Source organism: Gallinula chloropus (genome assembly GCF_964237585.1).
Source record: "Gallinula chloropus genome assembly, chromosome: Z".
Lineage (NCBI taxonomy): Eukaryota > Metazoa > Chordata > Aves > Gruiformes > Rallidae > Gallinula > Gallinula chloropus.
The window spans coordinates 67,270,378-67,558,735 of NC_140089.1; the positions used below are offsets into that span (position 1 = coordinate 67,270,378).

The following is a 288,358-nucleotide window of genomic DNA, read 5'->3' on the forward strand; positions in this document are numbered from 1 at the left end:
CATGAGTCCTTTTCCACAGGGCTTCAACTCTTCACCAGCTGCCCCAGCATGAGTCACTGCTGTGGGGTGCAGTCATAAATCACAGTATGTCTCTGTCTCTCAGCCCAACTGCTCCAGTGTGGTCCCCAACAGAGCCACAAGTACCCCCAGTAACCTGCTCTACTGTGGATCCTTCTCTCTCTCTCATCTCCGTGTCTCTGTCTCTCTCCATGAGCTGCAAGTGCTGGGAAAGCTTGCTCCAATGTGGGTCACAGCATCTTCTTCATGCCTCCCCCTGCTCCAGCTGGGCTGCAGGTGGGGTCTCGTCTTTTCTACGGGCTGAGGGGGGACACCCGCTCCACCATGGGTTTCTCCATGGGCTGCTGGGGTATCTTTTTCTCCCCCCTGCCCTGGCTCTGGTGCCCGCACAGTTTCTTACACCTTTTCACTCCCTTCTCTGGTGGCAAAAAGCGGCTGCTTGTGGATTTTCAATTCTTCAATGTGATTCCCAGAGGCGCTGTGACCGTCACTGATGGGCTTGGCCTTGGTCAGCAACAACTCCGGCCTTGAGCCGGCTGGTGTTTGCTCTGTCAGGCCTGCAGAGAGCTTCTGGCTGCTTCTTGCAGAAGCCACCCCTGCAGCCCCCTCCTCCACCAGAACCCAGCCACACAACACTGAAACAGGTAAGAATATGCTAGAGCAATAATGGAAGAAACCACTAACACAAAGGTAATACAAAATGGACCACTGATCACACACATTTGATTTTTTTAATTCTGTATTCTATTTCTGAAGCTTGTAGTAATTTTTCTTCTAGATCTACAAGCCACTAGAAAATGTCAGCTGCATGACAACATTCAAAACTGTTGACCAGAGATATTCCAGGCAATTGTGCAATGGAAGTAAACCAGAGATTCTCACACCTCTACTTCACTTTTGCCAAGGAAGAGACCACTACCCATACATGCCATAAGGGGTAATATCTATGATGAAATCACCATTGACTGAAAAAAAGAAATAATCACAGGAAACAGAAGTCTGTATGTACCTACATGCATATAGTTAAATATATATAGCCAGTAAAAGATGGTCAAGATATAAATTAAGTTAGCACTTGCAATGAGTTAAACAATTGTGTGATCAAATCAGGTTTGACAAAATGTAAATTAAATCTTAGTCTAGTTCGCACAACTGAAAACTGATTATCACAAAGTAAACTGCAGACTAGTCAGCATACTTGAAAAATGGGTATGCAAATTTAAGATTTGGTCCTCATAGCTGGAAAATAAACAAATATTATTGCAGACGTAAGTTCCAGTAACACTGGTTTCCCAAGCACAGTCCAAAGTTAATACTAATGTGGAATGTATCTGCAGTGCTTAGAATTGGCAATTTAAGCTACTCTTACTCATCTTGTTGAGACAGGTGGGTAAAGAATATGTTTGTCTGTGAGCAATGAAAGGTCAAGAAATGCTAGACCTCTAAATCAAACACCTCATCCAGAGTCTGCTAGCAAAGCAGCAGCAGCAAGCAGCTCACAATCATAGAGATTAGAGCTATAATACCCTATTCATTCATCCCAGCTAATTCCCCTGAAAATTCAATATCCTTGCTAGCGCTTTGTGCAATTCCTTCTCACTATTTTTATTGTTGCAGCTTTTTCCTTCACCTTTAGGGTCAGAAACACACGGGGAAGAAATGGCTTGGAACAGTGAAACCTATTTGTACTTTATCTGCAGGACAACTCTCTGCTCTCTCTCATAATCATAATCTCAGTTTATCAGAAAAATGGTAAGGATTGTCTCACAATATTTTCATCTTTTAATATGATTGCTATAGTTTATATTTCTGAGCTGAATGGAAAACAGTCAAAGTTCTTCTCAGTGAACCTGGATTCTGTGCTGATACCTTCTGTCTCTTAAATTAGTAATTTGGACAAGAAATTCCAATCTTTCTGTATTTTGTTCAGGTTTACATTTTATACATTTAGTCTTGCTTTCACTTATTAATAACCTAATCTGCATGTATATTATAGGAAACATCAGATGGTAAAGTACATCAGAAGAAAGATACCTTCAAAATGAAGGGATCTAGTGACGTAGAACATCTAACGAATTTGTTATTCAGACAACACAGATATGTTAAAATTACAGAAACCCAAGTTGAATGGAGGCTCTTAAGGCAGGCTTCACAAAATGAAGAAACACCTGGTGGGAAATGTCTAGCTTTGATCAGAGTTAATCCTCTCAAAACCAAAGACACAATTCTCAGACAAAATTCTTAGAGACAATTCTAAGTGTAGTTTTGCATTTCAAAAGAGTCTTCTAAAAACTCAACATAACACTTGAAATACCTAATGAATGCACACTTGATTTCTGAAAACAAGAAAGTTGGAATTGATATGCAGGGTAAAATGTGCAACTACTGTTTCTTGAATCAAAATACAGGATCAATTAACCCATAAACTACTGAATACAAACATGTTACTAGTTTCACATTAACAACAAAACCCTTTCATTCTTAACATGAGTTACTAGTTAGCTCTTTCTAAATGCAATGGTATGAAGGAATGGGAACTGGTGTTTTCCAGCTTATTTTTTGGGGGGAAAAGAATTAATTTTGTTGCAGCTAAATTCTTCAAGCATGACATAATCTTCACAGGTGTTGATGGGTAGATGTGTTTGGAGAAAGCACCAGACTTTGCAAACAGGCAACTTCCCACTATGAAGCTGTATTTGAGAGCAAAAGGAGGGATATGGAGAGCAAGTGCCTTCTGGCCACAGATTCAGCCCCAGAAGAGAAATTGCCTTTAAGTAGTAAGGAAGCAAACAGGAAACCTAACTGTAAACCACATTTCTCTCTAGGTACCCAGCACACTGACCTCGGAGGCATGTTCATAGTAATAGCAAGACCAGAGAAGTCCCATTCAGTCTGTGTCTTTGGATAAGCACTGCCTCCAGATGAAGTTTCAGCATTAGGGAAAGCTACAGCACTGACCACACACCCCCAACCAGGAGCCAAAGTCCCCATCCTCTTGGGGCTCTCCTTGGCAACAAATCCATCAGCCTTCACTGCTTACCAGGACAGCAACACAGCATCTGGAGGAAGGGCTGTTAGCCTGGAATGTTAGCTACCTCAGCAGGAGCAGGAAAGTCTCACAAACTTTGGGACTGCTCCTTAAATTATGCTGATCCAGAGCGGAAAATTTAGAAGGGGCATTGAAAACACAGGGACATCATCAGAACCCCACCTGGGGTCTATGCCATCCCACCCCAAACCTTCCTGCTCCCTCCCTGTAACAGCAGCAATGAAGGAGCAAAGCCATTTGCAAACACCCCCCCCCCAAAAAAAAACCAAAAAAACCCAACCCAAAACCCAAATCACAGACTGATTAAGTGATCTTCCAGCTGAACCAAAGTGACATATAGAAGCATAGATAGTATGGCAGAATCAGCCTGGCTCTTTCCTCATGATTTTCAGCTTTAAAACCTCTGTTTCCTAGACAACTGCCTTGCCACCCTGATGATTTCTCCCTCTATTCCCCCATGCACAGTCCCCTTTTTAACATAAAGAAGCCAAAGTATCCGTAAGGAGGTGCACCATCTGCAGTGCTAATTACTGTAACATCTAGATTTAGTTTGGCAGTCTGACACTTACCCATTCTTCACCAGCTGCAAACCAGAATGGGTTCGACAGAATATGAGCAGAGCCTAGCAGCGCTAGGAACACAGATTATTCACCTCTGGCCTCTATGATTCTTATTCTTAAAATTCTTCGCATATTGTGTTATGACATCAAATAAACCGGATAGTGGAAAAGCATTTGATATCTGCAATGGTTATTTTATATGTATCTTGCACTCCTAGAACATTGTTTTTAAAATAATGAAAATTATATATATATATATATATATGCACACACATACATATATACAGAGAAGTGTATATCTATATTAAAGCACTTGACTAACTGAACTGTTTCTTGCCCTGGCTCTGCGGAGCATAACAATTTCTTGCAGCTTTAAGCCTCCAGGTATTATTTGGTATGAGAAAGCACTGTAAGAAAACACAGTCTTATCAAGGCAAAAGCATTACAGGGATTAGAGGTAGCCATGAATGAAAGTTACCCCACATCATAAGACAAGTGTCTGTGAAAGCAGTTCCTGATTCAGAAAAAATTAAGAGAAGCAGAACTTGCACATCCTTCATGGCTTTGCAGAAGAGTTTCAGTGCCTCAACCTAAGTCCTGCTGACCTAAACTGGTCTGTCAGAGATGAATGTTCATTGCTCAGCTCCCATATTTCAAAAAAGCCCAAGGCTTTACTTAGTGAGCTTTAAGTGGTTTAAGAAATAAATACACCCAGACAAAGATAACAAATTTTACTTTCATTCAACACAATGAAACTGGCTGACAAAACACAACTGAAATCCCACCAGTATTTGCTATAGCAAATATTTTTCCTGTCCTGACTCAGACACAACATACTAATTTCTGCTTCTCCTATCTCACATTAAGTGTGCCAAACCAGCACATCTACATTCTTTCTCCTCATTTTAACACTGTTTTTCTCATTTCACAAATCCCACCCTATGAAGAGAACACAGAAGTGCACCTGTACTTATTTTATCTGTATGCATCTTTTACTATTTTATCAGCCTATCCCAATTTTTCCTCAGTGTGAGCATTATGTTCAGAAATAACAAAACTGATCCTGGTTCCATTAGACCACATAGTGCCTTTTGAGATTTAGTGATCTTTGAAATTCTTTAGTCAAAATGAGACCATTCTGATCTTTTTTTAACAATATTATCAGCACTAATTAACTTCCTAACATGAGATAGTCTACATGTGGCCATTAAGCCATTCACTAGACACTGCAGGTGTTGAATATGACTTTTCTGAGGTTTGATAACAAAAAATGAGACTGAAATTCAGTTTATTAAGGCTCTCTCCCTCCTGTTCTAACCTACATAACACAAAAGCCATCAGAATAAGGCACTAACAATGGCTTACAAACTTGCAGAACTATCTCCAGCAAATTAATGCAATATTGTAAAAATAGCAGTGTCCATAATAGGCAATTGAGGAACAGCTATGAACCTCCCACTCAACATATGCACACACACACACTGCAATTATTATAGAAAAGCTGCTAATGTTAAGAAGTCCAAAGTGCTTGCTTGTTTTTATTATTGAAGGATTGTCCCTTGACAAGAGTCATCCTATAAGTAGGTTCGAGAGGAACATAAGAGTTGAACTTAAAACCTTAAAAAATTCTCCTCCTTATCCTTTTTTGAGAATATATTAACACACTTGCTCAAATAAATGACTGATGACAAATTCCACCATTTCGAGTGGAATTTTTCAGCTGATTCTTTTTTAAAGGACATTTTATTTCTGTCTTGACTTTGTTCCCAAACTCACTTAAACAACAGCATTCTCAAACCATTGTACTATCTTTGTATCTCCACAAGCACTTTGCATTAAGCTTTGTCATCATTACACAATCTTCTGTAATACTATGATATTCTCACTAAAAGGCTATAGAGAAAAACAGTTGTTACACATGAAGGTCATCTTTTGTTCACTAAAGAAGATTAAAACCCTCCTAAACCCCTTTATGCCATCAGACCTGCCATCAGCATAGAGATTACTTCTCTACTTTTTAGGAAAGAAAGAACTCAAAGCAAAGGAAACGGAAAAAAAGGCACATAAGGTGAATCAGACAAAGTATAGTGAAGTTGCCACAGAAGTCTGTCTCTATACTAACAGAAGTTGATTTTATTTGAGCCTCGTATTTGACTCAACAGTCAGTGTGTGTGTCTGCTGTTATTATATTAGTACCTTAAAATCTGCACAGGTTTCAGAGGTGCTGGCCCCAAGACATCCTAGTTTCTGCTTGTTAAGGATTGCAAGTCAACCCCAAAGTTACTGGGCAGTTCTGAGGTAAGATACACGTGTGAAAAATAACACTAATATTTACACACTGCAAGGAAACTCCACACAGGGCTAGTATGAGTGAGCACGAAGCTCACACACACACACACACACACACACACAATATCCTGATTATCAGTTTCTCCTTACTGACAAATGTTTGGGGACATAATTTTTAGCTTTAGACCTGGCAGATAAAAATGATCACAAGTTCCACTTCTGCCTGTACAACAAGAGATTTGCAAATGTAGAATCAGTGTTAATACTGAAATGTGAATAAAAATTCTACCTATAGATTTTAACGGCCAGAGTGCAAACTGGTGGAATACAATCAATAAGGGCTGAAGCTACCTGGCTTTATCTTTCATTTCAGAGATTTCACCAGCCATAGGGGATTGTGAAAGAACAGTTTAAACAGCTTCAGAAGAGATATCTCATCAATAAACTATAAAGAAGGTTATTGCAGCCTTTATATATATATTTTATAATGTGCAAAGAGCTAGTTCACATTCCCATTTATATTTCCTCATGGATCAAAAGTATTTACATCTAGACTGCTGTATTGCTAATTCAGAGAAACTATTAATTTTCCATCAGTTTTATCTGAATTATTTCAGGCTGCACCTTTCTGGGGACATAAAATGATCAGCTCTGGTATATGCATTTCTACTCTGGAGTATTTATAGTTCACCAGGCTCATCTCACTCTTTGTGCCTGCATTCAGGATTACGCAGCTTCGCAGGTATTTGCATACAGGAAAAGTATTTACACATTTCAAAAGGCTGGCTAGATGCACGAGGCAAAAATAAACTAATACAGTTCCTGTTTGAATACTGCATAATGTTAAGCTTATGATGGAAAAAATGCTACGTGAAGTAAAACTATTTTCAGACATGCCACATACTTGTTTTAAATCCATACGAACACACACATTGTCCCAGGTTTCTGAGTAGTAACTCACTCTTCACTGTGACAGCTTTCTCTTCCTCCCAATAATCATGAACTCTTGAATGCACATGGGTGGGGGGAATGAGACACACCAAAAGGCCTGACAACTTGATTGAAAATATTTTCCCTAAAAGACACGATCTTGTTGATCTGTGAAAGCTATAGACTTTACAAGGATGCAGTCTTCATCTAGGCTTTATCAGTAGAGCTGAAAAAACCAGAGCCCCCTGAACATCACAGAGGCTGAGAAAATGCCCACTGTATCCTGTAGGATACTACCTTCTATTTTCAAGCTACTGTTTAGAGGCATGCTTCTGAAAAGCACATGCAACTGGTGAGTAGCTGAGTCCACATCGCCTGCTGCTTTGTCTGAAAAAAATCTCTTACTCCTACCCATCATGGCCCTCATTTACCCCAAATGTACTACTAATTATCAGCTTTGTTGTCAGCTTACTTGCTGCCTCATCAGTCCTCAGAGGTTTGCAAGCAGTCTAGTAAGTGACTTGCTGAAACCTTCTGCTGAAAAACTCAAGTCCACATTCTCATTGTGTGCTGAAACACCTCATACCACTAGAGAAGACATCTTGGTGTCTTTTACATAGTTTCTGTAGCTTGTTTTTCCACACTGTGCAAAGAGGCTGTGCAACAAAATGAAACAGAAAACCTCTGATGACAGGAATTAAAGATTAAAAAGGAGATTTGCAAACATACCCGGGATTTCAGAAGTTGCTATCAAGAACAACTGGACATTTCGTATGTTCTGACCAAAGTTTTGACATCCACAGGGATCCTACAATAACTCAGAACAGGTTTCAGACACTGGAGGAGGACTGGAGCAAGGGTAGCATTGAGCTTAGACACTTAGGTTGCATTTGTTGTTTCTCTGATAACATGGTTCATCCCACCTCAGATAGTACAATGATATTGCAAGCACATACATGTTTTAGCAATGTATCTCTGCAGCCCCCCTCTCTCACTGTTCACTATAGACATTTCTTATTCCATACAACTCTAGTCCATGGATGCATGTGGAACTCACACGCTTTGGCCTTGAAAGAGAGACAAATTTAAAACGCAGAGCCTCATAATTAATTTAGAATTAAATACCCTAAACTATGAGTCTTCATGAGAAACACAGAACTTTTTTGTCCTGAAATATCAATTCCTGAAGGCATTACAGCACTACAGAAAGAAAAGGCATTAAAAACCACTTTCACAAACTTTAAAACAAACAAACAAAAAAATCTGTGTTCTAGCTAGATAAATTTACAGCAGCTGATACAACTCACCTTGGTAAAAGTAAAAAAACCTAAAACCTATGCAGATATATTCTGCACCCAACTAGCAGGTTTCAAAAAAATTAATCTCAGAAAAAGCTGTTGTGTTGTACTTATAAATAATAGAACCAACCCAAAGCTCTACCTATGAAATCATCAAGAGACAATTTGCTGTCACATACTGTGCCCATATATGAACAAATCACTACTAGCCATGCTCCTTCTAATACACCCCAGGATGCCATTGGCTGCTTGGCCATGAGGGCACATTGCTGGCTCATGGTCATCCTGCTGTCCACCAGGACCCCCAGGTTCCTCTCACCAGTTATGCTCTCCCACAGGCCAGTCCCCAACCTATACTGGTACCTGGGGTTGTTCTTCCCCAGATGCAAGACCCTACTCTTGCTCTTATTGAATCTCATTAAATTTCTCTCTACCCAGCTCTCCAGCCTGTCTAAGTCTTGCTGGATGGCAGCACAGCCCTCTGGTGTGCCAGGCACCCCTCCCAGTTTTGTGTCATCAGCAGACTTGCTGACTGTACACTCCGTTCCCTCGCCCAGGTCACCAGTAAATACATTGAATAGTACAGGTCCCGGTACCGACCCCTGAGGGGTTCCACTAGATACAGGCCTCCAGCCAGACTCTGTCCCATTAATCAAAACTCGCTGGCTTGAGCTGTAGAATTGAATAGAGAGGTCTGGTAAAGCCTGCTAATATAAACACATCCTGTAGATTTGTCCCCTTCCTGAACACCAAAAGCAATAATCTCTCAGGTATAATTATAATTCTGTGTTCAGAAACACTCCAGATCAAGAGAGAGCTACTAGTAGTGTCTTTTCAGTCATCAGTTTCCAGGACAGAAAACTATCACACTGTTAGGATGTGCTATCACCCATTATGACAATTATATTCAATACAGGATTATTCCTTCTCCTCCTGTGTACCTCCATTCAAAATTACCTTTATTCCATTTATATTGCTTTTGTTCCTCCTTTCTTCAGGTCCCTAAGCAGGAAGCTTAGTTTAAGTAAGACTCTCCTACTACAGAGAGGTGGTTGTCTTTTCATGCACAGTGTTGCTAGGCAAGCATGTGCTTTCAGCAAACTTGAAAGCAACTAGCAGTCCAGGACTCATGCATATGTCACCCCTTAACTCAAACACGCTGTCTCTAATTTACAGTCTGCTCCAGATTATAGGAATTCAATCAAGAGAGGAATTTGGCCTGGTGCTTCTGGTATTTTTGGTAGACACCATTAGTACCACATCATTTAATAGCTCTTGAGTTAGCCCATACCTGTTCATTTTTGCTGGTGAGTTTAACATGATATAAAGCAAGAAGCATCAAATAGAGAAGAGTCTTACAGTTTTAACTAGGCTATTTTACTGAAACACTAACAACCTTTACTTGTGAAGTATGACACACAGAGGAACACAACATACTATGCTTAGGAACAGTAGTGAGGTCCAAGTAGAATTTAGAGCCAAAGAAAAAGGTGAGCAGAGCAGCATTTCCATCTACAATGCCTTCACCACCACCTCTGTCACTGCAGGGAGTGCACCACATGGTACACACAACATCAAGGCCTTGATGCTGCCTTGCAGAAACCCCTCAGTGCCCCACACCTGCCTGTCCTGATGGCAGAAACGTTAAATACTCAGACAGCAGCAATGTGATAAATATAATCAGAGGTCCACACAGGGCTAGTATGAGTGAGCATGAAGCTGTTTTCTCATTCTTTTCACTGTTCAACCAATCCATAGGGCTTGTGCTGCTCCACTAAGAGCCTCCCACCTTGGGAGCTGACTCATGATTGCTCTTCACACACCTCTCATCCAGCTCACATACACACAAGCAGCCACAGTGCAGAGCTGGATTTTTAAGTTTCGGTGCATTTTCTGGAAACAGGATGAGCCCAAACAGACTTGGGTAAACTATAAATGAAGGGAACGCACTTTGTGCTACCTAGGCCTGTTTCCTTTGTGCCCCTACTAGTGCAGTCCCACTGTGGACAAGTTAGACCCATGGAGGTTATTTTTAGGTGGGCTTTAGTGTTACTGTGACACCATTTTCAGTGATGCACCAGAACAACCATGCTGCAGAATGAGAAGGCAGGAGATCTAGAAACAGTCGGGTTGTCACACTGTTGATTGAGCTTCAACCAGCAATGTTTATTAGCTCAAGTAATTTGAACATAATTTACAAGTTCCAGGCTAATTGGGACAGATAAGCACTACTGCTGCTTCAGTGCTGTAAGGGGCCATAACCAACAGCCCTTGTGGCCATAACCAACAGCCCTTGTTTGAAGCTAACACACGCAAATGTAGACACAGTGTTTCTGGCCACCTTTCTTGACTTGGTGAAGCTAGATACAGTCTAGCAAGGACATCTGTAACACAGACAGCTCTGGTGTAATGGGGATCGCAAGTTTTTGGCTCAGCATGGATTTCGCTAGAGCTGAGCTGGGTGCCAGTGAGCCACATTCTGGGAAAGCACAAAGCAGCAGACAGTATCCAGCGCTGGCAGAGAGGTATCAGGATCCCAGAACTCAAGTCCTGGCAGCACAGGGCAGGGTGCTTAGCAGGAGCAAGCACAGCTAACTCTGCTTTAAAGCCTTAAAACCCTGCTAAGGATCACTTGGTAGGAACGAGATTTCCACGCAATTTCTCACTATGATCTCTAATACTGCAGCAAACTATAATTATTCTGCTTTATGCCCCCCAAAACCAATTCAACAGGGAAAAAACAAATCATGCCATCCCCTACCCCCAGCACAAATAACGTGTCTATCTCTGACCTATGCTATGAAATTTCACATCATAAAGGACTGACTGGAGAGGAATGAATGTCCCAGGTTAGGTATCATTCACCTCTACTACAGTTCTTAATTTTTTATAGTGATAGTGTCCTTTAGTTTAGAATGGTGACAGCTTGTTCACTTCCAATTGCCTGTCTATTTACAGTAGAGCCTACACTAAAATCTATCCTATTTATAGGCTCTACAGCTTGTATAAATTATTTTATCTCATTTTACAGCAAAATGATGATGAGCTAGAATTCAGTTTAACCTGGATGCTGCACGCAGAGTACCTTGCACTTGCCTGGACTTAGAATTGCTTAGGGTTTTATTGACTTTGAAGTTCAAACATAACCGTGGGCAAGAGAAATAATATAGTATCAATTCTACTGAAGGAAGAGTGAAGTTACTATTTCATACACTGCCAACTCTAGAGATAAGATCACACAAAACATGCACTCGCTCAAGGGGGCACCAAATATCCCACTGGTTTTTTGTCTGATTTTTCTTAATCAAACCCATACTTCAAATCTACATTTTTCACAGGTAACGCCTCCGGTAAGGCTTTACAGCTGTATTTGGGGTATGAGACAATGATCAAGAACAATTGTGGCACTGTCATTTGACGGTGACTTACCATTTTCTGCTGTTGAGCTCTGGACCTCCAGTTCGATATACCTCCAGTGTGAGTTTATCAAGCAAATGCATTGCACTTCCTATTGACAGTATAGGGGGGATCACACACAAACAGCGTACCGACTCTGCCAAGGGGTAACTCAGTATGCCACGATTTCTATTGCTGCTGAACAAATATGGCTTTAAGCACCAACTGGAGAAGCTCTGGAAAACTTCTGGATGTGCTCAGATGCAAGCTTCAAGCACTTACTTCACTGGTGGAAGGTCTGAAAATTACAACTCTGGTAACAGTCACAGAAACATGGGTGAGGGTGTGTACACATAGTAACGTGTAGTGAACAGAACTTTATTATTCCAACACTGCTGCCTGGGTTATTCCTGTTTTCCATCCTTTTGTGTTTATCATTTTCACAGTTCTGTATCATTCACTTCTTATCTCTGTTCATAAGTCAGCTCTCATCACCTTCCTCTTTCTTTTTCTTTTCCACTATACTTTTCCTTCAGAACACACTTATTCTAGCCTCTTCCTCCCTAGAAGGGGGAAAGGAAGAGGCTAGAATAAGTGTGTTCTGAAGGAAAAACATTTCACTTCAGCTCCTACCAAGGGCATCCTGTACCTCACCTGCTTTCTGTAAACAGGCAGCTGAAATTGTCCTACCCTGAGCTGTGCAGAGAAACCATGCAGCTCAGAACATACCCTGGGTGTGTTCAAACTCATTCAACACTAGGTGTGTTGAGGAGTCGCTCGCAGTACTATACAATCCAGACAAAATTAAGTCGCAGGAGTGACACTATAAGGTCCATGCTACCATCCCAGTCTCCAGGAAAGAGAGAACTACTTTAAAAATTCAGTAAGTAAAGAGGTACACATGGAATCATTCTCACTGTCAATAAAAGCAAAGCCAGAATATTTCTGAAAGCATGAGAAAATAATCTCAATTTCTACCTACCAGTCCAAAATCTCCCAAGATCTAGGGTCACAGAATTCTAGAATGACACTGCTTTTACTTAGACACAACTTTTGGCTAACTTGCTTGTGAAAACACCATTCTAACAGTGGTCAATCAGAAGCAGCATCCTGGAATCCATCACGATAAATGATAAAATAGGTTCAAAATAAAATATAAAAAATAGAACAGTCTCTGATATGGTCTGCTAGGTTTAAGTGTTCTGAACCACTCCGATGTCACTGTGAAATAGTGAGAAAGGGACAGAACAGAGTAACACTGCTAAGTTTCTAAAGCTGATTTGTGTAATTATTTTTACTATTTACATATTTTACATAAAGTGCAAAATAAATGAAATTATTCTACTAAATGCCTGTGGGAAATAGGACATTAAACATTTTAGTATGACTTTGGTATTTAACTCACTTTACATATTAAAATAAGAGCCTTGAACTCAAGATGTAGCGAGATCCACGGCAGGGTGCTCATACTGTCATGAAAAAAGAGTCACTATTCATCTCAATCTCAAATAAAGGTAATTATCTTCCATACTTTGTTTTGTGCTGTGATGCAAACATGTGCATGACTGGGTGCATATGAGATGACTCCAAGCCAAACAAGAGATTCCAGGTTCATCTGTCACCACCTGTGTGAGTCTCCTCCACTCCATGGAAATCCACATCCCCTTGTTGCTATAGGTCCATCCAGTCTCCATGCTCTAACATTGAGATGTTCTTTGTTCTAACCTTCAAACAATCTTGTTTCTTTCCCACACCAAGCAAGCTTAAGATCCACTGAGCTTCACCATTTCACCTTCCTTAGAGGGAGGGTTTGTCCAGCCTGTCATTTACTTTCCAGTTTTTCCCCTGAAACTTCTCCACAATAAGATACTCTCAAATCCTTAAGGATCTTGCAGTGTGTATAAACACTGGACAGGAGGGAATGAGGAGGGAGCTAGGTTTTTCTTGGTGATGCCCACTGACAGGACAAGAGGCAGTAAGCACAAATGAAAACACAGCAAATTCCATCTGAACACAGGAAAATATTTTTTTCATGTCAAACAGGCTCAGAGAGGCTGTGGAATCTCCATCTGTGGAGACACTCAAAACCCAGCCAAAAATGGTTCTGGGCACTGTGCTGTAGCTGGCTCTGCTTGAGCAGGGGGGTGGACTAGAAGATCTCAAGAGGTCTTTTCCAACTGAATCTCATTTCGGGCTGCATGAGCTTGTTCAAATTCTCTCTCAGTCATTGGACCCTCCAGGTTTCTATTTCATCAGCCCCAAGGAAAATGTGACACAGAAGGGCTGACTGAACATCTGTTGCAAGGCTGATTAGCATTTCCCAGCAGCGAAGCTTCATCTGCCATTGCATTGTTACCCTGCCCTGCTCAAGTTACGTTCCCTGCAGTTCCTATTTCATGGGCAATTTTTGCCAGTTCACTGTTCACCAATGCTTCTAAACCACTGGCAAAGTTTAAGCATCAGTCCCAGTGCAAAGCCCTGTGTCATTTTGCTATTAACCTTTTGCTGGGTTGGAAATGGCTTATTCACCCCCTCACTTTCTACCTCTCAGTTATTTACATGTGGGTATTTAATCACCGACTGCACAACCACCTGGGTTCCTAACCAGTCCCTGTGCCACAGGTTTCTCTATGTACTTGCTGAACACTGTGCTTGCAGAACCTCAAGGAAGAGGCCCAAATAAACTTCTTGGGTTTTTGCCTGGGTATTTCAGGAGGGGAAGGTGGGAGAGGAGCTGCTGTGGAGCATAATAATTCCGCTTGCAGGACTTCAGGTCTCATTTCGAAAGTGAGAATACATCAAAAAGCTTCAAAAAATGAGCATGGCTAGCAGCAAAAAGCTAGAAGAGGACTCCTGGGGTGTAGAGAGCACTGACACACACTGCATTACAGTGTCATTGAATAAAGCACACAAGTGGTCTTGACAACAGAGAAGAGAAGATAGTGCTCTGGCTGCTTCCTACACCCAGAGCTGCTGAAGCGATCCATCTCCTGCTTGCTGTAACCTTGACTGGTGTGCTCGGGGGCCTGTGTATAGGGATTTAACTTATATCCTTAAAAACTGGAAGTCACAAGTGCTAGTGAACTGACAGGCACCCACCACAGGCACAGCAAAGGGAAAAGCAACCTCTGGCAGCACGGGGAGTGGGAAAACACAGGGCAGAGCACTTCAGCAGCTGAATGGGCATATACATTTTATGCCCACGTGCTGCCTCACATACCAGCCCACCGTTCCAAGATCCCGTGGGTCGACTATCAGGGTGAAAGCCATGTTTTTAGGTCTCTAACAAACTCAGCAAGTCAGGAGTCATTAGCTCTGTACACATGTACAAATTCCCACATTTTTGCTGTATAAGTTTCTAGTTGGTAAGTTGGTAAGCTAATGGATAATATTTGTCTCTACTGTATGATTGACTCAGTTGGTTTCCAGAATAATTTATGAAACATTCTTAGCTTAGACCACCAACCACCAGACAGGCCCCATGGTGTTCTGTTACTTTCTCCAATTAACACCAAAAATCTTGCTGGTACAAAGATTAGAAGAAAGAAAGAAAAAAAGGAGGTAACTTTTGGGTCAAACATTCACTTCATTTAAACTTTTTTGTCTACTCAAATGCCGCTTTAGTAATCTTCCTTTCTAGGAAGCAGTTAAGATTGCTGTGGGAAGTGATGACAACCCACCATCAGAGCCAACATGACTAAATTTTTGTTGTTGTTTTAATTACCAACGTGTCCTTTCATTAGCACTGCGTTCCATAATAGAATTGTATAAGCTTTCCAGAGGTTAATAGAATGCAGAAACTGGAAACTAAATTTCAGGCAGTAAGAAACAACATGCAAGTTCAGCAAATCCTTTTACCGCAGAATATTTGGTTTAAATGCACTAGGCCTTTGACGAGTGACAGCCTGACTTCAAAATCAGTTGGCATTTTATCAAAAGCAGGTTAAGAAACCTAAAGAACAAAATACAACTTAAAATCTTTGGTCAAATAACATATTTTTTGCCAACCCACCATTTTTCTCTTGTTCAGAAAGAGAATGAAAAAAGTCAGTTACAACCACAGCTGACTTGATCCTTGATGGGGGATATGATTTTATTTTGCACGATCCAACTTTTACAGGGCATGCTTTACTTACATTTATGTACTGGTTGTGGAACTTGTTTATTTGCAGCAAATTTACTTCTGCTCCTCTTCATTTCAGACCACTCTTTGGAAACAGAGTGCCCATTTTGTGTAAAACTGAAAACACATTCCTTCTCTATAAATATTTTTGAGCAAGAAGTGTGTTCTCACCAGTGCAGTAGTATGCACTCAGCGTAAACAAATGGAGCCAAGACAGTACAGAAAACAAAGCACACAACATTTTTAAGCACCTCCTATGAACCCACAATAAATTTGTAAAGGGGGTTGACTGCGGTCAAATTGATTTAGTTTTCCCTAAGAGTCAGCAAATTCTGGTAAGAACAAGCTATTGTAACTTTATGAAATGTTTCTACAGAACCAGCCAAATCTAATTATGTGTTGATTAGTCATCATTATTAATCATAGCTACCAGTATGATGGAAATTGTGAACATTTTAAAATTAGTAATTAATAATTTACTATTTGAATCAGCAGCCTTGAAGCAGGACAAGTAAATGAGTTTGGAAAGACTTCAAAATGTGCACCATTAATACAAAGGTGCTGCTTTTGCTAAGTGAAGATGTGGAATGTTCAGCAGTTCAAAGAACACCATGAACTGCAATTTAGGAGCATCACTATAAATCGGAACTATATACTTTTTATCTAGAGTCAAGTATTCAAACCACTGCTGAAAAATATTGACAGTAAATCTGGTAGCATGCCCGTGACAGTATGATCTATATGAGTGCTTTTATGATTGTTGAACCACCAGAGAAATGAGTCCATCTGTTGCAATTTGCAGTCAAGAGCTGTGTCTCTGGCCAGGAATTCTTGTACCCTGGGAGATGCCTGAACATTGTGACCAGTAGGAAATCAAAGAGGACCTTCACGAGCAGCATTGCTAAGGAGTTAACACTTACATGGTGGCTACTCTTCGAAGAGAACCTGTGGTTCAAACCTTGGAAAATAGACAACTTCACAAGAGGAAGGATGAAATCTTAGTGGTCTGATACCCTCTTCTGCAGGGTAGTAGAAACTTAAGGCAACCTGCAGAGCAACTGCAACACCTTTGCCTCAGCAAGACACTAGAGCACTGAGGATCCATGTTTCCCTTCTGCAAATTCCCTGAGGCTTCACTGGAATCACCAAGCCTCTTCTTCATCGAGGTGGGTCTGGCAGAACACCTCCTGCCATCTATCAGGAATGTCACAAGCACGCATTTACCAGCTTGAAGCAAGATTTTCTCCAAAGCCTTCACCCAAAAAGGCTCCTGAGATTATGTGCAGCGATCCACTACCTACAGGCACTCACCACGTTGAGCACCCTCCTAGGCCACCACCGTCATGGAAGTTACTGGGAACTGCCCTGGACTTGATTGCAAATGACACAGAAGCCATCTGTCACTTCACTAAAGTGACAACCTCCCTTCTGGCAAGGCAGGGAACACTAGCAAGTTGGTGTGAGAAGCAGCCAAAGGAGAAAAGTCTTACGGCAGCAGGACAGCCCTGATCTGGTTAGAGAGTGCCAAATAAACAGATAAGACTGTTTCTACACAGAATTTTGAAGGCCACAGTACCCTGAGTGAGAGTCAGCTGTGTGCCCAGGTGGCCAAGACCAATGGCATCCTGGCTTGTATCAAAAATAGTGTGGCCAGTAGGTCTGGGGAGGTGATTGTGCCCCTGTACTTCGCTTTGGTGAGACTGCACCTCGAGTACTGTGTTCAGTTCTGGGCTCCTCACCGTAAGAAGGACGTTGAGGTCCTCAAGTGAGTCCAGAGAAGGGCAACCAGGCTGGTGAAGTGGCTGGAGGGCAAATCATATGAGGAGCAGCTGAGGGAGCTGAGGATATTTAGCCTTGAGAAGAGGAGGCTGAGGGGAGACTTTATCTTCACCTGCAACAGCCTGAAAGGAGGGTGTAGAGAGATGTGCGATGGTCTCTTCAGCCAGGTGACAGAACAGGGGGAAATGGCACAAAGCTGCACCAGGGCAGGTTCAGATTCGATGTTCGGAAAAAATTTTTCACTGAAAGAGTTGTCAGGGCCTGGAACAGGCTGCACAGGGAGGTGGGTGAGTCATCATCCCTGGATGTGTTCAAAAAAAGGGTAGATCAGGTACTTAGGGATATGGTTTAAGATAGGACAGGGACGGCTGGACTTGATCTTAAAGGTCTTTTCCAACCTTGTGTTTCTGTGAACTTCTGCTTCATTGACTGTGAAATGAATATTATAGTTGACTTCCCTAAATATGAAAATGAGCACAAAGGCATACATGCTAAATATACATGATCACAGTACTCAATTCCCCATCCAAATCATGTTAAACGCCATCCCTGGTAAGGAAAGCCAAGGTTGGGGTATAAAGAGTGTTGGGGAAGTTACCCCAGGTGGGAGAGAGTAGAAATTGAAGAGCCCAAAGAGGCAGATGATGGGCCGTGCTCCTTCTCCTCCACACAAGACAGGGACACCTTCTTCACAAGCAATTGTAATTTCACTGTTTTGGTGAGGATACCTGGGACAGTATTTTGCTAGCTTGTAATTACAGTCATTGATTAGTGTTACTGCAGTAAGTGCATTTATCAATGGCAATCTCAAACTCATTGTGTATGTCACTTTAATAAATTATTAGTTTCAACTTTGTGAGACTGTCCTCTGGGGGCTCTCACAGCCAGCCAGCCACTGACTCTGGTATGTGGTTACATGTATAATCCTTTAGACATAAACCATTGACCACATCTGGGACTAAGACTGGACTTAGCTGCACCCAGGCTCCTCTCTGAGGAGTTCAGAAAGCAAGGGGGTCCCTTCTGAACCTTGTGACTCGAGGGAGGGCCTCCCTCAACCTCACATCTGACTCTTACACTTTACAGGACAAGGGTGTCATTCTACCTGCCCAGATCTGAGGATGCTGCCATGAGGAGGGAGGCCATTGGGAGCAGCCTCATGGCAGCAGCCATTGGAGGCCTGGCCACCGGGGCAGCAACGCTGTCGTGGTTTCACCCCGGCTGAGGGCCAAGATCCACGCAGCTGCCTGCTCCTTAAAGGAAAAGAGCAGGGAAAAGGGAGGGGAGAGGAATGTGAGAAGTAAGGGAAGGGAAAAAGGAAGAGGAAGGGGCAAATAACCCCAAAACCAAGAAATAAGAGGCCCATGGGTTGGGATAAGGATAGTTTACTAAGATAACAAAAGATACAATGTAACAATACTAACAGGACTTCAAAGCAAAAATATATGAAGCTGCTGATACACCATGCAGTTTCTCACCAAACCACACAACTCAGGCCGTGCCACCCAGAGCCGTCCCAGAACCCGACTGTCCCCCAAGAACCGCGCGTCCCGGAGCTGCCCTCGGCCTTCCTCCCATCAGCCCCCCGATATCCCGGGCAGGACATAACTGGCGTGGAATACTCTCTTTGGTCAGCTCGGTCACCTGTCCTGGCTTCGCCCCTCCTTTCTCATGAAGAGCTGAGAAAGTCCTTGACTGTCTGACAGCAACTAGAAACATCAGGGTGTTATCAGCACTACTCCCATTTTACTCTCAAACACAGGATTCATCCGCTGTTACAAATGAAATTAACTCCATCCTGACCAAAACCAGGACAAACGCCAACAGCCCCGCTGGAACAGGGCTGCCATGGTGAAACACAAGGGCCTGTTACGTCCCTGCCCTATGTACACGTCTGTGTGTGTTTTTATGGTGTTTTTTTTTCCTTTGTAAATCCAGAGCTTTAACATACCTAAGCATATTACACTTCAGTTATCTAACCTTATCATACTTCAGGTTTATCAGAGTTCAAGCATCAAACCTGAATGTATTTGTTGAAGTGAAATTATTCCAGTAATTGTTTTATATGAGACAAACACCTGGACTACCTAATACGATAAATAGCATGGGTAAAATTATCTTCAGAAAATGAAAACAAGTTCAACAGAATGCAATGAGATTAGATAGGTAATTAACACTTCAGTAAAGTCTAAGGCCTAAAAACATTAATTTCATTGATATACCAAAGTTAATTTTTTGAAGATGCAAGTATCAGAATTAGTCCTCTCATTTTCTTCCAGCACTCACCTCCAGAGACATTCAATTCAGAGACAGAAAAAGTTTGTCTTCAACTTGACAACAGTCTTTTCTGAAAGGTAAATTAACAACACGTGTAAGCCCCAGGAGTTTGTGGAGAGAAAAAAAAATCCAGACTAAATTATATTTTTGTTTTGAAAAACAAAGCTCAAAGGGCAATGGGATCAAAGATCCTTCCTCATAAGAATTTCAGAAACTATTTTACTGCTTCAGTGTTAAGCAATCTGTTGCATTCGGTTTCCTTTCTTCTCCAGAAGACTAAAGTCAGAAATTTCAACAACAGAAAGGGCTAAAGCTTGCTTCAGAACTAGTCCACAACCTTCCAGTGAAAATGTAATCATACTTGTAAAGATTTTTTTTTTTATATAATGGTATTATAAGAGTTTTCCTGCTGTTTTAAGCAGAAATTTCTATTTTCTCAGTACTAGACTGATGCCGAGTACACACAGACACTTGGTGTTACAGTGGTGCTGACAGTGGCTGTCATGTAAGTGCTTATGGTGATGTTAATTGTTTTCATTTCTAGTCCAGGCCTTACAGCAGAATTTTCCAAGACAGAAAGCTAAACACCTAGTGACAAAATTAACTTGTTCCCTAACGCATATGAAAACGAATACGTAGCCTTATTCAGAAATGTTACTCAAAGTTAATCACGTTACCGTGCCAAAAGTATGTCCATCACTCCTGACAGAGTCTGTGCCAACATTACTTACCACGCACTAAAATAAGCTGCAGTTCACACTTCACCATGTGAGGTAACAGGGGCTTGAGTATCTCTGAGAATGATGCAGGCAGGTCTGGCTCAGCAGCAAGCAGTCACACTGACATGTTAGACCTGACTGAGGGAGCCTGGGGCTCAGGCACGCAGCAGAAATGCTGAGATCAGCATTTTGGGCAGGGCTGAACCACTGTGGGTAGGATCTCTCTCCCTCTGAAGTGTCAGGGAGCACCATTTGTGATTTTACCAAATGGTGATAGAAAAACACTGCTTCCCAACCAGAGGTTTTCCTGTAGGCCGTGCAGTCATGCCACGTGGGGCCATAGCTAGTGAGGCCACAGTTAGCAAGGCCAACCAGATCTGTCCCGGCTTTACACTGAGCCAAAAGCTGAGCATCTCCACTGACTAGCTACTCAACAAATGCAACTTCAGTCAAACACCACCAGGTTCTGGTAAATGTAGTCTACAGCTAAAGGGACCATTAGCACGCTGAGCCCCTTCCCTTGCAAGCATCAAACACAACCAGACCAAACGCTAAATTGCAAGAATTGATGTTGGTGGATGACTGAGAAGTGAGAGGCAGGTAACATACACATTGTAACCATTCTTCTAACAAACCTCCATACACCAAGGTAAAAAGAGAGAAACAATGAGTCAATTTGAGTTATCAAACGACAGATGCTGGCAGCTGAGTACAGGGGAGGTTTGGCATTCAGTGTGCAAGCACCCCACCAGCCTCTGCTGCTGAAGCCAAAAAAGGAAGGGGAAATGGTCAGGCTTCCTCTCCCAACAGAAGGAAGGTTTCAAAAACAGTCCCTCTGCAAAGGGTCCGTAATAAATAAGGCTCAGATTTTACAAGCATCTGGTCACTGGGTAAGATAAAAATCATGTAGGTGTCTGTAAACAGTGAATCCCCCATAGAAAAAAGAAATCATCTGTATTAATAGTGTAAGCATCACTTAGTGAAGCAAACAAAGTTGAGTTCAACTCTGCAGCCGGTGGAAGATCAGGACTTGAAAGGAAAATCTGAAAATGGAAAAGAACCTTCTCTCCCACCTCTCCCACAGAAAGGTACAAGAGATAAAGGCACACAGAAAGCAGCAGTTTTACCCCGTCATTTCTGCAGCTGCCCAGGGAATTAATAATTAAGACAAAGTGAGCTTCATGTTTGCAAATAATTATTTCAGTTGTGCCAATCTAGGCTCAAAATTTTCTATAGCAATTATGAAGTATACTGATAATATGCCTTTGATGAAAAAAGCAAAGAATTAAAATACTGACATCAGCAATTTTAAGTAGTCCACGTACAGCCAAGAATGAATTACTCACTGGTGAGTTTCTCTGTTACAACAGCTAAAAGTGAGGTAGAAGGAACTCAAGCAAGAAAATTTTCACAATAAAGAAATCTGTGTTAAAAATGAAACCCCACATCTTCGGGTAGTAATATACATTGATATTCTCTCACACCTCTTCAAATACAGTTTATGCATTACAATCCAAGTTTCTTTTTATCTGAGTTCAAACGGGAATTATCTTTCTCTTGTGAATGTAGTTACAGATAAAGGGACCATTAGTAGCTTCTGCACACAGCCTTGCTGCTTTCCTCACTCCTCCTGCTTGAAAGGTGCAGTCAAGAAACGGTAATAGGATGGGGGGGGGGGGAAGTTATAGGAACACAGGATCAAGACAAGCAGCTCCTGATACTGAATTATACTGCTGGATTGACAGACACTTCGCATTACTAAGTTCCTTCAGACCTCTCAGTTTATGACATCGCTTTGTGAACCAAAAAGCCAGTAACTGTAACAAAAAAAAGGTGCCATATGGACAGCATACACTATGTTAGGAATCGTGAAAGGGATGATAAATCCCGAGTCATTATTATTAGAAAAAAAAAAGCATTAACAACATTAGGTCAATAGTAACAACAGAAATTGATTTTTTTATTTTTAACACAATTTATTTTCAGCTTTCAGTAGGCTCTTCCATACAAGATGGAAGCCTAGAGTTCTTTTGCATTGTTTTGAAAAGAAAACTGGACATACAAAAAATTGTTTCTGCTTATTCAGAAGTGTTGTAAAAATTCTTGTAGCTGTGCAACTATTTCTGTATCCACGGTTTCCATAAGTGCCTGAAAACCTTGCTCTCCCAATAACTCCTGCTGTGCCTTTAGCTTCTCATAGATGAACTGTTGCAATGACACAGTGTGGACAGGATCCTTCAGTGCAAGCTGTGGAAAATATGTGAGAGACAAACATGTAACAATGCACTAAATACTCTGCTCAAGAAAGAAGTCTTCTGCTTTGCTTTGTGCTTAATTGACAAAGTATAGGAAAAACTCCTGAAAACCAAAGATCAAGGTAATTCCTCTTAGAAGCAAGTATCAGTTTAAAACTATTTGAAGTGGTCTCAAATCACAGACCCACCCTCCTGTAAGCCCTCACCCTTCTAAAAGATAAAACAATTTCAAAGATGCTTTGCAAATTACTGCCAAATGGGCTTCCTGTAACTCCTGAAAAACATGCACTTTAGATATGGTCAGTTATGTTTTATTGGTAAGGAGACAAAGCACTGAACACATTACATGTTACAGCTAAAATAAACCATCCGTGTGCATGAAGAACAGGCACGCTTCAGTGGCGGTACCGATACAGCCTCACCAGTCCAGCTGGATTACAGGGTTTTCTCTTTGGTGGGAAGGGACAAAGTATTTGTCACTGTTTTCCACACATTAACTGCTCTTAACAGAATCAAAGAGAGGGAAATGAAGGGGCTACATTGTTGGTAGACCTATTCTTATTTTCTCTATGAGAATACAGGTACAGGCAGGCTAAGTTCGTGGATAGTTATGCAGCATTATTCCCTCAGTCTACCAGGCTGGACGAAAGGGGATGGGAGGCAGGGACACCTGGAGCTTGCAGCACCATAAAGAAGTAGGATACTGAAATAAGTGGACCATTACTGCAGACCTGTGATCAGTTCACCTGTGGTATCAAAACCAAAAAACCTACTATTATTTATGCTGGAAGGTAAAGAAACAAAATATAATGCTGGATCTCAAAGCCCACTGACATAGGAGACTTCTGAATTAATAATACCCTGCTACACGGCTATTTCCAAAGTAAGGAATGTTAAACTTGCACAACTGCTCTTTGACATATCAAAACAAGAGAAATACCTGAATTTTAATATGGAGTGGAAGACTTTTATCAATATTCTACCTAAACCAGACAGAAATACTGATTGAAACAGCCATATAAGGCAAAAAAGAGTGAAACATACAAACTCCCTAATAACCAAAAAAGATAGGTTTGTCTCATTTCTCATTTCTTATGACCAAATCCAGTGAAAAAGTAGGTTGCTTTTTATCCCCTTCCATCAGTGCTTGCAATTTCTTATTACAGCCACCTCACTTTCCATATTGAAAGTCTCAATCATTCCCTCAGTATTCCTAATACTGGCTTTTTAGCTTTCAGTCCTTCATTGGTTTTATACTATCCAGCTATTTTACATTTCAAAGGTCAGATACGATCTTTTTATTACTTATTCCTAACAGTACACTCTTTTGAACAGGGGAGTAATTGCAACAGTAGTTTTGTATTCTGTAATAATTCCTCTCAGAAAGTGTAATATGGTCTTTAGAACATAAACAGACTTTTCTAATAATTTTCTAAAACACTGGTACTCTAATCAAGATTCCACAAGGTTACTGATACCCTCTGAACAGGAGTGCTGCATTGTTTGAATCCTTCCTTATTTGCAAAGTTAGCTGGAACTTCAAGTCTGAACTATTACTAGCATCTTTTCTAATAACAATCAGAGAGATGCTCTCCAGAATATCTCTGAAGAGGTGCTTACTCTCCAGCACCTGCCTCATGCCAGGTGAGATAGGTTCCCAAATAATCCTCAGGATCACCTCTTCCTTCCAACCCCTATCATTCTGTGACTCCGTGTGATACTGTCAGGTGAAAGGCTCCTAATCGCAAAAGCTTAACAAATTTCAGTGGGATTCACATTAGATCTGATTTTTACATTAATTGTAGAAGGAGAAATTATACTCCAACAAATGAACTAAAAAGACTACTTTTAGTAAACCACAATATCACATCAAATGTGATCATCTGGCTTATTACACTAGCTCATTTATTTATTAATTAAATTATAAAAATATAAAATCACAATTCATCTAGTTTCCTCCAATGCTAGGGTAAAATAAAAACTTACCATGCATTCTATACTTGCACATAAGCATTATGTAAAACATGGATAATTCAAGTTTAAGTACCAGAGATTTTAATCAGAAAATACTTCATTTCTCCTCTCCACCGTTTCAAGGCGAGCTGGTAAAGCTCAACTCCCTTTTTGAACAACGATACTGGGGTTCTTAAAAACATCCATTAAAGGCACATAAGTCAGCTGAAGTCTATACATATGTGCAGTACAAGGTCATGAATCACTTTCCAGCTGTTTACACTTTCCGTGACGTATCTGCAGTGACACTAGCTGCCTCTGGAAACATCAGCTGCATAAAATCATCAGAAACCTACAAAGCACCATTCTAGATAAAAGTCTCTTTAGTAATCAGGAACTATGTATAATAACAAAAAAAAAAGAGAGGTCTGAGTGACAGGATAAAGGGATAGATGGAAGAAAAAGATCTAGACCCTGTGCCAACATCGAGGAGCGATTCTGAGCCGTACCAGCTTACCTTTTTTTCTCGTATAAACGGCCTTTAGAGTCGCAAAAGTGTTACAATTATTTTGAAAAACAGAATCCATTTATCTTTTCATGAGGTTTAAGCTCAATGCCCTGATACAAGATGCTGATTCAGCAGTGGAATATATAAAAGGGTAGAAACCTCCTGCAGAAATGAAGTGGGACATGGGACTAGACACTTTTAAGTCAACAGCAGATTTACTTTAGGTTGTTCTTGATTTTCCTCTTCTCATTTTAGGTATTTGTTCACTGCTTTCTTTCCTGCATGTCACACTAGAGTATTTTTTTGGATACGCGCAGGTCAGTTAAACCATATGTATGACAGGGCTACATGTATCTATGTACTCAATCACTCAGTTTGGAATTTGGCATACTCACTGCCAAACAGCTCACACACTAATTTATTCCAAGTCATTCATACAGTGCATTCTTCTGTTTGCGGAACAAATTTTCCTGAACTCTTCCAAAACCAAGTTAAACTATGAAACATTCACAGGTCAGGTGGAACAAAAATAGCACAGTTGCATGGTACCTAATCCAGATACCTTCATTTAGATCAGTGCTTCTTATTAAGAGTTTGTTACATTAGAAAAGGGTTTTATGCAAGAACACAGATCAACAACTGTTCAGGTAAAACAAATTACCTATTACAGAAGAAATTTCGCCTGCCTTGAGATGTCAGTAAGATTTAACTCCCAGAGTATTTCAGTAACCCTTTTTTACGGTGACTTAGTATTATAGTGTCCAGATTTTGTGAACAGATGATGTTTATTTTGGTAAGATTTTCCAAGACTCAGACAGAAAGCAGAAGCATAAGTGTTGTGGCTGCAAAGTTTGTCATCAAAGCATTTTCCTTTTTTGCATCAAGAGATGAAATTTTCAAGAAGAATAGACGAACCAAATCCAAAGACAAAGAATTTTGTCTGACACAAGTGAATCATATAATCAGTTTTATGACTGAATAACAGATCTAAAACTTACAATTTTTTTCCTTTTGTCTTGCTCTGTGGGAGGCTCCTCGTCTTCTGTAACTTTGGGCTCTTCAAGATGAGACATTAACATGCAACTAAGAATGGGAACAAGAATAGTTGGAACATACATTATCATTAAAAATTATTTAAAAGCATATTTAAAAACACAGGCCAGATATAAGGGAGTTTGATGAAAGTCAGGAAATTTCCGTTATAAAGTCATTCTTTTTTTTAATTTGAGAACAGTGCATCTAAGGAAGCCTGAATGCATGTTCTGTGTCACCTACACCCATGTAAAAGTCTCCATAAATTTCCTTATTTTAGCTCAATGTCAATGTCAAGGGTTAGGTAAAGTACAGCTGCAAGTCCTACAAGACTTCAAGCTTAAAATACGGAATGAGTTAGGACAAAGTTTTATTAATTTCTCCATGAGGACTCTTTTTTTCAACAACTGCTGGCAAAGCAACACGTTTAGAAGTAGAAGGGACTCTGTAATATTGTCTCTGATGGTAAATAGAACACAGTGCCACAGCACATTCCCAGACTTTGGAGTTATGTCTTCCTCACTGAGAGTTTGGTAAAAAAACCCCAAAGACTTGTTTAATAAGCAGTTCTTGGGCATAGTTCAGATTCAGCATGAGTGTGGACAGTGCACGCTTGTGTGTGTGTACCATCTAGTTTAAGCAGAAGAAAACTCTGGTACATTGCATGCAAGGCTGTTCTATGCTGGCTGGCTTCAATGCCAGCAAACATCCCCATAAGCAACTAATTTACGTCAGATACAGTCTGTTCCATCACCAGGTTAATTATCTGAAAGTCAGAACACGTTTGGTTCTCAGCATCTAGGAAATACTGTTACTAGAATATAGTGTCTTGGGGGAAATTTTGCGATGCACCTCTTAAGTGCCTTACAACTCTCCATCATTCTAAAACTAAACAATCATTACAAAAAAACCCCAGCATTAAGATCTCTGTTCTAAATAATCCTTATTATTCACTGTGGTTTTCTAGCTTTCACAGGATGCTACCGGTAACCTGGGAGTGAGGAGGAGGTGAATGAGTGTGGTGCAGTGCGCTTGCAGCATGCCTGACACCACCTTCCTGCCACAAACCTTGCTCCCAGCCCTGGAAACTTCTCTTCTGAGGTATGCCCTGTAGCAGCAGCTGTGTAAAGAGGAGCGAGAGTTCTCTTTGTATGGCAGTTCCTTCAAGTTCTCTGGGCTGGGAAGTGTTGTACACTAAGTATACCCAGTCACACCGAGGCATTTAGGAAAAGATCTTGGTTGAACTCCAGATACCACACTCAAATAAAGTCTGTGCTACCACCCTACCAACATAAAAGCTTGCTGGGTTATAATTTTAGATATAATAGTCAAGTGAGGAAAAAGAAACTCTAAGCATACGAACGTATGCATCAGGTAGCAAACAGTTTGATAAACAAAGTAAAATCACACTGGCTATAAGCTCTCCCTCCACTGCAATTATTTTTTAAGACCCAAAGTCTTGTATCTTACCAAAACATTCACACTCATGAAAACAGAACTCTTACAAGCATGTCCTAACTGCCTACAGACTTTTTTCCAATCAAAACACTACACGTAAAATAGTACTACTAATGTAAAACCCACAAAATATATTTTCCACTTACTCTTTGTAAGTTCCTGATTCAGGATCTTCGGTCATAACATCATGCAGTCCTTCCACTGAAACATTGATGATACCACAAAATTTATCTTGGATAACACTGGAAAAAACAAAATTTATCTTAGATAACATTGGAAAAGAACAGGAAAGTGACTTAGCTAAAGAAACTAAACAGGAAATCTGCTCAGTAACTGCAGAGCACATTTATTAAGCAGTATTTTCATTACCTACTACTTAGCAGAGCACGCCATCAAGCAACTAATTCAAGGTATATTTTTTTTGTTTCACAAAGGCTTAAAATATGGACATTCTTAAATAGGAAAGCCTTATGTGCCACCGCTGAAATCCTACAAACGATTATAAAGGGAATGAAAAAATACATTAGCACAGGACTCAGGAACTGAGTGGGAAGGGCATGTTCCTGCCATCAGGGAGGTCAGAATACTGGCTTCTGTTCCCAATATACTTACGCATTATTCAACATAAAATCTACAAAAGGCAGCTTGCAAGGATGGTTAAGCTCCCCTCTTCTCAATACAGTCTCACTGCTTCGTGCTCCTGGGCAGCTGAGTGGCTCCCCAGAGGGTGAAAAATACCTGCACCAATTTCCACAGGAAGGCCACCTCCCTGGCTAGCCACAGAAAGGTGGGGTAGGATTTCTCTCCTTAGACACAGGCACCTCCTACCAATTAAAACACTAGCCCCTGCCTTGAGTATTGATGCATCTGCAGGGTAAGGGCATCTCCCCACGATGGGTTAAGAAGGTGCCTTGAGTAAGCTCCCAGTTAATGGAAAGCAATTGTGACTGCTCTATCTGCTGAATTTCCTGCTACTGTGAGTCTAATGGCAGAAATGTGCTATTCTGGGACTTTGGTGCATGGACTCCTATGTTGTGAATTACAATACCATGAGGATACACTGCAAGTGAAAGGATGTTCGTCTCAGGAAGGCTGCAAAAAGTTCCAGCTACCAGTAGCGAAGAAACAGAAATGGCCCAACTGGAGACAGAAAACTACAACTCTCTGCAACTGCCATTGACTGAAGCATTTTATTTGGAATTGCAGGCTTAATTTTCCCCAAAAGATGCTGCTGCTACCGTAGCAGGTAGAAGCAGACATGTTCTGCATCTCTTTTAGCATAATGAATACTAAGCTCACATACTGTAATTTGATCATTTATGCCTTCAAGTAAGCAAATCTATTTCATAATACTTGTTCACATCCTCCTCTTCCTTGGGATGAAAAGTGAAGAACTGGACAAACTGTAGCACCTTGTAGCTTAGTTATTGCATTTGAAAAAAATCTGTCAGGCACACAGTGATACTTGACCTATATGATAACCATACTTTACATAGCAATGGATGTTTTGGACAAAATTCTTATCAAGCTAGAATACTAAGCATCTAAGAATATTTCATTTAAATTTGTTTTTATGAGTTTATGAACCAAGCCACGATCATTTTGTTTTCAAAGATAGTTTTTGTTCCTTTTTTTTTATTCAACTACTATCAAACAGTAGGATTTGAGCTGCATTTTGCATAATGAAATGTGTAACTCCAAAATTCCACAAAATTAAAACTGACATGATTTTCATTCAGTCTGGCTTATTCTTATCATCACTGTCAAGTATATACTTAAAAGACTTCTTCCCTTGCCAAAAGTTTCCCCATCTCGTTCAGAACAACAAAATATTACATTTTGCAAGGCAACCTGCAGGGTCCTGTAGACAGCAAGCAAACAGCCCACCAAACACACGGCACCTGAGAAAGGCAGCCCTGCCTGCTCCACAGTCTGCAGCACGAGCCCGTGGAGACAGAGCAGGTTTCTTCCCTAGAGTCAGAGGCTCCTGCCCAGTGCACCTCCCATCGAAGCTCTTTTGCTTCGTACTTCTTTTGAAACAGGCCTCTAGGCATTAATGTGGTTAATATTTCCCAACATGAGAAAGGAAACAGCTGTCCTCAGATTCACGTCAGGAGGACAAGGGTCAGTCAGCCGAGAACAAACGCAGGCACTCTGCACCCTGGAGAAGTAAATTATGCCCTGGACGTATGTGGTCTTTAATTAATAATACAGGTTGCTCTCCATTACCTGGCAGTCTTATTTCTTCCTTCCAAGCTACGTGAAGAATCCCCAACAGCCACAGAAATTTTACATTGTGAGGGAAGAGAAAGGTGTTTGGTGCAATGAAGGCACAGCCCTTTCATCAGCTGCAGGGCTAATTAGGGTCAACCTATTCACAGAGGTTACTTTAATTAACCAACACATAAATAAATACTGTAGCCATACTGCTTGTTAGCTTTATAGGTTTTTTCCCTGGCTTGCAGACTGACAGGAAGTGCAAACAGAGAGGCCCCTTTCAGTAACTTTTGTTTCCAAGTGTCTGTGACGTTTCCAGAAAAAACTGAGGGTAGTGCTTGAAGACCCAGAATACTGTTCCTGATAGTTAGCTCCAAAGCACAGCAAGAAATTATTCATTTTACTTGAAGAGGGTAGTTTTATTTCCAGCATATGATATATATAAACATATGACATATATATATGATATATATGAGCATATGACATATATGGTATATAGAATGATATTTTACTTCTTCAGTGAAACACAGAATTCATTGTAATTTTTTTTAAGAAAACCAAACAAAACACTGTAGAAGACCTTTCAAAATGGGGCAACCGTTGCCTCCAGCTTTCTAGAAAGATAATACCTTCGCTTTTCTCTCCCTTCTTTTTCCCTTTGAATGGGACATGACCTTTAGTCCTACCAAAGTCTCACTGACATGTTTACCAAGTATGGAGTCATTCAACAATGCCATAACTTTTAGAACATAAACACACATTTAGGGCAGATTTTACTTGAATAATCTCAAACCTTTTATTTCAAAGTTTACGTAATTTGTCAGATTTAAGAATAAAGCATTGTAAAGGAAAAAAGATGTGCCATTTGTTATTATTATTTGGGTTTTTTTTTCATTCTGACTGTCATTTCTAATCATCAGATTTTTTTTAATCCTGAGATTTTACACAAAAATTCAGAATTTGGATTTCAATTACATAGATAGCCGCTGCAAATTAAGCTTTGTCATCATCTTAAAACATTTATCATAGTAAACTTTTAGGGATACTAAAATAAAATAGTCTCCCTATCTGCTTTTGGAAAAAAATAGAAGATTTTTTCTCTGCTTTTCTACATTCACCAGGATGAAGCAGTAAACAGCAATAGAGGGAAAAGCTTAATTTCCTATCTTTACCAGCATATGCTAGATTTGAGAAAGATTAATTCTTTATTCTTATCGCATTAGCCAAGGAACAAAGGTGGAATGGGATAAACAGATTACTGTGCCCATACTGCAAGCTATGTAAATGAATATTTACATAATAATATTAACACATATACCCACCTTAGTTAGGAGCTGCACGGTGCTATGGAGCTCATGAAACAGTTGTGTAGCTGCCAAGACATTTCCAGGGGAGTCCTATGGCTGACCATAAACTGCTGTTTTACCTCCTGAAGGCAGACTCCACTAAGTCTTCCAATGTATTCTCTAATGATTTCAATAACTAGACATATGAACCACACTCACATGTGACAGGATCTGTTTCCTAGTGTGAACATTTAAATACATCTCCTGGGTTCAGCTAGGACAGCGTTAATTTTTGCCAGAAGTTTGGAGGGGACACAGCCAGGACAGCTGACCCACACTAACCAAAGGAGTATTCTATACCATGACCTCATGCTCTGTAAAAAAAGGTGGGTAGTAGGGGAGGGGTGGATGTGTAGCTCAGGGTCAGTCTGACTTTCTGACAGCTCGGAGGCACACAGTCCCAGCTGTGAGGTTCGGTGAGAAACCACACCATGCATCACCATTTCATACATTCTGCTGCAAGTCTTGCTGCTGCTATTTCTCACTCCCTGTGCTCTCCCAAACTGTCCTTGCCCTGACCCACGAGGTCTCCCCTTTGGCAACTCTCTACCCTGTCTCGCAAAGGGGGGTGGGAGAGCAGTGGGGTGTGAGCAAGCAGCACATGCTGCTCAGCTGTCCGCTGGGGATAAGCCACTACAACACAAAAGCTACTAACTGCAAAAGAAAGGCACTTCCCCACAAATGCACAGCGAATCCATGAATCCCTTGTTAGTCTAACCCACAATGCTGGACTCCACTCCAAGGGATGGTTTCCAACTGCCCCAACTCTTTGCTCGCATAAAAACAGCTCTGACAGCACCAGTTCCCACTCATCCTCCATCACTACAGATGGTGAGGCTCATCCCTGGCAAAAACAACTCCTACAGCACCTCGTCAGTGGAAAGGAGGCACTTGCAGAGGGAACCTCTTCCATGCTTCAGTAGAGAGCAGCTGTGGAAGTCAGAGCCTAAAACAACAGCTGTACCCGGTCTGATTTCTCTGAGACCAGAGTTTGTTCAGCCTCAACCTTTGTGCACACCCAAAGCTCCTCTCTAACAAAGGCACAGCAGCATTTTTGGCAATGGCAACTTAACTAGCTCCCACAGAGTTTCAAGCCCATTATTTTGAAATGGTGGTGTCTATAGGAAATTGAAAGATTATGCATACAGCAGAACTGACCACTGTAATCAGTAACTGTGCAGCTGATAGTAAATGAAAATAAATTTAACACTAATCACTAGGAATTACGTAGGAGAAACAGGAAAAAAAGCCATAACTGAGACACCTAAAAAAATTACGCATTAGTCAGTGTTTTCCCTCCTTAAAAACAATTTACCCCATTACATTTAACATCTGAGCTACCAGCAGAAAGTTATAAAGACGTTTTGTTTAAGCTTCTGTCCATATAGATTATTTACCATAAAAGTTTATTATCTATTATATAGTAAATTGCAGTAAAATACAGTACTACAGTATTATAATTGACATTTCATTACATTGAAGAGACATGTAACAAACAGGCACACTTGCACATTCATACCCACATAGTGCAGTCAAGGTCTATCTACTTACTGGGAGGAGCTGATGTGTGTCATTCCTGGAAATGAACTGGAGACAAACAGGATGACAGGGAGCAGCAGAACACAGACAGTCACGCAAATTACACCAGCAGAAAGCAGACAGGGTAGAAGAACCACCATGAGGACAGTTCTTGTTCATTAAGAGAACGTCCTTGTCTGCAGGCTGGATCCTAGAACTGCCAGAGTGGTTCCACAGAATGTTTATCAAAACGGTGAAAGATGCTATACATATACATAAAAATACATAAAATAGCCAAGATTCTTCCCCACAACTGGAACTGACCCCACAGAGGACAGCCTGTCAAAACTTTGCTCTCCATTTTTCCTGGAGCAAAACAGTCCAGCTGCTTATGAACAAGGTGGTTGAAATCTCTAGGGCACAGAGTATCTACGGAAGTCCTATTCAACAAGCTGGAAAGTTTACAAGAATGGACTATTTGAAACTTATTTTTATGATTATGATCCTGAATAAAATTTGAATTACTGGCATAACAATGAGAAGCAGCTCAGGTTGAAAATAAAGCTACAGCAGACTAGACATAACCATAATAATGTAAACAGAACATCAATATTCAAAATAGAAGTTAAAACAAGCATCAACTAATAAAATAATATCCATCTTCTGAAGATGAAGCTTAATATTAGGTCTTTAAAGAAACATACTTTGAGATGACAGTTCAAAATACACACCACAAATATGTAAATATCTTCAGCAATCAATCTAGAATTATGTCTTTAAAGTGAGTATATTTCTTCAGTTTACTACCTCTTATCTAGCCAAAATCTTCCTGAAACTATTACTATAAAGATGACAAAATATCTTTTATCTACAGTAATTAACCAGCTTTATTTCCTTAGTCTTAAGCTTGGTCAATTTTTTAGTGCGATAGAAATTCAGTTTCCCCATTAACTCCAGTTTTGGCTATAAACAAAATGATAGATACACACCAACAAAAAATTCACTTTAATATATTCATTATACAGACTGAATACATAACATTGTATATTAAAATAGGTATGAATAGAATTTGTATAATGTTAATGTTTTATTTTTCGTTAGAGTTTGGACATGCTAGATGTAAATATGCTAGCTTTTTTCCCCACTGTGATGATTAAGAGGCTGAAAAGAAACTGCATTACAATAAATAAATGAAGCACTGCTTTTGTTCTCTATCCCCAGATTTCTTTGCTTCATGCTCTTACTAAGAAAAACGATGTTTTGCTTGCTTCAAGTCAGCTATGGAATTTCTGCAGAAACGTATACCTTTAAGAACTGACAAATAAATAAATGCATACTGGATAGTGCACCTATATTTGAGTTACAGGTGAAAGCCCCTCCAAAAAGGGACACAGAATAATATACCTATTCATGTCAGATTTAAGTGACATGTAATAAAAATCACAATACAGTTAGCATCAAATCAAATGAGACAAACTACAGTGATGAATGTTCAAACAGTATGACCTGTGCCTGACTTTCAGATGCTGTTCGCTTGAGCAGCCTAATTTGGTCCAGATCTGAATGCCCCACTGAATTCCGCGTTAGAGACTGTACTGGGTCAGTTATGTTGTATCTGCCAGGCTGATAAAACCCGTAATATTCTATTCTCTTTTCCCCAGAGTTTTCCAGCACCTTTAGCTTCTGTCTAAACTGAACAATTTTACAGGTTAAGAGCAGGATCACAGCACAAGCCACAATGAAAAAGGCGAGTAAAATGTCAAAAGCCTGACTCAGCTTTTCCACCTGTTGAGTACAAAGCAGGGATGTTTTTAGTGATACAGGAGCAGCATCTGTTGGAAACACACCTTCTTCTACAGTTCTGTTGACAGGTGTAATCTGTGCTGGTATTTGCATCGGTATAGTTGACAGCACTGTAGTGGCCTGTGATGGAATTTCAGCAGCATTTTCTGCATAGGGCAACAGGGTAGCAGATGTGGCTGTCGTTCCTTCCCAGGAAGCAATGTATTTACCTCCTGCACTGACAAACTGTTCAAGCGCGTTGTGCCTGTTTGCCCTGTGCCAGGCCACCAGCAAAGTGGTAGCACTGTGATGGACACCGAACGACCCCTGGCTCCAGGCTGCTTCCGGGCTAGCAGTAGGGCTATGGCAGTTGGCAAACTGAGCCCACCTGAGGTATCGCAGAGGCCTGCCACGCATGCTCAGGGGATTCTGGCAGTGGATTTTCACAGAAAGAGCAGATGATGCTAGCCAATCAAGTAACCCAAGCATCTTGCAGCTGCAGTTCCAAGGGTTATAATTTACCTGCAGATGAGTTAAAGACACTAACGGCTTGAGCACTTCAGGCTGTAACTCGGTAATATTATTAAATGCTAAACTGAGTATTTTAAGCGATTGTCCCATTTCTTCAAAGGTACCATCACCAATAAAGGTTATCTTATTTCTGTCTAGTTGCAGATACATTAAATTGTTCAGTAAAGTGAAAGTGCTGGAATTTATATTTTCTAAATCATTGTAACTCAAGATTAACTGGCTAAGGTTGTTTAATCCAAAAAATCCATTTACTGCAATACATTTTAGCTTAACGTTTTTTAAAGACAGATATCTGAGCCTGTTAAGTCCTTTAAATGCAAAAGGATGTATTGATCCAATGGGATTGTGAGACAAAGCAAGTCTTTCAAGATTTTTAAGCCTTCCAATAGCATTCGATGGCACAAGTGTTAAGTTGTTACCTTCAAGGAACAAATATGCAAGGTTTTCAAGATGATGAAATGCTGAATCTGAAATCCGTGAAATCTTATTATTGGCTAGGTTAAGTGTTTGGAGACTAATCATTCCCAAGAAAGTTCCACTTCCAAGGACACTGAGACGATTTCTTTGAAGTGTTAAATATCTAACAGAAAGGAGGTCACTAAATAATCCTCTGGGAACAAAAGCAATTTGATTATTCTGAAGGTATAAACAACGAAGACTGGAAAGGCCTTCGAAGATTCCCGGATCCAGGCGTCTAATATTATTGTTATTTAGATGCAAGTAGCACAGTTTGGGGAGTTCCAAAAAGGCTTTTGGGTGTACATACGAAATACTGGAGTTATCCATGTAGAGTGCAGCAAGGTTCCGAAGGCCTCTTAGTTCATTTGGAGTGACACGCGATATATTATTCCCACTAAGGTGCACGAGAACTGTCGTTTTTGGCAAGTTCCGTGGGGTGCTCAAAAGCCCTAAATTACGACAACTAACTTGTCTCCCTGTGCAGAGCTGGCAAGCAGCTGGACAGCCAAGAGACTCCTTCTGGAGCAGCAACAAAAGAAAACAATTAAGGATATACAGGAATGCTCCTGGGCAGGGTGGAGAACTTTGCAGACCACACATAGCCCTGTCTTTGGCCTTCTCACTCATCTCTGACCTCGCTATTAGAGATAAAAAGAAATTTGTAAATATTAATTCAAAAGTTTAAAGATTCTATGTGCACAGTCTTTAAAATATAAGCATTACTTCCAAAATGGGGATTTTCTATATTCTCCGCCAAATATACTCAGTAAATTTTTTTGTAAGCTGTTTTAAGTCTAAGCCACACTAAAAAAGGAAACAAGTGTACTGCGAACCCAGGCTGAAAATATTTAAACGGTTGCAGCATAAAAGCAACTAAGCTTCCAAAATAACAGTTTCTAGTAAATTCAAAATACTGCTTATTAACTACTTTCTATAGTTAAGAACGACTAGGATATGTTTCAATAGTATTCAAGTAGAAATGCCAACTGGAAATAGATTTCCTTTCCCTGTTGGCTCATTTATAATTTTAATTTTACTTTTAAAAAACTATGATACATTCAAAATAAATAAAAGCCATTCCTTACCCCAAATCTGAAGTTCATTATTTCTGTTATTTTGCCATTTTGTAGTTCTTCTGTTTAAATTGCAATCTGACCAAGTACATTAATCTCGGCAACCTCCGTAAAGGCAGTATTGCCGCGTACTAGACTGCTCACATTTTGCCCCAGGATTTGCAACTGTTTGCTCAGGAAACTAAGAAAGAAGTGGTTAAAGTCAGGTTGCCATGGATACAGGAAACCCTGGGACAGGAAGCCATTTTATCTGTGCTTCAGAAGTATTGTTGGAAAGGAAATCTCAATGATTTGTTTCTAGAAAACCAAGAACTATCTTAGTTTGTAACTGTTGCTGGATTGTTGGGTTGTGGTGCTTGTGTGGGGTTTTTTTTCCAAACTAGAAGAGCTCAAAGGAGTTTTATCTACATTGGGTTCACATAGGTATGCTTTATTCTGAAAGTTGTAACAGGGCTATTGCATTACCTGTAAATCCTCTATCTATCAGCTGGAATCCCTGTTGTAGTTTTACATGTTGGGGTTCTGGTGGAGAAGGGGGGCTGCCCAGGTAGCTTCTGTGAGAAGCAGCTGGAGGATCTCTGCAGGCCCCAGAGACTAAACTTCAGCCAGTTCAAGGCCAGTCATTCCTGACCAAGGCTGAGCCCATCAGCGATGGTCACAGAGTCTTTGGGAATCATATTTAAGAGGAAAAAAAACCCACAAGCAGCTGCATTTTGCCACCAGAGAAGGGAGTGAGAAGCTGCAAGAAACTGCACAGCCACAGACTGCTCCAGCCAGGCACAGCCCACCAGAAATCCCCAGGAATCTCAAGAAATCTTGAGAGGAGAATCTCATGACATGATAGTAAACTGCTCTGCATTTGTAGTATTTCAGATTTGATTCAGGCACTTCACTAAATCTCCCATTAGGCCACTTTTCTTAAAGTATATTTATCCACAGAGGACTATGTATATTCTGAGAGCCACACCTTTGGTCCACAGCTTTTGCTTCCTGCTGTGTCCCTTGTACAGATAAACATTTAGCACAAACATGTGAGCTATAAATATCACTCTAGCTTAAGTACCGGAGATTACATCCTCAGCTTATCCATCACAGGAACTAAATACCTGCTAAATCCAGTCACATCAAAGGGGCAAGGGGTAACAACAAAAAGGTATGGTAAATTAGAGATTAAGCCTACAAATAGCAACATAAATATAGCACATTTTATACAATAACGAGACTCTCCGCTCAATATAAATAAAGATGACAAAGCCCATCAGAAGTCATAGCCAAGGAAGCAGCACAACAGCAGAACCAAGTCACTTCAGCCACACTGATCTCACACAGGAAGCACGAGTTCACATAAAGGGCAAAATATCACCCAAACATAATAATAATCCAAGGTGAAATGCATGAAGCACATGAGTAAAAGAAGCAGAACAGAGAAAGACATGCTTTTGAAGAGACTTTCTTCCAAGTTCTGCCAAAAGAAACCTACATTTTTGTAGTTAAAAAAAATGACTTAACCATATGTAACTGGCTTATGTTCAAAACCTGTAACAGGTTTTACATACTCTGTCAATTTTTCAACTTGATCTGCTGGCCAAAACGACCTAGAGCTGGGATGGCGGGGAATGTTGTTTTTTTTTTTAAAAAAAAAAAAGAACCCCACAAAAACTAACCATTTTCAGTTCTGTCAAAGTCAATGCCTCTTATAAGACATAGCCTAAAGTTTAAGAAAAAAAATCTGCAGAACGAATAAAATTGGTCTATGGGCCACTTCAGACAAAATATGAAGCATGTATCAGTTACAAGACAGAATCTGCAGTGTATCTGGTTCTTTTTTCTGAGGCCATTAAACCAACAGGAAAATGAATTGTTCTTTAAACTATTTACTTTCACATTTTCATTTTCAATAGTATTTCACATAATTCCAGAAAACAAAATAAAATGGCATGTCACTTCTTTAAAGGAAAACACTGCTTACTTCTGAGCAATTTCCAGGATAATTAGGGAAGTATCCTGGATATGGGGAAGAGAACAATAACTAAAATTAACCAGGTCAAATTCAGTCATGCAAGAGGAAAAACAGAGTTTGACCAAAAATTAAAAAATACATCAAATAGAACATTATCTCCTACCTAACCTTCACTGCCTATAGCTTATTTTATGGTGATACTTAATTGAGCAAATAATGCAACATTATTTTTTTCAAAGTGTGCCATGTAAAACAACTCCATAGGGCTAAAAAGAGCAAGTCCTGATCTTCAAAAAAAGCTTTAAGAAACAAATTTTAATAGACATCCCTTTCTGCAAAATGGCAGAATTAATGTATCTAGAATTACTTGAAGGAACTGCCGAAGTTCTGTGGGATATCAGATAGGGAAAATGTGCAGAAACCAGAAGAAACCAATGAAAGCTGGTTCCCAGTAAGTGGCTGAATGTCTCTCTGGTCTCGTACTAGAGATTTCTTGTATACATAAAAATCTTGCTAAAACTTCAGCTGCCACTGTGGTTCTGAGTGCATCACTGACCTTTCTGATTCTCACATCCTACGTACGAAGTGAGGAAAATCTTAATCCAGGTCATTGCTTCTTTCAATCTGCACTAGGAAATCTACAGAAAATCCCATCCTGCACTTTGTAAATATGGCACCTGGAGACCTGAGGATTCTATCAGGTTTCAATATTGCTTCATTTAAGAGTATACACATTTAAAGTATCTAAAAGCAATATCTGTTAAGAACAAGAGGCAAAATAACATGCCATATAACTGATAGCATTTTGGGGAAAACCATAAAAAAGGCTGGGATACATACAACTTGGATTAATGTATTTCTTAAACAGGTTTGTACTTAAAAAATAAAACTCATTAGTAGTTGAAATCTGTAAGGGAAACACTTCCACAGGAAAACCCCAAACATTTCTTTCAAACAGGCTTAGGCATCTTCAAGAACGGGATAACGTATTCACTGCAAATTTTGTTCTTCAGTGATAGAAATGCCTGGTTTATATCTGAACACAGCTTCACACAGCAATAGAGAATATTATTTTTAAATCCCAAAGTGAATTTTATCTTACTGTGCTAGCAATGATAGAGTTACTAACGTCATTGGTTTTAAATGCATTAAAATCTGGTTCTACAAGAACTCCCTGTCAGTACAAGTGTGAAGTCTGAGCAACAGCAATTTGTCAAATTTTGCCTCAAATGACAGGTCAAAATAATTGAAAGAGCATACAAGCACTGCACCTGCCGCAGCCTCTATTTTTTCACTGATCTACGTTACATTAAAGTGAAATAATTCAGTTATGAATGCTAGCTAGCGTAATAGTCATCCAACTCCAATTCATGTACAGCAGAAAGCCATGCAACAAGTTCAAACATAGGTTTTAAAGTTACTCATCTGTAAAATGTATTGGCACCAACTTTTAAAGAGAGATTTGTTCTCATAATCACCACAAAATTATATTAAAGCTCAAAAAAATAGCAGAGAACCAATTTTTAGCAATGTAATTAATTATTCTTTTAAGCTTTAAGACTGAAGCTATCTATTGCCCTCCCACTGTGTATTTGGCAAGTACATCTTCTTGCAGGTCCTCCTACCTTCTGCTTTTGTTCTCCACAAGTGGGCTATGATATGACTTTCCCACTCGTTTTAAAATTCTACCACCTTCTGCCCACATCATTCTCTAGTTATGACCACAAGTCAAAGTAATTCAGCTTGGGTAGCAAACACATCAACTTCTAATCTCATTTTCACTGGGAGGGTGACAGAGCACTGGAACAGGCTTCTCTGGAAACATTCAAAACCCGCCTGGACACGTTCCTGTGGGATTTAGTCCAGGTGATCCTGCTCTGGCAAGGGGGTTGGACTAGATGATCTTTTGAGGTCCCTTCCAACTCCTAATATTCTGTGATACCTGCTGTGGACAGTGTTAATGTTAATTTACCACACCCCAAACCCATTTTTTATTATCATGCAGATTATCTCAAAATTTCTAATAATCGCTAATATTTCAAGAGAATATATAAACAATTAGAACATTTCCTGAAAACTACAAGAGAATATCTACACACAAAATAAAAAGGTATTTTTTTTCCTCAAAAGACATTTTTTTTAAACTAGGCTTTTGCTTAATATTGAAACCTGATGTTTGTTTTAAACCCTCACTTTCTCTTTAAGTTGTTTGAATACGAAATGTTAACTTTTAAGACAATATTTATTTGCAGAGGTTCTTGTAGTGACATGGGTTGTGTTAACCACTTTAGGTACCTTAACATGGTGGTCTGGCACCATCAAGAAAAGTCACTGCGAAACTCGCTCTGCTACTCTCAGGCAGTCTCAAATGTCACAGACTATGGGGCAGAACAAACCCCGGTGGAAAAGCAGCATTTTGCTTTTTAAGTTTGTAAAAATCTTAAGAGGTTTGTGTTTTGTTTTTTTTAAAACACACATTTTTAATAACATGCTATACTCTAGCCACTGTTTATTCAGTAGCTAATTTGCAAATATGTAAACTGTACATTACAAATAAGAAGTCTGAAGAGAGCTGTTTAGTCCGTGATCATATTTTGCTGTCTTTTATATACCACTAAAACATTCAATTTTAAGGTAGATTGCATTTAGAAGAATTTTAGGGAAGACTTCTGAAATTCGTTATATAGACCTCAAGCAAAACCAAGCTACCAGCAGCAATCAATCCCTTGCAATCTTAGTTTGTTTTCTGAGGCAGATAGATCAGCTGTGTTTAGTGACATTATCTCTTGCCATCACTTGTTACAAGGTTTGCCTACAAGGGACAATAAGTCTTAAGGGAAATAACTTGCTCCTGACCAGTCCATACCAACAATCAAGAAAATGTACAGGAAAACTTAATGAAGGCTGTTAACAAGGAATACAAGAGTGTATCCTCTTGCCAATGCTATGATGGGACATACAGTACCACAACTTCCTTAATTGTATGTAACACAAAGATGCAGACTAAGACCGAAGCCAAATTTTTCCCTCATACCATCAGAACTGCACTGTTACCTGGCAGAAAAATGAAATATATGGGCAAATATGGATGGCAACTGCAAAATCATAATTTAAAGAGGTGCTTTTAATACTACGTCTATGAAACAGGTGAGCTCACCTTTGACTAGTAAAGAAACTAAACCAAAACAAAGTATCAAGTGAAAATTGAGAAATGGCTTCAGAGTATCACCCCTATAAAAAAGCAGGATGTAGATGTTAGTTGCATTAACAAGTTCTGACTTTTATAGATGATGGCATGACTACTCTGAAGGAGAACACGACATCTTATTAGGCACTTTCTTCCTAACTTTTCATATAGACAACTTCTTGAGAGGAAAACTAAATTTCTAACAAAGTAACTTTAACAAATGACAGAGAGGAAAGCTTCTGTAATAATGTAATTAAGATTTCTAATTGCATACTGCAAGTACTTTTACTCACAGAATGCCAATTATCTAATTGGCAGAACTCATACTGGCTGACATCAGATTTCATACACAGTTGAGAAAAAGCAGACATTCATTTACATAACAATTAGAAATGAGCAAAGCAACCTGGAAGACCTCTTAGGATCTTAACCTTTTCCTCACAATAGATTTTCCAGACAACCACATTTGACTTCAAGGGGGAAAATTAACGACATCTAGAAATACTACTCCTGTACCACTAATTAAAAAGCAAAAAAACCCACAAGATCACTTAAAGTTCTTCATATTCTAAGCTCAGTAAAGTTCCCTCTACTTTGGAGATGCACCACTGTGCACTAGTAGATCCTCCAAGGAGGAGTCTATCCTCATGCACCAAAATTCGAGGACTGTTTTGGAGAGGACAGACTGAGTACAAGCAAACTTAGCAACCTCCCATTCAGGAATGACAGGCACAGCATTAATAACACTTGCCAGCAAAAGGAAAGAGCTTAGCTTTCAACATGGTGTCAAATGCTATCTGTGTTTATAGTATAGGTATCCTGTCATGCTAAGTTAATCACTGACATGCTATACTCCAAATTCTGTTTACATTTCCTATTAGACTGAAATACTCCTATTACTCTTAAGCCTCTTTCAATATTGTGTTCTACCAAGACACACTGGTAGGAATATAAAAAACCTGGAAGAATTAAAAAAAAATCTACTTTGTTAAATAAATCATTAAAAGCTTTCAATATCCCAAAATAAGGACATTCCAAACACCAATGCTGATATTACACAAAGTGACAAAAGCACCACGAGTAAACTGATTATTTCCAGATACATATATATGGGAACAAAATGAGTAAGAGGTACAATTTTAGCTACTCTGGTCTCAGGAAATACAAAGAACGCTAAAGATGTGTATCTCAAAATGTATCAACCAAGAAAGTGGTGGGAGCCCACATCCTTTCCACCATGCTCCAAAGAAATTCCAGTTGCTGCTCCTGACTCAGTACAATTTTGGGGACCAAAGGCACATCTAATAAAACCCAACTACATCTACTGTAAGAGAAGAGTAATCTTGAAGCTGTAGGTTCACAAACAGACCATTAAGACTGTAGACAAAGTAGGAGGTAACAGAACTACACCAGAAAACTAAGGCATTTGTGAATGTATTCACGCAAGTCTCACACCCCAGCTCAGATATGATTTTCCTCCAAACTTAAAGTCCTTTCATGTTTTTAAAAAAACTCCTCACTGTTCTAGCACACTTCCCTCATGTGCTGAGCGTGGAGACACCATGACCTTACTGTTTAGATCTTATCACTGGATGCCAATTCAGTTTGAAGACAAAGGTCTTTATGAAGGGCCAAGAACTTTTAATAAATAAGTTAAAATAGATGTGGATAGACAGGAGTGGCAAACAAACAGTAAGACTACAAAATGTTGAAAATCTTAAGTGTGTATCAGCTTGCCTTGAATGGTGAGATACAGACAGCAAATGCAGATAATTAGGTAGCAAAACCCCCAAATGATAGCAGGAAATTACTGCTGAGTGAAAAGGTGCTGCAACATACTGATCAGGAAAGAAGCAGTTACTGTTCTTTTTTTAATACGAACTTCGAGAGGCTAACACAATGCACAGCTGTGTGTAGGAAGATAAACAGGATGCTGGATTGAAGGACTGCGTGCATACATGATACAACAGTACTGCTGGTACTAGAGACATGTCACTGCATGTATCTCTGGATCACATTGCCTTGCCAAGAAAAATACAGTTTGGCTAACGAATTGTCACTTGATGACCTGCTTAATCCAATGAACTGGCCTGAGAACTGCAGCAACTTCCATCTTACCTGCTCTAAAGTCCTTCACCTGTTACATCATGAAAGGCCTATATTTCTAATAGGAAATGATTTTTGCCAAACTGGTTTTAAATTAGTAACGATGGAAACTTTAGCTTCCCTTAAAAAGCAGAAAGTCCCAAGTCCACATGTGTATAGTTACAAAAACAGCCACTAATTAGCAAAGTACCTAAAAGCAATGAAGTAACACTACAGAGTTTGAAGGGAGAATGAAAACAGTCACTCAATATTTTCCCCACCATTTAATCCATGAAGCAACTCTGAGGGAAGAATGAGAATACATATTATCTTACTTTTCCCCTGGTACCTTTGTCTTTTTAATCATTTTGTTCTCCAGATATAGGCTAGAGGAAGTAACTGGCCAAAAAAAGCAAAATCATCAGGAAGTTCTCCACACAGTGCAGATGCTTGTTTTCGCTGGAGCAGAATCCTGACAATCTGAATTTCCTACTGGTACCATGCCTGACCATCATTCAGAAGCAAGCTCAGCTTGGCCTTCCCAAGCAAGCCAATCTTATGACCATCCTTGCAACACAGAATTCTGTTCTGTCTCTGCAGCTGAGAGATCTTTAACTGTTTTTTCTGTGTTCAAAGAAATATTTCATCAGGAACATGGTTAGTGAGGTCCTCCAACAGGAAAAATTACTTAAGTCTTTCTCAAAAATGTCATTTATATGACTCAAAATATTTTGTTTAAATACTGTGCTATATCTAAAACATACTTGCTTAAACATTGCAAATGGACTTGCTAGAGAACCCTGCTTTTGAAAAATTTTATTTTTAACACCTGTTTCAGATGCAAGATGCAGCAATCATATGTAATGTAATTCCTGTGAAATGGCAAAACCAGAGCGAGTCATGTTGTTTGGCAGTAGAAGAAACAGTGACTTGACAGAATCAATTTCACACATTCTGTCTGAAGGTATGTTTGGCCCTGGGCAGTCTATTGGTTGTGTAGTAAAATTTTCATAGCTTTGACATAAATATGCCCACTAAAGTGAGGCTTTTTATTTGAGAAGTGGCTTTCTTAAGTTATTTGAGTATCTGAAAAATAAAGAAGCTGTCATTTGCTGAAGGTTTCATTGTGTTAAGGACTGCCAGAAATAATTGGCTCTTACAGCAGGAAATTTTGAGCAGCTGGAGGTAGTAGTTCAAAATAACACGATTATATGAAGCAATTTCTTTTTTCCTTCCTCTCTTTAAAATAAACTTCATAAGAAGACAGATATGTAGTTCAGCACCTTAAACCTTAGTTAACACATCTTTAAGAACATCTTGAATATACTCATATGTGTAACACTTGCTGAGAAAACTCAAAAAGCCCTTGCTTGGTTCACCTTTGGCTAAATGTTTGTCCTGATGTTCTGGGACAAAAAAGGAGAGCTCCTGTACACATTAAAAGCAATGAAGCCTGTTAAGTTTTATGTGTAAGAGTTCCTTGATTCTTTTATTAAGTAGTGACTACATATTCTGTAGCTTTACAGAGAGTAATACAGCTTTAGGATTTGTGGCCAACATCGAAATTCCCATTCAACAAGACCACAGGAAATACAGCAGACTGACTGTAAAATCATGCAGCCTTATGTTCCTGACTTTCAAACAAACAGGCATAATCTGAAGGATGGACTGAACTCTCACCTAAACATGTATTTTACTGGAATTCTAGTAGAGACAATATAGAAGTCAGTGTAACACTACTCAGCAGCCTCATTAAAAGCTTTCATTGTGTATGTACATCCAGCAGTGACAATGGCTACAGAAAGGACAAGAGTAAAAGCTGCTTCCTACAGAAAGCTACAGTGCACAACCCTGTGCCTTTCACGGCAACTCTTCCGTTTCATGTCATAAAGGGAAAAAAACGGATGAAACTTCAGATCCACTCACAACAGGAAAGAAAACTATCATGGAAGCAACATGAAAATTCAAAGCAACTGCTTAATCACAGATGAGAGAAGCAGTTACTTCAGTATTAATAATATGAGAATGAACAATAAAATATGCAGTGCTGTTTCCTCACTTTCAGTAAATGACATATTCCATGAAATAGAACCATAGAATCATAGAATGGTCTGGGTTGGAAGGGACCCCAAGGATCATAGAGCTCCAACCCCCCTGCCACAGGCAGGGACACCAGCCTCCAGGCCTGGATCTACACAAGGCTGCCCAGGGCCCCGTCCAACCTGGCCTTGAACACCTCCAGGGACGGGGAATCCACTACCTCTCTGGGCAGCCTGTTCCAGCACCTCACCACTCTTTCTGTAAAAAACTTCCCCCTAATATCTAATCTAAACCTTCCCTCCTTTAGCTTTAGTCCATTCCCCCTTGTCCTTCCATTATCTGCTCTTTTAAAAAGTCGAATCCCCTCCTGCCTGTAAGCTCCCTTCAGGTACTGGAAGACTGCAATGAGGTCCCCCCGCAGCCTTCTCTTCTCCAAGCTGAACAAGCCCAGTTCCCTCAGTCTCTCTTTGTAGGGCAGGTGCTCCAGCCCTCTAATCATCCTTGTGGCCCTCCTCTGAACCCTCTCCAACAGTTCCACATCCTTCTTGTGTTGCAGGCCCCAGATCTGGACACAGTACTCCAGATGGGGCCTCACGAGGGCAGAGTAGAGAGGGACAATCACCTCCCTGTCCCTGCTGGCCACTCCTCTCCTGATGGAGCCCAGGATACCATTGGCCCTATGAGCTGCAAGAGCACACTGCTGGCTCATGTCAAGCTTCTCATCCACCACAATCCCCAAGTCCTTCTCAGCAGGGCTACTCTCAAGAAGCTCTTCTCCCAGTCTGTATCTGTGTCTGGGATTCTTCCGTCCCAAGTGCAACACCTTTACACTTGGCAGTGTTGAACCTCATTAAGTTCACCCGGGCCCATCTTTCAAGCCTGTCAAGATCCCTCTGGATGGCTTCCTTTCCTTCTGGGGTGTCTACCACACCACTCAGTTTGGTGCCATCCGCAAACTTGCTGAGGGTGCACTCAATTCCATCATCGATGTCATTGATAAAGATGTTAAAGAGCATCGGTCCCAAGACAGACCCTTGGGGGACCCCGCTTGTCACCGGCCTCCACCTGGACATAGACCCATTGACCACCACCCTTTGGCTACGGTCTGTTAACCAGTTTCTTATCCAGTGGACGGTCCACCCATCAAATCCACTTCTCTCCAATTTACAGATAAGGATGTGGTGGGGCACTGTGTCAAAGGCCTTGCACAAGTCCAGGTAGATGACATTGGTCGCCTTCCCTTTATCTACTAATGCTGTCACTCCATCATAGAAAGTCACCATATTGGTGAGGCGTGACCTTCCCTTGGTGAAGCCGTGCTGGCTGCCCCGGATCACATGCTCTTCCCTCATGTGCTCCAACATGTCGTCCAGGAGGATCTGTTCCATGATCTTCCCAGGCACAGAGGTGAGGCTCACCAGCCTGTAATTCCCTGGGTCTTCCTTGTTCCCTTTTTTATAAATGGGAGTGACGTGACCTTTTTTACAGTCCCCAGGGACCTCTCCTGACAGCCACGACTTTTCAAATATGATGGAGAGCAGCTCAGCAACCACATCAGCCAGTTCCTTCAGGACCCTGGGATGCATCTCATCCGGCCCCATAGACTTGTAGACATTCAGTCTCATGAGGCGGTCTCGGACCTGCTCTGCTCTTACAGTGGGGGGGGATTTACTCCCCCATTTCCCACCTTGAGTTTTAGGGATGCAAGGTTCTGGGACTTGAGAATTATGAGAATCCTGGCTGCCAGAGAAGACCGAGGCAAAGAACTCATTCAGTACTTCAGCCTTCTCCTCATCAGTCGCAGCCAATTCTCCTTTCTCATTTACCAAGGGGGGTACGTTCTCTTTGGCCTGTCTCTTCTGGCCAATGTACCTGTAAAATCCCTTCTTGTTGTTTTTAACATCCCTCACCAAGTTCAGTTCCATCTGTGCCTTGGCTTTCCTGATCCCATCTCTGCAAGTCCGAACAGCATCCCTGTACTCTTTCCAGGCTACACACCCTTGCTTCCAGAGCTTGTATTTGCCTTTCTTTTCCCTCAGTTTGACCAGCAGGTCCTTGCTTAGCCATGCTGGCCTCCTGCCCCTCTTGCCCGCTTTCTTATTCAGGGGGATAGAGAGTTCTTGAGCTCTCAGAAAGGCATCCTTAAAGAGTAGCCAGCTGTCCTCAACATTTCTGTCTCTAAGGACCACCTCCCAGGAGATCTTGGCCAACAAGTCCTCAAACAGCCTGAAGTTTGCTCTCTTAAAGTTCAGTGTCCTGGTCCCACTTTTCGCCAGGCCCACATTCCTTGAGATTACAAACTCAACTAGGGCATGGTCACTGCAGCCCAGGCTGTCTCCAACCTTAAGACCTTTAATGATCTCCCCCACACTGGTGAGCACCACGTCCAGTAGTGCATCGCCTCTGGTCGGTCTATCCACTATTTGAACCAGAAAGTTATCATCTACACACTCCAGGAGTCTCCTGGACCTCTTGCAGCTCGCCATGTGGTTTTCCCAGCAGATATCCGGGTGGTTAAAGTCCCCCATCAGGATGAGTGCCTGTGACCGTGATGCCTCCTGCAGCTGAAGGAAGAAAGCCTCATCGGTAGTCTCTCCTTGATCAGGTGGCCTGTAGTAGACCCCTATCACCAGCTGCTCTTTATTAGCCCCATCCCTAATCCTGACCCACAGGCTTTCAACCTGCTCCTGGCCACCTTCCAGAGAGAGCTCCTCACAGTCTATCCACTTTTTAACATAGAGGGCAACCCCACCACCGTTCCTTCCTAGCCTATCCCTTCTAAAAAGGCGATACCTTTCTGCGGGGGTATTCCAACTGTGGGAATCATCCCACCATGTTTCCGTGATTGCAACTAGATCATAATTTTCCAGTGACATCACAGTTTAAATAGAAGAAAGGTTATTATATTGCTATGAAGCTGAATAAAAAGTTACTACAGCATGAAAATTCTATCAAGTTCCTCTTGGCAAAAAAAGGCAATAAAACCTTTTATATTGGAATCTTTATGTGCAGAATTGTGAAATACCTTAAAACCATAAAAATTGCTTTGTAGCATTCTCATTTAAGACATTGTATGTCTGTTTACCTATTCAATGAGGGCAGAAGTGAGAGTAATGCCAAAGCAGAAAGTTTTCTTCTTTCTGGCTGAGTGATGTTATCCATCCGATCAACCCACATTTCAATCAGGTTACCAAGGATATGGTCCAGCTGCAACGGGAAACAACATTCCTTTTTATTTATGAGCACTTTAGCATATCTAGAAAATAATTTATGTTAACTTTTCCACTAACTGAATACATTATTCAGTCTGGGAAATACACTATACAGTTATGCAGACACCTAACAGAAGCTCCAGGCCCTGAACCAGCCCACCACCATTATTTGCACCCTAGGTTAGAAATGCATTAAATTCATGGAAAGAGCATCAATTCGGAACAGTGAATTACTCAGTTTTCTTATAACAGTTTAATACATACAAAGCACATGAACTTACTCTGGTTTATCTTTGCTCAAGACAAATAAAAAAAATAACTGTCTTTACGTGTTTGACAACTGTACTGTACCTAAGGATAAGAAAATTACTAAAATTTCACTTAAAGACATAGTGGACCAATTGTAACAAAAAAAAACCTTCAGCAACTTCATCAGCAACACAAGCACACTGAACCCTGTAATCCTGTAACTCAGCGGGGAATGATTTGACCATTATCCCTGTTACAAGACCCACTAAGTACAAGACCCACTAAGATGGCACAAAGAAAGAAATTCTGTTATTTCAGTCAAAAGATTTCAAGACTTTCCAATCCAACTGAAATGCCAAGATAAAAATCCTTACCTCCTGTCCCAATTCATATGCCATCTGGTTCAAAAATAAGGAAAAGAAACTTGCATTTTGTAGTAGAACTCTACCCATGATCCCTAGGTAAGTAGACATCACCACTGGGTATCTCTGAAACAGAAGTAATCCAAAATAAAGGGGTCTTATTTTAATTTAGAGAACAATACTTAGCATATAAGCAGAAATACACAGAAAATACTGGCATCCATCTTTTATGTATCTTATTAAATTTGAAATTACAAATCATAACTTAAAAGCCTCCAAGAACACAAGACTGAGTGAGCAATCATTACCAGAGTTTCTCAATTCTTGCAATAGAAAAACTATTGCAAGCTCGAAGTCACTTATATACTAAATGCCAAGACAACTTTGCAAGGTGATTTCATTTTAAATTTAACCCCCCTCATGTTAAGGAAAAAACAGTACACTGTACCATTAAAAAGTTACTTTCAAAGTTGAGAACTGCTCAAATTTACTGTTTACCAATCTAGTCCCATTAAGAAATGCTTAGGATTTGAATTTGTAGCTGTGTATTTCACAAACTATGATAAATATGCCAATAACTAATCTGGAAATGTTTCAACATTAACTGGGTACAGTAACAAACTCAATAGTTTACTATCTATTGTTACTACTTTTAATTTTAGAAGCTACAGAATTCTCTGTATTAAATACAGCCTCTAACAATACAACAATAAGTATTTTGTAGAACTGCCTACTTGAAAAACAAAATGACAACATTTACTTGAATACATTAACCCAGATTAGTACCTCTTGGAATATGGTGCAATACATTTACTACAGTCTTAAATCAGAAGACATTTTAATAATCTACTGCCCAGATCTGTGTCATCTTAAAACTGCAAACTGTTCAAACAAATTGTCTTTATGTTCTGTATGGCAAAAAGTAAATTTCAAAAGTAATATTAATTGGCTTAATCATGGAAATATTTAACTCAGTAATAATGGGATCCAAGTATCGATTTCTGAAAATCTTCAACTCTAAAAAACCAAATGCTTCAATCAGAAAAGTCAAAAGCATATAGAATTCCACCCACTGTTTCTGCTGATTAAAGTTTGTTGGGTTTTTTTCCTGCTAGTACTGCAAGATTCAGCTCAGTTTAAGCACATTGGATTTTACTCCTTTTTATCCAACACAGAATTTTTTTTGAAGGTAGCAAGACAGAAAACGGAGAACTTAAGACATCAAAGCAAGCAAAATCTTAAAGCCTCTTCTATCTCAAACAAAGCAGTCTCACATCCTTCAGCCCTTCATGTTAGAAAAAGAATGTCAAGTCAATCTTCTTGTCCAGTTTGCTTTTCTCTGTTGCAGGTACTCTTAGAAAGGAGTAGCGTTAAGTGTCTTTCAGAACTCCAACACCTACAAAGGCTCTAAACTAAGCACAGAGTCAGAGCACCTTCTCAGTGTTAACAGTGAACAAACAGCAGAATAAAGGCTGTTATTAAAATCAACACTAGATACCAAAACAAGTGCAGATGTTGCTTTAAGTCTTGTTCTACCATGTTGCTTTTAGAGACTTCAAAAATAGCGTCAAAGACCTATCAGATGCTCTCAAAGCGAGAGAAAACGTGTCACTGGTATGAGAAAACTGGGGCAGATAAAGTACTTTCTTGTTCAAAGGGAAAAGTAGACAAAATAATTCTTACCTCCCCATCTATAATCCCTCTGAATACTGATGGTAGAAGGGCTTGAAACATTTGAGGACCCAAAACAGGGCTTACTTTTAGGATATTTTCCACAACCTTCGGAACAAAAGCAAATTAGACAGTTAGTACAGTACATTTAAAAATCTTAACTGAAGCTTTAAACCTACATACTACCGGCCTATACACAAATCCTGGTAGGAGGTACATCATTAAACACCAGCAATACCGTGCTTGAACTTAGAAGTTAACCATGGCTCTGTATTACAATGACGCCAGAATGAAGAAGGATAGTTGCTAAGTAGCTGCTAAGAAAAGGATCAAAAGGAATTGTTTAAAGGAACACCTGTAAGCTAACTGTCCTGGAACAGTTAACAACATCTAAGCAAGGTATCTCCACACACAGACCCAGTTTGGCAGTGAAGACAAAAGTCCCGGAGTCCCAAACTCAACTGTCTTCATTATAATACTGAACAAAATAAAATCACATACACGTCAAGAGAATCCTTGCTCAGGCAAAGACCCTTCCTCTGCCCAGGTGCCGTGACTGAAGATGAGACACCAAATATTCTAATTACACATAAATTACTAGCCAATCATTGTAACTGGGAGTGTACTACCTTGCAACATTTCTGTACAAACATAATGGTGTTGGCTTCATGTGTGCCTGATTTGTGGAAATCCTCTGAGCACCCAGGTCAATTCCCTGTGTGTGGGAATTGGTTTATTGCACAGTGGGTAATGAATCTGGTTTCAAGACACCACCAGTATCACTGAGAGCATATTCTAGTCCTGTGGAAACCTGATCTGCATGACAGACCTGATGAAAAGTGACATGTCAGCCAAGTGAAACCCACCCAGCCAAGCACTTCCTCACCAATCTCCTACTGGCCCTGGCAAAGCTGATGAGGTGGGTTAAAAGGAAGGACCTCAATGAGGCTGCAGGAGAAGCAGTTTGATGAGGTGGGTTTGCAGGGAGTTAAACCAGCAGTTTAAGGCTTATTTCCATACCTTTGTCCTGTCACTTTCTGAAAGAATCATCTATTAGGTCATACTATCTCGGTGGTCAAGCAGCAAGTGCTCTCAGATGTGTTATTCTCAGTGCCCTGCTCTGGTTCTCCATTTTTACTCCTTTACACTTTGATTCTCTGCTCTTCCCCCTTCTATTTTTTTCTGCCTGTCTTCAGTTTTTCTTTCACCCTGCCATTTGGCTTTCCCCTTGTACCAAGGCAGAGAGGGGAAGATACTGCAAGAATAATGGGCCAACACATTTGCTCCTACAGACATTAAGGACAGAGACCACACATCTATACAAAGATGCAGACAAATACAAAGCATACAACCCCACTTAAACCACCTCTATGTCTCCATCTACTTTCAGCTTGGAGGGTCTTCCACAAGGAACTACTCTTCTGTGTTCTTGCTCAGTCTCCACTAAGCATTTTTTCTTTTTGAACCTTGTTCTCACTAGCTTCATTCAATGACCTCTAATTCTTCACTTGAGAGAAATCTTAAGCACATAGTTCCTTTAAATGCTTCTTAATTTTGTAGACCTTTACTACACTGTTATGTAAAGGTGACAATCACTTTCCCCCCTACTCATTTTTCTGGGTACTAGAAGTTTTGGCCAACTCATTTGTTCCTTATATAGAGTCTTTTCAAACCTTGTATTGTCTGTCTCAGATCATCAAGTCACATAAAGCCTCAAGAAACTTGCAGTAAGTCTTATCAGTCCAAATCAGTATTTTACAGCCTTGTCCATACATTTGTTGTTCTAATGTCCATTTCCAATCCAGCCACAGCTATTTGTGGGAAGATATTTCTGAGAACACCCCCAGGCTTTATGATATTTATATTAGGCATGTTTTTTTTTAACTAGTCAGCATTGTGATGTCTGACAAAACATTTTTCCTTATAAAAACAGTTACATCTGTGATAGCTCAGCTGTTCTTTGGAAGCAAGTAGGCATACTAGAAAATATGCAAAGTTTACTAGACAAACCTTATGGATAATGCAAAGACAGACGGGAGCCATGTGAACAAACAATACCATATCAGCAACATAATTGCATTTTACTGCTTTGGAAAAACTCTAGCAACTCTAAGCCATTGTTGATTAAACAGCAAATTACAATAGCAACCTGTGCCAAAAGTGAGAACTGTTTGAACACTGGTACAAATGCAAGCATGCTCCACTTGGAATGTGAAGCAGAGGGCATATATACATGCAAGACAAAATAAAGATTAGAAAAACCTGGCTCTAGACCCGTTATGTTCTAGCAATTGTACAGAAATGCAGCAAGGACAAAAAAAGAGAATCTTGATTGTTTGGTGTTTGTTTAAACATCAAAAAAACCTAAATAGTTTTTCTAATACATGCACATGGTGCAGACATTACTTCACCCTTACCCTGACAATTTTTCAAACCTGCAGTGACAAGAAGTGAACTGTACACTGTATTTTTATTATTGGCATTGGACAATTAAAGGAAAACTAATATTAAAAAATAGTAGATATAATACTATTCTTGTTTATATTAGCCAAGTGATCAATACTGGTGGTAGGGTACAGAGAAAACTCAGATTTGAATAGCTAGATAGAAAAATTAGAGATAATTGCATATTTTGATTAGAAACACTGGAAATGAACCTAGAATATTAGCATACAAGTATGGTTTCGAATTCAGGGTTGAAACATTTCTTAATGTTGCATTTTCATCAGAATAATGAATTTTTTTTTTCCTGCATTCTAAACCTAACTGAAAACTGAGTTAGGGTAACTATTAAAATCATTAATCAGATTGGTTTTTCCCTTTTTATCTTGTATTTAGAAGTGTAAGTATCTTGTGTTATACTGTGGTACTCTTCTCCATTCTAAAATTCAATTGGAAATGAACACCCTTGATTAGCTTTCTACAACTTCCATGAATCCACTGATAGCCAAAGATTAAATCATGTTATGTTGACCCAAACATAATCCTTGCTTTGCAATTCAATACTCTCAATTTCTGTATATAGCATTATCTTTGACACTGGTCATCTGGTTGATTAAGTGTGCTATTGCCTGACTATAGAACAAAACTGCTTTTACGAAGATCCAAGCCCTCACTAACCACATTTCTCCAGCAATCTAGAAAATAACCCAATATCAGGGCTATTAACTTAAATCCACTTACACAAAGAGGACCTATACGAGCTTAGAACTCATTTACTTAAGGACAACACTTTGGAATCACATGAAGTAGTCAAAAGCATTCCAGAGAGGGTTGTAGGAATAGAATGTTCAGTAATTATTTTTTAGGGTGCTCTATTTAAGGCTATACTAACTTTCTCTTGGGATAAAATACTTTTTTTAAAAAGCCACATGTATGTATCTCTATACACACAATTTAATACGTAGTTTAAAACACCACAGACTCCAATGTCAATGTCTGCTAAATGAACTGTTTTCTTCTACATGTCCTACATTCATCACACTTGAAACCTGACAAAAGAATAAGATGTACAGACCTGAATTATTTTTATTACAACTCTACCTTTAAAACTTGAACTTGGCCTTCGGTAGTTATGTCCTTCAGAAGTTCACAAAATGACTGGCACAAGCCAGCTGCATACGTCTGAAATTAAATGAAAGATAAAGTATTACACTGTCCTGGTTTCAGCTGACATAAGAATTCATTTTCATCACCGTAGCTGGTATGGGGCTGTAGTTTGGATTTGTGCTGAAAACAAGTGTTGATAATACAGGGATGTTTTCGTTACTGCTGAGCAGTGCTGACACAGAGCTGAGGCCTGTTCTGCTTCTCACACCACCCCACCAGTGAGGAGGTTGGAGGTGCAGAAAATATTGGGAGGGGACACAGCCAGGCCAGCTGACCCCAACTGGCCAAAGGGATATTCCATACCATATGATGTCATGCTCAGCAGGTAAAGCTGGGGGAAGAAGGAAGGGGAGGATATTCTGAATGATGACATTTGGCTTCCCAAGTCACCGTTACACCTGACCAAGACCTGCTTTCTTGGAGATGGCTGAACAGGAATTCCTTGTTTTGCTTTGCTTGTGGTGTGGCTTTGAACTATTAAAATGGTTTTATTTCAATCCACGAGTTGTCTCACTTTTACCAATTCTCTACCCCATCCCACCTGAGGAGAGTGAGTAAGCAGATACCTGGGGCTTAGCTGCTGGCTGGGGTTAAACCACAACATATGCAAACACTTTTCCTATCTACATATACATTTTAAAACTCTAAACATCAGGCGCTACATATGTCCGGAGACCCAGCTTCTCTTCAAAGACCATTATTTGCTAAAATGGTCACCTTCCCTGAGCTAATTAAAATCTAAGCATTTTGTTGTGACATTTTTAACATTGCAGGTTTTTTAAACATCAACAAATTTTCTAATGACGAAGATGTGAGAATAAGGCATAATATCTCTTACTTCAATTGTGTTTGCAATTCATGATAATATTAATCTGGTAGGATAACTAGAATAATTATTACTACTTTGCTTAGAACCTTTTTGGGTACCAAAGAACTATATCAATCCACAAAACAATTCCAAATAACAATCTTTCTCAAATCTGATTAGATTGAGTGTCCATCATGTGCCATAAAGAGCTAACATTAGAGAACAGTATTCTTCTGTACACATAAATAAGAGGATAAATGTTTCTACCATTACAGAAAAAAACTGTTTGCCAGTAGAGAACTAAGGTGTTAATATGAATCTTCAAATAAAGTCAACATACCTGTAAAAATTCAGATGATGATAAGAAAATATAAGCATTGATGATCTTAATGCAATTTTTTAAGTTTTCTGAAGTCAGCTCTGGAAATAAAAGAAATCACTGTTTAGAACAAACTTAAGTACAAGTAAGACGATTCACTTCTAAGAGCCTTTTTCCTCACACAGCTTTTAAAGTGCCAAATGCCTAAAGTTATCTTGGATTCAGTACTATTCAGGTTTTCTGTCCTTGCCAGAGACAATAACAGAAAGAGGGATGACAACAGTGCTCAATGTTTCCAAATGGAAGCACAACAAATCTTATGATGTCAAAATCCAATGCTAGTAAAAGGAAAAAATGTCGAATTTTGGATGTGATAGTGGACTGACAATATGAATAAAACATGTACTTAACAGACCTGCAATTACTGATAAATGTTCCTCCACATATTTGAGTTGATAAAGATGGTAGTTCTGCTTTCCTGACCTAGCTGCCACATTAAATGGCATTGAGCTTTTCGGACTGAAACACACTGAGCTTTAGGCCGCATCTTCAGTATTTCAGTAAAGAAAGCATACCCATTTAAGAGACAGCCAGAAACACATGTGAGACTGTATCTGGCAGCATTTCAAAGACAGAAAAAGGACATATCCTCAGGCAGTATCTGTACAATCTCTTTTTTTATAAAATGGCCACCGCAGAACATCTATAAGCACAACTCCTAGCCAAACAAAAGGTTTTAGTTTCAGATGGAGGTTGACACTAGTGCAGAAAGCCAACAGCCCTTGCTGTCCAAAAACAAAGCAGAAGACCAAAAAAACCTCAAAGGGCCTGCTAAATTTTCTTAAAACCAGTTTGGGAGACAGACTGTTCTTGGTAAAGTAAGTGGACTTCTACCCATTCTGCAATTCTATGATGACTGACACAAACGTAATAAAATACAAGTAGCAGAATTGCAAGAAGTTAGTTATTTCAGGCCATAAGGAAAAAATACATAAGATTGACATTGCAGAAATGACAGAATTTCCATCACTCATCTATACATAAAACTCAATGATTAGTAAAAGCATTTTTCTAGAAAGATCCCATCTTCAACTAATGCACAATTGGTTTATAAATGTAATCCATTTTCTTGCAAGGTGTTTTTGAATCTAAAACGTCTTCTTGTTAAGTAATTAATGTGCTTCTCTGGGTTATGTTTGGGATCAGAGGAAATATTCTAGTAACCTGCTTTCTGCCATTACCTTTACAAGCACATCACAGACAAATTAAACCTGGTGCTTCCTGAAATGGGTATGTCTAACCATATTCACAACCTGAAATTGTACCAGATTCATCTGTCATTTTAAGCTCCGTTCAGAAATGCATCCATTCTCAGAGAATCTGTGTATTCCTCCATTTCACTTTATTCAGTCTGCTGCATTGAGAGATGGAATATAGAGCCTCTGAACCCCTCTACAGAGCAAATGTAATACAGAAGAATTTACACATTAGCTCCAGTGCTGATATGAAAACCAAATCTGACATTTATAGTCTGAACAATTTTGTACATCACTGATAGCACCACAATTGATGATGGTCAGCTATGCAAATGAAATCAAGCCTTCATATCAAATGCAACGTTCCTCTCCTGTATCTTTAAGGGTAGCATCCACTACTTTAAAAGGCGAATCTAATCAATTTGTACAACTCCCTGACATCCAACTCCAAATCAGCAGTATCCTGAAAAGGATGTAAAAAAGCTCTTTTCAGAAGCACACATATATCTGGAAAGGAACAACTAGATGTTACTTTCAGACTAGTTAAAAAAGAAAAATCAAAACTGTTTCTGTATTTTTCCTTTTTCAGTTGACTTAAAGAGATGTCACTGCAATGACATATACCTATGGTGACATATGCCAGAGGCCTGTGACATGGCCATGACAAAAGCATATTCAAATAATAAAAAACATAGTACGAATGAATCACTAAAAAAATAATGAATTAAAATCTCAAACCAATATATTTTATGCATCACACATTGGAACTGCTTGCCAACAGATAAGCATGATTCAAAAAAACCCTAAAAATATACAAAAGAAAAGGCAAGAGATTACTTCTCTAGGCTATAAATTTAAGTCAGGAAATAAGAAAGAATGCTGAGTATATATCCTTGTCAGGAAGATAATTGGCTCTGGCAGTGCCCTGGTTTTGGCTGTGACAGTTAATTTTATTCCTAGTAGCTGGTGTGGTGCTGTGTTTTGAATTTAGGATAAGAATCACATTGACCACGCACTGATGCTTTCATAGCTGCTGAGCAGTGCTTTTCAGCTAACTGCCTCGACACAATAAGGCTGGGGGTGCACAGGCTCTGAGGGGACACAGCCAGGACAGCTGACCCAAACTGGCTAAAGGGAAATTCCACACCATCATGCTGAACACTAAAACTATGGAGAGTTGGCCAGGGGTCAGCATTCACTGCTGCTGGGGGATGAGCTGGACATTGTTTAGCTGGTGGTGAGCAAGTGCACTGTCATAAGATGTGATATACAGGAAAATATGGAAAATTCTATCAAAGAATATACAAAGTGATGTTGTTTGTATATTCTTTTATCATTGCATTTATGATTTTTCTCTTTTCTGTCCTATTAAACTGCCTTTATCTCAACGCATGAGTTTTACTTCCCTCCCCCTCTATGTGATGTTTAGCTGCATGCAGGGTTAAACCACAACAGGCAGAGAAAACATGAGAGGGGCTTTCAAAGTTCAGGTTTCTAAGGTATTACCAGTAAGCCTGGAAGCAGCGACAGACAAGCAGGTGCTTCTGCAATACACTGTCTTGGCAAGCATCTTAAGAACACTTAAAAAAAATAGTGCAACAGATGATGTATTCATTTTCAGTCATGCAAACATGCATTCACCAACAGGAAAAAACAAACACTGCAACACCTTTCTACTACGTGATATTTATAGCACACTTAAAGCCACCAGACGTAATCTGTGCACAGTATATCTCATTCAGTTTTTTATCACTATGCTGGAGAAAACACTCTGTTACAACACAGAAATCACAAAACAAATTTTGTGTATTGCTGGTTAAGCTAAACTCCCAAATCCAACTGGAAACACTAGATGGTCAGAGCTCTTAGGGTCCTGAATCAGAACTGGCACATCGCCCACCAGGTTATTTTCCTCAGTCCCTTCAGGTCTGAGTTACATAGCTGCACTGTATCTATTTACATCTATTGTCAATTCCCACAGTTTGTCCCATATTATTGTACATGAAAACCTCTAAGAAGTTAACATTTAGTCAAGACTTAAAATTGCTAAAATCTGGGCATGAAGATGACAAAATGTCTTCTCCCCCTTTCTAGTTTGATGATGTCTTGCCACATCTGTTTCCTCTTCTTCTGCAGATCAATGTCTGCTATACCCCTCTACCACCCAAAAATCTCATACATTATCTCACTCCCTTCCAGCTCTTCTAGTTCATCTAACAGGATTTTTTTTCTGGAGGAATTAGATGCTAATGGAGCAGTTAAACACACCAGAAAATTAGTTATGTCCTGTATATTACAGTCATTGCATGCAGTAAGAATGAATCCAGAAATAGAGGGTTCAAGGTTCATACTCCTTTAATTGTATTTTTAACATAGTAATTTTCTGGAGTACTTTTCTTGTTACTACTTCCCTACCCTACTCTGTAAGACAAGGTGGTCACCTACTCAGAACTTCCCTTCTCCATATCTGCTGTTTGGTACTGAAAGTTTCAGGTGAGTATTGCCAACTTGTATACTGGAGAAACTATGATCGGCCTATTTCCTTTGGCACTCCCATCCCCAATAGAAAAAACAATCTGACATATCTGAAGCTTCATCTTAAGGAAGACCTTCCTAGCTTAACTGTAGCCTCATACAACAGCTTTGATTTTTTAGACAAGGAAAGTTCTTTGAAGACACATTTCTTTCCCCGAAGGAGATCATCCCTATCATCATTCATTAAGGAAATTGTTACAAGTATAGAATATTCCTGAATACCTCAATCTTTTGTTAGAAGAGTATGCCAGGGTTTCCATTCATACTCATCTCTAGCCTGGAATGCATCTCATGAGGACTAGGGAGGACAGGGTGGCAAATAAAATAGCAGTAGCAAATGTAAACAAGCCACAAATACAGACTATTTCTGAATTCCACTCAAGCAGACTGGCAGTGACATAACTATGAAAGTCACAACCATTTGTGCAGCACAAGTTTCCTGTGGCAGAAACCATCTACTACTAATACAGAACAAGGAAGAAGAGTATGTGTGTAGATATGAAGATGAATAGCACGTGGTAGCTACAGCACCTCAGTGGTAGCCCTGAAGTTAAGTAGTAAAATCACTATAGGACACTACCTTCCTTAGCAGCTTTGTCATCACGTACATAGATAAATAACAGAAAGTATCATCTTGCCATGATGTAACATTTTATTGACCTTTACTCAGTATAGATTAAGTGCTGAAAACAAGCTAATTAAAAAGCTAACTTCTGTAATTATAATCACATTCCTCTAATAAACGAATCCACTTGCAATATTAGCTCCACAACCTACAAAAGCACAGCTGGAGATATCATTGATCATTGGTACCATATTTACATAATAAAATTAAACAAAAAAAATCATACTCAACATAATTACAAAGCGAAAGCACCCAAAATATTGGTATCTCCTAAGTACTAAATGGTAATGCTCGTTAACAAGTTTAGATTTTGTGGACAACTCAAAAAAAGGCAAAACTATTGCTTTTAATTTTGGTGCTGGTTGACTGATACACTTACGGACATATTTAGGTAGCTCGAAAACACCCTTCATAGTTATTAACTGAATAATGGGCAAGCTAATCATGGCAAATTCAAACTAGAAATCATCGTTTTGGCTTTAAGCAGAGCAGGCAAGTGTTGCATATAATCAATATCACTAACACAGCACATTCAGTGTTAGACTTCAGGAAGTTCTTGAAAATACTCTGAAAAGATAAACGAATTTGTCTTATCTTTTAATAAATTGAAGCCGCTTTGTACCCCAAAAAAAGAGGACTACTAGAGGAAGTAGGTAGTAAGAAAATGGGAAAGTCAAATAATAAATACCTGTTCCTAATTTTTCAATAGTTAGAATTTTGTGAGCCCCATTAGCTCTTGCAGCCACAGCAACATCCCTTAATGCACAAACAGCACAATTAATAGGAAAAAATCTGAAAGTCTTAATAGTAAAGGACTTACCAAGAAGGGCAGACATGTTCTGAAATATTCTCAGGAGCTCAGGTGTAAGACAGGGACTATTCTCCAATGTCACTAACCTAAGAATAGATTAGGCAAAGCATTTTACATGATCTACGAATAAAATCAAACAACCATTTTGACAGATGTCACTTCTACTAACCATCTATATGATCCTTAAATAACACATAGCAATCTTTCAAATAATGTGTAGCCATATTTCAAGTGCAGCAGTAGCCCTTGCAACATACCCATCAGTACAGGCATGGGTCTTGCCATGGCAGAAAAAAACCAACCTGCCACTGTCTTTATAAAGACAACATAACCTCCAGAGAAGGTGGGAGAAAAGGAATATTTATGGTGTAAAGGACAATGTATGTAGTGCTTTACACTTCAAAGGAGCAGCTGTGCTGATAACTAGTTCAAACCTTTATTTTTCTTTAAGATTTGAAATGATGCATTGATTACCATACATAAAAACCACAACTATTCCGTCAGCACTATAATAATTTAAAATTCCTCAGGTTTGAAAACAGTAGCTATAAATTAAATTAATACTTAAAAATAACACCACAAGTCCACTTCATTCTGAAATCCTAGATGTGGGACTACTGTATTTGAGTATTTTCCTTCTCTGATAATGTAAAGTATCTTAGCTGTTCTCCTACTCTTTAGTTCAAGAAGCCATTAGAGTCCCAGCTGTCTCTGAGAGCTCCATCCAGATACTCTTATGCTCTAGGACATCTTAAAATACCATTCTTCTGCACAGGCATCAGAATAGCCACCTCAAGTTCAGTATTATATAGATACAGACGTTCTGAACCAATACATTAAAAAGGCCCCTGACAAATTTTGTGAAGATCCTGCACTTCAACTTGCTTCCTCAATCATTATAAAACTTAGTTTAACCACACATACACTTAACCTGACAGGTTAAGTGATGACCATACAGGTCATTTGTAGGTTAAGTATTTGTAATTCAAATGCCCATCTACAATTTAAATCAAAGGAATCCCTCACTATTTCAAGACAAACTCAGTGTATTCATAATTCTGCAAGAAAGGTGCTGAATTCAGTCCAAGTAACAGTTTTCCCTTCCTAGACTTTCAGCTGCAGCAGCAAAGTTAGGCTCATGGCAAACTGATCACAGTGCCTCTTCTCGTTTTATGTTCAGTCAAATAGCTTGAGGTCTGAAAAGTAAGGTTTACATTTTATCCTTGTACACTTGCTACCTCTTCCAGCAATCAGCTCTGAGAACCACTGGGTCACTGAGCTCCCAAAGTTGAGCACATCAAATATTTTGTTCAGCACACACATTCTGCAGAGTCTAGAATTTCTGTCTTGCCCTTTACTATCGCAACAGAACTGCATCTCCCTGTCAACTGCCTGGAAATGGATTAGCTACTCCGTTATTTTTAATTGTGTTTCTTTTATTAACTTCCTAACCTCATCTCTTCTGAGAAAAGGTGTGATATAGATGAAGTCAAGCTAAGATAACAGGACATACAAATTCTTAATACAGTCAAAGCTTTTTTAAAATGATCTTTTTTTCTTCTGGGGATACAAAAATCACATTTTAAAAATTAGAAACTTGTACAGAACATTCTTACCACAACTCTAAACCGTCTTCCAGAAGATAGACATGTGGAGGCTGACAAACATCTGTACTTAGCTGAATAACTGGAAGTAGAAAAGGATAGAGATTTTTGCTGTCTGCTCCCAGTCCCTAAAAAAGTAAATTAAAAAGTGTTAATTACTTCAAAATCCTCAAATCAAACTCTTCAAGAATAGCATTGAGAAAAGATCTGTTATGCCATTCTATTCGTATACTGTAAACAAGCATTCAACAAATGAAAGGATGAACTTGCATCTATTTCATACAACAAAATTGTCTGACATTTTTTATTCACTATGTCTTGAGAAAATGACTGAAGATTTTTGAGCAAGCTGCTTTCCAATGGTCTGCAAGAAAAAGTTAGGAACAAAACACATTCCTAAAAAAATTCACTCTTTCCAAGACGTCAGAGCTGAGCTCAAACACTAAACAATAAATAAAATATTTTAAAGATCAAGAAAGTAATTATTCTTTGGACCTTACCACATACTAAATCTTTCGACATACTCTAAAAATCAGAAGGGTTTCTTTTCTTTGCTACACAGATTCACATACTGATGGCTGTCCTCCCAACAATGAAGAGTGAAGAATTTTCAGCATTTAATAAGAAAACCTGATTTTTAAAGATAAGCTAAAGATAACTGTAAAAGCTAACCATAAATTTAATCCTAAAAGAAATGAAGTATTACTGTAGTGCAATACTGTAGTCTTAGTACCTAGGAGAACTGAGGCTAGTTGAATGCTGATTTTTGCATAATGACTGTATTTGGAAACTGTTAACTTAAAAAAATATTTGATGCTTTGAAGTCTTCCATGGGGGGTAGTGACAATAAGTTATTGTGAAAATACATTTTCTCTTTGACTTAACAAACTGCACTATTAAAATAACTAATTTTTCCTTTAGTTTTAATGTCTAGTCATTCCCCTTCCACTTTTTCTCTATTGTTAATGTCTACATCGCTATTATCTTAGGGATTATTCTAGTTAACAGGCAAGATTGCCTGCATATTCTGTCTGTTGCTGTATGGACACTGCTCTACATCCTAGAAGCACTTCTCTTGATCTTTGCTCGTCTAACAACACCTTTTGTGAGATGTAGGGATTGGAGAAGGTGGGATGGCATACAGTCACTGTTAAAGTGCTTAATAGCAGGGATCCTGCAACATAAGCATGTATTTTTTTTGGTCAAACTTTTCTCCAGAAGAAATTATGTTATTTGCATTTTTACTGCAAACACCAAAGGTATTTCTAAATATTTCAACTTAAATAAGTATTTAATTATACCAAGAGCTTTTCCTTTACTGATTAAAAATGCAGTTTTAACTATTCTCTCTGAATAAAGCAAGCAGCTAGTAATTTCTATAGGCTTTCAAAATTCTCTGCCTCTAGAAGAACTAGGGAATTTATTGTACAAGTGTACAAAAAAACAGAAAAGACAAATTACCATCAAAAATCAAAACCACCCAAGCAGATCATCTTCACTGCCATCATATGATGCACACAGAACAATCAGGTCTTCAGGCACAGCCAGTATGAAAGGCAGGTTCTGCTTGACCAACCTGATCTCCCTCTACAACAAGGTGACCCACTTAGTAGATGAGGGAAAGGCTACTGATGTTGCCATCACAGACTTTGGTAAAGCCTTTGACACCATTTCCCACAGCATTCTCCTGGAAAAGCTAGCCGCTTATAGCTTGGAGTTACATCCAGTCACAAGTGGTGTTCACCAGGGCTCAGTACTGAGTCCAGTTCTCTAATATCTTTAACAATAAGCTGGACAAGGGGATCAAGCGTACCCTCAGCATGTTTGCATAAGATACCATGGGTTGATCTGGAGTGCAGAAAGGCTCTACAGAGAGATCTAGACAGGCTGGATTGATGAACCAAGGCCAGCTGCATGAGGTTCAACAAGGTTTAGTGCTAGATCCTGTCCTTGTGTCACACCAGCCCCATGCAATGCTATAGGCCTTGGGAAGAGAAGCTGGAAGGCTACCCAGTGGGAAAGCACCTTGGGGTGTTGATCTACAGCCAGCTAAACATAAGCCATCAGGGCAGCCAAGAAGGCCAACAGCATCCTGGTTTGTATCAGAAATAGCATGGCCAGCAGGACTAGGGCAGTGATCATCCCCCTGTGCTGGTGAGGCCGCATTTCCGAGTACCGTGTTCAGTTTTGGCCCCTCACTATAAGACAGACATTGAGGTGCTGGAGCATGTCCAGAAGGACAATGAAGATGGTGAAGGGTCTAGAGAAAAAGTCCTGTGAGGAGCAGCTGAGGAAACTGTTGGTGCTCTGCCTGGAGGAAAAAAAAAAGCCGGAGGGGAGACCTTATTTGCTCTCTAAAACTACCAAAAAGGAGGTTTTATCCAGGTGGGTGCCAATCTCTTCTCATAAGTAAAAACAAGCAGCAGGACAAAAAGAAATGGCCTCAAGTGTTCACCATAGGAGGTTTAGATTGGATATCAGGAGAAATTCTTTCAATGGAAGGGTTGTCAATTAATGGAAGAGGCTGCCCAGCAAAGTGGTTGAGTCACCATCCCTGGAAGACATACAGATGTGGCACTTATGGACACAGTTTGGTGGTGGACTTGGCAGTGCTAGGTTAACAACTGGACATGGTATCTTAAAAATCTTTTTTAATCGAAGTGATCCTAAAAGGTCAAAACTCATTTCTCTGACTCCAGTTACCAGCAACTTCTGTTTACATACAGTGTTGGTCAACATAGCTGTTAGTGTTACATGGCAAAAGCTGGAACCAAAATTTACCTAGATTTATTTAGTTTTGAGAATACACACGAATTCTATCCAAATATCTATACACAGAGATAGAGAACATCTAGGTATGTCTGAGGAGGAGGAGGTAAAAGACAACTTTTATGTGATTCCGACCCCATACCTGCACGAGATGGATGAGGGTGGTTAGGATGGCACACCGCAGCATATTGTGCTCCTCACTCTGTTTCCAAAGGAGTGGTAAATACTGAACCAAGCATCCAACATATGGTCGTATCTGAAGTTGAGAACACAGATTTATTTCTTAGTGTGTGAAACAAGGCTATCAACTCATCCCAAGCTTAATTTCTGAAATATTCAGGAACTGTTTCTGTCACAGCAAAAATACAGAGTTTGCTTTAATTTACTCCTTGTTCCCCTTCCTAAAAACACCATATTCCATACTATGTGTGACTAAATTAACTTCAAACTGCACAGTGGCTTGAAAAAACATATTATTTATGATAACATTTGTGCATGGCAATCAGGCTCAAACAGTAAACAGAACACAAAAAATACTTCAATCCATAACCAGAGATATTTTCATATTAATATATTGTCCACTTATAAGAGATTCCTAAATAACAGTTTCCTTTAAGACAACCAGAAGCAGATCCACTAGAAGAAAAATAATGCTGAATAGCATCTGAAACTATCCACTGTTTGAGCAGGGACTGGACTAAATAACCTCCAGAGGTGTGCCCCAACCTAAATTTTTTCTAAGATGCTCTACTACAATACTAAAGGGCTAATCTATTTGTCTCCTGAAGTATATAATTAGGAATTAACCCAAAAAGATTCAAAGGTTCTTTCTCAACTTGTTTTCTTCTTCTGCTTCTCTAGATGATCTAAAACGCAGGGAAATCTCCTGTTGTGTTGACTTTTCCTACAAGGGACAATTTGTAAAGCTCTGTTTGGCTCTCAGGCAGGATTACTTGTAGAAAGGGGAGTTAAGCTCAAAACCATGTTATCTCTGTCCTTATTACAGTAATACTGCAAGGAAAAAAATAACAACAACCACAAGCCTGAAGATAAAACCAGTCAGCAATTCATTTCTTTATTCTGTCAAAACATCTTCAGTTTCTTTATGTATACTCTGAAGCATATACTTTTAATACTAAGAAGGAAGTACTCAAAACTCTTAATGCAAACTTGACATTTTTCATGCAGTCAAGAAGTGCCACTGTACAAGTGTCCTGGTTTTGGTCAAGATGGAGTTAAATTCATTTGTAACAGCAGATGGAATGCTGTGTTTGAGTGTTAAAATGGGAGTACTGCTGATAACACCCTGATGTTTCTAGTTGCTGTCAGACAGTCAAGGACTGTCTCAGCTCTTCATGAGAAAGGAGGGGCGAAGCCAGGACAGGTGACCCAACTGACCAAAGAGAGTATTCCACGCCAGTTACGTCCTGCCCAGGATATCGGGGGCTGACGGGAGGAAGGCCGAGGGCGGCTCCGGGACGCGCGGTTCTTGGGGGACGGTCGGGTTCTGGGACGGCTCTGGGTGGCACGGCCTGAGTTGTGTGGTTTGGTGAGAAACTGCATTGTGTATCAACAGCTTCATATATTTTGCTTTGAAGTCCTGTTAGTATTGTTACATTGTATCTTTCTGTTATCTTAGTAAACTATCCTTATCCCAACCCACTGGCCTCTTATTTCTTGGTTTTGGGGTTATTTGCCCCTTCCTTTTCTCTTCCCTTGCCTCTCCCCCCACCCCCTTCCCTTTTCCCTGCTCTTTTCCTTTAAGGAGCAGGCAGCTGCGTGGATCTTGGCTCTCAGATGGGGTGAAACCACGACAACAAGTAACCATCATCCATACCAGCACCAATGAAAGATTTTAAATTTAAGTGCAGAGTCCCTACAACTGTGATGCATTTTGTCCCCTAAAATGTATCTTTCAACATGTAAGATCTAATAAAATAATACTTCAGATCTAAGATGAGAAAATCAGAATAAACTACAATTAAAAAAAGAAAATAAGCAAAGAGAAGGTATTGGTAAGTGTGGGCACTTGGCTACCTGATCAAGGCCATAGTTACATCTCACTGCAGCCCTGCTCGCAAAACAGCCCTTTGTACTTAGAAATTCCACTGTGGTGATAGAAACCTGATACTATGTAGATGGCCTTTTCCCCCCTCCTTTTCCTGACCCCTAACTATGTGTGAAGCAATTATGACATCTCCTTTGAAAGGGTACTTAAACAGCAGCCGGTTCTAATAAAGTGAACTGATTGCTTGTAACCATATTGGTGTACAGTCTTTTCCTAGCACCTCTCTGCAGTTCCAAAGACCCTGGATATAAAATACTTCCCAAGATCTGGATTTTGGACACGGGAAATCACAACAGGTAAGCATTGAAAGTCCTTCTGCAGTCTGAAATAAGATTAAATAAAGAAATATACTAAATAATGAAATTGTTGCCAAGATGTGGAACAGGCTGCCCAGGGAGGTGGATGAGTCACCATTCCTGGACATGTTTAAAAGACGGGTAGATCAGGTAGTTAGAGATATGGTTTAGAAGAAGGCAGGTACAGTTGGACTCAATCTTAAAGGTCTTTTCCAACCTAGTCATTCTGTGGTTCTATGAAAGGAATTAGTAACTGAGTAAGAACATTTTACACAAAAGATAAGGGATCTGAAAAGTGGAAAAAAAGAACCACATAATGCAAACAATGCAGACATCTATCATAACTATAACTGGTCTATTAATTTGTGACATTTCTGTGCTATTTTTGTATGAGCCAAAAACATCAAGTACTCCTCTGCATATTTAATACAAAGCTCAGTCTACTAATCGATGACATTTTTGTGCTATTTTTGTATAAGCCAAAAATGTTGAGTCCTCCTCTGTATTCTTAATACCAAGCTAACAGTGAAATCTATAATAAAAAAATACCTGCATATTGACTCTTTCAATCACACAAGACAGAACGTGAAGAACATGCATTTTGGTGTCACATTGTGTTACTTCCTGAAGTAGCTGAAAGAGCAGTGTGAACATGGATTCTAGATACTACAAGAAAAACAAAGAGCCACAAGTTAGACCAACAAACCATAATTATTTAACAGAAAATGTGATTTTACTGTATGCTTACAAGATATCAATGAACACTGAAAGATGCTTAACAAGGTGTACAAAATGTTACTCTTTCATATAGAAAAATGCTTACCAGCCAAACACTGTATAAACAAGATAAAAAACCCCTTATACTTTCACATAACAATTCAAATGGGATCATTTTAAACATACATAATTTTCACATTTTGTAAGTGCAAACATGACTTCCCAGACAAAATACTGTATAGTTCTGGGAGAAATGTTTTCTTAGGGGTAAAGCAAAGGTACAGTCTCACAGCTTTTTGGTCAGTGGATAAAATTTACTGAAAAAATGTACGTTAACTCCAGTGTTTACAGTTTAGATGCACTCTCTATTTTTGTTTTGTTTGCTCTCAAAAGTTGCGATTAACATGGAAGTAATAACCAAATGAGAAGAAAAAGCACATGCTAAATTGGAGCAATCAAAATAAATCTTTGCTGTAATTATAGTTAACATTTAATTGTTTACTAAGTGACAACAATAATGACCACTGTAAAGAACACAAATTCAAGAGACCAAGAAAGTCTATGTTTTAAAGGCACTATTTTAACCACACACATATATTTATTATTTGTGTCAAAAGCAGGTTGGAAACTGCTGTGTGAAACAAGCACACTGCAAAGTCACATAGGTGTGGAGACTTTTTTTTTTTTAAAGACAACATTCATATTGTCTTAGCATAAAATAAAGAAAACAATCATCTGGTAAGACACAGTTTATATAGTACTAAACTCAATGCTACGATGCTTTAAGTCATAATACTGAAAGACATTGGATTGTCTGTCTGTGTATTGCATGTTAGCAACCTTAACAGGAGCAGTATGAGTCTTTACATTCGGCCCATGAAGACTTAAAAAAACCCAACCAAATAAAAATTTAAAAAACACACACCTCTCCCCTCCCCCCCCAAAAAATCTGAAGTAAAACATACACAGTAAATTGTCTGGTTTAAAATGAAATTGGAAACTTTTTTCATGCTTTCCTCTATGAATTTGTCTGCTCATAGGAATATACCATATGAATACTCTTACCGGTAAGAACTGGTCAGTTCTGAACTCAAAGTCATCTACAGGTAAACAACCATTAAGGAAAAACAACACAGATGACAGACTGATGTAAGACTCAAAATAAGCAAATACTCCACAGATACACAAAAAACAATGTGAAGCATTTGGTAGTAAGTTCAAAATTGCTTATGTTCCAGTAACTGAATTAAGAGCTAATCAAAAATCTATGCCAACAGAAGGATATTTAACTTCAGTGTCGTAGCTGTCTCAATACGGACCTGAGAGAGAAAAGTTAAGAAGTGTCACACAAATCCATTCAACATTTTCATTACCACTGTAACATGTGACAACACAAAACCAGTTACTGTTTTGGCAATTAAATCATTCTCTGTATTCCATCATGCTTTAAGAAGTGTAGTCAGTTCAACATTTTCATTTGCTTTCATTTTAGTATCCTTTGTAGTTTATTTGGTATGGCTAAAAGTAGCAGCTGAAGAAACTACTTAAGCTAAACCTTCATGAAGATCAAGATGATCAAGACAGAATTACACAAAGTTACCTAGCCTGTAATAAGAACTCTTGCAATTGAAAAGGAATTTAAGTTGGGATTCTCTCATGGCTTGCTGTTACCCAAAAAAAACCAGAGATTCAAATAAACGCAACAAGTTAGTATGTCCTTCCCTGGTAGATGTTCAGATGCTCAGAACGTATTAGCTGAAAACAGTTACAGTGTTGACACAGAAACACACCCTGCTCTGCTAAATCTGCCTGGAATCACAGAAATAAACTTATGACTGACAATCACTAATATTTAACTAATAAACTAAAACTAGGGTTATTTTCTTTCATGGGTGCTAGGTCTGTTTGTTTAAAAATAACAGAAACAATTGCAAAATCCACCTCTCAACTGAGCCTCACCTGCTGGTAAACTTAAGTTGCAGCTTAAAAAACACAGAATTGTACTCAACAAGCTTAGAAAACTGTGTCATTTATCAAATTCTGGCAGCAGATAACTATTTTGATGCTTAAATAATACTGTGTACTGCAGGGACTACTCACAGAATAACCCCGTTCTATCTACATAAAGTGTTCATGTATTTATAAATTATTTCAAGACACTTCACAGCCTTCTTACATAGAACAGACTGCTGCTGTTGCCATTCATTTTCCACCTACTGAAAATCTTAAGGGCTTGTTTCATGTCTTTGACCTTACCGTTCAAAACCCCCACAACTAAACACCCCCACAACTTCCCAACAGATTATCTTCTGCAAGACACGACAGACTCTCAGGTGTGATGTTACAAAGTTCCCAATTAAGTTTATATAAAGTATGCTATTTATATTTTGCCTGTGTTTACCGAACAGATGTGTAATCAAAAACATTACTTATTTGCACTTACCACTAAGTCCTGGTCTTGAAGCAAGTTGCGAATTGCCTCGTATAGCATAGGTCTCAAATCTGATTTGAATTTTACAGAAATCCACTGCCCGATCAGCCAAATTACTCGTCGACGTATTGGTTTGTATCTTAAAAGTGAGTGGAAAAAAATGGTACCTTTTAACTCACTATACATGCTGTTCTAGAATATTTTGAAGAAAAAGAAATCTAAGCATCTCCAGGAAAACATTATTCCCCAAAACAAATCTTAATATATTTAGTTTGTCAAGACCTACTTTTGAACATTAATGAAAAAAACATCTTTTTCCTTCAAAATTCTGCACTGGAAGGCTCTGAAAACACCAACTTAGTCTAAAAAGAAATCTTTCATCCTAAATAAATGAACCTTGAAGGTCTCACTAGAGATACAGCTTACTCTGCACAAAACAAGAAACTAAAAATAAATTATATTTATTACTGCCATCCTGACACCTACTGCTTTCCAACAATTTGCTTGACATTCCTTTTATGCTCAAACTTTTAGGTCAGATACAATGTAAAAATGCAAACAAGTACTGCATTACCGCAACTGCCAGAGTATTTCATGCCATCAGTCTAAAATTATTCTCAGAAGGAACTGGGGGTGCCTAATCTCGCACTACTGCAGCAACAAGGGCACAAAGCAAACAACTTTGGAGTCAATGGGAAGTCAGAAAGAACCAGCGCAACGAGCTGAACTGCCTAACAATGACTAAGAAAAGCATTCTGTAGAGATGCTACTTTTCTCCAATGATCATAAAAGCTGATCAGGAATTGAAACGCTTAACTTGGCAGACTATATAAAGATAGGCAAGATGAACCCTGTTCACCAAATTAAGTAACAAATTATTTTGCCTGATCCTAAATGTATTTTTCATTTGATGAACTTCTGCCTTGTAAACCATCAAGGCAGTAATTTAAATTGAAGTTACTGAAGCTTCTTTATATTTAATAAAGATTAAATAATAAACATATTAAGCATTCTGACAACTGTAATTAACAAAGCACAGCCTCACAAAACACAGAAGTAGTAAAGCAGCATATGAGACACAAAGCTATGGAGAAATAACAGTGTTACTTGAGTTTGACCAAGTGACACTGAAGCATGAACAACCCATGACGAAGAATGACTTACACACAATGTTGCCTTACTAAAACATTCCTATTTGTTCCAGAAGCTGTGATGATACTTTTCCTGCTCATAGAATGTTCCTGCCTAACACATAAACTTGTCAAAATCAACATATTAAATAATTAAGGCCTTTTTCTTGAGATTGGTGTTGGATAGTCCTCAAACCAGTGGCACAAAGAAAAATTTTCAATTATGTAAGTACAACTGCCTACTGACACCAAGAGTTTTCAGGTCAAGTGATACCTGTTGTACAGTCTACACATCCTACCTGCAACTTTACCAAACACAGAGAAAGAATATAAATAAAAACCTGCATGCCTTTGAGTCTAGGGGGGTAGCAGTAGAGAAGGTTGGGTTTTTTTAAAAAGACTTAAGTTCCTGGCAATTCTTTTGCCCAGTCACTCATTTTTGAGGTCCTACCACAAACAGTCATACCATTCTGCATTTCTACATTTTCTTCTGAGTAAAGCTCACCACTTAAAACATCATTAGCTTTTACATTAAGAGCACGCACTGCCTAAGTATAAGCAAATTGATCCCAATACACCTAATGCTCACATGGGAACAGTGACCATATTCCAACATAAGGCAGCTTCTCTACAAATGCACAGAGGAACTGTGCTTCAACCAGTCTGAACAGCATTCCAGCATTCAAGTATCTTACTTGATACCGAAGTACTACGTATCAATACTTTGTCTCAGCAGGAAAAGTTGTTTTAAGATCAAAATTATTGAAAAAGACTATCCCTAACTCCTAGGGATACTTTCATATTACAGATGAGCTGCTTCTTTCTTAGTACAAAAGTAAGTATTATGGTAAGTGATAAATGTGGCAATGCAATGTTCCTAAAAACCTTTAGGAATAATTTTTCATTCATCCCGTATTTGTCCTTCTACTATGGTCATGACTGTCAACAGAAAACAACACATTCAAAGAACACGAAACACAACAAGCTTCATGTCACTCCTCACAGGACACAGGCTTGTATCCCCAGCATGAACCAGCTTGTGAACAAGCATACTAGTCACCTTGGCACACATTCTGTTGATCATATACTCCAATCCACTTTATCTGAACATTTGCACAGTAACACTCTCGCCTTTGTTGCCGTGGATGTTTCCAGTGATGCTGGCAGTGGAAGTAGTTCAAGCAAACAAGGCTTCGAACTTCTGGAGGACTTCTACTACAAGCTTCTACAGCCACAGGAATTTCATCCTGGGATATCACACATGCCTACCAAATGGTTAATGCAGTTGTCTTCCCTACTATAAATGCAACTATATCAACCATAGAAGACTTTTGTCAGTTTTACTTACGCTATATGGGCAAATATAATAAAAATGTCAAAGCCAGCAAATACAATGGCAGTTCTATTCAGAGATTGGTGCTGATGCCACACAACAACAGTCACTCATATATGCAAGACTTCTCATTTTTTCCTGCTCTTCTGACATTTAGTCTAATGACTAAGGTGCTTGGCTACAGGTACACAGCAAGTTGCAGTTGAGATCACACACACACACAAAAAAAAAGGATGACTAAGAATAAAAACATTAGGAAACACCAGGTAAACTGTGGCAGTTTTTCTGTGACTCTAAAGTGAAGCAATGCATCCCAAAGTGTAGAATTTAGTGTTTTTAAAAATACATTGTAACAAAAAGCACTTCCATAGAAATTGAACTATATCCGTATTTATAACTGGCATTTGGAAATTAAAAAGGCTGGGTGGCAACTCATTATAGAAAACAATTTACAATTTATCATAGCTCCCAGGGATATTAGCAAACAAATTAGTTTCTATTCCAGATAAGAATCATATAAAATGAAGTTGAAATGCAGAAAAAAAATAGTGAAGTTCTTCAAAGGACATTAGGGTCTGCCAGTGACAGATTAAAAAAATAGTGGAGATTCTTATTCAGTGTCAAAGGGTTAGTGGGAATTCATGTGATGAGGAGCCACCATTCTTCCCCTGAGGGAAGAGTGACAGTTTGAAGAAAAGGGAGGAACATCATCTAGCCAGCTCTCTGTACTCAGATGCCAAAATCAGTTTTCAAAATACCCTATGATATCTACTGAACAAAAGAAAGGCGCTCATGCAAGGGCCATCCAAGTAAAGAGCACCTTGCTGAGAACAGAAACCCACAGCAAATGGGCTATATAATACTCATGATGTAGAACCAGCCTGTAATTGTTCACTTTAAATTCAACCAAAACTCTTACTTCCTCACTTTATCGCTGGCAAAATTAAGTGAAAAGAGCTACAGAGAGCTTGTATTTAATTTAGTAGAGAAGAACAAATCACTGTTTTGGCTAAGCTATATTTGTGTTGTGATTACTTCCATGTATTTCAGCTGGACTTTGCTGTCTAAAGGTCTCGGGGGTTCAGGTGGCCTGAACATCTTTCTATAAATGAGCAATGGTATTTGCCCTGCGAAAATTCAGTCAACTCAAATACATGGAAGAGGATGTAGTTACAATAATCTTACAAAAAACTGGAAGTACCCACCAAACAGTAATTTAAACAGAAACGGTCATGAACACTCATTTCTGTGACTGTGTCAGTTATCTACATGCATTTCATATCTCTGCTAATATAATGGATATGTTTATATATTCATTTCCAAATCTGCAATTATTACACATTGTATCTCACCAGATTTGTAATAGCAGTTATTTAAATATGAAGACATAACAAATCAAGGTGTTTACCTGTCATGAGGAACCTGTAGTTCTGCCAATAGTTGATTTTTAAACCACTGATCAAAATCCACGCTATCAAATAGTTCATAAGCAGCAAGTCCAACTGCATTATACACTGGGGAAAAACAATAGCTATACTTATTGTTTGTTTACATTTTTCATTTGTAATATTAAGTAGCCAGGCTGATTTATGTTTCAAATGACAGTTTAGATAACCTGAATATAATACAGAAAACAAAACTAAAGCATATCTTTCTGAAGAAAAATTATTATCAGAACCTGAGGAAGGGAACAATGCATGAAATTTTTGTTAAAGTTATTAGAGAAGAAAATACAGACTCTTGAAATACAGTTAATAGCCATAAGAACAATTAAGATCTTATTTCGACTTCAAGAATGGTTCCATCACAGGTCTTAGAAAATTACTTTCTTTTGCCATTACATCTCCTTACTTGTAAAATGGACAGAGTATCTCCATGGAAACACTGTAGCTCATTTATGTGCAGAGAGGAAAGGACTGGACAGTAACAGAGATTGTCTAAGGGTTTTTTCACAAAGCTGAAAAAAAGCTTTTTTTTTTTTACATAAGCATTTCAGAAAGTGAAGACTGACATTAAGTGCAAGAAGAAACAGGATTTAGGTCCTCCTTTCCAAATGTCTTAAAGAAATCCCTTGCAAATTATTCACATATTTAAGTAGTAAAGCACATACACAAAAGTGGCTCTGTTACTTCAAAGGTAAAGGAAATTCAATTTACCGGCATCTTTGATCAGTATAGCACTGGTGTCTTCCATGTTGGTAGATCCTACAAGTCAGAGTTAAAATAGAGGAAAAAAATGTAACTAAAAGAAAACAATCAACTTTGCACTTTAGAATTCTAAATAAGCGTGCTGTGAATTATGACTGCTTTGCTATTTTTGTTTTATTCAACAAGTTCATTTATTTCCATTTCAATACTTTCTTCAGTGAATACACTAAAATCAAGTCTCTGCAATGGATGTGTCTGAAGCATGTATTTTAAATGAACAGACTTAAACCCCAGAAATTACTTAAGACTATCATCCACATGGTATCGTTGCCATGCACAGTTCTAGAACTAGATCATATACTTCATAGATGTGTGCATGCGTACTTACAAGGTATAAGCAAAAATTTTCCAAAATCTTAGGGAATTAATGTTTCCAATGTTGTCTAGTACTTCCACAGTAACTCTAAACACAAAAACATCTAGAAATGGCTACCAGAGGCTTGAGGAGAAAACATTAAGAATGTGTGTGTGTACACCTTTTAGCATGGCAGCATTAACTGCAGTAATTCTTGGAAAACAAAGTTACTGCTAACTCTGTTGTAAGGAACCCTTAACCATTCCCAGTAGGACAGGACAGACACCCTGAAACTTATGTACAGGAAGTATTTTATGAAGAGATTCTCTGAAGACAGAAACCACTCTCATAAAATTAGTAGTTATTTCTACTCAACAGAACATACAGATCAATTTTGGTAAGGTCAGATATAAGTCAGGTAAGATACAACCTGGGGAAACAACGTAAGCTAAAATGACAGGGAAACCAAAGTGTCAGCTACCACCCGTTATCTTTCCTAAGCAGCATAAAACTCAGCTTGGGGGTGAAAACTTGAATTGTTTCCCAATCTATGAAGACTTCAGTCTTTCTTCATACACAAAAAACACTTTTTAAAACAAATTCTTCAGATTTGGAAAGTCCTTTATACTTCTCAAAATGACAGCATAACCACACCTTTTGCTTTTAAAGATTTTTTTTTTCCCCCAGGGCCTTTGCAAAGACAAGGCAGAATTACCATTAACTGCTTTGCAACATCTGAACAGGAAGTTCCCAGTAAAAACCAACCCTCAGAATTTAAGTTTGTCAACCATTCTCAGGAATGCCTGTAACCAAGTCACTCAGTCTTTGTCAGTCATCTAAAATAGTTATGAAAAGAATCCTGAGGATTTCCTCTTTCTGTATACACACTGCATGTTCCTTATGGTAGATTTAGAAATCATTTTAAAATATTAATATTTTAAAATATTAATGTAACCTTTCAAAAACACAGAATAAATGCACTATAAAAAATTAGGTACCACAAGGTAACATCCTTTTAAATTGACAAAAGCGAACAAAGAAATCAACATTTTATAGCTTCTTTATTTTTTTAAGGACTTACCTTGTAGACTGTGGACCATTTCTAAGAGCACAGGGGTAAGAGTCTGATTATATTCATGGAAAATATCAATGAAAAGAACTTCTGTACATGGCTGAAAAAATAAAGTATTTGTTTCAGAATCTATCAAAACAGTCAATTAAAATATATTTCTGGCTAAAATACGTTTCACACCAAAGGTCATCTACAGTGCAATATACTGCAAAATTAGTATTAAATGAAATATCACTCATCCTACTACGCATCATGCTTAACTCTAGCAAGATTTGTATGGCTGTATTTGTAGCAGCCCATTCTGTGGTGGTAGAACAATGGATCTGTGGGGTGAAACAGCTGGCGTTGAGGAGCCAGTGACCACACTGTAGGTATGTGACAGCTTCTTTTTGGATCAGCTCTAATTGAATCATCCAGATTAAATACCCATTTGCACTTGGAACACTCTAATTACACAGGGTTGGGGTGTTTATTTTTAAAATAAAAGTAATCCAGAAAATAAAGTTCAAGATATCTCTGCAAAGCAAATCACAGCAGCAATAATTGGGACATTTACTGTAACAACACGCTTCTGATCTGACCCAAAATGCTAAGTAGATGTATCTGAAGCTTTCCTCATTCATCATATCTACCAACACTCAAAAGTGTTAATATTGGTTGCTGGTCTGAAGAACAGGAACCTTCTGAATTTAATTACCATTAGTTGCTATACAGTACAAATGCTGAAGCAAACTCCTTTTTCCTCTCTCTCTGAATGAGAAGTGATTAATTGCTAGTCTATCTCAGTATGTTTGAACATGTATAAGTTAACTTCGTTATCATAATTCTAATAAAATTTCTTTCACTAAAGATTTTTAAAGCATGAACTTAGCTTTCTACCAAACATCATCTCTTTTAGTTACAAGGCTATTAAGAAATGCATCCAGAAAGGTTGAATGGTTTTCATTCAAATTGAAACACTTACTCTGAGACTGTACTTCCAAGAATCTCCTCCTGTCTCTTCCACAGCTAATATTTCACAAAGGAAAAAGTATTATTTCAACTATAGTTAAAATAAAGTTTAGTATTTAGATACGTGAATATCATAGACTGAGAAATCTCGTTATGAAAACAATCTCTAGGAGGCAGTATTTGTCCATGTAACAAAACTGCAGAAAATAGAAACACCAATATTGCTGCAAGCAATTTGTAGAGGCAATGCAGATATGAAACTCTTATACCAATATCTGTAATGCAACCAACTGTGCAACATTTTTCTTACTGAAGCCTTCTGGGTCCTCTTCCCACATCATTAATTCTTCCTTTGTCAGCAGGAAATACTGACTGACTAATCTCCTACATATTTCCATTAGCGTTGGATACGTGAAAAACGCCGTCTTTATCTTATGTGCTTCAAGAGTTTCAGGACTGCTATCTGAAATAAAGCATAGAAAGTACCAAATCACAATTAAGTGCCTTAATGATCAAAGTGTAGTCTAGTAAAATTAGAAAGAAAACAGCAGATAAGAAATTCTTATCCCCAGAGAAAAAAAAAAAAACCCACACTTCCATGGCAGACTAAAAAAGAGTAGCATCTGAAAGCCTGTTGCTAAAGCAATTTCAAGTCCCAAATTCATTTATTTTTGAGAGAATTCTTGAATATGTAGGGGACTGAAGGGTTGTTACAGCTTCACAACGTATTTATAATGCATCTCAGCTACTATGTAGATAAAAAAACCCACTTTATCCTGACGGTTTGGTTTTGTTTTTTTTAGTTTAGCATTACTGAATTAAAAAAATACAGAAGTGTTCATTGACAGATTCAGAGAGTTTATCCAAATGTAATGCTAAAATAACCCATGTTTCTTAGAAGTTAACATTCATTAAAAAAGCAGCAATAAAGGAAATATTGTGTGCTATACAACCAACATAAACTCTATAGATCAGTCAGAAATAAGGAAAGATGTATTTTCCATTTTTTTAATTACCCAGTTCTCTAATAGTCAATTGTTGTAGCTTTTACTAGAATAGGCTATGTTATTCTTGTCAAAAGTAAACACACATCTATTTCAAAAATTCCAACACAACTGTGAGATTTTGCAAGGGTTAATAATCAGTGGACTTAGGACATTCTAATGTATTATGAAATTATGGAATAACACTGAAACAAATCAACATTCTGAAGATTAAGTGTTTATTTATTTATTTAGAAAGAGATTGATAATCGTCATCTAGTCAAGTATTAAAGTAGCACGGAAGGATTGGGTTTTGGGCTGGTTTTGCTTTAACACAGCTCAATTCTACTTTTCATTACCATATGGCAGTGTAGGAAGATTCAGAATGAAACACAGTCCTAGAATGCAGAACATGTGAACTGTACATTAAACTAACCATGTTTCTGTCTCTAAGTGTACAGGTTAATCACCCCAAATAACCCACTGTGTCAAGCTCTTCTCAAAGGAAAGATGCAACCAAACATGTGATGAAGATAAATCTAATTCCACACCTCAATACTTTTTTAAAGTTAGTTCATAAAAAATAAAGCGATAGTCATGCTCCCTGTGTATTTAAAATTACTTTAGCAAGTCAATCTCTCTCTATATAGCAATTCTTTCATCATCAATATAAGATTTATGTATACAGGGACCGAGGCATATGTTACTAGCTACTAAAATATTAAGTGCTTCAAAATAATATTCCCAACAGTGAAAAACTAATACAGCTGGCAAAATACAGCTTAAGACAGTTAAAAAAAAAAGTATTCAATAGCAGAAATACCTTCAATATTTTTGGATGGCTTGTAAGCATAATTTTTCACAATCATCTTAATGAGATTCATGCACTGCACAATAAACCGCTCAAACACAATTCCTTCACCAGTCCCCGTGAACACATAGCTTACAGCAAACTCCAACGACCTCTGAATCAAAGATGTGAATGAAAAAGGGTGCTGATCCAGGAAATCCAAAAGCTAAAAATTAAGGAAGTAGCAGAACAAGAAAGAAATCAAATTACTTTTTGTTCAAGTCTTAATAAATGCTTTCATAAGCTAATATCAAAAACAACTGCCAATTTTTATAAAATCATAGAAAATAAAAATGAACACAGACAAGAAGTTAGGAAGAGATCAGTATCAGCAGTTAAATTAAGCACTTTGCCCCCAAATTTATGATTCACTTTCAAAATTACCTTTAAGTTTAAGGGAAATCAACCATTTTCAACTGGACTACATTGCTAGCAATACAGTATATTAAACATATCAGCCACACTTAAAAGCCTTAACTTTTCAGCTGGTGATGCACACCTATTAGAATTATTGACTTAGAATAAGGCATGAGGGGAAAAAACCTCTTTTTCCCCTCTTTTTCCTCTCCCTCCACTGCCACAGAAGCACATGCTTCTTCAGCTTAGCTTTTCCAACTACTGGTCTAGAATGCACTGGCTAATTCCTTTAATCTCCTATACTACTGCCAAAAAAAAAAAAAATGCCTAAGCCTAACTCTTGCATTTATATCTGTGGCAATTATTATCAATAAAGTGCATTTTCTCTTCAGGTCTATGAAAAAAGATGTACATGCCTCACATACTCTGCTTCATAGTTCAAAAGAAGTATTATGACCACTTTCAGTTCAACTTTGGTGAATAGGTAGCCTCCCACTCCTGACAATTAGGCTGAATATTTAAATAAGATCCATGGCCCCAGTACAGAATTTGAAAACAATGGGAATTCTGTAGGTTTTGTATCTTTAAAAAACAGAGCAACTGACAAAAGCTAAAAATTACCTTCCCATAATATAGGCAATTAATGGTTGCACAGAATTAGCTGACAATTTCAAAAGCACTATATAACACAGAAGTTACAGAAAGTAAGAGTTTTAGTTTATTGAAAGAAAACTGCACAAAAAACGTGGCCAGAGAACTAACAAGGCCTTAAAAATAACAACCTAACTACTTATAAAATGCAAGCTGAAAAGTTTCTCTTCTTTGTTAAGTAATGCTGATACCAACGTCCTGGCAAAGCTTAGAGAATTCTTTCCTGAGAAAAAAAAATCCAAGATTACTAACATATTTATGTAAAGCATTAATTTTTAATGCTTCTAAAATTTTAAACTTCTTTTTTTTAGTTAGGGAAGTAAGCTCTTTACTCCTGAAACTTATGTCACAACAAGTAAACAGGCAACCTTTTTTTTAAAACGCTTTAACAGTTTCCCAACAAAGAAATTTTAGGCTGCAATACCTCACATTTCTTTAGAAGACTTGAAACTGGTTGGCTTTAAGGCATATACATGTCTGACTGGGGGTTGCCCCCCACAACAGTCAAACATTCAGTAACTGAGAATTTACTTACCACTTTAGTGAACAGAATTATAGTTTTTTCCAGACGATCTCTGCATACATTTTCTGGTCTTACACGTCTACCTGATAAAATCAGATATTTAACAAACATCATTATTTTAGACTTTTCTTTATGGATAGCTAAGTTTTAAAAGGTAACAATTTTATCTGTAGTTCAGGTATTATGGCAGCCTGAAAAAGTTCTAATGCAGAATAAATTCAAAGTCAAATTAAAGATAATGAGCACAGGGTAGAAAAAAAAAAATCATTAACTACTTCTTTGAGCTGCAGTGAAATTCACTGTAACCAGAGTAACAGTTAGGACACCGTTACAGAGAACCTAATGACAAGTATAGTTAAAATAATGCAAACAAATGCTAGCACACACAAGTAAAAATGCATTGAAAAGACAGAATGCCCTTTTATTAACATTATGGTATATCCTTAGTACAGAATTGTGTTTTTCTAGAAACTCCACCTTAGAAAGTAATTGATTACAGACACCGGAAAATATTCTGAATTTACAAAGAGCAGATAAAGCTATAATAAATATATAATAAAAGAAAAACATAAAGAGCCATAATGAGGGCATACAGGCACAAAACATGATATAAAAAAATGTAAATGCTAATATTTTAAGGGAGTTGTGTTTGCTTTTGCAAAACAACTTACTGATTAGAAAGGTGGCAACAGGAATGTTCAAGCTCATTTCTTTTAGGACATACAAACCCCAAAGTCCTCATGTTCTAAGGGATTATAACTACCAAGCTTCAGGTTGGGATGGCCTTCACTTCAGCCTATTAAAGCTAGGCAACTATCTTGCAAAAAGACTGAAGAGTGGCCAGAATTGCATGACTATAGTATAGTAAAAGGGACAAACAGTTGCATGCAAAGCAGCTTGCAGTTTAGGAAAGCCAAAAAAGGCATTGTATTTCGCTATTGAACACAGTGATAGTTTCCATCTCTTTTATAAATGACGCTCAGAGCCCAGATAAGCCCCTCTCACTTAAATCCATGCTCCTGAGACAAGTACCTTCATTTACATCAGAAAATTCTTTCTACTCAGTGTAGAAATACCAAAATCCTAAATTGAATCCTAAAAGAATGTCCTGACAGGCTTCAAATGAGTGCATGGCTTGCATGAGTTCTATTACAAAGATACAAACAAATAAAGAGAAATGAGTTCAGATGTCATTTTTTGCTTGCTTCGTGAAACTTTGCTGCAGAAGCACTACTAACATCTTCCAATAATGTTTGTACTTCTGTTCTCTGTGTTAAACTGTGATTACCTGTCTCATACTACTACTGATGCAGCTACAGGGTACATACAGCTGAATTTGGACTTTTATTTCCCATCTGACACCTACCAAATGTGTGGCAAACTCCAGGAAGAAGAAAAAAACCCAGAAAATTCAAGATGATCGGACAGTTTCAGCAACATTTTAAATAACCTTGCACTTACAAAAAAATACCTTGCACCTAAATGATTACTGATGATGCATTGAACTTATGCTTTCATCCAGTGCCTAATACCTAACAACCAATACAAGGAAAAATATCCCGATACTTACTACACTCCAGAAATTGTTTTAGTCGTTCAAACACTGCATGTAGAAAACCCTGAAAAATAGAAAGTTTGTGCCTTTTAGAGATGAAGCTTAGTTTGCACTGTATGAGAAGAAAGTTAAATCAAGCTGAAGTCAGTGTAGATGTATAACTAGTTTAGACATCACCTTACCACTTTCAACTGAACTAATATCTTAGACAAACAGTGTCCTCATGAAACAAGTAATTAGCTACCTAGCAGGCACAGATAATCCAAATCAACCATATTAGTACCACAAACAACAAAGAGTCTCTAGTAGAACAAGTTACAAGTAAAAATAGGCACATGCTTTACAATCTTTTTATTCAGTCCTTTACTGTTCTCAACTTCCTAGTCTAGGACGTAGGTGATAAGTAACCAATTCCTCCATTAAAACAGGAAGTGTCTGGTACTGAAGGAGATGCCTGGGTTTCTTCCTTCTGTCACTTTCCCCCTCCCTCTAGATGGGCTGCATAACACAGGCTTTCATCTCAATCAGACAAATTGTACCAACAGAACTGGGTAAAACAAATATGCCATTACACTCATCAATAAGTGTTAACATCTTCAAGTGAAGGGGAGAGCACATATAAGACATCTTCCAGCAGGCAAGAAGGGTGTCACTATCACATGACATGTAAACTGGAAACTTTCTTTTCGTAAAGATCATGCCATTGGTGTCACAGTGTTTAAGATCTGTGCAGAATCTGTCAGTTCTCATCTAATGGGAGGACAACTTTAGGAGCATGTTGCTTGATCTTCCTTCACGCAACACAAAACACATGCCTTTCAATGATTTTTAAACACAGCTCTAAACACCTGAAATCATCCCAAAAGAGTCATAATATAGAACTAGAAACAGAAATGCCACTTACCATCACCTCTGCACTCCAATGAGGTTCTACAAACCCATGAACTGTCAGTTTACGAAGCACTAAGAAGTGAAAAAAGTTGTGTAGATATTTCTCAGCCCTTGTTCCAACAGATTTCAGAACACAACTACAATTACAGTTACTATGCCTTTCTTTCAATTCTCCGTATTAAAACCACAGTTAATCTTGGGTACCTCAACTACACCTAAGATGAATTTTATCTTCTTGAAATTACCTAAAAATTTGGTACAATTTGTGTAAAATAATGATGATATTTCAAAGAATTACTGAATCTAAAAGAAATCTGCAAAAGCTGTACATATGCATCTTCTGAAAGGTTCTGCAGTAGGAAAAGGGCCAAGTAGAGTCAACTAGGGCCAATTAAGTCATCTTACAAATATCCTCAGGCTTGTCACTGCCAGTAACCCAGAGAAGCTACATACTGCACCTCCTGAAACAATTCAAGACCAGTATCATCTGCATCGCAAGAACCACACACAAACATCTCAACTCTGCAAAGCAGCAAAGCACAGTAGGGATACAAGGTCATCCCACTGACAAGTACTTAAGCATCAGCCTAAAAGCTAAACTGACCACTAAGGTTAACTCTTCACTGAACACGGGTGAACTTCACACAGAATTCATTGCTCAGCTTCATCAATTAAGTGCCTATAGACAGATGCAAACCTAAATTACATATGTAATTAAGACCTGTTATGGTCTCCACTTTCCCACTTCCCAGACCTCAACTCCTTACAAGAAATAGATCAGAATGGTACATACTAAGAAACAAGGATATCTTCTCCCCCTTGTTCATGTGAACAATCCTCCTCCTCCCTTGCTAAAGGTACAGGTAAAAGCAACTAAGATTACAGTTCTTCCCAAGGGGCATGGCTTTGTTAAAAAATGCTCTTTACCATAAAAGCTTTACTCGTTTGCTGTGAAGAAACATATATGACTTGTTTTACTTAGTATCATTCTACATTATTACCTTTCAATGACAACAAAGTCCTTTCTAGTGAATTTGCGGCTGCTGCTTCATCCCCTGTACAGACGTGCTGTAGGAACGTATCCGTGTGATGATTCCACAAGGAACAAGCAAAGCTGTAGATACCTGAAGCAAGCTGCAAAAAGAAGGACCCACAATATATACCATTTTCTGAATCTGACTACAGAATAATAAATGCCTACTTTTTAAGGGCTGGTTTAGATTAAATTATTTAATCCATCTTCTTGTATAAGCCACTTGATTCATTGTTGTATTGAGTCGTACTGATTAAAACAAGTTTTCCAGAAAACTGTGAAACCTATAGCATCAGATGCTCAAAAATAGTTTGTTTTCCTAACTGAAGTTCAAGAAAACCTCTGAACATACTCACGTCTTGCAAACACAGTGAAACTGCATGCACTGAAAATTTTCATTCATACCAAATTGGATGATAGAAGAACTTTGGATATTCAACAATATGCACAAGTTTAAAACCAATATTTAACATAAAACCCTTGCTCAAAAAGTATGGTTATTAAAATGAAATTTCAATTATATTTTTTTACAAGAACTGCATTACAAATCTTTCAAAAAAACCCTAATAAGCCTTTTCCTTGTGTGTCTAAAGTTGTCTTCCTCCACGAATAAAAGCATATACAAAGAAAATATCATGCTGGGGAAAATGTCATTCCATAAGGAAAAGGGTTCAAACTGAATTAATTTCTTGGGAACATAAAAATGACTGCTGATAAAAGCTCCTTCTGAACCTAGCAAAATGGTGGAAATAAAGCACAGATATCATTGGACATGGCAACTTTAACAACAAGTACTGGATCTTGCTAATGATAAACTCCTTTCTGTCCCTCTACTGAGATGGTATGGATTTGGCTATTTTATGAAGGTGGGGAATTGGGACTGAGTTTTGATTTTTTTTGCTACATCCTTGAGCATTATGAATGTTTTCAGCTGCACAACGAGGCTCTATAACTAACATCTTGATTTAGTAGGGCTCTAGAAGAGAAATCATTACCCCACTCAGTCTCTACGGCTTTGAAATGAACATCTGTGATTATACCAAAACCTGTATTGCAAATTATCCAGATCATGTATAATGACCTGATAGATGTCAAAATGTAAACAATAATTGCTATTCAGAGATTACATTCATCCATACCTATACACACCAGAGAGAAAATACTGTTCCTCTACACACACACCTCTCCACAAAATATCATTGTTTGAGTGCTGGCCTGTTACAAGACCCTGTCTCCAGTTCCTCAGACCATGGACAATTAAAGTTTCACCCTAGTGATTACACAGCCAGAATTTATTTTTCAAAATATAATGATAAATAGGTAAACATTCAGGAACAGGCTTCACTACCTGAATTATTATATTCTCTTGAAAATGGAGGAATAAAATAAAATTTTGAAAATTCAAGTGTAACACTTTTCAAAAATATGTTTAACTCACTGAATTCAGTTAACTGTACTACATAATTGCTTAACTCCAGCAGGCTTTGGAGATGCAACAGCCTAGAGTCAAAGGTAAATCTGTGTTCTAATCAATGGATTCTTACAGTGAAGATAAGCTAGATGAGACAAAAATCTGACATTTGCATCCACATCTTGCCTTTGGATTAACCTGGAGAAAGGAGTCAGTCTGGAAAAAACCCAAACACATTTCCACTGATGATAAAAACACAAAATAGGGTGGTATAGAAGTCTAAACCCCAGTATTTCTTAAAGACTATATAAAGTATGAATCTAGAGCACACTGATAAAACCACTGCAAATTCATAGATAGTAAGATCTGCTTACAGCATGATATGCCTGATAGGCAGGTATCCTTCCACAGATGCAGCTTTTTTCCTTAACACAAGTTATTATATCACAGGATAGTTAGGGGGTGGAAGGGACCTCTGGAGATCATCTAGTCCAACCCCCTAGAGTTGGATTACAGACAGCAGAATGCACAGGATCATGTCCAAGCAGGTGTTGAATATTTCCAGAGGAGACTCCACAGCCTCTCTAGACACCCTGTGCCAGTGTTCTGCCACCCTCACCATGAAAAAGTTTTTCTCTCATGCTCCTGTGTTCCAGTTTGTGCCCACTGCCCCTTGTCCTGTCACTGGGCATCACTGACAATAGTCTGTTCCCTTCCTCTAGACAACTGTTCTTTAGATATTTTTAAGTATTGATGAGATCAGCTCAAGCTGCAAACACAATTAATGAAGATCTCTGAAACATTTCGCCTAGAAAATGATTTTTAATGTTATACACCCACCAAAGTAGGAGATATTGTGTTTCAAAGGCAGATATTAACATAAGTATAACTGTCATTAATGCACTGCCCCAGAAGCACTACACACATATGTGGTCTGCATGCTCTACAGTATCACATCACATTACTCACATCATAGAAAAGCTTCCTATCTGCAGCAAGCCGTTTGGATGCCAGTGTCTTGGTGACATGGTAAAAGGTAAGTAGTGCTCGGTGCTGTCGAAGATCATCCTGGACTTTCACAGATTCTACAAGTGTGGGTATAAGTTCCGGCCATTGCTTTGGGCAGTCTACTCTGGCAACTTTAGCAATCAGTACAGAGATCTGAGTTGCTATCTGCAAAAAAGCAAAACGAAACACCAAGTCAAACATCATTTAGGAAACAGACAATGCAGAAATTTAACAGACAAAAGAACCCTGAAATAAAAAACTAGTATGGATTGCTGGACTTGTGTGGGTTTTTTCAAACTATTTTTACAGTTTTCCAAATGCAAATCAATGTAAAGGAAAAAAGTCTTCCATTTTATGTTTATAGCATTTACTTAAGATGCTAAGCTGCCTGCCTTGCTTAAACCTTACAGACTACTAAATTTATTTGTTCTAGCAATCACATACATGAAAAAACAGATATTTGGCAACCACTTTTGTTTTACAGTCTCTTCTACCACCTTCTACAAATGCAGACTGCCGAAGACATACTACCCTTATTTCTGCTATACCTGAATTTCATCCTCTAGTTAGAGGGTGTTCCCCAACCTCCCCAGGCACCTGTGCCTCTGAGCTGTGATCCTGTACCAGTGGATGGAGTCTATAAAGACTCTCACTCCAGGTCCTCATACCACAGGCCACGGGCACCTGCACCACCCCCACCACCTTACTTTCTTTGATGGCACCAAATCTCACTCAGTCCAGACTTGCTAGTAGCCAGCACCTAGCCTTTGCAGCACACACACAACAAACAGAATATGGAAGGTAGTTAAGAAGACTGGACAGACTGAGGATCAGACACAGGGCTTTTGTTCAGACACAGGTACTGAGCAGCCATGGTTTACAGAACTGGCCCTTCTTATACCTTCTTCACATCTTTTCCCCACTTTGCTGCTTCTACCACTCCTTTCACCTAAATGTTCCATTATAAATCCTGCATAGTCCCTCACAATCCCACCTCGAATACCCCAAAACTTCATGCTCTTGCTTCCCCATTCTTATCACATTTGCATTGAAAAGGTTCTTGAATGGACAGCCTTAATAAAGCAGATGCTCTCACTTTCAGCATACTCCTACAACTACCAAGATACTTCCACTTTATGGAAGAAGACACCTTCTTTTGCTATCAAAAGGAAACCAAGTGACTTACAGACACAAGGGGGAACAGCCATGCCCTCCTTTACTGCTTCCTTAGCTGTTTTATCTGAAGTCTGACCACCCCATAAAACTTTCTACAATATTCACTCCTACCCACTTGCTTAAGGAGAAGAATTGCTTCAGAAAACTGATGTCAATGTTTGCAAGGAAGAGCTGGGACTCTTATTTATTTTTGGATCAAGTGATGTCAATTGGCAGGAGGGAGCAAATAAACCCTGCTCCATATGCGATAGAAGAAACAATCTCTCCAGGGATGCTAAGAGTTCTTTTCCTTGAGGACCAGCTTTAAGTGAAGAAAAAAAAATTAAAATATCTGCTGTCATACATTTCAAGGAGTGTTTTGTTCCTCTGTTCCCTCCATATGGTAAATATCTTCAGAAGGCACAAAAATTACACTCCCAACATATGGTATGTTCTGTTTTTTCTTCTCCCCTCCCCTGCAAGTCAGCTCACATCATCACATCTCAATACTACGTCTAATTCTTTTATTTTTGGGTTGCTTTTTTCTTTTTATACATAGAAGGGTCACAGATTTTCAACCTTTAACAATGCAGAAAGCACAAGCAGATAGCAACTGTGTTATGAAGTGCTTGCGACTGGAAAAGAGCACTCACTAGGAACATAAAGATGTAACTCGGGCATATCAAGAAGAATAGGGACTAAATGAATGACACCTCTGAAAGGAAACCTCAATATATCCACAACACATTGGGGAAAAAAGGAGAAGGAAGGGAAGATGGACTCTGTAAACATACTTCAATATCACAGCAATTGGTTGGGCAACCATTTCGGGGCAGGCTGCTGGCATCAACCAAAACAAAATACTCCACATTTTAATTTTGGGACCATGTCCCAAAAATATCATAAAGGGCACACAAACAAATATGTAAAGCCACAAGTCTTTAAAATACCAGTTAAAAATGTTTCAGTCTCAACCCTCAAACATAGCCTCATAACTGCAGAACTGTTCCATTAACACTAGAATTTAACAGTATAAATTATCCCACTCCAGGCAAACTAATGGAAGTATGGAATATTTCAGTAAATTGGCATTGCACAAAGGCCTTCTACAAAGATTAAGTTACCCTAATTTTGACACATTGTTCTGATCCTACAAACAACATTAATCCCATCAAGGAAATCTGAAAAGTTGAAATTTAAATGCCAGCAGAACTTCATTTGCCATACCTTTTCTTTTTAATCTTTACCTTATGCAAATAATTACTATATTTTCTTAAAAAAGTTCCTTAAGACTTATCTTAAAATACTAGCAAATACGTCTTTGTAGAATCTCATACTTACATGAGCAAGAATGAGTTTGTTAGAAGGAAGACTGGTTCATCTAGCATATGCATATTCTGAGTTCCTAACATTAGCTCTATTCACAATCTAACAATAAATCCATATTCTAGTCAAAACAGGAGCTTAAAATTAGTCACTTTATGTAAGACAAGACAATATCATACTGTAGCTTTATTATGCCTATATAAATTAATTAATGCTGTGATTAGATGTGTGACAGCAATGTCGCTTATGTGGGTTTAGGCAGCAACATTCTCAACAGCTCATTCCTGCTAAAAACATGCCCCCTCCTTCCTTCTATGGATAGGCTGGGAGTCAGAGAACAGTACAGGTGAAAGGAAAAATCACACTGGGAGGGAAGGTAATTTTTGAGCTACATCCACTGCCCAAACCATTTCACCAAATGGCTCCATATAAAGTGAAGGACAACACAAACCACCAACTGCAACAAAAAAACACTGCAGAGGTAACTCACGTTGAGTTATCATCTGTGGAAAGAGATCTCACTTCAACATAAAGGTTGCCTGAAAGGCAACATATAAATTGCAACTTGTCAACTCTATTATTATCATTAAACACTTTGTACAGAGAAAGCTAATTATATAGCAATACAAGCATTTGCTGTGAGGAGTAATAATTAATTGTTCACCACTAACCTGATTCACTGGCTCATTGAAGTTGGTGATAAGGCCAGCACGCAAAGTAGATTTTTCTTCTTCAGAAAGAGCACTGTGAGGACACGTTTATTAGAATATTATTTAATTTTCCATAAAAAGCAACTATTAACTCATACTTAGAATTATTTTCTCTTACTATTACTAGACACAGAATGATTATTTCCATTTGTGCACCTGTGGAAGAAAGTTACCTTTATACACTATTTTCTTGAAACTAATGTATTCCAGTTTGATAAATTATCAAGATCACACTTGTTTTTCCACTATCTCGAAGATATTTAAAAAGAAAGAAAGCAGTGAAAGAGACAAGTATTTGACATCTTTTTACCTCAGCTTTTGAAGTGTGTTTAACATAGATAAAGTTCAGAGTAAGGTACCCAAGTATGTTAAGAAAATAAGGCAAAACCATACAAATGACAAATTGACTCTTATTATGTAGTTATTACTGTGGCAATTGATGGCTTGAGCATGATTTTTCCTATGAATACTAATAGACAATGACAAAAAGATGCCCAGTATAAGGCAATCCAGTATCAGATGACAGTTCTTTTTGCAAACAATAATCCTTTTCTACAAGCAGGTCATAGAGATACATTTAAAAACATGGATCCTTTGAAAACTTTATGTTTGAGTAAAAAAATATATTGGTAAGGCCTTCAAAAATGCAAGGAAAACTAGTCAGAAGGATAAATTTTAAGACATAAAGGTTAACTTTCATTCAAATCAAACTTTATGCTATTTTATACTTCCTTTTAAGTGACCTCTAAGTTTAAGGATATAAGTTGCAGTATGACATCACTCTTGCACTACTTCAGACTTTATATGATCCATGTAATTTTCCTTTAAGTTACAGGCAGGAAACAAAACAAGCTGCTTTTAAAACTGCCTTGTTGCTATTCATAGACAATACAGTCAGAAAAAAAAAATCCACTTTTATCTACCAATAGCACCTAGAAAGCTGTTTCTGGCACATAACCAGACATTATCACAAGGTTTTTAGATGAAGCTGTTTCACCTGATATTGCAATAATATAGAAGCACACATGAAATCACCACATCTCAGTGAAGTCTGATGGCTGGAAACGAAGATTAAACACACCAACAACACCACATCCTGTTATCCAACCGCAGACACTATAAATACTGACCTCCTAGTTTTATATAGGGAGATTTAAAACAATGCCTAAAGCTCCCTAAAACACATTTAGGCAAATAATAAATATTCATCTCAGAAATAACAAAACATCAAACACTTGCAACAATACTCTAGCTTTCACTTCCCCAACTCCCAGCCCATACAGCGCAAGTATTCACTACTCCCTAAATCAAAGACATACCATTCTAAGTATAGCACAGTGTGTCTGTGGGGGGAATTATTATTTCACTGGTGACTCAGAACTGCACACTAAGTCTTTTTATTTCCAAATGTAATTTATAGCATTCAGGAACCACATTTAAGTGACCTTTTATCAAGGCTTAGGCTTTAGATATTTTTACATTCAATTAAATTATGCCTGAAAACATCTTTGGTAAAGTTCAAAGATACCTGCAATGGTGTTTTTCTGCAAGCAACTATTTCAGTAGTTAATCTAAAGCAAGTAGATAACCTTTTCAGGAAACAGATTTCTGTGTTGCAGGGTTTTTTTTAAATACAATAATGCAGTACATAATTTCCACACATACAGGCATACTCTAAAGTGGTTTCTAAAACTTGCAAATTCCTATTAACACAATTATGAAATGTAATCTCAACTAAACATAGCCTGTATGGTAATTCACATTCAGGGATGACAGAAAGCATCTACAAAAATTTGTAAAGAAAAATAAAGCCTGTTTTACTATATAATTTCATTTACCTTGTTTGTGAGCTCATAAGGCCCCTTGCCATTCATTTTTAGTTAATAGTCAGGTGTTTTAGTTTAGTGCATTTAATTAATTTCTCTTAATAAAAATGCTTTTTATAGCATAATTAAAAATTTCAAAACTTTTGCCATTACAAACAAAAGGGAAAGGAAAGAAATACGTTCACAAGGGTCAGTGCTTGAAATACAGAAGTTTATGAATAGCAAAGTGCAATAAAAAAACCTATCTAAAGAATCAATAGGCATGCAAGTAGTATACTGCATTATGTGATGGGAGTTGGGGAATCTCGGGATGGAGGAATTTGCGATTTGGCTAATACAACAGTGACACCCACTGGAGATGGGATCCCCCTACCACAGGCTCACCCTCCTGCAGGACTCCAGCAGCAGCACAGTTATTCTTCAATACACTGCAACAAAGGGTCAGGATGCCACACAAAACTTATAAACAAGCAGGCTAGAAGACTGCGTATGATTCAACAAGTTATCTCTCTTCAGCACCGAATTACAGCAAATGGAAAATTAAAACAAGGTATTCTAGAGATGAACTAAGTAAGCTGTAATTTCTCACCATTTGCAGTATCAAAGTTTCTATCTCTTTTCTGTGTTTGGTATAGGGAAACATGTATGTAAATATTCAAGAGGTTCTTTTGGAGCTGTTGTGGTTTTGCATGGTGGGGTTCTGGTGGAGGAGCGGGGGCTGCAAGAAGCAGTCAGAAGCTTTCCCTAGGCCTGACCGAGCAAACACCAGCTCGGCTCAAGGCTGGACCTGCCACTGACCATCAGTGACGGTCACAGAGCCTCTGGGAATCACATTTAGGAGAGAAAACCGCAAGCAACATTTTTTTGCCAACAGAGAATGGCGTGAGAAGATGTGAGAAACTCTGCAGATTCCAGAATCAGTGAAGAAGCTCGGGGAGAGGAGGCATTCCAGGCACCAAGGGGTTGTCACCCTGTAGCCCATGGAAGATGATGGGGAAGAGATCCCACCTGCAGCCTCTGAAAGACCCCATGCTGGAGCAGGTGGACACATATAGAAGACAGTGGCCTGAACTGGAGCAAGCTCCTGACAGCACCTGTAGCCCGTGGAGAGAGAAGCCTACACCAGAGCAGGTTTGCTTGGGGGGGCTTGTGACTCCGTAGAGGACCAGGCTGGAGCAGTCTGGACCTAAGAGACATTCTATGATTTATGACTGCACCCCACAGAAGTGACCCACACTGGGGCAGCTGGTGAAGAGCTGAAGCCCCATGGGAAAGGACTCACATTCAAGTTCTGGAGGACTGTCTGCTGCGGGTGGGACCGCACACTGGAGTAGGGGAAGGGTGTATGTTAAACCAGAAGTGTTAAAGGTATACACCCTCTTCCATGCAAAAGGTGGTATTTATATCTTGCCTAAAGAGGAATCTGAACACTTGCAGATGTTTTGTAATTGTACCCTGACCCACATACAAAAAAGTTTAGTGCTTTATGTAATAATGGAATACTACTATTTAAATCTGCCTTAGAGATGCAGAATTTCATCAGTTTTCCCTCTTTCGGTGTAAGTTTTTTCTGAACACCCAATGTATGGCTAAATACATTAAACTACCTTTTCTGGTTTAGCCCTAGCCAGCAGCTGAGCATCACAAATCCTCTCACTTCCCACGTTATCTGCACACATTGCTCCCCGCCAACAGTGTGTGTGGAGGGTGGAAGGAGGGGGAAGAGAGGAAGAGAAAATAGGAACACAAAGGCAAGCCTTGTGGGTTAGAATAAGGACAGTTTGCTGGGACAGCAAAGTAAGGGAGAAATAACAGTAACAGGACTTTATAGCAAAATATACAAAACTGGAAGTATGCAATGCGGTTTCTCACCAAACCACACAACTCAGACCCATCCTGAAGCTAGACTATTCCAAAGCCATTCTCCTGGAGCTCTGCACTCCTCACCTAACAGTCCTCCTTCGTGCTGAACATGATATCATTGGTATGAAATACCCCTTTTTGGTTAGTTTGGGATCATCTCTCCTGGCTGTGTCCCGTCCCAGCTTCCTGGGAGTCCCTCATCTTCTTGTTAGCAGGGTAGTATGAAAACCCAAGTCCTTCACTGCTAGCTGACAAACATCAACATTGCTCTCATCCTAACTCCCAAACACAGCACTGCACCAGCTACTAGAAAGAAAATAACTCTACCCTAGCCAAACTTAGGACACCATTTCAAACACGAACACAACGAAATATACCCTGCACAACCTGACAGTGACATCCCACCTATTTGTACCACTAGCATTTAAGGGACAGATTGAAAACTTCCACGTCTTCCAGTTCCTGAAAGCAATAAAGGAAAATTTAAAGCCTTTTTGAAATTACATTTAAGTAAAGAAGGGAAACAAAAAAATTCACACCAAACATTGAGAGGTATATACTTCTGTAGGTATCACAAATTCTAACAGCACTGTTTGTCACTTAAGTGATTTGGTGCCAAGAACAGTGGTTAGTTTTCTAGCTTCCTTGCAGAATATTTTGTATTATCAGAATCCACATATCCAGACAACAGAAAATGAAGACCAGAAATTTGCTTAGCAAGTTAAGAAGACCAGAACTTACTTGTGCAACCTGGTCTAGTGAGGGTGTCCCTGACCACGGCAAAGGGGGGTGGAACTAGATGATCTTTGAGGTCCCTTCCAACCCAAACCATTCTATAATGACAGTTGCTTCCTTTTTCTCATGTACATGTTCAGTATTAATTATTTTCAGCTTCAATGAAAAGTCTCCTTTATCTCTTCAAGGGACTTCCTACCTTTCATATCTGCCACTGTCAGAAAGCACAGGTATTAACTCTATAAAGCTTTTCACATCACTTCAAAACCTGCTTTCTATGAAATAGCCTTTTAAGTCAGTTTTTAAAAGTAAGTCATTAACAGAGTTGTAAGAAGCAGCATGAAAACAGACTTGTTCATGAGTCCTAATGTTGAAACATTTCCACCACAAATTCTGAAGTAACTTCTATCAACCAAGGAACATGGTCTATTCCAGTGTGGCAAGTGTAACAAAACCTACTGTAGAAGGTGAAGTGGAAGAAAATCAGTACTTACTGTGGTGCAACACGTCTCCAGTAGCGATCAATTCCATTTTTGAAGTACAGCACAGCTAACCATCTTACATTCACATCCAGGCCGTGATTTGTAAAGATATTCTATTAAAAAAAAAAAAAAAAAGAAGAAGAAGTTAAAGCCTGCTCAACATCCACTGCATGAACACACAGGGACAGATGTGTAAGTGCCCACACTTCTGCATGCACAGGGGTATACGAACAAAATGCATTAGTTAGCATTTGACAGACAAGTGAAACCATGTATTAAACAATTTTTAAGATTACAAATATGCTAGCCATAAGGCTTGATTTATAAAAAATAAACCAGACATATAGGGCTAACACATTTCTACTCTCGTCTGACTGAGTGGGGAGTAAAATGGAAATAACTACTAGAATCAGCCCATTATTACACTCTTCAATGACATAGCTGTATTCTGACTAGAGTAAGAAGCTATTCTGTATTTTGCAGAGCCACAGGCTTCTGGGGCCTTTCACGTTAGAACCATCCTGACTACCCACACTGACTGCAAACCAGTGACCTGGCAGGACAGCAACTCTCAAACTTGCCTATGTTTAATCAGGAAAATTAGTTTCTACATACATCTATCTGTATCTGTCCATATACACTTTTAGATACCTATATGTATATACAAACACAGAGAGGTTATTTTAGGTAGTGACCCTGTAAAATTAGCTAACCAGAAAAAGCTGAAATAAAGGTAGGATATTGAATTTTGACAAAGCTGCTGAAGAGCAGCTCTTCCTGTTTCCCACTGCATCGAACAGATACTTCTCAGGGGGGTGAGACACTACATTTATGGAGCAAACAGACATGAGCTCAGTGGTCATCTTATACAGTGCACTGTAGAAAAAAAAAGTGCACCACTTCTATCAGTTGCTTTTAGAATGCCACTAAGAGGAGACATGAAAAATGAAGGGATTCATGTCAAGAGCATCTGCTACTTTTGGGAGCCATGTCTGAGGAACTATAAATAAACCCTTCAAAGAACTCAGCAGTACAGACACCTGAGACCTCATCAAGCATTTCCACTACAAATTCAGAACTTAACCTTCTCTATTTTCTGTAACAGCCTTCTAGATGTAATCGTCAACATAAAAAACCCTCACAAACTCCAGTTAGTGTACGACGAACAGGCTTTCATGCCAAAATTATAGACTGCAAAACTGGCAACCTTTAGAAAAACATGAAAAAGGTTGTAGGCCTGTGATAAAAAATACACAATATGAAAAGGATCTGTGTAATACATTTTCCTTTCTGAAAGCTCATTTAGGAAGAAAGATAGAATGCCTAAAGGATCTGACCTTTCCCAAGTGCAATTTAAGTATTTTACAACGGGAAGAGGAAACTTCAAACACTGCTTCAGCCACATATGCATGAAAGACACTGCAAAACAAATGAAACACAAAAAAAGAAAACTACTTGTTCTGAAGCCTCCATTGAACCTTCTAATTAGGTAGAAGTGGGAATTCCCAAGTGTGAATTTCCTTGCTGAAATATTAACCAGAAGCAAACCTTCATCAAATCAGAATACCGCAAAACTAGACCGGCCTGGATAAGAAATGCAAAAAAAAGAACAAGGCCAAGGTATCTACATTAAGTAATAAGTTATATTCCCTCCCATACCCCATAGAGATTAACTCTCTTACAAAACTCTCCATTTATAACCATCTGCTCCTCAGTGCCCTTTTCTGCTCCACCAAGAAGGTGCCAAGTATCTTCTCTCCCAGGCAGTCCCCCATCATAAGTTAATCAAAGGACTACAGATTCTCTACTTCTGTTGGTTTGGAAGGCTACTGTTTTGTATTATAAATTTGAAAAAAAAGGCCCCACATCAGGCTACACAACCACATTACAAGAATTAATAGTATTTAATGCTTTCAAACCCTGCATTTTTAGACCTTACTTTTAAGCTAAATTACATCAAATTCAGTCACACCTATGAATTCTCAATTTCTCAACAACCTGGGCTGCAAGCTCTCACAGCAAACATCCAGAAAACAAAGAATGCCCAGCTGTTGCAGAATGGCTTCAGAAGCAAGGCCATGAGCCTATGGAGCAGTTGTCCAAGCAGTCGCCTGTGTAGCTTAGTAAGACCAGGCCCCATGCCATCTTGGTGAGAACAGAAGGGGCAACAATCAGTCCGTGTATTATTGTGTATCATACAGCATGGTCACAAGATATGGGAGTAGGAGGTGCGATAAGGATTCAGCGTTCCTGGGACTGAGAAAGAGACATGATTCCCAGGCTACAAGATGGGTGGAGTATTGTAAATGTAACTTTTAGTTAAGAGCCAATTAGAATACGACAAGTATAACACGTGGTAGGAATAGTATAAAAGGGAGTGTGTGTGCTTGCAATAACGTTGAAGCTTGCTTTATCAACCATATTGGCTGGCTGCATCCTTCCCTCTCGTCGTGACAGGCGTCACGGCAAATGGTGCCCCAACAGCCTGAAAAGGGCCTTGACCGGCTGCCCCAACCCGGTATCAAAGGACCCCGGCGGCATAGAGCTTGGAGAAGCACCGGTAGCAGCGACCGGGGAGCAGATGATCAGCGAATGCAGGACATGATGTGTCTGATCCGTGCTTGAGCCGACCTGATAGCAGGGGCTCACCGTCCAAGACAGGCTACTTTCACGACAAAAGCTGAGCAAAACTGCCCGAAAAAAAGGCAGTGTCTTCACAACAGCCCGAAGAAAAGGCTGTGAAAATCTCCATGGAGTGTGAGGTAGCTTTTAATTTATTATTATGCTTTTTAGTAAAGCGGGGGGTAAAGGAATTTAACCTTAAAAAAGAATTACAAGGGTTGGTAGCGTACAGATGTCAGAATGGTGGGAGTATGGAGATAAATTGTGGACTGTGGCAATAGATGGTAAGATAGATGCCAAATGCTCATGAATCCGTGGTGAGCAGTTATGAACTGCATAAAGCAGTATCAAGCAAAAAAACCACATAGCAGCCGTAGCGTCTCTGCTCAATTGGAAAACCAAGGGGATAAGCTGGGAAAGTTAGTCTTGGAAAGTGATTATGTACCTACCCCCCCAACTGGACTATCGGTAACAGCTGAACCCCTTAAAATATCAGGGGCTTGTGAGGCACCAGTACCCTTTGCCCCACCACTGCCTGAGGTATGGGGAATACACGCTCAATAAAAAAGGCAAAGTGGTACTGAAACTCCTCCACAATATGCTCTCTAAGAGAGTGATTAAAAATTATGAAAAGTCTTTAAAACCCCTCCTTTTTGTGGAGCGAAGAAAGAAACCTGACAACAAGCCTTAACAGTGCATTTGATTTACCTACTTGGGTAGCTAATGGAGCTCAAATCCTTGACGAACCCTCAGTTCGGGTAAAAGAAACTAAGTCGTTACTAACTGTCTGGAAATTAAGTAAAAGGACTTTAATCAAAATGGAGGCAGAACGTGTTGCGGCTACTTCAGCCTTTGCAGCTTTAGCACCTGTTCTGGGTTCTACAGAACCAGATTCAAAAAGGGAAGAAATCTACTATGGACAACGTGGTTTTGTTTCTGGGTGCTCTTTCGCCTACCCCAGTTACTATGCTAAGTAATAAGGCCGCGTTATCAGAGCAAAGTGATAAATCTGTCGGAACTGACCGGGAAGAGGAGCGAGTAGTGCGCGCAAATCTGCCACCACGGCCTGCACTCCCCCCCCCACTACTATACCTTTGGAAGGAAAAACGTGGAAACAAACGTACAACCGACTGCCTTTAACTTTTACTGAGCCTAAAACACCCCATGACGCAGTTGAGAATGTTAACTGGCATTAACAACTTCAGCCTGTCCTTGAAAAGCTGGAAAAAAGCAGAGCGGGCGACGGCATGCCCTGCTGTGAAAGGGTTTGCAGAACTGCCCACCCACCCGAAAACTACTGAGAGAAAAGCTACCTATATGAAGTCTCACCAAGGCACAGAGCAGTGTTGCCCCCATGGACAAGGAACCTAAGCAGTGGGACAAGAATCCTACAGAGATGGACCAGTATTGGCTTTGACGACCATCAGATCAGGGACACATCTCATTTCAACATCCACCGCTCCCACCCACACCTCCCAGTGAACTCATTAATACATCACTGTCTCCTGACACCAGAGAGACTGCAGAGACTGCTCGTCCCAGCCTGGGCACGTAAGATGGCATCAGAACAGGAAAACGGGTTACATCAGGGTATTTGGATTCCCACTCAGTTGCGGAACTTACTGGCGAAAAGTTTATGTGGGAATGAGCGGGTGGTGGAGAGAGTTAAGGGTGGGCTGGTGGGAGGTGGACGGAACACGGAGACTGTGCGGCGGGTCCTTGCGCTCCGCCAGGTCCTAGTGCTCACCCAGGGCTCAGCCCCGATGACCGTCAGGGTCGCGCTGTGGTTCACAGCCCGGGGAGAAGGGCGCTGCAGGCAGTGGCCGACACCACTGACACCATGCTGCGCAGCCCAGTGCCTTGGCAGAATTGCCGTAGAAGTGGGAGAACTGCCCCCCCCACACCCCCCACCCACCCCTACGGACTGGCTGTGACAACTCACGTCTTGCACTGTCGTTTGTTTGAGGACTTGCTTTGCAGCGTTTGTTTGTATGTGCTGCTGGTTCGAAGATGCATTTATTCACTGAGAGCACAGCTGCCTACTTAGCAAAAGGATTTTTGATAGCAATCATTGAACTTGGGGAGCTTACTTTAGAAATTTGACCTGGAAAACAGAAAATCCCCAACTGGGCTGATTAATGGCTACTTGCTTGGAAAAAAAAAATGCCCATTCTCAACGTTTAATACAGGAGCAACTGCCTAAGGAGTGTATAAACCCTTCCGCAAGTTTGTGGACCACACAAAAATGTTAAGAGATTGGGTTTTTTTTTTTCAAAAGTTATTATTTGGTCTTGCTTCCACAAGGCATAAAAATTCACCAACTATGTGCCAGACTTATGTAGCCTGGACACTTGCTCCAGTATGAAAAACGCATCCTGATCTAATCTTTTATCATTACATGGATAAGAATTTGATTACAGAAAAAACTTGGACATTGAAAGTTTGATTCATGAGTTACCAGCGCAAGGGATTAGAGATTATTGTGTTTTCTGGCAGTGTGAGCTACTGCACAAACGGGGGAATCCAGTAAGCGTGCTTTGCTATAGCAGCAATAGACTACCCCATGAAATCAAACTGGACAACAGCTCAGAATATATAGCATGAACATTGCCTATGTTACAGGGACACGACATTTGCCTATAGGCAAAGCCATGGTAAAACACATGAATCAAACTCTTACAAAGCTCTTTATTTTTTGAACTAGTTATGTCTCTCACAGAACAGCTTGGTACCTCCAATGGCAAACTACGCAGTAGGTTTAAAAGGTTTGAGAAGAAAACAAAAAAAAAGGAAAAAAAAAAAGAAAAATGAAAGAAAGTCAATGTCAGGTGTTAGTAAGAAATGAAGTTACAGGTACTAACTTGGGAAGGAGGTCTGCCTGTGTCATTACAGATACGGGAGCCAAGCGAATAAAGCCGTGGATCCAAGCGAATAAAGCCGTGGATCCAGAAGAACTCAAGCTTGCATGAACCAGGATGAGATCCTGATCCCAGTAACTGAAGTCAAGTGTTCCAACTGCAGCCACAGTGGTCTATGAACTTCGCTGTGGGAAATTTTGAATGATCTAACAGTCTTTTAAAAATGCATGTGTTTGTGTTAAATGAAAATTAGGCAAATAGTGATTTCTGCACAGCCTACGGTCACAGACCATATTGGTCCCTGCAGGAAAACGTGAGGCTGATGTTATCTGCACTTCTGACACTCCTGATTGGCAAAACAAACAAACACAACAGCAAAGGTATCAAGGCACTTACGATTGGTTTCATGACTGGGGAATTTCAGGATGGATATTGTCAGTGGTCAAATTTGGATTACTGGATTTGGTAATTATGGTACTTGTCTTACATTTACTGTCACGTTCATTGAGCTTTCTGCAAAGGGCCCTTGCAGAGACCTCAAAAAGCAGTTTTTGTAACACAGATACTAAAAAGGAAAAAATTGGTAAGGAGAACAGTGGGCCTGCTGGTGGCCTGGCTCTCCTCACAGAAGACAATATCCTTAAATTTCCATGAGACAAGAAAATTACTCATGCTGAAAGGTATTCGGTAATTACATTCTCAAACATAGTGACCTTGAAGACAGAGGTACGCACTGCCTCAACCCAAGAAGGAGTTGTAGGAAAGTATTTGGAAGTAAGTGAACATGTCGTTAACCAGCCATAATAAGATGGCCAAAACACAGCAGGTGTGCAGATAACTTTTAGATATCAAAGATAAACAATGATTAGCTATAAGCTATGCTTCTCAAAACTCGTTACAATTACTAATTAATCACTTTGGTGTGAGCAGTATGTGTAGCCAATTAGCAGTTTTTAGCTTGTCACGCTTTGCAGGATGGTTTTCTGTTTATGGGATGGTTTTTAGATTTAGTTAAACAAGGGCTTATATTTTTGTCAGTTATTTTTGCCTTAGTATTATTTTTGCCGTGTATGTCACAGTATCTCCCTGGCAGGATGGATAATGCTCTTCGCAAAAATCTGGCTGGTCCATAAACAAGAAGGGGGAATTGTAGTTACGCAGTTTGAGAGGAGTGGTGTTTTTGGCACATCCAGATTTATTTCTCACTCCCATATAATCAGACCTGGGGAAGCTAACAGAGACATGTCAACAGGAGAGCAGATGTCTGAGAACAGGAGTTTGTCTGAAACTCCACGAGATAACAAACTGCAAGAACGTTAACAACTGCCTTAAAGAGGAACAAAGTGGCTGTGTAGCCTCAACCAATTACTAGCAATAGTGAGACACATGAACAGAGCATCTAACCAATAGCAACGTAATGTAACTCATATACTGACACAGAAACTTACATAAGCTCTGTGTGTGTTTCAATGAAGGAGCTCACTTGATCATATTGATCCGAATTGAGGCCACAAAACTTCGACTCCGGCAAATCAGCACTGGCCCCTGGGGTAGCAGCTGCTGCTGCATTAAAGAAACTAACAAACTTCGGCTGTTGGCTGAGTGAACAAACCAACGCTCCATCTCTTGCTCTTAGTAGCCTGCTTACTGATGTAGATACCGTGAGACATGCTACTTTGCAAAACAGAGCTGCTATTGATTTTTTGTTGCTCATACACGGCCATGGTTGTGAAGATTCTGAGGGCATGAATGACCATTCCCAGTCCATCCACAGAGATTCATACTGTTACTTACTGCTATTGTTGTAAGGCTTTGTTGCTTAAGCTGTATATTATCGTTGGTTTTTAATCATTATAGTTGTAATTATAATAGTACGCATAGCAAATAGATGTATTATAAGAAGAACTGAAAAGGCAACTAACCAGGCGCTGCTTGTACAAAAAGAAAAAGGGGGAATTGTTGCAGAATGGCTTCAGAAGCAAGGCCATGAGCCTATGGAGCAGTTGTCCAAGCAGTCGCCTGTGTAGCTTAGTAAGACCAGGCCCCACGCCGTCTTGGTGGGAACAGAAGGGGCAACAATCAGTCCGTGTATTATTGTGTATCATACAGCATGGTCACAAGATATGGGAGTAGGAAGTGCAATAAGGATTCAGCGTTCCTGGGACTGAGAAAGAGACATGATTCCCAGGCTACAAGATGGGTGGAGTATTGTAAATGTAACTTTTAGTTAAGAGCCAATTAGAATACGACAAGTATAACACGTGGTAGGAATAGTATAAAAGGGAGTGTGTGTGCTTGCAATGAAGTTGAAGCTTGCTTTATCAACCATATTGGCTGGCTGCATCCTTCCCTCTCGTCGCGACAGGCGTCGCAGCACCCAGCCAGTGGCAATTTCTGTTGTTTTCCAACAAGATTGTTTATCACCACAGAAACACGATGGCAGAGGCAGTGAGCAAGATGCAGTTTGTTTGGTCAAAAATCAGATTTTTTTCCCCACGTTTCCCCAACCCCTGACTTACCTTCAACTTCCAAACAAGTGAAGAACAGGGTCTACAGAGACCAAAACATATCACTCCTCAACTCCTGAGTCATTCATTCTACGTACTGAAGACAGATGTTTGTGTGAGAAGTATCTGAGGATAACACCACGCTCAGCTTGTGACTTTTCCCTGAAACAGCGGGGCATCCTTGGCCATACTGATGCATCTACCCTATCAGTGGTCACAGCACCTTTAGAAATACTCACCTTTCCAATTTTAGGAACCTTACTACTACCCTTAGTCAGCTAATCTCACTCCATTGATAAGAAGTAAAACAATCTCAGCCGCTTATCAAGCTTAGTGCAATGAAAAGCATGGGGAAACTTCTATTAAAGCAGTCATAATGCAACACCTTCACAATAAAGACAAGGTGGTTATCAGTATCCCTGCTTCTTGGGGTAGTGAAGGTAATTCCTCCAGCAAGGGTCCTCTTGGTCTTCTGTAAATCTAGAATCCACAACTGTCCATTAACAGGTTTAGCACTAGAGCCCACCACCTCATGCACCAAGTTGGACTTCCCCCTTCTCCTGAATACTTTGGAAAAGAGTCTGCTTTGATATGCAGTGATAACAATGCCCACCACCACAAAGAAGGATATCAGTAGCTGGACCATGACAATTCAAGGCTTCTCTCAGCCAGAGGTCATGGTTCAATAGTATTCTATAGAACCACATTCTCAAAATTATGCAAAGTTTACTTAATAGCACTTCTGCACTGTATCTTACCAACAGGACGGAATAAAATCCTGGCTGTGTCTCCCACTGCTTCAGTTGTTCCTCAGCTGGCTTCAACACTGCAGTATCTTGACTAGTAGCTTGGGTCAAGACTTGCAAAACAACAGTGCTAGCACTATTGAGATCCATGAAAGTCTGAGAATATTTAAAAAGGAGGAAAAGCAGTTAGAAAAAGAAACCAGCCAATATAGGCAGGTATTTTCCATTTATATTATCTAAACACCCCACGCTAATTTTTCGTTAGACTACACTGTGTAAGACAGCATTACACCCACTCACAGGCAGTGTCAAGGCACAGTGACTAAACCATTTTGCTTTCAACAATCCCTCAGCAGAAGAAAGCCGTAAGTCTATCATCACAAGCACATTTACTAGATTTGAGGTATTACAGGAAATATTTTGATTTTATACCAGCTACCTCTGCTGCAAAGCACAGCAAACTGAGGAAAACTGCAACCAGCAATGACTTCAGCTGTAAGCACAACCAACCATGGGGGTATCTGAAAGGCAAAGATGCAGAGTATTAACATTTCCGCATTTTCTGAATAGTTATTCCCCAGGAGAAAATGACCCATTTAAGATAGTTAAATTCTACAAATACAATTGATCTAGCAATTTTATATCAATTAAAAGAGCATGAGTTATCGTTTGAGAGTCCTAAATGAAAGCGAATTTTCTCCAATGTTTTTTATTCCTCATCTAAAAACTGCAGCAGCTACTGCTGCTCAACAATAAAACCAGCCCTAAAACAAGCCGCCTCGAGAAAAACCAAAGCAACCGCAGTAAGTCAGATCAAAAGTTAATTTATCCCAGTCTTCTGTCTCTGTCAAAGACCACAGTAGATGACCAGGTGAGGACAATCTTCTAGTCTTTTCCTTTAAGGAGCAGGCAGCTGCGTGGATCTCGGCTCTCAGCCGGGGTAAAACCACAACAGTAACACTCTCTGACCCTGCAGAAAACTGTGGCCCAAGGATTTCCTAGTGAGAATTTAAATTTAATAACCCTCAAGAGATTTACTCTTCCATGAGTTTGCACAGTTACTTTTTGACCCCAGGTAAACAAATGTCCTCACACAACAGTTGATGCATCCGCCGCAAGCAAAAGAACAAAACTAAAGATTAAAGTAACAACCTCCCTGAAGATGGGGTAGCTTGTAGAAGAGCTTTATAAACAAGATGAACTATTAAAGGGCACAGTCCATTCCACACAATGTGGATGGTAAAACACTAACTGAAAAAAAAAAAACCACCTGATACATGTATATAGCACATACTTATCCTCCACATGCACTCTGTAAAGATGATTGACTTAATGAGGGCATCAGCTCACACCTCATGTTAATGGGATCCTCCCAAAAAAGTTCCAATTACTGCCAGGTACAGATGCCTTTGTGGAATCAAATGCTGCAGATAGAACACAGCTGTACTTCAGGGGTTTAAACCCAGATCTCTTGAATCTTAATTTGTTGTGACCCATCCACTACCCTTTTTTCACCCCCTCTCCCAAACTGCTGGGTCCAGGCACAGAGGACATACAGATAACTCCTACACCCCACAGAACAGCAAACGCCCATGAATACTGACTCTAATACTGTGGAATAGAGACAATTTTCATTTGAGAAATCAGGCTTTTCTGTTGCACAGCAAAGGCAGAGACACACTGGTTATGCCATACATGCATTACATCACAGGGACAAGGATTTTCTCCAGAGTCTGTGGGGTGTTTCTAGAACTTAACTCACTGTTAAGCAAGTCCTACAAGACTGTCCTAGACACGAAACGGAGGAGGTGAGTATGAAATAGCTGACATCTTTTGAGGACCTTCACAGCTGTGTGCAGAAATGCTGTGAGAGCCTGTCAACCTTACAAGCTGCACTTTCTCAGAAGGAAGACAGACTCTGCACTTCAAGTCACCACAGCCACAATTTCCAAGTTTGATCACTGGGTAATGTTTCCCATCTTTACTTACTAATCTCAGACTGTTGTCTTCAGAATAAACACTGAGCTATTTCAGTAAAGTTGCTTGCTTTCTGCTGCTTTCCTGTGGTTCATACCCATCACTTACATAACCAAGTAGCATGCATCAGGTGGGGGAAGAAGGAAAGTAAGTTTCTTTAATTAGAAAACATTCAACACTGTCAGCAGCAAATCCCAGCACAGCTCTATTGTCATGCCAGAATTTCTTCTTGTGTGAGGGAAGAGTTTCATGACACGCAACAAGGAAGAGCTGCTCTCCAGGATCCCACTAAACATCCACACAACTGAAACAACAGCAAGTTCTCAAGTCTCAGCTGGCAGGAGAAAAACCCACTCCGTTACACCTAGAAGATAAGCAACCCATCAAATGCCACCCCCTCAGCACAATCGGGTGGTGTCTTCAGAAGCCACAAGTACCAACACCAGCTCCTCATTCTTACCATCCAGTGTCATGCACTTAAATTCCCGTTCCCCAAGTCCTCCATCTCTTTTCACTTGCAAAAACTCCAGGACTCACTTCTATTCCGCTCTTTATTCTTTAATTCCCTAAGGAAGTATCTACACAATTTACTTCAGAGAATATTCCAAGTCTCCGAAACAATCTGCAATACTGCTTTAATGCACTTCCAGAGTAGTCAATCCAAGTACTAGTCCTGTGACACTGAAATATAAATAAATTTTACATCACGAGTTATAAAAACAGATCAAGGACTGTTGTATATCTGCAACAGTACAAAACAAAGGTTCTCATCAGTAAACACCTCCACACTGCACTTTTTTTTCCTAGACTTTAAAGAATGCAGTGTAAGCCCTCCCTTGTATCCAAGCAATTAATTCTGTAGATTCTTATCTTCTGTTAAGATTTCAGTAACTTCTTTCCCACTGGAACGAGCTACAAGAATGAATTCAGTTAAGATTCTCTGAAATCAGGAGAGAAAATGCATCACTCTATGTGTTCTTACTCATAATGTAAATATACACTGTGAAACTGTAACAGGAATATGCAAGTGGCTCTAGGGATGTTGTTGTCCTCCTTTACTCAGCAGCATCCAAGGCTGCTTCTGGAATACTGTCTGCCATTTTGTCACCACAGTTCTCCATTTTCCCAGCTCAAGACAGACACGTAACAACTTGAGATGCCCCAGCTACAAGATGGTCTGGGGTCTAAAGCAAATGAGGTGTGAGGAGAGGATGAGGACTTGTTTAATAAAGTGTAAGCTAAGGGAAGACTTAGTAGACAAGCTAAGGGCCCTTACAAAGATGACAGAGCCAAACACTTCTTCTCAGCAGATTATATAACTATAAAGCTTCAAACTGCAGCTTCAGATGTTCAGGTATAAACTTAAGGCTGTCTTTTCCAGAGCATTTGTTTTATGGAAAGCAAGAAAAATAAAGTTTCTGTTCTGAAAAGCCACGAAGAACCACTTACACTTCACTTTCTGAAATGAGTTCAGCAAAATGCTAGTGTTCACAGCAACGCTGGTAGGACACACTAGCACTGCTTTTACAGGTATCATCACATCTCAGGAGCAGTTGGCAGTTACACCAAACTCTCTCCATCCTTCCCACGAGTCTCTCTTGTAACGCTACAGTACCTGTACCTATCATGCCATGCACTGGCATTTCTACCAGGCAGTCAAAACAAAAGAACTGCCAGTATCCTGACTACTCAAGGTACCATTTAAAACCACTAATGACCACAATCACTACAACGACTAGTGTCAGTCATTCCCAAAATTATTAAGAAACAACAGTTTAATTTTCCTTTACATAAACAGACAAGGACAGCTATACTTGGCCTGATTTAAGCCACAGCACATAAAAATGTCTCAATAGGAAAGCGTTACATGTTCCCCCCACCCTCCAATATAGACAGAAAACAGAGGAGTAGAACTTCCACAGATTTATTTTCACCAAAAACGCCACGCTGGAACTATAACTCACACGTGCAAAACAAGTCAGCATCAGTGCATGCAGAAGACACAAAGGATGAAAGAACAAAGACCAAGTCTTCTTAAGAAGACTGTCTCTAAAGGACAGCAGTTAGTAGCAAGGCTGACAATGTTAAGGGAGTTAAGTCAGATTAAACTGAAAATACTGAGCAGACGAATGGCCTTTCAGGTTAAACAGAAAGCACCAAACTGACAAAAACTCCTAAGAGAAAGGACAGGAAGTAAAAAACCAGAAATGACCGTGGGACTACTCCAAGGATTTTCTTGCATATAAATCAAAAGAGACTCTGTCATAGGGTTCAGTATTGATGACACAGAAAAAAATTGAAAGGATTCACAGGGACAAAAAAAGACTATTTCTCACAAGACCAACGTCGTTCATTTGACTTGTTCCCATTTCACCTAGTTTTAATAAGTTTTCAAAGATGTGACAGAAGACTTAATGACAAGCTAGTAAGCAACAGCTAAAACAGAAATCCAAGTTTCAGTCCACCCTCAAGCTCTTAAACAGTGTTAAACCATCTCAGTTTAACCACAGTAAAAGCCCGCTTCAGATGCTACAGTTTTACATTTTGATATGCAAGACCTGGGCAACAAAACCCCCAGCTTTATCGTTTTTACACAGAGTAGTAAATGTCCTTCTGCAGGACGGTGCCATGACAGAATGATAAGAAACACAGAGATGAAAAGGATAACTGGTGTCAATACAAAGTTACAAGAAAAAACAAAACAACACAGGGAACACCCTTACACACTTCTTGTAAAACCTGAGCCAGCTCTCACTCGTTACAAACATTAATTTGAAATCCACAGCAAATGCACTATGGGGAATCACAGAATCACAAGGTTGGAAGAGGCCTTTGAAGATTATCAAGTCCAACCACTCCCATCCTAAGCTAAACCATACCCCTAAGTACCTCATCTACCCTTTTTTTAAACACATCCAGGGAAGGTGACTCAACCCCCTCCCTGGGCAGCCTGTTCCAGGCCCTGACAACTCTTTCAGCAAAAATTTTTTCCTAACATCTAACCCGAACCTGCCCTGGCACAGCTTTGTGCCATTTCCCCTTTCCTCCTGCCACCTGGCTGAAGAGACCACCTCCCACTTCTCTACAACCTCCCTTTGCGCAGTTGTACTCAGTGATAACTACCTGAAGTAGTTCTCTCTATCACTTCATCGGTGAGACCCGGGATGCAAGGCAGTCAGAAACAGGAGGCGCAGCAGCACTGTATCCAGGGCCACGCTCTTACGTTTTACAGGTTGCCGACTTTGACGGCAACAAAGCAGGGAAGGAACTCACCACTGTGTCACTAGCTATGCCTTTCCTTCAGAGGAGGACGTGCTTTCCAGTCAAACCTGGAACTACTGCTCTTCAGCCTGTGGGAAGAAAACAGCCTCCTTCAACAAAGGCAGGTACTTGCCCTTTCCGACCACAGGCCGACAAGCCACGCCGCTTAACACCTCGCGTTCTCCTGATGCCTTCCCGCCAACTCCGCCCGGCCGGAAACCTCCCTCGGCGGGGGGAAAGTAGGGAGCAGCTCCCCGGGGCCGGGCAGGGCCTCTCTGCTGCCGGCTCGGAGAATCCGCTTCGTCACTGCCACGCGGTGCACAGCCGGGCTGCCCTCCCTTCGGCGGCCCGCGGAAGCCGGGCCAGAGGATGACACACCAGGCGAGAGCCGCACGGAGCAGCGCCGGCAGAAACGCAGGAGCTGGAAGCGCAGCCTACGCGGGCGCGGAACGGCAGCTCCGCCCGCGGCGCTACGGCTCCGGGGCTCCTTCCCCCAGCGCTGCCCTGCTCTGGGGGCTGGAGCCGCTCTGCCCGGTCTCCCTGCCGCCGGCCAACGCTCCCGCCCTGCCCGCCTCGGCAGCGCTCCCGGGACCCGCACCGACCGGCTCGGCTCCGCGCCGCCCGCCCGCCCGGCGTGCCGAGAGAGGCGGGAGGCCGCCCGCCACGCCGGAGCGGCCGCTCACGGCCGCACCTCCGCGCCCCGTCGGCGCGGCCCGCGGCGCTGGGCGGGCCCCGGTCGCGGCTCACCGCTGGAGGCTGCCGGCGCCGCGCGCGGACCCCCCGCCTGGTTCCGAAGCTCGCGCCACGAGCCGCCACCAGCTGCCCCCACTGCAACAGCCCGCCTCACGCGGCGCGCTGCCGTGACGCAAATACCCGGCGACAGGCGGCCGGCTCTCCCCGCGGCGCGCCGTCGGGCGGCGGGAAGCGCCGCGGAGTGCGCTTCCCGCCGCGTGGAGCGGAGTGGGCGGGGAGCGCGGCGCCGCCTGACGTCAGCGGCCCTCCCTGGCGTCAGCGCCGTGCCCGCTGTCCGGGGCGCCCGAGGCCTGGCCAGCGGCGGGCGCGGCACGGGGTGGAGGGAGCGCGGCACGGTGCGTGGCGGCCACCCCGTGCTGTTAGGCAGCTGCGCGCTGTGGTCCCGAGCAGGATTATAACCGAACTGAACAATTTATTCAACGGATAAAGGCGAGCGAACGGCGCCGGGGTGCGCACCGCGTGCTCCTGGAGGCTCCGCTCCCCCCCCCCCCCCCCCCCAGGATGCACAGTGTACAGCCCCAGCCCCCGGCTTAGGTGTCTTCCAGGGATCTTTCCAGGCATGCCCTCTGAAACTGGCAGGCTGGAGTGCCCGCCAGGCCACCCCCACAAGACACAACAACCTTCTTAAACTGCCCCTCCCGGGCCCGTGTCCATACAAGGGTATGTCATGATGCACCCCCAACGTTATGCCATGTTAACACGAATCAGATGGTGTGGAAGAGTGGCTACATGAGATGCAAGGCCATGGCTCTATGGAGCCATTGTTCAAGCAGTCTCCTGTGTAACTTAATAGTACGAGTAGGCGTTGCACCATCCCGATGCAAATGATAGAAAGGAAGGTCAGTATTTTTGATAGCGATGTTACACAGTACAAGAAGTAGAAACACCATGTATATTTCAAGGATCTGCTGTTCCTGAGAAAGAGAAAGAAACGCTGTTCCCAGATTGCAAGATGAGTGATGTAATCTTTAACCAAGAACCAATCAAGTTGTAACAATTATAATATGCATTAGTAACAATTATAATATGTATTAACGATAGTATAAAAGAAAGCCGTTAGCCATAATAAACCGATCACTTTGCTTACATTAAGCGGTGTCCCGTCTCTCAGTTGCGGCAAGATGGGACATATTTCACAATCCCCCGTTTTCTTTTTTTATAGTATTGATTGGTGTTTTCGTTTCTAATTGATTCAACACTTGCTGAATTGGTATTAATTTTGGATCTTCTGTTTTTATTATCATCAGGGAATGTTTTTTCTCTTTCGCTGGTTCTGAGTCAACAGGTATCGCAGATATTTGCACCCCTTGTATAACCCAGTGTATTAATCTGGTAAAACAAGGCATTAAACATGGAGTTTGCGCGGCAGGACAGGCAAACAGGGCGTGGCGCGTCAGTTTGCGCGGCAGTTCGCGCAGGCAGGGCGAGTCTCCCCTCCTAGCTCAGCGGGGTAAATTGAGCGGACCGGCTCCCAGGGTACACAGGGAGAGCCAAGGGTTCCCTGTCTGCAGTGTGTGTAAGTGTGTATAGGCAACTTACCGTGGTCTCCACCAGGCGGGGAGCTTATCCCTCCACAACTGGGGCAGTCCCGACGGAGGGCCTGTGTAGGGATGCTGCTGTTCAGGTCTCTGGCTGCAGGGAATGCCAGAGTCTGCTCTTACCAGGAGAAAGGGGCAAGCACCTCACCTGTGTGAGGTGTGAGCAGGTCGATGATCTGCTTGCTTTGGTAGTAGAACTAAAGGAGGAGAATGAAAGACTGAGAGCAGTCAGGGATTGTGAGCGAGAGATTGACTGGTGGAGTAGCTCCCTGGCATCCCAGAAGGAAGAGTGCCGGGAAGACACATCACACCTGAAGAAGGTCCCCATTCCCTGTCCTAGCCAGGGAAATGGGAGTGAACCAAACCCTGAGGAGGGCTGGAAGACAGTCCCATCTCGCTGCCGTAAGCACTCCCCCTCCTTACCTACTCCACTTCCCCAGGTCTCCCTAAGCAACAGGTTTGTAGCCCTGGAAGTTGAGGAAGAGGTAAGTGAGGAGATTAATGCAGCCCCTCTGCCTCAGAGGAGGCGGAAACCTAGGGTGAGGCGACCACCCACACGCCTCGAGACTGCCCCTGTCAGGCAAGAGAGAAGGGTAGTTGTGGTAGGGGATTCCCTTCTCAGAGGGACAGAGGGCCCCATATGTAGGCCAGACCCTACACGCAGGGAGGTGTGCTGCCTCCCTGGAGCCCGGGTTAGGGACATCACCAGAAGGCTACCAGGGCTGGTAAAACCTTCTGATTACTATCCGTTATTGATAGTTCAAGCAGGCAGGGACGCTATTACAAAGTGTAGCCTGCGCACTATTAAGAGAGAATTCCAAGACCTAGGGAGCTTTGTTGAAGGGGGGGAGCCCAAATAATATTCTCCTCTATCCCCACTTGTGGAAAGATGGGTTCAGAGCAGGTCAGGAGAACCCATGAGTTGAATATCTGGCTGAAAGGCTGGTGTCGGCAAAAGAACTTTGGGTTTTTTTGATCAAGAAACGATGCAGTCTGCTCCTGGCATGAGTACTGCCTATGGGGCTCACCTGTCTTACAGGGGGAAGCAGATCCTTGCCCAGGAGATGGCAAGGCTCATTGATAGGGCTTTAAACTAGTTAGGAATGGGGGAGGGGATATAACGAGGCTTGCTAGTATAGGGCAAGTAGCCCCCATAGGAACTTCTAGGGACCCCTCAGAGGAGGTAGTATGGCCGACTCCCCTTCCGGAAACTTCTAATGTCCCTCTAGGAGGCAGTGGAGGAAAGCTTCAGATTCCTCACAGAGGTCTGAGGGAGGGCTCCTCAGAAAAGGTATTGAGCCAGAAAGCCCAGCTGAAGTGTCTTTACACGAACACACGCAGCATGGGTAATAAGCAGGAGGAATTGGAAACCGTGATGTCACTGGAAAATTATGATCTAGTTGCAATCACGGAAACATGGTGGGATGATTCCCACAGTTGGGATACCCCCGCAGAAGGGTATCGCCTTTTTAGAAGGGATAGGCTAGGAAGGAAGGGTGGTGGGGTTGCCCTCTATGTTAAAAAGTGGATAGACTGTGAGGAACTCTCTCTGGAAGGTGGCCAGGAGCAGGTTGAAAGCCTGTGGGTCAGGATTAGGGATGGGGCTAATAAAGAGCAGCTGGTAATAGGGGTCTACTACAGGCCACCTGATCAAGGAGAGACTACCGATGAGGCTTTCTTCCTTCAGCTGCAGGAGGCATCACGGTCACAGGCACTCATCCTGATGGGGGACTTTAACCACCCGGATATCTGCTGGGAAAACCACATGGCGAGCTGCAAGAGGTCCAGGAGACTCCTGGAGTATGTAGATGATAACTTTCTGGTTCAAATAGTGGATAGACCGACCAGAGGCGATGCACTGCTGGACCTGGTGCTCACCAATGTGGGGGAGATCATTAAAGGTCTTAAGGTTGGAGACAGCCTGGGCTGCAGTGACCATGCCCTAGTTGAGTTTGTAATCTCAAGGAATGTGGGCCTGGCGAAAAGTGGGACCAGGACACTGAACTTTAAGAGAGCAAACTTCAGGCTGTTTAAGGACTTGTTGGCCAAGATCTCCTGGGAGGTGGTCCTTAGAGACAGAAATGTTGAGGACAGCTGGCTACTCTTTAAGGATGCCTTTCTGAGAGCTCAAGAACTCTCTATCCCCCTGAATAAGAAAGCGGGCAAGAGGGGCAGGAGGCCAGCATGGCTAAGCAAGGACCTGCTGGTCAAACTGAGGGAAAAGAAAGGCAAATACAAGCTCTGAAAGCAAGGGTGTGTAGCCTGGAAAGAGTACAGGGATGCTGTTCGGACTTGCAGAGATGGGATCAGGAAAGCCAAGGCGCAGAGATGTGCCCTGTAGTGAAAATGTGCTTTGTTATAAGGGCAGAGCAAGTCCAAGACTGCCTCATGAGACTGAATGTCTACAAGTCTATGGGGCCAGATGACAGGCATCCCAGGGTCCTGAAGGAGCTGCTGATGTGGTTGCCGAGCCACTCTCCATCATATTTGAAAAGTCGTGGCTGTCAGGAGAGGTCCCTGGGGATTGGAAAAAAGGTCATGTCACTCCCATTTATAAAAAAGGGAACAAGAAAGACCCAGGGAATTACAGGCCGGTGAGCCTCACCTCTGTGCCTGGGAAGATCATGGAACAGATCCTCCTGGACGACATGTTGGAGCACATGAGGGAAGAGCATGTGATCCGGGGCAGCCAGCACGGCTTCACCAAGGGAAGGTCGTGCCTCACCAATCTGGTGACCTTCTATGATGCAGTGGCAGCATTGGTAGATAAAGGGAAGGCGACCGATGTCATCTACCTGGACTTGTGAAAGGCCTTTGACACAGTCCCCCACCACATCCTTATCTGTAAATTGGAGAGAAGTGGATTTGATGGGTGGACCGTCCACTGGATAAGAAACTGGTTAACAGACAGTAGCCAAAGGGTGGTGGTCAATAGGTCTATGTCCAGGTGGAGGCCGGTGACAAGCGGGGTCCCCCAAGGGTCTGTCTTGGGACCGATGCTCTTTAACATCTATATCAATGACATCGATGATGGAATTGAGTGCACCCTCAGCAAGTTTGCAGATGACACCAAGCTGAGTAGTGTGGTAGACACCCCAGAAGGGAAGGAAGCCATCCAGAGGGATCTGGACAGGCTGGAAAGGTGGGCCCGGGGGAACCTAATGAGGTTCAACACTGCCAAGTGTAAGGTGTTGCACTTGGGACGGAAGAATCCCAGACACAGATACAGACTGGGAGAAGAGCTTCTTGAGAGTAGCCCTGCTGAGAAGGACTTGGGGATTGTAGTGGATGAGAAGCTTGACATGAGCCAGCAGTGTGCTCTTGCAGCTCATAGGGCCAATGGTATCTTGGGCTCCATCAGGAGAGGAGTGGCCAGCAGGGACAGGGAGGTGATTGTCCCTCTCTACTCTGCCCTTGTGAGGCCCCATCTGGAGTACTGTGTCCAGATCTGGTGTCCGCAATACAAGAAGGATGTGGAACTGTTGGAGAGGGTTCAGAGGAGGGCCACAAGGATGATTAGAGGGCTGGAGCACCTGCCCTACAAAGAGAGGCTGAGGGAACTGGGCTTGTTCAGCCTGGAGAAGAGAAGGCTGCGGGGGGACCTCATTGCAGCCTTCCAGTACCTGAAGGGAGCTTATAGGCAGGAGGGGATTCGACTTTTTAAAAGAGCAGATAATGGCAGGACAAGGGGGAATGGACTAAAGCTAAAGGAGGGAAGGTTTAGATTAGATATTAGGGGGAAGTTTTTTACAGAAAGAGTGGTGAGGTGCTGGAACAGGCTGCCCAGAGAGGTAGTGGATTCCCCGTCTCTGGAGGTGTTCAAGGCCAGGTTGGATGGGGCCCTGGGCAGCCTTGTGTAGATCCAGGCCTGGAGGTTGGTGTCCCTGCCTGTGGCAGGGGGGTTGGAGCTCTATGATCCTTGGGGTCCCTTCCAACCCAGACCATTCTATGATTCTATGATTCTATGAATAATTAACAATCCTCCGCATATCCCCAATACAATTACATCCTTCCAATGTCCGATTTGTAAGCTCCGCTTATGGCGTCTTTCTTTTAGCTCATCAGCTTCAGCACACACTGGGATTCCCAGCCGCTCTCCCTGATTTATGGGTAAGCTAGTTTGCCACAAATCCAATACTGCCCTTCAGGAGTTGGCCAACCATTTGGTATGTTTGTTCCATTGGTCCAATTTTTAAATTGATTATTCATTTCCAGTGGGCTTCCCCATTTATCCCAGCTATTCTGAGTTTCATTCCATAGGTAACCTCCTTCATACTCCAGGTTACCTACTTGTCTTCCTTTGGTTTTTAGGTTTTGCCAACAGCACCTTCCAATTATACTTGTTTGGAGTACCCATTGTTGTTTCCTGTTACCCTTTTCCATTGTTTTCCATACTTGGGGATCGCTTATGTTGCTCTCCATAGCACCCATCGTCATGATTCACCTTGATTTGTTCCCCCACAAACATAACAGTTATATTCAAAGACTTAACACTATTTTCAGCAAGATTTACGAATGGATTTTTAGCAACTATGAGAATTTCATATTTCTTTCCTGTTTCCATTTCATGATAAAAAGAGTCAAATAGCAATCTGTGTTGCTTGTTTTGGGGTATGGAGAAGGCCCACGGGCTGAAGTCACCGTGTGAGCGGTTATAGTGCATGTGGGCACAGCCTGTAGCAGCATTTGGCCTCAGCCCTGGCCGCCCTGCGTGCCAGCAGTGCGCAGCGATGGCGTTGTGCGCAGCGATGGCGTTGTGTGCCGCTGCTCCTGGTTGCAGGCTGCCAGAGCACTTGTGCTGCACTAAGCCTGCCAGCCATGTGCCCCTCAGCAGGGGCAGCCAGGAACCACCATTGAAGCCGTTTGCTGGCGGGCAGAACTCCGGGTGTGCAGGTAGCGGGTGCAGGAGCAGGGGAGATCCCTCTGGGGATGGTGACAGCCACAGCGGCTCTGGCTACTTATCTACACCGCCATGATGCCGCATGCTCTGAAATGCAGAGAAGACCTGCTACAAAAGAAGCCCAGCAAACCAGCCTGCCTTTCTTTCCTCTTCCCCCTATGACCTGTTCCTCCCTCAGGAGTTCTGCCCGTCACACTCCCTGGGGTCACCCCCCTTCCAGCACCCAACAGCACCTCAACAAACCCGCCCCCCGCCTGCTTTCCGCATGCTACTTAACAGGTGGTTAGCTAGGGAGGCATGCCGTTGCTCTTGATGACACTAAGGGCTGCATCTTGTTCCTATGCCACTCCTACAAAGGGCCTCCTCTCCTGACTCCATAGGCAAAAGGCACCCTGACGGGATGTGCTGGTAATTCCCGGCCCGCAGCTGTGCGGGTTTTGGGCGAGCAGGGTGATGTAGAATGGCAGAACCGCAGAATGCGTGCAAGGGTTGGAAGGGACCTGTGGAGGTCACCTATTGCAGCCCCCCTGCAGCCAGCAGGGACGTCTTCACTGGGTCAGGTGGCTCATATCCCCACCGAGCCTGACCTTGGAGCCTCCAAGCGATGGGGCCTCCACTACTACCTCAACAACGATGAGCTTTTCCCCATCACCCAACCTGCATCTCCCCTGTTCTCATTTAAAGCCGTTGTCCCTCCTGCTATCGCTACACGCCCTGCGAACGGCTCTTCCCCAGCCTGTCCGGGACTGGAAAACCGCCACAAGGCTCCCCCCGAGCCCGCTCTTTTCCAGGCGGCACACGCCGCACGGCAGCCCCGCGGGAGCTGGTGCCAGGTGCGGGGGGCCGTGTTCGGGGTTGGCATGTGTATGCAGCTCCTTGAAGGCCCAAGTACAGAAGCTGTTGAGGAGTTCAATCTCAGAAGGTTTTTCCCCAGATACTGGACTAAACTACTGCAAAAAGCAGAGAGGATCTTAACACTTCTCTGCACAAGTGCAGGGAAGGGCAACCAGGCTGGCGAAGGGGCTGGAGGGCAAATCATATGAGGAACGGCTGATGGAGCTGGGGATGTTTAGCCTGGAGAAGAGGAGGCTGAGGGGAGACCTTATCACCACCTACAACTGCCTGAAGGAAGGTTGTAGAGAGGTGGGCAATGGTCTCTTCAGCCAGGTGACAGAAGATAGAACAAGGGGAAATGGCATGAAGCTGTGCCAGGGCAGGGTCAGATTGGATATTAGAAAAAAATTTTTTACTGAAAGAGTTGTCAGGGCCTGGAACAGGCTGCCCAGGGAGGGGGTTGAGTCACCATCCCTGGATGTGCTCAAAAAACCGGTAGATGAGGTATTTAGGGATATGGTTTAGCATAGGATGGGAATGGTTGGACTCGATGATCTTCAAAGGTCTCTTCCAACCTTGTGATTCTGTGAACACTGTGAACACTTCCCTTCCCCCCCACCGCAACCGCCGCGGGACCCGTCCGCTGAGCCGGACACCGCCGGCCCGCAGGGGGGCGCTGTCACCACCCCCCCCCCCCGCACCGCCCTCCGGCCGCGGCGCTGGCCGGGAGTTGTGGTCCGGCGCGGCACGTGCGCGGGGAGCGCGGCGCTGAGGTGGGCCGGCAGCCGCCATGCCCAAGGTGCGAGCGGGGAAGCGGCCGCGGCAGGACCGGCGGGAGGGACCCGCCAACGGTGAGTGCGGGTCGGCTTGAAGCGGCGGCGCCCCGGGAGCGTAGGCCAGGGCGGCGCCTGTCGCCCGAGCGCCCGGGGGACGCGGCGGGAGCGGGCCGGGGGCAGGGTAGCTCCCGGTGCGGAGCGCGGTCCGAGCTGGGGCGGAGCGGGGGGGGGGGGGGGGGGGGGGGCAGTGCGAGTGCCGAGTGCCGGCGGCAAAGAGCCCGGGCACCCGAGGCCGCGGTTCCGCGGGGTGCGCTCGCTCGCGAGTAACGCCGATGTCTGCCCTAGGCATCCTCTTCAACACCGGGGCCGGCCAGCACATCCTGAAGAACCCCCTCGTCGTTAACAGCATCATCGAGAAGGTGGGCGGCGGTGGGACGGAGCCGCCAGGCGGGAGCTGCTCCGGGGCCGGGCGCCGGGTCCGTGGCCGCGGCGGCGGCCTAGCCGCGCCGAGCTGCGCTGCCGGAGCGCCCGGGGGACGCGTGTCCTGCGACGGGGCCTCGGCCCTGCGTCCGCCCTTTCGGGGGTTGTGGAGGGGCCTTGCCCCGTGCCGCAGCGATTGCCGCGACACCAGCCGCCTTTCTGGCTTCTGGTCTGCGTGCCGGTGCCCTTCACGCACGGGAGGCCGCTTGCCTGCTTATGTCTCCCTTCACAAATCAGCTTTGAGGCATTCGTGTGCTCACCGTGCCCATCTTGTCCCTCTCACGCCCCTCCCCTGCCTGGGTTTGGCTCTTTACTGTGCTACCCTTACCCTTAGTTTCAGAATTAAAGGGTGGCTCGAGTCGGTTCTACGAAAAAATGACTGAATTGGTGCTTGCTCCCAGGCTGCCCTGCGACGCACAGATGTCGTTCTGGAAGTAGGCCCTGGCACCGGCAACCTGACAGTAAAGATGTTAGAGAAAGTTAAAAGAGTAAGTGCAAATTTCCCCCACCCCGCTGCCTTCCCAGGCTCTTACCACACTGCGGCTTAGGCTGTGGCAGGCAGAAAGATCTTGGTGGCAGACAGGATCTTAATCTGCTTGATCCAAATAAGTAGAATTGCTCTGTGGATGTTTTTCTGAACATTCACGTAATTCCAGTGAGTTTTCAGCAGTTCTTGAATGGTTCTGTTGATCTGTATTGCCGTTACCCTTTTATGTGGTAAGGCTTGCATGTTCTTGGGGAGCCAGGAAGGTGCAGAGCCTAAAACGGAAATTTTAAGAGTTATTAAAGCCTGCAGCAATAGATACAGGGTTTGTTTTTTTTTTTCAATTGAACTTCTAGTGAGGAGGAGTTGTAATTTTATTCTTTGTTTTGAGGTTATTGCTTGTGAAATCGATCCCAGGCTTGTTGGCGAGCTTCAGAAGAGAGTCCAAGGCACGTAAGTATCAGCTGCAGAAATACTGAGCGCTTAAAGCAATGGACCTGTGTTGGCAAAAACTTGGGCAGCGTGCTTTTCTGAGGATAACCACAGTGTTATGTTACTTCCCTCCAGGTGTCTGGCAAACAAACTAGAAATCAAGGTTGGCGATGTCTTGAAATCAGACTTGCCGTTCTTTGATGCATGTGTGGCTAACTTGCCTTACCAGGTATGGGCTAAACACCGGGGCAGAACTCTTTTATTTTTAAATGGTAATTGCCCAGAAGTTAAACCAATGCTATTACTCTTTCCCTCAGATTTCTTCACCTTTTGTTTTCAAGTTGTTGCTTCATAGACCTTTTTTCAGGTATGTGGAAGAAGAGAGCTCTGTATTACCTGATGGGGGGAGAGGGGGAGTTTTTAAAATATTCCCAAATCAAATTTTTTTAGTTCTTAAAACATCGGTTTGATGGATCAGAGCCACACCAAAAGTCTTCTGTAGTATGAAAACTGGCAGTGCCATGAAGCTAGTTTACATCACTGTATTAGGTGTGAGGGGAACATTTAGTCTTTGTATCAATAAGTATCCAGGTGGTGCAACCAGGAGTTGCATCTCTAGTGTTGTAACTGGTTACTGCAGGGATAAAACGGGTATCATATCATTTCAAATGCCTCGGAAAACAAGGGTGGAAAGGGTAAGGTTAAAGCCAAGACACTTCCTCTTGTCCAGTCCAAAAATGTAACTGCCTGGGTGCTTCTCTGTTGTTTGGTCTGTCAGCAGTTCTTGCTTTCTCTCGTTCTAACACTAATGTTAGTGACATTACTGGTCAGTCTTTGGAGCTAGAGGCTTTGGATTTGAAGGAACTCATCATGGAATTATTCAAAGCGATGTGTTACAGTTGGGTACAAAACTGTGTCAAGAATCCGTCTCTCTGATACCGATCCATTCAGCAGTATAAGTAATCAAATTCTTCTGTAGCTTTAGGGAGTTTTAGATGGTTTCACCAAGTTTTGTGTTTGTTGGTTTGTTTTCTTTTAACATGCTCTGAGCTAATAAAGGCAGAGTTTGTTCGTGATAAACTTCTATTGCTCGCAAGCCTGGAGGCAATTCCTTTGTTTCCCAGGTATTTTAGTTGACTTTTGACGTAAAAGTTTATTTCTTAGAATTCATTTTCTCATTCCTGTTTTTCTCAGGTGTGCAATACTTATGTTTCAAAGGGAATTTGCACTTCGTTTGGTTGCAAAACCAGGAACTAAACTATACTGCAGACTCTCTATTAATACTCAGTTATTAGCTCGCGTGGACCATCTGATGAAGGTACATCATTCCCCATTAGCTAACAGACCTACCAGAGATAGAAGAATGTCTCTAGGAATGTGAGGATTTGCTGGTTACTCATACAGCTGCCTGACTTCTCCTGACTGACAGGTTGGAAAGAACAACTTCAGGCCTCCTCCCAAAGTTGAATCCAGTGTGGTCAGAATAGAGCCAAAGAACCCACCACCACCTATCAATTTCCAGGTGAGCATGGTAAACTCTAGTAACATACTAGTCATAATATTTACTTTTATTTTTCTTTTCACTTACTACTTAGTTCCATGTGCTGTGTTTTCCCTACTAACTATCAGCTCATCATAAAGCTGGCATTTACATCATTCCAAAATACTCATTCCTCTGTCCGCCAGCCTTGTGTTGGGATGCTGCATGACTATGCCACCATCAGTGCAGGTGCAGCTTTGTTTGCAGTATTCTGACAAGACTCAGGTGCCATCTCCATGTCAGCTTGTACTGATGTCCCTCTTCATCGTGCTTTGTATCACCCGCAGGCCCTTCTGGCTGGTGGCTTTGTTGGCTGTATACCGATGGAGATCTATGAGAAGTCTTATGTTTAGATGGGTGTCTATAATCTCAGAAGACAGGTGCTACAGAATGTTGTTCTTAAAGTTAATTTCTAAATTGCTTTGATCTTCGAGACCATTTCAGCCTTGCCCAAGGTTAGCTGGATTTTCTTCCAGGTACCTTCCTTCTCAGTACATAAGGCCTGGCCAGCAGTGCCTGGACACAGGAAAGAAAACTTTCCCTGAGTGAAGTATTTTCTCCTTCGTTTGTATTGCGGGTCAGGTCTGGGTTTTTTTAGAAATGCACTTCCCTGAAGTATTTTTCTCTGTGTTCCAAGTTGCAGCGGAGTTGTCAGTAGTGACTGCTCCTGCTTCTAGTAGCTGTTCTGCTGAGTAAATTAGGGAATTTTTAATTTCAGGAGTGGGATGGCCTGGTAAGGATCGCCTTTGTACGGAAAAACAAGACGCTTTCGGCAGCATTTAAGTGAGTAATTTCTGTTAAAGGAGATCTTTTCAAAACTAGAGAGCCTGCCCAGGAACCATTTCTTTTGTGCAAATGCAGAGCAGTGTGCAAATGCATTTGCAGCTGCAAATGCTGGCAGCCCATGCCAGCGTGGTCGGGGATAAACTGCAACAGAGGATTTATGCTGAAGTCACCAGCTTTTAATTTTAGAAGAAAACTGGGCAGCAGTTTAAAAAGAACAGTTCTGTGTTTTCATTCTGGACTTGCATTTCTTTCAGGTCAAGTGCTGTAGAGCAGTTGCTGGATCATAATTACCGAATTCATTGTTCCTTGCATAATATAGTAAGTTCCTTCAATATATTAAATTCTATTTCTGCGTACTGTGACCTACATACTGACTGTTCAGTGTTGATTTTTCACTCTTAGGAAAGCTTAACATCATACTGACTTGAAAGGCTCACAAAATTACAGTGAAAAAGCTGAAAGCTGAGTGTGTTGTTAATATATTAACCTGTACATGTTGATACATTAGCTGTGCACGTCTCAAGGACTTTTACTAAATCTAATAAGGAAACTTGCATGGAGCCGAAGTTTTGTGGACTCAACTCGGACCAATGTGATCAATGCTGAGCCCGTTTATTGAACCACACACACAGCTTGTGTAGGTTTGTGTATCAGTGCACGAGTTACATTACATGGCTATTGGTTAAATGCTCTGTTCACCCACCCTACACGTGTCTCACTATTGCCAATAATTGGTTGAGGCTACACAGTCACACTGTTTCTTCTTAAGGCGGTTGTTAACGTTCTTGCAGTTTGCTACCTGGTGGAATTTCTGACAAGCTCCTGTTCTCAGACATCTGCTCTCCTGTTACTGCATACTGACATGTCGCTGTTAGCTTCCCCAGGCCTGATTATATGAGGGTCAGGGATAAATCTGGGTGGGCCACAAAACCCACTCCTCTCAAAATGCATTGCTACAATTCCCGCTTCTTGTTATGGACCAGCCAGATTTTTGCGCAAAGCATTATCCATCCTGCCAGGGAAACACTGTGACAGACACAGCAAAAATAACACTAAGGCAAAAATGACTTAAGGAAACACAAGTCCTTATTTAACTAAATCTAGAAGCCATCCCGTAAATGGAAAGCCATACTGTAAAATGTGGCAAGCTAAAAATGGCTAATTGGCTACACACACTGTTCACACCAAAGTGATTAATTAGTAATTATAACGAGCTTTGGTAAGTATATCTTATAGCCGAACATTGTTAGTTTACCTTTGATGTCTAAAAGTTATTTGCACACCTGCTGTGTTTTGGCCATCTTGTTATAGCTGGTTCTTGGCATGTTCACTTATTTCCAAATACCTTCTCACAGCTCTTTCTTGGTTTAAGGCAGTCTGTCCACCTGCCTTCAAGGCCACTCTGTTTTGAAAATGTGATTACCAAATACCTCTCAGGATGAGTAACTTACCTGTTCCATGGGTATTCAGGGATATTGTCTTTTGTGAGGAGAGCCAGGCCGCTGGCAGGCCCACTGTCCTCCCTGACAATTTTTTCCCTTTTAGTATCTGTGTTACAAAACCTGCTTTTTGAGGTCTCTGCAAGGGCCCTTTGCAGAAAGCTCAATAGGCATGGCAGTAAGAGTAAGACAAGTACCATAATTACCAAATCAAATAATCCAAATTTGACCATTGACAATATCCATCCTGAAATTCCCTGCTCATGAAACCAATTGTCCGATCTAAAGAATTCCCCCCCCCTTTTTTTGTTGTTGTTGTTTGTATTTCATGGATCTTTTTTGTTTGATCTATTAATTTCTGAATGCTGAGTGGTCAGATAGATTTGTGCAGCACACATCGTGAGCCAGCAACAAAAATCGGTTTCTGCAGTGACCTTAGGCTGTGCAGAAATCAGTATTTCCTTAATTTTCATTTCCCACAAACAAATGCATATTTAAAAGACTGTCAGATGGTTCAAAATATCCCACAGCAAAGTTCATAGTCCACTGTGGCTGCAGTTGGAACACTTGACTTCAGTTACTGTGACCAGGATCCTGTCCTGGTTCATGCAAGCTTCATTTCTTCTGGATCCACGGCTTTATCTGCTTGGCTCCCGTATCTGTAATGACACAGGCAGATCTCCTTCCCAAGTTAGTACCTGTAACTTCATTTCTTACTAACACCTGACATTGACTTTCTTTCTTTTTCCTTTTTTTTTTTTCTCTCTTATTTTTGGTTTTCTTTTTTCTTCTTTTTTTGTTTGTTTGTTTGTTCCCTTTCAACCTACTGCATGTTTCACCACTGGAGGTACCAAACTGTCCTGTGGCAGACATAAGTAGTTCAAAACATAAAGAGCTTTGTTTAATCGATCAGCTGGAGAGATGTCCTTCTCTCCCCTCTTTGTTTGTGAAGTAAATGCTTGAGAGTTTGATTCATACGTTCCACTATGGCCTGGCCTGCAAAATGCATTGCTACAGAAACTTTTTGTGTCTGCTTACCAGGCCTGTTGAGCTTCATTTCTAGTGAATGAGCTGAGGTATAAAAATCCAGATAGAAGAACAGAAGAATACAATCCATACAAGAAAAAAGCACAACTTACTTCCACTGTTCAAAACAAACAGCTATTCCAAAAGCAGCAAAATAAGAGATGACTTAAATGAACCTTTTTCAACACTGTGAACAGGAAATTAACTTGTATTCTGTTTTCCATTGACAGGAAATCCCCGAAAACTTCAAAATTGCAGAGAAAATACAGACAGTCCTAAAAAACACAGGTTACTCTGAAAAACGAGCCCGCTCAATGGATATAGATGATTTCATTAGGTATATTTTTCTCTTTATGCCTTCCTTTTAAGCTTCTATATGCTTCCATACCTGTGTGGCCCAGATTTGTAGTGGGTTACACAGGAGCAGTTACTCTCTTTTCCTCTCAGTACCAGACATTCCTTGCTTCCAGTCCCGAACACAAACACTTAACCCTGTATGTATGTTTTAACTGCTGCTTACAGTATTGAGAAGTAACTAGTTAAAGACCACTGTTTCTGGTATTTGCATACTACACCCTTCTATGTCTCCTCTAAAAATGGCTTTAGTAGTGGAATTGACTGTTACAATTTCCCTGGAGACTAACACAGCCCTTTGCTGTTTTGGGGATTAGGCTATAGTCTATTGCGTAATCCCAATCCCAGACATATTTACAGACTGGGAGAAGAGCTCCTTGAGAGTAGCCCTGCTGAGAAGGACCTGGGTGTTCTGGTGGATGAGAACTTAACATGAGCCAGCAGTGTGCTCTTGCAGCTTGCAAGGCCAATGGTATCCTGAGCTCCATCAGAAGAGGGGCGGCCAGCAGGGACAGGGAAGTGATTGTACCTCTCTACTCTGCCCTCGTGTGGCCCCATCTGGAGTACTGTATCCAGAGAGAATGGTGAGGTGCTGGAACAGGCTGCCCAGAGAGGTGGTGGATGCCCCATCCCTGAAGGTGTTCAGGGTCAGGTTGGATGGGGCCCTGGGCAGCCTTGTCTAGATCATGCTTGGAGGTTGGTGTCCCTGCCTGCGTCAGGGGGATTGGAACTCTGTGATCCTTGGGGTCCCTTCCAACCCAGACCATTCTGTGATTCTATGATAACCCGGAAATGTGGGGAGTTAATTGCTATATTCTGCTCTTCTGTTTAGTTAATTTAAGTGCCAACATGAATCCTCTCCTAATTTAAGATGAAAATTCCTAACTTTCTCAGTGAGACAATACAGCCTCTGCTCTTGGAAGGAACATAGCAGACCTGGTAGGATGCAATGTAACTAACTTCACTGAAAACAGACCTGCATCTCTGAGATGAAAAATGTGCTCGTAACCTCTAGTTTGAGGTTTGCAACAGTTCTTTCTCGCAGTCGGGCAGGGATGGCTGCTCTAAGGATATTTCCATATGTTCTTCACCAGCCAGCCTGTCGTAGGAGTGCCTTAAGCTATGTATAGAGTATTGAAATGGTAACCTAAATGTTTTGTCTCTTTCAGACTGCTGCATGGGTTCAATTCGGATGGCATCCATTTCTCATAGCCGGCGCTCGAAGAGTGACAGGTGTTCTGTGTTTCGCCACTGAGACCTTACCTCAGCCAGATTGGCTGCAGTGGGTGGGACAAGCTCTTGCAACAGCAGCGACCAGAACACAGTGGTGGTTCTTACTCAGACCTTACATGCAGTGTGACATAGACAGTAGGCCAGGTGCTGCTGCTCTGTGTTTTAAAAGTAACAGATTCTTCTGTGACTGAATGAGGTGCTGGACTTGCACGAGACAGTCTGTTTTTAAATATATGCAGTAAGGTGAATTGACACTGCCAGAATTCAAAAGTCTCTTCTCTGATCATGGACTTCACCTGAGTGTATTCCTGCACAGTAATCAACAGTACAACAGCTGAGTGTGCTCCAGGCAAAAAAAAAGTTACAGCTATTCCATTTATTCAGTGTTTTAATTTTTTGTTCCCTTTTATTTTTTAAAGTATATTTGAACACTTCCTTTTGATTTGAAATGCCTCTGTCTTCCATTTGTCCTCTGGTACTTACCCACGTTCTAACCCTGTTAGTAATCTTCCTCTCTTGGAGAAATCCCAGTAACTTTCTCAGGCTTCATATCATGTACAAAAACATTGAGGCATCTGAAGCTACCAGTGTCCTCTCTTTTTCCTGTTCTTTGTTGCCATCAAGCCACTAGAAACCAGCAGAAGACTACCCAAGGGCCAGTGCTCAAAGCAGAGGCAGAAGATGGCCAACTGTAACTTCAGGTAGCTACCTTCATAAGAAAACGCCTTCCCAGGTGGAGCTGAGGAGGAGCTGTACCTGAGAAGCTGTACCTGAGATCCAGTTTAGCCCCAGCCAGCAGCTGAGCACACCCTACCCCTGCAGCTGGAGGGGGAAGAGAATGGGCAGGGACAGACCACGAAGGAGGGATTGCAGTTTGCTAGGACAGCACAAGAAGGGGGAAACAAGACAACTTAAAATGTACAAAACTGGTGATGCACAATGCAGTTTTTCACCAAACCACACAATTAAGGCCATACAGCTCATACCCATCCCACCACAGTCACCAGCCACCTTTCATACTGAGCATGATGTCATACAGTATGGAATACCCCTCAAGCTAGTTTGGGACAGCTGTCTTGTCTGTGTCCCCTCCCAGCTGCTGGTGAAAATTAACCCTGTTGTAGCTGAAACCGAGACATCCACCCCTTACTCCATCTACATCATATCCAGATCCAACGCTTCCTCCTGTCTATAGGCCATCCTTCTAACATGTCTGCTTAGTCCATGGCTTTGGGCTCCACCCATCATAGCAGGAGTGATGATGTGTGCCCTTGGGTTGTTGCATGCTGCGTTCCTCATGTCCTCTAAGGGGAGACCTTATTAATGTTTATAAATGTCTGAAGTATGGGATGCAGGGGGAAATGTCCAGCCCCTTTTCAGTGGTCTGTGGGGGACAGGACAAGGGGCAATGGCTGCAAGTTGGAGCACAGGAAGTTCCACACCAACATGCAGAAGAACTTTTACACCGTGAGGGTGACAGAGCCCTGGGACAGGCTGCCCAGGGAGGTGGTGGAGTCTCCTTCTCTGGAGATGCCCACTCCTTCTCTCTAGGCACCCATCTAGGTGCCTATCTGTGCAATATGAGCTGGGGAGCTGCTTTGGCGGGGGGGTTGGACCTGATGATCTCTCGAGGTCCCTTCCAACCACTATGATTCTGTGATTCTCTCTGTGGTCCTACGGATAAAACCACAGGGACCTTTATGGTGCGTACCCTCTATGTCCTCGCTCTGGAGGAGAGGAATGCTTACTCCTAATAGCTGCACTGCTGTTCTGTACGGGTGGGCATTACACAACTGTGTCATCTTTGAGTTTCTGGACCTCCTGGGACAGTTTCTCTGCAGCCAAGACAAAGGAGGAAGAGAGACTTTCTTGTATTGCCAGTCACCAGCCACGTCATCCACTGTCATCCTCATCACCTTTCCAGTCGGTTATGGTGAGTTGTGGTACGGTGATGGTGTGCTCCATACAAACGTGCCCCACATGGTATCACATCCTACCAGCTGGGCAAACCAGAGAGACTCAGACCTGTCTGTCCCATCCCAGCAGATGGGTATGTGTAGAGTTAACCTTTGCTTTAAACAACCACACCGGCGAGGTGAGCTTCTGTAATCCTGTGTGGGTACTCTGGAGTGACAGCAGTTCCCCAGGGGGTCCAAGCAAAGCACAACTTTACCTAAAAGTGAGTGGGATTGTAACACTTGCAGAGAAAACCTCACCACACTATGTATCTGGAGCAACGGATTGCAGCTGGTAGAATTTAGCAGAACTGGAGGCACTGGTACTATTATGTGCCAAGAATGAGGTTAAATGTTGAAAGATTGAGAAAAATTAAAAGAAAAGGTATAACTAGCCAGAGATCCAGCACAGATCGTCCTAAAGCTGCAGTCCTTGGAGGGCGGGCACGTGCCAGATGTCCCGAATCTATATCCTTTATGCCCCCTGGCCTCACCCTTCAGTGAGGCAGAGCATATCTTGCACAGACTCAGTGCTGAGTTGCAGAGTGTTCTGGAAATGAGTCGGTGGGGAATGGGGGTCCCAAGTGGTCATTTGACCCCCCCAACTGGGCTGATGGAGCAGTGACCTTGTTCAATGGCCTCACACAGGACTTCAGCTAGAAGGTGCACTGCCTCTGCTTGCCTGTCACTGTTCCTTATGGGATAAGGACAGGGTCCTGTTTTCAGGGTGGCAGCTGACTGAGGGGCTGCCCTTGCAGGGACAGCATCCAGATGGCTTATTGGATGAGGCCCCCACCTGGGCATAGTGTCCGGTTTGTCAGAGTGGCTGCTTTGAGATCAAGACTTCACAAGCCCTTACAGCCTTGGGAGGACGGAGGCCCTGGTCCAGCTGCCTGCTGATGCTTGCAGGATCGAGCCTCTTGTGAGGCAAGAGCCAGTCCACAGCACGTTACCCTGCCTCTGCAGGTTCCGTTACCTCGCGAGATAAACCACTCATTCCAGTTCCTGCAGAATGGTATCTGAAGCAATACAGTGTGTCAAGTGCATGGGACTTCATCAGGATTGGTGTAACTGCACGTCACCAGGGTCATAGTAAACTACCTCCTGCACGGCTGAGTCCTTCAGGTACTGGATACCTTGCCCCATGGCAGCTCATGTGCCTGGATGACATAGAAGATCTTCATTGAAGGATACCTTTCATTCACAGCTGACAGAGATGGCCTCCAGAGGCTGAAGGCTTGTGTCCTTTTTCCAATCACCTTGGCAATGCCCCCTTCCCTAGACAGCTGGGCCTCTTCCCAGCTGCTGGGCCTCTGTAGCCCCTAATTCCAGGCTGCTGGCCTGTTGTCTCCACATCCTCACCCCAGCATCGGAGCAGACAGGTAACATTGGTAAATTCAGCTGCTGCTTGGAAGGCAGCTGAAATCTTTTCTCACATCTCAAAGCTCGCTAAAGGATGGGGAATAGGTGCTAACCTCTGATTCTGCCTCTTCCTGACCTTGCGATGACCCCAGTTCACCTTCATACCTCACTAAGTGAACTGATTTTTTTTCTGTATTCCCTCTTCTGTATAGGGGCGACCGGTAACTGCACAGGTTGTGCCTTGGCTCAGCTGCCTTGACTGTCACCAGGGTTTAAGTAGCTATGTGCCTGTCATGGGGGTTGGAGGATCTGTAGTGCCTATGCCTGTAGGGCTGCTTTCCTTCTCTTTCCCCTGCTGGCACTGTCATCATCGAGCAGCGTTTGGTAGACAGTGGCCAGGGCCCAGCAGAGTGCAGTGAGCTGTGCTACCTCAGAATGGCCACAGCATTTTCCTTCAAATATTCTGTCACTTTATCAGGGTCCCATACTTGTTTGGAGAGAAGCTCCAGACCACTGGGGGTGAGACGGTCTCTACACACCTATCCACACTCTCCCACATGCTATGCTGCCCCTAACAGCCCAGCCCTGGCACAGATCTCTGGGTGATATTCTTGAAACAGTATTTTGTAACCCTGAATGGGACTTGAAACACATTCTGGAGACATTATGGTAGGAACATGCTGCTCTCAACATCCCAGGAGTATCCAAAATCCCAAAAGCTGCTGTAACCAGCCTGGAGGGAAACGGGGAGGTGAAAGAGCTGGAGAAAGTATCCACCACCCTCCCTCCCCCCTTCCCCATAGATGGGGTGTGATGATTAAAGAGATGGGGTCCAAGGTAAGGCCAGGACAGTGAGACCCCACTCCAACCCCAGCCTGAGCTCATGACCAGGGCTGTTACAGCGGGTCGGTATCACACAGTGCAGCAGAAGGAGAATCCCGACCCCTGTCCCAGAGGTGACAGGCAGCACCGCAGGGCACACGTGCAGCAGGTAAGGATGGACAGGCCACAGCCCTGTGACCAGACACGGCCCCTCCGTGACCAGCGGTGGCTCCAGTAACACGGCGAACGCTTCTCACAGCTTTGCTTTCACCGGGCCGGGTCAGGCGTCAGTATCCCCACCCTGAGCCCTGCAGGGGTGCCAGGCAGGGCTGTGGGGTTCGGCTGCAGCTGAGCACCACGCGCCGCCCCCTCACCCCCTCCCCAGTGCGGGATGGGGAGGAGCACGGGCAAAGGCGAAGCGTGGGGCTGGGATAAGGACAGCTCACTGGGACAGCGCGGGGAGGGGGAATTAAAACCACCACCACCATTTATAACGGCCTGTCCAAAGCTGGTGAGGCCCAGGGCAGGTTCTCGCTGTGCTGCACAGCGCAGAGCGTGCAGCTCAAAGCTGGACCTTCCCGAGCCACGTGTCCTGTAACCACACTGCCCCTCTCTGGCCTGGGTTCGGCTTGGACACAGTGTGTCCTGGTAGAAAGACCTACCAACCTGTCTCGGTGCATATTCATGTCTCGGTGACACGTATTCCTTACAAATGACAAGCCAGTTTCACCAGGGACATGTGCAGTAACTGCAGAGCAGCTGTGCAGAGAGAAACCCACTTGGGTCTGTCTTACCCTTCAGTCAGACAGTAAATAGTCACTCTGTAACATCACACAGGGGTGAAGGTGTGACTCCCTATTAAATACTGTTAAGTCGTTTTTTCATGTATGGTGTATTTTTCTTCATAAGTAAGTGGAGAGTCCCAGAACAGTGGGGGCTGGAAGGGACCTCTGGAGATCATCCAGTCCTACGCCCCTGCCAGAGCAGGATCACGTTAGGCAGGCTGCACAGGGTTGTGTCCAAGGGGGTTTTGAGTATCTCTAGAGGAGGACAACAGGCAATTTAGCAAAAACTCCTCAAAGATAAAACTTGTCCAAAAACTTGTTCTTCAAAAGCCACTGGTTCCAGAGCATAATGAAACGTGCACTTGAATTCGCAGGCATCCTGAGAATTCCTGGGTCTGGTAAAACCCAACTACTAGTTTAATTTATAATTTAATGAGTGCAGTGCTGCTTCACTGCATACAGAGCAAGGCAAGTGGCCGTGGCGATATGCTCAGACTAACACAGAAGGAAGAGTGCTGAACATTTGTGTCACACTTCCCAAGTGCATTTGTTTTACAGGACAGGAATCGAGATAAGCAGACTTGTCGGAGTACTGCTGAGGCAATTCCAGTCCATCACAGCAGGAGGCTACAGGAACTGAAATGCTGTAACCAGCCCGATCAGTTTATCTTGCTTCTCATTGTCTGGGTAACTGCTCCCTCCCCCCAGCAGGCAGTTTCAGCTTGGCACCTGCTACCTAACAGGATGTGTCAATTCTAAGACTTGGTAAAAAGCTGCTGAAATCTGCCTGCCTGCATCCTTCCTGCCCTCTGGCATCCTGATTGTGGCTCCAGGCTAGCATGGAAGAACAGCAGGAAAAACACTTTCTCAGTCTTCAGAGGCTTTTTAGAAACTTAAGATTCCTCTAGAGCAGCTTCAAAGAAACACGCTGGCACTCTACAATCAGCAGCACTTTCACACAAAGCTGCTGCCTTCTCTTTCATTGTTCTTTTAACCGTGATGGGCAGCGCTCCGGGCCCTGTGCTCAGAAAGACACGTGGTGCCTCCTCTGAGACCTGCAGCAAAAGGAAAGTCAGGACAGAGCTCGGGGGAGCTTCTTCCTCCAAGACAAATCTGTACAGAAGAGCTGGCTCCAGATGCCAGAGGCCTTTTGAGAAGCGTAACGCAGATGTGCCGACAAAGAGAAACCCATCCCAGAGCACAACAGAACTTTCATGGAAGTAAATTCTCATCTGTAATAAGTTTAATAGCTTAATTTATTAAACACATTATGTAAAATCTACATGGTTTCAGTTTTCATGTTTACACACAGGAGAAAGTTTTATTTATTTTTTCAACTTTGATGCGACAAGAGCATCCCATAGTCTACCTTCCTATGGGAGATACAAACATTGAACACTAAGAGAATTCCTGGCTCATTTAACTCTCTGTTCATCGCCTTCCCTTTATTTCCCTCCGGGCCTGGCACAAACAGACAGGAGTAATTCCAAAAGTAATTTTTAAATAATTCCAAGGGACAGTCTGCTGATCCAAACTCCTGGAAACAGGGAGAACTCCTAGAGAGGTCTACAATTCTTCATTTGACAACAAGTTCTTACATGAAAGGTCAATCTTTTTTGGACATTGACTTGCAAAAATAAAACTTCAGTGCCACCACCTAAGAACTGCCAATACACATGGCGCTATTTGTAAGAATTCACTTGAGTGAGTTCTAGGTAGAGGTATTGTTCAAAATCCCCATATGATGCAAGTTTACCTCACTTTTCAGCTGCTGGCACTGTACAAAGGGAAAAATAGGTATTAACTACTTTTCTCAAAGCAACAAAGCTACTCAAACTACCTGCAAACTACGGTTAATGTACATGTAAGTTTGTCATGCATCAAAAGCCAAATTGTGACAGCATGTGAAAGACAATATGTATGTATTTAGCTATATCCCCAAACTTTGGCAGTTAAACTACCCATATGCAGAGGTCAGATCGTACCTTTACTCTGACAGCATTATCACACCATGCCACATACTGTATATCTGCATTATCCTAAGATACAACTCTCCTCAATACTTAAACATTACCCTTTATTATACATCAACTAATTTATATTCTTTTTTTGTTACTGTTTTTTTTCTGTCTTTTTTTTTCCATACAGAGAAAATGCTAGATTTATATAACCATTCTTTATGGTATTCAAGTAAATCTAAATTCCAGATTTTTTTACAAGGAGGATGGAATGTCCAGCTGTTTGTTCACTCCAACAGCTCCTGCAGTTCCTGTTAAAATGGTATGGCACATCCTGTGAAATGGAACTAGCCACCAAATTAACAAAACCTAAAACACAACAACAGAAAAAAAACCCAACAAAACCCCCCCACATTAGAAATGTACACACACTGTAAGTAATTTATACTGACAAGTAAGGAATGTTGTTCATTAAGGCTGTGCTTCAAAAAGATTATGTTTAGGGTTAAGGAGCCTTCATCAAGGCACATAATGGGAAGAGGTAAGCACAGCTGTCCATGGAAGGGAGGGTATGTACAGCCACTACTGCAGTGTGCATGCATGCAAACACAATGTAAAACCGCACAGCTGGTCTTGGTAATAAAACTGAATGTAGTCAAATGGAAGCACCGTGACTCTTCAGTGGCCACAGTTTCACTTCATTATTAAAAACATGGCAAGTATTTCCAAACAAAAAATTCACGATTTGAGGAAAAGAAATATTTTAAACAAAGTGCTTCACAGATCTGAACCCTGCATGGTTGTGCTGTCTGGTCTAGAAGCATTTTGTAGACATCATAGGAGCATTTCACACAAAATTGAGTATGTCATTCAGGTGAGTAAGAAACAGGACATTTCCACAGACATTCCTAACGTTTTTACACTTTCAAGTAGTTGAGTTCTTACGGCAACTGGGTTTTGTAACAAATGTGTGCTACAGCAGTACGGGTTCGTGGATTCCTCTAGCAGCAGAGACCCATCTCAAAGGGCGCGTGGTCTTTTCGGGTTGATCTGTTTACTGGCCTGTTCCTCCTCTTGCAGAGCTGCCCGGAAAGATTTCACTTTATCTGTAATGAAAAAGAGAATGAGTACTGATGTGCCTGTCCTCAACACAGCTCTGGAAACTAAGCCCTGATGCTCTACGTCCCAGCCCTAAATGCACAACACAGAACATTCCTTCACAGAAACAGCTGGTGCTACAGAACTGCAGGGGGGCCAAGGTAAGCCTGAATTCCATACCCATCATGCAAACAAGTTAGCCCCTTCTTAGATGCTGCCCCTGTCTCTAGGTGAGGTAGGCTTGGAAATGGTACCATTGCATTCCCAGCATGGAACCTGTTGGCACTTAAATTCTGCTTCTCACTCACGGAGTGTAGGGAGACAGGCACCACATACAACCTTTTCCTTCCCAGCACCTTCCAAACCACCACCCTCAGACGCACACAGAATTGTATCCAGCGTACAGTCAGTCACTTCTGTACATTCTAAAACCCAGCAGAGTAGCTTGTTCTTCCCCTCCTGTTTTCCTATGAATGTTAATTGCATTTGTGATTAAAACTTGGACGTTACTAACAATAAGTATATAAACGCATCATTTCCTTTCCTATTTCTACCCCTGTCCTCCTCCATTCCCCAGTAATATGTCCAAAAACGTGAAGAAGGAAACCCAAGTGACAGCATAAAGATGTCAGTTCCAGAGTGACAGGATGTATTGTGTTTGCCTGGCAAGGTTTTGGTAGCGGGAGGGAAATACAGTGGTGGTGTCTGTAAGAAGCTGCCAGAAGTTGGCCCTGTGGCTGACAAAGCCAATGCCAGCTCTTAGGGCACAGCGGTGATGCCTCTGGGTAATATAGCTAAGAAGGAAAAAACCCTTCTGGAAGAGGAGCCAGAGGAGCTTTGGAAGATGAGCTTTGGCGGAAGGGGCAGGTGTCTTGGGATGTCTATAGGAATAGACGATGAAGGGATTGAATATAGGGAGAAAGTCAGAAGGGCTAAAGCTGAACTGGAACTCAGACTGGCCAGTTCTGTAAAAGATAATAAAAAGTCCTTCTATAGGTATATTAACAGTAAAAAGAGGGGCAAGGAGAATCTCCATCCCTTATTGGATGCAGAGGGAACATTAATGACAAGAAATGAGGAAAAGGCTGAGGTCCTTAATTCCTTCCTTACCTCAGTCTTTGCTCTTAAAGATGGATACTCATCCTCAGGAACTGGCTGACAGGGAGGGGAAGAATAATAAAGCTCCCATGGTTCAGGAGGAATTGATTAGCGACCTACTTGGCCAGTTAGATACCCACAAGTCAATGGGGCCAGATGGGATCCACCCGAGGTTGCTGAGAGAGCTGGCAGATGTGTTTGCCAAACCCCTTTCCATCATCTATCAGCAACCCTGTCAGACTGGGGAAGTTCCACTCGACTGGAGGCTGGCAGATGTTACACCCATATGTAAGAAGGGCCAGAGGGAGGATCTGGGGAACTACAGGCCTGTCAGTCTGACCTCAGTCCCGGGGAAGATCATGGAAAGGGTCATCTTGGGAGCTGTCATGCAGCACATACATGATGGCCAGGGGATCAGGCCTAGTCAACATGGGTCTACAAAAGGTAGATCCTGTCAAACTAACCTGATTACCTTCTATGACAAGGTGACCCAATTAATGGACAAGGGGAAGGCTGTGGATGTGGTCTACCTGGACTTCAGTAAAGCCTTTGACACGGTTTCTCACAGCATTCTGACTGAGAAACTGGCTGCCACTGGCCTTGACAGGTGGACCCTCAGCTGGGTTAAAAACTGGCTGGATGGCCGGGCCCAAAGGGTGGTGGTGAATGGAACAAAACCCATCTGGAGGCTGGTCACGAGTGGTGTCCCCCAGGGCTCAGTCCTGGGTCCAGTCTTGTTCAACATTATCAGTGACCTCGATGAAGGGATTGAATGCTCCCTCAGTAAGTTTGCAGATGACACTAAACTAGGAGGAAGTGTTGATCTGCCTGAGGGTAGGGAGGCTCTTCAGAGGGATCTGAACAGACTGGACCGATGGGCTGAGACCAACGGGATGAAGTTTAACATGGCCAAGTGTAGAGTGCTGCACATGGGACATAACCCCATGCAGCGCTACAGGCTTAGGGGAGACTGGCTGGAGAGCTGTCTGGAAGAGAAGGACCTGGGGGTGTTGGTTGACTGCAGGCTGAATATGAGCCAGCAGTGTGCCCAGGCAGCCAGGAAGGCCAATGGCATCTTGGCTTGTATCAAAAACAGTGTGGCCAGTAGGTCTGGGGAAGTAATTGTGCCCCTGTACTCAGCATTGGTGAGACTGTACCTCGAGTACTGTGTGCAGTTCTGGGCTCCCCACCATAAAAAGTACATTGAGGTCCTTGAGCAAGTGCAGAGAAGGGCAACCAGGCTGGTGAAGGGGCTGGAGGGCAAATCCTATGAGGAGTGACTGAGAGAGCTGGGGATGTTTAGCCTGGAGAAGAGGAGGCTGAGGGGAGACCTTATCACCACCTACAACTACCTGAAAGGAGGTTGTAAAGAGGTGGGAGGTGGTCTCTTCAGCCAAGTGACAGGAGATAGAACAAGGGGAAATGGCACAAAGCTGTGCTAGGGCAGGTTCAGATTGGACATTAGAAAAAAATTTTTTACTGAAAGAGTTGTCAGGGCCTGGAACAGGCTGCCCAGGGAGGGGGTTGAGTCACCTTCCCTGGATGTGTTCAAAAAAAGGGTAGATGAGGTACTTAAGGACATGGTTTAGCTTAGGATGGGAATGGTTGGACTTATCTTCAAAGGTCTTTTCCAACCTTGTGATTCTGTGAGTGAGAAGTGAGAGGAACAGCTCTGCAGACACCCGGCTCAGTGAAGAAGGGTGCTCCAGAGGCCAAAGCAGAGGTTTCCCTGAAGCCCCTGGAGAAGACCATGGTGAGTCAGGCTGTCCCCCTGCAGCCAGTGGAGGTCCCTGGTAGAGCAGATACCCATCTGCAGCCCACGGAGGACCCCACACCAGAGCAGGTAGATGCCCAAAGAAGGCTGTGACCCTGTGGGAAGCCCACACTGGAGCAAGTTCCTGGCAGAACCTGCAGCCCATGGAGAGAAGGGCCCAGGCTGGAACTGTTTTGCTGGCAGGACCTGTGATGTATGAGGGACCCACGCTGGAGCAGTCTTTTCCTGAAGGTCTGCACCCCATGAAGGGACTCATGCTGGGACAGCTGGTGAGGAACTGCAGCCCATGGGAAGAACCCACATTGGAGGAGTCCACGGAGGACTGTCTCCTGTGAGAGGGGCCCTATGCTGGAGCAGAAGAGCGTGAGGAGTCCCTCTGCTGAGGGGAAAGGTGCAGCCGAGACAACATGAAATGAACTGACCACAACCCCCATTTTCTGTCCTTCTGGCAGAAGGTAGAGAAAGTGGGGGTGGAGTTGAACCTGGAAAGAAGGGAAGGGTAGGGGGAGGTGTTTTAAGATTTGGGTTTCTCATTATTTGACTCTGATTTCATTGGTATTAAATTACTTTTTCCCCAGGTTGAGTCTCTTTTGCCCATGACAGTAATTGCAGAATGAGCTCTCCCTGTCCTTACCTTGACCTGTGAGAGTCTCATTATACCTTTTCTCCCCTGCCCAGATGAGGAAGGGAGAGATAGAGCGGCTTTGGGGGGCACCTGGCCTCCAGCCAGGGTCAAACCACCACAGAGGAATAAAATAGAAACAACCCACCCCACCCAACAACCCCCCACCCCACTGTTGAGTTTCTGCCAGTACAGCATGTCTGCTGGAGCCAAAATAGTTACAGAAATGGAAATGAAAAAATTATCTCTGTGAGGTACCAAGCTGACAAGCTGATTTTAGAAGACAAGTGGAAGAGTCAATTTTGGACACAATGAGAGGCTGACAAAATTCAGAGAGAAAGGCTGCTAAAGAAAAAAGTAAGCCAACAACCAAGCTACTCAGAGCTCTTTAGCAGAGTCTTATGTGACAGTAGGCTCCCTGCTACTCTACAGAACACAGCAGAGCAGGAACTGGGAGTTCCCGCTACTCTCCCCTCATTGCATTAACTTCTTTTTTGTGTACAGTTCATTTGGAGTTTCTTTTTTCTTCCTTTAATGTTTTGGAATAAAGGAAAAGGTAAGCTGTATTACTGTAATGCAAAAAGTTTAAGACAGATATTTTTCCTTCAAACTAGGATGAACGGAGCACATATCTGAACGTGTTCTTAGGCTGCAGAATAAATGCACCTTCCATGGCATGCTGCAGGGTTACATAAGGGGAAAAAAGACTCCCAACATGATCATCACACTCCCCTTGCTGCAAGTCTCCATGGTGTATGAAACCACACTGCTAATAATGCACACTAAAGTGATTAAAGGAATTTACCTCTCAGTTCAGTCAGAATGTCAATTTTTTGATCTAGAATTGCTTCAAGTTGGGTAGCGTAAGAGTCTACATCATAGTCTACTTCTTCTGTCATCTCAAGAAGAGCCTTTTCATCTTCCAGCCATCTAATAGATTCCTAGAAAAAAATTAAACAAAGAAATAACTAAATGCATTAGCTACATACAAGTTTCAAGGCAACAAAGAACTGAATTAGACCTTTTCTCAAGATGACCACCCTTTTAACATCACAGACTTCAATCCTAAAATGAAACCTTCCCAACTCAGCATGACTGAAACCTTACTCCAAATTCAGCAAAACTCTGTCTTCTGCATTGTTTATGTCACACCTGCAACAGATAAGCCCCAGCTACCCCAGGTGTCTTCAAATTCAGAAGATGAGGTGGCTGTAAAACTAAGAAACTTAGAGAACAGAAGTTTATGTCACAGGAATGTCCCCTTAGGCAGGTATCAAACTTTGAAGTTTGGTTTCAATTTTAAGTATGGGATGGTTGCCACTGACTGTAACTGGAGAGTCATTACTACAGTCAACAGCCAAAACAACTCTACCCACAATCAAAACCAGTTTTGAGAGAAGCTGTATAAATTAAGAGCCATTTTAAGCTCACTATTGCATAAACTAACTCCCCAGACAGTTAAGAGTACTGTACAGGTTAGTTAAAACAGTTCTTAAGCATCTTTGCACTCCAAAATATTAAAAAAAAAAAATAGAAAAAGAGAGAGGGGAGAAAAAGTCTTGCAGCAAAGAAGAATACAACCAGGAGCTTAAAGCTTACAGAACCATGCAAAGCTGCAATCAGCAGAATGTATCCCACTGGCAGTGCTCTGATTTAAGAAAAGCAGCTGACAGTTCTGGGCATGCTGGGCCTCAAATACTAAAATTAAGTCTTCCCCTCAGTGATCAGTAGCCCAAGTAATATTGAAAGCATAGTTTCAAACCCCATGTGTGTTTTTGCTTCCAGGACAGATGGAGCTCACATTGGGATAGAATTAATCTCATCTAATGTAAACACCTATATCCAAGCCACAAAGGGAGACCAACACCTCGAGAGCACAGTTCATTTGGATGATCTGTTTGAGATGCTTTCGTTAGGAAGGCATGTTTTGAATCAGCAGCTTCCAGAAGACAGCTGACAGATGACAACTTGTGCCGAGTTCAGCTGGTAGATTCTGTATCGGTACAGCTCACCTCCAGCCACAGCACAAACAAGCCATGTTGTGAAGGCAGGGAGCTGAGGCTCAGACTGCTGGGAGGAGCAGTAAACTCCAGAAGACAGCCAGATGGACACACAGAGGCAGAAACATCTTAAACTAATGCAGCTTGTCTCTCCCTAAGTCGCAAGCATTAGGATGCAGCTACGGCATATGGCATGTGACTTTTGACACTTCTGCACGCTTCACTTCAGGGCTAATGTTTCACAGTAACCAAATCTCCACATCTGCTGTAAAATGTGTTACTTACCCTCCTGCTGTATCACAAACACACATCAATATTCCTCTAAGATACCTAAATTGAGGAGACGTGAGTATTCCCTGCAGGTTTAATGTGCTGCTGCTCTCTTGCAGCAGGTGTGACAGATGGACAGCCTGCCTGAAGCCTCCAGGGTTATGAAGAGATGCAACTGGCATTCCCTTCTGAATGCCAGCCACCCACACCTGCAGTAAAAGATCTGGGGGGTTTTGTGACTGTAAAAGTCTCCGTGATGCTGAGCAGCATTGCTCTGTCTGGGCAGTATTCCTTCCACAGACCCCGAGATAAGTGAAAAACTTTATGTATCTGTAAAAAGGATACTTGCATCACAAGGACAGAGATTAGCCATTTGTCCCTGTTTGCTTGCTTCGATGGGCTTAGCATAATTAATTAATTCTAGAAATCTTTGACAGCAGTGGAATGACCAGATGATAACCTACAGCTTCAACAGTACACACTCTCACTGGGAAAACCTGAATTCCTGGATTGGGATTAAACAAAGTGCAACTCCTTTTACCTGGAAGACAGCCCTGTGATCTTCTACAACTTGCTCCTCCATTTCTACCATCTGGGACACTGCTTCATGGAAAGTAAACAACTGGGGAGAAACTTCCTCTTCCTAAAACAATAGTTAAGCTTGTTAGTCTGTAAATAACTATGGCCACAGAAATCATATTGAACGTGATCCATCCTATTACAGAACATGAAAAGAAACACGCAGAAGGCAGAACCTGACAAAACCAGAATGCAATAGTTCTAACAAGAAAACATCCATAAATAAGAGGAGAAGGCAATAAATTAAAAATGTTCAAAGAGTTAAGTTTAATTCATATTCACTAAAAATGTCCACTACTCCTTGTGAATACCAGAAAACAGAGTATTCCCTGTTAAAAGAAAAAAAAAAACCCGAACTGTAATAGTTGGTTGGAAGAGGAAGTCATGAGGGAAGAATGTTAATTTCTAGCAGGTTTTGATACCTACAGGAAACTCTGCTTTTACCTTCAGCTCTTCATTGTCAATACCACAATAGGTAGAAAAGTTTCATAAGAAAAAAATCAAAGCAAACAAAAAAACCTAACCACCAAAAAAAACACCATCAAAAAAACGCAGCCCAGAAGTGACATTCAACATATTTCAGAAAATAAAAATTAATCCTTTGGAAAAAAGAGTTAAACAAATGTTATGTGAAATATCTAAAATGTACGAAGTGATCAATACATTGGAAGAATGCTCAACTCTAGTTAAGCCACAAGGTTCAGCAAGGATGCTTTTGCTTTCTAAACTCCTCAGAGAGGAGCCTAGTCCCAGACTTGATCAATAGTTTATGTCTAAATTAATATATATGCACATCAATCCTTTATATCACTTAGCTAATATTTCAATGTTTAGCATGCTATTAGTCACTTACTGAGGTTCTGTTGCAGCAAGCAATCTCTCAACCTCAAAAAAACCCTTGAGAGGCATCAACTCCTGCAGTGCAGCCCACCACTGTGCAGGATTGCTCAATGGGCTCTGGGCTGTCCACTATTTAAGGAGTAAGATGTTTGACTTCCAGTCATACCTGCATACCAGCACCATGTCTGGGTAGCTACTCCACACAGCCCCTGACTACCCTGTTGCCATCTGTCCCCCAAAGTCCAGCTAAGCCAGGGGAAGCCATCACAACCCCCAAGGGTGGTTATGGCTTAAGGTGGGGGAGGAGCACACCACTACAATTTTCTTAATGATCTTGTTAACAGGCTGTAGCCACACATTACTCTGGATTTGCTCTGCGACTGTACTTATCATCATCTCTGCCCACGTAATGCTGTAGGCCACTCACGTTTTGCTCACAAAGCAGTTTGAGATCATCTCTCTGAGGAGAGCTCCCTACACCCCACTGTGTCTCCAAGTCCTCAATCTGACTGGAAGCATGGTGTATAACGGGACGGATCTCTCCCGTGGCACTAGGGTCCACCGTCAGCTCCTTCACCCTACAAGCAGAACAAGTTTCATTTGTGAATTAGTAACCTCCCCAGCAAGACAGTCACAACCAAAAGTAAAGCTCTATGGGTTTATGTACAATTAATTCATTTAATAAGGATGATGATGTCAGCTTCACAAATTCAATGTACTTTCAGTGACGAAAAGATTTTAGTCCAACTCCTAAAAAGCACAGGTCATTGAATTTCAACTACCTGCAGCTGGGTTACAGTCTACCTTCCAGCAAGCAGCATTTTCTGATAGAAATGGTACCACTCATTAACCCTTAAGAGCAAAAAAGCCTCCAAACCCTCGAATTTAACTCCTTAAAGATGAGTAATATTTGAAAGGAAAGTTCATTCCGCAGCCTAGAACAGAGCATCTTTCTTCTTCTGTGCAGACAATTAATCTTTAAAAAAAGTTAGTTCATCATTACCTCACTAGCTGGGGTAAAAGCAAATCCACCAAGAATTCTGAATAGTAATCTGCAGGCAAGTATATCTCACAGAATGAACATACCCTTTAATTAAAATAATTTCAAAGGTCTAAGTATCTTATTAAAATGTTAAGACTCTTGCAGCATGAAAATAGTTTAATAGATTGGTAATGATTCTGCCAAAAACAGCCCATTTAAAAACAAGTTTGAAGTGGGCATATCCAAGGCTGTGAGTATAGCAAGGTTTACAATATATTCTTCATTTTTCAAAAAGGAAAAACATTTTTTCAAATAGCACTGTTTTTACTACAATGAAAACTGGTCATATTCATCTTCAGAATCATGAATTAAGAATACATATGGATGAATTATTTTTTTTAATTTCTTTAAAATCAGAGATATTCAAATTACCCTAAACACAGACTTGTCAGATTTGGTCCACTAAATGTACAAAGATGACATCACCATTTAAAAAATAAAAAATGTATGAAGGAAACTAGCAAGCCTGGATACAGAGTGTGGATGTTTAAGGAGGGTAAACAAAATACTGGGAAGATGATTGCAGATCATGCAGAACTATTACCTGCCAAACAAAATAAAAACAAAGTATGTGTGACTCAAGGCAAGGGGACTAATGAAAGGTTGGTCTGTAAAATAACATAGCTAAAAAGAAAACTTAAAAATAAAGATTCCATGTATAGAATGAAGTAGACCTGGTGATTGAAGGAGAAAAGTCGTCATACTCATAGGAAGGAGAGAGATCAGAGCGACTGCCACTACCCTGTGAGAAGGGAATGTCCGAAGGACTAATTCCAAATTCCTTTACTCTGCAGCAGCAAAATACAGCAGCAAATTAAAAGAAAATGTTCTCGTAAACACAGTTAAAGTGACAACTCTTTGTTTTGCATATTAATGGTTTAACAACAAAGTTACTTTTTACATCAAAACACAAGTGCGCCAACACATTTTAAAGTTCTGCAAACAGAGTTACAGGTCACTAACAACAGCAAACAAGACCCAATTGGCAGGGACTCTAACACCAGTGTGTCCAGGAGAGCAACTCCTGACTTTAATTATTCCACTAAATGTCTCCTTTCAAAATATCAAGCCAGGACAGCTACAAAAATTTACATTGTTTCCTGCCCTGTCCTACCCCATGCACACACTGGCCCCCAGCACCTAAAGCCCAGCTGAACTATGAAAACGGAATGTTGCTAGGAAAAAAATTAAAATACTATGGAGAACAGATGTGGCAGCTTCACAGTGACAGGTGTTTACTTGACAACGAACAATTTAACACCAAGGGGAAGAAACACTATACTGACTATGCAAGGAAAAGCTGTTTCATTAGTTTTGCAGGGTCTTTTTATAGTCACTTCAATAATGTGAGTTCTACAAGGGGTAAAATACCCAGCAAGTCCCAATGAGTGTGCGAGTTCTACATGGGGTAAAATACCCAGCAAGTCCCAATGAGTGTGCAAGGTCCTTCCCTACGGGTCCGTAAGCAGGGGAGCAGATGCCTCCTCACCAGGAAGGAGGTTGCACAGACTGGCACAAGCCAGGCAGATTTGTTATGATCTCCCTTGGTCCACACTCAAAGACATCTGGATACTGAGAGGGGTGGGTGCCAAGCTTTCCTAGCCTGCATCTTGTGTCCAATTAGCCATCGGCCAGGGGTTCCCAGCCAAGGAGGAGCAGACTTGGCTCTGCCCTTACACTAAGGCAATCAGGCCACTAGATGGTAGCCTCTTCTGGCCAAGCTAGGGTTTCTGATGGGCTGTTTCCCTCCCTTGTGTTTTTCAGCAAAGCACAGAAGCGTCTCCTGATCTCAGTTCTGGCTGCAGGGACAATGCAGGACCTGATGACCCCATCTTCACAGACATTAAACAAAGGATAACTGTAGCAGGGAAGGGCTCCTTCCACACTCAGTGAAGAGAGATGAACACTTTCAGAGAGCAGTACAGGTCTCAGAGGTGCTGCATCAGCCTCTGGAGGTGCTGATATCCCTACACTGATTACAGTCACTGTTGGATTAACTGACTCTTTACTGAGGGGTCTCAGGTATTTGCCTGAAGATGAGAAGTATGACACTTCATGTATATGTATGGAGCAGACTGGGAACTGCAGGCAGTTCCACCAAGGGGACGAAAACAGCCCCACGCTGCAGACAGGTATTCCAGCTAACACCCTAGGGAACCATCAGGAAAACCCACTAACCCTAATGCAAAAGATGGTGCCTCCAGAGCAGGAGCAAAACTCAATAGCAGCATCTCCCACATTCCTTGCAACACATACTATCTATCTCTAGATAATGGCGTAAATGCAGATCCTATTGATTAGCTGTTAATGGTTGTAAAAAGTGACAATTTAAATTAAATGTGAGCCTGGATCAGTAATCTGGTTTCCATTAAACTGAAATTAAACAATGCACACATGGCAAAATCATTTGAGTAGCTAGAATAATTCTACAAGAAGAAACAACAGTTCCAAATGTCAGAGGTGCAGTACAGGTAGAAGCAGTGACATTCTCCATACCTGTTTGCATATCTCAGCGTATTCAGAGTGTTTTCGCATGACGCCATCCCCGGAGAAATTGTAGCAATCTGCAGGAAACACACCACACCTTAGTAAGTTGCTCTGTACTGATGAAATGGTAGATAATTCAAATCAACTTTATTTTTAAAAACTCCAGTTTCATTTGAGACCTATGAAAACTGTCTACTATGTACAGCTGTCCTTACAGAATGACATCTCAAGGAAACAGATGTCAAGACAAAGCTTCGATTTAATGTTTTTAATTGTACTTGGAACATTAAGAATTCAGTCAATTTTCCCCCATGTCATGGTAGCATGATATCTAAATGCAAAACTCTTAACTGGAAAAAATAAAAACTCCTCAGAAAGGGAAATAAGCAACTCAGTATAAAGTAAATCTAATATATCACGAAAACAACTACCAGATTATTACTTTTCTATATCTAGGTCTCCATTCAAGCAGACTGTACACTGATTTATATCTAGGTCTCCATTCAAGCAGACTGTACACTGATTTGAGAGCTCTATTTTAGCCACAGTCCAAAACTATTCTTAATAATAGTAAATATAAGCATGTGTTTATTCCTAAGATACTTTTTTTCTCCTCAATTAGAAGCTGTCTGTAAACATTACTTGATAGCTAACTTACTATCACATGTATCTGTGTTGTGGTTTTACCCCGGCTGAGAGCCGAGATCTACGCAGCTGTCTGCTCTTTAAAGGAAAAGAGCAGGGGGAGAAGAGGGGGGGGGGGAGGGGGGGTGAGGGAAGGGAAAAGAAAGGGGCAAATAACAACCCCAAAACCAAGAAACCAAAAGCCCGTGGGTTGGGATAAGGACAGTTTACTAAAACAGCAGAAAGATAAAACATAACAATGCTAACAGGACTTTAGAGCAAAAAATATATGAAGCTGTTGATACACAATGCAGTTTCTCACCGAACCCACAATTCAGGCCGTGCCACCCAGAGCTGTCCCGGAACCCGATCATCCCCCAAAAACCACGCGTCCCAGAGCTGTCCCTGCTCCTCCTCCCACCAGCCCCCCTTTATACTGAGCAGGACGTAATTGGCATGGAATACTCCCTTTGGCCTGTTTGGGTCACCTGTCCTGGCTTCGCCCCTCCTTTCTCACGAATAGAGAAATATGAAGAACTAAGAAACTCCTTGACTGTCTGACAGCAACTAAAACCATCAGGGTGTTATCAGCACTGCTCCCATTTTAACTCCCAAACACAGCATTCCATCCACTGCTACAAAAGAAGTTAGCTCCATCCTGACCGAAACCAGGACAATCTGGAATCCATAGGCCTTCCCTTTTCCAGTTAAATAAAATACCCTGAAGATACCACCTTCTTTCCAGCACTCAGCAAAAATAGTAACTGTGATCAGGCAACAGCAGTGTCATTATTTGTCCTAGCTTCTCTGAGCAGTCCAATTTTTTCATCCATGCTCCTTTCAGGAAAACCATAAAGGCACTTCCCAGGACAATCTCCTCTACAGTCCTACACCCTAACATTTTTTGTGGCAACACAGCATCATGAGACTGAAGCTGATAATCCTGGTCTTCTCTTTCATCCTGCTGCTGCCATTACTGTACATAAGCACAGGTAGTCATCATAGGAGGAATTTCTCCTACTGGGGAAAAAGGAAAAGTATGTGGTGGGAGGGGGTTAGAAAGTCTGAAGAGCTGCATACAGATGTACATTTAAGCCCCTTATACCAGCACACATCAGTTACTAATGAAAACAAGTGCAAGATTTAAAAAGCCCCACATGATTCCATGTCTCTCTATAAAGTGTTCTCAGTAGTAATTAACAAAAGCTACAAGCTCCTAGACTCCTTCCACTCATTTAACATGACAGACATGTGCACCTCTTCCATGGGTTCAGCGTTCAGAGCCCAGAGCACAGGGCAGCTGCCCTCAGCCCCGGGGCTGCTCCCGCGGCCGGGAGGGTGTAAGGTGCAGCTGCTCTGGGGGAGTGCTGCCGCACGGCTGCCCCGCTCAGGCACACGAACCTGCGCACAAGATTCTGTCTGTTGACCATGAATGACATCACGTGTCCTTGTCCCCCAACAAGCCCAGTCCAGGCAGGACAAGAGGACTCTGGCTTGCCTGTCGCTCACTTCCTCACTCATAAATCCAAATGAGGATGGAAAAAAGCTGTGCTACTTATGGGCAGATACATCTTTAAGACACGTAATGACCACTCTTCCTATTTCAAACATGGCTACATTGCTTATAATCCATCACAGTGGGATCAATGGCCCTTCTGGCAGACCAAGGTCTGAGGATCCTTCTCCCAGCCCAGAGGGCTGAGGGGTCTAGTGCTTCAGCTAGGACGGCAGCGCATGACGACGTTTTTCTTTCCTTGTAAATTCCCTGAGTAAAATTTTGCCAGTGTGTGATATTAAACCTACACATGAACCTGCTTACAAACCAGGCACACGCTGCCAAGGAGAGCTGAATAAACTGTCTTAATAAGAGAGTCAAAAGAGAACCCAAAAGAGAGGTAAGACTGCCGATCATTATCCACTATTCCCACTACCTGGCCACCAGAGTGAAAATCTCCTCCTTCCAGGTAACCAGAAAGGACTGGAGGTAATTCCAAGCCAAGGTATCTCCTACACCTCACTCAAATCAATATATACTGTTTAGAAACCTGTTGGATCTCTAGGCAGACAGCTTTATTCTGCATCCACCATGCTATCACAGGAACATATGCTGCAAATGCAAGAGCTCAATTGAACAAACGTGCATTTCTTTTCCTTCCTTACTTCCTTTCAGCTAGAAATCAGGATAAGTCACAGCCTCCTAAATGTCCTTCTTCCCACATCAGCATCTTAAGAAAAAACTTTGCTGATGAAATTCTTGATAAAAATCCCATGCAAACAAACACTAAAACCAGAATGTCACAAGTGGTTCCCCGTACTGAGAAACTACATGGCAAAGTAAGAGAAAAATGATTTTGAAAGCAGGATGTCATCATGAAAGGGCCTCCTTATTCTTTATTGTAAAGTGACTGCAGTTACATGAATGTGAAAATTAAAGAAAACGATTCAAGCATACTTCCACTCAGTTTCACAGGAGACTTTTTTTCATTAATTTTTAACTGTATTGAACATTAAATAAAGGGAATGAAAGCTTTATCAGAAATTTAACACCCATAAATGATGGATTATGTCCACGTGGATGTCTGATGAGTGGTGTTCCTCAGGGGTTAGTACTAGGACCAGCACTGTTCAACATACTGGTCAGTGACATGGACAGTGGGATTGAGTGCACGCTCAGCACATTTGCCAACACCACCAAGCTGTGTAGTGAGGTGGACACACTGGAGGGAAGGGATGCCATCCAGAGATACTTTGACAGGCTGGAGAGATGGGCCCATGTGAACTGCATGAAGTTCAACAAGGCCAAGTGCAAAGTCCTGTATGTGGGTTGGTGCAGTCCCAAGCACAATCACAGGCTGAGTGGAGAATTGACTGAGAGCAGCTCTGGGGAGAAGACTCAGGGGTGCTGATCAATGACAAGCTCAAAATGAGTTGGCACTGTTTACTAGTAGCTCCAAAGGCCAACTGTGTCCTGGGCTGCATCAAGAACAGCATGGCCAGCAGGTCAAGAGAGAGACGATTCTGACCCTCTGCTCTCATGAGACCCCACCTGGAGTGCTGTGTCCAGCTCTGGGGTCCCCAGTACAGGAAAAAAATGGAACTGTTGGAGCAAGTCCAGAGGAGGAAAACAAAGATGATCGGGGGCTGGAGCACCTCTCCTATGAAGACAGGCTGCAAGAGTTGGGCTTCTTCAGTCCAGAGAAGAGAAGGCTCTGGGGAGACCTAACTGCAGCATACCAGTACTTAAAGGGGTCCTCAGGAAAGTGGGAGAGGGACTGTTCACCAGGCAGTGTAGGGGATAGGACAAGGGGCAATGGCTTCAAGCTGAAAGAGGGTAGGTTTAGGTTAGATATTGGGAAGAAATTCTTCCCTGTGAGGGTGGTGAGGCCCTGGCACAGAGGTTGTGGCAGCCCTGTCCATGGAGGCATTTAAGGTCAGGCTGGATGGGGCTTTGGACAATGTGGTCTAGTGAGAGGTGTCCCTGTCCATGGCAAGGGGGTTGGAACTAGATGATCTTTGAGGTTCTTTCCAACCCAAACCAGTCTGTGATTCTATGATTCTGTTATTCCCGATAGCATTCCCTGCACATTTAAATGGTAAATAAAAATGTTATGACAACCTTGTAAGAAGAGTAACAATTAAATAAAAAGCCACCAAAACAAAGTCAGCTTGCTTGCACTTATAAAGAAGGCAAAGGTGATGGTGAGAACTTCATGAAATATTCACAAATGTTGATTATTTTATGTACAGAGAAAAATTTCCAACAGGCAAACTTTCCAAATCTTTATCAGTGTGGACACACTAGCTAGTGATGCACAATTTAGCTTTAGATCCTAAACAGGATTTATGAAGTTATATCTCAGTGGAAAGAATAGTCTTGTCTTTTCATCAGGAAAACTGAAGGAGAAAAAAGTTAATAAAAATGTTAATAAAAAACTGTTGTTTTACCACCATTTTTAATTAGAACCGCACCTAACACCTAAAGGGAAGACAAGGCTGCCCTAACACCATGGTTTTCATGTTGTGATCTGCAGGCTTCTTTGGCCTCTAGAGTAACTAATTCCAAGGAGAAAAAAATAGCCTAGCAATTGGTCTTCACTGCCAAAAGTTTGCAAGGATGCACAAACAAAACAAGTGGACATCAGTGCTTTTATCTGTCCTTTCCCCCATCTGACAAAGAAAAATCTGTTTTTTCAGACTGCTGCAAGTGCATGTTTATAAAACACACAACTGTTCATCACATCCATCCCAAGTACTTCCCCTCCTGTCAACATCCTGAAGCATATTCTGATGCCTTTGATACCAATTTTGTCTTTGTCATTTAAAGATTGTGACTTGCCACTGTACTTCCAGACTCTGTCACTTTTTCCAGAAGTCTGAATCAACAAACAATACCCTCGTGTAATTACAACATTATTAAAAATAAGCAAACAAACACACAAACTTCTCAAGTTAGAAGTGTTTCTAGATAGGCACCTACCTAGAAACCTGCAACAAGCTGTAAGAAAGGACAAGAAAAACTGAGAAGGGAGCAAGTTACCTGAAATGTCTCTGCTGGAAGTCTCACTTCACATACAGTGTCAGTTCAAGGATAAAAAATCCAACACATTGCCAGTAGCAAGTAACAAATTTTAAACATTAACAGCCTGAATTCCCAGTGACTTTTTTTTCTTTGTCACTCTTAGAGCAAATAGTTAAACCAGCCGACTTACCATACAAGTACGGGAGTTTTCTCCTATGAATGAATCTCTTAGCACCTGAGTAAGTTTACTTGCTCTGAAGGGAGTATGAGGTTTGTTTCGGCCTAAGGCTCTAATGCACTCCTGAAACAACAAACAGATGTAGGCATTTTTCTTTAACATTTTTCTTTTAGGTTGAAAAATCTAACACAAATGCAGTTCAAAAACCAGAAAACACATGCCTTAATTACATTGCTGTACCCTAAAATATCACTAAAATTTACCATTAACGTTCAGACTCAAGAAGTGTTAGGATTTTACCTTTCATTATGTTCAGTAGACAGGCAGGAACTTAAAAAGAATTTAGGAGCCTAAAAGCTTTCTGAATCTCATCTAAAATGTTTACATCTATTGTATCCAACAAGAAAAACAAAAGAAAAAAATGGTGTTGATGTTAAGTGTCCAGACAGGCAATTATTTCTAATTATCAGCTGCAGCAGCCTGGGTGAGCTACAACCTCTGCCAGCAGAAATAGTGTGTACAGGGACATGTGTTAATCCTATCAATTAAAATCTGTAGCTCTGATTCTGGCTCTACCACACACTTTCTTTACAGCTCAGAAGAAAACAAACTTTCTGAAAGCTTCCACGGGTCACAAACCTAGCAAGTATAGCTCCCTACTGATGTACTCGTTACTGGAAGACCCCTGAAAATGTAAGTCATTCCCTGTTTTAAAATAGTCTTCATGCGAAAAAAAAAGGGGGGGGGGGATAAGGTCTCCTCTTTTACTCACAAGGGTATGGGGCTAAACTAATATTTACAGTTGGATGGAGAGTTCCAGTGAGGAATACTGCACAGATGTAAATATTATGAAACTACTATAGAAGTCACAGCAGCAACTAAGTACAATGGAGTGCAAACCAGCGTCGCACTAATCTAAACATCGCCTCTGTCCGCTCAGACATAATAAATTACTTACACAAAGAAAGCTTAAATCTAATTTTCTGTCATCGTCATATTTTGATTATTAATTCTAGTTTCTGCCTTCACCTTAGTACTTTGTGTACTCCAGATGCATGGCTCCCTTGTACAGTTTTAACACGTCTACACATAGAACTCCTTCAAACAACCACACTTCAAAAGCTTTTTCAAATTACAGGTTTGCTTTTAGCAGTACTAACAGAGGGAATGGCTTTTGTGCTACATGAATAGTTCTATAGTAGTTCAATTAATCCTCCAGCTGCAGCCACATCCTTGTGGCCTTTGGAAATCTCCTAGAAACAGCTTCTTCCAAAAGCATGTGGGATGATAATCCAAGAAAACATTGCAACTGTGAAACAGCATAAAACAGAACTAAAAACAGTCTCAGAATAAAACTGCCATGATACTGAACAGAACAAGGGCAAGCTGGCTTTAACTAAGGTCATTATCTAAAAAACTCACCAGCTGAATTTTATAGAATGGACACAGCTCAGATAAACAGAAAGACTAAAGCTTGTTGAATGTGAATTTCACGTGCAAATGCTAAGAAGGACTCAACACTTAGAGGTGAGCAAGGCAGTGCATTCCTTGAATTCTTTTAATCTATGTGTTAATACTACACTTACTTAAGGCGAAAAGCAGATTAGTCAGGAAGAGGGCAACAGATTTTCAACAACTGACATTACAAACTAAACCCAGTAACAAATGTGTATGCTGAATTACTGATATGGCAACCAACAAGTTTTAATTAAGAAATTTTAATTTACTGTAATGATCTTTAGTTTGCTTACTCCTGAAAAATTATAATTGGATTATCTCCTTATTAGTAAAAGGTTTATAGGAGAACAGTGCCAGTTTCTAAATTAATGGAGTTTTCTACTTCTTTCACTTTTCATCATAGCTCAGAAAGCCAGGTAACAAAATGAAAACACTACTTCCATGTAGAATTCCATTACAGAAATAATTTCCTGTTCCAAAAATCCAAACAGGTTAAGACAGGACTGATAACCAGATGCAAATAGCAAGTCGTGGACTAGTACCAAAGATCACTCCTCAGAACATTCTGGCTTAATTCAAACTTGACAATAAATTCAAGGGTCTTGAAAGCAAATGGAAAAAGCTGCATAATTTCAGGGATAAATAGATGAAAAATGCAAAACTAACATATCACTGAGAAATTTCTATCTTCTTGTAACACTCTTTAGACCTCTGGAAAACCCCTACTTCCTTTTATTTCTCCTTAAGCATATAATTTAGATCACAGCCACTAGTACAGCAGCAGCAGAACTTTTCATTACAATTAAAAAGACAAGCTGTATGCAAATGAACTAAGTATGTTTTATTGGTATTGCACTGAAGGCCCTATCCATTACAGAATCAACAATTAAACTGGAAAAAAGGGGAAAAAACCCAACCAAATAAACCAGTTTGATTCGATTACAGTGTTTTGTGAGATCTGCTTAGTCAGATACAAGCCTTCTCCTAAGAGCTGATGCTGAGGTAGAAAACCTAAGCACACCTAACCAACAGACCTAAGTTCTGAGACATTCAAAACTACTGCTTCCCTAGTGACAACCAAAAATTTATTTTCTCTATTCAGACTGAACCACTTTTAATCATTATAAAACAAATGAAAAAAGCCATATCTGTATTTAAATATTTCTTAACTCTCTGGACATACTCTGGATCAATATATGAAAATCTGTGAAACAACTGTATCAGACAATTTGCTGTAACAAAGTACTCAAAAATGGATTCTAACTTTCAAGGGTTATTTTAAACTATTTGTTAGATCTTTCTCAATAGGCTGCTGTTGTGTTGCTTTAATCAATTAACAGCAGTCAATAAATACAATGGAAAGGTAACTTTATTTTTTATTTAGAAAGAAACACTTATTTACTGAGATTAGTGAGAATATTTCCAATTAGTATTTTGGACCTTGAGTGCCAAAGTCAGTCATTCGTCCTCCCATTTTAGATAGCTATCAGAAAAGACTTCAAATTCAACAAGCAGGGATTATTTGTTGAGGTGGTTTTGGGGTTGTGGTTCTTTGTTTATTTGTTTTTTAAACTACATGCATATTGATAACACAAGGTTTCTGCAATGTTTCAACTTGGCAATTACCAAGTGTTCCTTCAGGCATTTAGAGGAAAAATCAACACATTATTTTACCTGTCACATCAGTAGACAATGGAGACAAGCAAAGCCTGCAAAAAACACTCGTTTGAATAGACATTGCTATTATATGCAGAAGGCTTCCACCTACTCAAAGGCAATGGAAACATTTCAGTTACCTTGAGTGCTAAAAGGCTCTTGTTGATCTCCGCGCCTTCCAGTCTCGTCTGCCTATCCGCACTGGATGTATCTGCTCCTCTTTCATTGCCAGCCAGATCAATCAGAGAAAATTTACCATGCAATTTCCCTTTCCTTCTGAGAATAATCTGAAACACTGCATGGCTTCGAGATGAGTGTGCATTTGCAGATGTCTGGCCAGATGTCCTTTAAACAGAAGGAGAGAAGGGAAGAACATATGATCAGGAGAAGGAGCATACATGCTAAACATGGCACCCTCAGAATGCAAGTCTTCTCAGGGCAGAGGCCTGGGTTTTCTTACATATGTTGACAGCATGGCTGTAGTTCTTGTGGAAACTAGAGATACAACCCTAATAACTGGAGGTACATTGTACAGTAATACTCTCCTCAAACAGAAATGGAAACAGTAACCATTTTATTCTTGCTTTTAAAAGGGAGGTAAATCAGATCTTCAGAGATTTCAGACTATCAGAGAGTTGCTGGCATTTTTGTCTGATCAGGCAGCAGTCTATGCACAAGGCTAATTTTAAAGACAATGAAGCTGGACGCTTTGAAAAAAATTTACACTTAACCTCTGTCATTACATATCAAGGCCTTTGAGAGCTGAAGAATCTGGCAGTATTCCAGATTATAAACGATATGAATTTAAGTCAGTAAGCTGGTTACATAATGCATGCAGCTCACATCCAGTAGAAAAATCAGTACTTACTTCTCCCTAGGAGACAGGGGAACTCTAAGTATCGTTACATAAAAGGTATGCAGATTCCCTACTTGCAGCCATCACCATGGGAAAAACTATTGCATATTAAGAAGCCACCACCATGAAGAGACCCCCCAAAATATCAAGCTCTGATTCTTTAATGTACAATGAAAAATTGTTGAAAGCTATGGGAGATACCTGCAGCTGTTGCCTATTTCAATAAGCTTAAGAACATCTTCAACACACTTGACTTCTCGTTCCTGTAATCCCACCACCTGGACTTGCTGTTTACCATCTTCTAACACTCTCAATTTTGTCTTCCTGTTCAATAAGTCAAAAACCTTAAGGGGAGGGAAGGGGATAAACAGAACAGTTAAAGAGGATTTTTGAAAGACACTTGTTTCAAATCCCATATCAAAATACACAAAACATTCCATGGACAAACATGATAGTAAGTGTAAAGAATTATCTGAAAAATCTTTTATGTGACAAAAATCTTGTTTCTGAAAGAGAAATTGCACCTCCCTCAGAAAAAGCTCTGGTGCTTACCTTACCACTGTAGATCTCAAAAAATGTTGCATATACTTGAAGCTCTAACTTCTTATAGTTTGGTTTCTTTAGCATTAAAAAGACATCTCGAGCTGTGAATACATTTCCAGGACAAAAAGAAATCTTGTTACATATTTTCATTTAGTGAAAACTCATTAATGCATAACAGCTGCAAGCATAACAGATAGGATCAGTCAAACAGGTCTAAAACATTGCAGTTTTAACTGCCACATTACATCAGCACATGGCGAAGACCCCAAAATTATAAGCTTAATAAGCCATTATATTTATTACATTTTTACAGTTGTGTGTGTCTATGTAAAGTAAATGTAAAGACTACACATCCAGGAAGTACTTTTCAATTAACCAAAGCTCCATTGTAATACAAGATATTTAGACCCTTATATTAGTACAACAGGGAGAAGATAATTTATTGATCTGTAATTTGCAAAAAGCCAACAGACCAGTAAGGTCTTACCTGCAAGTGCATATATTCCCTTAGAACAATCTTGGTTCTTTCCTGAAAAGTCACCACCCATAGTCTAAATTAAAAAAAACAAAACAAAACAGAAAAACAAAACAAATTTATAGTATAAGCATCACAGAATTTAAGTCTTTGTTACTTATCTGAATTTCTCCATGTGTATCACATATAAAAAGTTTACTGCTGACACATAGAAGAAATACTTACATGGGTTTTTCCACTGCCTGTTTGCCCATAAGCAAAACAAGTGGCCATTCCCCTTTCAAATATGGTCTCCACTAATGGTCGAGCTGTAAACCTTAAATGCAAAAAACAGCAGTACTTGAGAAACTGACTTACTTTAAGATGTCACTACCACAAGGATGCTACAAATTTTAAGGCCAGAAGTGACAAAACTGGCCCTGTATTTTGAGAGGCCAAAGAACATCTCTAAAGAGATTATCAGCTCTAAGGCACTGAAATATCCTAAAAACATTAAAATAAAATCTACAAGCTCCCCTTTTAATTGACAATAAACAATATTATCTGCATTCAAACCCTAAGGAAAAAAGATTTCCTTCTTTTAATGATGCGACACAGCACAGCTTACTACATGGAATTTGGAGCACCCTAAATAAGACAGAATTAGAATACATCAAAATAGGACAGTGGAGCAAATAAATACTTAGGTTTTGCCAACACTAAAATCTGGCTACAGTTTTACTAGTCTGGTTCTTTTCCTCCCCAAATCAGCTTCCAGGGTTAAATTTAGAAGACAAGAGGCCAAACCACACTGCACAACCTAATATTTTGAGAACATAAAGACTCAAGAAAACAGATACCCAAGCTCCTCAGAATGGAATAACCTAGTTAGCCCTGAAGTATTATTTGATGTGTCAAAAATATTACTCAAAGTATCATTTTTCTATTTTAGGGACTTCATTTTTACTTAAAAAAACCCCCATGCTTATCACAATTATTTAATTAAAAGCTCCAAAAGCAAAGGGTAATCTAATGGAGGGTTACCAATGGAGGTAAGAATCTCTCTGAAAAAGTCTCTCTTTCTAAACTTATTCCAGGTGTTTACACATAAAGTATCTTTAATTCCACTCTGAAACCAACACAAGATCACTTACAAAAATAATATGGTCAAGACCAAGCCATTCAGCAACCAAGGGTTATGCAAAAAACTGTTTAACTGAATCATTAATTTTCATCAAAGATATACCAGATGACACCTGATCAGCCCTAAGCTTTTCTTTTATACTTCTTCTGGACCCAGGTGGCAAATGGCAAAGGTGAGGACTGGGAGAATGGAGAATTTCCCATTATTGAGAAAATCAGGTTTGAGAACATCTAAGGAACCTGAAGGTGCGCAAGTCCATGGGACCTGATAAGGCACACCAGTGAGTTCTGATGGAACTGGTGGATGAAGTTCCCATTGACTGGAGAAGGGGAAACATAACCCCCAGTTTTAAAAACAGAAAAAAGGAAGACCTGGGTAACTATAAACTGGTCAGTCTCACCTCTGTGCCTGGCAAGATCATGGAGCACATCCTCCTGGAAACTGCTCAGGCACATGGAAAGTAAGGAGGTGAATGGTGACAGCCAACATGGCTTCACTAAGGGCAAATCATGCCTGTCAAATTTGGTGGCATTCTCTGATTGGACTACAGCACTGGTGGATAAGGGAAGAGTGAGAGACATCATCTGCCTAGGCTTGTGCAAAGCATCTGACACTGTCCCACATGACATCCTTGTCTAAATTGGAGAGGCATGGACTTGATGGATGGACCACTTCATGGATAAGGAATGGACTGGATGGTTGTGCTCAAAGACATGAAGTTCAGCATGGCCAAGTGCAAGGTCCTGCGTGCAGGCTGGTGAAATCCCAAGCACAGCTACAGGCTGGGTGAAGGATGGATTGAGAGCAGCCCTAATGAGAAGGACTCAGGGGTGCTGATCAATGACAAGCTCACCATGAGCTGACTGTGCAATAGCAGCTCAGAAGGCCAACAGTGTCCTGGGCTCCATCAAGAAAAATGACCAGCAGGTTGAGGGAGGTGTTTCTGCCCCTCTGCTCTGGATACACCCCACCTGGAGTGCTGTGCCCAGCTCTAGGATTGCCCAGTACAAGATACTGGGCTGTTGGAGTGAGTCCAGAGGAGGGCCATGAAGATGAGAGGAATGGAGCACTTACTGAGAGATTTGGGATTGTTCAGCCTGGAGAGGAGGAGACTCTTGGGAGAACTTCTAGCAGCCTTCCAGAACCTAAAGGCTAACTACAGGAAAGCTGGAGAGGCTGTTTATCAGGGAGTGTAGTGATAGGACAAGGGGTAATGACTCTAAAAGAGAATAGATTTAGATTAGGTGTTAGGAAGAAATTCTTCCCTGTGAGGGTGGTGAGACCCTGGCACAGGTTGCCCAGAGAAGCTGTGGCTGGCCCGTCCCTAGCAGTGTTCAAGGCCAGGTTGGATGGGGCTACGGGCAAATCTGCCCAAACAGACTGATTTATTTTGCTGATTTATAAAAAAGAGACATAATTATACCTATTCAAAAGTACAGCGAAATACCAAGGTATCTAGGAAAGTTTTCAAAGAAGCTCTATACTACTCCAAATGGTACCATGCCAAAATGGTCCAACTTTACTTTTACTAGAACCTTTATTTGCAATCCTGATCTTTCAGAAATGTAAACTGTGTTTCTCCTTTAAAACTCAGAAAGCATACCTATTCAAACCAGTGTGTGGTTTTTTAATAGTATGGAAAACTTGCAACTTGGTGTTGCAGCTCATTCATTGAAAAACACTAAAATACAGCTTAAGTAATAGCAATAGTAAAAGTAGTCGTTTTCCCTTTCTCCCTCAAACTGAAGATTTTTTTTTTCAGCATACTGGAGAAAACTGGAGTAACTTGTCAAACTCTTTTTTTCCCCACTGTGACCCTGAAGTTCTGGTGAGAGCACCTGACAATACCTGTTTCACTCTTCTGTTATTACAAGTGTCTCTGAAGTAGAGTTTCCCCTCAAGTAATAATCATTATTGTGCCATATGAGGGAGAAGGAGAAAGCCTGTACTGTTGTACAGGTTCAAGACTTACCGTTTCAGATTAAATACAACCAACTTTAAATATGTTCCTATATTACCATTAATGCATTACATAATTAATAAAAATTGACTGGAGAAAACTCAATGCCAAAATACAGTCACATGATATGCCAAAAACATGTAAACACTATGCTCACAAAGATAAATAGCAGGGAGCAGGGAGAAGAACTGCTTTTTAAGCAGGAGGAAAATGATTGGGAGAGGCACACATCACCAGCTAGCTGGCTCTCCTGTAACTCTGCACTGTTGAGAAAGGAAAAATGCTACCAGTAGACAACCACCAGACAGAGAAATCTCGAAGGACAGAGGTCTGCTGTTCAGAAGTCTTTTGTTAGCATGAACTAACAGACTAAATACATTTTCCCTTCACCATCCTTCTCCTAATTCTATGAGGCAGAAGCTCTAATTTTCAAGGCCTTTTCGTAAGTCTTTAACTACAGATTTTCTGTTATCACCAATGGGATATTAGCATCCTACATCAAACAGGGCATGGTGGTAACTTTAACTTTGTAGTTGGACTAAAAATAAGAATTAATATAATTTTTCTGTCGCTGCTGCTTAATGCTATGGGAAGTACTTTCCACCCACAAGGAAAAGTATCTTCTTCAAATTTCTTTCTAATACCAACATTCCCTGAAAAAAGCTTCACAGTATTTAGACTGTGTATCAAAATTTTGACCTGTTGCAGTGTCCATCCTTGTCTCCTACCGTACCTACACCATTTAGTGACCTGAAAAAGGTAAGCTGCTCTTCTAAAATTTTTAAAAGCACGATGTATGTTATTCTGTGCCAAATGTGCAAGTGAAACAGAAGAACAGAGGAGAAAATGGAGATCCAAATACCTTAGGGCTGAAAGTGGATGTGTGCCTTTGTTGCTATTGTTTTTTAAAATAAAACAGATGCAGCATTTTGAGCAAGATAATTTAGCTCCATGCACCTCTGTGCTGCATCTGCCAGTTTGCTTCCAGAAGCCAAGCCAGATGAAGTATCTCAGCAACACAACCTCTCTTATCCTGTGTATTCCTTCCCCACCCTCTTCTGACTTGTTTCCACTTGTTTTCTTAATTATCTTACACACAAACTGCAAGCTCTTTGGGGCTGGAGCTGTCCTTTTCTTCGAAAGTTTCCTGAAAAGCCATGAGTCAGGTTCCTCAGGTGCTGCACATACCCTAACTACAAAGGCAACAGCCTGGAGGCAAATGAAGAGCTCATGAAATTGTTCGAATATGCAGTAGCTGAGGCAGGCAATACATGCTAGAGCCTGGAAACCAGCAGGGCTTGGTGGAGGTCTGAGAGCAGAGGTGGAGATGACATTGCAGATGAAGAATTCAGGATAAAGAGTTAAAACAAAAGTAAACAGGGAAAACAATGGAGGTAGCTATACATGTATCTGGTAACACAGAGCATAGGAGTTAAGTCCATGACCCAGTTAAGTCCACAGTTATTAACATGGGAGATACATGAGAAAAAAGATTCACAAAGAAAAGCATATACACATACCTGTAAACCATTTCATTGGGAGCTGTGTCATCAAAGGCATAATCAAAACGAAAAGTTTGGTTTTCTAGGTACCTTGTTAAATCCACTTTTTGTTTTGGTTCATGTACCATCACAACATCTTTACTAGGAATTGTTATTACATCCAGGTCTTTCATTAAAGTTTCTATAAAATAAGTGAAATATATATTTAACTAACAACACATGATAAGTTTTTACATTTTTCTCACTGTTTACACTCTTATAACATCTCAGCTCCTCCAAGTAACAACACTGCAATGGATTTGGGCTCTCAGTGCCTAGATAGCATCTGCTAAGTAAGAGATCTTATTTTGGAAGTCTTGTCATCCTATCCTACCAATTCCTAGAAATTAAAGAGAGGTTGTATCAAGTAGATTAGAAAAACCAGGATCATTAATTATAGCACTATCATTTGCAGCTCTTTATTTATTGCACAACACAAAGAATTTGAGATCTTTTTCCTCAGGGCTTCTACGCTGTTTTACTGCCATATCCTTTGAGCTTTTATAAATAACTTCTCTACTGGAGAAACTGGACACTGAAGTCCTATACTGAAACTTAAAATTTTAAAATAAATCAAATTACTGTTAGGGTATTAATTTTTTTGTGGTTCTACTTATTTTCTCTAAATCTTTAATATTACAATCACAGCTTTTAAAAAGAAAAATAATCACTTTCATTCTATACAGACATTTTCATTTATGTATTCCTTCTAGAACCTAAAGCATACATCTTTAATATAGAACTTCTCTAAAGTAGAATCCTGTCTAAAAATTGCCTTGCAAGTAGAAAAAGCTGAAAATGCTAATGATCCTCCCCATCACTGGGAATGAACAAAAGCCATCTAGATGTGATTTCAATAGTGCTCCCAGGTTATAATTACAACAATTAGCAGTAAATTGTAGTGCTGTGTAGTATGAGATGCAAGTCAGCAAAACAGAGAACCCAGTGATCCATGATATGCACAAAAATAAAGATCCTTTATGTGTACAGTCAGGATTACTAATGTGTCCTACTTGCATTTCTGTGAAAAATTTCTGACAAAACAAACTATTTCTATTTTTTCCTCTTCAGGGAGGTTACACAATATTGTCTTTCATACCCTTCAATTTCAAAATGTGGCATGAGAAATGCTGTTTCTTATGAAATGTGTGTTTTCAGAAGATTGCATCATGTGACTACCAGATTACCTTTATGGCTTATCCTCTGCATAGATTACTTCATTAATACCTTTTTTCTATAGCTTATTTGTAAATATCCAAAATTACTTTAGCGCCAGCCTCATTTTTATTTCAAAAACTCTTCTTCCTACAAACACCTCTGAACTTTTTAAATAGTTACAAACCACTAATACCCAAGATATTCATCTATCACCAAATCAAATCCTACTTCTGAATGCTGACTCATGCCCTATGACAACCTGCTCTCATTTACTGTAAATTCACTGTGTCCACCTTCAGCTCAGGTAGAAGGTGGCATTTGTCCCAAATGTACCAGATTGCTAAATTGTATTTTATTAAAGAGAACTTCCAATGCTGAAACACAAACTCAACAGCTACCAGACTCACACTTTGAATGCCCTTATTAAATCAGTTGTGCAAAAGTTTCAGTTAACCATCTTTTTGAGATTATGCATTTGTTTCAGATCAACACGAGAAAAAAATACAGGGAATAGGAAAACAGCACGAGTAAAATGACAAAAAAAAATAGGGGAAGCAACAATGTGGAGGGGAAAAAATAAGGTTAGAACTAACTATATCCTGGTATCGTGTTTTCCCTTTCCCATAGAATTCTCTCATTTTCCTCTGGATATGCTTCAAATAATCAACATGTAGTGATGCTCTTTAAATCCTTTAGCTAAACAAAATATAGTTTAAAAAAAAAACCCACAAAAAATCCCACTTTGAAAATGAAAATCAGTTTACTTAGCTCCGGATTCAGGGAGGCTGCAATCCAGAAGCACTTGCATTCTTAAATTCCTACTAAAATTAGAGAACTTCATGGGAAGACTGGAATTTAACTGGACTTGAAAACCTGAATTTTTTTTCCTTTGGAATACAGATTCCAATCTGATAACCAGGCAGTAAGGAGAAAAGTTGTCATGCTATTCATATATAAAAATGTCACTAGGGATTTATTCTAATACCTTATAGTTTTTAGTGGCAATTAATATGCCACAAGGGTATCCTGCCCAGCCTTGAGCAGCATCTTTAGGGGATATAAGTCTCCAGTTTGTCTGTAATCAACTAGACCTGCAAGGAGACGTTTGGTCACCTAACGTGATTTCAGACACCTGAATTGTTTGCTTGATGTCTGATTCAAGTCCACTCAAAAGCATAAAGACGTGCTCAAAGAATGTGCAAAAATGTTTTCACTCTCTGCTCAGATCACTCAAAGAATAGCTTAAAAGAATAGTAATCCTAATGCATTGTAACAATATTGAATAAATGACAGCAAAATTAATTCCTAGATCAACTAAATACATCCTTTATGACCTTGGAAAAAACCTGCAGTCTCTCTACACCTCAGCTCCCAGTCCATAAAATGGTGTCAGGTTAAATTCTTTTTCTCCCCATCTTTATCCAAGTTATGACGAATCTGTGAATTTTCTGGGTCTGTCACACATACTGTCTAGAGCAGCAGTCTCACCTCTGATCAGTATTTCTAGATCACTTTAACACAAATAACATTACTATCAGAAGCAGCTTTTCAGAGAAAACATTCAGCAAAATCTTCAATGATCATACCTTTTTTGTTGAGTGGTCGTTTTCGTACACAAACACATATCCTGTGCTCATCAATCTGCAAAGGAACCAGTCTGTTAGTGAACTACATTCCCCAGTTCTAGTCATATGATACTTTACTTGTACTATTCAATTAATTAACCAATCACTTAAAGACAAATTTGCGAGACAGTGAGTCATCGGAAGATGTACAAGCCCCTTGTGTCTGCACAACAGCCACGAACCCCAAAGGGAGAACAATACACTAACAAAACTCCCTGCAGACAGGGATCTAATCCTGTAGAGCACCAGGTACATTTCAGAACACTGCAAGCAAATCCAGCTCTAACAGGGTAAATATGCTAGTGACAGATATTGTCACTGTCTCTGACTTCCACAGAGATCTGATCATCTTCATTTAAGGCTTCTGCTCCTCTGACTTCTCTGCAAGCCAAAGGGCCTCATTACCTTCAAAGATCAAATACTAATCTTCATACTCAACAAGGTTTTCCAGAGATGCTTAACGGTTTGGTGTGCAGATGCCCTAGCATCACAGGAAAATTCACAATACAGAGGCTGAGTACTTACTACATACTGGTACTATTGTACAATAAAAGGGTATTTAAATTAACAATAATCAACCATAGCTTAGTAACCCAGGACCTGCTAATCTCTGTATTATCAAATTACTGAAAAATAAACCCGTGATATCACAAATATATATAAATAATATACATTACTTATTATTACAGACAGAAGTATGCACTGAAAATTTGAAAACTCAAATAGCAAAAACCACAGAAGGATAGCAAACTTCCATGTTTCTGGAATACTTACAGGATCTGCAGTCGTCAGTGGTCTATAATCCAAGCTTGCCCTGAAATCTCTTATCATACACATAATTTCATAGTTTGGGTTTGTCGCATCAACATCCTAGAGAAGAAAGCAACAGAATATTTCTAAAATACTTTTTTTTTTTCCAGAAATGTACTAACTCCAGTATGTTCTGTGTTTATTTTTAAGAAAAATACACATCAACTGAAATCTTATTTCTCTAAAAAATGCCAGAAATGTCTCAAACGCAAGTTTAACACCTTTTTCCATGCTGGTGTAGCTAATTTACTGATCATAAAGCGAAACAACTGTGTGGTTTCTATTTCATGTTTTTTCATTGGCATGTAACAGACAATAGCTTTTAACTGAGGACTCATTAACAGTCTGCTCAAGAAAGAGAAATGACTCCTGCCTTGCCTAAGCAAACACCTCTGGACTGCCTATGACCAGACAGCATACAATCAACTCAACGCTCAACCACGCAACAGTGGTCTGTCAGAAGAATGGGTGCATTCCATCACACAGGTAATACATGCACCTCAAAGGGCACTGCAGGCACCCCAGATGCTCTGAACACATCCCTGCAGGATCCAATGCGGGTGAATGGTCTTGATCCTACCACTGGTCCTGAGTTAACTCCTACGGTTACTTGGATGCATTGGAAACTTTTCTAATACTCCTCATACTGCTTCCTAGCCAAAGCAAACACAGGGATACACTGTAGGATACATCCAGGCTCAGAAGACCTAACCTGAAACCATTGTACCAGAGCAGACAGATGCACAGAGGTGGACTCTCTAAGCCTGAGCCTTCTGAGAGCTGAGCTGGTTCACTGCAAAAGCAATCAAACAGCCTTCCCATCAATTCTTCCCTCTACTGAGTTTTTACAATATTTCAAGATGTGCTGCTGATGCTGTACATAGCCAGCTCCAGAGATCATACCTTATTGTTGCATGCCCCCCCCCAAATGATATAAAACTCTTTCTGGTCCATTGCCAGTGCTGTTTCCACAACGAGCTTTCTCATAAAGCACTGCACTGGGGTTAACAAGCTGAAAGGGAGCCAGCTCTGTGTCCCTGTAGCTGTGACACAGCTGATCCTCCCCTCAGAAAAAACTATCTCCTGGTAATCAGCAGCTGACTGTACCTTGATGTTGTTCAACTTGACTACAGTGAACTCAGGAGGGGGGGAGGGGTAAGCAAGTGGCAGTGTGGTGCTCAGTTACAACTGGGCTTAAACCACAACACACTTCACAGCAACAGCAGCAGCATACACAAAGCAATAGAAAGGACAGGCACAGGCACATACAGGTCACCAAGGCAGAGCTTCCTCACACAGAAGTTTGAGAGTCAGATGCAAAGGGAGTCTTTACAGGAGCAATAGAATTTTAGGTACAGTACCACAAAAAACTTTAATTCTTTCTTGAAGCCAAAAAATATTTGTTCTTCACATAGACATAGTCACAGTTTGCATTGGTGTAAATGAATAGAAATTAAGAGAACATAAATTGAATATAGGAGATTATAGGTTAACTTAGAACCATCCTTCAAACATGAAGTAGAATGCCTGAATTATTTACTCGGTGGTGGCACTTCTCATGTCAGTTGCAGACTGGTAATATCTCCTCAGAGACTAACACATACACACAGGGCTGCCAACAAGATTACGCTACAAGATTTTCTAAAGCGTTTACACCACAGTGACAGAAAGTCATTTAATGTTAAGAGATTTTTCTCACAGGATTAGCAACTTGATTTCCTTCACACAAGTTCCTAGTAACTTACTGCCAAGCTACTTGCATGATGCAAAGCTAAGTTATAAATGCTTAGATTGGTTTAAAGAAAAAAAAATTAAAAATCACTGTTGAAACTTTAATGTCAAGCAGATGTCCTACAAAGCATCAAAGATCATAAAAAACAACTTATTATAATGTCGTAACACCTCCTGTACAGTACCAGTCCCATCTAAAACTGAAGGACTGATTATCTTTGAAGAACACATGGCTAGATAGGCAATGCAGAGCAGTTATTTCTGTAGGAAGAAAAAGGGGAAACAACTCTCTGGAGGAATACTTATGACAGCAATGCAACCAAGCACCAAAATATTTATCAGCTATGTACACAAGATGAAAACTTCTAATTGCAAGATTCTTACAGTTCTTAAAAATATTAAAGACTGAAAAAAGCACAATGACTTTACAAACTTCTCTTGCTGACATACATTTTCCATCCAAGGTAAAAATACTAACCTGAGCTCTTTTTTCTCTGAGTTCCTGCTGCTGTAACCTTCTTTTTTCACGTTTCTCCTGCAGTTTTTCAACTTCTTTTACACAATTAGATTTTCTACGTGCTTAAAGAGAATGATATAATATTAAAATACTTTCAGTGTTGCAAGAGTTTACTATTTACACTGTAACATTTCAATTACATTAATTTATTACTAATTAGAATTAATTTCTGTCGAGTATCTTTCAGACAAATCAGTAGTAGTTCTGAACAACTTTGGCAATTAAATTTAAAGTTCATAAATTAATTGAAAAAAAAGGGAATGGGACAATAAATATATCACAAAAAATATAATGACCCTCCAAAAAATTTCTGGACAGATACGTGTGATCTCTTGGTTGTAATTAAAAGAAAGCACAGCCAAATTAAAAAAAAAAAAAAACAATGAACAAACAAAAAAGACCAAAAAGCAAAGACCAAAACAAACCTAAATACCACTACCATGGTTAAAAAAAGACAAAAGAAAACCAAATTCCAAAAGTGACTGTTTAGCCAGAGTGCTCTGAAAAAGCTCCTTGAGGAAGCCCACAGACCACTGCATGTGTGAACTGTTTGTCCTTTAGGGACAACAACACAATCCAAGAGAATGTACACGTAACACCCAGAACGAATGAATCCTTGATTCATGGTTTTACATACAAGGGGGTCCAAATTCCTTTTTTGCAGCTTGAACTGGAGATATATCTGAAAAACTACCATTCTGTTGAGCGGAGGAAGACTGCTCGGGAAGCTGAGTAGGTCGCGCACGTGCAGAACCAACCGCTGCAAAGGAAAAGGATAAAGCTCATCTGGACACAGAAAAGTGTAACATTTCTGCCCAGTTCTGAATCACTGTCACAACGAGACAGAAAGAGGTCCCTTTCCAGACACAACAATTTGCTGGGGGTGAGGTGAACCCATACATGTAAAGTCTTTTAGTAAGACATTTGTTACGCAGCCTTTTTTGTCCTAGCGCGATGCACCAACACAGCATGATTATTAAGTACCAGTGCTGCACACACATTTTTACAAGATCTCATACAACCCATGTAGACAGAGCACAGCATGTACTTCAGCTTAATGGTGCCCCTACTTATTGCGAGGGAGGGGGGGTTGGGTTAGGTGGCTTTTAAAGGTTCCTTCCAACCTAAGGTGTTCTCTGATTCTATGAGATACGGAGTTCTAAAACTTACAGGGCTGAAAAAACAAGTCAGAAAAGAGGCCCTGCTGATTTCACATGTTCTAGCTGTCACAAAACAGTCCCACCCCACCTAGCCTATGATCTCTAGAGGAGCAAAGTGATACAAATGAAAGGCAGCAAAGTGTCACTCGGTCTGTGATTGGAAGAAACAAACCTTTCTGACACTATACTGGAAGGAATACATAATCAGTATGTCTGAACTTATCACTGATTCTGTATGTGCTAAGGATGTCTATTTCTGAGGATGCAGTGATGTCTGTTGCCAGTGAATGCAGTGGGAGTGAAGAGCATGCAAGAGCCTTCTGTAGAGCTGAATACTTTGAATTGTTTTTCTAAGAATTCGTTCAAGCAGCTCTGCTTCAGCTCTCCCATTTCCTGCACACGTTCCTAAAGAGTCTGCCAGAAGAGTACAAGTGTGAGGGTATCAGCCTTGAGTAGCAGCCAGAGATGACACTCCAAACAAAGGCCAGCTCACTGTGCAACATGGAGACAACTATGGAAACTGGTATTGAATGGGAGAGGCAAGACAAATGCCCAAATCATTCCAAATATGATAGGAGATCTAGTTTATAGCACAAATGGACTGCATGAAATAAGATGGTGTGCTGAAATAAAGCTTAATTACAAGGCCAATAAAGAACAAATGCTTAGGCTGACTGTGAATTACTAGCATGATATGCATGACCTATCAAAATACAAGTTATCGAGTTATTCCAGATCAAACAGATGGATGTGAAGAGAGTCCATCAATAAGATGTCTCAAATTTAAACCATATTAGTTTGAAAAAAATTATCCTTTCCTAACACCCCCCAGAGGCAAATGGCAGAAGTGCAACAGTGGTCCTAACCATCCACCAGAGGAGTCTGAACACTTGCAAAGATATGCAAGCCCGCTTGCTTTTCAAGTTTAAACAGATGGACTGGAATCTAGTCTGAATTAATGGCAGTAGATTAATGTTTGGAAGAATAATCACCACCATCATTGGTACAAGTTAGTTAAGTTTAAAACAGGAGAGAAAATGAAAACAATAATCAGTAACTGTTCTTTATCAAGTTACAGTTGCATTACTTCTATATTCACCCAATACACACCTTTCACCTATCTTCCTGTGGTACTTCAGCATTTTTTGGTAGATTTTTTCACTATTAATTGTAGCGTGAGGAATAACGCACAGGGCTTAAGCATTCTTTGAATGAATGTTTACACACAGACTCTTACAAAACCAAGTTAAAAAAAATGAAAACGTAAGAATTTTAAGTGCAATACTCAGTGTATATTGAAATGCTACATTAAACCGAAGCGAAGAGAGGATGCTTTAACTTTGCAATGTCCACAAATGATTTAATGTAGCCTAATTCATTAACTTCACATTTTTGCACCTTTAGTTCTTCATCCTAATCTTCCTCATGCCACACTGCTTAAATTTTCATATATATACTATAGGTGCAGTGTGTATTCCTCAATACACATAGGAATAATTCTAGGAATGATGTACCAAGTCTTTCATATGTCACATGTATGCATAGGGAATGAGAAATGCAGAACTATTAAGGAAGGTTAGATGAGCAGGACCTTCAAATGTTCCCGTGTTTTTTACTTCCTTGAAATGGAGAAAGATAACGTTTACCTCTGTTGTCTCTGGCAGGGTTGTCATTTTTAGCTGCTACCAAAGTTCGTCGAGTCTGCAAAGGAAGAAATCTCTGTTATTCGATCCCCACACTACTGAAAACAAACTACAGCCCTATGTCTGCTTCCTTCCAGTGAATGAAAATTACACATCAGTAATACATAGGACTGCTGTCAAATGCTTCCCTGGACAGCCTAGGCTGAACACTGCCTGAACTGTTGCAAGTACTGTTTTGAAACAGCCTCCAAAACCTCTTATCTATTTTTGCTTGAGATACATTTAGTTATTTATAAAAGTATTAGTTCCCAACTCCATCTCGGACAAACTTACTTTCAGAGACATTTTAGAAACCCCTACTCACCATAGAAAAAAGAAAGGAACATAGTTAAGAAGCTCCACAGATACAAAAGTTACAGCTAAAAACTCAAGCCTAGCAGGTGCATAAGGGTACTGTAAGTTTAACACGCACATGTTGCACAGACAAGACCAACCTTCACAATTTTGTTTACTTTGACTAGCTGAGTAGGTTGTGGTGTCTCTGGGCTAGGCTCAATATCTTCATCAGGTGCAAGGTCAGGGTTAAGCGAAAATATGCTCTCCAAGTCAATCTGTGCAAAAGAATATAAAATGCATTCATTAGTCTTAAAACAGTACTTACCCTCTCCGTTTTTCCTGTTATGCTTGAGGATAAACAGTAGACACACTTAGTGTTTTTACCCCGCAATAAGATAATTCAGGTTTCAGAATTAACACATGATCACTAAAACCAGGGTAAACTTTGGTCTTTGCATTAGCTGCAATCACAACTTTCAGGAAGGGGATGAATTAAACATAGATATACACAATTTTGTAAAGTGATCAAATTAAAACATAAGTAGCTAGTATTACTGTGGTAATTTGACAACTACTGCAAAATACGAGACATTCTGTAACCTAAAAAGAAAGATCTCTCAATTACTTGAAATTTCCCAGACAGTGCAAGAGAAACAGATGAATTTCAACCACCCAAAAGTAAATTTAACATCGTTTCCACTGTGCTTTTGTCATGCTATTTATTTACCTTTGAAGCATCCCTCATTCAAAATGTAAAATGTAAGGAGGGAGGGGCAAGATCTTAAAAATAGCTGGCTTCAGATGTATTGAAACTTGGTTTCCTATAAAAATCTTAAATAGCTTTGGTCTCTATAGTCTGTCACTTCCTCTGGCTGTAACTTTCAAAGACCTCACTACTATATGGATTCTCTGTGTCCAGAGAAATGAGCTCAGCTGATGAGATCACCAGGATTTTATCTTTTTTTTTTTCGTCTTCTTTTTCCTGTGTTTACACAAAACTTGTGAAGGGTAATTTCTGAGATGCTTCTCCAAATCCCAACTGAAACTGGTTAACATGGTCCAAAATTTAAAGAGGGGATAGCAAAGCATTACACACAAAGACATGGTTTCTCAGGGGAAGTTAAGGCTGGAAAATTATTGCCAAAAATAAATAACAAAAAACCTAACAGTTCAATTCCATAATATCACAAACACAAAAACATTCCTAACCTAGCTTTCCCACTAGTTTCCTGCCGGCCATTCTTCCTCTCAAAAATTTCATTTCTCTACTTGTAAAAAGAGGATAACAAGGTCAGCCTTTGTAATCTGGTTCAAAATCAATAGATGAAAAGAACTATTTAAAAGCTATGACACAGGAAGTCAAATTTAATACAACAGGAACCAGCATTTGCCCAACAGCTCTCATGTAAAAGTCTGGAACCAAAGAATCAAGTAAATTAGGTTTTATATTTTGTTTCCTGTGCAAACTCCAACATAGTATTAATGTAGACTGCACATTTTTTAAAAGAGAAAAGTTCCAAAACACTGAAGTTTACCTCTTTGCCTTTAGTATCCCCATTTTCAATCCATTCAACAGTTACACTTTCATTGTCTTCATTCAGAGATGTTACCATAGCTTGGTGAATTCGACCTAGAAAGCAACACAAAGGATCATTTATTGACCGGTGGAAATATTTTCCGAAAGCTATTTCCATCACTGCACTGCGACAGGCAGAGAAGGACAGGAAAAAGAGGGTTAAAAACATGAGGTGATAAATAAGATGATTCCTGGCCACACACACTGTGAAGTGGCTCAGACCGGATCCACCAGCAGAGACTCTAAGGAGACAGCATACAAGCGACAAACTCAATGAACAGAAAACTAAGTAAACAAAACACCACTTGAAAGCCACACAACTTGGATGTTCTTTTCTTGAGAGAAGAAAACTCCAATACCAGGAGTCCCTCACAGGCATTAAAGTCCCCTGAGCTCCACAAGGGTTTGTGTCCCTCCTAAGCTGATACATTAGATGTCCCAACACAGGAGCAAAGCCCCCTGAAACTGTATTTTGACATCCGTTTCTTACAGGCATCCCATCATTTGGTAAGTCAACTGAAATTTACAGTAACACAAATCATCATTTTAAAAACAGCTGCTTACACAGACTGCTGAGCTGGAGTTAAGGTGCTGTTGCTTTGAATTCTCCAGTGAAATACCCAGAGCCATCAAGCCCCCATGAAGTACAGTCAGACTTCAGTAAGGATCTGTAGGAAAATTTTCTATGTCCTATTTCCTATGCACAGTAGTGAGGAGCAATTGGAAAAGCAGATCAGTCATGCGCTGACACAAAAGGATCAAGACCCAGGTGTCAAATTGAATTCACATCTGTGCTTTGGCCTAAGTGTACCAAGAACTGGGGTTTCTAAAGAAGAGGAGTGCAACGTGACTGCTCCTCCAACATCCTCCTCTAACAAGCCACAGCACTGAAAAGCACTCTACCTGTCCTGAGCCACCCCCAGGTGTCTGAGGGCCATGTGCAGATTCCAAAGCACAAGTGCCCACCCTGGAGCAGCCTGTTCATACGTTGCTGCTACTGGGCACCTGCTCAGGGGCAAAACACTGCAGTCTCCATGCATCTGCTCTGGCCTAGGTATCCTCTGCCTTCTCCTTTCCTAAAGCTCCCAACCCCCCCCAAATACACTCCTAGTTTTCACCTCCAGCAATTGTTTTCAAACTTCTGGTTTAGCCACTTCAGTCATAATTTGACTGTTTTCCAAAGCTGATGTTTTTGTACAGTCTAAGCCTCCTGAGGCTTGCTGAGGGACAGGAAGTAAGAAAAACCTGACTAACATCCCATATTATGTCACCCAAGGGTTCAAATAACCAATGTATACTGCTAACATTTCTCTTATTGCACAAGGCTGCCGAAACATTCACACGTAGGTAAAGTTAAACAAAAAGAAAGGCTGACGGGAAGTGTCATGGAAGGTAACAGCAAATCTGGGTATGTTGATACACTGTGCAGAGGAAGAGATTACCTGAAACTTGGGTGAAGTGCAGCACTGGGGGAACTGGCAGAGCAGCCAGCACCCCTGGGCAGCACTGCTTTCACACTGGCAGTACTTGCCTTGATGGCAACATACGTTACATACGCATTTCTAACCTCTGCGCCTGTCCTTGCCCAAAGCACAAGATTCACTCCACCACTAAAGAATGTTAAGTAGTTTTCTTCACTCAAAAAAAGAAAAGCCTCTCTCTCTTCGCTTCATTTGTTTCCTTTCCTCTGGCATTTGCTATTTTTTATTCCCCTGACCCATGTTTTGTCTGGACATACCCTTGCCTTTGTGCTTCCTGAGCATTGCTCTCCCGGGACACCCTGGCTGCACACAGGGTCGATCTGCTCTGGATCCCCCTCCGAGGCACTGCCAGCCGGAGATGCACGGGCAGGGACCACTGTTGTGGTCTCCCCTCCATGCACCTCTACTCCTCCTTCCCCCTCACCCAAAGGATGCTGTGCAGGCATGCATCCTGCCCTCAGGACCCTTCCTGTGTTCTGCTGGTGGTGAGGCTGAGGTAGACTCGTTGAACGTGATGTTCCCTCACTTCATTTCCTAGGACAAGCATTTCTGTGCCTGTTTTCTTTGTGTGAGGTCATCAATTCACATCTCCATTATTTTCCTCTGCATTTAATGACCTCTAGATACTTTGTTGTAGAGCTGTTTCAACTCGCTACCTCGCCTGTTAGTGAAGTAGCAAGAGAGGCCACTGTCTCCTTGTGGCAATGCGACTCCCGCCGCAAGGACACGAAAACCTTTCACCACTGTGGGAACTGGACAACTCCTCAAGCTTATGTCAGTGTAATCTTTTGCTACTGTTTTAAGGCTTGGCCCAGTTGTCAATCTGGAATCAAGAGAAAACCAAACACATGAAAAATTCAATTTTAGATAAGGATACTCTGTGCAATGCTAAAATAATGTTGTGGATCCTACCAGATTCAACAAATTTTGAAGAAAAGCACAGTTTCACAGCTGAAACCTGTGACACTGTATTGGTCACAGAGCCACCATTTAAATCTTATTACTCGCTCCTGTTCTCTGTTACTTCTGACAAAGAATGACTAATAATTAAAAAATGTTTAGTCTTTGCCATAAGAAGTGAAAAGAGATCAAAGCAGGCTGATGAATGAATAGAAAATACTGAATCCTCTCAGAAACACAGCAAGCCAGCATGCTGTAACAAAAGAATCACAATAAACCTTCCATCTCTGTGCCAGACTTCATCTGCTCCCTGGCCAAGAAAGTCAGGACTGAATTAAAAAAAAATAAATTAATAAAAACAAAAGTTATGTCCATCTTCAAAATATCCTCAGCTTAAATAGAAAACATATACTATAATGTTTAAACTGGCAATGAACCTAAAACCTCTTTGTGTTACTAAAAGTTTACATGTTATTGAACTGCCAGAAAGCACATTTACATCTTTACAATTGCCTCTTGCTCCTCGCATACAGTATTCCATTATATTTTTCTAGTACACAGCTGAATACAGCAGCTGTGAAATTGAGGAATGCCAGCAACCAATTAGGCTGGCATAAACCTCGTCTAGCATATAAAGCAAGACCAAGCTGCAAATGCTGAAGCCTAAGAGCCAAACCAATCTGCAGTGAGTGGTGGGAAGGCAACATCCCTGATTTCTGGTGCATCTTCTAGAGTTGGTACCAAAATCTGAAATGTAAACATGCCCATGTAAACACAAACGTGCATTGGTATGAAAGCAAAAAAGGAGTAAGTGATTTGAGAATAACTATCTTCACGTGCATCTCAAAACCAAAAGAAAGTAGAGGCACAGTGCTGATACACCCAAGTCTTCACTCAGCCTTTCTTCGATTTCTAAGGCCTCTCCTCGTGGTTGGAATTCATATCACAGACTAAACTTTTTCTGGGAAGTCATTCCATTGCTATAGGGCTCAAAACTAATGAAGAAATAATTTGAAAATGCTATTATTTGGGTAAACTCGCTTTGTACAGTGTGTGGCAACTGGCGTATCTCCTACTGACTAAAGCATGTAGCAAATATTGCTGCAAATACAGCAATAAGACAACATGGGTACATGTGAAGCCAAACTACAGTTACCTTAGATACACATACATCACAACTTTCTCACACTAATCAATAGAAGTGAAAAACAAACTCTCCATTCCCTCTCCTCTTGTCATCTGACAAACAGAAGAAAGCAAGCATAAACATCTGCAGAAATAGCAGATAAATCCCGTCCATTGTAAGAGTCCCTAGGACAGCTATTGGTATGTGAAAAATTTTAGGAAGCAGAAGCAAAAGCAAGTAACCAGGGCTAAATCAAACATTTTAACTGACCCTCAGCCCAGGTACCAACGGCAACTGATCACAAAGAGCAAGTTGTACTTAGACCCTCCCTTACTTCTAAGCAAATGGTACATTTTCTGCCTGCAAAAGATCTCCAAAATACAACAATTTTGAAGCAGTGATCAATGACAGTACAAGAACCATGCCCTTTTCATCTCCTTAATAGTCTTCAGAAACCTAAGTTATCAGCACTAAATATGGGTTGGTGTTTTCTAAATTACAGTCTGGGCTACAGCACTGGCTGACGTGTGTGACTCAAACCCCTTTGCACTCTCCCAAGTGACTCAAGAAAAAGGCCTGGAAGAAGACCACAGCCTTCCCCACCCTTCTGCACAGTTAAAATGCACCCGCCCCAAAAGTCACTGCTCACACTTCTCAGGCAATACTTCTGTGAAGTCCCAGAAATATCTTCGGGCTGTAATAATTACAGATTTACACACAGGTTCTGGATCGGGCCAGAGAAAAATTAATAACTTGCACTAGAACCCTCTCATTCCTCCCCCTAAAAAACCAGCAGCAGGACACTGCTCAGCAGCATTACCTTATGACCATCACACAGTTGTTTAAATGTTGTCAGTACAAACCCAGGCAATTATTTTTAGCTTGCGCCAGGCTACGGCAACATTATTGGACCCAGCATTCAGTAAAGGAAACTCACAGCTTATGTGAGCTCATCACTTCTTCAGGAGTGCAAACGTGTTGTACTAGCTCAGGCAGTGCCCCAGTCAGCCAAGCACTCATGTTTTCTACGTGCATCAACAGCAGACATTTCGCAGGTGAGTAAAAAAATGAAGTACAACTTAACACCTGCCATAGAGCCTTGCTGAGGGATGACTACTGCAACAGAAGCTACCCATCCCTTAGAGGATTATAATAAGTATTTGTGACATAGCAAGGATTTTCCTAATCACATTGCTGAGGGACTAAAATGAATGTTATCTCATCTAGAAACACCTGAACACAAATGACCTTCAGCCTTGGTCACTTGTATTCAAAAAAACAAAACTGCAAGAAGTAGAATTTTTTCCACTCTTTAAAAATTAATACAAACCCCAAGATACATATATATAACACACACCACAAAAAAGGTTTAGGAGAAACATGAGTGAGACTGCAAGTCCAAAAGAAGCATTTACCAGAATTACTGTGGTCCACAAAATTTTCTCCTATGCTATGAGCTCAAATCATGGCAACTCTGCTGGAAAGAATTTCCTGATGTCACAGAGCTCATGGAGGAAAAAAATTGAACCTTTACCCAGCAAACCATGTCTGTAGCAACCTTCCAGGAAAAAAAATCCCAAAGAAAAAGAGAACTCCATGCTCAGCATCTTCAGCAGTGTCCACCATGGTGATGTCACCATTCGTGTACGTCAGCCTTTATCATGGTTCTCCCTGCAGCATAGGGACAGTCCTGCTGGTAAACCCCCAAGCCAAAAATGGCTGATACCAGTGACACGTTTCCTTTTTCCAAACATTCATGTTCTTTGTACCTATTACAGTTATGTTTCAGTTTTGTTTAACTATGTCATACAGATTCATTTCAGTTTTGCCAGCCTTAAATATTTAATTCAAATTCTATGGAATATTTTAAAGATATATTTTACTATTTATGTGAATGATCTCTAGCTACCAGCTCATTTTGTTCTATTCTCTAAATGCACACAGCAATACCCAAGTCCTTCACATGGCAAGCACGTTATAACCACATTTTATGATCTCTGTAAACCTCCAGAATGTAACAGGAATTTTTAAGAACAGAAGCTAACATTACTGAAATAACAGTTCCCACATCTGCCTGCATATTTCATCTTTGAATTAAAACCCAATTCAAGCTACTCTTGCCTCCATCTAAAAAACTACCAAACCTAGAAAAATCCCCATCTAAGATAGGTATCTAATCTCTGTGTAGAAAGCAATCAAGTGCAGTGCTTTAGAAAAACAAAGCTCACAGATCTTTACTGACAAACCACTACCAAATAGTGGGGAGGAGGGAAGGGCGGGGGTGGAACAAGACAGAGACATGCCACTGAACTTTGTATGACATGCAGCTTTAAAAAACAAAGTGCATGCACATTTAGTGTCCCTCATGCAGTAAATAGGACACAACTAAGTTTTTGGTCCTCCCACATTTAACACCAATGAGCCCCTCCACCCCAAACCACTAAATTACAATCCATGCTCAGCCTAGCTGAACTTGTTAGCTGCCCACACTGACGCACCTCCTCTAAAGCAGTTACCCAGCTCTGCACCCAGTGCCGCTGTCACGTTTTCTGCTTCTACAATAACTGTTAAATCGACAGTTTTTTCACATTGTGATTACGTGGGGGTTTTCTGCTGACCTTTCATTTTGCAAGCTGATCTCTAAAATTTCCCTTTACATTCAAAGCAAGTTTCCTGTGGTTTCCCTAGTTAGAGGAACACTTTGTATTTTACTTCCCTTCAAGGTACGTCCAGTTTCTTTTGGAGGTGGGGAGCTAATACTCTCTCAAGCACATTTTAAAGGGCTTTATTTCACATTAGCATCTCCTCTTAAACAGCTTCCCCTTACTTGCTTTCAGAAGCTTCAATTACCAGTGAAACATGGCAGCCACTCCATTGGCTTCACAAATGGTTGCCAGAATCAGCTCACCACGACGGCACCTGGAAGCCACAGCGACGCGATGCCTCTGTGGGTGTCAGTGTCAGAGCAAGACAGGGAACCTGTATCTAAAGCAGCTCCATTCACAAAGAAGCATGGTATCAAAACCACCAACAGATGCACTGATATTTAGATATTTATCAGCAAGTTCTCAGCTGAACAGTGCCAGTCATCCTATCACTTCCATGACCGGATAAGCTCTCCACATATAGCTTAGCCACAGACAAAAAGACACTTGAAAGGCAGCACCTGCCCAATCATATCTAATACATACAACCCTAAGTACCACCCTAGAAACCCTTCAATAAACAGAACACCTATTTCACCTTTGTGTTATCAGGCAGTCTGCCTCTGCTATCCAGCCCCAAAAGTTGCACTAGCACCTCACTGTCAACATACACAGACCATTTTTCCAGATTACATATCTTCAGTCATTTATTAGTCCCTGCTTTCTTTACAGCTTGTACAAACATGCCCATACAAGAACAGTGAGCCTACCTCTATTCGTCTCAGTCTTTCTGGAGTATCTCTTTTTCCAACACTGGTAGCCAGTGGCAGGTGCAATATCCCACAGGAGACGCAGACCGCATTCCACAGAAGCACTCACTGCCAAGTAACAGTGATTCTGAAACTGCACCCATTTTCCCCCTTGTCCTTTCACCCTGGTAGGGCACACCTAATTTTGTGATTAACTAGAGTATCAAGATTTTTCTCTTGTCATTTACAGTCTACGACCTCCAAGCCTATAGCACAAGCAGATTTACTTTGTGCCACATTTTACCCCAGTTTTTTCATTTCATAGCTCCTAATCTTCCCACATGATACAAATCTCTCCCACTCTAGGACAGTAATGAAGTCTCCCAAGAACAATGTTACTATCTGTGTTGTGACCTGGAACAAGTACCTCTCATGAATGGTAAAAAAACAGCCAATCAGTTCAAAATTGGGTGGAAATTATTAGGTATGCCATCAACACCTGCCTTAAATACTGTATTAAACTTTATAGGAATAATTTTTCATAGTCTATGAAACATTTTACTGAAATTTAGAGAAACTTACAGCTGACCTTCATAATGGGTGCAAAGCCTCTACCATACTGACCGCCCGTGGGGCCGAGCTCAGGGCATGTCAGCTGGTGCTCAGCTCTAGGACTCAGGACCACATTTACCTGCTCCACCTCTAGGAGACCAGTTTGGGGTGCAGAGACCATAAGCACTTCAGCATCTGTCCTCCACTGTTTGCTGCTACTTTTGGTCGAGGTACTGTACACCACTACAGTACTTCGACTAGATTTGCCAATTTTTCCCCCTCATTTTACTGCAAAAATCCTGCTTATCATTGCAGGATGAGCTGCAATCGCTTCTGCAACTGGTATTAGCATGATGGCCGATCGATCCACAACCTAAAATCCTTTTATTCAGTTACACTGTTTTTTCCTTGTGGTACTCCAACAGTCAACTTTTTTTTTTTCCTTTTTGACAGGGAGGGGAGGTAACTACTAGGAGAATCTACCAGTTGCTGTCAAGTTACATTGTGTCATGCTCCTCCTAAAACGCAGTATAACCCCTTACCAACCCTCTCATGTGCAAGCAGCATGTGAGTTGAACTCTCTGCCTTTTTTCCAGACCACACAGCATGGTCAGAAACCGTAGGACAACTTGTTCTAGTTCATCTAGGGGGTTGCCTAGTGCCACAGACTGAACACCCCTTGTTGGAGTACATCACACACATACCTGGAGTGTACCCTTCAGCTAAATTTCTTCTAAAAGAAATGTAGTGTGCTCCAAGGACGTTTCCAGAGAGAACTAAAGCATAGCACAACAAGGTAGAGGATGATCAGAAGATAGATGCTCAAAGTCCACTCTCAAACCTGACTGAAACACTCCTACTGGTGTGCCCCTGCGGTCCTAAGCAGTACACCTAGAGCCCTGAGACCTCTTAATTTAAATGTTTATATTTATTCACTCTGACCAGAGCAAGATAGTGAGAAAACTGCACTGCAGCCTCCCACTATGATGCTTTTAAAGCACACACCAGAGCATGTGTTGCATATGCCCAGGGATGTGCACAAGAATATTAAAGTGTGATGCTTACTAAAATGCAGGAGAACTGTCCGAGCAGTGATAGCCAAAAGGATGAAGTTCAGGTCTCCTCTTGCAAACCAGTCAAGGAAGTTTAGGTTTTCTATCGGAGGTGGGTCATCTGGTTCACTTCAGGTGAGAGCTGGGATGTGACCTAGCACATGTGCAATGAGAATGATCGTGGTACCAAGACACTAGACTAAAATGAGGGGCAAGATAAATTTACGATCAAACCAAGAAATACTTTAATCCCCTGTAGAAGACTACATGCAAACAAGTACTAATGAAGGGGGGATTGGGAAAGTGCAGCAGTGTTCTATTTTATGATATAGGACTTTCAAAACTTTAGCTAGAAATTACATCTTTTTCCAGCCTGGTGTTAAGTTACTCACTGAATTAAACTTAATTTGGGGCCAAATCCTTTGGCAAGGCAGCTTTTTGTCAGATGCCATGATGTCAAAAGAACCTCTTAAAAACAAGGGAGTACACACAAAGGCGGTAGAGGAGCCTCAACATGGACAAAAGAAAGATATGGCAACCAGAGAAAAATAATCTAACTTATGGATACACAATGCTAAAACTGTAACTAGAAGTTACAGCTCAAGTAAGAGAACCTTAACAGTTGATTTCAGGCAGGTAAAAGCAGACATGTACATATCTATGCAGCAATCAAGGAACTTGCTGACCTCGCTTCCACATGCGGTTGCAGACAGAGTGAGAGTTGGGTCAGAAAGGTGTTAATAAATTCACAGACAATAGGTCTATAAACAGGCATTTAACAGGACTAGGCAAAGCTGTACTACTACTACTACTCCAAATACAAGTCTAGATATTGGTGGAAGACTGCGGACAGTGGCAAGGTTGATCCACTGGAGCACTTCTTGTGGAAGTAGCAAACATACTTCAAGGAGCTGGAATAACCAGCAGAAACACATCAACCTTTTTAAAAAAATCAGTTTCTCCAATTTCAATAAAAGAGAAAGAGAAAAAAAAACGAAGTGCTCATTTTCTTTTCATGAAGTAATTTTCATTTTGTCATATATTCACATGGCAATCTCCCTTCAAAACTGTAATTAAAAGACTAAACCATGCTGTGGTTTTAGCCGAGCTGGCAGATCTGAACCATGCAGCCACTCGCTCATTCCCCCATTCCCAGCCCACAATGGGATGGGGGAGAGAAATGAAAGACTAAAAGTGAGAGAACTCCTGGGAAAAAATAGTTTCAGATGACACACATAATAATCACACAGGTGATGAACAGCACAACTTCTCACCATCTAAGACCGATGCTGCGCGAGACTCCCAGTTGCCCATGCAGCCTCTCAGCCCACATGTGCAAGCCAAGCAAGATAAGGAACTCATTCCCCGCTTCCCATGGACAGGCAGGTGTTCAGCCATCTCCAGGAAAGCAGGGCTCTGTCATGTGTAACGGTAACTTGGGAATACAAATGCCATCACTCCCCTGCTACCATTGCAGAAGATCCCCAGCTGCTCCTCTGCTGCCTCTCAAGCCACCCCTAGTTACAGACTGAACATGACATCATATGCTACAGAATATCCCCTTGGTCAGTCTGGGTCAGCTGCCCTGGCTGCGCCCCCTCTCAGCTCCTTGGATACCCCCATCTTCTCCTTGGCAGGGCAGTATGAGAACTTGAAAAGTCCTTGACTGCTTGGCAACAACAAATCCATCAGTGTGTTATTGAGTTTATTATAATCCCAAATCTAATAAAGAGCACTATACATGCTATCAGAAAGAATATCAATTCTATACCTGCCAAAACCAGGACTAACCAAACCAACAACAATCTACCCATTTTCCTGCACAGTTTTCCAACACCTGCACATATCTTTCATGGCCCATATGCACACCCAACAGTACTCATATTTAAGGAAGATTACACAATGACAGCTGCAAACTGTATTCAAAATGAGACAACAGCATTGAGGTCATGATAGTATTTTCTGGCCTCTGTAATGTTTTCCTTTTACCACCATTGGGTAAGTGATGGTTTTCATTCAATTCCTGGTAATAACATTCACATCTTTCCTATGAGTTGAGAACTCGTAAACAAGTTGCATGAATAGTTCAATGTCTCTCTATATATACTGTTTTAGTTTTGCAAAACTACACATACTTTGACATCTTCTTGCACATCTAGTCAGCAGTTCATTGGAGTCCTGTAGAATGATTTTGCAGGCAGCTCCTTTAAAATCTTTATAAAGTGCTTCTGAAAGCTCCTCTCAGAATACTTCGTCAGAAACTTTTACAGATTGAAGTCCTCCATGTTCAGTACAAATTTCAATGAAGTTATGGAGCAAAAGCAGATTCAGTCAAGTATCTTTTCCAAACAGCAGCATGGTTTAGAGGTTGTTGAAAATTTTTTTTTAATTTATTTTTAGCTTTTCTACAACAGGATTTAAGATTGTGCTGGATTCAAATACCCACTGCCAAAAGATTGAGATGACTTTGCCAGTCTACTCCCTCCCTTCCCCCTTTCTCATTTTGTTTGTTGCTTGAATACATGGCAGAGACCTCCTTTTCTTGATTTTCTCTTCTTTCTCTGAAGCTGACAGTAGCTGCCTATAAATAGTAGCTTCTGCATCCCATATAGTATTTTTTACCAGTACCTTCCAGATGTTGTTTACCAGTACTTTCCATTTTGTTCTTTTTTTTTCTTAATTTCTCTTACTTTACAATATTACCTTTAGTAAGAATATCTGACATTACTTAATTTATTAAAGAGCTGCCAAATGTAGCTCAAGGCTTAAAGTCAGAAGCCTTTTTTCTTATACCAGTTTAAAGCCTGTTATGTCTTCCTTATCTTAACGTAAGTTCTAAAAGTACTGGTTTGAACTTTTTCTTATTGTTTTGTAAGAAAACTTTGAATAATATATAAATTATTCTCTGTGGCTTGATTAAAGTCTATTGTTACCTAAAAATCAATCAGGTTGTGATTTGTATTCTCCACATTCACTACCACCTGAATTCCTATTCGATTAAAACATAAGGTGAACTAGGAAGTTCAATTCATAGTAGGAACATGAAAACACAACCCTAAAAAGAATCAGAAACTTGGACTATTCCAAAATCTAAGTGTGCAAACTGAATTAATTTCCACTGCCCTCTTCCTAGAGACAGAGATCCTCATCCCTGTGTCATCATGCATGCAGGCATCTCTAACAAGCACTTTTATAGATCCAACAGTAAAACACCTCAAACTCCATGTATAGCTCAGGCACCACAGGAAAGAAACACAATTTAGTGATTACAAAATATGAAGCACTGTGAGACAAAAATTCTGGACCCAAACTCTACAGGGGCACAATTTCTCCATTCACAGATGCATTCAGTGTGTTTATCTATTGAAGGCAACTCTGAACAGACTATCCTCTAAGCAACAGAGGAGACTGAAAATAGTCACACTTCCGATAACTGGGATTACAGAGAGCTGTCAGTGCCTGACTGGAGCCATAGGAAACTCAAACTTGTGCTTCACAAAGCTCCAGTGGGATTACTGATAACTTGAAAGCTAGTTACATTCCCTATGTGAAAGACATGACCACCCACTGATAAAAATGAAACCCAAGTATTTTTTATTATATGGAAGTTATCTGAAGTAACTTTTTTACTGCTTGGAGAAGGAGTTTTACAGAGTCCACCTTGCAGAAGTGGCAAGGAATGCAGCACACTGGTCCCTTTACAAGTCTGGGAAATTTAAAAGCAGTTCATGCTTGATGCCACCAGAATTGCCACTAGGCAAAAACAGTAAGCCATACCAAAAGCATATTATTTGAATAAAGTAAAATACAAAAAGCTCTACTACCACATTCAAGATGCAAAATCCCCCATTCTTCTTTCTCAAGAGTCAAATATATGATCAGACTCAGAACTACTAAACAAGATCCCTTCCAAAAACCCAACACCCTCCCCCAAACCTGATAAAGTGTCTTAATTACTAAATCTAACTGACAACTCATGTTTTTTAAGATGTCACTTAAAGTTTTGGTTAGACATGCAGCTCTACACAGCTGTCTTCAAGAACCTCTACTTACTCCTTTTAACTAAGCAATTCTAACATTAACTCGGGTTCCTAGCAATATAAAAGAACAAACGTATTTAGATTGTAATAGTAGAGTTATCAAAAGTCTTCTAGGCATGTTCTGCCCATGTAAATGATTCAGTGCACTACACACATTTAATTAAAGAAAAAGAAAGCATAAGCCTGGTAAATTCATTCTTTTGTCCAGGTAAGGTAATTCTAATGTAATTTTTCAGAGAGGCACACAGATATAAAATCTAGTTTTACACATTTAGCACAGACCAAATTCAAAGACAGCAAAATTAACTCCACTTTTCAGCAGTGAAATGGCAAAGCTATCTTTCTAACACTCTCCCAGAGAACTACCCATGGCTGCTTTTTCTTCCAGAAGCAATTACCAGACATTGGGAAGCGTGGTAGGTGTACTTCACCATCTTCTACTAAATCAGTGGTTTATTTTTAAGTTACAACTGTTTATCATAATACCTTCTGGGCACGTATGCATGTATAAAATGCATTTTCAGGGTTCCAGTCACTTGTTGGTACTGTCTCATAGGTAAATACTCACTACAAAATTCAGAGTCCCTTTACGGAGATCAAAAGTGTGAGAAAATCATGTCAATCACCTCTTTATATTGGGAACATTATGGCAAGCTACAGTGTTGTGGTTTAGCCCTGGCCGGAGGCCAGACGCCCACCAAAGTCAGTCTATTACTCCCCTTCTTACTTGGACAGGGGAGAAAATATATATTAAGAGGCTCAGGACTCAAAATAAGGACAGGGAGAGATCATTCGGTCAGCAGTGACATGGGCAAAACAGACTCAACACAGAGTGAAGGAAGAAAACTACCTAATTTATTACACTACACTACAAACAACAGTGAAGAACTGGAGTCAGGAGTGTGACCAGATCTTAAAAAAAAATGTAACCAGATCTTGAAACACTTTCCCCCCCACCACTCCCTTCTTAGCAGACTCTAGCCAGAATTTTGCTCCCTTCTTCCCCTCCGTTTGCAGTACTGGGGGGCAGGGACTGGGGAAATGGGGTTCTCGGTAGCACCTTTCCCCCACCCCTCCATTCTAAGCAAACTTCCCTTTAGCCATGATTTTGCTCCCTTCTTCCCCTTGCTCACAGGGACTGGGAAAAATGGGGTTCTCAGTTACTTCTTCATGAGCTGTTTTCCTTTTCCAGATCTTAAAACACCTCTAACCTCCCCGCCGGCTCCCTTCTGAGCAGACTTCACTCTAGTCATGATTTCACTCCCTTCTTCCCCCCACCCCGATCGCAGGACACGGGGGCTTTGGTCAGTCCCTTACAAGTTGGTTTCCTTATCAGCCAGGGGGAGTGGGGGGATTCATTCCACACTCTCCCCCTGCTGCACCTTAGGGTCTCACCCATGGGAGACAGTCCTCCACAAACTTCTCCAACGTGATTCCTTTCCCACAGGGCTTTATCTCTTTATCACAACAGTCCCAGTCCTCCACAGGGTTATGAGCCTCCCCCAGCAAACCTTGGTCTCTGCACAGCTCGTTACACCTTCTCTCTCCCTTCTCCAGGGGCAAAATGCAGCCACTTCCTGGTTGTTTTCTCCTATATGTGGTTCTCAGAGGCGCTGTGACCATCTCTCAGGCCACAACTTTTGGCCTTGAATTGCCTGATGTTCACACTTTTGAGGTTGGCAGAAAACTGTAACTGCTGCTTACAAAAACTGTCTCAGCAGCACAGCCTCACAAAACTGCAACATACAGGCTTTGTAATTCTTCAAGTGAAAATAAAAATTAGTATTTAGACCGCAGGTTAACAACTGGAAACATTTTAAGGAGACTAATGTGGACAGAAAGAGAAGAAACTGCGTGTATCTGTACATATCCAACTCGAACAGGTTATAACTAACAGCAATTTAAGACATTCTACTGGTTTATCATAGGTTTAGTTCCCTGCCCTCCCTTCCTCATCTCCCAGCAACACATTTAACTAAAAACTAACACTGATTCAGTGACAAAACCAGCCTAGACTTAAACATCTTAAACAGTTGTGGAGTCACATAAATAGTCAAGATTAACTGTAGCTAACTTAATTATGGCAAGCACCTAACAGTCTTAAGCAAGTATAAAAATCTCCATCAAAACCCAGGAGAAAATGATCCAAGCAATATAGCTAGGAGCATTCATTTCAGTGTCTTGTGTTTACTTCAGTATTGAGAACAATGGAAATAAAACTCCAGATACCAAGTAACAATGAAACCTGGGGGTCTGGAATACACAACTGCAAATAAATTGCTTTAGAGGAAATGTCAACTATTCCCTCAAAAAAAAAAAAGCCAAAACAAAAAAAAAAAGAGAGAAATGCAAGGGAACATTCAGCTCTGAAGAGATAAAAGTGGTAAAACTGGAAAACATATAGAAGCTTTAAAGCAAGAAAAAAGAATTGTTTGCATACCTGAAATCTTGTTCAAATGAACAGATATGACCAAAAAATGCATTACAGATCCACAAAACCCTTCTACCCTACATCTGGAAATATACACTGAAAGCATCTACACTTCCAAATAATTTGAACTATGACAGAGAGGCATTATGAGAAACTGATTATTAAAAGCCAGTATCTTCTTAAAACCTGTTGAAGTCAAACACCATCATGCCTGACCATTTACTTTGCTTACCACACATTCTCACTACCAGACAAAGTTAAGACTGCTCAGGAGTCCACAGTCTGGACTTCCATATCTTACATTTTGCATTATGCTAGAAATTTAACCTACCTCTGGAAAGTTAACATAAGCCTTTTTAATTTATCAAAAGTTCTCCTTCTCTACAGATTAAACACATGGTGAACCAGCCATACAGTATGGTGAGGAAGACAAGATAGCCCACCAAACAGATGAAAAAAAAAAAGTTTAAAAAGAAAAAAAACCATAATCACACATCACCATGTAAGCAATGAACACTTAAACAAGAATAAAGCAGTTAAGCAAAAAAATCAGTGGCATATTCCACAGCTCAAGCAAAGGAAAATGCTATAGATTTTGTGCTCCAGGAAAGGAGCTCGCCTGTTAAATAGTTAATACTCTTCACTCATTTCTTTAGGTTGTCCTGTGACTAATTACTCTTCTAGAGCAAACAAAGATGCTTTTGCAATGACATTACTTTTGAGTCAGGCATAACCTCTTGCCAACCATTTACCATCTCTTTCCACCCCAGCAAGGCAGGAACCCATTCTTGATGCCATAGCAGCATAGGAAAATTCATATGACTTGAAGTCTTCTTATGACTTCTGAAGTCATCAAGTAGAAAAGATGAGTGAAAAAAGCAACAGGCCATCTTAAAGAGCATGTGGAAAGAGCAATAACTTTACCTACCAAACAGAAACAAAGGATAGAATTCCCCCCCACCCCAATCTGATTAGAGGGGGAAAAAAACATGCAATACTAGCTGTGCAATCCTAGGAGCCATACACAGCAGTAAAGACCTTATTGCCCATATGCAATTCTGTATTAAACACGTTTGTGGAACAAAGATGAGAATATTCTCTGAAGATTAGGACTTCAACTCTTGTCATTCAAAAGCTATTTATACTAAATACAGACGGACTACAGAAATATCTCTGCAAGTTACAGCAAAAATCCACTTGCTGCATAACAAAAGCTGAGTACTTCAAAAAAACCCACAACCCAAGCAATAAAAGGACACACAAAATTTAACACCTCCTCCTGGTCAACACTTCCATGGGAACAAAACCTAGACACTCTGGATGTAACAACATTAGAACATACACAGGATAAGGAAGCCTAAATGTTGGACCCATTAGCTCAACCAGCAATTGCAGAGCTGAAGCCCTGCCTGTGATCTGGCCACTGTGGAGGACAAAAGCACATTGTGTTTGTATGGCTTACATAGGGATTAGGTAATTAAGTCAAATGATTTAAATGTGGTAACAAAAAAGTCTTAATCACACGGAAGTAATAGATGTATGTCACCAAAGGAAAAAGTAACAGCACATTACCATTTAAATCTACCCTCAAGAGCTTGTAAAAGAGGGTGACTACCCAAACCTGAACAGAATTTTTATAGCATCATTATACCTTCTATCCTGCTATAAACTTGTTGTTGCTATTGGGAGCAGTACATAAAAATCAAGATGTCCATATAGGATGATCCAGAATACAGAGGATGCTAGACATCCTTAGTCTGAGAGACAACAATTTCAGTGGGGCTTTAAAGAAACAAATCACAGCCCTTACAGTTACAAAAATTTAGCCTCATTTGTGTTTGAAGGCAAAACCGTTACCATGATGTTTTGGCAAGCCTAAGGAGAGAGGAGCTGCCAGCTGCTTTTTGGACTAGATGGATTATCCTCAACCGTGACCAGTTCCAGATGCTCCTGAGACAAGTGAAGAAAATTCTTAGGAAGGCAATTACAAAACACACAGCCAGAGGCAAGATTTCTTCCTACCTCCCATCAACTAGAAGTTATTTAAACTATAGACTTACCTGGAACATAAACTACCTTTTATGATTGCTTGGTGTACTTTCTTACTATTTTTAGTGTAAAATTGGATATTCCTACCATCGACACCAACATCCTTCCTAAAATTCTGCTATGCTCCTGGCCTCTGTCTCCTCTGGATAACTGTCCTTGGTCAATTCTCCTTTATCAGTTTTAAGTTTTCTCTTTCAAACACTGACAGCTCTCCTTCTATTATGAAAGGAGGGACACAACCTCATGATCTTTCTTCTTTACACCATCTGATGTCTGGTTCCTAAAAATTCACCATTTTTCCTTTCTTGAAAGTTCAGTCAAACCTTCAGTCCCTCTTCCATTTACAAAAATTTTCCTTTTCCTCATGCCTTTCACATTATTTCTGACACAGAAATCAGAATTGTGTTTCCCCTCTGCTTCCCAAATGAGTAATTATATAATTAATTTCTCTGTCCTGCCACCTAGTACTTCAGATCTGCAAAGACAGAAAATACAGGAACAGCCTCAGGAGGAAATGGACAGAACATAACTGGACTGAAAAAGCAAAGGAAAACCACCAATTGGCATACTAATGGGCTCCAGGGCATAACACAGCAGAAGACTGAAATTAAAAAAAAAAGAAAAAAAAAAAGAGAGAAAAAGAAGAAAAAATATATATTATTTCTCCAAGTACTTATACAGGTCTTTATCATCATTAATGGGATAATACACAAGAAATAAAGATACAGGTGTTAGGTATCCGAGTAAAGGGAATTCATCAACAGACAAATGCCTGTTTTTAGCCTAGACAAGGAGCACGTTCCGGACAGGAGCTTTACGGGAGGTCTCGCAGGCAGCGTCTAGCCCACTCTCTACTTCTCCAGGCTTCGGCATGATAAGGCACAATTTTCAAGACTGGAAATGCAGCCCCTTCTTAACAACTTGCAACCTAAACCAAACATATTCTTTGCATATTTCCAAGGCATATTTCAAGCAACATACATAAATTACACTGAAAGAAGTAGTAAATTTCAGCATGAGAAGCTATTCCAAAAAGCCAAACTAGCTGATCACTGAATACCTTCTTACACTACATGGACATAACTAGTTATTCCAATTATAACTGGAAATATTATCTGCAACTCTAGACAACATTTATATCAGTGTTTACCCACTGAGAAAAACCAGATACACAACAAGCAGCTCTACAGCATCAGTCCTTAAAAAGGCTGGTTTTTATCCAAACAATGGTTTCCATGTGGTTTTGGCCACAAGTTCTAACAATGCCTTTCATTTGTACAACATCTATTTTCTATTCAGTCCTAGAAGAAATCTCTCATGAAACACTTAAACCTAAGTAGAACTTGTCAAAATGACAGAACATGAAACTTTTCTTTCCAGAATGTTCTGGTTGCATTCTCACATTTGCTACATTTTGCATATCGTTGCAATTGTGTTGCAGTGAACAACTATCATTTTTAACTGTGATGTTTCACCCAGAAAAGCTATTCTGTTTTTATTGAAAGAAAAATAGAGCTATCTGGAGTTAATAAAGCCCTGTATTCAGAAAAGTGTTTAACACAACTGGTGGACAGATGTGAAAAAAATACATACTCTTTCAAATGACCCCCAAAACAAGGTAAAACTTTATTCTTCTCTGGATTCAGAAAAAAAAACCAACCCAAAACCCCAGGTAAATAAAAAAATAATTAGATAATCACGATACCTTCCATTCAAAATAATACTTAGCTTTAAAAAAGGACTCCCTACAGACAAGTCAGAGCATGAAAAAAAAATCCCAGAACAACAAACAGCTTTTTACAAAAGTTTCTTGAATGGTTTTAATTGTGCTTTCAGACAAGGGTAGCTGATATGATACGCAGTCCTGATTCTACATAGGATACAGTTCCAGGTAGAGCAGACACAAGTAGCTAGCTCCCTGTTACTGAACCACAAGATCGTAAGGGAAGACCTCCACTTCACCTTAGCCATGCATTTCCTACACACCAATGCTGTTGGGGTCACAGATCTCTTTGTGAGCTACTGGAACCCACTAATCCTACATAAAACTAGCAGATCAAAAAGTTCTCTACTGTTTCATGAGTCAAATAACCAATTAAAGTCTTAAATCATCATAAAGAAAAAATCCACACTGGATGGGAGAGAGAGCTCTCAGGAACAAGCCAGCTGACAGGCACAGGCAGCAAGACCCTCCTCCTCTTATTAGAAGCACCTGGATTAGTTACAAAGGCCCGTGCAACCACAGCTGAGGTTAGAAAACTACCTTCTGAATGGCAATGCAGTCTAGCACTGACAGCCCTTCAATATCTTTCTCAAACTGCTTCCAAGCACTAACCTAGAACAGTTTTTCCTACAGTTTAATGGGGAGAGAATAATGGAGGGCTGCAGTAGCCTGAGCCAGAACAGGACATTGTCTCCTCCAATCCCAATGAAAAACAAGCAAAACTCCTAATAACTGGGACCTACGAACTCTGGTGTGGTGCTGCAGTCTGGTTCCTCACACAAGGACCAAGTTACCACAAATGCTCAAAGCCCTACAGTTCAAGCAAATGCTGTGAAGGCATCCCATTAGTATATTACTGATAAGTAATGTTTTTAATGTGCTGCATTGCATGTTTAACTGACACAGCAAACACATAAACCTTTAACATCAAAGAAAACAAGCAATTTTTATCATGTTAAAGAGCTACTGCCCTCATGTATAACATTAGATGTGAGCAGAACCCTGCAAAAGGGGGGAAAAAAATAAGCCTCAACGCATTCTCATGCCTTATTTTTCAAAGGCGTACAATTCAAACAAAAACATTCATTAGAAGTTCACACAGCCCTCAGAAAAACAGCTTTACAAGTTGCTACAGTGAGGTTCTCTGAAACCCCAGACAGAGATCAGGAAGAGTTATGCAAATAACTACCAGACCTATCAGATTCTTCACGTGACACACAAGCCATTGAGCACAAATTGAGGGGTTAGGTTTAGCATAGTGTCCAGCCAACACCAACCCATTATTTTATTGTAGGGTTGAACTGTAGCACGGGACACAATAAAGTGAAGCTGCATAAAGCTTGTCAGTTGCTTGCTTCCTGCCTCATGACAAAACCATGCTAACTTCAGTGCCTTTGGCCTCCAGACCTTTATTCCCTTAGAAACATCTGCTTATTCTTTAGCAAGCTCCTGAACATCTTTCCAGAAAATCCCAGCAGAACCCCACCCCAGTTTAGTAGGTTTCATAGATTTCATAGAGGCTGAGAACAGATGAGATATGCCCACTCAAAGATCTATAGTCATGAGTGACCTGCCACTGATTTAGCCAGTGAACTTCCCATTTCAGTTTCCTCCTTACCAGGCAAATATTTAGAGTTAGCACCCTATACCTCACACTCTGGCCTCCTTTATTCACGTGTATTTCTAGACAACACCAGACATCTTCCCACCAGGAAGGAGATGCTGGGCAAGATGAGAAACAGTGGATCCCCTGTGGAGAAATAACTCACAGACGTAAATAGCAAGCACCCTTCTTGCTGTTTCATTATAAAAGGCATCTGATATAATAACGCCAAGCTTTTTGTCAAGCGATGGAAGTGTCCAAAGGCGCTCCTGTCAGGATATACTGTCGTATCATTTTTTCAGAGCAGGGCAGAGTAAACACGAAGTTATTTCTTCACATTAAGGCCTTTCTTCCCTCCATCACCTCACCCCCGCCCCTTAGGCTCTCCCACCCCCCTGGCAAAACCTCCCCGGGCCCTCCTCCCCACCACCGCCCCTCTCCCCCCAGGTCCCCTCACCATCCCCACCCACAGCCGCCCCGCACGTCTCGCTACCCACCTCGCGCCTCTCCCGTCCTCCCCTCCCTCAGCCCACCCCCGCTTCAACCCCCTCGCCCCTCTCCCCGCCGCCGCCCCTCCCCGCCCTGCCGCAGCCTCCCCGTCCCCAGCGGCGGCGGCCGCCGCCGCTCGAGCCCCGCGCAACCGCCCTGAGCCGCCAAGCGCGAGCGCTGCCCTGACAACCGCAGCGCGCGCCAGGCCCGGCCACTCCCCGGCCCCGCGCACACAATAGGCCCCGCGCGCAGCCCCCTCCTGGCTCCCCCACCGCCCCCACCCCCCGCACCAGGGCGGCGGCACCCGGCCGGGGTCCGCGGCCGCTCCGCCGGGCCCGCCCCACCCGCCGCCCCTGCCCCACTGACCATCGCTGCGCTTGATCTCCACGTAGATCCCTATCTGGATCTTGCCGAAGTTGGCCGCTGCCATCGCTTCATGGGGCAGCCGGGGAGATCGCAGGCGCTGGCGTCCGAGAGCTCAGGGGGCGGGGAGGGTGCGGAGAGCGGCGGCGACACCGACCGCCGCGGCTCTGGGAGGGAGGGAGGGTAGGAGGGAGGGAGAGGGGAGGAGGGATAAAAAGGCGCCGGCCGGATACGACAAGCACTGGCAGCCACTGCGCCTGCGCGCGCCGCCGCAGCTTCAGGGCAGGGCGGGCTCACGACCGGGGCGGGGGCGGGGCTGTCGCTGGCGCCTGCGCTCTCCCGTTCCTCCGCTCTTGTCTCGGCGGAAAGGGTGTCGGCGCCGCCCAGGGCAGGTCCCCAGCTGCGCGCTCCGTCACGGCAGCGCCCGGTGTTCCCGCCCCGCAGCTTTGTGAAGTCCCGCCTCGACCTCGCCCCGCCCCCCCCCCCCCCCCCCGCCCGTGCCGCTGCAGCTGTTGCCTCGCAGCCGCCCTTCGTGGCGGCTCGGCCAGGCTAACACAAAATGGGCCCCCTCCGCTGCTCCGGGCCGGCGGGAAAACTCCGCTCCTTGCCGTCACCCCGTTAGCCTGGGCCCTTGCGCGGGCAGGGAGAGGTTCATCCCAGCCGCTGGCTGCCTGTGCAAATCTTTGCCTCTTGGACCTGTCCCGGAGTTGGAAACACATGGACACACTGTTTTGGCACCAGATGGTGACCTAGCTGATCTGAAGTTTTAATTTAATAGCTTTATCTACCTGCTATCTGCTCAGACACCTCCCACGTGCTGAGTAGAGCGGCTTAGAAGCATTCCGTGTGGTCCCCAACCTGCCAGCACTGCGTGGGTCCAAGGAAGGCCACGCTGTCAACAGCATCTGTCTGTCATGACGGTGGCCCCATGCCTTCACACAGCTTAAATGGAAGATGAAGCACAGTCCACATTCATCGTTCCCTGTAATGTCTCCTATACCTCAGGCAAGCTTTGGGTTTCTCCTCCAAGTATGTTTCCTAACAGGGTGAAGCCACCACCAGTTTAAAACTGTCCTTCCTGCACAGCTTCCCAGTAACCTTGAATGGCATCCCAATAAATACCCCCTAAAGACACAGCCACTTGTCCAGCAAAGCCAGCCTATTAAAAATAATCCCTCAATCCATGCTTCAACGGGTAATGTTCAATGACAACCGTCATTACATGACCCCCCTGAGAAGGGCTCTCCCACCCAGCCTGTCAGCCTCCGTGCCACACATCTCCCTGCCTTCACTGTTTTTCTTACAGGAAACAGTATAATACCCTGCAAGTCAGAGTCAATAAATTCCTATAGGCCTTATATATTTTTTTTAAATATATATATGTATATGTACATTCAGAGAGAGCAGCCCTGCAGAGAAGGACTGGAGTATAGTGGTGGATGAAAAACTGGACATGAGCCAGCAAGGTGAAATCAAATGACATCCTGGGCTCCATCAAAACCAGCGTGGCCAGCAGCTTTAGGGTGGTGATTCAGCCCCTCTGCTCTGCTCCTATGAGTCCCCACCTGGAGTGCTGTGGGCAGCTCTGGGGTCCCCAGAATAAGACAGATATGGAGGTGTTGGAGTGAGTCCAGGGGAGGAACACAAAGATGATCAGAGGGCTGGAGCATCTCTACAATGAAGACAGGTGAGAGGGTTGGGCTTGTTCAGCCTGGAGAGGAGAAGGCTCTGGGGAGACCTCACAGCAGCCTGCTAGTACCTGAAGGGGCCTACAGGAAGGCTGGAGAGGGAGGGCCCATTCATCAGGGAGTATAGTGATAAGACAAGGGGCAATGGTTTTAAGCTGAAAGAGGGTAGATATAGACTAGAGATGAGGAAGAAATATTTTACAATGAGACTGGTGAGACACTGGTCCAGGTTGCCCAGAGAAGCTGTGGATGCCTGCGTTGGGTCTGGTTAAGATGGATGGAGCTAAATTTCCCCACAGCAGTCCCCATAGTGCTGTGCACTGGTAGCTCAGCACCAGGGTTGTCTCTTCATCATCCCACCACCACCACCATTAGGCTGGGAGGGGACACAGCCAGGACACCTGTCCCCGACTGACGACAGGGATACTCCATACCATATGACCTTTGCTCAGAAATAAAAGCTGAGGTTAGGGAGGGTAAATTTGTTATTTAAACTTTTGTCTTCTGGAGCAACCACTATGCGTAATTAAGCACTGCTTCCCAAGAAGTGAATGGACACTGCCTGCTGATGGGAAGCAGAGAACAAATCTTTTGTTTTCCCTTTGCTTCCATGTACAAACTTTTGCTTTGGCTTTATTAAACCTACTTTATCTGGGACCATGAGGAGTTTTCCCCATCTTTATTTTCGTTCCTTTCCTGTTGAAGGGGGGAGTGCTAGTGCAGTCTGATATCCTGCTAAAGTCAATACACCTCAATGCCCCCTGGCTGGCAGTGTTCAAGACCAGGTTAGATGGGGCTTTGGGCAGCATGGTCTAGTGGGGGTGTCTCTGCCCATGGCACACAGGTTGGAACTAGATGATCTTTGAGGTCCCTTACAACCTAAACCATTCTGTGATTTTTTATACACACACGTACGTAAGTGCCAGAAGAAAAACTGGCAAATTTAAACAACATCATCTGTCTTGTACAACTCGTTTGATGCTTGCATTGGCTCTGACTGCTATAAACCACCCTTTTCCTGAAGTGTTACAGAAAAATTATAAGAGTGAAAGTTTAAGACTTTTAAAAACTGAGTCTTAGTTTCTTATCCTTGCCCATCTTTGATTTTTACATGAGAAATTTATGGCCAAATCTTGTTGCTTGTGGAAGCCATTCCTTACTCTGGTTATGGTGGAATCATAATGTTCAAGATACCTAGGTATGTCCAAAAACCTACTATGGCTTTTTATTTTAGTCACTGTCCATTTAATTTACACACTGGGGAGAAATACCTTTGTTGCAGTTTTGCGTGTCTGGGTTCTTCTGGAGGAGGGGGCTGCAGGGGTGGCTTCTGCAAGAAGCAGCCAGAAGCTCTCTGCAGGCCTGACAGAGCAAACACCAGCCAGCGCAAGGCCAGAGTCACTGCTGACCAAGGCTGAGCCCATCAGTGATGGTCACAGTGCCTCTGGGAATCACATTTAGGAGAAAAAAACCCCGCAAGCAGCTGCTTTTTGCCACCAGAGAAGGGAGCGAGAAGGTGTAAGGAAGGAGCTGTGCAGGCACCAAGGTCAATGAAAAGGAGGAGGCGCCCCAGGTGTGGGAGAGAAAGATGCCCCTGCAGCCTGTGGTGAAAGCCATGGTGGAGCGGGTGTCACCCCACAGCCCATGGAAAAGGCCGAGACCCCACCTGCAGCCTGTGGAGAGGCCCCACGCTGGAGCAGGTGGAGACATACAGGAGATGCTGTGACCCACAATGGAGCAAGCCCCTGCTAGCACTGGCAGCCCGTGGAGAGAGACAGAGACACAGAGATGAGAGAGATATAGAGAGATCCGTGCCAGAGCAGGTTTACTGGGGGATCTTCTGACTGAGGGACATTTTATGATTCTGTGACTGTGCTCCATAGCAGTGACCCATGCTGGGGCAGCTGGTGAAGAGCTGAAGCCCCATGAGAAAGGAGGACTGTCATGGAGGACTGTCTCCTGTGGGTGGGACCCCATGCTAGAGCAGGGGAAGAGTGTGAGGAATGCTCCCCCCACGCCTCACCAGCTAAAAAGGAAAACAACCCTTGAGGAACTGACTGAAACCCCCATTCCCTCATTCCCTGCCCCCCCCTGTGCAACAATGAGGAGGGGGGAAGAAGGGAGTGAAATCATGACTAAATTTAAGCCTGCTAAGAAGGGAGGGGTGGGCGAAGGTGCTTTAAGATCTGGTTACACTTATTACCCAACTGGTGTCACTGGGTGTGCAGTGCAGTGTAATAAATTAGAGAGTTTTCTTTCCTTCATTCTGCATCGAGTCTGGTTTGCCCATGACGCTGATTGTGGAATGATCTCTCCCTGTCCTTGTTTCCACTCCTAAGCCTCTCAATATATATTTTCTCCCCTGTCCAGCTGAAAAGGGGAGTGATAGAGCAACTTTGGTGGGTGTCTGGCCTCCAGCCAGGCCTAAACCACCACAACTTTTTTGAGAAAAATCTAATGATAGTGCAGTGCCTTTAAGAAGGCCTCTTCTAATTATAATAGAATGAAAGAGATGTTCTTTTTAAATTGTAGATGTTCTTGAAACAAAACCAAAATGTAACAAACATTTTAGACTTACGTAAGAATAAGACAGGGACAAACTGCATTAAAAATAGGGTTTTTCTACACGGTAAATTTCACAGCACTTCAATAACTTGAACATTTTGCAATGTTTCTTTTACACAATTTCTGCTGCAGAGGCAATACATTTTATGGTTCAGCTTTGTTTTTAAGAGATACCTATGGCAAACTTGGATAGACCATTGCTTTGTCTCTGTTTAACTGTCATATTTATCATCAGTTTGATTGAACCTTCTCTGATGTTTTTCTGTATATGTTATAATAAAATTGGATGCAGAGCAATTTAAAAACATCTAATTCGACACAGCTAGATAGGAAATTATAAATTAATACATAATAATAAATTCATAAAATTGAATTTTTTACATACTTTCGCCTCAGTCCAGAAAAGCATTAAAGAATGTTTTAAACTTTGAATATGACACTGAAGTTGACTCATGAAAGTAAGACCCATTGCTATTATTTTGTTATATTCTCTGTGACAAATAAGGTTTTTGTTATTGTCACAAAGCACATGTGGAGGTTTTCATAGAGCAAGGCAGCAATGTCCAGAAAATTGCTTGTGTGTGGCTAGAAAATGCATAGCAGTAGTAGTCAATAAATTATTATTTTTTTTAAATGTGGTAAAACATTATAGGAACGTTTCTTATGGAATACAGAACTCTAATATTTTGGGGTTATTTTTAAGCAAGTGTAGTTTGGTTTTTGTTTGGTTGGTTGTTGGTTGGGGTTTTTTTAAAGTAAAAAGCATTCAAAACTTTACTTCTCAGTACCAGGTCTGTCTTACCTAATATTCTAAATAAATGTCTCTTTTCACAGGTTTGATTAATGATACATAGTCAGTTCAGTATTAAATAGAAGAAAGAGCATAAGCTTTGAGGTTTGTTTAGTTATACATTCTTTATTTGAGGTACCTGAAAATTTCATTATATAGGGTATTCCATTTTATTGGCTCACTAACCTGGACTTTCTCTGCCCAGTTTTTGGAAAGTTTATTTATGTTTTCTTAAATGATGTTTGCAAAATTCCTTTAGTAATACATCTGCTTTTTATGCATCAGTACATGATGCTTTTGACAATACAGGCAAATAATACAATAAGTGAAACTTTAGCATTCAGTTTAAAAATTGGGCTGCTTTTTGATGAATAAGATGTTAAAAATAGTTGGAAATGATCATGTACCAATTATGTTTCAACAGTTAGCAGGAATTCTGCAGCTTTCAGCAAACACTAGCATCTGATTGAATTCATACAGACACAATTATATTAGTTAAAATTCTTAATTCAATCTCAAAGTCAAGCTATCCTTATCAATAACATAAAAGTTAGTGATTACTAAGTATTTGAAATATTTCATAGCACAATAAATATTAATCACAGTACATGTTTGTAATCATAAGAATTGTTTATATTTTAAAGCTCAACTCAGAAAATATTTTATTAGTTGCATGAATGCAACTGGTACTAAATACATATGTAGGGCAGTCATCAGTCAGGTTAAAAGGAACATGCAGGAGTTAAAAAAGTTATTGTCAACTTATTTATTACACAGAAACAATTTTAAATAGGAGCTGTCATAATGCTGTAGCATCTGAGATCATCCTGAGAACCTGTTGTAGTGTGTAAGAAAATCACTAAATTAATAATAGACAATTTCTTCCACTTAAGAATCAGTAAATATTGAAGAAGCATCTGAAGTAGATTGAGATCCCTGTTGCCCACTTAGACTAATAGACTCTTCTTGTCCAGCTCAGTACCTTTGCGAGAACAGAAACAGCTGAGCTCTCTCACAGATGCCTTCCTGCTCTTTTTCCCTTTTAAGCACCTCTTCATCTGTATTGCATCGCTACTTAAAACTACCCTCTGCCAGATACAGTGCTTCATGAGTAATAGCACTGTACAGTAGTATCAGAAACTGATAAAAATAGGACCGCCCTACTTACAGAGATAAAGTATTTTAATGTATTTCCCACTGCATTATTAGATACAGAAAACTGGTTTTCATGTAGCTTCCTCTGAACAATAAATTACTGTGATATTCAAAACCTTGCATAGCTGCCATATCCAAGAGTCAAAGTGTTTTAAACCTTTTGTCTTCCACAGGTGTGCTAAATTTCATTGCTTTAAACTGCTACAAATTCTGCTGGTTTTCTTCAAAAAGTTTTGTTAGGTTTGCATGGCAAGGCTTTGGTAGTGGAGGGCTGCAGGAGTGGCTTCTGAAAAAGCTGCCATAAGCTGCCTTCACGTCTGACAGAGCCAAAGCCAGATGGATCCAAGATGGACCTGCGGCTGGCCAAGGCTCAGCCCATCAGCCACAGTGGTAGCGGGATAACATAGCTAAGAAGTGGGGAAAAATCACCAGGAGAGTGCAGCCAGAGACAGGAATAAGAAGATGTGAGAGGAACATCTCTGCAGACACACAGGTCAGTGAAGAAGGAGAGGGTGTGCCGGGCACCAAAGCAAAGATTTCTCAGCAGCCCCTCCAGAAGACCGTGGTGAGGCAGACTGTCCCCCTGTAGCCCGTGAACGTCCGTGGTGGAGCAGATACCCACCTGCAGCCTGTGAGGACCCCATGCCAGAGCAGGTGTATGCCCAAAGGAGGCTGTGACCCCATGGGAAGCCCACACTGGAGCAGTGTCCTGGCAGGACCTGTGGTCCTTTGGAGAGAGTGTCCCAGACTGGAGCAGGTTTGCCGGCAGGACTTGCACCCCATGGAAGGGACCCAGCCCATTGGACTTTCTGCCCTGGTGAGGCCCCACCTGGAGTATTGTGTCCATTTCTGGGCTGCCTGGTATAAAAAAGACAGGGACCTCCTTGAGAGAGTCCAGAGAAGGGCTATGAAGATGATTAAGGGCCTGGAACATCTACCCTATGAGCAAAGGCTGAGTGAGCTGGGCCTGTTCAGTCTAGAGAAAAGAAGACTAAGGGGGGACCTAATTAATGTTTATAAATATCTTAAGTATGGGATGCAGGGGGAATTGGCCAGCCCCTTTTCAGTGGTCTGTGGAGACAGGACAAGGGGCAATGGCTGCAAGTTGGAGCACAGGAAGTTCTGCACCAACATGCAGAAGAACTTTTTCACAGTGAGGGTGACAGAGCCCTGGGACAGGCTGCCCAGGGAGGTGGTGGAGTCTCCATCTCTGGAGATATTCAAGACCCATCTAGGTGCCTATCTGTGCAATATGAGCTAGGGAGCTGCTTTGGCAGGGGGGTTGGACACAATGATCTCTTGAGGTCTCTTCCAACCCCTACAATTCTGTGATTCTGTGACTTCAGCCCACTGGAAGGATTCACGTTAGAAAAGTTGGTGGAGGACTGTCTCCCATGGGAGGGACCCCACACTAGAGCAGGGGAAGAGTGTGTAAAGTTCTCCCCGTGAGGAGGAAGGAGCAGAAGAGACAATGTGTGATGAACTGACCACAGCCCCCATTCCTTATTTCCCTCTCCCTCGGCAGGGGAGAGAGAAATCACAAATGAAGTTGAGCCTGGGAAGAAGGGAGGGGTGGGGGGAGATGCTTTAAGATTTGGGTTTATTTCTCACTTCCCTACTCTGAGCTGATTGGTAATAAATTAAATTAATTTCTCCCAAAGTGAAGTCTGTTTTGCCTGTGACAGGAATTGTTTTATTTTCTCTACCCTGCCCAGCTGAGGAGGGTAGTGATGGAGCAGCTTTGGTGGGCATCTGGTCTCCAGCCTGGGTCAACCCACCACATAAGGGAACTGGTCACTCACATAACAATGCTTTTCGGATTATAATTAACAAATTATATATATTAAAACCAACAAAGACAGTTTTTCTGAGTTAAATAAATATGTCTAAACATATAATAGCTTTCTCTGAATTACTGACTGCAGGTGTTGAAACTGTTGCTGTAAAACTCAGACATACTAACGACATATCCGCAGAGCTGTCAGTAAGCTGAAGATATTCATGCCATCATGAGGATTGGAAGCATGAAGTTGTTCTTCATCAGTGTTTCGCTAATAGACCAAATTTAAGCAAAAAAACCTGTAATTGCTCTCTTGGTCATGAGTGTCATCCCACAGCACTGTGGTAACTCCCAAAATGGTTTTTTTTTTGGTCTCTTGTCTATATGCTCCCTTGGTAGGTCAGGTTGTCTAAATGCCTCTCATTTGCATGAACAGGGCTAAAGTGACCTGTTTGTATGTTTTTGAAATTCTGGTTACTTTTATTACATTATTTCCATGCATCATCTCAGAAGTAATTCTAGATCTTGTCCTATAAGAATCCTTTTATCAGTGTGTCAATGCTGTCATAAGAGTGCATGATCAGGCCAAAGACAGTGACAAAATGTGAGGCCCGTTGACTTCTGCTGTTGTGAATTACGTCACCCCACATACAGCAGTTTTGTTACACTTCTGCTGGTTTGGATGGCCAGCCAAAAATATGGAGAAGAGTGACTGTTAGAGAAAATTTGTGCCTAAAGCAAATGCAACTCTACAAATAAAATTGTTCTTTCACTTACTGCTTTATTATTCCAGAGTGAGCTGCACTCCTAAAGAACTTTTTGCACACTGAAAAGTGGAGCATTTCTAGGTACTAGATAAAGAATCATAAAGTGAGGAAGGGTGTGAAAGTATTCCAGCCTCTTCAAAGCAGAAGGCACGAGGGAAATAAAGTATGTTAGGGAAACGCACACCTCCTTCTTACCACACCCTTCACTCCAGCTCTACATTTGTAGCCATGGTAACAACATCTTCTGCCCTTCCCTGTGTTCATAGCTGCTTGTGCACCTTGGGTGGATTAGTCATAACATGTACCTAAGGTTAAAATGACAACCCAGAAAAGCCGCGCTGGTTTGAAAGTCACACAAGTGATAGAAGTGCTGAAGAATATCAAAGCTGGCTGTGCTTGCTGCAGTAGAGAGTGGTGTGGCCATCGTGGCTCTGGCACATATGTTACATATTCTCTTACTCATTCCATGTGCTGCTGCTGAGTCTCTTGCCCGAAGGCAGCTGTGTGTCTGGGGTCATATTTCATCATGCTTTGCACATACTGACTGTATGTAACACATGCAGAATCCCTGCTAGAGGCCAAGCTGCTCTAGAAAAAAAGTGAGCAAAAGAAGATCCAAGCATCTCGCTGCCTACAGGTAAGCCCAGAAGAATGACATCCTACTCTTCCTTCTTCCTTTTCTCCCTTTTCTCTCTAAACATTCAACGGAAACCTCAAAGTGATTGTGGTAAAACAGTGTTCCAGTCAGGCTTTTCAACTGGCTTATAAACATGAATTTCCTGCATCTGTCTGCTATCTGATGTAACTTTCCTGACAGAAGGAAGTATCCTGTGTCATGTTGCCTGTGCAGATAATTTTAGCATGAATGCATCTACCTAGTAGCTTAATCTAATAATTACATCCCATTTTTGCACCACCAGTAAGACTTCTGCAGCAAGTAATGTGGATCTATTCTGCCTTCTAAAAATTGGATGGTTTCTTTAGTTGTTCTTAAAAGTTATCCTGTAGCTGCCTATAAACTTCTCATCATTTGCACACAGTATTATTAGCAAAACCAGGTATTCAGACCCAGTTTTTTTTTTTGTGGGTTTTTTTTGTTGGGTTTTTTTTTTTTTTTTGACTTAACACAGTGTTTTAGCACGTTTATATGTTGAAATTTGAGTTCAGGTAGATTGGCAATGTGATTGCATATGCTTTTACCATTTTTAATTCTCTTTCATAAATCTGGTGTAATGTCTGTGTAATTAACTAGAACTACATTGCATAATGTTATGCCAACACCCAGACAGGCACTGGGTTTAGTAATACAGCCAGAGGACATGGAACTCAGACCTGAATATGCCTGTTCCTCAACAAACAACACAGATGTGAAAAAAATATAAAAGGAACTATTTGTAGTTTCTCAGTCATTAGGTAGTCAGGACCTAAATTCAAACTAAAAGCTTATTCTAAAGGAAGTCAGTCAGTGGATTTGATTCCACATATCCTGGAAGATAGAAAGCATTAAAATGAGTATGCTGATGCAGCAATCCTAAGCTTCCTTCTGTGCACTAGCACAGACCTCTTACATTAGGTACCCTGCAGCTGATACTGGCACTGTGTATGCTGGCTTTGGCTCGGATAGAGTCAATTTTCTTCATAACAGCTAGTGTGGGGCTGTGGCTTGGATTTGTGCAGAAAACAGTGTTGGTAATGCAGAGATATTTTTGTTCATGCTGAGCAGTGCTTACACAGAGCTGAGGACTTTTCTGCTTCTCACAGAACCTCACCAGTGAGGAGGTTAGAGATGCACAAGTCCAGAGGGTTATCCCACACCATATGACATCATGTTCAGCATATAAAGCTGGGGGGAAGAAGAGGAAAGGGGTGATACTTTTTGTCTTCCCAAGTCATCGCTGTGCGTGATGGAACCTTCCTGTCCTGGAGGTGGCTGAACATCTGCTTGCCCATGGGAAATGGGGAATGAATTCTTTGTCCTGCTTTGCCTGTACATGGCTTTTGCTTTACATATGTCTTTATGCCAACCCAGGAGTTTTCTCATTTTCACCCTTCTGATTCTCTCCCCTTTCCCACGAGGGAGGAGTGAGCAAGTGGCTGCATGGGACTTAGCTGCCTGCTGCAGATCAGGATGAAAATATAAATGGGGTGAGATTGCACTTTGGTATGGGAGGGGTCTGGCAGGCATCAGTACTTGAGTAATTCATCTTCTGCTCAGAGGGGGTAGCAGGAGTTCTGTGTCTCTCTGAAGCTGGAGGCACAAAAGCTGTCATACTGACTTGTGGACAGAGGCACCTTTGAAGAAGACTGCAGTACCTGGCTGAAAAGTATGGCATGGCTATTGTCAGAGGCAGCTGCTGGGGCAAAGGAGAGGAATTATTTGGAAATACCAGCATGCCTGAATATAGTGTAAAGTTCTTTCACCTGGATGTTCATAATTGAATGCAGGTGTTTCCAAGCTCACTGAATCAAGTGCATGAAGGAAGAAATGAGACTAGAATATTTTTGATCTGACTACTAGAATAAATTTAAATAAATTAAAACTTTTTACATTTGTACTGAGAAGTACACACATTGTGAAAGTATATCTGGGTAAAAATGCTTTTTATGGTTAGCTCTGAAAGTGAGTAGGCAATGTTTTGAGGTTGTTCTCTTTAAGCTTAAAAAAGTGTATTCATGTTAATTTCTAGTTGCTAAACTTCTATATTTATACCTACTGAGTGCTGTAGAGTGTTACCTGAGTCCCAGAGCCTTCCCTGAGGAAGGTAATTTCTTACTTTTCTTATTTCCTCTGGCAAAGGTATAACTAATTTTCTCATTTTTTTATTGCAACATTGATGAAAACTCAGGCAAATGGTAGAAGGGCTTGTGAAAGGTAAGGAAGTTTCATTTTACCCCCTTTGGACTTGCTTATAGCCATGCTGTTTGGGTGCCTTGAAGAGCCCATCCTTCAGGCATACATTTTTCCAAGTTTCATTTTAAAAGCTACATTCTTTCTTGTTCTTCCTCTTCTTAACATGCTGCTAGAAAGGAGGGAGCAGTTCAGAGACACACAAGTGTAGACAGTATTGTGATTACCTCAAAAATGTAACCTCACAGAGCAACTTTGTCCAAACTTGAGGAAGTTTGTCCTATACTGCTTCTTAGAGGAGCTGGAAAGACAGGTACTTGTCTTGCGTTGTCTGCCCAGGCCAACAGGAGAGCTCATACACAGGGTGTGCAGAGGTACGTTACAACTCCCAGGAATTAATATATCAATGAGATTAAATGTGATAATGACAATGTTGGACTCACAAATGAGAAGCCAAATATTCAAATACACTATTCTAGGATGCAATAAATGGTGCTTTGGAAACTCCTCTGGTTTAGATGATAGCCACACAGAATACAAGCTGCTGGTGTGCTCTTGCAGAAGCTGTGGCTGGTGCAGGCTGGATGGGCTACTTTATAGGAAAAAAACCTTTCTGCTTAAGCGTTGTTTAAGCATAGTTAAGCTCTGGATCAGATTATACAGGGTGTTTGTCATAATTCTCTGGTGAAGGTGATTCAAGAAGAGATTAAGTGTCTCTTAGAGGTGGTGTCTTCAAGCAGGTGAATGGGCTAGATGACCTCTTTCAGATCCTCGCAGACTTACATTTCTATTGCATTTATGAAAAATCCCTTTCCTCCTGCCTGAATCCCCTCCCCGCCCCCCCCCCCCCCCCCCCCCCCACGTGGATTAACAGATTTCATTTGAACTTCATGGCTGTTCTAATTTTAGTGATGAGTTTAATGCTGTGTGTTTAACCACCACCCATATGATTTACCTGATAACTTGGGTGTGCCTGTACTAAAGCAGCTGAAGAAAGAATCCCTGCCTTTCAATAAGTTGGCAGAAGAGGTGGAGGCTTTTTTTTCTAAATAATTACATACAAAACCACTGAAGTGCCCTTCAGGGGCAGTAAAATGAAGTTGCTTAGTAATTACTGAGGTTGTTACAGTTACTATCATTTTTCATTTCTAATTCTGAGGTTGTAACCTCAACTAAGGAGGTAAGAAACAACAGACAAAACCAGGCTAACCCAGGAAATACCAGGATATGCAGTACATGTACACCTGTTATTAGAAACTTTAGCAACAAGTTGCTTTCTGTAGCTCACAGGACAACAGCCATCAGTACAAAGCAAATAGGAAAATAACAAGACCCACTTACAATGAGAGTAAAAGTACCTATCCTGTAGCTTTCCTCCCTTCATAGCTTACAAATTCTTTATGTAAACTTCCTACTAAAACAGGTTTACACAAAGAGATGATTTTTTTTCACAAGATGCTCATCCTCAGAGAAGAAAGAACTTATGAAAAATGGCAACATAGTGGGAAACAATGAAATGGGGGTCATAGAGGCTTTCACTGTGTAGGTTACAACTGATTAAGTTGCCACACATTTTTGAAGATAGTATTTAATTCCCAGGAGTTAGCTTACAGGAACTGCAATAAATATGTATTTATATAAAGGTAACTGTGGGCACTAAACACTCTGACAGTGAGGAGTTGTAGTTAGGGATTTAATTGTATATGCCCTAGAGGTTAAAAAATCATCTCATAACTTCATGGAATTACTATCTTACTGCTTGCCATATCTTTATTAAGCCGTATTTCCACAATGTCCCAGTGTCCACCAAACAAGAGGCAAACGGAATGACTCTAAATGATGATTCCATTTGGACTAGTAATCGTAACTGGTGTTGGGACATCAGGTCTGTGAAGAGTTGTGCTCCTCAACTAAAACATCAGCATTCAACAGGACCTCCATGGGGCTAGGCAATACAAGACCACTAACACTAGTGTTGTTCCCACTCTCCAGTTTCAGCTAGAAGAAACTCGCTTTTCTAATCTAAACTGGCATTTGGAAAAATGAAGCCAATTATGACACGTGTTTCTGTGGTAAAGATTTGTTTCTTGTATCCCAGGAAACCTGAGGCATGAAGAGTCCTTCAATCTAAATGCACCAAATGAGAAGAAAATGCAAGTACCTGCAGAAGACCAGCATTTCACATATTTCTTATGCCATGTGTGTTTGTCCCAATAATTAAGTGGACATAGAATTTCATCTACCATTTGGTATGCCCTCTGGAATTGATACAAATAAAGTTGCATGTTAAGGTCTGTGTCCTAGTGAGATATAACCTAGTATTGTTGCATGGTGAGCAATAGAAACAGCAGAGCACAGCACTGTTTGCTAAGATAAATACTCACATATCAGAGTCCTGTGTTTTCCTAAGAAATCTCACTAGTCCTAGTTGATAAATGTAGTAACATGTTTGGTTCAAGGCTGTGATTTATTGTCTCAGAGCTTTCTTCACATTTTCTATATCTTCCTTATCAAGAGATGTCACTTTCGAAACTCAGCAGTCCGTACTGAGCATTGTCATTTACATAGGAGAGGATTCCGTTCCTTTTAACTGAAATTCTATCAACATTTCAAGGATTTCTCTGAAACAAGTATTTCTGAGAGGAAAAAAAATGATTTTTCTGACATTCTTTCTCAGTCTCTTTGTGGATATAAACCTTCAGCTTGATCCTTATCTAAGCTGTTTCTTTGTGGCTTCTCTTCCTGCTAGTTGAGTGGGTTAACAGGAATGCATTTCAAAATGATGGCATTTTTCTGTAGAAAAATGTAGTTTTCAACCAGATAGGGGGAAAAATAAAAAGGACTCTTCCCTTGAAAGAAGCTCTCTGGTCTTGCTCTATAAATCTCTTCTTTACCCCATAGCTCAGTTCCTAACAAAACAGGAGCCATGAAGAGGACAGGAACTTATCTGCAGAACTGGCTGAAGAACAGATTTCAAAAAATTACTGAGGAAATTGCATAGAAGTGTATAAGAGCACTGCAGGGAAGATAACAGAAAGAACTATTGTCATCTAAAGAATAAAAAATTACAAGCTTGATTTTTTTTTATTTCCAAGGAAGGAGAAAGTACTTACCAGAACGGTAACAGTATTTTTCTTTACCATTACTCTGACTTTATATATACCTGGTTTACTCCTAAAACAGATGGTATCTTTTTCTAGGAAATGTCATAGAACAGCCTTAAAGGAAAACTGTCCTTTCTCTCACATTTTTCTTCACGTTTTTTGTTGAAACACTCTCAAAAGCAAATTAATAACTTCAGGGTCATCAACTTTTTGATTTTCTTTTGATCATGACTGCTATCATATGTAGGATTTTCCTTATAAATTAATTCCTGTGTTTAAATGAAAAATAATTTTACAATAACATGTGTTCCTCCCCTCTTTTGTATTTTTATTAGTACATAGTATTTTTATAGGAACATAATTATCCAAAGTACAGTAAAAACATTTATCCACCCTTACAAAGTCTCAGTACTGGATAGGAGAACAAGTGATCTACGGAATATCGGTAATAAAACTAGAAAAGACAGAGATTGATGATATGCTCCTAACAGATGAAAGCTAAGAGGCTCTATACATATGGCTTCTTGGATCTTAGCTCTACATCTTTCAGCTTGCAAGGCCTTCTGCAGTCTCACCCTCATCCTGAAGTGCCCTGTCAAGAAGTCACCTTGATCCTTTTCTGTGATGCCCAAACAGAGCAATAATTTGTGTATTAATTTTACTCTCCCTATAATGTCATTATTTTATGCACATTTAGAGTCTTCTCCGTGTCTGAAATGTGGAACTGAGATCCATCCACTTATTCTTTCAGTAACATACTCTGTCCCCTTAATATTGCCCTCTCAAGGAAATTTTAAATTAATTAAGGAAGCAACAGTGATTTGCTTAATCCCCAACATGATTTTTCCAGGAACCACACTGGGGTGACTAGTGTGTATACTGTGCAAACTGGTTGTGAGCCAGCCCAGAGGTTTTTGCCACAGCAGCTGAACTCCCCTTTGCAGCATTTATCAGCCTGGCAGATTTGGGCCCCAGTTTGCTGAACCTGTGCACAGTGACACTTGCTCTGTGGGAACAGTAGCATTGTTTCCCTCTCTTCATAGAGTCACAGAATATTTTGGATTGGAAGATGTTTAGAGATCATCTAGTCCCAACCCCCCTGCCATGGACAGGGACACCCTGCACTAGCCCAGGTTGCCCAAAGCCCCATCCAGCCTGGCCTTGAACACTACCAGGGAGGGAATAGCCACAGCTGCTCTGGGCCGCCTGTGCCAGGGCCTCACCACCCTCACTGTAAAAAAACAAAAGTAAAATTTCCTTATATCTAATCTGAGGCTACCCTCTTTCAGTTTAAACCCATTACCTCTTGTCCTGTCACTACAATCCCTGACATACAGTCCTCTACAGCTTTCCTGCAGGCCTCTTTTGGTACTGCCAGGCTGCTATAAGATCTCAGAGCCTTCTCTTCTTCAGGTTAAGCGAGTCCAACTCTCTCAGCCTGTCTTCATAGGAGAGGTGCTCCAGCACTCCTATCATCTTCATGGCCCTCCTCTGGACTCACTCCAGCAGCTCAACATCTTTCTTGTACGGAGGACCCCAGAGCTGAACACAGAACTCCAGGTGGGGTCTCATGAGAGCAGAGGGGCACAAAGACCTGCTGGCCCTGCTTCTTTAGATGCAGCCCAGGATATGGTTGGTTTTCTGGGCTGCAAGCACACGTTGCTGGCTCATGCTCAGCTTTTCATCCACCACTACGCACCAGTCCTTCTCTGCCGTGCTGCTCTCAATCCCTTCATTCCCCAGTCTTTGTTGATACTGAGGGTTGCCCTAATGCATGTGGAGGACCTTGCACCTGGCCTCCTTGAAATTCATGCCGTTCACATGGGCCCAGTTCCTGACCTTGTCCAGGTCCCTCTGAATGCCACCCTGTCTAATCTTCTGTGACACACTTCTATCTATTGCACAGACAAGCCTCTTAGAAGACCCTGGTGGTAGTGCCTGTAAACATCCATTCTAAATTTTAAACAAACTTCCATTTAGCAGTTTTGAGATGTTGTTCAATATTTTTGTTTTTAAATACTGGAGCAATGATTTCTACTTCCTCTCATTTGAGGATTTTTCAATCTCAATCCTAGCTACTGAATTCTGTTGTCACTCAATTGTGAAAGTTGGTTTTATTAGCTTCAGCCAGAGCACCATCGAAGTTGCTTTTTTTCTGGGGTTGTATTTTGGAATGGAAGTCTTGCTGGTTAACTGCTAACCAGGTTAGTGATACATGGTGATGGCATTAATAAATCAGCCATGTATCACTGTCATCTGATATTAAAGTCCTTGAAAGGATCACAAACCACATTGAAAACGGAGTTTACATTCAAATAGAGATGTCTAGTCCCCAGATTCGATCAGAATCCTCAAACTTTGTAAATACATGTTTCCTCTATGATTACAAATTCCTGAAATTCCTTAAATGGCTTCCTAAAAGCTGCATGTGGAAAAACATATTTCTAGTGCTTCTCATGTATTTTCTCAAGTTAGATCCGAAAATGCCTATGATATAAGTAATCGTGCATAGAAAGTGATGTCAGCTTTGTAACCATATGTGGAATTTTACTGATAATATTTTTGAAACTGGGTCATTTTTATGAGAAGTGCTAAATATTTAAATTCAAACTTAATCCTCGATGTGTGCTAATTCTGTCTTTTAAAGAATCTGATAGTATTTGCAAGGCAAAGTCTAAGCAGTATTAAAGTAAAAAACCCTTTCGGCATTAAGAAAAGAAAAAATATTCCTTAATATAAAAATAGCAAGTTGAAACCTGTTCTTTTCATTCCAGTATAGAGTTAAACTCAAACCGTACCAATAAATTTATGTTTAAAATGAACAGTGATTTCCATGCTTAAGGAGAGATGAAGCATAAATTGTTGCAGTTCTCCACATGCCCAATTTAAAACAGTAACATATTTGTAGTCAGCATTTCTGAAGCATCGTTTCTTTTACAGTGAAAATAAGTGTTTAGATTTGACTTCTGAATACTATAAAATCTATAATTGCAGTCATTGAGGACAATTTATCTCTGTATTGCATACCATTTTGGTGTCACTAACAGGCAGGAATCATGAGAGGAAAATGGTGGCTGGGAGAGGAAGAAAAATAATTTGCAGGAAGTACAGTAGAATACTGAACAGGGTCCTTGTTCAGACAGTCTATGGCAGATAATTTTGTTTAGCAGATATAGTGATGGCTTTAATATGAGAGGCCCAATTAGGAATACAGAAGAAGATTTTATAGAATCTACTTCTAAGTAGTTTAAAGATACAAATCAAAATGTAGCATTTTCAAGAATTGTACATTTTTGGTATTCTGAAAGATTGAAATGCTTACATTGCAATATACTGGTTTGACCAACATGATAACATTTACCACTGCTGAGATAAATTTTGACGAAATGCCACTACTGAGTGTGGGTGCCAATTCCCCTTTCCCCTTGGCAAAAAGGTTTGGAAGCAGCGTAGCTTAGGAAGGTATGGCAACTCCCAAGACACAATTCAGAGAACCTAAAGACAGTCTACTTACTAGTTAATATTTTAGAGATGAGTTTGAGAGTTTTAGTCTTTTTTGAGAAGAAAAAGCTGTTGAATTTTAAAGCTGAACAGTGTGGCATCGTCTTGGATACATGAAAAGAATTCTTCTTTCATAGATGAAGAAGAGACTGTCATTGCCTTGTAGCTGAAGCTTATTCTGAATATTCTTGTGCCCTAGATTTTCCTTCAACATTGAGTACATGTTTTGAGATTAAACTTCTCCTTTTTGATAATCAGAAATAATGAATGTAACCATAGTAGCTTCATACAATGTAACTGTTCTAGTTTCAGCAGTATTTTGGAACTCAAAACCTACTAAAAAACAGGAAAAAATACCAGGAAGGGTACAGAAGAAGATCCCCTTTTTTTCCTTTTCATTTTGACTTATTATTTTCCCTGATAATGGACTGCACAGGCTTTCTTTTATTTACCTCCATGCAAGCATGGTATGTGTATACAAGGCATAATTACTGGTGCCTATAAATTAGTCATTGCGTTATCAGTCTTTGTGAGATTTTGTCCAACAGGGACGCCTATAATACTGCTCTAGCCATTCATTTTTTCTGCCTACCTCAGAAAGTCATCACAAGGTTTCCAGCTCAGGACAGCATGTGAAACCATCCAATAAATGGGCAGGGAGCCTCCTGGACTACGTCAGTGGTGTTTCTGGCAGGCATGCCAGAGAGCACCCCTTTGCTCTGGGGTTTATTGGGGAACCCAGGTCACAGCCATCCTCTCTGCTTCCTCACTGCAGGACAAGTTTGGTCTCAGTGCAAGTGTTTTTGTGGAGACACTTGCTCGCAGAATCCCTCAGAACACCTACATTTTTGGGGCATCATGAGTTTCTGGATAATAGTATCTGAAATGGTGACTGGAATATTGTGTGCAGTTCTGGACTCCCCAGTTCAAGAAGGTCAGGGAGCTACTGGAGACCAGGGTACAAAAAAAGGGCTTCAAAGATAATTGGGGGACTAGAACATCTCTCTTACAAAGAGAGGCTGCGGGACTTGAGGCTTTTTAGACTAGAGAAGACTGAGGGGGGATCTTATAAAGTTATAAATACTTGAGTGGTGGATGTCAGGAGGATAGGATCAGGTTTTTTTCAGTGGTAGTTTCCAGTGACAGGAAGAACTTTTTCACAGTGAGGGTGACAGAGCACTGGAATAGGCTGCCCAGGGAGGTGGTGGAGTCTCCTTCACTGGAGATATTCAAGTCTCGTCTGGATGCCTATCTATGTAATATGAGCTAGGGAGCTGCTTTGGCAGGGGGGTTGGACCCGATGATCTCTCGAGGTCCCTTCCAACCCCTATGATTCTATGATTCTGTGTGATTCTGTGACAGGAGGTAGTGAGCACAAACTTAATATACTAAGTTCCAACTGGGTATGAGGAGGAACTTTAATGTGAGGGTGACAGAGTACTGGCACAGGCTGCCCAGAGAGGTTGTGGAGTCTCCTTCCCTGGAGACATTCAAAACCCGCCTAGATGCTGTCCCATGCAACATGCTCTAGGTGATCCTGCTCTGGCAGGGACATTAGACTGGACGATCTTCAGAGGTCCCTTCCAACCCCTACCATCCTGTGATTATATGAAAATGAGCACTGACTAGCCTGCTCACTTGCTGTGTGAATTCTCTTTGTTGTAAAGCTCTTTATGCTCACCAGTACCTAAAATCTATGACATTTATTTATGAATCTTAATTTTAATATATTCTATAAGAATACAAATGAACTTGGCAAACTCACTGTGTGTGCAAAATGAACTTATATTTGTATGTCACTGTCACAACTCACCAAATACCAGCCAAGTGACAGTTTCCACTTTTTCAACAAATTTGCACAAAACCATATATATAATATTTCATTTGCTTATCACATAGTGTGATTCTTTTATCCAAGTCACAATTGTATTGCAATAATAAATGGATTACAAATAAGTGCATATTAAAACCAAAAAGGACAATCCCAGTTTAAATTCTTTTTACTGGCCTTAAACATGTTTGGAGGTGGTCTTTGGAGTTTTTGATGTTCTGTAATGCTGGCAGCTTTCCTATTACTCTGAGAACAACCTAATGATAGTAAGTTATGTCTTGTTCCAAACGTTCTGCACATAGGTAATGGGCCTTGATGTCTTCATGGTGCCTGCAGAGAGGTCAAGTCACGTTCTAGACATTTATTTGCAGGTAGGCCTGTCAACAGAGACATGATTCTACTGTAGCTAAAGTACGTTTCTAATTTACTTCTCTAAGGGCTGAATCAAATGTCAACAGTAAGTTTGGGGACTATTGCATAAATCAGGCCTAGGAGTAAAATTATTCTTTGCTAAAGAAATGTTCCAGAAAGCTCCGAGGCCTTCAGAAATTCTAAAAATGGTATTCTGTTTTGGAAAGTGTTTTGGTCTCTTCAGCACAAACCTTACCCTGTAATGTTGGTGGATTAACATCATCAACTTTACCAGTGTAACTGAGTACACAATTTGACACAAAATACATAAAGCCTTTGCATTTTTTGTGTCTGTTGAAAATCTGGTCTTCTGTCTGCAAAAAGAAAGGTGGGCTGGTGCTGACATGTCTAACATTGAACTTCTAAAGTGTGCCACTCAAGCCCTGACACAGGTCTTGAGATAAATTTTCCTGTGTAAAACACTAAATGGTGCAACTTTGGGAAGAGAAACAAGAGAAGCTGGAACAGAGTAAGCAGAAACTGCAGAAACTGGAAGTCTTCTAGCACTTCTGCAGACAGCATTTCTGCAGTTTGTTGTCCCCAGAAGACAACAACCAGAAAGAGCCCATGCTGGAGTCTGATGCTTATTTTTATGGTAAGCCACAAAAAGCATCTTTGATGTTTACAGCGGGAAGCAAGATCAGAGTTGATCAGACAGCTGCTGACAAGTTTCCCTGAATGAACAGCACAATGAGGTTGCTGTAGTCAAGAGTCTATTTCTGTTTCTCTTAGAATGAAACTAATTTTTTTTTGTACAATATTAGGAGAAAAATCTTCAAAGTGAAGCCTGGAAAGTTCCATACCCTGCTTTCTGCCCTTAGTTAGCTGCCTCATAATAACAAAACTTGTGGTTAAATAACTAGATCTTGAATGTACCATGAATTTACATTTCAGAAATTATGTATTATTTAAGCATAATGCAGGATTTTTTTGAGAAGCTTGATTTCATTACTGTTCTCACTTAGAGTAAACAAGAAAAAATGAACAAGGAGTCTATAAAAAGCAGAGGAAGAACACTTTGAAAGCTTCCTTGTGTCTTCTTTTCTACAGCTCTGTAGCTAACAACTCAGTGGGCAGAGCAATTTCATAGCACGTGAAAAATATACCCAACCCAAATATCAGTCTAATAAAAACATCACTGAGGTTGAGATGTTTTTCAACGGGTCCTGAGTAAGCCCTGGGCCAGCAATTAAGCCCCATGCAGCCACTCGCTCACTCCTGGCAGTTGGGTTGGGGGAGAGAGTCAGAAGAGTGACAGTGAGAAAACTCCTGGGGTGATATAAAAATAGTTTCATTTTAGACAAAATAAGATTATGATTATTAAGATGATACCACAATATTAATAATATACACACAAAACAAGTGATGAAGAGCTCAATTTCTCACCACTCAAAGTCAAGAAATAAAAAGCATTCCCCACTTCCCATCAGCAGGGAGGTATTCAGTCATCACAGTGAAGTGGGTGCTGCACAAAATCCCCAGCTGCCACGCCAGCTCCTCAGGTGCCACAATCAGGTGCCCCCAGCCCACCCCCAGTTATAAATTGAACATGACATCATATACTATGGAATATCCCTTTGGCCAGTTTGAGTCAGCTGTCCTAGCTGTGTCTCCTCTCAGTTCATTGGTGTTCCCCACCTTCTTATTGGCAGGGCAGTATGAGAAGCTGAAAGGCCCCCGACTACTGGCAACAACTAAACCGTCAGTGTGTTATCTGCACTGCTCTCATCCTAAATCCAACCACAGCACTAGACCAGCTTCTAGAAAGAAAATTAACTCTACCCTTGTTGAAATCTGTTACAACAGGTCTAATATTAGTCAAACCCCAATTTTTTTTGTAGGCTATGAAAAAAATATGAACATTTACCCTTGTCAGAGCTAATTGGGAGTACACAGTGACACTCCACAGATTTCAAAACAGCCAGGGATGATTGTAGAAATATGTATGTGCTCTGATTATTCTGGAGCCTTTTAGGGTGAGAGTGTTCTCTTTAGACTGTCAGAAGTCCGTGCAGTAATTGTTAGAGGCCACTGAGTTATTCCAATGTGTTTCGATGCAAGTCACTGCATAGTGAAAGAAGTCACAGTGACAGATTAATGTCAGCAATGTATAAATCTTGATAATTAGTTTGTTTTTTGAAAAATGCTACTATATCACTTTCAACTTTGGAAATTATATTTTACTATTTAAAAGTGTAAAATCTAAATCCTTCAAACATAATGCACAGAGAAAGTAGGACCTCCCTGTAGCTGCTGAAATACTGTTGAGACAGGAAGAACTTGGAATTCACTTTCATGTTTCTTGATACGTGAGATTTCTGAATCACCTGGTCTCTGGCATGAAAAAGAGAACCGAAATAAACCATGAATGTTAGTACCATATATAATGAAAGGGCATTCAATTATAAGTACAGATTTGCAAGCATGCTTTGCTTGTGTAAAGAGGTCATGTAACCTGTGGGTGGATGGAGCATAGTACTGGCCCCAGCTGCCCGGGTAGGTTTTTGCAGTGACCTTTCTGTCTCACATGTGTTCAGTTACAATACTTTAACCTGGCAGATACTCTTTAGGCCAAGATTTATACACATATGCTTGTGCGCTTGTAACTCAGTGGATCTTTGTTGACCGAGTAAAATTTAATAAAAAGTTCTTTATTTTCTACTGTGGTTATGATTTTTGTTATGTGTTCCATTTTTTCTTACACTCAGAAGTCTGTGGTATTCTTGATTTTCTATAGGAATGAAGCTTGACAAAATCTGTTTAAATATAGCCTCATGAACATTGAAGTCAGCCTGTTGAAATGATGCTATTCATTTCAAATGCTTGCTAAAAATGCTGTCACAGAATAGAGCAATAGGTGGTGTTTTGGCAGCTGCAGCAGTAGCATTCGAAGCATCTTCATAATTAGTGTTGTCTAAAGCTTATTTACTCTTCAGATTCCCTGAAATTTGTTGGCAAATTAACAGTTTTTGCTCTCTTAGGACTTTTAAAATAACATGGTCCAGCACACAGTTGTATTTGCAGCTTGCATCAGTTGGTTGGTTTTTTTAATGACCTTTTGGTTGTGTCTTTTATTCTCTTTTTCTGTTGTGCTGTCATTTTTTTCTGACAAAGTTCAAAGTAAAACATGTGCAGATTTGGGATTAACATAGACAAACTCCATAATCATGAATAAGTATAAGGGAACAAAGAAAGAATCTATAATGCTTAATCTGTGTGAGTATCACTGTTGCCTCTCCTGGTCTGAGGTGTTACCTGGCAGCTGAGGCAACCTGTTAGATGGAGACATTAATGATGCAGGAAACCCCATTTATTACCACAGCACAGTCAGAATCATCCCTAGCTGGAAGAGCTGAAGTCGTAGTGCGTGAGCATGCCTTCCTGTGGTCCAGCAACCACTGCAGTCAGTTGAAGCCTTCTTCCTAAAAGCAGTGGTCTTTGCGTTGGGGTGTCTGGAGAAGAAAGCTCTGCTTGTTGGGTTATGCCTTCTTGGGACAGTCCAAAACAGCTACATGAAACAGCAGGACAGCATTGTCTATTAGCTCTCCTGCCTAGTTCCTAGAGAGGAAGGATGCAAGAACAGGGGCATACTGGTCACCATCAGAGTTCAGCAACTGTAGGATGGATCACATGCACCTTCCTAGAAGTGGCATCAGCAACTGGCTGAGAAGGCTGCTCCCATGCATCACTCCCAAGTAGTGATTCCATGTCAACAGCCATAGTGAGGTCCTCTGTTGTTCTTCAAGTGGTAAATTTACATACTGTAAGATAGAAGGCTTGAGGAGCCAGAGACTGGAATCAGACTCCTTTCATATCTCTGTACTGATGTCAAACCATGGCCTTTCTGGTGTGCTGTGTAACACTGCTTCAGAGATTGTCTATTCCTTTGGGAATAGACTGGTCTCTTGATAAAAACTTAAACAGGCATTCTTCAGAAGCATAAAACCAAAACATGCACTGCAGCTCCTAGTAGGGTGCCCCAGAGTGAAATCTTGTCAAAGTTTTCTGATACTTTCTTAAGGGCGTTTATTTCTGTCTGAATTTTGAGACAATAAATCTGGAGAATGTTTGCTTTTTCCTTCTTGCTGTGATTTTTAGCAAAGAAAAAGGGATGCTAAATATTTTATTTCCCTGTTTAACAAAACCATATTTTACAGAATTCACAAAAGTTTTGTCAGTGTGCTACTGCCATTTAAAACAAGGTTGAAAAGCAATGAAGGTAAATTGGACAAAATTGTCCAAGAGTCTTACATGTGAAAGATATGCAGGTGTCCATCTGAATTGTTGCAAAAGGCTCTGTTCAAGACAAGCGACTGTAAAGGATGAAGAGTAATTTTTTTTCTGTTTGCTTGTTATCCAAGTTATGGAAGGAGACAAAGAAAAGATGAGTAAGGGGCTCTAATTAACACGTAATTTCCTTAATTCATCTGCAAATACTACGTGACAGTAGATAACTCATTGCAGATCCATCAGTCACGGCAGTGAAACACCAACATGGGCTGTCTCTGGATGCTGTGAAATCTCCTTTGAGAGGGGCTGGAGAAGCATGTGTAAAGAGCAGCATGGCCTCTGCCCAGTGCAGAGCTGGGGCCAAAGGGCTCTGTGCCATCCTCCAGCTTTGTGGATGGCTCTGCTGATTTGGGAGAGCTATCCTTTAAGTTGGACACTGGCCTGTGGGTGGAAAACTGCTATTTTCCCTGGATGCACAATGGTGTAGGTGTGCATGGGTGGGATTAGACACACCGAATGAAGGGGACATGCCACCTCGTTCCTCAGATGGCAAGTGCCTCCAACTCCTTTTGCTGTGTTCTGAGTGATGTTCTCCCCATGTCAGTTTTCTGCTTTGGCCTATGGAGAATCTAGTCAGCCCTCAGGAGTGAGCAGCAGTGCTGTGAATGCGATGTTTTGTACAGTACCTCAGCTATCTTGGAGCCATGGGGACTTCCTGGGGCAGGCAGGCAGGATGTCATGGCCAGGACTGTCCCACTCCCCAGCCAAAGAGCTTGGTAGGATGGGGGTACAGCAAGGCAGCCCCTCCCTGGGCCTTGGACATCTGCCTGGTGGCAGAGACATGCCAATATCCACAGTGGGATGCCTCAGCCTTATAGGTATGAAGCATAATTATTAAAATAACGAGACTCAGCTTTAATGTAGGTATATAACAATTTATTAAAAAGGGACCCAAAATTTCTCTTAAGTGCTCTATTTGCCCACTTTAATTGGGCAGCATCACTACTGTCATTGGGAAAGAGGGACCCAGAAGCCCTATAGCAACTCTTTGTAGCTTTATGGAATATAAATGGTGCCTTTTTAAAAAATAACTTACTACAAGGACTGCCTGTGACTCCAGGGACTCTCTTAAAGGCTACCAGACAATAGACAATAAACATTATCCATTAATAAATCAAGTCTGTTTCTGTTCCGTGCATCTGAGATTCCCCTCCCAGGCTCCTCAGGTGCTCTGATGCTGGTAAAAATCTGGTTTTGTTCTCTCAAATGCTCTGAAGTCTCAGTGATCAATCCACGGTCTCTGACCTGATGCTTAAGTTGTTAATAATAATAATAATAATAATAATAATAATAATAATAATAATAATAATAATAATAATAATAATAATAGTGACACAAATACAATGACTGTATTTCCAGAAAAGGGCAGCTGGCAAACAGCTACATTTACAAATCTACCACTGCCCAGCAGGTAAAAAGAACCCAGTACCACACAAGGACATGAGCCCACTGAAACCAGTAACAAACCCCTCATTGACTTGTGCAGAGCTGAGATTTCAGCACTCATATTTAGCAATTCAGATGCAGAGTTTGTGGCAAAAAGCAAGATATTTGTATGCAATGCTGACCACCCAAGAGATGGGACAACAGCCCTGGCAGGAGCACAGAACAAAGGAGTGTTGAACTGGATCCACATGCGCTGTACAATACACTGGCTGCATTTGAACTATTAGCCCATCGTGACGTGAGTCATGGATAATAAAGAGCTGCCTGTAATCCCACACAGCAGCAGCAACAGGGCATGAGGAGCTGCAGCCACGGGTCTGCATGCTGGATTCCTTAAAGAAGCACAATCAGGTCACTTGACATATGTTTGGCATCTGTATGGACACGCAAGCAACCCAGCCAAACACCTGGAAACATCATGGGACAGGAAAAAAGCAGATGCATGGCCTACAGAAAAATCCTGCAAGCCCAGCTTCCTCTTCACTGCTTTTAAAAGTGCCCATCATTTTCTTTGTGTACTCACTAAGGCAAATATAGATCCATATCAATTTTTTAATTAAAGTATTTTTTAAAAATAAATGAAATGTTCTACTGCTCTCTCTGAGATGAGTCCTAGATGTGTGTGAATTAATGAGAGCAAGAAGTTTTTCAGAAAATGTTACCTCAGCTTGTCAGGACCTTAGTGTCTGCCAGCATATGCTTTCCTTTCATACATCTGCGAGAATGCCTTTTCATTGTTTAGCTTCATTCTTTGTTCATCTATAAACCCTGGTGGAGACAGATGTCATCTTGGCTAGCTTGACAGAAAACCAGCAGTTCACTCCTCAGCCACTTTCACAATGGCTACTGAGAGCTCAGAGAGTGGCTGCAGTGTGACAAGCAGGAGGCCACAGGAGAAGTATACAGCTGAAATTCAGTTCAGCAGGCTCCTGTCAATATCCTGAAGGTCCATGAGAAATGCTGAGTGCTGTCAGTGCTGCATAGCTTGAGAGAGATGGGAAATCACCTATCTGAAGGATGTAAACCTAGCAAAAATCTAGAAACAAAGGTTTTCTGCTCTTTTTGGGCAAAGATATAAGTAGCTTGGTTAGCTCAAGCTCACAGTTGGCTTCTCTAAAACTAGCTAGTGAAGGACACCATCACTCCAGCAGCAGTTTCTGTTTTCAGTGATACATTCAGGCTACTGTTTTCTGGACAATCCTATGTCCAAAAACCAGCTGACTCTATTACTAGGCTTGTATTCCTTCTCACAAGGAAACTGCAGTTTCACTGAGCTGTACTACAACTACCATCCTTGTGGCTGTTCTCTGTTGCTTTCTAAGGTACTTTGATGTGACCTGCAGTGGTGGCTGCTGCTGTCTATTTTTAGGCAGCATTGGATTAATTTGTCATTTGATTCCTGGATTTATTTGTCTTTTGATTTAAGCAAAGATTTTAAAACAATAAGGGAAAGATTTTTCCAGCAGGAAAATACTGATAAAGCATTCATTTCAAAGAGCTGATGATTACAACGAAAAGGTTTGATTTGAGCATCACTTAATAATAGATTTATCACTATGCACTTGTCAACTGAACTGGTTTAATGGGAAATTGCTAGTACCTGGGAGCAAGCTTAATCCTAGGGCATGTTCTCTGCTCAGCATCAAGAAAATATCTGTAACTCTGGATAGGGTGAGCTGGAATTTTTATTGCTTATATCCATCAGAGAGAGATTAAAAAGGGATTTAGAAAAACTATTGTTTACGTTTAAGCATTCAGTACATAAACCTACCAGATTGATCCTTGTCAGGGACTCTCTACTCCCATCTCATGGTGAGCAGAGACCACAGCAGCTCCGGGAGCAGAGAGCCTGACTCCGAGATGTCTGTATTTTGTGGTAACTCCAGACATTTCCAAAATATATTCATTCTGTATGACACAAAAAAGCTCAAATAAGATCACCCTCTAGAATAACATTACTCCAAGTCATGTACTTGAAAATAAAGTGCACGATACTGTTTTGATTTAAACCTTTTAATAATAGGTCTTGTATCACCCAAATGTATTCCTTTGCTTTGAAGAGAAGCCCTAGTGCTTTAAGTCCACTTTCTAATGCCACTGGGGAAAAAATTACCTGTGAATTATAGTGAATAGTACAATTGATGTGAGAAGGAAGGTAGATTACAAAGGGACACTTAAAAGCGGCTTCACTGTTTATTAATTGTTCCTGCTTAAAGAACCCATCCTTCCCGCAGTGACATGTTGCTCCGTTCTTCTCTGTCATGCCTATGGTTTAGGACTAATGTGGTAATACCCCATTTACAGTGGCAGATATCCTTAAGAGAAACTAAACAATTTGTTTCCTACAAAACAGGAGAAAAAACATTGGATGCTTTTCTATTCATGACCCAGGGATCCATGTCTGGACACTCAGAGGCTGTGACAAGATCTGCTTCAATGCTCAGCTGTGAAATCGCCCTCCTGGCTCTCGGGAAAAACTCCTGTTGCTGTGTCTGGTATGCAGAGTTGATTGGAGAATGGCATAATTTTAGTCAACAACTTCAATTAAGACATCTGTTTGCATCAAAGTGCTGCTGTAGTCCGCAATCACTGATTGTTCTACATGCCAGCATGAGCCAACTGACTCCTTCACTGAGGATACCTAGCCTTTTAGCCTCCTGCCCACTCCCAAATGCCTCTACACTCACCGCCCCTCAAGGCTCAAAACTTACCTTTATGCAGAACAATCTTCTCATAAAATGCTGTAACCCTGCCTGATGAGTAGGAGAGCCCCTTCAGGTATGGAAGACCGGCATGTCAATTTACCTCTTGAGGGGGTTTGTGAAGAAGAACACTCAGGGTCACCTACCTGATCAAGTGCTAGGGTGTAGAGACTTAAGGTTTGCGGCTAGTGGCAATGGCTGTCCAGGGCAAGAACATGATAAAAAAAACATGCAGGTATTCATTTTTAGATAAAGAACTGGATCTGCCCTCCCTGGTCACAGGATTTTTCTGTTGGAGTGCGGGCGCTTTTGGCAGACTGGGCAGTGGGAACTGGCCAACAGCACACCAGCAAGAAGGATTTACCTTGCCTAACGTCACACCAGCCCACCAAGCCTTGCTCCAACCCCATCTAGGACACTGGGAAAGAGAAATTTTGTACCAGTTGCATCTGTTAGAAAAAGTTGGAGGACAAACCTGGACTAGAGATTCTTCTGATTTCTCTGGACTTGGACAGAGGTGAGACTGGCCGGTGATGAGGGTCCCTGGTCCCTGCATAACTTCTGCATGTCTTTGGCAGGTAACAAAGAAAAGCAATGCTGTTGCCAAGCATCTTACATTGGTAAACAGAGCCATGGGAAATTTGTGGAGGGTTCTGCAAACTGGAAAATCTGGAAACCTGTTCTATTTGATTCCTCTGGATTTAAACAAGGGCTAAAAGCTCTCTGTTTGATTTGTTTGGTCTCTGATACAAGTGAGAACCCTCTGACATACTAAAGGCAAATTGACATACTACAGGCAAATTGGCACTACTCACCTAAGTTCATGTTGTTGATGTGTTCTGTTATAGTATACAATATGTGTCCTCTCATAGCCCCAAAACATTTCATTTTATATCCTGTATGCCTCAGAGGAAGCTGATGGGTTTATTGACCTGAAAAACATTTATTTCCTAGATTCCCAAGGGGATGGTATTGGCCTCTTCTGGCCTTATCTTGTTGCTGTTACTTTGCCATGATGGCTTGAAATATTCAATGCCTTTAAAGTTTCTTTATTGCTTGTCTCTTGATTCAGTGATGTAGATTAAGAGACATTAATATAGCTTTAATACAAGGAGAATTTGCGTGTTTTGAGAATAGAAAGTGTTTGTGTGTTTTGGATTTTAGTAGAATATGGCTGTAGCCATGTGAGCTGTTTTGTTAGAGCAGCTACAAAATTTAACCATAACAGTGGAACAGCACTGAACACAAAAAAAGTCAAGATAGGGAAGTAATAAATAATGAGACCAATGACCAATGGAGAGACAGAGTATGTCTTGTTTTCAGGTAAAAGGGGTTCCTAAGTAGTTTGTGTAGGAATGTGGAGAAAACCCTAAAGAGCATGTGCTGAGGGAGAGGAAGACATCCAGCAGAAGACCCCTGGAGTGTCACTGAGCATGCACTATCTGGGAGGAGTTAATGTAAATGACTTCCAGAAATAATTTGCATAATTCTGCCTTTTCTTAGAAATTATAATGAGTATGTATAGTTAATCTGTATAAATATGAGAAATTTGGCTTTAAATGGTGCATTTAAATGGAGGAGCGATCCCCTGTGTGCCCAGCGCTGCAATAAAGAATACCTGCTTCATATTCACCACAGATGTTGAGTTTTGATTCTGGCTTTTCAAGGCTTCATCTTGGTCTGGGCCAAAGGTGGTCAGTTGTGTAACGTTCCTGAAGGGATTTGTCCTGTCAGAATTGTCTGTGATGTCTTGCCTCTCAAGACCTTACTGGGGCCTTTTCCTTCGCCACCAGTCTTGCTGTCCCATGGAAGAATGACCTCAGAGGCAGCACATACAGTAGGAAAGAACATAGGTGGCATAAAGTGTGGGGGAAGAACAGAAATTACCTGTGGATTTGTCAGACTGCACAACTTTTGAAAGTAGGCTACGGACAAGGACGAATTCTGGGAGAGGGAAGAACACGAGGGCTTGAGCAGATCCATCCAGAGGAACAATGACTGTGCCACAAAGGCTTAGAAATCGTGCACTTTGCTGCTCAGCAGTGGAAATAATGTTAGTCAGCCCCCATATAGTCTCCTCTTGGTGATAAGGAAGATGGCATTATCTGGACCAGCTAAAAATAGCCACTATGTCTGAATTCACTTGTATGTCTCATTTTTAACTGTATTAGAAGTATTTTCTTCTGAAAATCATTAGGTTTTATTTGTTAAACCCCTACTGGTGGATAAAACTCCCAATATAACAAGATAAAACCATCTTGATTTCTGTAATCTTGTGTTATTTTCTGATTCAAACCAATCCTACAAGTCCAAGCTTGCTAAGTGAAGCAGTTTTTTCCTTGTGTTTCTTTGAAGAAATTTTCCAGGAATTAGCTGTGTAAAGCCTTTTGGTAATTTTCCACCCCCACTTAATATATTCTGCACCAATGAGTTTTAGGGCCATAGAGAGACTGAATGACACCAATTAAACTCAAGACCTGACAATCTTTTCCTAAGTAGAGCAAAAGATTTGGTTCAAAAGGCACTTCAAGTTGTTTCCTCTTTTAGGATGGTACTTGCATGCAAAACAGGTTTTGTGGGGATAAGATCTATTTTTTGTGATGCTGGTGCACAGCTGCAGCAAAGCAGCGAACACTCCTGTGAGTGATGTTCAGAGAGGTTTGAGTTGCTTCGTACGGAACCCAGTGTCAACTCAGGCATCAGACCTCTCTCTGAGCTTTGGCTTTATATTTGGCAGGACATGACTGTTGTTAAGCACTCAAGCAAACGTGTGCTGGCTTGTGATATTCTACACTTGGAGCTGAGAGGAGCACTCATTTCAGCTATCAGAAAAGCTCTTCTATATGCCTTTTAGGAAAAGCTGTTTTTCTCAGCTAAATTCAACATTTGTAAGGCAAGATTTACAGACAGTTAAAAACATGTCTTTAGCTGTATCTCAAAAAAGCAACACAGTGGGAACTTAAGTATTTCAGGATGATACTTACAATTTATTGAGTTTTAGAGGCCAATTAAGTAATTCAGCTATCTTTTCTTGATATATGACCTCATTATACGTGTCTTTATTAAACTGATTTCATTAAAGGCAAAGATATTTTTAATGTAAATACATTCATGCAAAATTAATTCCGTTTTCAGAGGTTTGCTTCTTAAACTCAGAGTTATTTTTCCTAAAATAAATTAAAAAATATTTTTAAATGTCAATGGTCTAAATACTCATGAGCCGTGCTGTAACAAACCAAATCTTTTACATGCTGTAAGTGTTTACTTTAGTGAAGAAATGAATTTAAGCTGTGAGTTTCCAACAGGTCATGTGTAAAACACAGCGGGTTGAACTCAGTGCTAATTTGGGGATTTTTTTCGTGGTGTTTGTCCATGCAGTACCTAAGCAGTCATTTATAACAAATGAGACTTTGCAAGAAAAACCATTTTCAGGGAGAAACAAAAACCTTCTCACCAGCCTTAGCAGAACCTAGTGTGGAAAGACTGAGGGCTTCTCTGGGGAGGACAAGGACTTGCACACACTTAAGCATATGCTGATTTAAGCAGAGGCTGGCAAGCAGCCCAGCCTGTGCCTGGTGCAGGAGCCCAGCTGCCTGGCATTGTCCATACCCAGGTAAATCTGTGCTTGGCAGTGTGAAAGGGCAGCTGGTTCAAATTAAAGGACTTTGAACAGTGACTAAGCACAGGTGAAAGTTTAGTTGTGTGGGTGACTCAGAGAGAGTGAGAGCAGCCACGGGCAGGGAGGAGAACATGAGGAGGTTCCAGGTTCATGGAACAGCAAGCAGATGCCATGATGGGGAGATGGATTCAACAAGCCCAAGTTAATATCCTCTGGATGAGTGATACTGTCATCCATGTGCTCAGCTCTGAGTTGAGGAGGATGTTTTGGGGTGGAAGGGACAATCATGCAGACATTACTGCAATCCAAAAGGAAACATCTTTTTAAAGCAGTCAGGATAGGAAAAAAGGGGAAAAATGCTGAAAACCTACCATGTTATTACATATTATACATATGTGAATTTTGTGAGACAAAAGTCGCTCCTTCTCTCCAATGAGTTTAAAAACCTTACTTGAACAGAGACATTGCACTACAGTGAAGAGAGTAATAAGATAGTTAAGAAATATTCAGTATCTCCTTAGATGGGAGCATCTATTGCTGATTAGAAAGGTTTCAAAACTGGGAGAGATATAAATACTCATTCTTCAAGCCATATATCAGTTGCTGAGTGCCACAGGGGTGATGAAAGGTCTACATAAAGTGAGCACTTAACCAGCCAGTGCAGATCTTGTGATAATCTAGATCCTTGGTCTGGCCATGGGTGGGATTATGTCAGTCATGATGTTTCTCTTTCCCAGCTGCAAGAGCACTGTCACCACTGCTGCTGCTCCTGGCATGACTCATTCTAGCAGGTTGTGCACATTGGTCATTAATTTGCCTCAGGGGATTGAAAGCTTAAAAATTAATAATACCAGTAAGGACCACCCCACCCCCCCAACAAAACCCAAACAAAACAAACCAACAGGTGAGTTAAGCATAATTTTAAATGCAAAAAATTAATTTTGCATAATGCTTAATAGCCATTCACTTGATACTAGAGGAAATATATTTCAGTCATCCTAATAAAAATGTTCATCATTCTTTTTTTCTTTCCCTCAAAATGAAAATGTCAAGACTAATTCTTCCTCTCTGTCCTTTCTGAAGAACATTGCCTTATCATACTTGTTGATTAAAGCATGAAAAATAAAGGTGTTTTGGCTATAGCACCTACAGTAATTATTTTTACCTTCAACACTTCTATATTGCATCTTGTTCTATTTCTATAATATTCCTGATTCTATGTTGTAACTTAAGTGAATATAAATATGCATTAGCAATAGCTCTAAGAGCATCCAAGAGAACTTTATATACTGTCCATTTATTAAATTAATTATGGTTCGTTTATTTCACCATGTCTTACTTCTGTCTAGATCGTTTGGCATTATGTTTTGCAATCTGAGCCATTTTTTCCACAGATGGTGAGTCTGCCCATGTGAGCTACTGAAAAGTCTAATAGCTTGCATAAAGTCCTGTGAAATATAGGGAGAATCAGCTGTTACACACTCCATCGCAGACCCAAGTATGAGATTCATTCATATCTTAAACAGGCAGGTTTCTCCCGCTGGAGAGAGCGGTCGAACTATTGCAGAACTCTTCCCTTCCTACTCACTGCAAATTGCTGTTTTCCATCACAGTTAAACCACCACATTCAGTGACATCCTTATGAATTTTGTGTGACAATGACGTCACTATTTTGGGGGGTTCTAAATTTAAGACTCATATTAAAGAGGCACGGAGTGTTTTTGAACTTTCCTGCAACAGGTTAGTGTTCCCAGCAGCTGTTGCTGAGCTGCTGAAAGAGAAAAAGAGAAAATCTTCCACTTGGTAACTAGTTCCCAGAATTCAGATTCATCATTTCCATACTATACCCTTACAATGTCTGCTATTGGATCATCTTGGCTCTCCACATGAACTGTGCAAGTATGACATACAGTAACCCTCATTTTATAGCTAAAGAAACTGCTATCAGATTATTAACTTACTCATCTGGTGAGGCTAGGTAATGGAAAGGATCACTTCTGTGTTTCTCTGTATTTCAGTGGACTAGCCTGGAGTTGGTGGCCCTGGAGGTTGATGGCCCTGCCTGTGGCAGGGGGTTGGATCTCTATGATCCCTGAGGTCCCTTCCAACCCAGACCATTCTATGATTCTATGATACCCTACTTTGGCTGTTAGCTTGTGGTGACAGGTTGGCTCGGTTGCTTCTGAAGGATCACGCCAGCCTGGACACACCATATACTCTGGTTGGGAAGAGGTGTGGGGCAGTGATGACTTGAGAGACCCAATGGGGCAGCTTGAAGGGACACCCAAACTTGTCTGGGAGCCCTTTAGGAGGGTGCAGGCTGGTCCAACGGGGAAGGGCATCAGGAGCTCTTGTAACTGCTTATCACTGCAGATGTCTGTGTTCCACTTTCGGGAATGCTTCGTCATACCTCTGAGTGTGGAAATAACTGTGTAAGCCACCCCTCAGAACTGTCCCATCTATAGGCCTTTGGACACTGTAATGGTTCACAACATAGTGACTGACACTATTGAGATTATCTAAACAAAAACTGAGACACTGATTTTCTGGCTAGAGAAAGAGTATAAAAAGACCCAGGAAACTGTTTCTTGACAATTTTGTGCTTCCCAGAAGACAGAAAGCTCCTGTGTGTAGGTGGGACAGTATCCCAAAGGCAACCTTGGGATGACTGGGTGGCTGCATTGCTATCCATCTGCCTGTGCATATGGCAACCAACTGCTAAGTGCTGTGGCTTGTAACCTTACTAGATAAGGGACATATATAAACTAAGAGTATCTAGCATCTAGCACTAGGTATAATGATCCAATAAATGAAAGAAATAAGTGTATAGTGGTTTTCAGTCGTATGCAAAAGCTATAGGTTTCCATTAGAGGATTATTAAGAGCAATTAACCATGTATGGCATTGATGTTCTAAGTTTGAAATGTTTGTAAACTAGGAAATGGTACTGTTTAAACGTCAAGTGTCCTTAAAAGACACTAATGAAGTTATGTTATGCTTTAAGCTAATCAGTGTTGGCAGACATTCATTCCCCCAGTATCTGGTGATCTTATAAGAGGAGCATTGCAAGTGCTATGCTAAACAGGAGGATTAGCTGTAGGAAGTGCAGAGTCATTGTGGCTAATACATGTGCATGCAAATGCCACCACTGTGGATGAAGGCAACATGTTTATTGATTTGGTTGGAGAACTGGTTTCCTCCAAAGAAATGTCTGATAAGCTTTAGTTTCTGCTAAACAATGTATAAACCAGACATTACTGCCACTAGGCTTATGTGAGTCCTTCCATGGTGTTGGAAACAGAGCAAAACACATTTGGCCACCTACAAGTTGACGTATCTTCTGTGACCTGGATACCCAGGTTGTCTGTAGGTTTGGTGTGGACAGATGGGCTTCTTCCCCAGAAGGTAAATTATTGCACCAGATTTAGGAAACTGTTGCACAGTTAAGGACCCCAGCACCCTCTCTGTGCCAGCAGGGGTCATGAAGGTATCTTACCCAACCAGCTTTGACTGGATGCCTACCTTCCAGATAGTCCAGGTTAGATAGGACAATATTAGCTTTGATCTTGTTGTGCTTATTGCACAAGCATAGATGGTTTCCTATAATAACTTCAATGACTTGTATATGTGACTCATATATGACGGTTTAGGAGGAGGAAGCTAATTAACAACTGCCCTATCTTTATCTCTAGCTAATAGTGTACTGCACTCTACATTGAATTTCAGTAAGAAGAGCAATTATAAAATGTAATAAAATGCTGGAGAGAAGGCAACCCTATGTATACAGTGTGGGCTTTTAGCTGGGATTTATTCAGTTTTCTAAGTGCATATTGTAACTTCTAGCTGGGTTTTCATTTAAGTGCAGAAAAGCAAATAAAAACAGTACCCAAAAAAAATCTCAAATAGGGTCTGTAAAGTCTGGTGGACTGTGCAAAGTAATGTGGCTGTGAACTTAAGTTGCACCTGGTGTCGCAGATGGGACAGATAAGAGGGATGCACTTCACTCTTCAGAGAGAGGCAATAAATATGTTTATTGATATAAAACAAAAGGGTGTAATGGTGTTTGGTAATAAATGTGACAGTAATTAAGATTCGATGGTAAGGTAATCTTGATTAGTTAGTACATAGAGAACAGGGTCAGATGAATCTATCAAGGAGACCCTCCCATTGAGTCATGAGGTTCGAAAAGAATCCCCTTGCTTTCTAAGCTCCTGCTCAGAGAGGAGCCTAGGTGCGGCTGGATTCAGTCTTAATCCCAGACTTGGTCAGAGGTTTATGTCTAAAGAACTATATATGCACAATCAATCCTTTATACTTCTGAGCTAAGAGCACAAATGTTAGTGCACTTATTCCCAACTCACTTACCAAGGATCTGTTGCAGCTCTGTTGCAGCAAGGATTCTCTCGACCTTGAGGAGTAACCTTGAGAGGCGTCCCTTTCAAGGGGAGATCCTGATGTGCAGCCTGCTGTCATCTCAGGAGAGCTCAGAGGGCTCTGGGGCTGCTCACTATTTATGGAGTAAGATGATTGGCTCATAGTCATATTTACATTCCACCTGTATATGCCAGTGGACACTGACCAGTGTCCGGGTGGGCACATTAGCATAGATATAACCCTTGGCTGTTGTGTTGCTATCTGGCTTCCTGAACTCACTGTGAGATGGATGTAGAAATCACAGTCAGCACTAATCGTTATCAATCAATCCATATTTGCAGGAAGAAGTCAGGAAAACATGGGGGAAATGGGGGGAGCATACTGTCACACCTGGTACTTCCTTATTTCGGGACAGGTTGTTGTAGTCACGCGTCTCAGAGCTGTGGGTGACAGCGTCAGGCTGGCCCATTGCTTTCAGAGGCCTGAGAGTGGAGGGTGAGTGCATCGACTGACATGCTACACATGATGCACGCAGTCAGGGGTTCCTGCTGTGAATGTAGCAATGTGATCAACTTTCAAAATGCATTTTCCCACCCGTGGAGTTTCTCAAACATAGTTTGAAGTGGCTTTTCCACCCTTTTAACTGACATTTTGCCCAAGGCCCAGCTGTAAATGTGTGGAGGGCCATCAGCTCTCCAGGAACTTGAATTCTGCAAGCAATATTCTTCAGCTCTCCAGGCGGTGGCACCCCAGCCCCGTGTTTCTCTAAGGTGAAACCAGTGCCCTGTGTGTAGAGGAATGTTTGGTTTTGTATCATTTGTTCCATTTCTAAATAAGCAAAGCAAAACAAGGACTTATTATTATTGTTACCTATGGTTTTTGAAAATGCTCTGTCATTCTGTGTACAGAGCCTGTTTATTGTTTCATGCACTATTTACTCATGTTAAAAAATGAAGTGACAAAGAACTGAGGCAAAGGTCTCTTGCTTGCGAGGAACAGTGGATAAATTTATTTGTTTGTACTATGGGATTGTAGTTCCACTAGAAGGAACACTTGACATTTTGATGAGTGTCTCCAGGGAAAAAGGTACTAACTTCAGAACTTAGTTTTAATTATACTAAGGAGATTACATTATTCAAAAGCATCCCACTGGTAAGGTGCAGTGTTTCCTGAAACAGTTAGTGGAAAATGCCACATTAATCAGTTCAGTATTTCATTCAAATGGCTTAATGATGGGAAGAAGTTGAAAGCACTGTAGTATGAAAACAAAAAAGAGACAGGATGTTCATTTAAGGGAGTAGGATCACATTTAAACAACCTCCTTCAAGAGCAAGTTTTAGAGAGGGGAATGACAGCAGGGAGGAGGTAATATTGTTTTATTCTTCTTGGTATGCTGGTACTGGGAGTGGCTCTGGTGCTGTTGTGCTTGGTTAGAAGAAGCCATGATGCATGCCTGAAAAGTTTACAGCCCTGCGAGTTGTGCCCTTGGCCTTTCACTGAGTAGTTGCAGTGTAAATATAACCTGTCATCTGCACTGACGCTGCTGGGGTCAGAAGAAGGCAGATCAAGGGTCTCCAAGCCCACTTCAGTTTGGCTGCTGTTACCAGTAAAACACAAGACCACAAGGGATCAGCTGGAGTTGTTCCTCTTCAGAACAAGAGGCCAGACATTGGGGCCAACAGTTTTGAAATAGGCAAAGAAATGAGCATGAGGTACACGAATGTGATTTATGGCTGTGTGCAATCACTGAACTTCTACCTTTCACATCTAGATCTCTCCATTTTTATCTCCTCACCTGCCCTCCACAGGCTTTTGTGGTGTCTCTGCTAATGATGCACATTACCCATGTGTTTTGCTGCACCCTGTCCTTTCTCTTCATGTTCCCTCGTTCCCATCTGCTCCCGTGGGCCATCAGAGAAGAGCTTGCACAGCTTGTTAATCCCAGCCTAGAAGAAGCGAAAATAAAGTTGTCAGTCAAACTGTTGTGAAGGATCAGAGTGTGGGCTGCAATTTTTCTGAAGCAGTGACCCAAGAAGATCTCCTCATGCAGAACAGTGATGCCTTTAGAGATGAAAGTGCCCCTCATGTGTGTGAGCACGTTTAGCTAAGAGAAGCAAGGAGTCACACTACAGCTTTATGGCCACACCACTTTGGCCCTCCTCAAACAGAGGCAAAGGACACAGCAGAGGGCCTTTTTGAGTGATGATACTGATGGAAAAGAGAAATGCAGGAAAACAGAAGGACCCTGGAAGTCCTCCCTTGACTTGCTACTGCTGAGATACTGCCAAATTGCAGTCTCTGCATTTTGCTGGTGTACACGCTCTAGGAAAACACCCGGAAGTTCAGAAAGCGGTATGTGCATGCCAACACGGATTTGTCAGGAACAGATCATGTCAGATCAGTCTAATTTCCTTTAGAGACAGTATAAGAGGGAGAAACTGGACATGTGATACGTCTCTGTCTTTTTGCACTGTCTCCTGTGGCACGCTCACAGTCAGACTGGTGCAGTACTGTCTAGGGGAAACTGCTGAAAGCCAGGACACAGGTCTTGAGAAAACCATCCTTTGGGAACAGCAGTCACTATCAGCTTGGCCAGTCTTAATCAAGTGGGGTTGTATGGGCATTAGTCTTGTTTTGGCTGCTGTTAAATAAAGACTTGGTTGATTAAGGAGAGAGAGGATGGCTCCTCTCCCTATTTTCATGTAAGTCTAAGCTGGGTAGGATTGCAGATATTTCAGATGGCATTCAAAAGGATCTTAATGAATGGAGATAAATGGACTGAAATAAATAGGCTGCCATTCAACGGGGATAAGTGGAAGTCTCTACCCATTGATGGAAGGAAAGAACTGCAGTGCTGGATGGGGGGGTGCACAAAGGGGGCAGGGAGACAGGCAGCAGTACCACAGAGAAGCATCTGTGGCTTTTAGCAGGTCACAAAACAAACACAAATTAACAGTGTTGTGATGCTGCAGAAAAGCAAACTTTACAGTAGGATATATAAAACCAGGGCTGTGTAAGGCACATAAAGCAACCCTTCCTTTCTGGCAAGGCCTCAGATGGATTAGAGCCTCCATGTTTGCATGGCACATGTAAAGAAATACATCAAGAGCAATTATATCTTGATTTGCCAAAACTAGTGTGGAAACAGAGGCAGCTCCAAGGTTTTATTTTACTAGGGCTCCCACAGTCAGAAATGTGTTGTAGGATATTACTGTGTGCTTTCAAACAGCTCATCAGGGCTATCCTGAGAAACAAAGAAAGGAAGGCAAAGGCAGTGGGGATTTTCAAGCACGATTAGTAGAGCTAAACAGTTACGGTTTGCTTAGGCAATCATTGCAAATGAAAACCAGTGAAAAGTACAGTCACTGGGAAAAGCAAGAATGGTTTTGCGTGCTACACACGCATAAATACAGAACAATTGTAGCAATCAGAACTAGAAGTTGGGCTAATATTAGAAAGACCCCTGCCCTCGGGAACATGTGGCATTATTAAGTAGTCTCTGTCAGGGTGTACTGGGAGTCCAGCATAAACCAGTCCATTACTGTCACCCTTCAGTGTCTCCATAAGGAGAAATCCCATCTTCACCAGTAGCGAGGAAGACTGCACACAGCTACTATCTTCCTCTAACTTAAGAATCTGTGGAAAAAATAACCCAGACTTGTTTCTTTTGCTGTTTTGTCATTACAGATTCTGTAATTCTTAGTAGGCTTTCCACTCATTAGTCCAGATTAACACATGTCTTTAAATAGAAATTGCTTCAAACTGAGATCATCATATTTGATGTTCACTGAGCACAGAAGGAAATAAATGCTTCAGAATTTGTGAATTTAGAGATTCACAAAGGACTCCTGTTTGCCTTGTTTTACCTCTTGGGTGACTGCCTGAACTTCTCTGGTTTGGCTCCCTTCTCTTTTCTAATAATTTTGGAGATTTCTATTTCATCATTGCTAAGTAAGATTTTAGGTTTCCTTTTTGAAGGGGGAACTGCAGCAGTGTCAGGCCACACACACAAACATCACCAGTCAGAAGCTGAACCTTGTCTATAGGGTATATAAGCTGACAGGACATGTTTTTGTTATCAGTATCAGACAATTCCTCTGACTCAGCCATGCTGAGTTGTCAGTTTGTCATCCTTAGCATCACACCACCCATGTCTTTGGAGGTGAAGAGACTGTCACCTTTATCAAAACCAGGATAGTCTTTTGGTGTCTCTGGGCACTTACAAACACTGAGTTAAATGACTGAGATGGGGCAGCGTGGTCTTGCAGTGCGTGCCTGGTGGCTGGTGCCTTTCTAGTCACCTTTATCCTCTTCCTGATTTTGCTCTCAAGTGCTGCAACTGGGATTGCTGAGACCCTTTCCCTCCCATGCCACTCACCAATCCTTGCGTGCACACAGCATGCTTGGCAGTGATTTGCTGTGGACCTTGTACCTGTGGGATGTCTGTTTTTCTAGGTTTTTAGGATAACACCTAATTTGATAAGGTTTGTGTTCCTCTTATTACTCAAATTTCTGTTTGAATTAGTGCTGTAGATACTTCACCATTGTTGGGGAATTGAAAGAAAGATGCCATGAAAGGACACTTCAGAACATGAGAAGACAAACATTTTGGTTCTTGCTTCCTCCTCTCTTTTTTTAACAGCGCCCTTCAAAACCTTTTGCTCAAACATCCTCTCAGCAGCTGGAAAAGAAGATAAGCCCGCACTTTCATTCTTTAAAAAAAGAAAATATGAAAAGGATAATAAAATCCTTTTCCCACCAGCTGTGAGCTGTTGTGGGAACCCCTGGTGCAGATCATGGGTTGGGGTGAGCTGCGCTGCCTGGCTCTGGGTGTCCCACAGCTCCAACTGTGAGCAGAGTTGTTGCTTGTCAATGCAGCTTTTCAGCCTGGAAATTCAGTGCATCTCAAGCATCAAATATCCCTTTATTTTCTTGCATTTTAAACTTCAAGCTTTTATTTCTTCTGTATTTTGGCCACATCATATGGGCATTGTGATATTGAAGCCTTCAGGGCATTAAAAATCTGATTCACAGTAATAAGTAGGGTTTTTTTCCTTAGGATTTCCAACTGAAATTCTACATGTTGTTCCCCACCCTTGATGTTTACCGTTTCAGCTTACTCTAATTATTCCTGTGGGTACAAATGGGCAGATACGTGGTTGCTACCAATGGACGCTTGACTGCCACTGCTTTTTCTTGATCATGAAATGTAAAAACACACATGGGAAGAAATAATCATGCTTTCCTTACAAGGCATCGACAGCCTGAGGTTTAGCCACTGCAGCTACTCCATAATGGCAAAGTCTATCTTCTGTCCTTTCAAATAATGTTCAAAACTCTGCTGTCAGTTATCTTTGGAAAACTTCAGGCTTACATCTCTTTAGGAGAGAGCAGGATTTCCCCCATGTTCTTTTGCATGATTCCCTGATGGATAAAATTTATAAGCATATATCAACAGAACAGATGGGAAATGGAAGCAGGATAAAATCCAGGAGAGGATGCTTGGCACACTTCAGCCTCCAACCTTACTACATTTTTTTAACACAACATTGTCAATTCACTGGTGTTGATTGAGCTACTCCAGAGTCACATCATGAAACCTGAGGATTTCAACTGGCCTCTGCAAGCAGGAGTCAACAGAACAGGGGACAAATGTGAAGATAGGGTTTTTGTTCTGGATCCGTGTTGCACTTACAGCATCTCTTGATTTAGCTGCTATTAAGGATTGCAGGGAAGACAACAGATGAGAGATATAAAGAAGGAGAGGAAACCTAATTTAGAACCAAAGGCATAAGAAGATTTAGCTGAGTGATGCCTGGTGCCTCACTGCAGGGATCCAGAGGGTAGGACCTCCAGGACTGATTACAGGTATTGACTTTAAGTGGAAATGAAGAGCACCTGCTTACCAAACTGTAGGAGAGGGAAGACTGCTTAAAGTGAAAAGATTTGCGGAAGCAGTGCAGGCAAGTGGAAAATATAAAGTGAGGAACATGAGAACTCAGAGAATTTTATCTGAAAATAAAGTCCTGGGCTTAGAGCAGGACACAAAGCTCTGGATATCTGAGGTCCCTCTCACATTTTCTGAAGCCAGGCGAGCTGTATGTCAGGGAACTTTGGCCATGGGACTTCAGGTCTCACAGGCCCCTAGCTTGAGTCTGTGAGTGAAATGGGTAAAATATAAAGCACAAAACCCCATGAGCAACCAGTCCAACATCCTCCCCTGCCAGTAACTTGCTTCTTCTGTGGTACTACAGAACACACTGTACGGTCTTCAGTGCAGAATCCTCCCTGTGCATTGTTCATTGTGTGGTTACTGAGAGCTGGAGGTGATATTACAAGTAAGTAATAATAAAAATCTCTCTGATATCAAGGAGAAAAGCTTCAAGGGTAAAGGCATCTGGAAGGAAGTGCCACTGAAGAGAATATCGAGCTTCATAAGCAGCTACTTCAGATGAGCTTTTAATTAAAAGAGAAATAGCAGGAGAAAGCTAATCAAAGGAGAAGGAGAAAGCAGAGAAGCCTGCTTCATATTTCTTTTCAGTTTCTGTTGGGGTTTTTTGTGTGTGTGTGTTGGGTTGTTTTGTTCTTTTTTAAATGCTGACTTTTTATTGTTTATAAAGTAAATGCTTAAACAAGCACTACTGTTGTCAGTAATACTGTAACATTTGCCTTTAGTCCCTTTGTTGCTCAGGGAACATGTCAGATTTCTCAGCACATTTAGCCATGCCATTTACTACACAAATCACATCTGCAGAATGGTACAACCAAGCCCATCTTACTAGAAATGAAATGCTGAGAAAATTAAATTTCTCCAGTGGTATTTCCAGGTATTCTGAGTTTAGAGTAATCTTTTCATTATTTTGGTCCAGTGAGGAGAAAAGATGTAAAAACACTCTACTTCTGTAGGATTAAATAATAAAGATCACTGGTGACAGTTAAAGAATGCAATGTTTGTGCCTTCACAGGTCCCAGTACAAGTTTGATTTGAAAGAATATTTTTCAGAATACAAGCACCTGATATTAAAAAGATGGGCAACAGGAGGTGGATGCGAAAGACAGAACACTCCAAAGTCCTCAATGTAAATTCACAAGCTGGTGTTTGAACAAAGATCAAATGCACTCTTCTACGTGAAATGCCTTTGGCCAGGGCATTTCTTCCTAAATATTTTACCTTGGATAGTAATGATAAGCTTTTTTTTTAAGGCATTTGTTGTGACCTTCAGGGCAGACAGCAGTGGAAAGAAGCTTGCAGCACTGAATGGAACCTTGTTGCTGAATTACAGATATGGGACACAGACAGCTCATGTCTGTGGCTAATGAAAGAGCTCAAGGAATAGAAAGTAAGATAGAAAGCTTATTTTCTTCTTCATGTGTAGGTAACGTAATTCTTACCAACTTTAGCATGGGTCAAAGCACACTATCTCAAAACAGAGTAACAGCCATGGACAAAAATATTCCTAAAGCAGGGTGGTACTGTAATCACAGAATCACAGAATCACAAGGTTGGAAAAGACTTTTGAAGATTATCAAGTCCAACCATTCCCATCCTAAGCTAAAACATATCCCTAAGCACCCCATCAACCCTTTTTTAAAACACATCCAGGGAAGGTGACTCAACCCCCTCCCTGGGCAGCCTGTTCCAGGCCCTGACAACTCTTTCAGTAATTTTTTTTTCTAATGTCCAATCTGAACCTGCCCTGGCACAGTTTCATGCCATTTCCCCTTGTCCTATCTCCTGTCACCTGGCTGAAGAGACCATTGCCCACCTCTCTACAACCTCCATTCAGGTAGTTGTAGGTGGCGCTAAGGTCTCCCCTCAGCCTCCTCTTCTCCAAGCTAAACAGCCCCATCTCCCTCAGCCGCTCCTCATAGGATTTGCCCTCCAGCCCCTTCACCAGTCTCGTCGCCCTTCTCTGCACTCGCTTGAGGATCTCAATGTCCTTCTTATGGTGAACACAGTACTCGAGGTGTGGCCTCACCAATGATAAAGATGTTGAACAAGACTGGACCCAGGACTGAGCCCTGGGGGATGCCACTTGTGACTGGCCTCCAGCTGGATTTGGTTCCATTCACCACCACACTTTGGGCCCGTCCAGCCAGCCAGTTTTTAACCCAGCTGAGGGTCCACCTGACCAGGCCAGTGGCAGCCAGTTTCTCAGTCAGAATGCTGTGAGAAACCGTGTCAAAGGCTTTACTGAAGTCCAGGTAGACCACAGCCACAGCCTTCCCCTTGTCCATTAATTGGGTCACCTTGTCATAGAAGGTGATCAGGTTAGTTTGACAGGATCAACCTTTCGTAAACCCATATTGACTGGGCTTCATCCACTGGCCATCATGCATGTGCTGCATGACAGCTCCCAAGATGACCCTCTCCATGATCTTCCCCAGGACTGAGGTCAGACTGACAGGCCTGTAGTTCCCCGGATCCTCCCTCTGGCCCTTCTTACATATGGGTGTCACATCTTCCAGCCTCCAGTCGAGTGGAACTTCCCCAGTCTGGCAGGGTTGCTGGTAGATGATGGAAAGGGGTTTGGCAAACACATCTGACGGCTCTCTCAGCACCCTCGGGTGGATCCCATCTGGCCCCATTTACTTGTGGATATCTAACTGGCCAAGTAGGATCAATACATTCAGGAAAGGACACTTTACTTAACTCCTGTCTTACTGAAGCTGAGGTCTCCAAAGTCCCCTTTAGAAATAAAATTTTGTTTGGAAGGCCCTGAGATACAAAACTAGTGGGTGACAGTGTAAAGCCTCCAAGCAGCTAAAAACATGTGTCTCAGGTAGAAGCATGGAGTGAAGTTCCACTGCTCTTGAATGCTTCCAGTGCCTTCTACAGAATAAGGGTATTTCCCTCCCTCACAGTATAACATAACAACTGGATAGCAGAAAAATCAGTGTCTAAGAACAATGTCAGGCACTTTATTTTAAAATATTTGTGTTTTGAAATGAAGTGCAGGCTTCTGCACTTCATGGCAGTAACTCATTGCAGTGTTTCAGTCTGTAAAACACAAAGCTTCAGTTCAGATAAATATTTACAATGAAAGTTTGGTCAAACATAAATACAACTAATTAAGCCAATTAGAGATTTTCTACCTGATTATTATTCTGATAACCAGCATACAGTAATGGCTTGTATGTAATAGAGGAAGTGATTTTGCAATTTGTTTTGCAATCTGCCATGAGTCATCTGAATACTCAAGTGTATGCTCAATCCATATCTCATATATTCTTTCAGTGTTGTGGGTCCTGTGTATCCGCAGAAGCATTATAAACATTTAAAAACAAAACTTGAAAGTACACGTTAGTAGATGATTTTCTGTCTTTACAAAATATTTATATGATAATATTTCTTATTATAGGAAAAATAACATCTGTTGGTAAAATTCAGGTTTCAAAATGCTTGGTTTTTCTGACTTTTTTCCTCTTTCTCCAATCTTATTCATATTTGTGCACGTTTGTGTTGGTACAATCCCATAGATCCTTCTTTAGCTTAATTTTTATCTGAAATACACTATTATTGTTTTGCAATTTGTTTGTTGAGTGAACAGAAGGAGAAATTGCAGGAAGGAAGCAATCAAAAGTAAAACAAACTCTGCTATATGCTACTTTCTCCTGCTAATTACTTTCTAGGTCACCACCTCTTTTCGTTTCATATAAAGATACACAAGTGCTCCCATCCACAGAACGGCAAATTAGTGAAAAGCAGTTTCCAAGATATATTAATTTTCTCCCTTATGCCACTGCTGATGTCAGCAAGAGATTTGTCTGAAAACGTGTCTCCTCTTTTCCGTAATTGAACAGGTGTTTTGCTATTGATTTCAGCAAGATCCATTGTTCAGCTATTCATTTTCTCTGTCTTGTATGCCAGATTATTGCTCTGAACCAAGGACTACCCAGAAATAAGAGCCACATGTGCATAAAGAGGAATTTTCTACATTCATAAAGCATTTTGTGGAGGGTTAAAATTCAAACCTCCCTGTGTCAGGGGTTTCCGAGCATTTCAAACTCATCTTGGCCTGAATTTCATCTTTGGCCCTTTTGTGGCATGGCTGGACTTCTTCAACACCAGCTTTAGCTGATGGATCCCTGATTCCATAGCCACAGACAAACATGTCATCTTCATGTTAGAAGTCACATCGGTAATCTATTCACAATGTTCAGTTTGGCACTTGACATATCCTTTATCAGCAGGGCAAGACTGGGGAGTGTGAGGCAGAGCACCAGATAACAGAGGCAATAAGGAAAAAAAGGGCACCATGGGAAAATGGAAAGAGTTTAAAAGCAAGTTGACCCTGTTCTTAACTAACAGCTCATGAGAATACCTGGGGAGCAAAACCTTCTGAATGAACAATGTGATGACACCTTCATAGGCTGAATGTTTTTTGTAGGGACACTCCTTACTTTGTAAATATGGTGGCCAAAAATTGAAAATGCAGAGTTTAAACTAATGGTTCTTCCCAACAAATGGTAAATTCAAATAATAGAGGCTACAATAATTCTTATTCAGGTTGCCAAACTGATTGAATATCCCCGCATGTTTCAAAATATGATCAAGAAGCCAGCAAAGCACAACATCAGTCTTCAAGTGGCTTTTAGAGTAAGTCAGAGGCAAAAATAGTAGACACTGTGACAGGACCGTGTTGGGCAACAGAGGACCTGTCAGGCCATGAGGGCTCTGGAACCAGTCCACAGTTCTAACAGAAGGAAAAAGAACATGGAAAGTGCAGGTGACAGATACATATGGACATGCATTTATGAAGGCACCTGGGAAGTATGAGTACAGCACGTGTTAACAGTACTTCATGCTTAAAAATGAGAAGCATAAAGCATGGGATGTCAGCATAAGGTTAGTTCTCTATACTGCTCGTTCAGTGCTTCACAGTCTCCCTTCCACTGGTCACCACCTTCTGAACACGTGTTCCCTGCTTGGGTTGTGAAATGTTCTCCTCTGCATGCCCTAGATTCTCCATGAGCTCTTGTGCTGCTTTTCCTGGTGCTGAACAAGGTCTGTAACAACCACCTCACAGAGATAAACACTTATCCCCTACCTGTAACTCTCTTCCTTCTGATGATGCTGAATATGCTCCACACCTGAACCTCCTGCTGACCCTCCTCATTGTGGTGTTGTCTCTTGTTGCACCTATTCCTCCTTCCTAGCACCAGTTTAACAGTTCTTTTAGGATCCCCCTTTTCCCCTCTGGGGAACAGTCCTTGGTCCCCGAGTATTCTTACTCTTTGACCTCTCATTGGATGATATAATCTGCCTAATATGCTCCAACTATGCTATTTAACCTTAAACAACTCAGCAATTCATTTAAACTATTCTGTTTTGCATGAGTAGTCTCCTTTGACGAGATACGGTATTTATTTCTTCTTTTCTATAGATATCTGATCATCAGCTTAACTTGGCCAAAATTGAGCTCCTTGCAATCACTCAGCAATTCCCATGCTTTTCCCAGTCATTGGTTACACCAAGACTTTATTTTCTGCCACTTTAATTCACAGACTGACTGCAAGTTTTAACACCTTTCTCCCTTGCTCTGTATATCTACCTTTTGTCATCTTCCCAGTACTTTCTAGACTGTAGTCCTTCCTATCTGCTCTTCTTATTTAACAGTTCCAACCTGATCATCACCTGCCTGCATCTTTGATATAACAACCTCCACCTGGCCATTCCCAAACTTATGTCATCATCCTTCAGCCTTCAAAGAACAAACAAACTCATTTTCCTCACCTGCCACAGATCTTTTCCTTCCCCTCATCATCACATGAAAGTTCCTGGTTTGCACCTCTTGTATATTCGTTGCGTTGATGATGATTGCTTTGAAATTCCAAATCCCCACGAATTCACAAACACCTTTACTTTCTTCTCCCTACTGCTCCTTGCACTCAAACTGCTGCCCAAGATTAAAGAGGAAAGCATAGCAGATATATGCATCACAATCTAGTTCAGTCACATAAACCAGGAACAAAAGAAAACCAACAAAACAACAAAGCCACCTGCAATGGCTGCGTGGGAAGCCGTGGGAATGGGATGTAAGGTTTATTTACTTTAGAGGTTTCCAAGTGATTTGGAATGGTGAGGTTGCAGCCCAGGTTTTATTACTGCCTTCTCCCACTGTCTGATATGCTGTGACTTGCCTGACTTCCAAACATTTTGTAATACCCAGATGTGTGTCCATCTATTGACAAAGTTAACATTCTTGAAAACGGGGCTTTAAGTTGAAATCAAAACATGGTGACACTGTTTGTGGCTGACCTTTAAAACTGTGATAGTAATCAGGTGGTGGGGGCTGAAGTTAAAGTGTTACTGCTTTAGTTAACTTCTGTTTTGTATTCTTCCTGCTCGTGTACAGTTAGAAGTCTGTCAAGGACATTATAGCTGAACAATGAGTATTTATTTCAATAAACATATTCAAATAAATCAGCATTCTTATTTGCATTAATATAGTGTCTTCAAATTTCTAGTAGACTGAGGCAACACGCAGGCATAAAAGGAAACAGCCCCTTCTCCCTAGGGTGTGTAGCCTTACTGTAAGGAAAGACGCAGTAATTGACATAAACAAAAGGATGCTTAGGAGGTAGTGGGTAGGCAGAGGTCTCCAGCAGTCACACAGACAACTTTTGGGAAGGCTGGTGATACACAGTGGGTAAAAGGCTTTTATGATGTTGTTTGCAGGGACAAATGCAGACTAAGCAAGCAGTGTCAAAAGGTCATCACGTAATGCGAATCATAAGGAAAGATTTGAAGGAAGAGCACTCTGGATTTGGGTAAAACACTGAGCTTTTTACTGTTACTTCAGAGCTTTTCTGCACCCTTGCTTTTCTGTCACACTACCTTACACATCCTCTCCTTCCTCACAGGTGGAAGCTGTATCCATCTTGGTGGCTGCACAGCTTTTAGCACATGGGAGCCCTAAGCAAAATGCAGCCTGTGGTTACCAGGAAAACTGTCATCACACTCGTTTCACACTTCGGTGCCCTTTGCTGGCAGAGTTAAGTGACAGATAGAAACATCAACATTCAGAACACTGAGATCTTTAAATACCTACCTGTATATGCCCCCTGTACACCGAATGTAGCATAAGGTGACAGAATGGTTAAGTCTGGGCAGACAGTTTAAACTGATGATAAAAATGGTCAACAAGAAGGAGTTTCTTAAAGCACCTGAATAGGTTTAACAGCTGTGTGTTGATCCTAGAGGTCATGCATCAACAACTTCCTATGGTGCCGTTGCACACGAGTCACATAGCACCAAAGGAGGGGGACAAAGTCTCCCACCCCACACTGCAGGGTAGGGAAGAGTGCAAAGAGATGAAGGAACAGGTTGCCTAGAGCAGCTGTGGCTACCCCCTCCCTGGCAGTGTTCAAGGCCAGGTTGGATGGGGCTTTGGGCAACCTGGGCTAGTGGCAGGTGTCCTTGTTCGTAGCAGGTGCATTGGAATTAGATGATCTCTAAGGTCCATTCCAACCCAAGCCAGCCTGTGATTCTATGATTCTATGAAGAGTACACCACGAGCCCCATCTGCACCCTGAGACTTTCCCACTCTGCCAGGAGTACACGCTGCATGTCACACACCACACACACTGAACAGCAGACACGGTGTGCTGTGTACCATGCACTGTGCACCACACACTGCACACACACACACCTCACGCTGCACACCATGTGCTGCAGCCGTGCATAGTGCTCATTGCATACATCACCTGCTCTGGAACCATGCACCACTGACCAGCTTCCCTCCCCATAGGACCTATCTCAAAGGATACAACTACATGTCTACCTCAAGTCAAATTTTTCTCAACATTCAGCCATCTGACTTCATAAATATAAATCATATCTGCTTTTTAAAAAAATTATTTTATTAATTTTTGTTCAGGAGGCTGGAAACAAATCCTGTGAAGTACACCAGGACTACTGCCACTTTTCCTCAGCATGGCTTGAGACACAAGCTTTCAGTAGAGAGCTGCTGGCACTCTATAATAAAGTTCAAGAGCTTTTAAAGAGCTTTTACAGAGCTCCTGAACTCTATAAGAACAATGAGATTTGCTGTTCCCAGGTGATGCTGTTACCTTAAAAGGGTATCTGGCTCCTGGAAACATGTTCTTGGACTGATAGGCGGTCATGGTAGCCCAGTTTAATTTCCCTCTGTTATGCCCTTTTACGGTGTTTCTGCTCTAGTGTCATCTTGACAGGCTTTCAAATTTCCCCTGAATCAAAAAGAAAAAGGATATGGTGACTTCTGGCAGTGTGCATCTTAGCAAAATCTAAACACACTTCCTGGGCTGAAGCAGATGGTCTTCACAACCTGAGGGCTTTCTCCCCTCTCAGCAGTGGGATGCCTGCAACACCATTAGTGGCTCAGAAAAGGTAAAACTGGAATTATTTAATAAATGAAGTAATGAACGAACGAATGGAATGTTGTAGGCAGAGAGCCTGAACATAGGAGTTAATCTAAGCAATCACAATAATGTGTCAAACAAATCATAGTTTGGCTAAGTAATGTGCCCCCAGTCACAAATGGAAAAATGACCCTTAAGTTGGATGGTCGCATCCAGAGTGTAGTGGTCAATAGCTCAGTGTCCAGATGGGGACCAGGGGCAAGTACTATTTAATATCTTCATCAGTGACATAGAGGCATTAACTACAGTCTCTGCAAGTTTGCAGACACCAAGCCGAGTAGTGAACTTGACACACTTGATGGATGGGATGCCATTCTGAGGGATCTGGACAAGCTCAAAAAGTGGGCCTATGTGAACCTCCTGGGGTTCAAGGACAAGTGCAGGGTCCTGCATGTGGGTTGGAGCAACCCCCGGTATTAACACAGGCTGGGGAATAAAGAGTTTGAGAGCAGTCCTGCAGAGGACTTGGATGTACTGGGGGATGAAAAGCTGGATGCTTGAATGTGCACTTGCAGCCCTGAAAGCCAGCCATGTCCTGGGGTGCATCAAAACCAGTGTGACCATCAGGTCAAGGGAGGTGATTCTGCCCCTCTGCTCTGGTGAGACCCCACCTGGAGTACTCCATCCAGCTCTGGGGTCCTCAGTACAGGAAAAACATGGAGCTGTTGGAGTGACTCCAGACAAGGGCCATGAAGTTGATCAGGAGGCTGGAGAACCTCTCCTCTGCAGGCGGTCTGATAGAGTTGTACTTGTTCAGCCTGGAGAAGAGAAGGCTCCAGTGAAGACCTGATAGTAGCCTGCCAGTACCTGAAGGGGGGCTTGTAAGAAAGATTAGGACAGGTTTTTTTGTAAGGCCTGTATTGGCAAGACAAGGGACAATGGTTTTAAACTAAAAGAGGGTAGATTCAGACTAGAGATAAGGATATCTTTTTTTTATGATGAGGGTGGTGAAACACTGGAAGAGGTCACCTAGAGAAGTGGTAGATGCCCCATGCCTGGAAGAATTCAAGGTCAGGTTGGACAGGGCTCTGAGCAGCCTGATCTAGTTGAAGATGTCACTGGTCAATGTGAGGGTTGATATGGGCAGTGGTGGACTAGATTAGCTGTAAAGGTCCCTTCCAACCCCAACTATTCTATGATTCTGTTTTTGGTAGTTAGCTCAATTCCTTCGTCTGCTCCTAGATGGTGCATTGGCACTGCACTGATGATGAAAATCTGAACAGAGCAGAATCCTTCACTAGCTAGTTCCAAGCTATTTAAGGGGAAGCCATGGACATATCTTTTGCAGTACTTATCATATACTACTTGGATATGTCTTTTCCAATACTTAACATATACTACTTCACCATGCCAGTATATTGCAGGGGAATACAGCTCTGTACCTCAGAACGATTTTTTAAGGCAGAAGATGTAAACACAATCAAAATACTAAGAAAATGTTGAAGTGTTTGGGTGTTACTATCAAACAACTAGTACATCAGCATAAGTTATTTTCCTTGTACATTTGTAATCTAGAGGAAAGAACATGTAGCCAGTAGAGAGGGAAGGGAAGGAAGAGCCTGTATTTCAAAGGGTGATTGATTCTGACTTGGAGGGAATAATCCAAATACATTCTGTAAATTAGTGCTGTCATTAAGGAAATGGAAAACTTACAGCCAACTATACTTACAGTGAAGGTATCCAACAAACACAGGGATGTAGGTAAATCTCTAGCACAAAGAGTTGCTAACTGAGAAAGGTCTTTCTTTTCTCTTTCAACTACCTGACTGTTTTTGAAATGTCTTTTTACATATTGTGCTGCTTTTTTGCTTATAGAAATGCACTCTTCCTTGTAGCTTGCCCTTATCAAACCATTTTTTTTTATGGAAGTCTGTTTAATGGCAGGCAGACGTGATTTCAATCCTTTAAGGTCATGCTGCTCTCTTCAAAGGTTAGGATGTAAGCTAGAGTTAGGCTGGCTTTTTTGAAATAGTTACATTATGGCTTTTAAAGAAAGACTTGTAATGGGCAACATGTTCCTATAGAAATACCAGATATTGTTTAAAAATTATAGTTCTCAAGGTATTTACTTCCATAGATAATTTATGAAAATAAAAAATAGTCTATTCACAGATATTCTGGAAAAAAAAAATGTGCTCTTTCTCACACTTATGACAATTGGCATGTAGCAAACACATTAGTACTAACCAGCCAGCAATTAACAGCTTCACAGAATACACCTGACTTTTCTGAGAGATGTGAAAACATGACCTAGTGGGCAACCTGAGATTAAAGCTCTCAGCAAGTATAAAAACAAGCCCAGAGATCTCTGAAGAAAAATCTGAGAGGATGGAGAGGGCTAGCGAGCAGCACTGGCACTTGCCATATCCTCGATGAAGCAGCTTCCTGAGTCATGGTCTTTGAAAAGATCATGAAGTTTAAACAGTGTTTCCTGTGTTTTGGGGACCTGTTAGTTTGTTTTAGTTATAACAGGCTACCATTTTGGTTTGTTCCTCTCCACATAACTCTGCACACCTGCCTCCAGAGCCCAAGTGGGGAGTTTAAATTCCAGGTCAAATATTGAGGGGTTTAAGTAATTTCTAGTACTTCATAATTTGACATCCCGCACTTGAGAAAGACCTAAAGCAATCATGTCTAGAATCTCTTGTATGGTATCACAATCTGCCACAGTGGGATGTAGTTAGAAAAGTAATATTCCAGGATGTTATGTTTTAATTGGTCTGGAAGACATGATGTAAACCCTATTAGCAGCCCCAGTAAGTGTATAAGCTGAGATGTATTGGTGGAGAAGGAAAGATTTCTCTGGATTTAAACTCTAGATTAGGCCAAAGGGTTTTTCTTCACGTTGTTTTAGCTTATATTTCTAAACAACATTCTTTTGAAGCCCAAGATGAGTACCTTCTGTTCAACCAGCCTGGAGGTCACAAGTTTATAGGTCTTTTCTAAAATCTTTGTCAGAAAAAAACTTGTTAGTTTAAGACCAGCTTTAAAAACAGCAGTTCTTCTCTTAAGGAGATGGCTATTTCAGAAAGAAGCAGATCTTCACAAGTTTCTGGATCTTCTCTTCCTGGAAGTTTCTGGGGTAACTGTGTAGGAATCAGGATTATGCCTGATGCATTGATTGTTTTCCTCAGTGAGCTATAGGTAAGTGTAACATTGTAATGACCTAAAATTTGTGGAAGGCAAAATAATCAGAGTGCTAAATAGAACTGTGGCCAGGATAGCAACAAAAAGAAGTCTCTCACCCTGAAGTCTCTCACCCTGTAGGTTGTTCCTTATATTCAAATGTAGGGATATCAGATGTGAGCAAGAGGATAAATCTGATCAGGAATCTGGCATCACTTGGGCTGTGTGGAGGTCTAGTTGCATCCACCTGAGGAAAAACATCAGCAAACTGGATATGGAAATGGGTCCAGAAACGATTAAAGCATACAGGAAGACACTTCAAGAGCTTAGGCTGGTCATGTTACCAAAATTAACAGTTGGATTTAATGTATCAATACCTACAGGGACGAAAATATAGAATATTACAGATTCCTTAAGTTTCTCAGAAAAAGAGCTAATAAAAAGATGTGGTTATGCTTAAACCAATTGAATTAAAATTACTTTCTGATTTTAATAGTGACAGTGGTTGATGGCTCCAGATTCTTGCTTCTCAATTTCTCAGTGGTGGCATTTGACCCTGGGCTACCTACATGCCCCTGGAGCTCAGGCAAAGCTGATTCAGAGCCCCCAAGGGGCTGAATGGACCAGGCTTAGGTGCTGAGGAGAGAGCTGTGAATACAGTGAAACTGAGCTGACTCCCTCCAGCTCTGGAAAAGGTCATCTCTTATCTGTGAATCGCAATTTGAGAGCTACATGAGGTATAGAAATGTTTCTTATTCAAACAACAATGTGCAAAATTGTTTAATAATCAGCAAAATAATTCAATATTCCAGGAAGAATTTTCTCAAACTGGGCTCAACTTGCCACATCATGGCTCACAAGTCTCAGCTTAGTCCAATCCAAGCTGATACATCGTGATTCTTCAAGAAAGTGAAAACTAAATCTCATAGATATCATTAAAATATGTTCTTTTCCCATCATCACTATTATTGCTGTTAATATTTTGCTTATTGCAGTGTTTGAATGTTTTTGTTATCCTGTGTTAAATGCTCACAATCTGCTTGGTATTGTAAAGATACAGCAGACAACATCTGCCCCCGAGTACATATAATTTCAGTCTCTGATGTAGCAGTTTAAAATGCATGGCTGGAATCCACATTAAAGTTAATGGTGCTCTGCTTGAGCACAGCAGTCTGCCTGAGCATTGTAAATTGCAGGATCGGGGCCATAACTATTTGCATGTGGATATAAGATTCCCCTTAGTCTCTTGAAGTCAAAGCTTACGGCTAGAGCAGAGTGTGATTTCCACACCTTGGAAAGGTACAAGAACTGCTCTGAAACCAGGCATGCAGCTTTAGGGTTTTGTGGTTGTTTTCCTTTGAGTGGGAACCTTATTCTGACCCAAATTTCGTGTGAACCAGGGGTACCTTCAGCCCACCAGACTGCCGTTGAAATGACTGTCAGTGTCAGCTTTGCTATAGACAGGGGCTATGGAAATTGCTCGTGGATCTGAGGAAGAGATGGGAGGTGCTGCCAAGAGATACCCAGCACCTTCAGCACCCCTCTCCAGGGACGGACAGGCCAGCTGCACTTGCTGCAGGATTGGCAACCCGGCTTCTGGACCAGCTCTGCACCTCACAAGAGCACCTGCATCACTCCAGGTCTTCTGACAGGAGCTGCTAGGGACATCAAATCTGTCTCTGTGGTCACCAAATGGGCCAACCCAAGATGTTTTAAGAAAGCTGTTTGGGTCCAGTAGACTAGTGTTTCTGGGGGAAATAGTGTTCATCAGAAAAAAAATCTCCTTGGATCCCCAGCCACTTAATTACTGAAGTCTGTCTGCATCCTATTTACTTGGGTGCTTAACACTGAAAAATGCATTAGTAAAAAAGAACACAGACGGTGGAAATTAATTCCCTATTGCACTTTTGTTTCAGTAATTAAAGAAGAGGAGACCGGTGCTGATGAGGATGAGTAAGGCTGTGGAAGTAATTTGTATGTCAGGCATTTGGGAAGGGCATCATTCCCACCAGTGCTGTGAATCTGAACAGAGCGCACAGAATCTACCACCAAGCATGCCCGTCTGTGTTTAGAGGAGCCTAGCAAAGCCTCCTGAACGTTGGGTGCTGAACAGAAACAGCAATTTTCATCAGCGTATTATTTTCCTTCTTTACATTGATTCTCCAGGAGAAAACAGCCAGCTGAACCCTAGCTGTGATTAGCAAAAGTAGGAGCAATACAAATGGAAGTGGTGTCGGTGTTGGCTCCATTGCAGTGTGTACGGCTGGTTTCTTTCCAGATCGGTGGGAGACCAAAACGGTTGTGTCTGTGTTGCTCTTGGCCTCTCTCAGGTCCCACTAGCCTCCTGGCCCAGTCAGCATGAGGCAGGAGCAGTATCTTTCTCTCTGAAATGACATGTGGGTTAGGTTTCACCACCCCCTTTTCTTCTTTCAGGTTACCTATGAATTTTCAAGCCAGGTCCAGAAGCTTAGTGTAACTGAGCTGCCTGTTGTTAACAGGGTTGTCAATGGCCCTGTCCCCTCTTGCCTCCAGTGGGAGCCTGCCTCCCTCCTCCCTGTCCCCTAACTGAGTTTCAATTTCCAATTTACTTCTCTTGCGCGCTACTCTCTTGTATCGGAAAATACCTTCCAAAGTTGTTGGACCACTTCTGTTAGAATATAAGATCACAAAAGTTACATCTGTAGAAGAGCACGTTGCCCTCTTAAATGTGAGAAGGTGAGTGTAGCATAGGGTCAGGTGCTGCCCTCAATTATACTGGTACAGATCTGGAGAAACTCTGTTTTCTTCAGCAACATTAATTCTGTTAACTGAAGGTCAAGAGCGCCGCCTGCACATTTCACTTTTTACCCCTTAGTTTATAAATGGTTCTGATCATAAAGGATTTGGGGATATTCTGTATAGTAGAAGGTTTATAAATATTAATGGCATCATCGCCTCTGCACGATGTGAGACTCAAGCCAGGTAGACTATTTAGGAAGAGCTTGTTTATCCTCTGCAGGCTGTGCAAGACAGCTTGAATTTGTGAGATGCAGAGATTTTAGGGGAAGGAAGCACCAGGTATTCACCTCCTCCTGCAAATCTACAACTGCCCTGCTGCAACACAGGGCTTGATCTCACAGGTTAAGCTCACAGGCTTTCCAAGGAAATACCTTCTCCAGAAATACTAAAGATGGAGGAAGATGGGTCTTTTTCGTGCTTTTCTTCCTGACCTTTCCTTTTTGGGTCTTTCCTGCTCTTCAGTGTTTTCCACTTCTGGTCTCTGCCTCTCCTCCCTGTATCACTCATCTTCCTGTTTTCCAAATTTATCCAGGAGCTTTCTTCACTTCAGTATCTTTTGGTTTTCTGCCAGCTGGAGAAGACCTATATTCTGCATATGTTTTCAGGTCATGAAGAGGAGGTTCTTGTGTAAAATTACTTCACCTTTTCAGGAAGCATGGCTTGGAAAAATTGCTCAAATTTGTGTAATTTTTCTGGAATTATGCGATAGCACAATATTTAAGTAATTGGAATATGCTTTTTAAACTAAAAAACTATCACACTGGATGTGTCTTTATCAATTTCTGCTTGTAGTTGGATAATTAGGACTACCTTTATAGTCTCCTCAGTTCTTCCACAGAGTGTTTTTTCAGTTAAATTTTTGTGGATACTTTGAATGTCAAAGTAACTGAAGGGCTCTATCTGGACATTCTGTGCCTGTGTGGGATCACTAGTGGGGTGCTCACAGGCTGAATTGCTTCCCCATGAGAGCTGCCTCTGGTGCCATCATGACCTGCTACAAAACCTCAGCTGTGTGTCAGTGCTGCAAAGACCACTGAACATGCATTGATAAATAGCTGTAGTCTGCAGCAGTGCTGGTCTTGAATGGGAAGAGTGGGAGGTTATCACCTGTCCTGTGTAAGGTATCCTCAAAAACAAAGATGCTGGGACCTCGTTCCACAGTGGTGGTGGTGGTCTGCACCCCGTTGTTTCTAACTTTGGGTTGGTTTGTTTCTCTTTCTCAATCTATACATAGGAGTTTTTCCATATTTTGTCTTTTCCTGCATTTGTATTGCACATGAGCAATTTGTGCTCAGGTAAATGGCAGAATTCTGTGTATTGGAGCAAGAGACAAAGCTCAGGGTTCCTCAGGGGACCAGTGTGTCTCCCACTGGTAATAGAAGTCACCTCACCACAGGCACTAAGCTATACAGACACAGAACAGAATTTAGTCTGTCTCATTTCATGTTGTTTTGGGTGTGTTTTTCCTGAGGTTAATACTGACATGCTTTAATAACCACTCTTCATCTCCAGTCTTCCACATTTAAACCTAGGGAACCTTAAGCACTCAGTTTTGTGTTAAAACCTCTCCTGAAGGTGTCTTAAACCTCCCTTTCACTTCCTGGCCTTTTGCTCTGTAATGGTGACACCAAAGGGAAGTGGGGCTGTTGGTGCAGGAGGGTCCCACTGCAGGAAGAGAAAGACATTACTTGATTCCTCTGGACTTTCTGAAACAGCTTGTCGTGGTTTCACCCGGCTGAGAGCTGAGATCCACGCAGCTGCCTGCTCCTTAAAGGAAAAGAGCAGGGGAAGAGGGAAGCGGGGGGGTGAGAGGCAAGGGAAGGGAAAAGGAAGGGGCAAATAACCCCAAAACCAAGAAATAAGAGGCCCGTGGGTTGGGATAAGGATAGTTTACTAAGATAACAGAAAGATACAATATAACAATGCTAACAGGACTTTAGAGCAAAAATACATGAAGCTGTTAATACACAATGCAGTTTCTCACCAAACCACACAACTCAGGCCGTGCCACCCAGAGCCGTCCCAGAACCCGACCGTCCCCCAAAAACTGCGCGTCCCGGAGCCGCCCTCGGCCTTCCTCCCGTCAGCCCCCGATATCCTGGGCAGGACGTAACTGGCGTGGAATACTCTCTTTGGTCAGTTGGGTCACCTGTCCTGGCTTCGCCCCTCCTTTCTCATGAAGAGCTGAGAAAGTCCTTGACTGTCTGACAGCAACTAAAAACATCAGGGTGTTATCAGCACTACTCCCATTTTAACTCCCAAACACAGCATTCCATCCGCTGCTACAAATGAAGTTAACTCCATCCTGACCAAAACCAGGACACAGCTGAAGAAGACCCACACCACCATTGCTAGTAGTTTTACAGGATGGACACTTGTTTGCTAGGAGCTCCATGTAGACCATTTTATTTTGCATGCCCCAAATGGCAGTGACTGCTGGCAGGAGCTCTGTCATCTCTCACAGCAAACAAGCAGGGCCATATACAAGTTCACTGCAACAGTGATCCCAGTACAAAAAAAGGGAGAATTAAACTCAGATATGTGACCTGCCCTAGAAGTTGGTGGACGCTGTAAGTGTATTCAACTCTGAAGAGTTCCATGCGCGTTCAGGCAAGGGCTTTGCAGTGACAAACACAATGGCCAGTTGTGTGGCATTTTCCTGATGCATCAGGATTCCAGGCACAGCTGTGGGACTGACAGGGCTCTTTGCAGTGGCCAGGTGGCAGGCACAGCAAAAGTCTGTACAACACATCAGAAAAGGAAATAAATTTGATTTAAAGATCCTGTTGTTTTTAAAAGCAAAAGATATTCCGAAAACATTTAAAAACTACTATCTTAGATTTGTCAGTTCCCATTAAACTCAGTAAAACTATTCATGAAACTGGTGGGTACTAAATACATTTGTACATTATTTTAGTAATTAAATATCTCTATCCATTTGAAAAGTGCTGCGAAGATACTGAGAAATTTAGTATAGCAGAGCAGCATCTCTCTAATCAATTCCTTCATCTCTTTTGCATAAAATGCAGCTGCTTTGTTGGCTCTGCACTTGTTTATGTATAGCATGTTGCATTTCAAATGTAAACTGATAGTTTGGGGTGTTTCTCCTTCTTGTTTGCCTTGAACTAATATAACATATAGTAGCTTGTCATTAGAAATCCGAGGGTTCTTTAGAGAAATTCATTCTGTGAATAGGCAAATGACTGAAACAAATGAGGGACAAAGCTATCTACATCTTTAGTCTAATTCACACCATGGATTAAGTGTTCTATAATCTATCATCACTGAACCCATTTGTGCATTAGTTTATTTTTCAGTTTGTTTATCTGAAAGGTGGGTATAAAAGGAGTTATTTACTGAACAGGTGCTTTTTGGTTCAACATAAGCTAATGAGTCATCCCTGGACCAAAAAACAAAGTCTCTTTATGTTCGGGAAATTACCACAGCTATGCCACAAAACACCTCAGGTAGAATATTTTAGACCAACCAGCCTTAGAAGTGTGAAGATAGCATTTAAGTAATGCCAATTTACCGTAATTCCCAACTGCTTTACATAAAAGAACAGAATGTTTTAAAATAAATATTGCAAAATAGCTCCACTGATCTGCTTCTGCTTAGAAGCTAGACAAAAACCAACAAAACAGCCAAAGAAAATCACTGCAAAGCAGTGGGCCTCTTTTCCTCTATATGCACCTGGAAAAGGGTGGTCTGGACAATGCAAGGTAAAAGGATAAACAAATGCCAATTTAAAACTCAATAGCCTGGAGATTTACCAGATGAGTTGTGCCTTAACATTTCTCCAAGGCTTTTGAATCCCTTCTCAAATATTTTTCACTCCCATCATCTGAACTTCTTCATTGTTCCTTTAAAAAAAAACCCAACCATGGGATATGTGACCACTGCCTCTGCAAGTCCCTAGGAAGTATCTGGGACACCACACACAGCGTTTGGCTCTCCAGGACTGCGATTAAATCCCAGGTGTGCTTGTCAGGTCAACAGTTGTGTCTGCAGAAACTTCAAGGACTCAGCATCTTTTGATTCATTGTCCGTAGCAAGGCTAAAACCCCAAGGAAGATTACAGATTTCTGTGGACAGCTGAGATAGGTTAGTCTCTGTAACAGTAATCAACATTGGCAGGGCTCCACTTCAGGGAAGCCGGGGGTGATGTTGCTTTTCATCACCACCAGCAGACATATCACTCTTCATACCTGCTCAGGAGACCTAAAAAGGACAAAAAACAGGGTTGCAGAAGGAATGTTAGGGAGACCAAATGAGATATAATTCTATGCAGATACTGGCAGGGAAACAAGACCATCTAGGAAATTTGGAGCTAGAGAAGCTCCTCCTCTCGTCTCTTCCTAAAGCTTTAGAAAGACTTTATTTTAGCAAAGGGAGTTGCCACGTCCTCCCCTCCTGCTGCTGTTGCTGAGCATAAGGCCAGCGGGAATAATGACGCCATAATGACACAGTGATGCCAGCAAGAGTATTCAGAGGGGACACAGCCTGAGCAGCAAGGTCACGTGCCCTTCATGGTGCTTTGTAACAGGCTGTCTCAGCACTAGACTAGTCTTGACTCTGCATTTGTGACTCAAAACAAAGTCTCTGTACCTATGCCCATCGTATATAAATATGAAGCAACTCTGTGGGCTTGAATGAATTTATTCCACACTTACCCTGCTCCCACAGTAAACAGTCTGACCCAGATAAACCGGTGAAAAAGTCGCAGGCTTGGTGATGGGTTTTAAAATTCCGCCATTCCACATGGGATGTGACCTTCTCATTAATTACAAAATGCTCTGGCTGATTAACTCTAATTTGATTCCATAGTTTAAATATCTTCTGTGCGAAACAGAATTTGGGTGGGAAAAATGAGCGTAAAGAAGGAGATTTTGTTCTGTGCAGCAGTCCCATCTGTTCTGGATGTTCTGTGCTTTATTTCTAATTGCATAAGGACAAGCCCACCCGGGAAGTGACATTTGTAGAGCTAGCCCACCCTGGGATGTCAAATTTTTTAAAATGCAGCATAAAAATTTATAAAATATTAACAAGGAAGATGTAATGGACCCCAAAGAGATTTTTCTATTTTAATCTATGTGAAATAGTTCATTTTTTCCCTAGACAATCTACATTTTTTACCGTTCTCAGACAAGCAAGGAATCATGTCTGTAGCTTTGCCACGTTATTGTCATCGGGCTGAAACAATCAGCACAATCCACAGCAATATGCCAGCAAAAAAGACATTATTCTCCCTTGCATCACACTGGTTTTATGCCAGGTAGCTCTGCTGATGTGAGAATTCAGACGCATTGCTTTATGACTGACATAACTTGATATTTTTTTAATGAAAACAGCTTAATAAGTACAATATGGTCTAGGGTGTGGAAGCACAGTGAACATTTGAAGATACTGGGAAAAACCTGAACACTGTTTCCTGTCTGGGAAGTGGGTAGTGGGGAAATGCTGAAATGGCCTGGTCAATGGCCTGGTCTGGCACTGGATGTGAAGGATCCCATCAATGGCTATGCCCTGGAGCCTTGCTTTCCCTTCCCAGGGTCTGGTCAGGGTCATCGGAACGCTTCAGGATAAGGCAAAGCATCCCAAGCTGTTCAAGCGGTGGAAAACTGCTGAATTTTCTCATTTATCACCTTGTGCAGCTGTGTGTCCTTTTATCAGCATCTATCCTTCCAGCCTGTGGGCAGGAGGAGTTAGAAACAACACTGAGCCTGCTTGCTTAGGACACCACTGCACAGATCCTCACAACAAGCACCCTTCATCCCTGCACACATGGTGGTGTAAACGTGACGGCACACGTAAGGTACATCTGTGTTTCGGTCTGCAGGAAAAGAAAAAGGAGTTTTTCAGCCAAGAATCTTATAAAGTTAAAAAAACCCACCCCAAATAATCTGAGCTCAACCCATTGGGATCTGTGCATATATATATTTTCAGACTGATCACATAATTACAGTAATTATGTTGCAACCCTAAATACTTGGTGCTAGCTGTGTTGCTCTAAGCCATTAATTGCTAACTTCCTAACAGGCTTCTCCTTTCCATGCAAATTTTGAACTTCATGTCTACATTGTCCGCCAAGGCAAGATAAATTGGAAAATTAATGAAAAACTTTGAGCTATATTGTTAATACAGCAGCATTAGCTCTTCTGGACAAAGACATAACTCCATGTTTCATCTTAGAAATGCTAGAAAAAGCTACAAAGGCTGGCATTTGATGTTGATGCCTTGGAAAGCCAGAATCAAAACTCAGTAGCCTTGGTGACTATTAAGCAGGTATCATTTACTGCAGCGCTGGGCACACACAGGATCGCCCCTCCAAATGTGTGCCCCCATTAAAGCCAAATGTCTCATATTTATACAGATTAACTATACATATTCATTATAATTTCTAAGAAAAGGCAGACTTATGCAAATTATTTCCAGGAAGTCATTTATATGAATTCCTCCCAGATAGCGCATGCTCAGTGACACTCCAGGGGGTCTTTGGGTGGTCTTCAGGGATGAATGTAGGATGTCTTCCTTGCTCTCAGCACATGCTCTTTATGTTTCTTTTCCATGGTTATCTGAACTTAAAAAAACACACATCCCTTTTCGCTGAAAACAAGATATTAATTGGTCATTAGTCTCATTATTTATGACTCCTCTATCTCCTCCGGATCCCGCAAGGCTGGCTGTTACGGCTCGGTTTTGTAGCTGCATTCACGAAACAGCTTACACAGTTACAGCACAGCCATATTCCACTAAAATCCAAAACAAATATATTCTTAAAATACACAAATTAAAGTTATATTAATTGTCTCAAGCTACATCTACATCAATCTATTCAGCATTATTATATTTCACTGAAACAACATATGAAACCGTCCTTACACTGATGGCACACAGAATTGCTAATACTGGAAACTATTTGGGCCTAACATGATTGTAATTATATGTAGTGGTTCTTCCCAGGAGAAGGAGGGAGATCTCCTTTTCTCATTTTAGCTTTATGTGAACCTGAATATTTCCTAGAGTCCTCCTAGCATTTTCAAGGAGAGAGCAAGTCTCCACAAATAAATTTGCATCTTTTACATCTGTCATCCTCTGTATAAAAATATACATTATAATAAAGGACAAGCTCTATTCTCATTCATCAACATCAAGGTAGAATACCCTAGCAGAGTGCTGTAATTGAACATTGAAGGCTGGCTTAACTGGAGTTGTTGCAGTTTGATACTGGCAACAGAGAACAGAATTTGGCCTGAGAGATATACATGTGCCTATGTGTCCACATGTCTTGTTCCTGAGAGGAAGAGACACCTGGGATAACCTAACAAGACTAGAGCTATCCCACTGGCTTTCCCATGGTGTGACTGAGCTCTGGCAGAGATCACGTCACATCGGCAGTGCCGCTGTTCTACATCCTTACCCACTGCCATCAGTGTCAGGAGACCCTTTTGCTTCAGTAGCTGCAGGCTGATTAGAGAACATGAAAAGTGAGGGTGGTAGAAGACACTTCAGATGGATCCCTTTGGACCAGAGCACATACTGAGATACATAACTGCATCTGCAAATGTAACCTCAGATGTATTCTTCAGAAAAAGAAGGGATTATTTTCAGGAAGTTTCCCTTCAGCCTAAGAACTCAAAATTGCTGACTTGCCTCCTTAAGGCTCCTTTGGCAACTAGGAAACAAATGCTGCTTTACCTAAATCATGACATGTTACTCAGGAGAGGTTGCTCACTACTTGGTGAACTGGTTAGTAAAAACCTTCAGTGAAAGGTTCTTGATCTCTGGTCAGAGCAACTGTTTGCATATAGTGATACTGTGGCTAGCAGTGTTCCCCAGGGCTTGGTGTTGGGTCCAGTCCTGTTTAATATCTTCATTGACAACCTTGATGAGGGAATACCATCCACCCTCAGCAAGTACACCAATGATACAAAGCTGGGAGGAGTGGCTGACACGCAGGAACACTGCGCTGCCATCCAGAGAGACCTGGACAGGCTGCAGAGCTGGGCAGGGAGAAACCAGATGAGGTTCAACAAAAGCAAGTGTAGAGTCTTGCACCTGGGAAGGAATAACCACTTGTATCAGTACAGGCTGGGGGATGACCTGCTGGAGAAGAGCTCTGTGGAGAAGGACCTGAGGGTCCTGGTTGATGACAGGTTGGCCATGAGCCAGCAGTGTGCCCTGGTGGCTAAGAGAGCCAATGGGATCCTGGGGTGCATCAGGAGGAGTGTGGCCAGCAGGTCAAAGGAGGTGATCCTTCCCCTCTACTCTGTCCTGGTCAGGCCCCACCTGGAGTATTGTGTCCAGTTCTGGGCTCCCTGGTACAAAAAGGACAGGGATCTCCTGGAGAGAGTCCAGAGAAGGGCTACAAAGATGATTAAGGTCCTGGAGCATCTCCTCTATGAGGAAAGGCTGGATGAGCTGGGACTGTTCAGTCTAGAGAAGAGAAGACTAAGAGGGGACCTAATTAATGTTTATAAATATCTTAAGCATGGGATGCAGGGGGAAATGGCCAGCCCCTTTCCAGTAGTCTGTGGAGACAGGACAAGGGGCAATGGCTGCAAGCTGGAGCACAGGAAGTTCCGCACCAACGTGCAATATGAGCTAGGGAGCTGCTTTGGCAGGGGCGTGGGACCCGATGATCTCTTGAGGTCCCTTCCAACCCCTATGATTCTGTGATTCTATGAGCATAGCCAGAAGTAGTGATCCATCCCAGGGCATGTAAGGTTTGCACTGTTGTGTGCAAATGGAGAATGTACATGGAAACATGTGAAGTGAAGCACCAGCCTCTTTCCTTTCTATTAAGGGGGAGGTAAGTCTAAGCACCCACCTGCACACTGGCTTTCCTGTTCTCAGCCCTCCAAGAAAAGCTTCCTTGGGTTGCAGCCTGGAGAGAAGCATGTAGGCTGCTCAGCTGCTCAACCCTCTGCACATTAAGGAAGATCCACTTCATATTTTTGTTCTTCAGCCTCTAGTGTTGCTCTTTAGCCAAAAGCATCCCTCTCAGCAGGCCCATTGCTATGGGTGGAGAGCTGCCTGCTGACATGTGCTGGCACATTGCACGCCCTCCACCACTGTCCACAGATACGGCAGCACTGTGCTAATTAAAGAGCAGTGCCAGTTAGCTGCATCTAGTCTGTGAGTCAGAGCAGCAAATTATAGAGTTTGTTTTGGAGTCTAGCTCCAGTGTGGATCACTTACTGTCAGAAGTGGCTTCCTCTTTGCCTTGACTTGCCTCAGATGTTCAGGTCTTTCACAGGAATGTGGAGTGAAGCATCTCCTTGCTCCTTTGCTACTGATGTACACCTGACTTCCTTGAGACACTTGTGCTCTCTTCTCTCTCAGGTAACCTCTGAGCTCTCCAAGGCACACAGGGTCACTGAAGGGCAGACTACATTTGTTTAGTCCACTCCCACAACTAAGTCAAACAAATTGCTTCTTGTTTAAATTGTGCAGAATTCTAAGCTGTAAGCTGCATGATTAGAAGAACATCAGTAAACAGAAATTGGATTAACGTTGTTTGATGTCTTATAAGTGTTTAGCAATATTTTTTCAGGTAGTAACTAAATTGAAAGTAAATATATTTTGGGAAATGGAAAAGTGAAATACAGATGTTGGCTAGTGTCATCTTATCAGGTTAAGTCATTAGATAGATGACAGTCTGGGTTGAAATAATGCTAATGATACTGAGACTGTTTGCAATGGTGGATAAAGGGCATTTGGATCTTGGTCTCTCTGCGGGGAGAGAATGGACTTGGAAAGCGAAAAGGACGTAAAAGCGCACGTTAGCAATTGTCAAATGTTTCAGACAAGGAAAAGTTAATGCTAAACATTCCCGGTACATGATAAGAAACTAGTTTAGACAAATCCTTGTGCTTTCAGGCTTTTGAAGTCTGTATAGAAGTGATGTGAGCACTGGGAGTTATGGAGACTTCATTTCAGTAAGAAAATAACACTTGGTTGAAATAACACTTATCTTTCTTAGAAAACTTTAGCAGAGCTCCTTCCATCAAAGCTATCAGAGGAGTTTTGTAAGTCAGAGTTTAGAAACATCCATAGAGTCTGCTGCTGATACTTTGATCAAGTGCTCTTTACCCATCTTTATAAATATAAGCAGAAATACAGAAAACTTCCAAACATCTTGAGTTTGAGGTATGTGCATAGTGTGGTGGTTCAGCCCCAAGCAGTGGCTAAGCATCCCATGCCACCCATTCCCAGAGGAGAAACAGACAGAGCCTCCATGGGCTGGGATAGGGACAGTTTACTGACAAAAGCATGGTGAAAGGGGAACAGTAACAGCCAGTGGTAAATTTCACTCACACCCAGAGACAACACAGAGTACCTTATTGGTGAGATGATAACACAGAGCACTGCACAACACAAGGACCAACCAGACACCTCAGCCACACTCAGACTGGCCTGGAGACACCCAGGAGCACCCCTCCCCAACCAGCCCCTCTTATGGGGGAGTGATACCAGGTGGTGTGGAAAACAGCCTGGGTTAACTCAGCTCACCTGGGCTGGCTGTCCGGTGACGTTACCTCTGGCCTGGCCACAGAATCACAGAATCACAAGGTTGGAAGAGACCTTTGTAGATTTTCAAGTCCAACCATTCCCATCCTGTGCTAAACCATATCCCTAAGCACCCCATCAATCCTTTTTAAAAACACATCCCAGGAAGGTGACTCAACCCCCTCCCTGGGCAGCCTGTTCCAGGCCCTGACAGCTCTTTCAGTAAAAAAAATTTTTCTAATATCCAATCTAAACCTGCCCTGGCACAGCTTCATGCCTTTTCCCCTTGTCCTATCTCCTGTCACTTGGCTGAAGAGACCATGGCCCACCTCTTTACAACTTCCCTTCAGGTAGTTGTAGGTGGTGATAAGGTCTCCCCTCAGCCTCCTCTTCTCCAAGCTAAACAGCCCCAGCTCCCTCAGCCACTCCTCATAGGATTTGCCCTCCAGCCCCTTCACCAGCCTAGCTGCCCTTCTCTGCACTTGCTTGAGGACCTCAATGTACTTTTTATGGTGGGGAGCACAAAACTGGACACAGTACTCGAGGTGTGGCCTCACCAATGCTGAGTACAGGGGCACAATCACCTCCCTAGACCTACTGGCCACACTGTTTTTGATACAAGCCAAGATGCCATTGGCCTTCTTCGCCGCCCGGGCACACTGCTGGCTCATGTTCAGCCTGCAGTCAACCAACACCCCCAGGTCCTTCTCTTCCTGACAGCTCTCCAGCCAGTCTCCCCTAAGCCTGTAGTGCTGCATGAGGTTGTTATGTCCCATGTGCAGCACTCTACACTTGGCCATGTTAAACTTCATCCCATTGGTCTCAGCCCATCGGTCCAGTCTGTTCAGATCCCTCTGAAGAGCCTCCCTACCCTCAGGCAGATCAACAGTTCCTCCTAGTTTAGTGTCATCTGCAAACTTACTGAGGGAGCATTCAATCCCTTCATCGAGGTCATTGATAAAGATGTTGAACAAGACTGGACCCAGGACTGAGCTCTGGGGGACACCACTCGTGACCGGCCTCCAGCTGGATTTGGCTCCATTCACCACCACCCTTTGGTCCCATCCATCCAGCCAGTTTTTAACCCAACAGAGGGTCCACCTGTCAAGGCCAGTGGCAGCCAGTTTCTCAGTCAGAATGCTGTGAGAAACCATGTCAAAGGCTTTACTGAAGTCCAGGTAGACCACATCCACAGCCTTCCCCTTGTCCATTAAGTGGGTCACCTTGTCATAAAAGGTGATCAGGTGATCAGGTTAGTTTGACAGATTTTGTTTCCACTGCTACACCACCACACACACTATTTAACAGACAGACAAGCAGGTCATGGCAAAATTGGGAAAATCTCTTTCTGGGATAGCTTCTGCAAGCTGTACGTGAGGCAGTACAGCAAGGTTACTGGAGCTGCAGTTGTCACTGCTGCTCTCTGGAACAACATTTGCACCCCTTGTGCTGTCAGTCAAGAGCCTTTAAATCCACTGAATAATTTAGAAAAAAAAAAGTTAAAATTAAGAAAATATAATCCCTCCCAAAATCCCTGTTGTGAACCATATCTTTCTTTTTTAATATATGAAGCCATTAAAAAATTAAGCTTCTTTCTCTAATACCAACGTAAAGCAACTGCACTTTATTTGGAGAATGTGAATGCCTGAAGCTGCAGTTTCTCTTTCACCAGCTCTCAGCAAGTGGCCATTTAGTCTTAATTGCTCCTCACAGTGTAGTCCAATTAAGAATGGCATTAGCAGGGCAAGAACTATTTGTTAATCTGTAAAAGGTATGAGAGACAGTTCTTGTTTCGCCTGAGGTTTCCGTTCATATGTTTGGGTGAAGATCTAACCAGTTGGAACCCTCTCCAAGCAATACATAAGTACTAGCAAGCTATCATTTATAAGCAAGATAAATGTGCATAGGTAATTGAGTGGAGCAAAACTTCATAGAACATTTATTTATGTTTGGAAAGACACACGTTGCTGAACTGACAAATTACGAAGTAATGGTATGGACATTTAACTTTCGAGATGTTTCTGAGCTGGATAGGACTGGAGGTGAAAAGGAGGAATATGATGATCTGATCAACTCAAGGTGCTTGTGGGGACAAAATGCAGCCCTTTGCTGCTGGAAGAACATTTGGCTCAAGACAGGAGCATGAGGTAAAGTTGTGGGGTCCCTGTGATCTCTTCTTCTGTACTTGGAGAATGCCGTTCAGAAGTCACACCTCTTAAGCTCCCTGTTTCCCATCATTACTGATAGCTGCATTGCAGCTCCACTAACCCACACTAATGTGGTATTTTTGTCTTTAAAAAACCCAAACCCCTACACTCTGCATAGCTGCTTTGTGCTCAGAAATTTGTTGTTTCCAGTTAATTAATATATTTATGCAAGTGGGATAGTTAGAGGGCAATTTTTTGTCTGAGAGATGTTCGGTCTTTTATACCATCTGGTCTAAGGTCACTGTATTTTAAATAGAAGGAAAAAAAAGGGACAACAAAGTAGGCAGGCCTAAAAGGGCAAAGATCTGGATGCAGTTTGCTGCAGGGTGTGGAGGGATGGTCATGTCCCATGGGAACGTGCAATGGGATCACTTTTGTGGGCCTGGAGAAGTACTAGCACACTAGTACTTTTACCACAGAAAAAAAATCAGTCCCCTCTCCCTTGGCTGGAGGCAAAAGGTACTGTCATGTAAAAGGGTGTAAGTCTGATGTATAGCTGAGAGAAGCCCTTCTGTTGAGTTGAGAGGTTCAGAAAAGACCCCCTTGCTTTCTAAACCTCTCAGAGAGGAGCCTAGGTGTGGCTAGGTCCAGTCTTAGGCCCAGAATCGGTCAATGGTTTGTGTCTAAAGGATTGTGTATAGCCACTTGTTGGAGTCAATGTTTGCCTGTTTCAGAGTCCTGCAAGGACTTTCACTGCGACAGTTTCACAAAGTTGAAGAAATAGAAATTGTAATAAGGCCACAAATACACCATGTGTGGAATTGAAGTTGATGAATACACTTACTGCAGTAGCACATATGATGCTGATGATAGCAAAATGCTATCCTGGGTATTTTTCACCAAAATGTGAAGGCACAAGGCTCAGCAAGAAGGCATCACTGTCCTGGGTGGAGAAGACAGAGCACAGTCCATTGACTGCCTCTTCAGGGTCTTCAGTCTCTTCCCTACACACAGGGCTAGTTTCCTCAATATCATTTGCATCCTAACTGTAGCTGTTCCCCTCCTTGGCGTGAGATTTAACATGATTTGAGTGTAAAGTTGAGTATTATAGTCACATAAGTTCAGCATGTTCTTCTCCAAGTTCATCATATTCAGGAGGGTTAACTACTATATTAATTTCACAGATAATGGAGCAGAAGGTCACTCCAGGCACTGTGACCTCCAGACTTCCATGCTGAAACCATTTATCTGTTTGTTCCCCCCATCTTTAGACAAAGCAGGACCATTCTACCACTGCAAGGTTGCCTGCTTTGGCTGGTCCTTGTACCAGCCTTGCAGACCTCCATACACAAGGTTGGCATGAGAAATAAGAGGATACCAGCATTTTTAACCTCTTAGGTTCACTTCTCACAAGTACCTGCACCAGAGCTGAGCAAGAAGAGGTTCTGCCTATAAGCAGAAATCTTTATATAGTGACCAAATTTAGGAAAATCCACCTGAATAAAGCCAATGAAGAACTGTCTCCCATCACCTTGTTGTAAGGCAGCCCTACCCATTGAATTTTGTGAAAATCGCCAAATTTCATTTGTTCTGAGACTCATACAAGACTCATGTTTTCTTGTTACCCAGCTAATGAAGACAGGCTCTTTATTCCTACAAGAAACGTGTTTAATGATATCCACTCATTATTCCTAAGAAAAGAGAATGAGACTGGAGATTTAATCAGCAGTGGTCACCTGCCCAAATAGGAGTTTTCTTAATGTTTCTTATGTGCAACCTTGGGTTTTGGGTTTTTTTTTTTACCCTGTCTCTTTGGTCTGAGACCCTCATTTACATAAAGGGCTTGTGGGGATCCACAGGGCAGGGGGCAGGGTATGCTTGTGAGACAGCTGGTCTGGTGGTTGGACTTCTCTCACTCCCTTCACTGGGTGAAGCATTCAGAGCGGCTTATTTTCCAAAGAGCTTTTATTTACTGATACTTTAGGTAGAACTGAAATCCACTGTTACAGGAGAAAATACACTGTACTCTTGTTTGCATAGTTTAAATGTCACTAATAGACCCACTTCTCCTAAGGTCAGTAAATGGAACATTTCAGGCTCTCAGTAGAGAGCTACATTGCTACATTCTGGCGGGTTTTTCCTACATCTGGAGATAAATTTCTTAACTTTCTGCTCCTTTTGCTGCATTCTTTGCACGGGTGCTCTGGTGCAGGGTGCTACACTGTCACCTATAGGTGTCCAAAGACCTTTCCATCCCTGGACACAGGCTCCTACCTATGGCACAGGGCTGATTCAGAGCACACTCCGCTCCTCCCCGCTGCCCCTCCCCAGCTCCTCCTTCCCTCCCCCCCCCCCCCTCCCGCCTTCTTGCTCTTCTCTCTTTCTTCATTTTCCAATCTATTGATGTGTAGGTCTGCAAAAAGTGAGTAAGTATAGTATTAGCTGACAGCTTCATGAATCCCAATTATTAGGAGCTTTCCAAAGCTGAAGTTAAGTCAATATTCACATGATAATCAACAATAGGTTTGAAACGATGAAATAGGTATGAAATATCCCCCACACAATGCACACTGCGATCCCTTTCAAGTAGCTTCTCTTCGTAATCTGCTTTGTGACACAAATAAACTCATCGACCTAGAACCCTGCTCCAGAGAGGTGTAAATCACTGGAGGCAGCAGCTGAAATACTGACACAAGTGTGCTCAAGAGAGGTCTTGATATTGGCTTCATCAAGACCAGGACTTCGTGCTTGGTCTTAGGAAGAACTATTTCCTGATTTACTGGAGGTAAGTAGGTGGTGCTGAGAGCCATGAGATCCCCTCCGTCTGGCTTGCCCACATATTTCCTTGTCCTGGCCAGGGATATCTGTTGTGCTCCTGCCCATTTCCAAATTCAAGTGGCAGCTTGTTGCTACGTTGCTTTGACTATTCCTGGGGCCTTTGACGGTTAACTGATGCTGCTGCAAGCATGTCAAAGGTCTACTTGCTCAGAATAAAATTACTGATTGGTTGTGACAGTTAAGTGACATTTTAATACTTTTTATAATTGAAAAGTTTATTGTACTGCTTATAAAAATTAATGTCTAGCAGTTTTGAAAGTGGAAGATTTTTCAATTAAAATGCCTGCAATATAATGACATTAGTTTTCTCTTGAGTTGTGATCTCACTGTGCCTTTACTTGGCTAGGTAGCATCCTGACAAGTCCAGAGGCATTTTCATCCAGAAGATTTTTCCATTGTGTTTATTTGAGTTGAAAGTCCCCCTGCATTTTGTTGTAAAGGCCCTGATAAAGAACATGACCTTCTCCCTTTATGTTAAAGGACATCGGATAAATCAACTAGTTATACTGCTACCATACAGAAAACGGGATTTCTTTTATTACACTGTTAGCTTCCCTGATTCAGCTGAACAACATAGTTTCTCCCTTATTTTCATACCATTGCACCCGGACACCCAGGACTGTGCCTCACACGTGTGCAGTGACACTGACCTTGAAACCACTGGACTTGTCGTACATGCCTCATTGCACTACCTTGTGTGTACATGCATGCCCTCTCTGGGCCAAATTTGCTATACAGATTGCTTCCCACTGTAAAATCAGAATCTCCAGAATCCTTACATAGTTTTGGGAACTCTTCCCAACTTGAATGTGGGTTTTAGGCATGCAGCTTGAAACAGGCTAATAGATTCAAACGCAGTCAAGGGAAATCCAAACTATTCATGTACTTAATTAACAGGATATTCTTTCAACAGGATCTTCTTTCCAGAATGTGCTTATTTTTTCCATCAAAAATAACACACAGAAATCTCAATCCTTTGCCACTAGGTGGTACCCACACAAAACATTATGTTTCTCTTTAATTGTATACAGTCTTGTTTTCAGATAAGGTTTGGTCTGAATGCACTCATGATAACTTATGTGAATACTGAAGTCTCAAAAGTTTTCCCTGGTAAAGAAACTTAATATACTTTGGATAGTTAGAGATCAGATAATCACCCCAACAGTTTAATAAGCTAATTTTGTCTTGATTTGGCTATGTTATGTTTACAGAGTCCTTTCAACTTGGCATATGTCTGTGCTGCCGCCAGAAGAGGTGGTACCACCTACCACTTCCATCTCCACTCCTGGCAACTAGCTTCTGTCTTCTGCCTGCCTAGTACTGTGGGGGGAACTGGTACAAACTGGCCATCATGGACAGGCACACTGCACAGCCGTGGGACTGCAGGTCCCAGCACCAGTGACATGGCAAGGACCAGCTTCTGGGAAACAGGGAGGTGACTTCTCTTTCGATGGCAACAAGGAATTCTGCAGAATTCAAGTGACTGTGCAATGAAGGGTGAGTTTTGAAAATGTTCTAAATCTCAGAGGATCACACCTTTATTAACAATGCTCTTCAAGGCCTCAATTAGTCAAGATACTTAAGAACATAACTCAATTTAAATATCTGAACTGTAATATTGACTTCAATCAAGCTGCTAATGTGCTTAAAATGAGGTGAGTACTAAAGCGATTGATGGATGAAACCATGCAAGCTGTTGCAGATACCCTGGAAATCAATTGTAAAATGTTCATTGATTTAACCAGGCAGAGCTGTGCTGAAAGGCTGCACAGAAACTGTGGTGTGACCATGGACCCCTGTTCATAAGCACATGTCAGGATCAGACTGAGACCACACTTTCCTCTCCCTCTGCATCCCATCTCTGCTGGGCGCCTGGGCAGTGATGCTGCCATGTAGTCCTAGGGAGCTTCCCCAGGCACCTTGGAGTTCTTCAGTCCCCAGCAGTATTTCTAATGGAGATTGATTATTTAATCTATTCTCCAAGTAAGCATGAAATCTGAAAAGTAGCATGTCAGAAATAATTGTTAAAACAAAACAAAACAAATTTGGAATACATACAGCTACTGAAAACTGTAATAGTCCTGAATTTCTAGAGGGGAAGCTGTGTAGTGTGTTGCTGCATTAGGGCATGTATTGTGAGGTTAAATCACCCACCTGCACTCACACTTGGTCCACTTTAGTGTGCAAATTGTCATTGCAAACACCAGCGATAACAACTGGTTCCACATACTATAGTATTGCAGGATTTATGTTCTAATGATATCCTTGCAACTGGTTTAATTTGATTTAATACAGAGCAGGGATCAGGCATGGTTAAATTTTGGCCAATATTACATATTGGAGATGATCACATTCAGGTATCTTTTCATTGGGCATTAACATTCATATCCTGGAGTACATACGTCAGCCAGGCTGGTTCTCCTGCCTGGCCTTCTACCTGGTACCTACAAAACTCCTTTCTCCCTGGTTCTCCCTGGATAAAAGATAAGAAGACCACAAGACAGTCAAGTTCTTTTTCTCTGGGGAAAATGGTGATTAGAAAAGGACCAGGCAGAGATTCAAGTTCATTGATCATATGTTTCCAGTTTAGGTCAGTATTTTTGTCACCTGATGGCCAGATATATCTGGTACTTCATATTTCTTTTGTAGTCTTTTGTTAATATTCTGTTCGTGTAGAACTTTATTCCCCTTGATTCAACTTTACCCACATTAGGCAATGTACAAATGTTTGTGTTGGCTGGTGAGGCTATCTACATGGAGCTGAGGAGCTGCACTCACCTTCAAGAAGACATTATGATTAAAATACTGAGATTCGTAGTTACAGCAGTCACCTCAGTGGTCAGTGAACTTTATTCAGTTCTTTTCTCTGTGTGTTGGGCTTTCTGTCCTGCTCCTGAAAAAAAGATGTGACAAGAACACTGGGTAGGACTCTGGAGCAAAGGGAAGGCTTTTCTCTCCACACTTCCATTGTTCCTGTAAATGTTCAATAGAAAAGTGAGAGGTGGCTCTAAAACAGTGTTTAGCCCCTGTTCTTTGAGAAGGGTGGGAGAACAAATGTCCTACAGGATGGATGTGAGAACTGAACAGTTGTCTCCTCTATGGAGAAGGCTGTCACCCAGAGAAGAACTGGAAGACAGCCTTCATGTCACCCCTCCTCCTCCCTTCTGGTTCTTTCATAGATAAAAAGATTGTCACCTCCTTGTACTTTAGCAGAAAGGATTAAGGTACATAACACCCAGGGCAGGTTTAGGGTCACAAATGCTACATGGGAGGAATCACTCCATGCAAGGCAGAAAAACATGACAGTCCTAGAGGAGGACAAGGCCCAACACCCATCTCTATCTCTAGCATTTCCATCTGGCTGACTATGCTGGGGTTTAACCAACAAGAATCTGGTAATTTTATCCTTTTTCTGAAGCAGGAACCCATGCACCCCACCTGGATTTTATGAACACCGAGAAGCAAAACGGCATTCAAAGGTGCAGTAATGGAGTTGCTGTCCCACATGCAACTGGCTATGAGCTGCTGTGCACTGTTCAGGGAAGCCTAGCAAGGGCCTGAACTTGGGCTTTCAAATTATGTGGATAATACATTGACTCTTTTCCTGTAGCTGTAAAGGTGTTGGGAGCAAGACTGCATTCTTACCTCACTTCTCCATATTTGTTATTGCCTGTTTTGTGCCAAAAGGAATGAATTAGAGAACTATGCTATTTATAAATCTTACATCTTTGTTGGTGTAAAATGTGATGCTGGTGAAATACAAAAAATATGTTATATATTGTCATGGTTTCGTCCCAGCTGAAAGCTGAGCACGAGCACACAGCCGGTCTCTTATATTAGAGATGTACATAATAGATTTTCAACATGCATAGGTATTATGTGATGCAATGTTCTGTGTGATGTCCTCCACTGCTAATTGTTTCTTGAGTATTATAGTTAAAAGTTGTCAGATGTGTGCTGAAGTATAATTTATATATAGAAATACAATATAATGCTACTTAGTTCAATGCCATTCAATAATATATTTCACACCAAAGCATCACAATCTATTAAACCAAAGACATTTACTGGGAACTGACTCCAATCCTTAGGAGGTTGAAAGTAGCTTCAGTGGGATTAATGGCTTAAAGTTAATTGTTTTTGCTAATGTTTTATTTGAAATGACCTGCTCAGCAAAGGTAACGTGACATTTTGCTCACTAGGAATGTTGAGCCAAATTCACTTCTGTCATGGGCAAGTGTAACCTCATTGACTTCATTAGAGCTGCACCTACTTACGTCAGCAGTGAATTTGGTATCTTGCCCTTTCAAAGAAAAGCGAAAAATATAAAGCTTGGTGCTTAGAAACCTGGAGGTGGAGAATAGAGGACAAAAGAAAGAGGAAATAACAGTATCTAAAATGAGCTGGCCATAGAAAAGCAGCTTGTTAAACCCACCAGAGATGACTTTGCCCTCTCCAGGAAGGGCTGTGTGTTAAATCTTGCTGAACAAATGGTGTGAAAATAATCTGAGATTTTAATAACCACTTGAAAGAAACAAACATATAATTGTTTCTGGAACAAAGAATAATCATCACGCTTTTGTGAAAAAGAAACTTACTCTTCAGAAACTGAATAATAGTGTTAGTGCAGAGATAATGATTACCCAGAGCAGGAGGAAGGTATTCACATTTAGAGGTGCATATGAGTACTAATATGGGATAATAGGGAAGTGGAAGACATATTAGGAGACATCTAGCCACTTGTCTTCTCCACGAAAAAGAAAGTGATCCCAGGAGGTTCCAGGTGATCCCTTCCTAGTCATTGCAGTAGGAGTCCTCACTGCCACCTTGTGCAGAATGGAGCTACATGCACGACTGCCTCCAGTGGAAAATTTGCTTATACTGGGTCTGTGGGTGTGGGATCTTTGTGGATTAACTTGATTTGTATTTTTTTTACAGTCCATTGTATTTCCTTCAGTGGGCTATCATACGCTTATTACAACACCGTATCTTCATTCAGGGCTGAAACTCTGAAGCGTGAATCCATTCCCAATCTCGTTCTCTCTATATTTACAGACAGAGAAAGAGAGACATAATCCTTTGGATAGAAACACATGGATCATTTCAGCCGCATTTCATGGTGGAGATTACATCTTCCCAAGGCAAAATCTACAGGCCTAAACAAGGCCTTTAGTTTCTTAGGCCAGTTGATTTTGGACAACCAGGAGCAAGTCCAGTAAGATCAGGATAAATGCACCAAGTCTTCTGGAAGACCTGAAGATGAGTGCTGTGTGCAGCCTGCAGCTACATCGCTTCTTGCTTCTGATCCAGCTCCTGGCCCAGGGAAGAGCTGTCAAAGCTTGTCTTGGAAATACCAGTGATGGCAGCGATGTCGACTGTTTTGAAGCTTATCGCTTTTCATGGGATGTCTGAAATGTTTCCTAAAACTATGCCTCTTATGAGCAGGTAAAAATCTCAGTGTTCATTTAAAAAAATCGTCAAGAAAGAAGCAACTTTAATATTTAACCTTCAACACTCGACACAGAGACGTAAATGACCTTAAAAATGCAGGAACTGACATGTGCCCCACGGTGTCCTTTTTTCAAAGGCCTGAGGACATTTTTGAAGGGTTAGTTGAAGGATTAATTCTCCCACCCCTTGAAAGGACGTTCACAAGGTTGTGCAAGTATGTGTGTTCTTATCCTCAGGCCACCCTCTCCCTCCTCCCCATGAACTCTCCTCCCTGGTCCTGTGGGAAGAAGAGAGGGAGGAGAGGTGCCATGCCCTGGAAGTGAGTCTTCCCTTGCCATGTGCAGGGTGTGCTCTGGGATAATGGAATACTGCAAGCTTTTTTTTCCATGTTTGACTTCCTGCTACATGTGGCACTGCACATAATTCCAGAACTAGATATTGATTTCAGTTCAGGAATACTAATGCTGATGCAGTCAGCTCTGAATATAATTTCAAGATTCACCAACTGGCTTTGCTTTCAGTCCACAAGCTTTCCAGCTGTTAATTAAGGGTCTAAGGGTCTGTGCTCAAAATTTATATATAAAAACATATTTTTCTTGAAAAGATTAGACAATTCATAAAGATAAAATCCATGTAAGCAGAGAATCCTCTTCCAGTATTTGATACAGCCTGAAGAAAGAGGAGAAGAGGCATATTATACAAAGTAATTAGATTTTGAAGCATTTTCTGAGTGGGATTTTTTTTTATGCAATAAGAAACATCTCTAATGGAATATCTTGCCCTTTAATCCTGGCTATGCTGCCATTCATATATCATCATCATAACCCCTTTAAATGCCTTACTGCATAACATGCAACCAAGAGCTATCTATTAATTTAGAGTGCACATGTAATTTTTAAGGAGTGATCCCCATGTTTACATTTTCAAAATGCTCTGAGCTTTGCTCCAACACAAATGCCCTTCAATCAAGCAGGCAACATCATACAATGGTCTCATACGGCTGTTTTCACCAGTGAGAAATGCCATTTCCTTGTTTACATAAAGCATAGGTATTTTACAGATTGGTCCTGTATTGAAACTTTTATGAACTTAGAAAATCTGAAAATGAATTATTCTTCTGCACTATGCAGGGAGCTTATATTACTGGTCAGATTCTGATCGGAGATATGACGCACAGTACAACTGAATTTAGGTTTTAACATCAGATGTCTACTAATATGCCCAACACAGGGGAAACTCCATTTGAGCATGGAGATAGCAAGTTACTTTAACTGAATAATAATGTTTGATTACTGGATTTGAATTCTAGTGAACTGCAGGTATAGGGTGAAGATGAAGTGGTAAATATGCTATATACTGGCTTGTAATATGCATCAATATATTATATTATTCTTATGTTTATATTCCAGGAAGGGATCACAAGCATTGCCAGAATAGAAGAAAAGGCTGTTAACAATCATGGAACATTGTACTGGGATAACACTGTGCAAGCAATTTAGCTGTGCAAGAGACTGAGTATTGTTCTCTGATCACTTTGTCGAAGAGCCAAATATAAAGGCTTTGTTATGTGTTCAAGCAGTAGGGGTTATCCTTTATTGTAATTTACCAGGGTTTCATCAATATTTCCAGATGTATTTTTGGTGAAAGTCAGGTTAAGTTCAGCTATCAAAAAAACCCAGTTTGTAAACTAAACCAAGAGATGTATAGGACTGAAGATCAGAGATGCAGGAGGATCTGGCAAGAAAGAAAGAGGAAATTTCTTGTGCAGCAGAAAATTCCTGTTGATTATCTTACAGCTGTATCACAAAACACGGGTGTTTTAGGAACTCAATTCATGCTTTTAAAGGCAGGCTTAAGCATCCTATGCATCAAGAAAGTCTCCAAAGGGGTATTAGCATCTCCTGTACCACCTCTCACCATTGTAAGTCTTGACAAGGGAAACAGGAAAGCTATGAAAAGTGATGGATTTTTTTGTCATCATAAATTAGTAATTTATGTAGAAAGTTCTTTCTACCCCTTTTATCCTTAAATATCCCCTCATCGTATTTCTTTTTAGCTCATTCCAGCTCCTCTATGGACTAAGTTGACACAGCTAGATCTGCTTTCACGGGGTGCCTCTGATATTCCCAACACCTTTTGCAATTTGCCAAGATGTCCCATCAGGTCAGGTCTGCAGCTCTCCTTCTCCTCAGCCACAGGACCTGTGTCAATGAACCACTCTCCATCAGCAGCTGTCAACCAAGCTCAGAGACTGTGGCAGCTGTCCCTCAGTAGCACAGCACTGCAAACAGAACCTCACTGTTTGGTCTTTTTGAATATGCCCTAAATACCTGTAAAATCTGTATTTTCTAAGAGGTTCCTTTGGGACTACTGACTAAATGGAAACTCTAATAACCACTTCCATCGTGGTGTGAGAGAGGCTACCAAAGTGACATTTATCTGTTAGCTGTCATTTAAGAAGGTAGAAGTGCTATTTTGCGATATGGAATTTGGACAAGTGCATTATTTGTTAATTTTTCTGTGGTATCTTATGTGGAATTTGGTTCTGTCCCACTTTGCTCACAGTCCTTAATTTACACTACGGGTCTTGATTTACTTACTTCACAGCATCAGTAAAGTTCTGGGTTGTCGACTCTGAAAATCAGTATGTTAGAATTCATGAGTCCTGTGCAGAGCAGAAAGCTGGGGTGTACAACCACACCACCTGGAAGCTGGAAGATGCAGTCACACCACCTCTGATCAGAGTGGACAGAAACCCCTAGTATCCTGCACTAAATTACAGGGAACAGGACCATGATCAGTGCAGATAATAGATCAGATCCTAGATCTTCAAATGCATCAGGATGCTAATTTACTAACTGGTTCTGCCTTTCCATGGTGATGGTTTTATGTTGCTTCAGGGGGTAGCTCAGACTTTGCTGGGTTAAGGCTTTCACCTGCACTCCCCTGTGCTGGATGGATCCCATGCCCCTTGACATGGCACAGCATGGTCTGGAATGACCATGTCTTTATACATGTCTTTTGTAATCAAATCACTGCATGTAAGGTGTGTGTGTGTGTGTGTGTGTGTGTGTGTGTGTGTATGCATAATAATGTGAACATTTCTCCAGGTCCCCACCACCTTGTCCTCCTATACTCAGAGGTATATTTAAAGGGTACTCATCTTCAAAGTGCTTTATTTAAAAAAAAAAAAAAGCCAAAACAAACAAACAAAAAAGCCAAAACAAACAAAAAAAAAGCTGACTTTTAAATGTTCCACTGAGAACAAGCTGAATTTTTGCTTCCCAGGATCCATAACTGCCTCTGCATGCAAGGGTTTGCTGTACAAAAGTCTCAGTGCAAAGTCACTGTGACTATTAGTGTAACCATAACCTGAACCGTGAGCCAACATGTGAGGTCAGGGTCATCATCAAAATTCACACTTTGACCTATGCTCTTTAGGTTTGAGGCCATAGCAGAACAGACAGTAAAGAAGGCTGGAAAATTGAATTGGAATTACCCCTGATGGGTTGTCTCTGGTGTTCCTGATAATTTTAATCATTAGTTTCTAGTCAGATCCCTTTGCTGCATCAACCCCCTTTTTGCTGGTCCCTTGGTCCCTGTAGTCTTCAAGGTAAGGGATTCCAAAAAAAAGACAAATGCCTGCTTCACTCTTATTAACTTGCTACCAGCCATCTGTTGGAGTGATTAATTCCTGGAGCATCATAATTTACATGCATTTTAATTGTTTTGAGGATTAGATGTAAATTGTTTCCAGATTTTGTTTTTCACTATTCCAGTTCCAAAGAGTGGATGATAGTGATGGTAGGGTTTTGGCAATATCAATCCTGTAAATACTTTTCATCAGTTTATACAGCAATAAAGTCCCTAAAACTGCATTTGCAGCAATGCTCAACATTTAAGCAGTAACATTTTTTGTTCTCTGGTGTTTAATAACTTGTTTAGTCCAAACAATTCATTAGGTTGACTACCTAGATTATTTAACTTAATTTACATTATAAATTATTTATTTTCTAGATTTTTACTGGTGTTCCTTGTGATTAAATGATTATTTCAGAGCACAGCCATCCAAAAACCCAGTAGATGGTTTAAAAAAAAAATAAAATCCCAAACCAGCAGTTTAATCTCCGTTAGCTGCTGCTATTCATAATGTTCCCACACTGTTCTTGTGAGCTGCAATAACATGGAAACTGTTTGCTGGAAATGTATCCTGTGATTCAGCACATAAAAGCATGTTTTTCTGTGCTTAGTGAGAGAAAATAGCAGGTACAGAAGGATGTGCAAAGTCATAAAAAACACTGAGGTGGAAACTCTGCTTGGACTTTTTGTATTAATACGAAATCTTTGGGGCAAAATGGGCCATGAGAACTAAGATTTGAATTTTTGTCCCAGTCCCAGAATTTAAACTTAGTAACAGAGGCTGGAGTTTGTCAGGTAGTGTTGAATATGTTTAAATTTTAGGATTGTTCAGCAGGAGATCCTAAGGGATTTTCCCCCATGCATGGGTGGGGAGAAACAGTTTAAAACTAACTGTCCCAGTTGGTCTTAGATTATGTAAACTAACGAATGGATAATTGATCTAATTTTATATGCACTAGATTTGGCAGGATGTGTATAACGCCTTCTAATTTTGGATCATCTTTAACTGTGGAGATCTGGCCCTTATTCAGAGTAGGTAGCTTTTCAGTTTTGTTTTGTTTCTAGACAACCATTGGTGTCTTAGATGCAAACTCCACACAATAAAAAAAATAAAAAAAAAAAAGAAAAATAGAGAGAGAGAAGAAAGGAGAAGGGAGGAGAAGGGAGGGAGGAGAAGGAAAGAGAGATAAGAGGATATTTCAGTTAGATGGGACCTACAATGTTCATCTAGTGCAACTGCCTGACCAGTTCAGGGTAGTCACCAAATTAAAGCATGCTATTATGAGCATCATCCCCCTACCCTTAAAACACTGACAACCTTGGGGCATTGACCACCTGTCCAGGAAGCCTGTTTCATTGCTTGACCACCCTCTTGGTAAAGAAATGCTTCTTCATGTCCATTCTAAACCTGCCCTGATGCAGCTTTGAACCATTCCCACGGTCCTATCACTGGGTCCCAGGCAGAGCAACTCAGCACCTCCCTCCCCATGTCTCCTCCTCAGAAAGCTGCAGAAAGCAGTGAGGTTGCTCCTCAGCCTCCTTTTCTACAAACTAGACAAGCCCAAAGTCTGCAGCTGCTCCTCACATAAGCATTCATATCAGTTTTTACATTGCCCCCAAACTGCCAGTGAATGCAGGGGTATGCATTGGAGCAGCAGCAATATAGCACAAAGGGAGAGGCAGGGAGGCAGGAGGAGGTATGTGCCTTGCAGGGGTCAGTCCCTTGTTTTGGTCTGTGAGAAAGTGAGGCTCATATTGATCCCCATCCCCATGCCATGATAAGTATCAATGATTTAATTCTGCCAACAGCTGCCAATGGCTGTAGGCTTTGTTCATTTCCTCTTCCTCTCATTTTTCCTCTGGCTGTGGAAAGAGCAGCAGCTGGAGCAGGGGCTTAAAGTTCCTGAACACCATCATACGTACATGAAATATGGTATATATAATATGCAACTCAAGCAGATGCTGATGGACAGAAATGAGTTTTGGTGACTGAAGTCATATGTAACAGGGTGGCCAGTTTGTGGGGCAGCCGATTAAATCCTAGGCAAAACGACTGCTCTCAGGTGGATGCTACGGCAGTGGGTCCTGCATTGTGCCCCTACACCCATCTCCCTAGTGGTATGACAAGAAGAGATTTTTATACCCATTCCAGACAGAGGAAGACAACCAGAAGAGATGCCTGTGCACTCGAAATTTGGCATGAGGAAGACATTGCATGAGTGACTTAAACCTCAGAGAGTCCTGTCTTGCTGTATCTGCTTACAACATCAGCCCAGTCTGTGACAGCCTGTACCAGCTCTCAGTGTACCCCAGTGTATCCCAGCTCTCAGCAACCCTAGACCAATACTGATGTTGGTTATTGGAAATTCTGTACGCTCAAGCCAGGAGTGGTTCCTGGCAGGAAACGACACTTGGGGAAAACTGAATAGCTGGGCATAAAAAGGGGTTATGGCAGTGAGTGATGAGCCTTAGCAATGATTGCAAGATCAGCCCCTCAATTAGGGAAGTGAGGCCATGACCAAACTGGAAAAAAGCAGGTGTAGTGCAGTGATTATTATAGTTAATAATAAAACTTAGCTGCACAGGAACTGTGTTCACTAATTCCTCTTTTTGCTTTATGGGCCAGGTTTCTTCACAGTTTTGACCCTTGTGTCCAGTTTTAAGAGAGACTTTGAGACCACCTCTTTCCAGCTTCCCCTTGGGAGACATCATTCTACAGGGAGCAGCGGGGGAAGTAATTTCTTATTTCCCCTTGCCCCAGTCCACATCCCATTAAGCTTCCCCAGTTCATTTTATGAGACCTGCTGACTTCCCATTTTGCCTGTTGTCAACCTACAGCAGGGTTGTAGCTGTGAACTTGCCCTGCAAGGTCAGGAACCCGGTGCACTTCCCTCTTCAGTAGAGGTGGCACCTGCTGCATGAAACTATGGTTTTATTTTCTATTCTTGCACTGACGTGGCCTCCTTATTTCCCTGCAGAATAATGTGCTTGTTCTTCTTGCTCCTCTGAGCAAAGCTTTGTGCACAGGAGAGGGAAGGATAGAAGCACTGCTTAATATGACTTCCACGAAGGTACTCCTAATGAGAGCCCTTTGGCTGTGCAAGAACAGGGAAAAGACAACTTGTAGGAGGAGCACCCCTCTTCAAAGATATGCGCTCTTTGAAGAAGTCTTCTTTAATGATTTGATTTTAATATCTGTGTTTACCAAATCTTGGTTTCAGTTAGGGAATCAAGGGTTATTTTCTGATGACTGTTCTAGCTTTTAAAAGAAAAGTTCAGGGATAGCTATGCAATTAGCTGTGGCTTAGGCATGTCTGTATAGCAACAGTAAACCTGTGGAAGAAATTAAATTTCTCCCCGAAGGAGAGTGATTGCACAGATGACTTATTCAAATGTGTAGATAAATTGATTTGACATGTTTCTCAGGAAGGAACAGAGGCACATCAGTATTGAAATAGCTCTGGGTACCACAAATCTATTCACAGGTAATTGGATTACCTCATGTGTCTGATACCAAAAAGGGGCTGAAAAAATTATCCCCAAACGAAGGAAAAGATTTACACTGAATTTGATCTCTCCATGCTGGGTAGCACGGTCCTTCACCGTCCCAGTTCCCATGGGGAGGAGGGCAAGAGCTATGGGCAGTGACAGGAGCTACTTTTCCAGCCGTGACATGGCTTTCTTGGTCCAACCTATTCCACTCTGCAGGAGCAAAGGAGACCATTTCCATTTAGGCCAAATGGAGTGTAAATCTCCCAAAAGCTGCCTTGATTTGCAGCCCTGAAATGGATTCACTGTCAAAGTTTTGCACAGTTGACAGCTCCTATCCAGCATCAGCAGTGTGTCAGAGCAGTTATTCCCTATGGTGCAGGCTTGTGGAGCACCTGATGGATGCCTGGAGCCTGGAAACTCTCATCCAGTGGTGGTGTGCATTCTCATTGCAGTCAGGAGACTTCTGGCTACCATTTCTAGTTACCAATGTCTATCCTCACCTTGCTGCCTAAAGGCTGCTCTGATATTTTCAGCTACATTTTTCCATTTCATCTGCTCTGCCTTCACAGATCTGGGAGATCTGGCAGTGCCAGATGAGAAGATGCCATGTCCATCTAGGTCCAGGTCCATCTAGGTTCAGAGTCCATCTTTAACTATGGCTGATATTAGGTTTTTGGGAGAGGCAGTAGGAATCTTTTACCTGTAGGATATGTATGTGAGATGGATATATACGCTCACCAGCAGCCAGGCCTGGTAAACACCATTAAGTGTTCTCTAAAAGCTTATTTGTCATCAGGGCTTGTGGCCATCCTGTGTAGTCTAATAAATATATAGTACCAAATCTTGTTCTGAACCTTGTGCATTTCACTATTCTGCCTTTTCTCTCTGTCACCGACACTGAAGTGTGCAATTGTTGGCCTTACCTCTATGTGTGTGCATGTGTGCATGTGTGTGTGTGTCTGTGTGGGTAAGAATGGCTCCCTGCATGGCTTGGTTTGAGAGCAGCCCTTGCTCCCTTCCACTGCCAGCCTGGTACCTTCGCCCACGAAGAGTGTTTCCCGCAAACCCTTACCAACCCCTCACAAGTGGTGTGGAAAACCCCATCCAGACACCTCATTCTTTACGCTTGTTTGTAAACAGGAGGAGGGCTTGTGCTCCCTGTCTTCCCAGCCTTGCTGTTGAGCTGAGGTGAGAGAGGGAAGAGGGGGACAAAGAAAGGGAAGAGGGAGCACAGGCAGCAATTACATGTGTTCAGTTGAAGCATGACATTTTCTTGTCTTCTGCTTCAGTGCTACAGTCCTGTTGTGCTGTTTCCTTCCCCTTCTCACCAATTAAGAGCTAAAGCCAGAACCACTCAAGCATTGTTCTTGATGTTCCAGTGACCAAATCTTGCCTTACACATGACAAGTCCCTACCTTTTACTGCTGCTCATTTTTTCCTGCCACAGCTCCCTCTGCAGCAGATATCCTTAGGGCACAGGGAAAGAGAGGGCCTGTTGGTGTTGCACCTGCTCGAGTGCCTGGGGATGATGCTGCAACTATTACTATTCAGTAACTTGCAATGGAAATTATCACTTATCCTGCTGCGAGTGTGTGACATCCACACACACAATCAGATCTCTGAATGAGTGAGTGTCTGCTGCAGGTGTCACTGCAAGCCTTCCCTGGTCTAAGTATGTCCACAGAAGGGGAAGAAAAATTGGAAAGAAACATGCTGTCCACTGCAGCCATGGTTTGGGACAGCATCAGTCGTTTTATTTTGGTCTGAGTATCTCAAGACATTCTGACTCTTAGGTTCTGCTTTCAGAGTGAATGGACTCAGGCCCTGACTGACCTGTTAGCCTCAGTGATGGCATGAATTGTGCTTAAGGTTTCTCACAGTGAGGTCATTCCTGTCTCTGCTCCAGCCTTCTTGTACAAAGCCAAAACAGTCGCACCATTGCATGTCACAGCCAAGAAAAATAACTACAAACACTGTGTGAGTCAGAGCTCAAGGCAGTTGTTGTGCAAGCTCTCCCGTGGCTGTACGTTCAGCCTCACCATGCAGCTCTCAGTCACCCCACAGCTCCCTCCTGAAGGCAGGGTGGGCACACAGGGAAAACACTGTCATCATTTCAGTCACAGTGTGCATTTAGGTAGCGTGGTAAATGTCGCAAGACTGGAAAGACGGAGTGTTTCAGTAGAGAGAGAGAAAATGGCGAGAGATCTGGTTTCATGGGCTGCCAAGTGCTGAATCACAGCTGTGGATTTATCCGCTAAAAGCAACCAGAGATCCCTCAATGCCTGTGAGTGTCTCCCACACACGCACACTCATGGACACACCTGGACACAGCCATCCCCATGTCAGCTCACTGTGCCTTTCAGTCCACCGACAGTAGACCTGGCAGCATGAGACGAGACTGAAAAGGTACAGACAGGATGGCTGTGCCTGTATCCGAAGTTCAGAGAGCAGGGTTTCTCTCTAAAAGTCTCCCAGAACAAGTAAGCTCCATGCCACACACTGGGGTAGCATCTTTAAGAAAAGATCTTTCTGCGCTCTCTGATCTTCCCAGTGTACATGATAGGTATTTTTCTTAGGGGAGTTGGTCCCTGTGTTCTTGTCCAAATGTGATTTCTCCCCCAGCCATGTAGCATGCAGTGCAGCATCAGCCACTCTTCAACCCAAAGGGGGTGGCATTTCAGCGCTCTTTCACTGGCTTGCTTTGGTTTGACAGGTGCCACAGAAAAATAAGCTACTGAGATGATGGTAATGGTAGTAGATGTTAGTTTTGCATGGCAGGTATTTTAAAATAAGCTGCACTCTGAGGCAGTTGCAAATTGTCTATTAGGAATGAAGACATAAGAAGGCATCAGGCCAAGAAACTGCTAGATGGCACAGCGAGGTGCCAGTGGCATAAAGTCACATGCTTTTCCCAGAGGCTTCTCCCACAGGTACAAGAGCAGAAAGAGAACAGGATGGATGCCGGTCACATTTCCTCATGCATGACCAGAATGTGCTCAGTGACTTTGATGATGGCTGAGGCATAAGAGTCTGTGCAGACCAGAGTCCTCCTTGGTGAAGTCACAGCACTGGATTAAATTGCTTTTTTTTTTTTTTTTTTTTTTTTTTTTAATTAGGGACCTTACTGTATTTAAAATAATCATCCTAGATAAGTGAAAAGTCGATAAGTGAGCTCAGGCTGCAATCTGCTTTGCAATAGCTGAGCTGTGGATAATTACAAGATTACCCTGGGGAACTGCTCCTTTACTCAGATGGGTTTGAAAAGCCAAAGCTTCGTGACATAGTGTGATGACTTTTTCAGAGACACAAGGTTCAGGTGAGCCCTGCCTTGCTGTTCTGGTCCTATGAGACTCTGCATGTTAGTACGAGGAAGGGAGGACAGCAAGGACATGGGGAAGTGTTAGTGGTTGCAATGATGCTTGGAGCTGTAAAGTTTCTGACAGTTCAGGTTTTGAAGTATCTTTTATAAAGATGGCTATAAATAAAATAATAATTTATTCATACTGAAAGAGCACATGGTAAGATAATTAAAATCTCCAAAGAAAGAGCCTGAGATTGATAAAAGAGGAAAAAAAAAAAAACCCAACAGGAAAAATCCAAGAAGGTCTCAAACAACAGATAAAAGAGAATTTCATCAGTCAACATCAGCTGTTATCAACAATAAAAAAACCTTCCCCTTCTTCTGTCCTCCATAAAGTTAATTCAACTCCCAGACGCCTCCTGCTCAGATCGGGCACCTTTCTGGTCTTGAGATTCCATGAGCTTTCCCCCCGTGGTGGAGGAAAGCTTCCTCTCGGCCTGGCCGTGTAGAGCAGACGCGCACTGCCCCGGCTTCACCTCGGCTGCTCGCTGGCCCTTGCTGCTCCACAGGGCTGGGAGGCGAAGCCCAGTCCCCCCAGTAGCCCGTGACTGGCCCCCCCAGGAGCGCCAGTGGTTTCCGAGGCTGGTTTCTTGCTTCAGCTGGATCCATAAGTGAAAAGCAGATGTTCTGACCTGGGGTGAAAAGACTTTTCTCGTACCGAAATCCGCAGGCCCGTCGCACGGAGCGGGTGCCCGCAGGCCCCGGTGCCGGCGGCGCCCCGGGAGGGGAGGGCGGGGGGCGGCGAGGGGCCTGCCGGCGGCCCGACTCCACGGGAGGGCACTCTCGTTCCACACAAATTGAGCGCCGGGAGCATTTATCTTTCTTTTAAAAAGGCAGCGCAGCTATGACAGGTAATTTGGCACGTTTCTAGCAGAAATGTGCCAAATGATTTGGCAGATATTTCGCATACATCTGAAAATAGGAGCACCTGCTGCTGGCCCGCGGGGAGGCTGGGGGTGGGCGGGCGATTTTATTAGTTGCTAATTACAGGCCCTGCAACAAAAGTCCCGCTTTGGATGCGGCAGCCTGCCCCTGCGAGGCGAGGCCCGTGTTCCCAAAGATGCGCAGAGCCACTCACGTCAAGAACATTTTTTTCTCCCAAGTGCTGGCCTCTTTTCAGCCATCTTGGGCGACTCCATCACCTGGTGATGATGAGGGACATGGTTGATCCAGGTTGTCAGTCACGCTGTGTGACTGCATGTGCATGTGCAGACACAAGCGGATCCAATGCACAATGGACAGAGGAGTTTATGAGAACTTTGTGGTCTGGTAATGCCTCTTTCGTTCATATGAACAAACAAAAGGTCTGCTAAATTCTAAGCTGAAGATAGAGAAGAATTCTGTCCCCATAAAAAGCTTTATTAAAATATATGCAGACGGTATATAAAAGAACTTGCGAAAGGACTTAATTGTGAGTGTACCAGGCTTCTGTAATTAAACCGACTGGTTTCCCAGGATTCATCTGAGGCAAGATTTTTCAGACTAGGAAAAGAATTACAGAGTTTGTAACACTGATGGAGCAAGACAGGTTTTGCTTCTTTCTTCCTGTCTGCAAATCAAGAGGACAAATAGCCAAAGCTGTATTATGTTTTTAACCTAACTGAACTGTCTCATTTCTAACTTTGAGTCATAGTTTTATCTTTGTCTTAGGATCTTATTACCTTCAGGAATGGTTTAGTGGTACATTTGATTTTCTCATAGCTCCTATCAGACCTACCTTCAGTGAAGTCTAATATATACTTTTTAATTATAAGAATTTATTAAAAAAAAAAAAAAATCCAAACAAAAAAGTCAGCCAAAGAGAACACAGGGAAAAAGGCAAGTTGCAAGACCAAGTGGGGAGGGTGTTACTGTTCATGACAAACTCCCAATGCTCACCTATTGGGTCAGAGGATGGAGAGAGTGCCTGGGTGTAGCAGTCTCTGCAAGTGTCAAGACACTGCAGTAGCAACCTGGGGTGTTATTCATGCTTGAAAATCAAACAGAATCTCTCCAAACAGCACCCCTCATATTTTCATGCTATATCTGTTCATTAAAAATTACATGCTGACTCAAAATGCCTTCTGTGAATGTCTATAGAAGAAATCTAAGAGAAGTCACGATTTCCATCAAAGCAAGCAAGTATGCAAAATCAAATAGGGTGTTTGCTCATTATAAACATCTTCCTATCCATTGGCTATTACAGACTCCTGTTCCAGCAAACCCTTTGGCAGACACTTAACTCTTGGCCCAGCACAGGCAGCATCTTGAATCCTGGGGACTAAAGGGTTGTGTTGTACATCTCTGGTTACTCTGGGTGTCCCTTGGGGTGCAGGAGCTGATCCTGGGGTGCTGTGCCAGCCACGGGTATCATGCACCTCCCTGGGGATGGGACTTGGTGAGGGATGGGACTTGGTGAGGGATGGGATGGCCAGGCACAGAAAGGGCTGTTGGAGCCAATGAAAACCTGGGCATACAAATCTTTCAAAACTAGTTCAATTTCAGGCTGTAACAATTTAAAATGGTAAATGCTGCCCATTAGAAACACTGTAACCCTTCTTAATAGTTTGAAAGGTTGAAAATAAAGGATTTGGTAGAATTGCCTGGGTTGGAAGAGACCCTTTAGATCATCAAGTCCAACCATAGCCTTGCCTTGACTAGTCCACCTCTAGGTCATGTCCTTAAGGACTTCATCTCTATGCCTTTTAAATACATGTCCTTAAGGACTTCATCTCTATGCCTTTTAAATACCTCCAGGGATGGTGACTCCAATACCTCCTTGGGCAGACCGTTCTAAAGTTTGACAACCCTTTCAGTAAGCAAATTCTTCCTGATATCTAACTTAAATTTCCCCAGGTGCAATTTTGAACTGTTTCCTCTCATCCTATGGTTTGTCACCTGATCAAACCAGACATGTCCACAACCTCCTTGCAGGTAGCTGCAGAGAGCAACAGGGTCTCCCCTCAGCCTCCTTTTCTCAAGACTAAAAAGTCCCGGCTCCCTCAACTGTTCCTCACAGGACTTGTGCTCCAGACCCTTCACCAGCTTCATCTCCCTCCTCTGGACATGGTCCAGCATCTCAATATCCCTCCAGTAATGAGGAGCTCAAAACCAAACACAGTAATTTGATACTATCTAAACACATTTCTTTCATGACTTTTACAAGTGGATTCAGAGTTTATGGAGCATCAGACCAGGCAAAGGACTTGAGCCAGCTGTAGAGGAGACAACGAGCAGTCTGGGCCGTGGGAGATGCATCTCCAGTCTTTCCAAACGAAAATCCCTCTCTTGGTACAAAGGAGATGTTTGGATGCAAAGAAGTTGATTTTTAATTCAATAATAGGCTGCTAAAAACATTCCATCCATGCATATCCAGCCAGAGTCAGGATCACAGATGTATTTAATACAATAGATCAAAAGAAGTAGTCCACAGGCAGCAAAAATATTCACCTGCTCTTGAGGCCATTCATATCTGAGTTGGAGTTCTGAGGGGATGGAGCTTATTTCCAAAGCCAAAAGCACCAAACCCTGAATTTCTTGTCCTGTTTCATCTTGGGAGCAACCAGACAACTATACTGCAAACATCTCTTCTTTCATAGGTAAGGTAGAAACTAACTTGCACTTGTGGCAGAAAATACATTGCGAGAAAAGACATGAAGGTTGAGTTGTAGCATGCAATAACATAGGCTTCAGGTAGATATGTGCTGTGAGAACAAAGTTCCAATTTTAAAAAATTGAGTGGAATGTAGAGAATAACTCCACAGACCAAAGAGGACCATCAGATATGCAGCATGAGCATAGCAGTTGCTGATGTACAATATAATGTAATTAATCTTTATCTCCTTATTATGCTATGGAGGAGGAGATCTGTGTTTTTACAGTTGTGAACATGGAATAAACATGAGCTGAATTGTATTTGAGTGTTAGGAAAGGAATTTTAAGCCCCAGTTTATTTTCAGCCTCTTCACCTAATGTCAAGGAATTTGTCTTAATTTCTTGTCTCACATGGCATTGAGAGGCTGATGTTACTCATTGCACTACTGAAAAAGAAGAGGACATTATAGGTGCAATACACTCACTCAGCTTTTTAATTATGATAATGTAAGTTTTCTCTGAAGTCTACCAACAAATCAGGTTAACCAGAGCACCTGCTTCATCCGTTAGGAAGCCTTCCACACTGTTCTCCTGACGAACTTCAACCATACCAATACACTGGTTCCAAAAACCAACAAATCTCCACTGGCACCTGAGGCAGTGCTACTCTACAAGTATTAAAGAATGTGGCACTCAGAGAAGGAGCAGCCACCATCAGCACATCATCAAGATACCTCAACCAGTCTAGGAAAATCTTCTGAGTTGCTTTGAACTGGCTTGCCTCATGATGAGCATAGGTTTGACCCAATGCCCATGAAAATCCATAGTGGTGTTATTTAACTTAATGGAAATATGATTGAGTTGTAGGACAACTGAAGAGGGTTTATCTTCCTGGTAATTTGTGCTAAAATATACATGCATTACTGATATAAACTACTGCTCTTGGAATATATTATATTTCTTTTGTTTTATTTGTATTTCAGGTTTTCATAATGAACAGATGACAAATGTTTCTGGGGAAGATGAGTGGCAGAACTCTAAATATTTGTACTGCTCATTTTTAAGCAATCATTCTCACTCTACTTGGAAAACAGTAAATTAATGATAATTATATCTTTTTAATTATAGCATCTGAACAGTACTTGAGATTGCGACCTTGAGACAGTCACAAGGACTGGGTCATCTGCACTATTTTATTCATTCCTTATGCATTCTCTCTTAAGCAGAATTATATATTTTATTATTTTTCTTCTTGATAACAACTCCAGGCTGATAACAAAATAGCTAGACAATAGTGTCTGCTGGAGTTTCATAACTATTTTAGTATTCCTTCCCAGGATAAAGAGTAAAAAGTGGCATTGAATTAATCTATTCTTGAGAACATCTTAAAATTATAACAAGGACAAAGTGGTACAAAATGTATTCATTCTCACAACTTCTTCATGATCGTAGCCAGAATAGCAAATGGCAAAATGTATTCATTCTTATAATAAAAATGTAATGAGGACAGAGGATGGTGCAAGATGAATTAATTGTAGTGGCAAACTTATAACTGTGAGGCATGGTCTTATTTGAATAACAAACTTGCATTTCTGTAAAGAACAATATGCAACAAAAATATCTGTAGAGGTACTAGAAAGTTACTGATACAGTCACATTATTGTAGTATAGTAGTTATCTTTTTAGAAACAGGGTGGATTTATAGATGTTAAAGAATTATTAACTGGGCCAAATGTTCAGTAATCCTAATACTTGACAATCCTGTTAAATCTGGAACAAGGAAAAGTCTGTCTGAAGAGGAAAGAAAGTCTATAATAGTGGATGACAGTAAAGAAAACACTGAACCCGGGCAAGAGGCCGTGGGATGGAAACAAGGGTCAGGCTGACCTTGTACATACTGCTGGTACCAGAGGCTACTCCAGCTTGAGGGAAAAGTTCACTGCAGCTTGAGGCAGACTGGGATAGGATGACCACAACTCGCTTTTACATGGGATCAGCAGCCACATAGCCTTATACCGAAAGGTAGGCTAGCCCAGGGGAAATGGTCAGTTTGTACATGGATTCAGCAACTATTTTCCTGTCTGTCCAGTTTAAGAAACAGTTGTGGTCACCAACATCTTCGTTACACTCTCATAACATCCTCACACACACATCCTTTCACTCTCACAGCCAGAGAGCTCTGGCTCGTTCCTGCACATGCTGGGGTGCCTGTGCCATCCATGCAGCACTACACAGGGCTGCTGCTGCTGCTGCAGACTGTGGTGGCTACCCGGCATGGCATAGCACTGGCCATAGAGCTGCTGGAAAGAAAATTAACCCAATCTCAGCCAAAATCAAGACAAGCCACTATTGAAAACTCTCTCTTACTACTTGACCCATAATCATTGTCACCCTGGTATATGCACACACACAATTTCTGACCCCTGGGCCAGCTTGCAATGATGATGGCAATCCCACTGTACACGATGAGGAACCCCTGCCTGATTTCAGAGGTGGGCTTACCAGAAGGAGCCTGCATGTGCATGTACTCCCAGCCACAAGACATGGGAATGACGATGGCTGGGTGGCTTCACACCCTGCTGTGCAATTACAGCCCTCAGCTGGGATGGCAATACATGGATCTCTGTTTCGTCTGCTAATTGTACTTGACAAGAATGCAAGGGAAACACCACCACAGTGAGGAAAAGGACAATGTGGAGACTAAAGCTCCACATGTGCCTCGTGGAGTTGAGAGGGAGATCCTAGAATTGTAATGAGTACAGGGATGAATTCCAAAAGAACCTGTGTCCAGCATAATTTATGAATCCACCCCACATGGGCTGTACACAGCTGTTATTCCATAAAGGGAAAGCAGTTAAAATTGATGTCAGTGTCTCATTCTGAGTTTGGAAGATAAGAAACACTTCTCACCCTCAACAAAGTAAGTGAAGTTTGTGTGTGTGTGTGTGTATGTGTATGTGTATCTATGCGGTTTATAATCGTGATCAGGTGGTGATAACCATCTTAAGGCAAAGATAACAGTGTTCTTATCATCACAAAGTAGAAGACCAATCAGGCTGACAGTAAAACCAAGTCATTCTGCTTTTAGTGCTGTTTTGAATGAAATCCTTAATGTTCAGCCACTTAAAATGGAGCAGATAGCTTAGCTTTTAAAGATGGCATAATGATACAAGAGAGCTGGAAAGCAGCTCACAATTTCCCCCGCAGGGCTCCCACTCTGCTAGTGTTGTAATGATCACTTTTCAGAGAGCTGGCCACCTCTACCATTCGGCTGTGCTGCAGGAATGCCAATTGTAATTAAACATGTTAAAAATACTTTTCACAGCTTATTCAGGGTGACAAATACTTCCTGTTCTGAGAACCTGTGAAAACTAAAGCATCTCTCCTCCCAGATTTGTTTTTCTTTTTTGCAAAGTACTTGTTTCATTTCAATGAGTTAGTAGAAGAAGACAATTTTTGCAGCATTTTCTTCAACTCTTTCCTGTGCAATGAAGAGACTTCATTGTCTAAGTTCTTTAGGGGATACCAAATCACTCTGCAGTCTGCTGACAGAGTCCACTCCTGCTCTCACTGGCATACATCTGAGCCACTTGGACTACAGGTACAACCTTTCCTAATTAACCATCACTGCATCTATCGACAGGTAAAGGACACTTCTCCTGAAAAAAAAAAAAAAAAAGCAGCATAAGGGCCAAATAATGAGAATAAAGTAGTCAAGTAGTGGTGAAAAGGAAAGAAAGTCACCCAGCACTGACCAGGCTGTGAATAAAGGATAAATTCCTTGGTGTGTAGTCCATCAGCTGAAGTACAAGAACCAAACCCTCGCTCTGCCTTCGGCCACAAGTAGGAAGCATGTATTGAGATGTACTGTGGACTGCATCAGACTGCCATCTAGGTGTTCCCCAAGACATTAACTGGATCTGCTCTACCAGGTTGACAGGGTTGCATGGACTGACCATCTAACATCCCTGTTTCATGTGGGAATTGATTTCATGACTCTCCGAGCAGTATTCCTAGACTGATGCTTATTGACCACCTCTGAAGCACTTTTACAGAGGTGATGTGTAAAAAGCTGGGAGATCAGCACATCATTCCTGCTAGACCCATCAGACTCATACATTGCACAAGACCATGGCCATAGTGGTGTATTGTTTCTTCTCCACTCCACACATGGAAGTACTGGTGACAGCAGGTTTGATTCCCCAGTCTTCATGCTGCAGAAACAAATCTTCATTTCTTTAGGCTTAAGGACATTTTTAAGCTGTGAGAAGAAGTGTGCATATGACATATACTCAGTTTGCATGTCATCAACCAAGAGAAGAGAAAATCTAGCCATTTTTTAATAATGTTACTTGTTCATGAATTATGATTTTGGCCTCATTATCTCTTCATTCACCACCCTCCAGTAAATTTTCCCAATCAATGAAGGTCTTTTGTTCCCTGTATGTCAGTTAATGAAATGGATATGATGATGTGGCTGTCAGTGATATCATCAGGCTGTACTGGCCTCTCCCATCCAGTGTTCTGAAGTTAGGGGAAAAATTCAGCCTGCTCTACTACAGCCCATTAAGAGATTTAATTTTGGAATGACCCAGGGCAAAGTTTATAATTTGTTTTTCGATTATCTTCTCTTTGACAGAGAATGTCAGAATTGACATAAAGGCTGTCAGGTGTGAACACGGGTCAGCATTTCAGAAATGAGGT

At 41.6% G+C, this 288,358-nt stretch overlaps 4 protein-coding genes across 7 annotated transcripts; 1 reads left to right on the top strand and 3 right to left on the bottom strand.

Annotated features, from left to right (window-relative positions):
- Positions 1-22,376: 22,376 nt before the first annotated feature.
- Positions 22,377-104,414, bottom strand: IPO11 (importin 11; the record flags this gene model as incomplete). The annotated part of the gene is made up of 29 exons (XM_084278664.1): positions 22,377-22,685; positions 26,153-26,237; positions 27,791-27,886; positions 48,928-49,049; positions 49,678-49,791; positions 51,349-51,444; positions 54,880-54,960; positions 56,094-56,173; positions 61,309-61,385; positions 62,916-63,031; positions 65,815-65,928; positions 68,586-68,702; positions 69,819-69,859; positions 70,039-70,072; positions 71,197-71,323; positions 75,056-75,161; positions 75,804-75,851; positions 77,231-77,321; positions 78,186-78,229; positions 78,483-78,635; positions 79,979-80,171; positions 81,549-81,619; positions 83,107-83,155; positions 83,996-84,054; positions 84,984-85,116; positions 87,396-87,595; positions 90,583-90,659; positions 95,544-95,644; positions 104,277-104,414. 29 exons carry the CDS (start codon positions 104,412-104,414, stop codon positions 22,521-22,523), a joined length of 2,928 nt encoding a protein of 975 aa, XP_084134790.1. The 3' UTR covers positions 22,377-22,520.
- LRRC70 (leucine rich repeat containing 70) lies at positions 34,202-36,124 on the bottom strand (the record flags this gene model as incomplete). The annotated part of the gene is made up of 1 exon (XM_084278926.1): positions 34,202-36,124. The coding sequence occupies one exon, from the start codon at positions 36,122-36,124 to the stop codon at positions 34,202-34,204; it is 1,923 nt and encodes a 640-aa protein (XP_084135052.1).
- A 13,875-nt stretch (positions 104,415-118,289) lies between the features above and the next one.
- On the top strand, positions 118,290-126,519 carry DIMT1 (DIM1 rRNA methyltransferase and ribosome maturation factor). 2 transcript variants are annotated; one of them, XM_084278980.1, is made up of 12 exons: positions 118,290-118,378; positions 118,649-118,722; positions 119,185-119,271; positions 119,659-119,720; positions 119,835-119,928; positions 120,017-120,066; positions 120,894-121,017; positions 121,129-121,221; positions 121,958-122,022; positions 122,280-122,343; positions 124,721-124,827; positions 126,014-126,519. In XM_084278980.1, exons 1-12 carry the CDS (start codon positions 118,318-118,320, stop codon positions 126,054-126,056), a joined length of 924 nt encoding a protein of 307 aa, XP_084135106.1. In that variant the 5' UTR covers positions 118,290-118,317; the 3' UTR covers positions 126,057-126,519. The 2 variants fall into 2 exon arrangements, with proteins under 2 accessions (XP_084135106.1, XP_084135107.1); XM_084278981.1 differs by lacking the exons at positions 118,290-118,378; positions 118,649-118,722 and having other exon boundaries at positions 119,207-119,271; positions 119,659-119,716.
- A 5,737-nt stretch (positions 126,520-132,256) lies between these two features.
- KIF2A (kinesin family member 2A) lies at positions 132,257-191,528 on the bottom strand (the record flags this gene model as incomplete). Of its 3 annotated transcripts, XM_084278724.1 has the most annotated exons (21): positions 132,257-134,065; positions 138,357-138,492; positions 140,363-140,464; positions 141,668-141,818; positions 142,957-143,070; positions 144,779-144,846; positions 150,103-150,213; positions 153,345-153,549; positions 154,262-154,404; positions 154,613-154,704; positions 155,091-155,154; positions 155,304-155,394; positions 159,682-159,844; positions 162,447-162,501; positions 163,260-163,355; positions 165,505-165,605; positions 166,181-166,303; positions 168,350-168,404; positions 168,841-168,957; positions 170,218-170,312; positions 191,465-191,528. In XM_084278724.1, 21 exons carry the CDS (start codon positions 191,526-191,528, stop codon positions 133,980-133,982), a joined length of 2,232 nt encoding a protein of 743 aa, XP_084134850.1. In that variant the 3' UTR covers positions 132,257-133,979. The 3 variants fall into 3 exon arrangements, with proteins under 3 accessions (XP_084134850.1, XP_084134852.1, XP_084134851.1); XM_084278726.1 differs by lacking the exon at positions 142,957-143,070 and having other exon boundaries at positions 166,238-166,303; XM_084278725.1 differs by lacking the exon at positions 142,957-143,070.
- Between the last annotated feature and the right edge of the window lie 96,830 nt (positions 191,529-288,358).

Excerpts from the sequence above, each read along its gene's own strand:
- DIMT1 (XM_084278980.1), top strand. The coding sequence starts at position 118,318 with ATGCCCAAGGTGCGAGCGGGGAAGCGGCCGCGGCAGGACCGGCGGGAG. Across the intron at positions 118,723-119,184 it reads TTAACAGCATCATCGAGAAG|GCTGCCCTGCGACGCACAGA; the intron begins GTGGGCGGCGGT and ends GCTTGCTCCCAG. Across the intron at positions 122,344-124,720 it reads ATTGTTCCTTGCATAATATA|GAAATCCCCGAAAACTTCAA; the intron begins GTAAGTTCCTTC and ends TTCCATTGACAG.